General features: G+C 38.1%; 1 protein-coding gene and 1 pseudogene across 2 annotated transcripts; both read right to left on the bottom strand.

Moving 5' to 3' along the window:
• Positions 1-1,842: 1,842 nt before the first annotated feature.
• On the bottom strand, positions 1,843-146,611 carry STAT4 (signal transducer and activator of transcription 4). 2 transcript variants are annotated; one of them, XM_020993623.2, is made up of 24 exons: positions 146,478-146,610; positions 144,186-144,316; positions 142,810-142,954; positions 75,493-75,591; positions 70,037-70,129; positions 60,670-60,748; positions 57,763-57,848; positions 54,709-54,860; positions 51,509-51,667; positions 50,619-50,711; positions 44,087-44,146; positions 43,728-43,745; positions 43,560-43,653; positions 41,165-41,209; positions 24,651-24,734; positions 22,042-22,140; positions 16,583-16,718; positions 13,789-13,841; positions 13,181-13,275; positions 12,753-12,889; positions 12,181-12,372; positions 10,963-11,029; positions 10,201-10,309; positions 1,843-8,360 (listed from the first exon to the last, which is right to left on the bottom strand). In XM_020993623.2, the coding sequence occupies exons 2-24, from the start codon at positions 144,311-144,313 to the stop codon at positions 8,334-8,336; spliced, it is 2,250 nt and encodes a 749-aa protein (XP_020849282.1). In that variant the 5' UTR covers positions 144,314-144,316; positions 146,478-146,610; the 3' UTR covers positions 1,843-8,333. The 2 variants fall into 2 exon arrangements, with proteins under 2 accessions (XP_020849282.1, XP_078003046.1); XM_078146920.1 differs by lacking the exon at positions 1,843-8,360 and having other exon boundaries at positions 8,409-10,309; positions 146,478-146,611.
• LOC144454237 (small ribosomal subunit protein eS6 pseudogene) lies at positions 107,747-108,816 on the bottom strand (annotated as a pseudogene).
• Positions 146,612-202,083: the final 55,472 nt, after the last annotated feature.

The raw sequence follows: 202,083 nt of genomic DNA, 5'->3' as shown, positions 1-202,083 counted from the left end.
ACTGAATCAGATCTGTGATGACTTTTTAAAATTGGAAATTGATTTTAATTCTTTTTTAAAGGCTTAGTCAAGATAGATTTAATATTCCTTTTCCAGGTTCCTTCTCTTGTAAACTTCACCCACCACCCACATCCTGGAGAAACTTGCCTAGAGGTTATGATGTCATCTTGTAATTACTCCCACCTTTGTAACCCACCCATTACCCACTTTCCAGAAAAACTTGGTTAACCTAAAAAGCTAAATCTCATCCATTTAAACTCTTGTAGCAACTCCCATCACTTGAAGACTGGTCTCATTGCCTGGGAACCTTTGTCTTGTGACCCAAAACTTGTCTTGGCTTGTGGTTAAGGGGTTTCAGAAGGTCCGAATGAAATAATCTCAATTCTGACCATGTCATTGCTTTCTTGGGGTAGACATCCCCCTACCTCCTGGCTGGTTTGAGGTGTGCCAATTACCTTCGATGTGGTTTAGCCCATTTGCTGGGGTGTGACTGCTGTGGATACTACGGTTTCTTGGAGCCCCAGGTAAGAGTCGGGTGGAAAGTGGCCACCAAAGTGGATGAGCAGCCCTGAAAAGGGCTTGGAAAGCCCTCACACCAGAGGTGCTAGTCCTCCCTGGACACCCCACCAGCAGAATGGACAGGTGAGAACAGTTGGTTCCAATGGTCACAAAGGTGCTTGAAGCAGACTCTGCGGAGCAGCTGGAGCTTGGTCAGACATTGAAGATGCCAAGGTCATCCACTGCATCCTGGACCATTGCCAGTCATCTAGACTTTTGTCTTGCCACTGCTCTTCAATGACTCTGGAAGAGAGAATGTCTTCTCTTGTTTCTCAGTTAACCTTAATTTTCAAATATGACAACCCAAGGAGTGACTTAGTGGAGAAGTAAGATGGTAGTCTAAAGAATAGGGAAAGGGAAGTATTGGTTGTATAATGGATTGGCAATTGACACTTTGATTAAAGATTGAAGTTTGTGTTTCATATTGAGTTCTGAAGTTTACATTGTTGTTCAGTTGTATCTGACCCTTTGTGACCTCCTTGGGGTTTTCTTGGCAAAGATACTGGTTTACCATTTCTTTTTCCAGTGGATTAAGGCAAACAGAGGTTAAGTGACTTGGCCAAGGGTCTAGTATGTGTCTGAGGCTGGATTTAAACTCAGGTCTTCCTGACTCCAGGCCTAGTGCTCAATCCTGTAAGCCACCTAGGTACTAGAATTTATACTAACACCAAATTAATTGAAAAGTCAGTAGAAAGAGTACTGGATTTGGCTTGAATCTCCACTCTGCCACTTAATTACTGTGTGACTTCCATTACTTAATGTACCTTGGCCTCATTTTCCTCATCTGAAAAATGGAGGGGGTGGTGAAGTAGATGATTTTTGAGGGCTTTTTAAGCCTAAACCTATAACCTAGAATCACTTTCAACAACAATCAATATGCTAGACATTCGGGAGGCATTATTAAATTATTGCCAATCTAATGAGTGGTAAACATGTAATGGAGGATGGCAGAGTGGCTACCTTATACCTGGATCATGCTAGAGTAGTCTCCAGCTACAGTTCTGCATCCTGACGCTGCAGTGGGTCAGTGAGCATCATGACTGAAATCTTCACAGAACTAAACTGTGCTGCATAAGAAGGAGATGCAGGCTTTTGTCAGAAATGAGAGGGCCTTGCTGGCTCAGCCTAGTACACATCCTTTCTTATCTTGGCACTTGAGTAGATCCACCTACCCTCTTTCTCTTTTAAGTACTTGATACCCTGAATGGGAAAAGGATTGATTTTCAGATCGATTAGTCAGAGTGATATTTTTTTAATTTTAAAGAGACTTCACCATTCATAACATATTCTAAAAACAAAATATTTTATTTTTATTTGAAATTGTATATATTACAAACAGTAGAAGAATATGTACATTGATGTCTATCTCATGAATTTCTAGAGAAATTATGCCTCATTCCTCACAATACCTACATAGAAATTCCAACTGAATAATTACAAAAAAAATTGGTTAATATATTTTTTCCATGGATTCTACAGTAAAGAATAAATGAAGAAATAGCTGGATTGAATTGTGATAGGGGACAGGGAGCCAAGGATATGATAAATCTTTAAAATGTAAACTTCATTTTTATGTTGTTTTTCTCTCAAATCCTTCCAAACAAATGGAATGGCTGAGGCTGATCACTGCCTCCATATTTAACCTTTTTAGAATCAAATATCATGACAGGGCTTGGAAAAAGTGTGGGCCAAATGCCTCTCCCACCACGTTCCAAGTTGATTCATTAACTGTGCTGCTCCTAGGGCAAGCAGGAAAGTCCCTTTCAATAAAGATATCTGATACATCCTGTATAGAGGACTTTTGGACCTTGGAAAGCACCTATTTGGCAAATGGCATTTTACCCTGGGATTAAAAGCACAACTGCATTGACTATCTGAGCCTAAAACACAATAAAAATTCATCTTAGACCAGGGGTTGAACTGTAACCTATATTTATTTTATCCTACAACTAATAGCTGTATTTATTGCTCTAATTAACAAGTAAAAACTGTAACGTGATTCAGTAAAAGCATGAGAATAGGCCACTGAGGAACTGCCCCCATTGTGAAGTCTTGAAACCATAACAAAAGCAAACTTTTAGAAAGACGGTCCTAACATCTGAAGTTCCTGTAGGGTGGAGAATGGTGAATAGCCCAAACCAACATTAATACCTGTGGGCCAACCGATGTGTTAGAAAGGAGGCAATGTAAGCTCTTTGAGGACAAAGTTTGTGTGGTTTCTGTCTTTTTCTCCCCAGTGCATAACACAGTGTCTGGCACATGTCAAGCTTTCAAGAAATACTTGCTATTATGAGAACAAGGAATAGTTTACCTGTCAGATCTATGGAGAAGGGAAAACTTTATGACCAAACAAGAGCTAGAGAACATTATGAAATACAAAATTGAAAATTTTGATTACATTAAATTAAAAAGGTTTTGCACAAGCAAAATCAATGCGACTACGATTAGAAGGAAAGCTGAAGGATGGGAAACATTTTTACAGCGTTTCTGATAAAGGCCTCATTTTTTAGATATATAGAGAACTAAGTCAAATTTATAAGAATACGAGTCATTCCCCAGTTGATAAATGGGTAAGGGATATGAACAGTCAGTTTTCAGATGAAGAATTAAAGCTATCTATAGTCATATGTCAGCTGGACCCTACTCCTAAAGAGGGAGTGTGAGGACATCTCAATACTTACACCAATGACTGTCCAGTGAGCTGTAGCCCTGACAATGAGGGGTAACAGCAACAGCGTTTGATTCATAGCAACACTTCATGACCAGAACATGGTTATAACAGGTGCTCTTCTGAGCTCAGAGAACACCTGGTATTGGTCAAAGACATATAATGATTCTATGAAGCAATTCTTGGATTTGCTGTGGCTGAGATCATCCAGAGTTTAAGTTCAAAGGATTGTTATCATGCCAAGCTCAGGGCACAGCTTGCTTGCTGGGCCTTAGCACTGGAAAACAGAATGTCTCCTAATATCTTGACATTTCCCCCTCCCAAAGGAGGAAAGAATCCCTATCAATAAATGAGAGACAGGGATAAGCCAAGATGCCATAACAGGCCAGTTGGGCCAGGATGAGATGTTGCCCAGGGAGTTAGTTCCTTGAAGGGACCTACTGGGGAAGTGTGTCCCAGGCATCATTGCTAGCTGTTGTTTGCTTGCAAACAAAAAGGGAGGGGGTAAGAATGTAGAGGAAGAAAATTCTAACACACACTTGAATCAGGGCTTGATGATTGGGCAGATAACAAAAGGGAAGAGGACATTATGTTCAGCCCTCATCCAGAATCTTGGACAGCTGACTCATCTGGATGTCAGCTGCTTCTGAGTCCATACTAGATGAACCTTGAGGTCCCTGGAAGGTCCTACCATCCATTCAGGAACAGAGGCTTTCTTCAGATGATCTAGGAGTCCACACCCACAAGTTTGATAGCTGTGGAAATAGTCAGAAGGACCTGGTAGGGGCCCTTAGAAGACATATGGGTTGACAATTGTGAGAAAATTCCTTGTATCAATCTTTGGATCTGAGTTTCTGTTCAGCATAACAAAAGTCCTTGGTTAAGGATCTCTAAACCAGGCATAGAGATGATCTAGATTCTCAGCCATGCAAGGCTAGGTCCAAATAATGCAATAAAGTTTTCTCATAATCATAGTTACATTAAGTCAGGTCACATTAATGTCACATTACAGAGCAAACTACTTGGACAACGCACAATGGACTAGTTTGGAGAAGGGAGATTTACATGTTACCAAGGAAACCAAGAAAACTTAAACATAAATACCTTGAAACAAAAGATTAGAGCAATACAAGGGTTGACACCAATATTAACTGACATCAAGTCTCTTTGTATCCTAGTAACCCATTCTTATTATCCATTTAACCAGCACATTTTGTGTCATGTAGTTATCTGGTCCCTAGATATCTTTTCTTGGACAACAGGTTTTATTCTCAAGACAGCTCTGAAAGTGGTTCTACTTCTTTGGTTCCAAATTTAGAGGTTCCCAGATAATTCTGATTTAGTATAATTTAGTATAATCACTTAAATTTGGTTATCTAATTTTGAAACTTCAGAGACTTTCAGTTTATATGCCATTTTCTGTTTCTATCTTTATACAAATTAAAAAATCCATGAGGGTCCAACCATAAAATGAGCTCTCTGCCTTTTAAAATGATCAGACAGATACTTTAACAATGGGGAAATAATTTCACTTTCTTTACCATTATCCATACAATTTATGTGTAAAATCTTAATCCAATTTTGAGAACTTATTACTAAAACATACTCAAAGCCTGCATTTCCATGATAGATAAATTTGGAAACCAATCAAATACATACATACATAGTTCTTGGAGATAACAGTCTTTCTAAAAATTTACTATTCCATTTATTTAGAAAACTCGTTTTATATCTTTGTCTTATAACCTTGTCTAATGATTTCTCTCTTGGGAGGATATCATCCCTATATTATAATTTGACCACAAATACAGGTTAAAATTGTAAGATTTTCATAGTTGCATCCTATTATAGTAAATCAGAGATGTTGCAGTAGTAATCTTTATTTAATGGATTTAATATTGCACTTACAAAACTTGATTTTAGAAATTTGCTATAAAAGGAAAAGAGGGACATAGTTATAACAATGTCATATGTCACAACAGAGGGAAAATTTCCCTTAGCTCTGTTTGATTCAGGTATGAGTCGTATCTGACAGCCAATCATGTAGTCACAGAGTATCAAAAGCAAGGTTTAGGATTAACCAGGTGAGAATTTTCCTTTTTAGAAAGGAAATAGTACAATGGGGAAATAGAGTCAAAAGAATCCTACTTAGACCATGCCAATGTTCTTCCCAAAACTTTTCCTAGGCACAGACATCCACCTTTCACAGTTCCTAGACTGCAGCAAGGCCATTTTATACTATTGGCTTCATGGGTATTCAGACAACTATCCCTGTAATCAAAGCTCAAAACAATGGTAAACTCACTAACCACAACTAAGGGCCTGAATATCTTTCCCGATGTTTCCCTAACAGTTAACATTTTATTCATCCTTTACTTATAAATTAAAACTATCCATATTCTGGGGCTTCAGACACACAACAAATACCTGCTAGATGACTCATTAAGATGTTGAAGTTACATCTTTAAACCACCCTATACACTTTCATAATAGCCAAGAATTCTAAATGAAAATTTGTTAATATATATGTGTATATATATACACACACACACACACACACACACATACACACATACATACATATATATTATCTGCTTTATAACAAAATATATTTCATTAAATATTTAAGAATTTTCAGGTATCTGATTTTATCACACCCTTCTAAAAGCCCATTTCATGTGTAATAACATCTAGATTAAGAAGCTGTTTTGTCTAACAGAATTTTTGTTACAATGGCCTCTCACAATATAAGAGAAGTTAGAAATAAAATAACAACACAAGCAATAAGCTTCAGATGGCATCAATTGCATTTCCAAATTATCACATACAAAAATCATTGATCTTATTACCTTTGACATTTTAAAACCACTTCAGAGTTATCAGGTATGAAACAATTACATTCAACTAAAGAAATAATAATAATGCAATGCTTAGCACATGCCAGTCATTGTGTTAAGCATTTTACAATCATTATATTATTTTGATCTTTACAACAACCCTGGGAGGGGGGTACCATTAATAATTTTCTCTTTACAGATCAGGAAACTGGAGCAAACAGAGATAAGATTACAGAGCTAATACATTTCTGCAATTGGAATATAATTCAAGTTTTCCAGCATTTTTTTCAGCATCTGCATTTGGGAATCTGATCTGGAATGAGAGCAGTTAGCAGTGAGAGGGTCTCTTGACCTGCAGGAATCACAGCAGTCTCTTTGTTTAGACAATCTTTTCTCTTTTCATGGTCAGAAATGTCAGGGAAGGGTTAACAAGAGGTTTTGCTGTAAGATGCAAATTGTTTACCTATTTTTCTTCTTTCTTCATACTGGGATTACTTCCAAACTAGCTGCCTTCCTTCATTGCTCTAGAAAAATAAACTATTAATCTTGACATTTACTTTTAATAACAAAGTGAAGGAAATGGCTTTCAAGCAAGGACACACGTGCTGGGGCCCTGTCCCTAGTGAGAGGAACCGAGGTGTGGGGAGATCTCAATACTTATACCTATGGCTGTGCAGTGAACTGTAGCCCTGATAATGAGGGATAACAGCAACAATATGGCAAGTCTGATTCATAGCAGGGCTTTATGACCAGAACACAGATACAGCAGGGCTTGTCCAAACTCAGAGAACAGCTGGTGTTGGTCAAAGACATACAATAATTATATGAAACAATTCTGGGATTTTGCTGTGGCTGAGATCATCCAGAGGGTGAGTGTAAAGGATTGTTGTTATGCCAAGCTCAGGGCACAGCTTGCTTGCTGGGTCTTAGCTCTGGAAAACAAGGTGTCTCCTAATATCTTGATGCATATGAAAAATGCTCTAAATCACTATTGGTTAGAGAAATGCAAATTAAGACAACTCTGAGGTGTTACCTCACACCTATCAGATTGGCTAATATTATAGGAAAGAAAAGTGACAAATATTGGACATGTGGGAAAATTGGGACACTAATGCATTGTTGGTAGAGTTGTGAACTGATCCAACCATTCTGGAGAGTAATTTGGTACTATACCCAAAGGGAAATCAAACTGCATACCCTTTGGTCCAGCAATACCATTACTAGATCTGTATCCCAAAAAGATCATAAAAAAGGGAAAAGGACCCACATGTACACAAATATTTATAGCAACTCTTTTTTGTGGTGGCAAAGAATTGGAAATTGAGGGAATACCCATCAATTGGGGAATGGCTGAACAAGTTGTGGTATGTGAATGTAATAGAATATTATTGTGCTATAAGAAATGAGCCAGCAGATTTCAGAAAAACATGAAAAGACTTACATGAACTGATACAGAGTGAAGTGAGCAGAACCAGCAGAAGGTTGTACACAGTAACAGCAACACTGTGCAATGATCAGCTATGATTGACTTAACTCTTCTCAGCAATACAATGATACAAGATAATTCTAAAAGTCTCATAATGGAAAATGCTATCCACAACCAAAGAACTATGGAGTCTGAATGCAGATGAAAGCATACTATTTTCAGTGTGTGTGTGTGTGTGTGTGTGTGTGTGTGTGTGTTGTGTGTGTGTGTGTGTGTGTCTTTTCCCTTTTGTTCTGTTTCTTCTTTCACAACATGACTAATGTGGAAATACATTTACATGATTGCAAATGTATAACCTATATCAGATTGCTTGCCATCTTGGGAAGAAGGAATGGAAGGGAGGGAGGGAGAAAAATTTGAAATTTACAATCTTCTAAAAAAATGAATGTTGAAAACCATTTTTACATGTAATTGGAAAAAATAAAACACTACAAAAAATGCTGATTAGTTGATGAAAGAAATAAGAAGCAGAAATAAGTGGATGGCATACAAAAACACACTGAGAATAGCTTACAGTGTTAACACCCTGGTTTCTTAAAATTGTCTCATCTCCTTTGCTCATCTGAAGTTTGTTTTTTCAAAATTTTAAGTGTGTTGCTCCCAAATTGGGGCCATCTTAATAAGGGGAGCTCTGTACCTTAGCCACTTCCTGAAGACCTTTACTTACGGAACTGTAAAATTCCTATTTAGTTCCTACTGAAAAAAAAAATATCTGGAGATGCATTTTAGAAAACAGTACTTTTAAAAAATTTCCTTTTTCTTTTAGGCACCGAAGAGTATCTCATCAGTCAGCGGAACATGGAGAGCTCATCTATAAATGAAAAATGAAAACTGTTAATTTCAAGAAAGTCATTTCACAGAAAAATCATGATTTTAAACCATTTCATGAAGCTGATAAATAAAGCCCTGTAAATTTTTCTAGAAATTTAATTTATGAAAGGAATGGGGGTTGTTAGCCTTAACAAAATTGTTATATTAATTTTGAAAACATGCCACCTTCATAAAGAGCATGCTAACCAGTTGTTATCCTTCTCCATTGAGGGCAGAATAAGAGAAAATAGGTGTAAATTTCAGCAGAGAAAAGTATAGTGACTTCTACAGGATTGACACAAGTCCTCAGTGGAGACAAATCCTGGGTTCCTCAAACTTAAACAGAGATGGATTCTTAATAACAGGTTCTGGACTCTATTTGCTGAGACCATGTCCGTGGTGGAGAACATTTTGCTTATGTGAAATTTCAGTCCTGTGAAATTTCGGGACAAATTTTAAAATGTTTATGTGGGAAGCAAAAAGTGGTTTACTTTTTTCCTTATTAAATCTAGGGGGGGTTTTTTTTGCATTCTCTGTGCAAGCTAATGATTAAAATGATTTGTTTAAAGAAGAGGAACTTGTACTTTTAAGAAAAATTAACATTGGATTAAGATTTTAAAGAATCATAGGATCATAAATTCAGAGCTGGAAGGGACCCAGAAAATGGATCTTAATCCAGTTGCCTCATTTTGCACATGAGGAAACTGAGGCCCAAACAGTATGGACTGTCCCTTCCAGGAAATGTTCTCAAATAGGATCTATCATCTATAGTTTAGGTATAGACCTGCCTGAGAGCAGAGATAAAACAGGCACAACAAGACCTCGCTTAGATTTTATGGCTGTAACCTATGTTGAAGTAACAAATATTGCAAATTTCTAACTTGCTGTTAGGAAATATTTTGTCTAAAAGAAATACGTTCTGATGAGATGCATTACAATTTGATGATCTTAGGAGAATTGGGATAATGGGAGAAAATAGCAAGTGAAGACTCAGTATTAGACTAAGGACTATTTCATTTTTTTGTATCTGTATCTTTATTATGTAGCACGGTGTCTGACACAGAACAGGTGTTTAATAAATGCTGTTGATTGATTAATTTATTAATTTGGTGTTCAGAAAATGTTGTTCAGGCATCTGGCTGCTGTTATACAGCCGCCACATTTGTGTATTGAATCCAAGAACCTAGAACACAATCACCAGTGCAAGAAAAAATCCCACCCTACACCTAGAATTCCTGCTGATTGAATTGCGAAAGAGAGACTCAATCTCGACTTAGAAATACTTGGCTAGTACAGCATGGGTGTTCTGTGAGCTGAATGAGCCAGCCATCATGCTGGAATGCTAGGAATGAGCATATTGCCCTCTGGTGGCCTTCAAGAAAAGGACTTCAAATCACCAAAATAAAATGAAATAGAGATTTTTGCTTTTGATACTGAAACTGATTTTGAATTACTCATATCTAGCAGTATTCTGGTAAATGTTTAAAAGCTGGCAATCCATAAAAAGTGTATGCACAAACACGTTTAAGTTTAATCTCCACTTATTCACATTTTCTCCATCACTTTCTTAAGTATAGTCAATCAACAAAATAATAAATTAAGCTCTGATTTGTAACATGTGCAGATTTCCAACATGTAAATGCTCACACTGAAAATTCAGCAATTGCTTATGGCAGGAAGTGGCTCCAGCATATCCCCAGTTCATATCTCATACCAGGCATATGAATTTGTTCAAAGGTTTAGGCTTTGGCATTGCCCAAGAAGAACTTCAATTCCCTTTGTCTACACATTCCACTGCATTTGAAATGGAATTGATCAGAAGTGTGAAATTGACAACATACAGCAGTTTCGATGACCGTGGGGCTCAGGTGTTCTCTCAGCACTGCATATACACTTGGAGACATGGGAAGAAGGTCTGATGGAGAGCGTGGCTCAGTAGAATCACTTCGGCTTATAGAAAAAAAATTAAGAGAAAAATTGGAAATTAAATAAATGTTCACTGTAATTTCCTGGGTCCTGAACCTGATTCTGAAGGGTTACTTCGTAGGTTCTGTTTATGTTTAGCCCCGAGATGCCCAATGCATCACTTCACATTAGGGAGGGTTTTTTATCCATTAGCATAGGGAACGCCTAGGTGAGGAAATTCCTGTTTCTAATGCTCAAGTGACAGCTTTATAATAAGTATGTTTCAGAGGTTTGAACCCAAATCTCCCTGGCTTCAAGGGTGGCTCTGTATTCAGCATGCCAAACTGCCTCTACACTTATATGTCTACAGCATGCAACTTGTATGTCAATACATGACTCTGTGCCCCTAATTATGATGTAGAATTGGTCCTCTTCAAGAATGATGGACCACCATCACCAGTACCACCAGTGATGGAGAACATATTGTAAAAGATTCCAAGAGATAAAGCCTTGGCCTGACCCCCTGTACCCCAAGCCTTAGCTTTAGGCATTGCATTACAAGGAGATAGTAGTATGTATAAAATGTTTTCTCCTCAATTACAAATATTGTGGTTCTAGCCTTAGGTGCTTCCAAGGGAAAACATTTATTTTTAGCAAATTCAGTGATAAATATTTCACACATGATTAAGATGACTCACATTGTTGAGATAGGGATAAATACAGAGGGAACATAACCCTTGTCACCTCTCTCAGTGGGTCTTGAAACTGGGGACAAAATTAGAAACAGTGTTAGAAAAAGACATGAAAATAAATTTAAAGTTTTAGACCTTAATAATTTAAAAGAAGCCCTATGGCTAGATTGATGCAGTGAAACAAACAAAGAATTTTTAGTGCTAAGCCTTAGACATCACTTGAAAGTCAACTAATAGTCAATCATTTTGCCTCTCAGAGTAGTTTTGAATCACAGCTACCAAAATAAAATACATGACTCAAAACCCCTGGATTTCCCCCCTATATATATAAGTAAGCCCCAGTAATTCTGTTTATATTTTCAAAGCTTTTATAATAATAACTTTGTCACCTTGAAAATTTCTGTGAGATAGACCCATTTAACCCTAAGTTTACATAGGAGGAAACTGAGTCACAGGCATGTTATAGATAAGCAATTCTCCAAGTGTGGTCTGGGAGTCCCCAAGTCCCCTTCACAGTATCTATGAGGTCAAAATTATTTTTATAATAATACTAAGACATTTTAATTTCTAACAAATAAATATTGATATATACATATGTATGTGCATATATATTGTGTGTATGTGTATGTATATATATTATATTTCATATAAGCAAAAGCTCTTTGGAGTCTTTTATAATTTTTAATAATATAAAGAGGTTCTGAGACCAAAAAGGTTGAGAACTGCTGTTCCAGAGCATTCTCAAAGCCCATAGGCAGGTTTGGCTATAGTTCAAGCACTGTCGGTTGCTGTTTCTTTTCCCAGATCACCAGTGTAGGCAACTCTCTCATCACAAGAGCTGCTGATGCTGACTTTGACTCAGCTTTGCAGTCTGGTTGTTCACGTTGTTTTGGGCTATGTAAAAAATGTTTGTACAATTCAAAGGATCCATTTCCTCCTTATCTGTAAAACAAAGAGGCTGGACCTAGATGATCTTAAAGGTTCTTTCTAGCTTTAACGGACTATGAAATACCTATGGAAGAGGCCATGGGATTATTTTCAGTTTTTGATATTCAGGTGTACATTTATTTTTGTAATAATGATTAAATTTTTTAAAAAATGAACAAAAATCAACTCCATTTTCCCTTTGGTCTTAAAAAGCTCGAAGCAAAAGATGTTTCTATTCCTTTCCATTGACATGAGTTATCTTTCCAGTTCTCTAAGAAAAAGTAAACAGAAGCTAACCTTCATTTGGCTGAGAGCTGTAGTGTTTACCAAATGCTTTATCTTTGGGAATGTCAGGATACAAATACTTCAGTGGGTTTTCAGGGACGTTTTCAGCCATAATGACTTTGTAGTCTCGAAGAATGTCAGCAAATGGCAGAGCTGCTAACCGGCCTTTATTGTAGGGCTCTATAGAATGGAATCTAACTTCTCCTGGAAGGAAGAAAAGGCAGGTGAATAATCAATCAAGCCACCATCCGTATGCACACATTATTTTCGACTATTGCTCTTTCTGCCCATGTTATCTGTGTATCATTGGGCATAAAGTGTTTCCAGACATTCTGTAGACTAGACATTTTACAGATGGCACCCATATGGAGGGTTTTCATTTGGGCAATTAGAAATTCATGTTTTCCTATCCAAACACAAAGTAGTTGTTAGGTGATATACAAACTCACTGTAGATATTTTTAGAAAAAACTCCCCCCCCCCAATTTCACCAGTCTTAAGTCCCCAACCATTAACAACAAAATCTCAAGAAGTTGCTATTTTAGTGATACAATAGGAGGTAACACAAGAAGACATGTGACATACCATTTTCTGACTGGTCCACCCATGTAAAGGTAATACCTCCAAGGTTGCTTTCACTGAATCTTAATAAAAACGTTCCTGGCATCTTATCCTTCAGCAAGACTCGCTCCTTCTCCTTGCTTACAAAGCCCATTATATACCTAAAAGAACAGTTCATGGATTTACCTGATGAAAAACCACATCTACCGAGGTAAATCTTCTGTTACATCCATGAAGCCAAAGTGTTCAATGTGTTTTTGAGCACATTCAACAGAGTTTACATCTGAAATTCTCTTAATCATATAGATGAACATTAATAGCAATAGGCTTTGATGTCAATAATTGAAGAGCTCAAGAATGCTTTTTTAATGACATTAGACATGTGTCAAAAAGCAAATAATACAACAAATAATACAACAATATTCAGAGAGAGATTACAGCACATGATTTACCCGTCAATCCAAAGAGGAAGAATGTGTTTTTTTATTAAATCCAGGATTGCTTCAAGCCATACCCAAAAGGTAAATGCCTTGCCAGGTAAGTGTTCCTATTTTCATTTAAAAAAAAAAAAACCAAACAACAAATAAACAAGGGATACAACAATCACTTGGTAAGTAGCACTAGTAAAATATAAAACATCATATTTTACTTCATGATAAATAGTTCACATTTTATTTTCTGTTAAGCTAGAGAAACTTTTAAGAGTTTCTCTTTGAAATATGTTTATCTAGGAAATCCTTAAAACTTCATGTCATGGTATGAGGCTGTACTGATGATATAAAAATGCTTTCCCAACATCCTGGAGGTGGGTAATTCAAATGTAATTATCCCTGTTTACAAATGAAGAATCTGGGGCCCAATGAGACTTAATTGATTTGTCTAGAGCCATAAGACTAGTAAATTGCTGGAGCCACACCTTGAAGCAGGAGCTTCCGACTCAAAGACTGAACTTCTCTCCCTTCCCTCCCCTGCTTTGGTCCCCATTCCTGACTCCATCCCCCATCCCTTTGCTGTGCAGTCCTGAAATGATGTGTAACTTTTCTTTTTCTCCTGACCATACCTTGCAGAACTTGGCCCAAGAAAGCTGACCATCATTGCAGCTGGTTTGTTGCACTAAAATTAAAGAAGAGAAAATAATCCAATTTTTCTTGTTCACAAAATGTTTCTGATTTTTTTCTCTAAACTTGTTTTTCACTTCATTTCAACAAATCTACAGACATTGTTGAGAGCCTATCATGAACTTAACTTGCGCTTTATGCTAGATGCCAAAGAAATAAGACAGATTTTCAGCCCTCAAGGAAATCACTATTTAGTTGGGGTGGGTGGATGAAGACAAGGATAATGCATTTGAAAAAGAGAACATGAAACAGAGTGTAATCATGTACTAAATTATGGGGTAGAGATGTTAAATGCCCTTAGGATTCAGAGAAAGGGAAGGTCATTGTGGGCCACAGCGGTCGATGTAGTTCAATCAGCAAACATTTATCAAGTACCTCTAAATTTAAGTCACTGATAAATGCTGGAATACAAAGGCAAAATTGAAAAACAATCCCTGCTCTGAAGGAGCTTACATTCTAATGAGTCAGGGAAGGTTTCATGGAGTAAGTGGTTCCTGAATTTGATACTGAAAGATGGGTAGGATGCGTATTGGTAGAGAGGAGGACACTCCATGCAGGGTAAGGTAAATAGCTTAAGGAAAGGCATGGAAGGGGGAATGACCAAAGCTTGTCTGGGGGACAGTGCCAAGAATAACTTAACTGTAGCTGAGTCATATCAGAAAATGTGAGTGATGAGGAAACTGAGGGGATTAGAATGGCAAGTGGTAGCGGGAATTGAGTTAACCACACTGACTCCATCTTGTGACTCAATTCCAGAGCTAGCTTAGTTCCTTTTCTATTGAGCTATGGATCTAGTCCAATTTCTGTCTTGTGAGAAAACTTTATTCCATTGTGGGAATTGGGAGAAAACCTTATTACATTGTTTGAACTTAATCCTGCATGGCTAGGAAAGTGGACCATCTCTTTCTGCTGCTTAGAGATCCTTAACAAGAGCCTCGGTTATGCTGATCAGAAAGAATTTTCTCACAATTATACATCTCAGGCAGCCCATGTGTAATATCTGAAAACTGGCTCCATATTGATCAATCAGTTATTGTTTCCATGTTCCTTTGATTGAATACAGACACTTGGTGAGAATGGGGCATCTCTTTTTCTGATTTCAGGGAATTGCACCTATTCATTCTCCCCCTCCCAACTAAAAACTCCTTAATCTTTCCTCCAATTAGAAATCAGATTACCTAATTTTTTATCCTGTTTAATTGTTTTTTCTTAATTAATTGGTCTTATTTGATTAATTGTTTTTCATGCATAAAAGTCTGTTTTCCCCTGTATTCAGGGTCCAGTGCCAAAGCTGAGGAAGGCAACCAGTCCCAATTTGTTAGGCAATTGGCATGCATTGCTTAATAAATTAATATGCTCAGAAGCTCAAACCCTTGTCATTTCATCTTTCACATGCCATAGTGATAAATTCTTACATGCAAGGTGGAACACTAGAAATTAGGATTAAAAAAAAAGTAAGGCTTGATCCAACAGATTAGGGGGAAGGTTTCTGAGTAAAGCCGTCACAGGAAGTAAATCGTGTTTCCATTTATCTAAGCTTATGCTAACATTTCACTAATCATATGGATAAGAGCAAAGTTTGAAATCCAGGATCTGTGATTTTATCATGATAGGATATTCCTGGTTTGGAAACTCCCTCAATGGCATAAGGGTAGGAGGAGGGCACATTCAGGAACTCATCCATAACTTAGATACTTAACAGGAATGTAGATAGCATGTGTCAGAGGTGGAATTCGAATCTAGGTCTTCTTGACTCCAAGACTAGCTTCCTATCTACCATGCTATTCTGTCTTTCTATCAGAGATTGTTTCATTCTTGTACTTGTATAGTATCCGGGACATAGTAGGTGCTTAATAAACATTTCATTGATTGCTATGACATTTATTTCAGAACTTCATTCACTGAGGGTTTCTTTGGTGGGATAATGATTTTAAAAGCATATATGTATATATATATATATATATATATATATATATATATATACATACACACACACGTATACGTACATATATATGTGTGTGTGTATGTGTCACACCACACATATATAATTTAGAAGTTCCCACAAACTCTTTTCCCTTTAAATGAATCCACATTCTCTTGTAGGGATATGATAACTCAGCATTCTGGGTAAAGGATAACAATCACAAGAGCAGCAACAGCACCTTAAAGTTACAAAGAGCTTTCCCACTACAATACCATAGATGAAGTTAAATTAAAAGCTGAGAAAAATGCAAAATTACTATTTGGTGAAAAGGGTTTTCCATCTTGCTACTTTCAATACTATTCATTCAAATGGATTTGGAATCCCATGTTTGGCTTCACTTCTTCATGTCAATCGCTTTTGCAGTCCACAGCCAGTTCTAGCACTAAAGGTGTTTATGAGGCTTACCTCGGGTTCTTACCTTTCTCTACAGAGCTATATAGAACAGACTAATTATGCAAAATGGTAGCAATTTTTAACCAATTTGTAAAGTTGATCAAACTCATAACTAAACTTTAAAATTTCTGAGGAAAGGGTATTCTTCATACACTGAATTAGCTGCCTGGTAGCGTTTTTTTTTTATTACAAATATTTTTTCTGTAGCTAATGCTGCCATCTTACTTTAGGCTATGTTACTTGCTTCCTCTTAGACTTTATTGGGTATAGCATAATAGGAGAATCCTAGAATTGACTGGATTTTTAACCCACCAAGCATCAAAAACAGATGAGAGCTTTCCATCTCAAACAACACTTACCTGTGAGTTTCTCAGCTAACATATTGAGCTGGTCTGAGTTGAGACCTCGTCCAACATATGATGAAAATTGCCAGCTCAGCACTTCTAACAACTGATTCAAAGCAGCCGTTGGAGGGTTATTAAAGAAAACCAAGTTCTGGAACAGAGTTATAATTGTATCACTGTTAACCAGGTCCAAAAATATTGTGATTTCTAAGCTGTGAAAGGGAAGTTACATATGATAAAAGCACTTCCTAACAAGCCTATCAAAACGTATGACCTCAGATTCAGACACCTTCAGGCATCCTGACAGCAATGTAGTAATGGAGGATACAGTTTCACCTTTCCTCTGTTTCTCTATTTGTGGTGTACTCCTCACTCCCCTTTTCCCTTTTTTAAACTTACTTTTATTTTTAATTTATGGAATAGAACAAGCATTCCTATAATAGTATAAAAATGATTGCACATGAAATTGCAAATCTATTATGTACACCTTGCTATTCCTTTTAAATATATAATAAAGTTATCATGTGCATTTCTTTTTATTTCTTCCTTACTCTCCTCTCTGCCCCCTACCCTACAGATGGTTACAATTAGACACAAATAGGCATACGCATGTAAAATTATTCTATTCATAATTCTACTTATCAATTCTTTCTCTGGATGAAGACTGTCTTTCTTCATAGGTTCTTTATAGGTAATTTGGATATTTATAATGGTCAAAGTAACTTATTTGTTCAAAGTCATTCTTAGAACAATATTGCTGTTACAACAGCATTCCATCACAATCATATACCACAACTTGTTCAGCCATTTCCTCTTTCCTCATCTACAAAGTCTTGGTAAAACCCTAGCTATCTCTAGAATTGATTTGTGATGACTTAGACTATGTCTCATCCTCACTAGCAAAAAAGCAAAAGATATGACAACATCTAGGGTACCAGGTTCCAAGGCTAAGTGAGGAAAGCACTCAAATGGAAATGGATCCCTACTGACTGAATGGTGATTTAGAAAAGCAAAACCAACATTATCTATGTTGCGTGGTATTCTTATTTATTTTTGTTAAACATTTCTCACTTAGATTTTAATCTGGTTTAGGCCTCACCTGCTATGGATTTGATACTTCAGAATAAGTGTGTCAGAGCCATGACTTTTTTTTTTTTTTTGCTGTAGATAAAAGTTGTTTTATATGAGGGCCAATGCAGATGCGGATATCTTTAAAACTAACTAGAGAACTTTGAATGATAATTAAATTTAAACAATTATTTTAGTTTCGCATATAAGCCTACAGTGTTCAAGGTAAGTGTTAGGTACTGGGGCTACAAAAACAAAACAATCCTTGCCCTCAACCAGTTTACATTTTATTGGGGGTAGGGTGACCACATGCACGTTGATGAGTCAATATAAAAAATTAATAAAATAAGAATTTTATAAATAGTTTATAAATACATAGTTTATAAAATAGCTATTTTATTTTTACTTAATTTATATTTATTTATTTTGTATTTATATATTTAATATTCATATGTATTTGTATTTTATATTTATATTTATTTGATATTTACATATTTGTGTACAGGTACTTCCGCCACTAAAGGTTCTTGAGGAAGAGAGTGGTGTTTTAGGAAAAGAAATATAACAACAGTCGAATAAACAGACTTAAGATAGTCAAGGAGCAGAAAGGTATGAAAGATATGACTAAGGAGAGAAAAAAAGCAACTGGAATAGCATAATTTGGTGGATTTTGCCTGGGTTGAATGCTAGAAAGGACACTCATATGCAAGATTTCTACATGTGGGAACAAAGAAGGTTATGACAATCATGTCAGGGGCAGCAGTTTTAGCATAAGCCTGAAAGTTGTATTCGTATAACCAAATGAAAGAAAAAAAAATCCATCGCTGAATTCTCTTGGCTTATGGTACAGGATGAGTAGTATTGAACACAGAGAGTAGCCTATTTTGGGGGAGTGGGGTATGGCAGGGTCCTCGAAGTCTTTAATCTTAACAGTACTACAAATGGCCTACAACATTCCCCTGCTCCTAAAGTACCTCTTTAATGCAACTGCCAGACCCAGGGAGTTCTGTTCTTCTTCCTGGGATTGAGAGGATGTTTTAGGTACAGGTTTATCATCGTAGGCTGCGTTCCTTTAGCCTTTGTTCTTGACTCATGGATCTCGGCTTGGCTCTACCTGCCAGTCCAATGCTTCTCAGACACAAATTCCCTTCTTTGCCATCATTCCCTTACGTATGCTATACCTATATGTGCCCCTGACCGTTGGGCCATTGAAAAAGCATTCTCAGGCTCTTAAACTATTTACATCAAAGCCTATTGATATTAATGTTCATCTATATAATTAAGAGAATTTCAGATGCGAACTCTGTTGAATGGGCTCAAAAACACACTCAACACTTAAAACACACTCAACACTTTGGCTTCATGAATGCAACAGAAGATTTACCTAGGTAGATGTTATGGTTTTTTATCAGGCAAACTATGACTTTAACTCTGTTACACAACAGATGAAACATGTATGAAAGGTTTTTCAAAATTTTTTTATCTTCTCTTCTTTCCTTATGCTTCCACCACCCCCTTATTTTTATTCAATGCCCCAAATTGCACCTGAGGCTACTACCCCTCCACCATTTCAGCACCCCCCCCCCCAGAGGGTGGTATTGCCCACTTTGGGAACCTCTGTACCTACGCTCTCTATTTAAGAAGAGGACCCATGGCATACACCTCATGATTTCCCACTTGGCTGTAGGTCTTCATCATGCCCTTCTGGGTACTCTCCTTTCCTTCCCTCCTCTATCTTGTAGAGGCTTCCCTCATTAACTCCTTGAGGGAAGGCACTGTCTTTTGCTTTTCTTTGTATTCCCAAGCACTTAGCACAGTCTTGGCATATAGCAAGCATTTAAAAAATGTTTACTGATTGACTGACTGATTCCTCCATTAGAACAAAAACTTCTTGAAGGGGAAACTTTAATTTTTATATTTGCATCCTGGGGCCCAGCATAGTGTCTGGCATACTGTAGACATTTAATAAGTGCTTTTTCATTCATTTTCTATTTCCAACTATTGTTAAAGTACTAATCTGTCTCTAATTCTTTTACAGATGGAAATAGAGAGTGAGAATATATAAAAAATGATTCTCTTCAAAATGTTATCTTTAGTGACTAGACAAAATTAGGAAGGACACAGCAAACAGAAATGTTTCGATCTGAGAGGTTCAGAGACCCCTCAAGGACTGAAGTACAGGACAGGGTTGTCTGGAAAGACTTCACAGACTCAAGCATTCTTTAAGTTAAATTGGCAAAGATTTATTGTTACACTTTTCAGTGGGCAAAACTTCTTAAGGAACCTGTGACCTTAGAGGGGTTCAGTTAAAGCTTACATAGGATAAACTACAGTAAAAACATGTGCCAGATATGCTAAGTGATTCAAGGTGGGAGTAGGGAGTGGTTAAGGAGTGGTCAGTTCTTAAAGAAACATGCACTTTTCGTATCTACTGCGCAGTCATTTTACTGGGAGTTCCCCAGGAAAAGCCCAAGGTGGGGCTACAGGGAGGTGTGGTTTTTAGGCCTGCTCTGTCACTGAGTTAACTAGTGGTCAGGCTGTCTGAGGGCTGTCCAGTCTGCCACCAATCAACGTCTTGTTTGACACGTAGATGTAGGGAGCATATATATGTCTTAAGTCTAGGTTATACATGAGGAGTCCAGGATGCAGATGATAAGGTAGGGAGTTGGTATAGATAGTCCAGTGGGTACAAATGACCCAGTACAAAGCCAGTTCAAACTAATAACTCCTACAGATGAGGTTTGTAACTGCACCACGGAGAGAGAGAAATGTGTTGCTGAGGCCTACTCATGAGTAACTGCTAGGCACAGTGTCCTTGGGCTGGGGAGAAACTGCCAGGGATGAGGCTAGGCGAAATATGGTCTTAGAATTGGGGTCCTAGTACAAGCACTCAAGCACCCCATCAGCATCTTCCCCAAAATTAACCTCTGATGAGGAAAATAGTTCTTGCCTTTGCAAAGGATTTCTCAGCTAGACAAACTAAAGTTAGCCAAAAAAAAAAATCTGATACTTCAGCAGTCAGGAGGCACAAAACAATGTAACCCTAAATGATTGACATGTCATCCCTTCCTTCTTCTCCTCTTCTTTAAAGGGAGTTAGTAATCCCCTTCATTGCGGCCTCTCAGGCTCTTTCTACAGCCCAACTACCTCTTAGAAATCCTTAAATAACCACCAGATGGCAGCAATACTCAGGCTGTATGGACCTAGGTTCATTGTACTGTGATCATCTCTTGATTATCTGCGCTCATAGGGCCCCTCTGCCTTCTGTGGCTAGTTGAGAATTGTAAATGATGCTCACAGCTGCTTATGAAACTCAGCAGGTTTCCTGTGGCTGGGTAAGCAGGGGGAATGAGTCTAGGGATGAACCTTAGGAAGGAGGAACAACCCATAAGTGCAAAGAAATTGTGCCATATGGAACTTATCTTCAGGCCATCCCTGGTTAGTGCCAGAAGCAAAGAGCAAAATGGTCTGCTCCTTCCAGGAGAAAGCTTAGTTCTTATGAAAACAAACTTGGAGCATAGGTGCCATCTAGCAAGATCCAGAGAACTTAAATGCCTTGTCCAAGGAATAAGTGGAAGAGTTAGGATTTGAACACAGATCCTCTGACTCCAAACCACTGGATCACACAGTAATATTTAAGGCACAAGACAGATCTAGGAAATAGGTAACTGTGAGCACTATTTAGAAGTAGCAGGAACAGTCCTTTCAGAAGCAGCCAGGTGGCACAATGGATAGAATGTCTAGCCTGGAGTGAGGAAGATTCATTTTCCTGAGTTCAAATCTGGCCTTAGACACTTACGAGCTGTGTGACCCTGGGCAAGTCACTTAGTGCTGTTTGCCTCAGTTCCTTATTTGTGAAATGAGGTGGAAATGGCAAACCAATGGAGGAAATACCAAGAAAACCCTCAAAATGAGGTCGTGAAGCCAGACATGATTGAAATGACTGAGCAACAACAATAAAAACAGACATTTGGGAGTCTTGAGAAATCAGGCTATAAATAGGTAACTGTTCATAAAAATTTTAACCATAGAAAATGGATGCTATCAAATATGTATATGTATATACATATACAGCACATGTATAATACACATCTAAACATAAACACAATATGCATATACATGTACCCATATACACATACACAGAAATATGCATATACGTACACAACACACACACACACACGTCTAGTTTGTACATAGTTGTTTACATATCATCTTTCTAATTATACCATGAGCTCCTTGAGAGTAGAGACTGGGGGTTTTTTTTTTTGGCTTTTCTTTGTATTTCTGGCTCTTTACACAATGCCTGACACAGAAGGTACTGAATAAATACTAGTTGACTGACTTTCTGTACAAAAGGAAATACATTGTAATTACAGAGAAATAAAGGAATACAAATATCTTCCTACCTGAGAGTCATTGGTTGATAAATTGTACCAAATTATGGAAGCCCAAGCATTAGGTAATTGACTAACATTGGAAATCATCACAACAGGTAATGAATTTGTCTGTTAAAAAAAAAGACAGGCAAAGATATTAGGATCTAACATTTATTGATGTTGAAAAAGCTGCTCATATAATGTCTCTTGAAAGACTTTGTCCAATGAGTTCATAATCTAATATTTATTACGGTTGCAGAAAATAGAAAAAATCCACCAGAGATCATTCCACTATGAATTTGGAGATCATTGCTTCAGTCTCGCCTTTACTAAAATTACAGAATCTCAGAGTTGAAAGGGACCAAAGAGGACATCTATTCCAACTTATACCTGAACAAGAATCCCCTTTTGATCGTATCTAGCAAGGGGTAATCCATTCTTTGCTAGACGATATCCAGGGAAGGAGAGCCCTGTCAAGGTAGCCCATCCCATTTTTGGATAATTCTAATTGTCAGGGAATTTTTCCTCATAATAAGTTTAAATTTACCTTTTTGTTCTGAGTTTTACATTCTGGGGCCAAGCTAACTATCAAATACCTCTTCCATGTGACATCTCTTGAAATGTTTGAAGACAGCTATTATGTCCTCCTAAAGTTTTCTCTTTTCCAAGTTAACCATTTCCAGTAAATTTAATCTACTTTCATATGGCATGATCTCAAAACCATTTCGTTATTCTGGTTCCCATGTTTGGAGGTTCTCCAGTTTATCAATGTCTTTGTAAAAATGTGCCAGGTATTAAATACATTATTCTAAGAGTGGTCTGAGTAGAGCAGAGCACCCCAGGGTTATTGAGTACCTACTTCCAGACACCGACTATTGTATGGCAGCCAAAAATTGCATTAGTTTTCTTAGCTACCTAATAATAGTTAGTGTTTGTATGGCATTTTAAGGTTTACAAAGCACTTTACAAATCTCATTTTGTCCTCACAACAACCTTAGGAAGTAAGTTATTGCCCCCCTTTCAGATTGAAGAAACTGAGGCAAAAAGAGGTTATGTGACTTGCCTGGGGTCACATAACTAGTAAGTATGTGAGGCTGGATTTGAACTCAAGTCTTCCTGACTGCAGAGTCAATGCTCCCTTCATCACTGATTCATGTTGACCTTGCAATCTATAAAACCCCCTGGATCTTTTTTCAAGCAAACTCTGTCTAGCAATGCCTTGCCCCTTTTGCTAGGTGTGTGGCAAGTCACAACCTCCCTGAACCTCAGTACACTCATCTGTAAAATGGAGACAACTATACTTGTACTGCTTACCTTACAGTGTTATGAGGATCAAATGAGATAACATATGTAAGAGCATTATAACTGGAAGGCACTATATGTGTGAGTTGTTGATGGCTGTATTAAGGGATTTCTCTGTTTTACCAGAAGTTAGGCCAAAGAATAAGTGATTATAACACATCACAGTAACATTTTAGTATTTGAGGGTAGACTCAAAGTAAATCTTAGAAATAATTGTGCGTATGATATATACTGGTAAAAAAAAAAACCAAATAATAGCAGATTCTTGCCAGTTGCAAGGTGTCATTCCCAAGATGAATTTTCCTTTATATGCTCCAAATAGCGTAAGATCTTGACTAATTTCAGTCCTTCCTTTTCGCTTACATTTCAAAACTTTTCTTAATGCTTTCTTCATTGAATTTAAATGAAGAAAATTATGGAACAATGAATCATAAATGTTTCTGTCATATGATTTTGTTCATTATAGAATTCTTAAATCCCTCTAGATTCTTACCTATGAAAATAAAGAATGTATCCCCCTACCTCTTCGACATGACTTTGTTTAAGGATTTTCATCTCTCTACTCATGGCTGAACTTTTATGACCCAGACAAATCTCAAAACAATCTTCACAATAGGCTGTTGGTATCATAGTGAAGTCAAGAATATGAATGCAAAGTCTCTGTTTACACAGTAATATAAATACATCTGCTTAATATGTGTAGATTATTTGGAGGATTTGAATACGTGAATAATCTGTGAACTCTCAGTTGGGGACTCCCACCATCAATGCAATTTGGAAACCTTTTCCTGGCTTAACAGTTAAATCCTACAGAGTTGTTAGTGGTTCATAGAGGTTACAGATGCAGCTAGTAAGTGTCACAGACTGGGTTTGTACGAATAACTTTACCAAGGGATTACTTTGTAGAGATAGGAAAATAATGAAATTCCTCTGGAGGAATAAAAAGTTAAAAATTTCAGTGGAAATAACAAAAAAAGTGCGAAGGTAGGGGGTCTAGAAATACTCAAACTATATTCAGATCTCAAACTATAGTACAAAGCAGTAATCATCAAAATGATTTGGTATTAATAAAAATAGAGACTTTGTTGCTGGAACAGATTAGGTATACAACATAGGAGACTGAATTTGAGGAAGATCCTAAACATCTAGAAAGGACTGCATTTTTTAAAACAAATTCTAAAACTGTTCCCAAAGATCTATGTGACTTATACCTCTCCAGGCCTCAGTTTTTTCCTCTTAAAATGAAAAGGTGGGACCAGGTATTCTCTAAAATCCCATGAAGTCCCCAAATTTTATGGCTATGTATTCACTGACAAGTATTCCTTGCAAATACTCACCTCCAAATCTATGGTCAAACCATACAGGCAAATCTGTGTTTCAAAACTTATAGAATGAAGCTCTTCAGTTACCATGTGAGGACCCTGAGGGGGGAAAACATACTTAAGTTTATAAACATACTATGTTTTAGTCTGATAGCATACAAACACACAGCTTGATTTAAGTGTACAAACTAAAAAAGAACTTTCTTTAAATTATTTAGGAACTTCACCTTAAGTGAAGAATGATTGTTGATATATTAGTACCAAAGTCTTAAAAACATAATAATTTCAGGCTTTTAAAATTTCTGGCCTATTTTCTCACAGGTGATTATAGCTGAAGATAAATAAATGTTTTCTTTGGTTGACAAATAAGCTGAAAATCTAGTTACTGTATGCATTCCTTTACAAGACAAGGTTTTGTATAAGCACAGCAGAAAGAGGTGCTGGAATCTTAATGAATTTGTTATACCAATAAGCCTGATGATGAATGAAGAGAAGGCTAGCATGGGGAAACTGAAGTGAGCTTGGTCCCCTCTCTCCAGGATACCTCACCATCCTACTCAACATCAGTCCAGTCTGAGTACATTGTCTCTCAGGAGACAAGTTCTCAAGAGTCAAAAAGAGGACAAAATTGTTTTTAAAATAACATTATTATGAAAAGCAAAAGAAAATGGGAATCATTTGGCCCAGGAGAAAGAAGGCTAAGGAAATATACAATAATGAATCTATAAAAAGAATGATTACAAGATATTTTCCATGTCTATTAAATAGAGAAAAAGTTTTTTTTTTTTTAAAAAAAAACAACCCTTAAACCCAAAAAAGGGATTTTGATATAAGGAAGAATTTCCTAACTGGCAACTGACTTCTAGTGCTGGATTTGTTCCTTTATTAGTTGTGTTATTTTGGATAAATCTCAAGCTCTCTGGGCCCAGTTCCTATGATTTCATGATGACAGTGATGATGTGACTATAATATAAGATGTATCTTTATAATGGGCAATTAGATGGTGCAGTGGATAGAGTGTAAGGCCTGGAGTCAGGAGGACTCATCTTTGTGAGCTCAAATATGGCCTCAAACACTTACTAGCTGGGTGACCCTGAGTAAATCACTTAACTCTGTTTACCTCAGTTTCCTCATCTGTAAAATGACCTGGAAAAGGAAATGGCAAACCACTCCAGTATCTTTGCCAAGAAAATCCAAAATGGGGCAATAAAGAGTCCAACATGACTGAAACAAATGAACAATATCTTCATGATACAGAGGACAGGAAACATAGCAATCTTTGATGTCTATAGGTACAGTAAGACAGGCTATCAGAGTACCTTTGACATAATGAAAGAATGTGTTACAATAGGGGAAAATTTGTTAGTACAACTCATGTTCCATCTTCTACTTTTAAGAAACACCAAGTTCAACCTACAGAGAAACCTGACTGCACAGGAAACCTTTAGGCTAGCTAGAAAGTGAGAGCTGGAACTATTTTTAAGGACACTGGGCTACGAAATAAACACCTGGGTCTTTTGCTAAATGAAAGTCACCCATGTACCACTCACAGCATCTTTTTGTTTTTAATTAAGTTTAATTTTTTTGGTTATATTCTAAGCTCCAAACTGTCTCCCTCTTCCCTCCCTCTCTCCACACCCCAGCTAATAGAGTTTTTGCACCTCATAACTTTCCACCACATAAACAGGATTACCTAACACCTCTGGTTTGTGGGTAAAATTGTTATTCATCAACAAAGGCCTGCTGACAAAGAGCAAACATAGGGGGTTACAATTCAAGTTCCCCTCCTGAAGCAGTTCTCACATTTCAGTCACTGCACCCTAGCTGGCTCCTTGCCAAGTCAGCACTTCTGAAGGCTGGGAAAGCTAATTTTATGGAGCACACACAGCAAGACGATCTTCCCACTGATTTATTCCCCATTGAGGAAGCCTCCTGGCTCAAAGGTAGACCCTGATTCTTGGATGCCTTACTGTGCAGCTGACAGCACACTAGAGATTTCTTTCTAAATGGAGGATCCACGTAAAGGAGAGTAAGGAAATTTGGGGCAGTGATCTCTAAACCTGGATTTATGTCAGTACCCAGTTTTCTTGGGTTGAGGTGGAAGAGTGTTGTAGAGCTCCAAAAAATAAATTATTACAACAAATTGAAATTGAATTAATTTTAATTTGCAAAGATAATGGTTTTATTTTAATTTGTTATGTGGCTGGAGAATCTGAGCTGACAATTGAAAAGGAAGAGATCTGGTTGGGCTTGATCACATTTGAGGAATGGGTGCTTTAAATGATTCTAAAATGCTCACTGCCCCGACAAGTCCATATCCACAGCACCAATATCCTTCTGAACATACTGTGTGGATTTGCATTTTGAGAATTTCAAGGGATTGATTCTGAAGAAGACATCTGAAAAGGAGGAAGATTCTGAAAGATTCATAGACATTATTACTACTCAAAAAAGATGATCAGGGGGGCAGCTAGGTGGCGCAGTGGATAGAACACTGGCCCTGAAGTCGGGAGGACCTGATTTCAAATCCGTCCTCAGACCAAATACTTGACACTTACTAGCTGTGTGACCCTGGGCAAGTCACTTAGCCCCAACTGCCTAAAAAAAAACCCCACAAAAACAAAGACAAAACAAAACAAAAAAAGATGATCAAGAAGATATCATAGGATCATAGATTTGTAGCTAGAAAGGGCTTTATAAAGGTCATAATGTTGTTGTTTAGTCATTTCAGTTGTGTCCAACTCTTTGTGACTTCATTTGGGGTTTTCTTGGCAAAAGTACTGTAATGGTTTACCATTTCTTTCTCCAGCTTATTTTACAGATGAGGAAACTAAGGCAAACAGGGTTAAATGACTTGCTCAGAGTCACACAGCTAGGAAGAGTCTGAAGCCAGATTTGAACTCAGAAAAATGAGTCTCCCTGCTTCCAGGCGTGGTGCTCTATCCACTGAGCCATTTAATTGCCCAGGTCATATAATGAATTTTCAGATAAGGGAACTGAGACTCAGAGGAGTTAAGTCAGTCACCCAATGTCACACAGATACTGAGTATCAAAGTTTTGAACCCAGGACCTCTGACTCTGAGATTAGCTCAGAGTCTTTCCATAGCACCTCCCTACTTCTCTTAATCAATAACTAACAACCCATATGCCCAGTTTCTTAAGCCCACCTATGAGAATGTTACTCTAATCTCATCACTCTACCGAAACTAGGTTATCAATGACCGCCTAACTGCCAAATTTGAGTCTTTTTTTTTTTTGTCCTCATTCTCATTGACTTATTTGCTACATTTGATACTGTTAACCGGACTCTTCTCTTGGGTACTCTTTGCTCTCTGGATTTTCATGATACTGCTTTCTCCTGGTTTACTCCTATCTGTTTGCCCTCATTTAATGTCCTTTGTTTGATCATCACATATCTCTCCAACTTACTGTAGATGTTTCCCAAGGTTCTGTCTCAAACGCTCTTTTCTTCTTCCTCTATTCACTCTTTCAGTAACCTATCATCTCTATGGAAATGACACATAGACATAAATATCCATCCCCAGTCTCTCCACTAAGTTTCACTCTCTAGGATGTTTCAAACTGGATGTCCTAGAAACATCTAGAACTCACATTTGGACACTCATGTGTCCGAAACTGAAGTCACTACCTTTCCCTCCAAACCTTCCCTCTTTCAAACTTCCCTATTTCCTCCTATTTCTACCATCCTTCCAGTCTCTCAGGTTCATAACCTGAGACTCCTCAGTCTCCCTCATCCCACATATCCAATCAAAAGCTAAATCTTGCTCATTATACCTTCACAATATCTTTGGCATCTGAACCCTTTACTCACACAACTATCAGCCAGGTATATGCCCTCAGGATTTCTTGCTTAGATTATTGTAATGTCCTCCTAATTCTTCTCCCTGTTTCATGTCTCTCCATAATTCAGTTCTTCCTACATACTGCTACCATAATAATTTTCTGTAAGTACAGATCTGACTGGCTCAAACTCCTACTTAATCAACTCCACTGGCTTCCCATTGCTAATAGATAAAAATTAACTTCTTCATCTAGTTTTTAAAACCCTACACAACCTGGCTCCAATCTATCTTACCAACCTCATTGGGCATTACTCCCCTTTTCTCATTCAGCCATCCAATTAAACTGGCTTTCTCACACACACGGAACACTTTATTTTCCACCTTTGTGCCTTTTGACTGGCTGTGCCAAATGGCCAAGCTGCTCTCCCTTCTTTTGTGGCTGGTTAGCCGTTTTCAGTCCTGTCTGACTCTTCGTGACCCCATTTAGGGTTTGCTTGGCAGAGATACTATGATGGTTAGCCATTTCCTTCTTCAGCTCATTTTACAGATGAGGCAAACAGGGTCAAGTGATTTGCCCAGAGTCACACAGTTAGTGTCTGAAGCCAGATTTGAACCCACATCTTCCTGACTCCAGGCCTGGTGTTCCACCCACTCTACCACCTAGCTGCCCCAACAACAACAAATTCAAATGGCTGAAATGTTCTCCATTCTTACTTCCACTCTATAAAGTCCCTCTATTCTTTTACAATGTAACTCAAACACAAAACACTTCCTGATCCCACCCCCCAACAGCTAGCGCCCTCCTTCCAAGCTACCTAATATTTAACTATTTTGTACGTATTTGCATTTAGTCTTGTTCTATTTATGCTTTATATCTCCTACTAGATATAGTAAATATAGTACTAGTAAGTTCTTTGCAAGTAGGAATTGTTACATTATTTATACTTGGATCCCCTGTGCCTAACACAGCATCTGGCACACAATATGTATTTAATAAATGCATGTTGATTGATTATCTGGGTATTCTTGATGAACATGTAAAAAAGACAGTAAATGAGCTTTTGCAAATGACACTCTATGGCCAACCACATTTTTCTTTTAGTTACCCAATGGACTGAAAGGTACAGAGCATTCAAGATCCTAGTTTGTTGAGTAAAAAAGCATTTGATTTGCTAGAGCAAAATGCAGCCTTAAGGCTCTTCTCCAGCAAAGTGTGTCTTATAAAGATACTAAGATCGTGTAAGATGACAGTAAAGAGGCAACCATAGAGATAATTTTGTTTTACAATTCTCTGATTACTAATGTCACATGGGAGTATACAGTAGGGACCTATATGCTATGAAAGGTGATTGCCATTTGGTGCCATGGAAAGAATGCTGGATTTAGAGTGACTGGACCTGGGCTTGAATCTCATTTTAGCCACTTGCCCACTATGTGATCTTGGACAAGTTATCTAACCTCTTTGGGTTTTTTCAACTTTAAAATAAAGGGATTATAGTAGATAACTCCTAAAGTCCCTCTCAGTTTTAAATCTATGGTCTCATGATCCTATGACTGTTTGTTATGGAGGAGGTTCAGCAAAGAGACTAAATAGAAGAGGGATTCTTCATAGATGATGAGTCCTCCAGATGGTGAAGGACATTGTATTAACTTCATTAAGCACTCTAGCATTACAGAGCCTTCTAAATGAGGTCTAAAGTCAACAAAAGAGTTTGACCTAAATTATTCACATAGGAAAAACCAATTGGGTGAAGAATGTCTATTGTACAGATTCTGATATGCAGTTGAATGGCTAGTCCATAGAGTTGGTCCATCAGTGTCTATATCTTGGACAAACTGCAGATAAACAATGAATTGTGGCCAGAATAAAGAGGAGAAAAGCAGGCTACATTATGTTTGGGAAAATCCATAGCACTTTCAATAATGTCATGCTTTTTCCTGAAACAAAATCCCTTTTTTTTTTCATTACTAGTATTCTCTTCAGGTGATGTTTTATGGTTTGTGAATCATGAAATACCCCCATTTCTGAGGAACCAAAATTATGAATCACCAAAGGTCATTTGGCAAGAAACATTTTTTCTGACCAGATCTTTGATTTCGGGCTGTAGAGAACTTACGATGAGGAACAGCCCTCCATCTTCTCAGATTCAGATTGGTACTTGCACTGCAATTTATAGTCTTTGAGACTTCACCTAGGGAACTGAGAGGGACAGTGACTTTTTCAGTGTCACATGGTAAGTATACATCAGAGGCAAGGCTTAAGGAAGGGAAGGGAACAAGTCTTTATTAAATATTTAACAATGTCCCAGATACTGTGCTAAGTGCTTTACAAATAATATCCTATTTGATCTTCACACCAATCTAGGGAGGTGAGTTACTATCCCTATTTTGAAGTTGGAGAAACTGAGGCAAACCGAGGTCAAGTGACTTGCCCAATGTCACATGGCTAGTAAGTCGAGGTCAGGTTTTGATATCAACTCTTCCTGACCTCAGGCCTAGCACTCTGGCCCCTGTACTGTGACTTATTGGGTAGATTCATAGACAACAATCACTTAGAATGAAAAGTCATGGAGGGCTATTCATCCGAATTTGTGGAGTGCATACTCCCACTGGAATCATGGGACCATCAGAATAATGGGATTATTGCTCATAAACGTATAAATCCTTTTAAAGATTATAGAATCTTATCTTGGAAGGGACCTTCAGGGTCCCGATGTAGGAGTCTCCTAATCAGTGTAGGAATTCTTTCTATAAGATTGCAAAATCAAACATGCAGTAGAATATCACAGTTCTAAAAAGGTTGGAAAATGATTTCTTTAAGGAGGATGCCAGCAGGGGAGTTGATGAGAGGAATTGCCTCGTTAACTTGATAAGCTTGTATGTTGGTAAGCCTTTGTTTGGGATTTTGATCATTTCTCCCTATACCCTTTGACAGCCTTCACAGAGGATTAACTATGTTTCCTGGGCATTAGGGATGATTTGATTTGCTTAATTATCATTGGTCAGAGCCTTTCTTTTGCTACTAAGAGGTTTCCTTTAGTAAAAACATTTCCCTTTTTACCCTTTTTGTCTGTATCCTTTTCTAAGGACATCCCAGGGATTAACAGAGATAATGGACCAGAAATAGTAGACCTTGTCAATCAGGGTTGAACTCCTGGCTACCTTAGGGAAACAGGCTTGTATGCTCTTTGGCCCAAGTGGCCTGACAGGAGATTTCCTGGATCTCAAAGTCCTGGATCCAACCTTGGAGAGCATGTGGTCTAACTTTTCAACCTTGGAGGCAGCAGCTATGAAGAATAAAACCACATGATCAGAGTATTAAGAATACCTAAACACCAGTTTTCTGGAGGTCTTTGAAAGTTCCTGAACCCTTTGCCTCCTGGTTAGAGGAGGAGGGATTTCTTGGGCAGTGTCATTGTGGAATCCATTTTTTTCTAGAAAAAGGAGAGTCCATGGGTAGCATCATTTATTTCTGCTTACTATGTGCCAGGCACAGTCCTAAGCACTTTATAATGTTTGACTCATTTGATCTTCACAATAACCCTGGGAGGTAGGTGCTATTAGTACCCCCATTTTATAGATGAGGCAAATAGAGGTTAAGTAACTTGCTCAGGGTCCCACAGCTAGTAAGTATGTGAGGCTGGATTTGAACTCAGGTCTTTCTGACTCCAGGCCCAGCACACTATCCTCTGTACCACCTAGCTGCCCACTGGAGAGGGAGGAAAACTTTACTGATTATTTATTGGTAACTGTGAGTCCTCTATGCTCCCCACAAAAGCATTCAGATTAACACTATTAAATACAAGACAACCTTCGTTTTATCCCACAGAAGAGTACAATACAAACGATTTACTAAATCCCATAAACAAGACAATTCTCTTCCTCCAGAGACCCATACAGTCCTCTAGATTTGATAGTGCTAACCCGTGATTGAGGCTCCCCTTTATGCATTCTCTACAGGATAGAATTAAGGCTGCTCTATACCTGACATATACTTGTTATCATGAGTGCTTACATGGGATCTGGAGGCCTTATCAACTTCTGTGGAGCTCTAAATTGAGCTCTTTTCTGAGAATTTCCAGAGAGAGCTCTGGGTAAGAGCAGTATGATCCAATAATTTCGGGATCACCCTAAGATTAATGATAATTTATGTAGTACTTTAAGGTTTGCAAAGCACTGTAGTCTAGGGTTCCCTAGTCATTTTTGAAAAAGAACTTCTTTTCATTTCTTTGAAGCCAAATCCCTTTAATAGAAGGTAGAGTCCTCTAGGCCAGTGGGGAATAAGGGGCTGACAATGGAGTCCTCATCAAAGAAAGAAAAGAGGAAGCAAAAACACCTCCTCCCTTGGGCTGTACCTGACCATGGTACCTGCGTCCCGGAACTTCTGACTATTTGTCTTAGTCTTCTGGAGTGTTTGACTCCTCCTCCCTGGGTGCTCAGTGCCTGACTGACTCCTTGCTTCCCATTCACCCCTTATTTCCAGTTCACAGTTCTACTACATCCTTAATTTTTTGATTTCTCAATTGTTCTTTTAGGTCTTGAAGTTGCAATAATATAATGTTGATATCTGTTATGCCATCACAATATTTAAAAATATTGAAACCTTCAGGCTGCTGGGTTTTTTTCAAAGACTTCTAGGGCTACACTAATTTTCTATCAACAGGGGGAGCCCAGAGAAAAGCTTCGAACAAAATTAGAGATGGTCTGATTCAGAAAACCTGGAGGTGATGTGGGAACAAATATCAAAGATAAAATAGAGTCATTGTGGTTAGGCTAGAAGAGTTTGCTGTTGATTTCAAAATAAGAGAAACTATAATGAAGGTAAATAATTGCTAAGACTATATCCTAAATATATTATTAAAAGGAGGAGTGGAAAGGACCTATTAGTTGAAAAAAAATTATAGTTGCTTTATTGCTAAAAAGCAAAAAAAGAAGAAACAACCTTTATGTTAATGAGTGGGAATGTTGGAAAAAATCATAGACCTTTGGCATATTAATGTAATGGAATATGATTGTGCTATAAGGAAAGGCAAATAAGGGGCAGCTAGGTGGCACAGTAGATAGAGCTCTGGCCTTGGAGTCAGGAGAACCTGAGTTCAAATCTGGTCTCAGACACTTGAAACTTACTAGCTGTGTGACCCTGGGCAAGTCACTTAACCCCGACTGCCTCACCAAAAAAAAAAAAAGAAAAAGGCAAATAGGAAGAGTGCAACAGGAAATGGAAAGGCTCATACTATGTGATACAAAGTGAAAAAGATGACAAATGCATTGACAGACTCTAAAGGGGAGGCAGAGCAAATGTAATATTATTCTCATTTTTAATACTATGCATTTTAAAATAAAATTATAAATAGTTTGAATTTCATTTGAAGTTGTGCTACATATTTTGTTCTATTATGTTTATTTGTGCCAATAAAAAAGCTTCTTGAAATAAAGGCCCATTTTTTTAATATCAGTATTTTCCCAGGGATGAAGCAAATCATGAAATACCCCAGACAAGAATCAATTCAACTTTCAGATCGATCCAAGGGCAATAGATGGGTGTAGGGTGGCAGATTTTTGTCTATAGAGAACAGCAAATAGGCCAGTTTAGCTGAACCAAAGAGTGTACAAAGGAGAATAATGTGTAACATAAGCCTAGGGAAGTAAGCTATAGCCATATTGTGGAAGGCTTTAAATGCTACACAGAGGGGGTTTTATTTGATCTTAGAAACAATAGGGGCATGCAGTGGTGCAGTGGATAGAGCACTGGGCCTGTAATCTGGAAGATTCATCTTCGTAAGTTCAATCTGGACTAGTTGTGTGTCCCTGGGCAAGTCACTTAACTCTGCCTCAGTTTCCTCATCTGTAAAATGAGCTGGAGAAGGAAATGACAAACCACTCTGGTATCTTTGCCAAGAAAATCCCAAATGGGGTCATGTAAAGTCGGATGTGATTGAAAAACAACTGAACAACAAGCAGAAAAGAGACAGTATATAGAGCCATTGAAGTTTCTTGATCAAGGTAGTGCTATAGTCACACTTGTGCTAAGAAAGGCCAGTTTGGCAACCATGTGGAAGATGAATTGGAGAGAGAACAGCCTGGAAGTAGGACGATCATTTAGGAGAATGTCACAGTAGTCTAAGCAAGAGAGGATCAGGGTCATCATTGTGTAAGCAGAGAGATGGAATTAAAAAAAAATGGTAGGATACCTAGCATGCTTAACTAAGTCAGGATCAAAAAAGATCTTGAGAGGATAGAGCACTGGGTTGAATCTAATAAGATGAAATTCAGTAGAGATAAATGGAAAACCTTAAACCTAAGTGTACAAATCAGCTTCACAAATAGAAAAAGAATGAAATATGTTTGGACAGTATTTGTCTATAAAAAGTCTGGAAGTTTTACTAGACTACAGTCTCAATTAGAGTCATCAGTGGCAGCTAAAAAAGTTAATGGCAGTCCTGGGCTGTATTAAAAGAGGCCAGGCTTGCAGAAACAATGAGGTGATAATCCCTCTGCCTTCATCAAACTTCATTTGGATTACTGGGTTCTGTTCTGGTAATCACAGATAAGCTGGAAAGTTTCCAGGGGAGAGCAACCAAGATGGTGAAGGGCCTTGGGTCCACTTCATAGGAAGATCCTCTATGGGGAGCCTCTCAGCCACAGAGATGAGAAGAAATTTCAGAACATCCAAGTAAACCTTAAGGGTCCAAAAAGAGCAATGCCAGAAGCAATGGTGAAGTAGCCTCTGGAAGAATAGAGGAGGATTTGTGCTAGTGTTTCCCATCAGGCCTCCTGGAGAGAAAGGGAACAGCCATCGGGTCATGTGGCTGGCCACAATTTGAAGAAGCAAACCTGGATCTCAACCTTCATTATGTGGTGAAGTATGTAGACAAGCAGCAGGTCCAAAGGGAAGGAGGTTGATCATTTAGCAGTTCCAGGTATGTTTCCCTTCCAATAGAACCTCAATCCCAATCTAAGTCTAGGCAGAGGTGTCAAACTCAAGGCTCAATAGACAGCCTCCAGGGATCCATTTTCATTTGAGTTTGACAACACTGGTCTAGGGGATTGTGTAGGTCTCTGGGAAAAGAGAATCCTCTTGAGTGTTTATGGGTCTCATTGAATCCTTTTTTTTTTTTGTACTTTTCCTTCTGGTGATATGAAGATTGTCCTATATTTGGTAATTTCAGTCTGAAGCGTGCATAAGGAGTCCCAGATCCTTCTTTCTTTTATCTTTGAGTCTTTTCCTTTCCTCCTCACCAGCCCATCCAAGTAAGTCCTACTGATTTTATAGTTGTGATGCCTTTTGTCTTCAAACCCTCATGCCCACACCCACTGCCCTAGTTCAGGCTTCTCTTTCTCCTCCACACAGTTGTAAAAGCAAAACAAGACAACCCCTCCCCCCCAAAAAAAACCCCAAACCCAAACGCTTCTTAATGTGTTGGTCTGATCAAGATTTCACGTTTTCAAAAATCTTCACTACTTCATTCACCTACCAACCTCCCCTTGGCTTCATCTCCCTCCCCCTTCCCCCACCCCCACAGTGCTTCCCAAATAAAATTCGAGCTCTATGTCCTGGTATCCAAGACCTCCCACAATCTGGCTTCGACCTTCCCTTATTCCAAATTACTCTTAATGAACATTACACTTCAGTCAGACTGGACTATTTGTCATTGCCAATCTCATTCTATCCTCTCCATCCACCATACATTTGCACGTGCTTTCCACCATACCTAGAACAGACTTCTCCCACATTTCTGCCCTGTTGAAAAAAGATGAAGATTTCTTTCAAGTCCAGCCCAGGTCCACTTCCTCCATGAAACCTTTCCAGTCACCATTAATAGAATTGATCTCTTCTTCCTTGAATGTCACTCTCACTCCATTTTGACCCTCTGATACCCTTATCAATCAACTAGTCAATCAACAAGCATCTACTATGGAAAAGGCATTGTGCTAGGCACTGGGGATACAAATACAAAAGTGAGACAGTCCCTGCCCTCATGAAACTTACATTTTTTCTCCAGGAAAATGTGGTCTGTTCACAAATCAGAATACATACATACATACATACATACATACATACATACATACATACATACACACACATACACACATACATACATATACATACATACATATATACATACATACACATACATACACATACATACACACACATACATACATATATACATATACATACATGCATATACATATATACACATACATGCATATACATACATACACATACATACATATATACATACATGTATACATACATACATATATACACATACATACATATACACATACATACACACATATACATACATATATACATACATATACATACACATATATACACATACATACATACATATATACATACATATACATACATATATACACATACATACATACATACATATCATACATACATACATATATATATGTATGTATGTATGTATGTGTATATATGTATGTATATATGTATGTATGTATGTATATATGTGTATATATGTATGTATATATATATAAAACATTGATTTGGAAAAGAGCACTAATAATTGGTGGGGAAAATCAAGAAAAGCCTTTTGGAAGATGTGTCACCTGAGCTGAGGTGAGGAGAAGGAGCATAAGTGGCATGGGGACAACTTTTGCAAAAGTACAGAAGTCAGCATGTTGTCTGCAGGCAACCACACATTAGCACAGGTGGGCTGTGCAGCACAAAGTGAGCAATGAGGAGTAACGTGGATACCCTGGAAAAAGGGTTTGATGCCAGATTGAAAGACTTTGAATATCAAGTGGAGGAGATTGTATTTTATCCTAGGGGCAACAGGGAGTGATTGGAGCTTCTTGAGCAGGGGAGTGACATGGGCATCCCTAACTCTTTGAAATGTATGACACCTTACCTGTGTTCAGATCTGATACTGCGGTTAGATTATAAACTCCTTGAGGTCAGGGGCTATGTAGCTTTTAAGTTCTATGTCGTTAGTCTTTGGAATAGTACCTTGAACATAGTAGGTGTTTAATAAATGTTGAGAAGAACCTAGGATAGAGGAAAATTTATTCACCTGCAGTGAAGTAAGAAATATGTTCCTGGCATTGGATAAACAATGTCTTATGGGAATGGCTAGGTAGCTACAGAATCTTAGAGCAGACAGAGAAGAAACTGGACTATCTCCAGTGTCTTCTATTGTGAGGTTTGGTATAGGGCTCTGGTTTAATAGTAATCTGTATATTTCCTCCAATGAATTTAAAACTCTTTCATGTGTAGGTTTGACAATAAAGTCATAGCGACACACAAAACCAGTCTCTATCTTAGAGTCAGTTTGCATTTTGATTTTTAGCTACCTCAAAAAACAAACAAACAAACAAACAAAAATCTTAGGGGGCAGCTAGGTGGTACAGTGGATAGAGCACTGGCCCTGGAGTCAGGAGGACCTGAGTTCAAATCCAGCCTCAGACACAAAACACTCACTAGCTGTGTGACTCTGGGCAAGTCACTTAACCCCAACTGCCTCAAAAAAACAAACATTTTGATTTTTAGCTTTTAGAACCAAAAGACAGCTGAGAGATTTTTCTAATTCACCATATTATAGACCTAGAGAACTAAAGTAATAACTAATAATAATAATAATAGTTGCCATTTATACAGTGCCTTTATTGTTGTTCAGTCATTTCAGTCATGTCTGACTCTTTGTGACCCCACTTGGAATTTTCTTGGCAAAGATTGCCATTTTCTTTTCCAGCTCATTTTACAAATGAGGAAACTGAGGCAAATAGGGTTAAGTGACTTGCTCAGGGTCACACAGCTAGTAAGTGTCTGAGACTAGGTTTGAACTCACAAAGAGTCTTTCTGACCAAAGGCCCGGAACTTTATCCACTGCACCACCTACCTGCCATATGGTGCTTTAAATTTGCAAATTCTAGCTTTACATACGTGATCTCATTTGATTATCACAACACCCCTGAGAGGTAGATGTCATTATTATCATCTTTTTACATATGAGGAATCTGACGCTCAGAGATAGTGATTTATGCAAGGTCAAACTTTATGCCAAATCTAGTGTATTTCCCACTAGCCCATGTATTTATCTAATGTATATTACTCTAATGTCAAACTCTTACTATCCTTACCCTCCAGAAAGATAAACTACACCATTAAATAGTTAAATGTTTTGACCAAAATCATATATTCAGTTTGTATCAAAACTACAACTAGAACCTATTTCTTAATTCTCAAATGACTGAATGAGACTGTTGACATGAAACAGACTAGGCAAAAGTAGGATGTGCAGTTACTTTCCTAATGCTAAAAATTTTATTAATTCACCATTATCCAAGAAATACCTGCTCTCTCCCTGACCCCAATCCATTTTCCTCCCTATCTTCCCTATTTTGGTTGAGAGTGCCACCATCCTTCCAGTAATTTCCTTTCACAAGGAAAGGAAATTACTTCGTTCTCCATTACCACATATATCCAAACAGTTACCAAGTCTTGCCAATTCTACCTTTACAACACCTTGGATCAGTCCTCTTCTTTTCACTTATGCAGATACACCTTAATTTAGGCCCTCATCACCTATTAGACAGTCTACTTTAATAGTTTCCTGTTTGGTTTTTTCCCTTCCCAATCTCTCCTCCACACAGCTGCCAAGTTGATAGAATACTGAAGCACAGGTTTGACCATGTCACTCCCCTGCTGAAGAAGTTTCAGAAGGTCCCTACTACCTGTAGAATAAAATACAAACTCTTCTGTCTGTCATTCAAAGTCTTTCACAGCCTGGTTCCAGTATGTATTTCCAGACTGATTGTATGTTACCCTCACTCACATACTTTATGTTCAAGCCAAAGTGATTTATTTGCTGTTCCTCGCACACATTTGATCTCCTACTTTTGTGCTTTTGCAAAAACTCCCTGATTGGGGCAGCTAGGTGGCACAGTGGATAGAGCACCAGCCCTGGAGTCAGGAGGACCTGAGTTCAAATTCAGCCGCAAACACATAACACTAGCTGTGTGACTCTGGGCAAGTCACTTAACCTCAATTGCCTCACCAAAAAGCAAACAAACAAAAATTGTCTCTGATTGCTGGAATGCTCCCCTTCTTCATCTCCACTTCACAACATCCCTAGCTTCCTTTAAAGGATAACTCAGGGGTCACATCCTACATGAAGTCTTTCCTGATCTCCTCCACCCCATTGCTTGTGTCTCATTCTGAAAAATGATTTGCATTTACTTTGTATTTCTTTGTTTACATTCCTCTTTAGAATGCAAGTTCCTTGAGGACAAGAACTCTTGGCATGTGTGTGTGTGTGTGTGTGTGTGTGTGTGTGTGTGCCCCTATACAATGCCAGGCACATAGTAGGATTTTCTCAACAAATGCTTACTGAATTGTGCAATCCTTACATCTGTTATATTATACAATATCATACTTGGTTACATATTTCAGGAATATATACATGTGAGTTTTCCATAAAGTTCAAGTTTAAAATACCCAGCTCCACAATGCTACCTGTTCTAGACTACATTAGTCCACAGCGAAGAACAAAGCACAGAGACAGAAGCTTGCAGTCCCCGGTATGCCTTGGAAAGAACTATGTACAGGCTTTTCCTCTGTCCAAGTTGTATCCTATGGGGCTATAAACAGCTGACCAGGAGATTCACAACTCGGTGGCATAAGTCAATTGGACAAAAATGAAAAGAGTGAGCATGAGATTGTCTAAATGCCGTAACTGTCTAGCTGTGCTTGCCTCTTGTCAAACAATGACAAATTCTAATAGATTATACACACATACTAATATATGTAACTTTATGTTTGCAGAATGCTTTTTAGAGTATTTCCCCATAGGTTATTGTCTATGTTGACAAAGTTCATCTGGTGTTTTTTTTTAATGTGTAATTTTTATTTATTTTATTTTTAATTTATGGAATAAAACAAGTAATTCTATAATATAGTATAATAAAAAGATGATTACACATGAAACTGCAAATCTATTATGTATAACTTGCTATTCCTTTAAATATATAATAAAGTTATAACACAAATTTCTTTTTTTCTTTGGCTCCTTAGAGATGACTACCATTAGACGCAAATACATATATACATATATATGAAAATTATTCTACACATACTTCTATTTATCAATTCTTTCTCTGGATGCAGATGCCATCTTTCTTCATATGTTCTTTGTAATTAATCTGGGTATTTATAATAGTCAAAATGACTTATTTGCTTACAGTCATTCTTAAAACAATATTGTTGTTATTGTACAACGTTCTCTTGGTTCTGCTCATTTCACTCTTCATTATTTTGTGCAAGTCTTTCCATGTTTTTCTAAGATCATTGAGATCATCATTTCTAATAGCACAGTAGTATTCCATCATAATCAAATAATTCAATCATTCCCCAACTGATGGGAAGCGCTGCAATTTCCAGTTCTTTGCTTCCACAAAGAGAGCTGCTATAACATTTAAAACATGTAGGTTCTTTTCCTTTTCTCCTATCACCTGTTCTTTCGATGAATTCTTTCCTGAAAATCATTGATTCTTTTTAAGTAAACAATGCCACATGGTATGAAGTATGTCTATGAAATTAGTTTCATTATTTCACCGCAATTTCTATTTGTGGGGGAAAATTAGCTTTCATCACTATTAGCCATTGTCACTATTACTGTAGGGTTACTTCCTCTCTATTACCCCTCTCACAACTGCCTGTATATTAGCTTTCTTACAACTCTGCCATACCTCATTTCCTTTGCCTCCAGCGCTGGACTTCATTTCCTTTGGTTGCTTGTAAAAGAAAACATAGTATTTAGACAAAGAAGATGAACACCTGCTAATGATATACACTACATTGGTTTTTTCTTGCAATCATTTTTGTCACTAGAGCATGACCTAAATGTATCTTGCACTTTTGCCACAGGATAAACTTAACAGATCTGCCCAGATTCTACAACTTGGTATAATATCCTGTGTCACCAAATGGTTTGTTTGTGGTTTCCAAAATTGTACTGAGATGATTGAGTGTGAAATGAAGATATTTTTAAAACTGCATTTTCTAAAACCTGAATTTGGAGAAAGGATATGGGCACAAGACCTTTTAGAACACATTTAGCATCTGTCTAGCATGTAGTAGGTACCTATAAATGTTAGTTGACTGATGGACTTTCCCTGTCTGGAAGAAAGTCACATTGCCTGAGTCACCAGGTAATGAATCCCATCCTTCCCCATGCAGATGGATGGTACAGTAGAGCAGAGGTGTCAGACATGCAGTCCATGGGCCTCATGCAGCTCAAAACACTCCTGAGTGTGACTCAAACCAGATTAAGATGTAATTAAAAATATTTAACAAAATAAATAAAGATGCAAAAAGACAGATAAAAGCACATTTTAAAACTAGGTCAGAATGCACCCTGCAGGATCCTTAGGTATGGTTTAGCAGCTCCTATTTCTATTTGAGTTTGACACCACTGCTACAGAGAATTTGCAGGGCTAGGTTTGCTAGGTTTTTTTTTTTTGCACAGCTTCTTAAGTTAACAATGCACGTGTATAGGTGTTTCTTGATGTCAAGATTTTTTTTTCATCTTGCTTGATGACTGAAAAGCAGATCAGAGAAAATTCCAAGAACAATCTACATTGGAATGAGCTCTGTAGGGATAGTAGCAGAAGATAAAAGATGGTGTCTGGGTAGCAACTGTTTCCCTTCTCTCCTGGACATTGAGGGGCTGTAGCCTCTACTGTCACCAGTCTTAGCAAGGGTTACCAGTCTGCAGCTCAGAATACACCCAGTCAACCACCAAAAGAACAAAACAGGAAGGATTAGCTGACCCACAGTAGCAGCAGAGCGAAGTCAACATCAGAATGAGGGAGACAACATTTTCCTTAGAAAAGAAAAGAACCCTGAATGGCTAATTAGGAGATCTGGGTTCTAGGCCCAGTTCTGACAATAACTAGCTGTGTGTTACTGGACAAATCATTTCCCCTCCTGGGGCCACAGAATAAATTAGATTGTTGGACTAGACAGTCTCTAAGGACCTGAAATCTCTAAGTTCTATGTGTGCAGAAATTTTTGTTCGGCTCTTCGTTCACCCTCCTTTATCACTATGGTCTGAAGTCTTTCATTTGCTTTGGATTCAGAGGAAGAAGCGGTGGCAGGAAAAGGCTTATTCGTGACAGAAAGGCAGATGCTTTATATACAGCTAGAACACATACATGTTAGACACATTATATATTTGCATATATAATACATAAATATATTCGTGTTTATATATTATATGTAGATGGAATAAAATAAAATAGGATATCAGAGTTGGAAGGGGCCAACCTATCTCTGAAACATATATCCCCTTTATGGGTAGTCACATAGCCCTTGCGGGGAAATTCACTAATAATTAGGTTCATTAGATCAGAGGGAATAAAAACCTAACCATCTACTTTGTTTTCCCCTTTCTTGTGTTTAGACAGCATCTTGCCCATTCCATGTGACTTCTTTAACTCACCTTCCTTCCAGACCATGTTTTTGTCTCTCCTTATTCTTCTTTTCATTTCCAAATACTGAAAACTCTTGACAGTTCTTTGAAAGTAAGAATTGAATCTAACCAAAATGCTGTTGAGCCCTGGGTGCTAGGTCAGTGACATGAAACATACATTTTCAATAAATATTTGACACTGGATTATGAACATTTCTTAAGCACTCATATTTGCTGGGTGTTCTGCTAAGTGGACTGAGCTTATGAGAATTTGAACTCAGGTCCTCCTGACCTCAGGGCTGGTGCTCTACCCACTGTGCCACCTAGCTGCCCCTAAAGATGAGTTTTTAAGCCAAATTCACTGCTATTAGATAGCACCCTTCATCTGTTACAACAATCATAACAAGAATGCTCAATAAATATTATTACTTCTGTGAGACAGGCTGGTTCTTTGTATCATCATCATCATAATCAGCAGCAGCAGCAATATCTTATCCTCCTCAGGCTCCTCATCACCACCTACTAAGTACCTGGAACTCTGATAGCCATTAGGATAGCATTATTCTCCAGTGAAAGCATGAATAGCCCTATCTCTTTTAACAATCAAAGAAAAACAGTGTTGCACATTGTATTTTAGGGAAATAAAGTCGAGTATTAGCTGTCAAGCTTACCAAGTGTCGAAATTCCACTGAGAGACTACCATTGGAAGATTCTTCCATGTTCATGGCTTTGACATGTGTTCCACAAAGGATGAACCTACGGTTGCTAGAAAACAGATCTTAGCTATTTACATTTATTCAGGAGCTTTCTAACAAAAATTGTCTAGGGAGATTGCTTACCTTACAGTCGAAACGTTCCTGCAAAATCAAATAAGATTCTTTAAAACCATCTGTTCGTTATATATAGTCAACCCTTCCTGACATACTTAAAAAAAAAGCAGCTAATATGACATTTTAATTACATTAATTACTCTCCAAGTCTTTATAAGATCCCCATTAATGTATTCAGAGTTAAAAGTTAAATATTTTTATTTCATTGATGCTTAATTGTTAAGATTGAATCATTAACTTACAGACTTGTAAAAATGCATAAATCAGTCATAGTTCATTTATAAATCATATTCACTGGTGTTTTCTTATATCTCATACATGTCAACATTAATTAATCATACATGTCAACATTTTAAATATTCACTTACTTGTCAATAGTTGCTTTAACTTTTATCTGATAGTTCAGTTCAGGCAATTTAATCAGAAGCCTGAAACAAGTTAACAAAAAAAGACCAAAAATTAGATTATACAATCTCCTTTTATACTTTAAAAATAGTTATGGTTATGGAAGATATACACAAGTAATATTGTGATTAATGTTAGAATCACTTGCATTCATAAGTTAGTGTCCAACAAGTGTTTTGAAAATCAGCAATTCCATATTTAGTTTGCCAGTTTAACACCATTCATTTAGCTAGTCTTAATGCTATATGACTAACATCTGGAAAAGCTCTTTTCCCAATATTGTTTTAGCATAGCCAACTTCATCAAAATGAGCAAAATAATATCAACATTGGCCAGTTTGGTAATTCAATTCAGTGTGTATTATTCTGGCTTAGATCTTGGGAAACATCTTTGATGAAGAAATAACTATTAACAAATGTATTAAATGAAGTCTTTGTAGTTTTACTGAGAAAAACAATCATTTGTTGGTTTACATCTGTATGCCTTGATGACAAGTTATGCTGTCTAGGCTTCTGCTAGGCAACATAAGATTGTGCAATAAATATGCACTTGTAAGATCTCAGCGTGCTATTTCTTAGCAACAAGAAAAAACAACTTTAATAAACTTAGGAGACCCAACTTTAAAGAAATAAATAATTGCATCTTTTCTTAGCTATGTAAATATGATGCTAATTAATGAACATGCTAAAATGGTTGCACATTAACGAACATTAACTGAAGTTTGATTTTTAGCCTCAATATAGCAGATGACAGCTGAAGCCCAGAGAATATAAGTGACTTTCCCTAGGTCATAAAACTAACAAGTAATAGAGCAGGAATTTGAACTTGGTTTATCTCATACTAAGCAGATTGCTTTTTCAAGTTCACCCCCATGTTATCTCTCTATATGTGTTATAAAATCAAGCTAATGTCTGAAACAAGGAAGATTTTAAAAATCACTGAATTGTTCTCCTATTTACACTTCTCATCCCCCCAAACTAAACATTTATTTAAAGAAAGTCTTATCCTTTAATCAGAAGTCCTTGCTGAGTTTGGAATCCTGGTGGTGAATTTTAGTTTTCTGAAGTTTAGACATTCTTTTTGAAGTACAAACAACTTCATGTACTAATGAAGTAACTAATATCATGCAATGAATATAGAACTTCTCATTTTAAAAAATGCACAGAAGAGAACAGAAGAAGGTCAGTGGGAAACACAGCCAAGTGGAACAACTTTGAAAATTCCATGTTGAATGTGTTGTATACTTGGAGGGAGAAGCTTGCTGTACGTGATGCAGATTTGCAGCTGTGTGGCCAATGTTCTTTTCCTCTTCTGCTTTGTATGTGGAAATGCTCACATTATTTGGCGTTTTTAAGTTCAAAAACATTTTTTAAAGAAAACAGGTAGAACTTCTTAGCTAAATAAAAAAGCTCCCTTTCATAACTGCAGCATAAAAATAATAATGTAAGGTAGTCCAATTGTTCTTTCCTCCCATAATGCTTTTCGACTGACTGACTAGAATCATTGTCCAGTTTTTATCCATAGCTGTCATGTCCCTGTAACTTATTTCACATCTGCAGATTGTGCTATCGATTGTCATTGCTAACCATGGTTCTTAAATGAGGCTGAAAACACCTGAGGTCCAGTTTACAGGGTGAATCTAATTTTTTGGGGGTCCAGAACTGTGATTTCATCAGTGTAAGGAAGTCCTGTTGTGGAAACTCCTTCCACTGATTGCAGACTGGCAATTCATCTGTAACATGATCATAGGTAATTGCTTGGAATAAATGAGGTTAAGTGTTTTGCCCACAGCAACACAACATGATTAGCATGCAATGCTAAATGTAAATGTAAGATTTGAATGCAAGTCTTCCTGACTCCAAGACTGATCTGATATTTACTTTGCCATGCTCTATTTTTGTTGATATTTATGTTTTATCATTCCCCCAAAAAGTCAATCAAGAAATATCTCATATTTAACTTAAGAGCACAACCTACCTGGTAAAAGCAGAAGAACAAGAAGTGCACGTACGTTAGGATAAAAGGCCTTATATTAGGAAAATATTCAATCCCAGGTGATACTATTTTACAATCTATAATTTCCTAATGGGGAATTGCCAGTGGAGTAGGGCTGGAGATTTCTTGCCTATTATATTCATCAACAAGTATTTACTAAGTGCTTACTATGTCCCAGGCACTATGCTAAATGTTAGAGATATGGACCAACATTAAATAGTCCTCGTTTTTAAAGGGCTTAAATTCTCTCAGGGGAATATAGAACAAAATATATTTTGTTAGCACAAATTAAATACAGCTATCTCTTTCACATTGCAGAGGTTAGAGTCACAGTGCTCCCGTGATCTGGAAAATCTGCCTAAATTTCTTTGGCCCTCTCTTAGTACCAGAAAAGAAGTCTGAATTTTGTTTTTCTCTCTCTCTCTTTTGGTGAGGCAATGGGGTTAAGTGACTTGCCCAGAGTCACACAAATAGTCTGAGGCTGGATCTCAACTCAGGTCCTCCTGACTCCAGGGCTGGTGCTCTATCTACTGCACCACCTAGTTGCCCCCTTTCTTTCTTTTATGGAGTAATTATAGAACCTTATTGTAAAATATGGATTAAGTATTCGGTCACAGGCTCTGTGTCATCTGCTGGCCTCCATGCGTCCTTTGCATGTTGTCTATGACTTCTGCAAAACTCCCCTAAAATTCCCATTTAATTTCTTATGTAGATCCATGATATATTGAGACCACGGTTGTGAAAGTTGTGATGTGGAAGGTATAACTGTACAAGATTATTTGGGGAAAGGAGCACTACCAATTGAAAGGATCAGAAAAAGTCCCATGTAGGAGATGGTGTTTGAGCTGAACTTTGAAGGAAACTAGGAATTCTAAGAGACTGAAACAGGAGGAAAGGCATTTCAGGCCTAGGGGAAGGTCTGAACAAAGGTCAGAAAATAGACAAGGTTTGGCAAATGTAATCAGACTGAAGGTAGTCTGGAGCCAGATGGAGAAGAATGCTAAATGCCAAACATAGGAATATCTATTTTATCCTTTGTTTCGTCATTGTAAATCCTACCCAGAGTTTAAGGGTCAGCTCAAGTCCGATCTTCTTTTTTCACAAAAACTTTCTGAATTACTCCAACCTGAAATAGTCCCTTTCTCTGAATTCCCATAGCATATCCAATCTATACTAGATTACTCTGGACTTTCATGATGTACCGTATTGATTATTTCATATTGCTTCACTGATTTGTAGGCTCCCTGGGAACTAAATTTTACAATCCTTTTGTATTTCCCGCAATGCCCACTACTTGATATTTGGTGTCCAATTCAATTCAACATTTGCTAAGCATGTGAAAGACACTATGCTGGACTTTGTGGCCATAGAGACAAAAACAAGGCAGTCCTTACCCTCAAAGAGTTAACCTTCTAGAAGGGGGTTGCAACATGTACAAAGATAAGTACAGTTATCCCTTCCACATCGCAGGTATTAGGAGCGTGGTGCTCCCCCCCCCTTCATGATTTGAAAAATGTGCATAAAATTTTTGGGTCCTTCCTTTGTACCAGAGAAGTCTGAATTATTATGGTATTAAAAGATAACTATATTGATATTGTATAATACTATACATGTATTTTGTGCATTTCTGAGTTTCTAAACCTTTTCTGTGTCATTGGCTTTCATGCATCATCTATAACTTCTGCAAGACTCCCAAAGAATTCCCATTTAATTTTTTTATGCTGACCCGCAATATAGATGGGGAAAGTTGCAATGTGGAAGGGATAACAGGAGATACAAAGTAAGCGCTGATAGCTTAAAACAACATCAAGACTTCTGGGATACCAAAGTATTCAGACAAAGTTTCTACAGAGTAATTTCAATATGTAGAAATTACTTACAATAGTGAAGATAAGGAATGGAAAAGCCTAACATAGGCAAAGGTATCTGGAAATAGAGAGGGTAGAACCAGCTTTGAAGGAAGTTAGGAATTCCAAGAGCTGGTGAGAAAGGAGTAGATTTCAGACAGAAGGGACAGCCTGGATAAAAGTATAGAAATAGAGATGAAATGTCAACGTAAGGGTAACAACTAATGAATTGGTTTGACTGGAGTGGAGAGTGTAAACAGGGGAATAATATTAAATAAGACTAGAAAGGTAGGTGGGAGCCACATAGTAAAAAGCTTTAAATGCTAGGCTGAGGATTGTATATTTTATCTTAGAGAATAAAGGGCCCACTGTCTCTTAGCCATCCATGCTAATAGTGAATTAATGCCCAATGATACTTTCATCTTCTGTGATTTTTATTCCACCAATATAAATAAGTACCCATTCCACTAGTACAGATTACAATCCCCCCACTACTTACTAGACAGTCTTCAAGGATCCCTTTGGCCAAAAAAAAATTATTATCTGCTGTCAACCTGGTGATAAGCCTTTCTCAATTTAGCTAAATTGGTCCTTGGTTGGATTATAGACATGCAGTGCACCCTAAGGCCCATACTCAAAGTCACTCTAGTTTGGTAGGACCTGCTAAGAGTTTGTCCTCTGTTATAATTCCATGTGAGAGTTTAGATTCATGCCCAAGCCACAATGAGTCATTAGAGGGGAATATCAATGGAGGAATTCTTGAAAAATTATTTTAAATATACTCGACATTAAAATTAATCTATATATAATTGAATTTTTCTCAAATGGCCATAGGGCAATGCAAAATCTTGAAATGCCTTCTGAGTCATCAAAAAATCTTGCAGTGCCCTGGGGCCATTATTATGAACGTCAATTCTCGTTGTATTGTAAATAAGGAGACTATAGAATTATGGCTGATAGAATGCTGGAGAATAGAGAGTTTACAGAAACAGATTCACTTTATCATTACAATTAAGATGCTGGCCTTATAGATAGGAGGATACGGGCAAGAGTAAATAGGCAGACTGGAATCATTTGAAGCCCAACTTTAATATAATGCTTGAAAATATTATGATGATTATAATGCCCGAAAACTGGGAAGACATATAAAAACTGTTACAAAAATTATTATATTATAATAATTTATATTATTATATTGTTATGTTATATTGAATTATATTGTTATAAAAACAAAAATATAATGCTTGAAAACTGGGAAGACATACAAGGTACAATTATAAAGACCAATTTTATCTCATGGAAATCAGTCTCATTACCTTGCACTCAATTCATATTTTTATTAAAAGTCTTTAGTTCCTAGGTAGTAGCGCCTGCTGTCATTTCTTGGGGTTGTCAGCAGTCAGGTAGCACAGATTTCTCATAGGATTGTGATGCGACTCATGGTGAGAGTTCTATCTTAAACAATGTAGCCCCTAAGGGACAGTCAAGGACTTCATGGAAACAGAAGTACAGATCCTAAAGAATGGTAATACTTGATTAAGAGCCTATATGGTACAGTGGATAGAAAGCTGGTCTTGGACTCAGAAAGACATGGGGTCAAACATGACCATTGGGAAGCCAATTAACCTCCCAGAGTCTCCAGACAAATCTCTAAGACTAAGATAAAGGCAAATTGTCTATTTGCATTGCTTTTGTTGTCCAGTAGTGTTTGACTCTTTGTGACCCTATTTGGGGTTTTCTTGGTAAAGCTACTCAGTGGTTTGACATTTCCTTCTCCAGCTTTTTATATTTTGCAGATGAAGAAACTGAGGCAAACAAGGTTAAGTGACTTGCCCAGAGTCACACAGCTAGCAAGTGTCTGAGGCTGAATTTGAACTCAGGTCTTCTTGACTCCAGGCTCAGTGCTTTTATCCATTGTGCCACCTAGCTGCGTTGACAGAAGGAATTTCTACTACAGGAACTCTCTACATCAGTGGAATCACAGTCTATATACTGCTTCCCACCAAGTTGATTTCTCTAATACTATAGACCCTCCTGTCCCCACATAGGGATAATGTTTTGATAGGGATTCTTGTAAGCTTAATACATGTCTGAAATAAGAATGTGAAAACATGAAGCAGGAGGTAAAAGTGGTGAATATATTTTTGAACAGAGAACAACGTATAGAGGGAAGAAAGTAAATTAGATATTTTTATCTTTCTCAATTCTAAACCTATTATAGGGACATAAATGCAGCTGCATACTTTAGAACACATATTAATTGCAAGAGTATATATAATGGTTTGGGTTCTCTACTCTGTTATTTACAACATTCACTTTTTTCACAAACCCATAAGGAACAAAAAATTTCCCTGTTTTTTTAAAGATTCCATTCATTTGACTTTGCCATTTATTAAATGTACATATAAAGGCCCTGTTATAGTCTCTAGGGATATAAAGATAAGGTGCTTCATTTCATTTGAGGGTAGAGGTGGTATACAACATGTACACAAGTCAATAAATAATAATTATATATAATGTAATATAAATTCATTTGGCAGGGAGAGTGTTAATAACTAGGGGGATAACCTTCAAATAAATTTTGCTACCTACATAAACATATATACACATACACGATAATGTCAGTTTCCAGAGACATAGCATATTGACCTACCTTAGTTTTACGGTGAATTGTATGAGGGTTTTAAGTACCAGTGGTCTCTGGGGGTGAGTTGGCATGCATGGCTGTCGTTCAACCACAAATGAGCTAATAGCAAAAACCAAAAAAACCAACAACAACAACAATAACAACAACAACAAAAACACACATCATTTGAAAATAAAAAGTATATAAGCAAACTGAAAACCACAGATGAATAGGTTGAATTTTTCTGAAGAAGGACATACCCTGAATTTTTCTGAAGAAGGACATAATTATGAATAGTATTCACCACACATGAACAGGATATATAGTCAGAAATAAAAAGTAGCAGAAAATTCCTGACCTCATTTCGAATAAACATTTTTCTTTAAAAAACAAAATGGTAACAATCACAACTCTCTTACTTTCTACATGAGGAAACTGAGGCCTAGTGTGGTGTCTGGCCCAAGGATCATCCAGGTGGTAAATTACAGTCTTCATTCAAACCCAGGTCCTGTAACTCCAAAACCAGAACTCTTTCTACAGCACCACATTGCGTTGCCATGTTCTCTCCTCACTTTCATAGCATCCAGTCAAAAAGAAACCATTAGAACCTCCTTTTCTCAAAGGTGAAAACTGAGCCAGTGATGGATGCTCTGGCTTATTTGATGTCACACTGAGTGAGTCACCAGCAAGGTTGCAGGCAGTGGCTCAGGATAGAAAACAGATTTTTCCGATGTAAGTCTACCTAAGTGACCTTGCCAAGTCATTGGTATATTATGCCACTTGACAAATCCCTTGTTTCCTTACCTTTCCAGCCCTACTCTTTAAACCCTGATCAATAAACCACAGGCAGTGCATCCTTTCAATTTCACAAGACCTGAAACCTGAATAGCATTTAAGATGGGTGATACTTTACGTACTTTCGGAAAAGGTTGTAGATCAAGAAGTTGACTTGTTCTTGCAAATGAGGCCTTTGTAATGGAATAGGATCACCTTCATATGACACTTTGATGGATTGCTCATCTAGCTTTTCCATCTGCCTTCTGACTTGGAAAAGACTTTCTGCCAACAGGGTAAAACTATTGAAAAGCAAAGGAGGATAGAAATAATTGTTTTTTTAAAATTCAACAATTGATTTATCCCACCTCCCCATGCTTACTTTGCATTAATTCTTATATAAAACTAGCCTATCATTATATATATATATATATATATATATATATATATATATATATATATATATACTCATATGTATAAATTAACACACAGCTAGGTGGTGCAGGGGACAGAGTGCACTTGGAGTCAGGAAGACCTGAGTTCAAACCTTGCCTCAGATACTTACTAGATATGTGACCCTGAGCAAATCACTTAACCCTGGGGTGGGGAACCAGCTGCCTTGAGGACACATGTGGCCCTCTAGTTCCTTGGGTGTGGCCTTTTGACTGAGTCCAAGTTTTACAGAATAAATTCTTCTATTAAGGGATTTATTCTGTAGAGCTTGCTTTCAGTCAAAGGGCTGCACTTGAGGACATAGAGGGCTACATGTGGCCTAAGGCCTCAGGTTCCCCACCCCAATTAACCTTTGTCTGCCTTGTTTTCTTCATCTGTAAAGTGGGCATAATAGTACCTACCTCACAGGATTATTGTGAAGAACAAATGAATTAATACATACAAAGTGCTTTGCAGACTTTGAAGTGCTTTATAAATGCTAGCAATTAAATGTACATATATGTGTGTATGTGTGTGTGTATACAAACATATGTACACACATATGGCAGGTGTTCCCTACTTCATGGCTTATGTTTCTAAGAAAAGGCATATTTGCAAAATCTCATCAGCATCTGAAACCAATTGTAATAGATCAAGTCCTTTTTGTTCTTGTTTAATTAAATCACTTGTAAACACCTCCAAATATACACTTGGAACATTTAATATTGAGTCCATGGCCAGGAAAAATCCTGGTGATTTTATTATTCTTTTTATCATATAAACCATGACCTAAAGAATGTAATGTATGTATTAATCTTTTTGTGTGATGTATTGCATATATCGATTGCTAGTAATAAAATAAAATACAAACCATCTTATTTTGTCATTTGTGTCATACTCAGCAAACAGCAGTTGCCTTTGAAACTCCTTCAGGAGGAAAATAAAATTTTAAACGTCTTGAGTATGACTTTCACTAGAATTCATGAGGATTCTGGTGAATTTAGAAATGTTTTCTCCTCAAATTTGTTTTGATTTTAAACTGTCTGTGTGATCTTGATGGGGCTGAAAAATAACCGAACAAACCTTAAAGCTTGAAGGTTGGCATGAAGGAAAGACTATAGATGGTACCCCAAAGTGACCTCTTATTCCAGAGAAGCTTCCTAGGATACTCTGAATATAGAAAACCAGGGAGAGAGGGCTCATCAAGCCTGGGATGATCTTTCTGTCTAAATAATGCTGCATTTCCCATAGCTCTCTGAGAAGTCACAAGTCCAATACACTTAGCATCAGGCATAGATTTTTGACAAGCACAAGCATGTGTTTGGGTCCTCTATGGCTTTTTTTGGATATTTACTTTGTTTTTGTATCAGCAGAAGCACCCGGAGGTTAGAAAAGCAAAATAATCTGTAGAAGGAAAATCGATACATTTTAAAATGAATCCAATTCTTTCTGTCAAGCTGGGCAGGCAGGTCAGAGCTCCTACAGAATGTTGCCTGAGTTGGCACTCATCTTTTCTATCTTATTGGATTGTGCCGGTAGGAAGAAATTTGGAGGTTAGACTGAGCTTTTCATTTCTTCTTTATTACATCTTTTGACAATTCCTTCAATTGGATACTTACATTTTACACTTCTAGGAAAAAAACCCCATAGCTGAAGCTTTCTAATGCAAAGAGCAACAGGGTATGTGTGCGTGCGTGAGTGCATAGTATTTCAAATCATATAGCAGCTATTAGGAGGTCTATGGTTCTTTGTTTACATGCAAAAAAAAAGCAACACCTACTAAATATCTTGGTAAAAATTATGAGTTCTGCTATGTTAGGCTATATAGTTAAATTTCAATCAATGTCAATTAACATTTATTAAGCACCTACTACATGCCAGGCATTGTGCTAAGTGCTAATGATACAAAAAAAAAAGAGGCACAAGACAGTCGCTGCCCTAAGGAACCAGGGAGGTGACATATAAACAGCTACATACAAACAAACTACATACAAGACAAATAGGAAATAATTAACAGAAGAAAGGCACTAGAATTCAGAGGGGTTGGGAAAGGCTTCCTGAAAAGATGAGTTTTTAAAAGGAAGCCAGGGAAGTCAGTAGGTGGAGTTAAGGGGGGAGAGTGCACATTAATTTTTGGTAATCATGGGAAAAGGGCATGAAGAGGTCCATGGTGGGTATGAGTGTGATGTAACACACAAAGTGTCCCAAAAGTCTTAGTGTAGAGCTTATGCTAGCTAAGCTAGGCTTATGCTAAGCTCTATGCTAAGACTTCTGGGACACTTAGTGTGTTAAGCAAAGCCTAGAACTGTACTAAGACTTCTGGGACACCCTATAATACTGATGAAGAATTGCGCAAAAGAAACAGTATAATGAATGTCAGAGACATATGACCAATAAAGGAAGTGGACAAGTCATATGACAAGAGTGAAGGGATGGATAGGGATGACTTGTCCTTGGCTTAATTGGAGGAAGTACCCACATGAATAAAATCAATAAATCTGTTCCTCATGAAAGTCCCTAGAGTAAGAAGTTGCTGGTGGAAGAAGGTGTGTGTCAGAGAAAAGATTATTAGTGGTCCCAAAGGTTATTTGGAAACAGCCAGTATTGATATTTCATGTGCCAAATTTAATCAATTCTTTAATCATACCACAATGTATGATGCTTTGATTTGTCCAGAAGAATCACTGCAAACTAGCTTAGATTTGCATAGTGTTTGAAGGTTTACAAAGTACTTGGAAAACTCTGGCTCTGTGTTTTCAATTATAAAGCTCCTTAGCTACTAACAGACCATCAACAGGCTGAATGAATTCACGGTTCTGGGCTAAGCCTGCAGTTTCTCATGGGCTGGACCATTCTGAAGCTTTTGACTTCCTGTGGTTTTCAGTGGAAACTAAAGGCAGGGGAGGCTCACCAGTTTTGAAGCTGATCAAGGCCACTGTGCAATGGACCACCAATGCAGGCAATTTGCTGACGTCTCTTCCAATCAAGCAGCTCTTCTAGAAGCATGTTCTTCATCAAGGTGTCAATTTCACTTATTATTTGTGTTGTTTTGCTGAGGACTTCCTGAAAAAAAGAGCAACTGGTCAAGAGAAGAAATCAGAGTCACTGAGTCACGGAGTCATCCAGTTTGGGAAAACTTGTCTAGTCTACTTTGGACTAGAGAAATAGATGTCTGGGAAGATTACTGTTAGCCTCCATCTGACTAAATACTACATTCTAATCCCTACCAAATTTGCATTAAGCTGATAGTTGTATGTTACCTTGGGAAAAATGTCTAATTATAATAATCTCACCATCCAGCAATAGTCTATCACCTTGCTAAAAATGATCTGAAATCTTACAAAATCATCTAGATACATATAATCCGATCCAATGCAACAAATTTTTAAGTACCTACTATGTGAAAGGCATGGGGGATTCAAAGATGAGGCAAAAAATAGTCCCTGCAATAGTCTCTTGCATTCTATTAAAAGTAGAACAAATATTATTTTAAAATATTTATATGTAAATATATGATTAAATTATAAAGAGAATGTATTTATTATTTTAATTAATTTATCAATTATTTAATTGTATTCAAATTGTAATCAATTTGATTTTATTAATTATAAATATAATATTAAACCATATTATGTAATACTAAATGAATATATATACATATACATATGTATATATAAAAATTGAAATTAGGACCAGTACAAGTTAACTTTTCAAGATACTTTGACTAATGTAGTGTTAAAAGCATCATGAGTTAGGCTTATGGATTTCCTGTCTGCCACTGATAAGCTGTGCCATTGGGACAAATATTCATGCCACCTCTTTGAGCTTCCTCATCTGTAAAGAGATTGGCTTAGGTGTCATATGTAATCATTATCTTGAATTTTTTTCTAGTTTGCTACCACAAAGATACTGCTATAAATATTTCAGTGTTTTTGAGACCTTCCTGCCTTTGAACCCTTGGATTATATGCCTGATGTTAGTGGTATTTCAAAGTAGCTGTTTGACATGGTAGGTAGAATGCTAAATTTGGGCTCCAAAAGACAAGTTTAAATCCAGTCCTTACCTCTTTCTCCAGTCTTTTATCTTCAAATGCCTATTGAACATCTCAAACTAGATGTCCCATATCCATCTTATGGGTAAGGTCACCTTGCCTCAAATCTTTCCTCACACCAGTCCATCCTCCACTCATCTATCAAGTGATCTTCCTAAAGTAGAAGTCTGACCATGTCACTCTCCTATTGGATAAACTTTAGTGGCTCCCTATTACCTGCAGGATCAAATATAAGATCTTCTATTTACTTTTTAAAGCCCTTCATTATCTAACTCTTTCCTCCCATTCTTCTTACATCCTACTCCCTATCACGTACTCTATATTCAAGTGACTCTGGCCTTATTGCTCTTCCTCCTGCAAGACACTCCATCTCCCAACTCCATGCATCTTCACTGGCATGATTGTAATGTTCTCCTTTTTCACCTCTCCCCCCTGCCTTTCCTGGCTTCCTTTATGTCTCCGTTTATATTCTACCTTCTACTGGGAGCCATTCTGATTCTCCTTAATCTTAATCTGTCTTCCTTCTATGACTAGTTCCAATTTGTCCTGTACATATCTTGTTTGTGTATAGTTGCTTGCATGTTCTCTTCCCCCTTTAGATTGTCAGCTCCATGATCGTAATAATTGTGGTTTTGTTTTTCTTTGTATTCGCCAGTGCCTGGCACATAGTAGGGACTTAATAAATGTTCATTGACTTAATTTGTTTTCTTGTTTCTGCTTATTCCACTCTGCATCTGTTGATATGTCTTTCTCTGCTTCTCTGAAGTCTTTATATTTGCTCTTTATTATAGTGGAATAATATTCCATCATGTTCATGTACTATAATTTACTCAGTCATCCTCCAGCTAATGAGCATCTGCTTGGTTTTCAATTCTTTGCTACCACAAAAAGCACTGCTACAAATATTTCAGTGTGTTTGAGACCTTCCTAACTTTGACCTCCTTGGGTTATGTGACTGATGCTAGTATTTCAGAGTAGCTGTGTGACATGGTAGATAGATTGCTAGATTTGGGCTTAAAAAGACAAGTTTAAATCTCTCTTCAGACACTCACTAGCTGTGTGATCTTTGGTAGGTTACTAACACTCTCAGCCTCAGTCAAGTCTGTTCCTCTGGAAAATGGCCATAATAATAGCATCTACCCCACAGGGTTGTTGCAAGGACAAGCCTTAAAGCACCACATTAGTGTTAGCAATTACTATCCAAATGTTTTTATTCTTAGAAAATGGAATACTTTTTCCATCCCACATTTTAAGCCACTTGAGGGCAGAGGAGGTCTCACTTTTGCATTTGTATCTCCAGCACCTAGCACAGCATCTGGCACATAGTAGGGGCTTAATAAAATGTTTATTTATTGACTGTTTATTCCTCAAGGAAAGCTTCACAGCTTTTCTCCTGGACCTTGAGGGTAGGTTAAATGATTTCAATCAGCAACTGCTGAATGGTACTGACGGAATTATTCAATGATATGCCTTTTGTCTGAGTATGTATTGAAACACTTATGTCATCAAATATTCATTTAAATTCTCCACAAGATATTGTAAACTAAATACAGCACCTAAAACAAATATGAACTTAAGTCTTAATTGAATATATTAGAAACTGATTTAAAAAAATCTTCAAAATAAATACAGCTATAGTACATTTAGCCCATCAATAAAATATACATCAGCTTCTGGCTGATGTATACTACACTATATGTATACTATATACATCTAGCCTTGAAAACAAACCCAAACTTAGAAAAATAATGGCAAGCAGTGAACAAACACCATACCTAGAAATAGGCTGGTTTGCCTAGGACATACCTAGGACATGCCTAGGACATGGACTCTAGGTTAACCATTCCTTTAAGTGGGGTTGAGGTTTAGGAGGCAAACAACCACCAAAATCCCTGTGAAATCTTCTTTACCAACCTTTCTTTTGAAGTCTAGTGTATTGAGCATATCTTGCAATGTCAAAACTTCCTGCTTCACGAGAATGCTGTTTTTGTCATCTTGGTCTGAAGTAGAAGAAGAGAAAAACAAAACAAAACAAGAAACAGAATCCTCCCCATGGTGAAGTTTCCCTGTGGCATGGGTAAGTTTGTCTCAATTGTTATTCTTATTTGTGAGTACCGATAAAAGTTCTGGTCCAAGAGAAAGAGTCAAAAGCAGTGTATATTTACTCCAGGCTTATGGCCTAAATAGTTTCTTTTCTTATCTAGAAATGTGAGAAGTGGAAAGAAACGAGATGGGGAGGACGAAAAGAGGTAAATGTGAGAAAACAGCTTTTTGCACCCAGGGTCCATTTAATATTTGAGGAAGGTAGGAGGAAGAAAGGAAGGGAAAGAGGGATAGAAGAGGAGGGGTAAGAAGGTAGAAGAGGAAAAAAAGTAGGAACCAAAGAGAGGGAGAGAAGGAAGATGAGAGACAAGAAAGAAGGGAAGGAATTATATAGAAAGGGGAGGATGGAGATAGGAAGGAAGCAAAAGAAACAATGAAGAAAAGAGACTGAAGGAAAGACCTCCCAAGGCAGCTCCTCACTTTTGGATGCTATATTGGGAAGTTTTTCCTTTCAAGCTTCCTAATTCTTCAACATATTATTTCATTTGAGCCTCATGATAATCCTGGGAGGTAAAAAAAGAAATCCAGGGTGCATCTATTCCCCTTCTTTCTGGAAACTTAAAATGTGCCAAAAGATGCACGTGTTCTCTTCTTAAAGATGATTATTTAAAAATTCCATTAATCCTCCAATAACCCATTTCAATATCTAACAATGCATGAATCCAAAATGCTTTTCCTTATAATTGAACGAACAAAATCTAGCATGTCCAGCATTCTATCATCTGGAAGTTTCCACAAGCCAGCACCTCTACTCTTTTCCAGCAATGAGGGATGACATGTTCGTTTTGTATCTATCATACACCACTCAGGACACACAGTAGATACTTAATAAATAATTATTGATTTGACATGACTAAGAGCACTAAAAATCCTGAAATGCCTTGACTTAAAATAAAGACTAGGTTACATTGAGTTTTACTAAGTATATTTGGTTGTGTTCTGAGGTTTAAAAACCCTGTAATTTATAAACTACACAATGCAAACTGACTTTTTGCTTTATTTAAAGTGTAGTGATACAAACTTAATGGAGAAGACTGATCTGCTGGCAAACAGTTTACCCCTTCTTTTCCCGTTTCTGATGTCTCTGACCTTGACCTTAAAGAAACTTGAAGAAAGCATAAGGAGGAAGCCATTGCAAGTGAGGAGACACAAGGAAGCCACTGTAACCGGCTTCAGGAGATTTCTATGCTGTCCTGGAAGAGGGGTTGGAGTAGGTCATTCATTCTATTTGCTGAAAATCAGATCTGAGTAGGCTTGGAAGCGGACAGAACAATTACAAGCAGAGAGATACAACACCTTTCTTCCACTCCCCCTATTCATACTGCAAGAAGGGGGAGGGGGGGTGTCATTTCCCCATTTATTTCTGAATTATTCACTCCTCTTTATTCTTTATTTCTAGTTAATTCTGCTAGACTGATGATAGGTGTCAGGCAAGGTTTATATTTTTCTCCCCTCAACTATTTACCTCTGTCTTAAGCCATTTAATGTGAAAAAAATTGTTGGCCAACATAAGACCCAAGCTGTTTCATGCATATCACATAACATACAAGCATAGACAAAGGAGAGTGGGATTTTCCTCTTTTCAGAGACGAGAGACATTTTCCTTAGCAAAAGGCCTGGGCTAGGGACTAGAAGTTCACGAATCAGAATGGAGTAGATGCTATCTTCCGTAAATTTTGCAAAAACATCTGGGACCAAATATGCAAGGGGATCTGTGTCTCTTTTCTTTCTGTCCCTTTTGTAAAAGAAATTATGAATTCAGAAAATCCATAGTCAGGGATGAACAACTTCTTTTAGTCTAAGAGGCTTTGGGTGGTTGGTCCCCTCTCCTAGGTTTCCTGTGGTCAATTCAAAAATCTAACTTTTACAGGAGATGAGAGACACAGGACTTGTACTCAGACCCCATTCAGGGGTGCGGAACTTGTGGCCTCGAGGACACACGTGGCTCTTTAGGTCCTCAGTTGTGGCCTTTGACTGAATCCAGGGCCACACTTGAGGACCTAGAGGCCACATATGGCAGATTCCCCACCCCTGGAACTGCAAAGCCTCAATTAAAGTACATGCACCAGCGATACCATAGAAACTCCCAGTGCCTAAAGTTGCTCATGAGCTCCCTCAAGTGGTTGAATTTAGGTGAAGGAAAAGTGTTACTGAAAAAACCAAGAGTGATCTTGGCTCTACCACTTAACTAGCTGTGTGACCTTGGGCTTCCGCTAAAGTCCTAACGTGATGTCTCTTCATAGCATGGGGTGACTTAGGTTCCTGAAGACTACGTCAATTGGTCACAAACTCTAAAAGTTCCTACTCAGTGGAAAAGGCTTTACATATAGGCCCAAACCAGAGATAGTATCTTTAGTATCAGAGGACTGGTCTAGCTAAATGCAGAATTTCATCCCCAGGTGTGCCACATATTGATGATTTTTTTTTTGCTACAACCAACTTACAAAGACTGTTTACTAAGGTATAAGAGGATTGTATTCTCCATTGGTAGAGGGAGTAGTCACACCAATGAGATTACTGATTCTGTAAGCATTACTTCACCATCATCAATATTTCTTTGGAATCTCAGCACTTCCAAATATTTTCATTTGTCTCTGATTCCCACATCCTAAAAAGTGCATAGGATGGCAGACTTTCTGTAATCCTGGTAATATGTAAGGAACTTCGGGACTATTCACTGTGTTATTTTATAGAATTATTTAAAAAAAATAAACTTACCTATGGTCTGTATTGTTTTATACCTGTAGTCAAATTCATCTTGCAAATCTTCTAAATACTTGACATCTTGTTCCGTCATCTTTAAAAAAAAAACATTCAGTCTAGTATTGCAGTGGAGTGGTTTCAAGAAACAGCATTTTAAGTGTCTCTCAGGCAATTTGGTTCCACTCAAGGTTCGAATAATACTTATTAAGCATGTGCTATGTATAAGTCACTGTGCTAGGTGCTGGAGATTCAAATGCAGGGACACAGCTCATCCCACCATCTACAAGAAGCTTCTTCCTCATCTCCCTTAGTGTTAGTGCCTCCACTCTGTTGATTTTCTCCAATCTATTCCTTCTATAGCTTGTTTCTACATTTTTGTTTGCATGATATCTCCTCCATTAGACTGTAGGCTCTTTGACGACAGAGTCTATCCTTTGTCTTCTTTGTATCCCCAGAGCTTAGCATAGTGTCTGACATACAGAAGGTACTTAATAAATGCTAATTGATTGACTAACTGAAACAGACCCTGCCCCCAAGAAGTTTACTTTCTATGGCATATGTTACTATGTGTCTTCTATCAAGGTGTACTTGATGTCAGTATACATCTAATATACTTACTAGATGTGTGAGGATGGACAAGTCACTTCAACTATGACCCTCGGGAAACTCTCTTAAGACTATACACTAAGTTTTAGATGAGTTAGATGTGTGAGAGATGATCTCTCAGAAGTGAAGCCTCCTCAAAGGGTCATTAGTTCCTGTTAATGGTTCTGGTATTGTTGCTTTTCAGTGGTACATGTGTACCCTCAGAATACAAGACCCCCTCCCCCAGCCTTCTCCCTCCCCTGCTCTTAGATAGTGTTAGCAGAAATTCCTGAGCCATAAGAGCATCTTGTCTATCTCATCCTCTAGCTAGTTAGATGACCTTGGGTAAAAGGCTGCTGAAGCTGTGAGGCCCTGAAAAGGGGAACATGCTAACATAATTTCTCTACCTCTTTGTTCTCTCTGTTACTGGGGTAGTTTTTACACGAATAGATTGTACACCTGAGGCTCAGCCAATGACCCGACGGAAAGGGGGTTAGGGTGGGCTGCTGTATTAGGGTCTATATAATCTTGCCCTAAACAAAGAGCGCTCAGACTCTTGGGGCATCTTAGGAAGCACAGGGGTGCCCTTTCTCGAGAAAGTCAATAAAGAGATTTCTCCTTTTTGCAAACTTTTGTCAAGACTCTGGTTTTTAATTTGGGTAGGTGGTCTCTGTCCCATACAGATGGATAAGTTCTCACATCAACAAAATCAGAGATTTTTGACAATTGACTATGGCCATGATAGTCTTCTAATATAGGATTTCTCAGAATGATCCTACCCTTTCTTACAGTAACCCCTGCCTGAGTCACTTCCAGTCCATAACATTTCTCTTTCTGGTCTCACTGCATCTTGACTTTCATTACTCAGTCCGGTTCTAAATGTTATTTCCAGAGTCATTGTTTTCACCCATAAATCTGAATTCATTTCCCATTCTTGAATTTCCCCACTGGTTTTCTCTCACTTTGTAGTTAAAATTCTCATTCGTTTAAGCCCTCATTTCAGTTTATACTAAGAGGCAGTGTAATCATGTGGACTTGGAATCAGGAGAGACCTCAGGTTTGAATCCTGCCTCTTGCAATTACAAGTTGTGTGACCATGGATGACTCATTTAGCCTAAGCTTCAGTTTACTTATCTGTAAAAAAGGGGGTAAAATAGTATCCACCTCACAAAGCTGTTTCAAGGGTCAAATAAGGTAATGCTTATAAAATGCTACATATACCTAAGCTATTTTATGTCACCTGAATTTATACAAGCTTTCCTTTTCCATCTTTTCAAGTCAAATTAATCTTTTCAACCCTTCCCAATCAACTTTTCTCCTCTTTGAGCCTTGTCCTTTACTATTACTCAAAATCTGGTTATATTTTCCTTTCCACATTGGCTGGATTGCTCACTTTGCAAGGCTCAACTTATTAGAACCTATCTCTTCCAAGAAGTTTTCTTAAGTTATTACCTTTTGTTTCTGATTCACAACAAAATCTTCTTAATTAGCTAATAATTTTCCCATTTTCACTTCTACATTCTCCTCCCTCCCATGAAGCCCTGGGTGCTTCATTATTCACTTTGTCAGTGCCTGGTAAAGAATCTTTTAGATAATAAATAAAAAATGCTTGTTGAACTGAATTTCTTTAGGGAGATGTTATGGACCAGAAGTGACTAAGGCTGAGACTATTTTCTTTTTCAATTGGTAAATTGGGGTATGTGTGTGTGTGCGTGTGTGTGAAGCTGTTTTACTTTCAGAAACTGAAAAAAGAAAGCAATTATTAACAATTCTGTACTTTATGTCTGTTCATACTTACGTCATCTTTTCTGAATACAGATTTCTGCAAAGTAGGAAAAGTATCTTTTGAATGATTGTAGAGTACCTACCACCACAGCATACAGATTTCATTTGATTTACAATTTTGAAGATATAGAACTTTTTCAATTTTATTTTATACAATTTCTCATTTTGTCATTTCCATTCTATAGAAGATACTTATAACTTTTTAGAACTTCATAAACAATTTGTTATCATAAGGCCTATAATTCTTGCCATCATTTTATAGGTTTGGACTTTTTAGGTACTTTTAGAGATCTTTTAGAGACTATTTTCTCTTAGGACTCAAAATTGTAAAGAGTGCATTAGGTGACGAGTGATATCTGACTTCTATGGCTACATGGGCCAACCTCCTGGGTTTTGCCCGGCCATGAAAAAACTGAATCAAGAAACATTTGGCACGTAACACCATACATTATTTAACTTAATTACAATCTCTATGTTGACAATTCTCAAATCTACCTATCTTGCCCCAGTCTCTCTGCTGACTTCCAGTCTCCCATTTCTAACTGCCTTTCAGACATCTCAGACTATATGTCCGATAAACATCTTAAACTCAACAGGTCTGAAAGAGAACTCATTATCTTTCCCCCTAAACTCTGTCCCGACTCCTACTTTCCCTATTACCATAGAGGGCAGCACCATCCTGCCAGGCCTGCAATGTAGCTGTCATTCTCAGCTCCTCATGCTCTCACCACCCCCTCCCTCCCATCCAACACGCTGATGAAGTCTATCAATTTCATTTTCACAGAATCTATCAAATATCCCCCCTTCTCTCCTCTGACTCTGCCACCTCTCTGGGGTAGGCCCTTATCACTTCAGCCTAGCCCTAGACTGTTGCAATAGCCGGCTGGGGGCTCTGCCTGCCTCATCTCTCTCCCCACTTGGTTCACCTTCCACTCAGCTACCAAACCGATTTTCCTAAATCTCAAGTCTGCCAGACCTGCCTCTCTAGGATCAAATACAAAATCCTCTGTTTTGTTGTTGCTGTTGCTCGATCTCATTGGACTCTTTGTGACCCCATTTGGGTTTTCTTGGCAAAGATGCTGGAGTGGTTCACCATTTCCATCCCCAGCTCATTTTACAGATGAGGAAATTGAGGCAGACAGGGCTAATTGACTTGCACAGGGTCACATAGTAAGTGTCTGAGGCCAGATTTGAACTCAGAAGGATGTCTTCCTGACTCCAGGTCCAGCACTCTATCCATTGCACCCCCTAGCCCCCTTCCTAATTTCCAGTCTTCAGAACACCTTATTCTCTCCCTGCTGCATACTCTTCCATAAAGGGTCAATGGCCTCCTTGCTATTCCACAAACCAGGGGCTGCATCTCTCAGCCCCAGGCATTTTCTCTGGCTGTACCGCATGTCTGGAATTCTCTCTTCCTCATTTCTACCTACTAGCTTCCCTGGCTTCCTTTACGTCCTAGCTAAAATCTCATCTGCTACAGTAAGCCTTTCCCAGCCCCTCTTATTTCTAATGCCTTCCCTCTCTTAATTATTTCCAATTTACCTTGTATATAGCTTGTTTGTATCCATTATTGTCTCCCCCATTAGACTATGAGCTCCTTAAAGTACAGGACTGTATTTTTCCTCTTTGTTTCTTCAGGGATTAGCACAGGACCTAGCACATAGTAGGTACTTAAGAATTGTTTATTGATTGAGAAATTATGCCTTTCTCTAAAAACTAAAATACTAATTTAGCTAAATACTAATTGTACAATATTTAATTTTTCTTTCAACTTATTAAATGCATTTTATTATATCTTGTTTGAAAATTAACAAATTTACAATACTTAAGTGTAGTTTGGTGCCTTTCTTCATTAAATTTCAACTGTTTTAATTATTGCCTAGTCTAACCCTGTGGGCAGCTTGCTGGCATAGTAGACAGAATGCCAGACCTGAAGTTAGGAAGACTCATCTTTTTGAGTTCAAATCTGGCCTCAGACACGTATTGGCTGTGTGGCCCCGGGCAAGTCACTTAACCCTGTTTGCCTCAGTTTCCTCATCTGTATAATGAGCTAAAGAAGGAAATGACAAACCACTCCAGTATCTTTGCCAAGAAAACCCCAAATGCTAAAGAGTTGCTTGTATAAAAGCTCATTGGCATTGAATTATTTTAAATTATTTTAAACCTATTTCCAAACTGCTTTTTGAAATATCTATGTCTTTGTCCACTATCACCTCCCTACCAGAACTCTAATTTAAAATACATTTAAAACAGAACAGACTAGTTTCCAGACATCAATGTGCAAGTATTTCCTAATAGGATACAAACAAAAAGCTAATTAAAAGCTAAATGAAGAAAATGTCATGCAGACACATAAATTGACATGGACAGTAATTAAAAGGAACCTCTAATATGGTGGTAAATAATTGAAAAGCCAAAGGTGGGATATTATGTAACCTCATTAAAGTTTTCTCTAGAGTCTTGGGAATCTGTGGAGTGCTTCATTTAAAAGTATGACATGGGCTAGAAGAAGGTTTTGGCATTGATATGTAATTAGTTAGAGATCAGAGAAGCACCAATTTTATATAACTCCTAGGCTGCTAAAATGATTGAATTTATGTAGGCTGCATAAATTATCAGTCATCCTTGTGACTGATAAATACGATTAAAAATTCTTTCTGTAGTGGAAGAATTCTCTCTTCACTTCTATAATACCTGTGGAGAGAGGCCAAGTAGAATTTGTTCTTTCAAAACTAACTTTGTATAATGATATGTCAGAACATTGTACCCTGAGGGTGCCTGAAAGTCTGGCTCATTTTTTCTACTGTTTTTGCAGAGAATCAAAAAAATCCAGAGCAATCACTTAATTTAACATTTTGCTTACAGGTTATAGTTTATCCTGGGTAGACTTGGGTATAGCATAGGCTTAGATATTTCCTACAATTCATGTAGAGGTTTATAGAGCTATAACTAGGAATGAATGGATGAACTAGGAAATTTTTCACCTTGAAGTAAGTGCAGTGGTAGCACGTGACAGTCCAAAGATGGATATAATTGTCCCAGGAGAAACTAGTCTATGCCCCTAAAAGAATTGGCAAGGGAAATAGGCAGGGGTGCCTTGACAAAGAAATTCTATGAATGGGACCATACCAAGCAGCTTAGTTTGCATAGGGATAGCAATTTTAGAGATATAAATTTTCCCTTAAGTACTGCTTTGGCTGCATACCATAAATCTTGGTATGTTATCTTGTCATTCTCTTTAATGACATTATTGATTATTTCTGTGATTTGTTCTTTGACCCACTCATCCTTTAAGATTATTTAGTTTCCAATTACTTTTAATCTGTTTCCAGAGCCTTTTATTGAATATAATTTTTTATTGCATTATGAACTGAAAGGGACGCATTTAATATTTATCCTTTTCTGCATTTGTTTGAGGTTTTTATATCCAAATACATCATCAATTTTTGCGTAAGTAACATGTACTGCTAAGAAAAAGGTATATTCTTTTCTATTCTCACTCACTTTTCTCCAACGGTCTATCATATCTAACTTATCTAAAATTGTATTCATCTCCTTACTTGTTTCTTGTTTTCTTTTTTAGTTAGATTTATCTAGTTCTAAGAAGAGAAAGTTGAGTTACACCACTAGTATAGTTTTACCGTATATTGCTTCCCATAAATCATTTAATATTCCTCTAAGAATTTTGATGCTATAACATTTGGTGCATATGTATTTAGAATTGATATTGCATCATTGTATAGGGAACCTTTTAGTAAAATAAAGTTTCCCTGCTCATCTCTTTTAATTTTATCTATTTCTGTTTTTTCTTTGTCTGAGATCATGATTGCTACCCATACTTTTTTTTTTTTGGTACTTCAGCTGAAGAATAAAAGATTCTGATCCAGCCCCTTACCTTTACTCTCTGTTTCAAAGGTGTTTCTTGTAAACAACATATTGTAGGATTCTGGTTTTTAATCCACCCTGCTATCCACCTCCATTTTATGGGTGAGTTCATCCCATTCACTTTCACAATTATGATTACTTTCCCTCCTTCCTATTTCCCTCCTGTTTATCCTTCTCTCTCTCTCTCTCTCTCTCTCTCTCTCTCTCTCTCTCTCTCTCTCTCTCTCTCTCTCTCTCTCTCCATTCTGTCCCTCCTCAAAAATATAGGGTAAGATAGATTTCTGTACATAACTGAGCATGTATGTTGTTCCCTCCTTGAGCCAATTCTGATGAGAGTAAGGTTCAAGCATTGTCTGCCACCCTCTGTCTTCCCCTCCACTGTAAAAGTTTTATCATGCCTCCTTTATGCGAGATAATTTACCCCATTCTACCTTCTCCCAGTGCATCCCACTTTCTTACCCCTTAATTTTATGTTTTTGGATGTCATCCCATCATAGCCAACTCACACCCATGCACTCTATGTATATTTCTTTTAACTGCCCTAGTAATGACAGTGTTCTTAGGAGTTACAAGTGTTATCTTCCCATGTAGGAATGTGAACATTTAATCTTATTGAATCCCTTATGATTTCTCTTTCATGTTTACCTTTTTCTCTTGAGTCTTGTTTTTGAGAGTCAAATTTTCTATTCAATTCTGGTCTTCTCATCAGAAATGCTTGAAAGCCCTCTATTTTATTAAATATCTATTTCCCCCTTAAAGAATTATACTCAGTTTTGCTGCATAGGTGATTCTTGATTGTAATCTTAGCTCCTTTGCCCTCTGGAATATCCAATCCTATTTTTTTTTTTTTTTTTGCCTGGGCAATGCGGTTAAGTGACTTGCCCAGAGTCACACAGCTAGAAAGTGCTATGTGTCTGAAGCTAGATTTGAACTCAGGTCTTCATGATTCCAGGGCTGATGCTCTATCCACTATGCCACCTAGTTGCCCCCTGGAATATTCAGTCCTTTAACATAGAAGCTGCTTTAATCTTGTATTATCCTGACTGTGGCTCCATAACAATTGAATTATTTCTTTCTGCTGCTTGCAATATTTTCTCCTTAATCTGGGAGCTCTGGAATTTGGTTATAACATTCCTGAGAGTTTTTATTTTGGCATCTCTTTCAGGAGGTGATCAGTGGATTTTTCCAATTTCTGTTTTACCCTCTGGTTCTAGGATATCAGGGAAATTTTCCTTGATAATTTCTGGAACTATGATGTCTAGGCTCTTTTCTTTTTTTTATTACGGCTTTCAGATAGTCCTATAATTTTAAAATTTTCTCTCCCTGATCTATTTTTCAGGTCAGTTGTTTTTCTGATGAGATATTTCACATTTTCTTCTATTTTTTTCATTCTTTTGATTTTGTTTTATTGTTACTTGATGTCTCATGGAGTCATTAGTTTTCACTTATCCAACTCTAATTTTTAAGGAATTGTTTTGTTTAGTGAGCTTTTCTACCTCTTTTTCCATTTGTCCATTTCTAGTTTTTAAGTTCTTTTCTTCAGTGAATGTTCGCACCTCTTTTTCCATTTGACTGATTCTGTTCTTTATGGTGTTATTTTAGGTAGTATTTTTTTTTGGGGGGGGTGCCTCCTTCACTGAGCTGTTGTCTCTTTATTCATCATTTTTTTGTATCACTCTAAGGTCTTTCTCCATTTTTCTCTCTACCTCTATTATCAATTTTTGAAACCCTTTTTGAGCTCTTCCAGGAGCTTGTTTTTTTTGTCCTGAGACCAATTCACATTTTTGTGAGGCTTTGCACGTAGCTGCTTTGATTTCATTGTCTTCTGAGTTTGTGTTTTGATCTTCCCTCCTGCCATAGTAACTTTCTATGGTCAGGTTCTTTTCTGTTATTGCTTGCTCATTTTTTTTCACTCTATTTCTTGATTTTGAACTTTATATTAAAATTGGGCTCTGCTCCAAGGGCGGAGAGGGAACTGTCCCAAGCTTCAGGTTTTTTGTGCTTCTGTTTTCAGAGCTAGTTCTGGAGGTCTGTAAGTTTTCAGTTCTTCCAAGGTGGTATGATCTAAGGAGAGCTGTGGTCACTGCTCTCCTGGCCTCACAACTTTCAAACTCTCCTGAGCATCAGAAGAGAGCCCTCCATGATATAGCTGGTCATGCAGAAACTGGATAATAGAATAAGCAAGGCATTTCTTGTCTTCCATCTTTACTCTCCGTGAGTGACCACAAGTATTCTTCCCTACCTGGAACAGTGAGGAGGGTCCCCACTCCTGCTGGTGCTCTTCCTCATCCTGGGATTGCAGACAGGAACTGTGTGTGTGGGCAGTGCCACAGATCCTGTTCCCAGTACCAGCAAAGGGTCCCCTATAATCTCCATCTGACCAGTTATCTAACTCCCTTACTGTCTGTGGGTTGAGAGCTCTGAAAGCCTCCACCGATGATTCAGTTGCAGCCAAGGCCTGCTGCTGACTTGCTGGGACATTGCCTGTGCTGGACTGCACTCTACTCATACCCCCAAAGACAATCCTTTTTTGCCAACCTTGTAAGCTGTCTTGGGCTGGAAAATTATTTCACTCTGTCCTTTTGTTGGTTTTGCCACTCCAGAATTCACTTTGCGGCACTATTTAATGTTATTTGGAGGGTGATTTGGGAGTGGTTGGGTAAGTCTCTGCCTTTGTGCCCTCATTACTTAGATTGGGATAGCAACTTTAGAACAAATTCAGGGAAGAAGCACCCTCACTGTTAGATTATAAACTCCTTGAAGGCAAGGACTCTCTTTTGCTTCTTTTTGTATCCTCAGTGTTTAACATAGTGCCTGGCACATAGTAGGTGCTTAGTAAATGCTTATTGGTTGCTTGATTGGTGGTCTCTCCCCTAGTTATGGCATTGCAACTGCAGAAAAATTCTAACTTCTTTAAAGAGCAAATAAATGCTACTTTGAATAGGAAATTTAAGACAGTCTTTTTTTTTCTCTGCCTTGGAAAATTTACTTGATATTGGTCAGTATACTTATATGGTAGAGGGAAGTTTATCTTACCATAAAACTATAATAAAATTATCATGCCATGCACATCTGGCCATATATGGGCAACTTCAAGTCTTCCACATGAGAAAGGGGTCTTACTTACCTGTACACTGTTTTTGATGGCAGCCACTCTGTGTTCCACATTTCTCTGCCTTTCTGAAACCACAGAGCTCTGCAAAGACTTTTCCAGGGGTCCCTGGAAAAACAGGTAATTACATGGTATCAATAAATTTGGTATAGCACTTTGGTAATAATTACAGCTGATATTTCCACAGCTGTTTGAGATTTGCTTCCATAAATTAACTTTTTTGAGCCTTACAATAGTCTGCAAAAATAGGTATTTCAGATATATGTATTGACATTTTACAAATAAGGAAACCAAGGCTCAGAAAAGTTAAGTGACTTGCCCAGCACCCCCCAGCTAGAATCAAAGGTAGGATTTGAACTCAGATCTTCCTACCTCCAGGTTCAGCATTCTATCTACTATACCAGTAGTAGATATGACAAATAACAAATTTATTAAGGTTGGAATGAGAAAAGGTTGCCAAATAAGGACTTGTAGGTTGGATATTATTTTATCTTCCCTGAGCTCTTAAAATTCCCTTCTTGCGCCGCACTTGCGGTGCTTACCACAGCTTTCTTTTTATGCTGTTCAGTTCAGTACATCTCATCGCCCTTACTAGACTAAGATCCTTGAAGGTAGAATAGTTTCCTTATATTCCTCTAGTATCTAGTATGGGGCAGCCACATCGTGCAGTGGATACCCCATTGGGGGTTTCTTGGCAAAGACACTGGTTTGCCATTTCCTTTTCCAGCTCAGGAAACGGAGGCAAACAAGGCGAAGTGACTTGCTCAGAGTCACACAGCTAATAAGTGTCTGAAGCTGGATTTGAACTCAGGAAAGGAGTCTCCCCAACTTTTAGGCCCAGTGTTCTATCCATGTTGCCACCTAACTGCCCTAGGAGTCGAGAAGACCTGAGTTCAAATATGGCCTTGGGCACTTACTAGTTGTATGACCTTGGGTGAGTCTCTTGAGCGCTGTTTGCCTCAGTTTCCTCAACAGTAAAATGAGGATAATAATAGCCCCTAACTTACAGAGTTGTTGTGAGGTTCAAATGAAATAATATTAGTAAAGAGCTTAGCACAGTGCCTGCCATGTGCTTTTTCCCTATTCCTCTTCTCCCTTCCATCTAGTCCAACCCCTTTGTCTTAAAGAAGAAGAAACTGAGGTCCAGAGAGGTTAAATAATTGACCCACTATCACAAAGGTAACAAGCAAGAGAGTAAATATTTGAATGTAGCCTTCTTGACTCAATCTGGCACACTTTCCACAGCACCATAATTAAAATGAAATAATCTTTATTCAGAATTATCTATCTATCTTTTGGACGTAGGCAATGGAGTTAAGTGACTTGCCCAGGGTCACACAGCTAGTGAGTGTCAAGTGTCTGAGGTTGGATTTGAACTCAGGTCCTCTGGCTCCAGGGCCCACTGTGCCACCTACCGGATTATTTAAGTAATTATGACATCCTATGAACTAACATTATACTATGCAACTAGGTTTCAGACATATTTTCATTTTACTGGTGGAATACTATAGGAACAAAATTTTTAAAAAAGTTTTAACTAAACTAAATTATTCATAGTTATAATTTTGTTGTCACAAAATCATTAAAGCACCAACACTGCAGACCATTGTCCAAGGTTTAAAAACATTTGGTACATTTATTCAGTTAATTAGTTCTTGTAACTGGATTTGAACTGTGTAAACATTTTTTAATTTTACTATTTACTTAATGACTTTGGGGGAGAGCAAACGTGACTTAATTAATCAGCAATGAAGTAGGCATGGTTCAGGAGAAAGGTCCTCAGGATTTCTTCCCTGGGATTTGTGGGGCCCAGAGAGCATTGGTAATTGCAAGAAATTCTCTGGTCACAATGTCCAGAAAGTTACATGGGCTGCAAAGTGGTAACATCACTAGGCAAAGACACTCTTGTGAGGCCTGTTCTGGAGGGAAGGAAGTTTAAAATTCTAGGCTGCAAGTCTTGGGAAGCATAGAGCTGGGGAGAACAGCTCTGTCTCACAGGTAAGACTGGAGACAAGAAAAGAGAAACTTAGAAAGCAATTCAACTACAGGAGTTTCAAACTCAATCCTGAAAGAATCACACTGATTTTGCAGCCAGAAAGGAAGCTTCAGTGAATCACCAGCCCACCCCCAGAGGCTTCAGCAGAACTTTGTGAGGCCGAGGGCACCAAATCCTTAGTGTTTTACAACTAGGTCATGAGTTCTGAAGTTACTATATCCCTCTTCTGATGTGCTGGGGGATTTGAGAAGATCAGTTTTAGATACTGGAGCCTTAAGAGGCTGAACCAATTTTTGCGTGAAATAGTATATAATTCTTCTATTTTATCCTCTCTTGTTAATGACACTGCTTTTAATGTTAATGTTAACTGTTTTAATGAAATGCTTTTGATATTGGATTTGTGGCTCTCTATAGACAGAGAATTTACATTGGTTGGGCTGGAACGAAAATTTCCCAGGTGATTACCCCAAACAGCTCACACTCTATCTGGAAAAAGTAGCAAGGGTCTCTGGAGCCAGAGTTCATAGGTGACTTCAGAAGCCCACATGTAAAATAAATATTTATTAAGTACTTGCCGCATATTCAGCACTAGGTAAGTGCTGTGAGAAATAGAGAAGTGAAGCCTCTTGCCCTCAAGGATCTTACAATTTAGTTGAGGAGATAAGGATAATACACACAAATCAATATTAGCTAGAACCAGACAACATATGACTGTGTGCTATATTGGTAAAGATGCTAAGTGCTATGAAATTCAGAGGAGAGGGAATTTAATGAAGGCTAAAAGAGTCAGAGGAGGGGAGGTTGAGTTAGGCATTGAAAGATGGGTAATTTTTAGAAAGACCCTCTGCATCAGATCCTAGCTCACTACTAAGACAATTGCACCTTTAGTTCAAGCCCTCACCACCCTTTTTGTCTTTTTTTTTTTTTTAATTTTTGGCTAGACAATCGGGTTAAGTGACTTGCCCAGGGTCACACAGCTAGTAAGTGCCAAGTGTCTGGTCTGACACTGGATTTGAACTCAGGTCCTCCTGACTCCAGGGCCGGTGCTCTATCCACTGTGCCACCTAGCTGTTCCTCCCTCATCACCTTTTGCCTGGAGTGTTGCAATGGCTTCCCAGTTGATCTCTCTGCCTTACAGAACCACAGAATTTTAGACCTGGAAAGGACCTCAGCAATCATCTAATCCAAACCATACATGAAAAGAAGGGAAAGGAAAGAAGGGTAGGTAATATGTATATATATATATATATATATATATATATGCCATGCTTAGCACTTCATAAATATTATTTCATTTGATCCTCACAATAAGTCTATGAGGTTGCTGTTATTGTCCCCATTTGGCAGTTGAGGAAACTGAGGCAGATAGAGGTTAAATAACTTGCTCAGAGTCATACAGCTAGTAAGTGTCTAAGACTAAATTTGAGTTAAGGAATTCCTGACTCTCCCTGTAACATACCCAACAAGTGGCCATCCAGTGTCTACTTAGAGATCTTCAAAGAGTGAATGCTCACCACTTCTTAAAGTTATTACTCTTTTGAACAACTGTAATTGTTAGGAAGGGCAGCTATGTGATGCAGTGGAAGTCTTATCTTCCTGAGTTAAAATCTGGCCTTAGACACTTATTAGCCACCTGACCTGGGAAAGTCACTTAACCCTGTTTGCCTCAATTGCCTTATCTATAAAATGAGCTGGAGAAGGAAACAGCAAACCACTCCAGTATCTTGCCAAGAAAACCCCAAACTGGGCCATAAGAGTTGGGCATGACCGAAAAATGACTGAACAGCAAGAAAAATTGTTAAGAAATTCTTTCTGAAGCCAAGCCTCAAATGACTTTTTTACAACCACAACCCATTTCTCCTGATTCTGTTGTCTGAAGCCAGATGGAATAAATCTAATCATTCCTTCTCCTGATAGCCCTTCAGACACTTAAAGAGAGTTTTCATGTCTCTCCAAAGTCTTCTCTAGGCTAAACATTCCCAGTTGTTTCAACTGATCTTAAAATGTCAAGCCCTTCACCATCCACGATACCCTTCTCTGAACACTCTGCAAGTATCTCAATGTTCTTAATCTATGGCTCCTAGAACTTAATAAAATGCTACAGATGAAGTCTCAGTGAGGGCAGAATATAGTGAAACTATCATTTCCCTATTCCTTGAAAATGGGCAGCGAGGTGGAGCAGTGGATAGAGTGCTAGGCCTGAAGTTAGGAGCACTTGAGTTCAAATACGACCTCAGACACTTACTAGCTGTGTCACTCTGAGCAAATCAGTGAACCCTGTTTGCCTCAGTTTCCTCATCTGTAAAATGAGCTGGAGAAGGAAATGACCAACCACTCTAGTATCTCTGCCAAGAAAAACCCAAAAGGGATCATGAAGAATTGGACACAACTAATTGACAAAGCAACATTTCCTGGAAGCCATGCTTCTTAATAAAGCCAAGACCATCTTAGCTTTTTTGGCTCTCACATCATCCTATTGACTCATACTGAGCTGAAACTCTCAGATCTTTTTCAGAGTAGCTGCTGTATGCCAGTGTTATCAAACTCCAATAGGAACAGGGGCCATCAAACCATACATAAGGATCCCTTAGGCTGCATATTGATATAGAAAGCCACATATTAATGTTTTATTTTTTTGTATTGTATTTCTTTTGTTAAACATTTCCCAGTTACATTTTAATCTGATGATTCAGGCCACACTTGGGAGTGTTGTGAGCTTCATGCAGCTGGTGGGCTGCATGTTTGACACCTCCACGTTTAACAAATCCTCCCTCATCTTATATTTAAGAAGTTGATTTTCAAAAACCGAGTGTAAGACTTTACATTTGTCCTGATCAAATCTCATCTTGTTAGATTCAGCTTACTGCTTTAGCCTGTCAAGATCCTTTGGGATACACATCTAATGTGTTACTTATCCTTTTCACCTTTAAAATGTTATTTGCAAATTTGATGGGCATGCAATCTATGCCTCTATCCAAGTCATTGATAAAAAAGTTAGCCAGCACAGATCCTTGGGGGTACTCTTCTAGAAACTTCCTGCTACATTGACCACTGCATTGCTCAGTTATTTCAGTCACATTTGACTCTTCATGACCCCACTTTGGGTTTTCTTGGCAAAGATACTGGAGTGATTTGCCATTTCCTTTTCTAGCTCATTTTACAGATGAGGAAACTGAGTCAAACAGGCTTGAGCAACTTGCCCAGGGTCACACAAGTAGTTAAGTGTCTGCGGTCAGATTTGAACTCAGCATGAATTTTTCCTGACTCTCGGCCCATCACTATATCTGTTGTGCCACCTAACTGCCTGCTAACAACTAACTATTCTTTGAATCTGTTATAAAGTGAGGTAATGAGGGCCAAGCCTAGGCTAGTGGTTATGTAGGAATAAACATTGATAGAAGAAAGCAAGGGTAGTTTTGAGGAGAACTGTTAAGTTAGGTTTTCAAAAGAGTTGAGTTTAAGGTGATGATATTACCTGTACAGGCATGCTGGCTGCAGCCAATATTCTTCTTTCTTCTCTTAAACAATTGGAAATAACTACTGCTATGTGCATAGGATTTCCGTGGTATTTCCCCTATGAAAAAAATGAACAAAAATAAATGATGTAAAAATTAAAATACATGCATAAGAATCTTCTCTACCTATAAGTCAGCAATAAATTTATTTAACTGTTTCCTTAGAGCAAGTGACCTTAGGATCATGGAATTTATAACTAAAAGCCCCTTGACATATTCTAGTTCAACTTCTTCATGGTGCGTATGAAGAAATAGTCCATATATATACATATATGTATATATATATGTATGTATATATATGTATGTATATATATATGTGTATATATACATACATATATATACATACATATATATATATATGTATGTATATATATGTATGTATGTATATATGGGGGAAAAAAGCCCTCTGAGAGGTGGAATGAGTTGCCTGGGCTACACAAGTAGTAAGTAGTGAAGCTAGTTGGGATTTGAACCCAGGTCTTCTGACTCAAAGTCCATTTTATTATATCCTTTGCTTTAACAAGTTTTTCCAATATTAATTAGAAAGTGTATTTTATGTGAATCTAGGTTTTTATATTATATTGCTAAACTTGTATTGAAATATTACCATCACCACCAACAAACATTTATTGAGTAGAAGAAGGATTGCTTATTGATGGTAGGGTTCTCCACATACCCCAGTGTACATGTGCTGATTGTATCAAACACCAGAAAACTAAAGGACTTCCTCAGTGATAAATACATTGACACTGAAAAGAGATTAGCCTACTGTAAAAATCTACTAGGAAAACCCAAGTGGCTAAATGTTGCTTATTGCCCAAACTAGAGATGACTTCTTCATCATCATCATCATCATCATCATCATCACCACCAACAGCACAATAGCTCATATACATATACATATATGTACACATATATGTGTGCGTGTGCATGTGTATGTGTGGATGTATGTATATATAACTTGAAGGTTTTCAATGTATTTTAACAAGTTGACAAGCATTTCATTCCTTTTCAGGATTCCTGATTCTTGGGATTTTTTCTATCATGCCATAGAAGCCTCCTCCCTATAAAACAGCACTTTACCCCAGATTTCTCAAATAGGAAGTACACTCCACCTCTGTGGCCCCTTCCTCTAATTGGTTTCATTGTTGATCAGGCATTTTTCAATGGTGTCCAATTCTTCACGACCCCATTTAGAGTTTTCTTGGCAAAGATACTGGAGTATCTTTCCTTCTCCAACTTATTTTTATAGATGAAGAAACTGAGGCAAACAGGGTTAAGTGACTTGCCCAGGGTTACACAGGTAGTAAGTGGATTTGAACTCATGAAAGTGAGTCTTCCTGATTCTAGGCCTGGCGCTCTATCCACTGTTCCACCTAGCTGCCCTCTGATTGGCTACTTCCCTTCAGAACATCCATTTTAAGGAAAGTGCCCAGGCTGGCCATATCTTAGTGGCTCTCCCACTCCTAACTCTTCAGACTTCTTCTACCATGCCACCCCACATGGTGTCTCCTGTTGCCTTTTATGTGCTGTTTTCCCCTATTAGCAGTGATTATCTTCCTTTCTGCTTGTATTCATGTTCCTAGAGCTTAGCACAGTACCTGGCACATAGTAAGCACTTAACCAACACTTGCTGACTTGACTGTTTTGCACCTATTATTTCATTTCATCCATACAGATAACACAGTGAGGTAGATGTTATTATTCTCATTTTGAGGGAATTGGAGCTTAAAAGGTTAAATGATTTATTCAAGTTCACACAGCTAGTAAATTTCTTACATGGTAGTAGAACCCAGGTCTACCTGATTCCAAGTCCAAAATGCTATCTACTATGCTATATTGATGAATTTATTATGACATGACATTGGATTGGCAGTTCTTTGACTATCAGTACCTATAATTGGACATTCAGATGAATAATATGCTGGACTCTGAATTAAAATAACAAGAAGAAATATATGACACATACCCTGTCTTTGAGGGGTTTACAATCAAATTGGGAAGCCAAGATGTTATAAGTATAAAGGATTAATAACAATACAACGTAGCATAAAATATGTTCCAAATGAGTTGCACAAACAATAAAGAGTCCCTGAAATCCAAGGAGAAAGTGATCGTTAAGGGCTAGGGACAAAGAAAGGCCCCATGGAAGAGGTGGAACCTAAGATGGTTACTATTTTTGCACATGTGTCCCCTGCCTTTGTTGTTTTTTAAACATTTTTTAAAATTTAATTAATTATTTTTTGGGTTATATTTTTAGTTCTGAAATGTCTTTCTCCCTCTCCACTTCACACTAGAGAGGGCCACCACACACACACATATGTAAAACCATACTACACATACTTCTATTTATCAGTTCTTTCTCTGGAGGTGGATACTATCTTCCTTCATAAGTCCTTTGTAGTTGTTTTGAGTGTTTATAATACTCAGAATAACAGTAGTCACAGTTATTCTTCAAACAATATTGCTCTTACTATATACAATGTTTTCTTGGTTCTGCTCATTTCATTCCTTATTATTTAATGCAAAATCTTTCCATGTTTTGCTAAAATCAACTTGCTCATCATTTCTTACACACAATAGTATTCCATCACAATCATATACCACAACTTGTTTAGCCATTCCCTACTTGATGGGCAGCCCCTCAATTTCTAGTTCTTTGCCCCCCTGCCTTTGTTTTTATCACAAAAAAAAATGTTTTGAAGTGTTCTCTGCATTGCCTGTTTTATTCTCTGTCTACTGGATTTGAAGTCAACCTGAAGTCTTGGTTTTAAGATAGATTCCCCATTCAATTTGAGGGGGAGGGATAAAAAGGAGAGAGAGAAGTCAGAACTGAAAGTAAAATAAAATTGAATTAAAAAAACTAGTTGCCCCAGTCTTCATGGTTGTGTACCAGTCTGGCCTATTTGTTATTCACGTGTCTGAATTGGAGCTTCAAGGTGTTTTAAGGTATTTTTTTTGGATCTTGCCTAGTTTCCCTACTCTACTTAGCCACATGGCTCCTATCATACTCCATAATCAATTAACATTACTATGTTATAAAAAATTACAATAAAATTATTATGAATGAATAAAAACATTTATTAAGCACCTGTTCTGAGCCAGGCACTGTGCTAAAGCTCTAGGGACACAAATTTAAAATCGAGGCAGTCCCTGACCTCATGGAGCTTATATTCTAATTGTAAGGAGATAACACGTAATAGTGGAATGGTGGTCAGGAAGCGAATTTGGGTCTGTAGCGTCATTAGAATAACGAATGGAACCATAAGTCAGTTGGGATTCAGTGGCACATGCTGAGGCTGGCATATGGCAAGATATCTCAGGGAAAAGGTTGTGAAGCATGGTTTGTGATTGGCTACATATAGTGGGGGGGAGGAGGAGTTATCATTCGCCAATCAGGACAGCTCAGTGACAGGGTAGAGCTCCAAAACTGAGTAGATTAACTTCCCCATGGAGGGAGCTATTCCAGATGAAGAGAGGGAGACAGAGGCGGGACAGATGGCAAGATGCCTGAGATAGAGGGATATGTTGTGGAAATTTTTGCCGGTGAATAGCATACACTCAAGTTCCAAGTCATCCATCTTTTCTTTTCTTTCTCCCCTGTGGGAGCAGTATAAAGTGGCACTGAAACAACCAAAAGGAAAACAAAACCAGGACAACAAAATAAAGCATGTAAATAATTCACCCAGTGGATCAATGGCAATTAATCCAAAATTAGTAGCAAAGAACAAAGGCCTTCACAATTTGACCAAACATATCTTTCCAATCTCATTATTGAAAACCAACTGGAAAATTACTCCCATCCCACACTTTGTGGTCCAGCTAAGTGGGCCTTTCCTTCATTTCTCACACACAACACTCCATCTCCTGTCCTTGGTGCCTTTGCCCTGGACTCCCCTATGCCTGAAAAACACTTGGTCCTCACCTCCTCACCAAATGAATCCTTCACTTCCTTCAAGACTCAGCTGAAGCACCTCTTTTGACACGAAGCCTCAGTTAACTTTATTTAACTACTTTGTATTTATTTTGCATTTATCCTGTACATATTTATATATTTTTATTCTATTTATTTACATACAGGATACAAATATACATATATGATATGTGTACATACACACACACACACATATAAATTCATGTTGTCTTCTCTGATGGAATAATCTTCTTGACATCAGGAACTATTTTTTTTGTCTTTGCAACTCCAGTACTTATTGAAGTATCTAGCACATAGATACTTCATTGATGCTTATTAATTGATTGATTGATTGATTCTCTAAGGACTTGGAGAAGGCTTGTGCTATTATTATCACCCCCATTTGATGACTGAGGAAACTGAGGCAAAGAAAAGTTATTTGCCCAGAATCATACAATAGTGTCTGAGATTTGCCCGGGGTTGTACAATGGTAAGTGTCTGAGAGCAGATTTGCACTTAGATCTTCCTGATTCTAGACCCAGTTGTGTATCTACTATGCTACAGTGGGTACACACTGGGGATTTGGACCTGTACTACTTTGACTCCAAATCTAGCACATTTTCCGCTATTGCACATTACTTGGCAGTTTACTACATCATTCCAGATTTTAGCTCTGGAGAACTTATTATGAAGGAGATAGGCATCAATGAAGTAAGTACCCTAATGTATATTGAAGGGATGAGCTTGCTCTTCCTATAGATATTTGTTTTCTGCCCTTCAAGTTATGTAAATAATAAGTAATTAGACATATTGAATATTGGAAGGGATCTTAGAGATCATCTAATCCAACCACCTCATTTTACAGGTGAAGAAAGAGACTCAGAGAAAGAAAGTGATTGTCTGAGGTCACATGGTTTATTAATGTCAAAACTAGGAGTACAATCGAGGTCTGAATCTCAATTTGATGCTACTTTCCACTTCACTCCACACTACTCCACTCTACTCCACTGTTTTCCTCTGTCTCTTTGGACAAGCAATTCATTTAGCTAGGGAATCTAGAGAATGAAAAACTATATTGATTAAATAGTTAAATTCTTATTTTAAAAACCTGACAACGATGATAATAAGTTATAGAATATCTAAAATGCTAGCCAGTTAGGGCAAAAAACAGTCCATTCTTAACCTCCTACTTTCTGTTCCATGTTTTGAACTTTCGTAATGATCAAGCAACACAAGGAAACTACATTAACAAAACCCCATCCAATTATGTGATTACATTTTTCTTTATATATGGTTATGTAAACAGGTCATGCAAGTTATGTTTTAAGAAAAATGGAACTTAGGAAATAATTTTTTTTTGGTCCACGTCTGTGTTTTCATAGATACAGGGAACTCAGCTGTAGAAATTCCCCTGCCATCTTCTGGATAGCCATCTTGCCTCCCAGACCAGATACCGTGCCTTGAAGAAATTAACTCTTTCAATCCTATTGGGCCCCTGAGAGTCTGATCAGCGAATGTTACAGTGGCTTACCATAGTAGTGAATTGTCTCAGAATTGTACAGAAGTAGTGAATTGTCTCATTGTCACCTGGGCAGCTGTTCCAGGCACATTTCATTTTACTCCCCTTCCATCTTCTTGTTAGTTGCTTTGCCACCTTACTGAACTCACCCCTCTTGTCTCCCTCCCATATCACCTGCCCATTTCCTGTCCAACCCCCACAACTTTTCTAGGTCTGGAATTATAATCAAATTGACACCACCTCTGTTACCGGAAAGGGTGTATAGGTCTATTCTTCTCCCTGTTGTTCCTGTCATCATCCCTGTAACTTTCCCAACCAAAATTCTTCTCCCTGGCTACCACATCACTCTATGTGTTGTTTTCCCCGTTAGGAAGTATGTACCCAGAATCTAGACCAATGTAAGCATTTATTAAATAAGTAAATTAAATTCATAAATTTATGTAAATAAATAGATGAATCTTAATTCATTTGTTGGTACAGATAGATAACTCTTCTGTAATTCAATAATTTAAAGAAATGCTTAGAGACACTGAGAGGCTGATTGACTTGCCCAGAGTCACACAGCCTGTAGGAATCAGAGTTGGGATTAGACCCCAAGTCTTCCCAACTTCAAAGACTGTACTACTATTCACTACATAAAATAAGTTACCTTACTAAATAAAATTACTCTAAGAAAATAAATTAGGGGGTGATTATTTGACAAAATGATTGCTTTACAAAAACATTACAGGATTCTTTTAAATATCAACCTCACCTAGGACATTTGAAGTACAATTTGATGTACAAAAAAAAAATTACAAATGAATTTTCAGGAACACATCTATCATGCAAAGCTGTCAACAGCACTCCTAACCTGGCTGGGAAGTGCTAAGTCAAGGACAGAGGTTTTGGTGAAACTTTCCCTACCACGATTCTTAGCATTCCCCGGCTATGGATTCCTTCCAGGAAACAAGGTCAGAGTAGAATGCCTGTCACCTGACATGCGCTGAGATGCACCGAAGGGCTCTAGTGGCGTAAAAGATTATACTGCTGTGTAATAGACCTGATCCTGGAATGTTTGACTCTAAACTCTTAATTAATAAAATGTTAAATACAAGAAATAATGATAACTGTTTGGAGAATGCAAGACTGTCAATCTAAATACTTAGTGGATATGCACTTGGAGAGCCACAAAAGATCCAAAGTACTAAAACGGGTAGTCGAGGACATATTTTATACTCTTCACTGAAAGCTGATCAGCCCTTTCTCTTCAGGATATAAATTGAGGCGTTCTGCTATCTCTTAGATCTCGGTATCTCCAGGATCCTGAACAATAGAGAGAAAAAAATTTCTCTTAAACATTTGGCCTGAGAGTAGACCCTTGGGGTTCTCCTTACACACTATTTATTTTTTTTAGAAGACAAAGATATTTTGAACAGATTAAGCCTTCATAATTTCAGCTTCATCTGAAAGAAATACAGTTTCAATTCACAATAGCTTTATACCCTTATCCTCAACATAGAGGGAAGAAGTATTGGTAGAAGATCAATAATAGAACTTATGCCCACTCTAGAGAATGAGGGTTCTTAACCTAGTGTCCATGAACTTGTTTTATCCCCTACATCAGCGAGGAAACCAAGAATAATGGATATATTGTTGTATTTGGGGCTAGGAAGACCTGAGTTCCTCTCATATATGTCAATATAAATAATTTTTAAAATGGCACTTTGGAATATATAAATAATTGGCTTATGGAGGTTTTTTGTGTTAAGTTATTTCAGTCATGTCTGACTCTCCATGACCCCTTTTGGGTTTTCTTGTTAAAGATACTAGAGTGATTTGCCATTTCCTTCTCCAATTTATTTTACAGATGAGGAAACTGTGGCAAACAGGGTTAAGTGACTTGTCCAAGGTCACATAACTAGTAAGGGTCTGAGGCCAGATTTTAACTCAGGAAGAGGAGACTTTCTGAGTCCAGGCCCAACACTCTATCTACTGCATCTTAAATAGATTTACAAAGCACAACAGAACCTCAGGTTTTGAAAACTGTATTTCAATGTAATTACTTTCTTTTACAATTCTACGCATTTTATTTTGTGTGTTTAAAAACATTATTCTGAGAAGGGATCCATGGACTTCAACAGACTTCCAAATGAGTCCAAGGACACAAAAAAGGTTAAGAACCCTACCCAAGAAAAATGGATATTATGGGATAAGCTTTATTGGATAGAGGTACATATTGTTATCTCCCTACTTACAGATAAGGAAACTGAGGCAGAAAAGTTAAATGATTTGCCAATGGTCACATGGTTAATATCTTAGGCCATATTTGAACCTAGGTCTTCCTAACTCCAGGTCTTATGCTTCATACACTTGCTTATAGGTTATAGAGTCTCTGTGTATCAGAGGTAACTGAGGTCATGTTTTTACACAGGCTGCCTCTCATACTTTTTAAAATATATTCCTGTTTTAATATATTTCTGCCACAAACTGAGCTCCTCCTTGTCTTTCCTTCAAACCCTCTCCTCCTCAACCTCTATCCTCATATACAACTCTAAGTTTTCTCATGGTGTGATTGCAAATTCAGTGGGAAGCCCTCACCCACACTTGGTATTAGATGCCAGAAATTCCACCATTCATTCTTATTCCAAAATTACTAAGAACAGTCTTGGTCCCAAAGAAGAGATATAGGAAGACTCTTCTACTCACTCCTTTGCAGAGGTGAAGGTGGGAGAGGGGGTTAATGAACAGTGTGTATCTAAATTATTTTTTTTAGTATATGGATACATTTTACTGATTTCCCCCTCTTTTTCCTAATTTTAAAATTCTTTATAATACGGAATAACTCTCTTGAAGGGAAAACATTTAGGTGATGTAAAAAGGAAAGGGTCAGCTAGGTTGTGCAGTAGATGGAGCACTAGTGGCTTAGAATCAGAAAGACATCTTTGTAAATTCAAATCCAGCCTCAGACACTTGCTGGCTACATGACCCTGGGCAAGTCACTTAATTTTGCTTGCCTCAGTTCTTCATCCATAAAAATGAGCTGGAGAAGGAAATGGCAAACCACTTTAATATCTTTGTCAGGAAAACCCCGGTTGGGGTCACAAAGAGTCAGACATGACTGAAAAGCAACTGAACCAAAAAAATCCTAAAGATATCAATGCAAATTAATTTTTTTTTAAAAAAGGAATATGCTCTTTTAGGTTCCTTTCCCTGAGGTCCTTTTTAAACATGCAGATAGTCCTGGGAGAGGTAAGAAATAATTCATACTAACTTGTTGGTTATTTTTGAAATGAGTTTCCTTCTAGAATCTAATGATTGAATGAGCTGGCATCTACAGAATGATAGAGAAAGGACACGAGAATAGTGGGTACGGGATTTTGAAGATTAATTTTGCCTGCTCTGCAATCTTTCCAAGAGCTAAACCTGCTCCTAGGCGTACTCCTGGGAAATTTTCAACTTGTTAGTTTATTTATTTTTCTAAGCTCCAACTGTTCCTTGTGCTTCTCCTTCTTCCAGCACAAAATCCATCAGATGTGAATATATATATTCTTCACCTACATGGCCAAATCCCTTGCTCAGATTTTCATCACTCTTACTAGATTACTGTGACTTGCTCTTGGCCAAACTTCATATCTCTGTGTACATTTACTTCTTTCGTCAGTTGGAAGCACTGTGGTGGACATCCTTTTTCTCCATTACAAACACTACCTGCATAGTGGTTCTTTATGAACCTTGACATAGAGATAAAATGGAATGGTCTGCTTCCATTTACACACTTCTTTTAGCTCTAGTCTCATGATCATTCTTAATTGTCTTTAATCCAGCCCTTGGATTCTTAATGAAAAACTGCAACAAAAAGTAGCAGCTTGCAAAATGTCTAATATTACTATCTTGAGACTTAGAGAAAGGGTAAAATCATTAGTTAAAAGGCTAAGGAAACTGATGGATTCAGTGTAATCTCAGGCCTGGCTTTCTCTTCTATCAAGCCTTGGGCTTGGAATAAATTTTTTCAACTTCAGAAGGCATCTGCTTTCTATCTTTACTTAGAGTCAACTGCAAATTCTTTATTCTCTACATTAGTTTTCTTTTTTTTTTGACAGTGATACTGGAGTGGTTTGCCATTTCCTCCTCCAGCTCATTTTATAGATGAGGAAGCTGAGGCAAACAGGGTCAAGTGACTTGTCCAGGGTCACACAGCTAGTAAATGTCTGAGGCCAAGTCCTCCTGACTTCACGCCCAATACTCTATTCACTGCGTTACCTAGCTACCCCCCTAAATGAGGACATACACTACTGCAAAAACCAACAGGAAACAGAAATAGTTTCTAGAATCGTGTCTGCTTTCACTTACCATTTCTATCAGATTTCAATTCAAAAATCATTAAATACCTTATATTTAATCAGGTTTAATTTTGCAAGTCATTAGAGACATAAATGTGAAATAAGAAAAGCCCTGGACCTCTTTGAGTTTATAGTCTAATTGGAAGAACATAGCATATGCACAAATAAGTATAACATGAGCTAGAATGTGAGAAAGGCAAATGAAGTAAGCCAGATTACACGTTGTAAGAAATCAGGAGTAAAGAGAGATTGATTTTAGCTGGGGGGATCAAGAAAGGTTTTAAGGATGAGGTGGCATCTAAGCTGAGCCTTTAAAGACAGAAGGGTTTCAAGGTAGCCACTATGTCTTCTGGATTTGTTATTTGTGAAGCATATTGCCAGGCATGAGAATGCCATACAAAGAATTAGCTAACACGAATGCTTCATGTTGACACATGCTAGTTGATGGTCAAATAAAGAAAAAAGCAAAAAAAAATCCTGCTACATACATTTGCAGAAATGGCGAATGCTGTTTATAAAGTCAACAAAAATGAGATCGAGTCATAGCCAGGAAATGTATTTGTACAGAACATGAAAAGAAACTCCTGACAAGTGGATGATTGCATGTGGGGATTTCAAAATAATAAAGGCCAGGGACTTTCCCGACATTTCTTCAAGGAAAGTTCATGCACTAAAAATGCTGAAAGTTGTTGCTAGTAAAATGTTTTTAAAATATTTTTCTTACTTTCAACCACACTATTGCACTCTATCATGTTATCAGCTTTTAGCCTGCTCCTTACTTCAAGCATGACCTTGTCAGGAAATAGTGTTAATTTCCTAAGTGATCCCTTTCAAATTTTTCCTTTTTTCTTTTTACTATCATAGGTTTTTTTTTTGAGGACCTGACTATTTGCTATGAAAGTATATCACTTAGTTGGCAAATAAATAATTAAGAAAGAGAGAGAGTCATGTAAGGCCCATGATGACCATCCTAGGGTTTATTGCTTTATATGAGTATAATTTACCTGCTTGTGCAATGAATAGGTACTGACAGATAAAACATTGGCTTACTTTTTTTTTTAAAGGAAAAGACCATGAAGTTAGTCATCTACTAAATAAGCATGGTAACAAAACTATACAGCCTCATTTTGAACATGATTTGCTACATAAATACATAAACAATTTAAAGACAATTTGAACATAAATGACCAAATAATGATTACTTCTTAAAAGATAATCATATATATTTTTATGGGATTACCCTTTTTTGGGACGCTAGCCACCCTACCTTTAATTATGAGATATGTTTAGTTTTGAACATTGTTATTGTCTGATACACAATGTTGCAGTAGACAGAACAATGCACTTGGGACCACAGTTGGAATACCAGCTCTGTCTCTTATTATCCATGTGATGTCACCTAACATCTCTGGGCCTCATTTTCCATATGTGTAAAATGAAGGAGTTGGACTGATGAATTCTAAGGGTCCTAGGTCTATGATCCAAGTATGTTCTGAAAGGAGGTAGAACAGTTCATGGAATTGTAGACTCATAGCTGAAATGAAACATAGAGCTAACACTTTGAGGACACACTCCGCTTGGACAACAATTACTCTTAAAATAAAGCACTCAGGATGGAACACAATATTCTAGCCCCCACGACCCAGACACCATGCTACTATCAATTCAATCTAAGAGTCTGTCAATAAAAGGAGACCATAGAGAGTGAGGCTCTGGCAGGTCCAATTTAGCTGGGGAAAGATATGAATATGGGATCACTGATGAACTCTTTCTATTTTATGAGGATCAAACTAACTAATAATAACTGGCACTTAAATAGTACCTTAAAATTTGCAAAGTACTTTACATACTAATCATTTCACTCTCCCAACAACCCTTTGAGATGATTGCTACAGACATTATTATTAGCATTTTACAGATGAAGATAAAGACTTAGGGAGGCTAAATGACTTCCCTAGGGCACATGGCTAGTCAGTGTTAGAGGTAAGAGTCAATCTCATGTCTTCCTGATGCAATCATTCTATTTGCCATACTACAGTGCCTCTCAAACTAAGCTTGAGAGGCTCACTATCATGATTTTCACTACCAAGTAGTAAATCATTCTTGGCCAAAACTCATGAGCCTATCTACTCAGGGATGGAGGGGTTGTGTTCCATGTAAGTTTTATTTAATAGATAACAAAATAAATTTTGTCAGTCTCACCATCTATTAGCTCTCAGGCTTCTTAATCCAGGCATTATTACTAAAGATTAAAAACATACCCCTTTTAGAAACAACCCATAAACTGTTCCACAAAGAGTTTATATAGTTCAGGGCATTAAGATCCATATGGGCACATACATGATTTTTATACACAGTTGCATGAATCAGTCAATCAATTAATCAACATTTATTAAATACCCACTGTGTGCTAGATAATGAAGATACAAAGACAAAAAGGTTATTGTCCCTACCCTCAGGGAGCTTACATCCTATCAGAAGCCAACCCTACCTTCCAAACTAATCTAAGTTAGTTGCAGTTGAATAGCCACTGGACTGCCTGCAACATAGCTTTCCAAGTAGATGTCTATTTCTGCGTAGCAGTGGGCACCATTGTTCATGCCTGCTAAGATATTTTTAAGGCCTTAATCTGTCTTTCCCCCCAGGGTTCATGTCATCCTTACCACTGATAAGCATGCCTATGTCTTTATTGAAGTCATTGATGAAGATACTGAACAGGATGGATAGGATATGTCACTAGTAATCTCCAGCTCTGTTGACACTGATGCATTAACAAACATTCTGTTAACCAATTGTGCAGCCTCTCTATCTGTGGTATGCAACACTTTTGTTGTTGTTCGATCATTTCAGTCATATCTGACTCTTCATGATCTCCTTTGGGGTTTTCTTGACAAACATACTAGAGTAGTTTGCCATTTCCTTCTCCAGTTCATTTTACACATCCTTCTTCCATAAGGATGTTATGAAGGAGCTTTTCAAAAGTCTTTCTGAAATGAAGATTATATATATATATATACACACATATATATATATATATATGTGTATATATATACACATATATGTATGCATATATCTATATTTATTAATATCTCCTCAGATTTTACAAAGTGAAGGCCCTTAGTTTTTAGAGAAAATAATTCAAACATCAATGAAAACTTGAGACATCTCATGAAGATAATTAGCAATACCCAGGGTTATCACAAAATCAAGACTGAGAATTATCCTAGAAGAACCAAAAGAAATAGTTGTTAGATCTGTCTTCTATCTGACACTCTAGCAGTTCTCAAACTTATTTGCCCTACCACCCCCTTTTTAAAAATATTACTCAAGACCCCTCATGGAAATCTACTTTCTTTAATCCTTTAATGGCTTTTTTTCTCTGAAATTTGCATCATTTCAAAAATATAATTGTTTTAAAATGATGTGCCTTAAATTTAATAATTTATTATAAATGTGTGGTTTTTCCCTGCATTGAAATGTTGATGATGCAATATTGTATTATGTAAGCATATAATATCATATTGCAAACAAGTCATTACATGCATGTATTCCTGCCGATGCATGCTGGACTTCTTGACAATGCTTACAGGTTTGCCTGCCAGCACTTTCGTGTTAAGATTTATCAGCAGACTTGACCACTGATCAATCATAACTTGAATTTTGTGTGTTTTTTGGAAAATAATCCAATCACTACTTTAACTCTGTTACACAGCAGGTGAAACATGCATGAACAGTTTTTCAAAATTTTCTTCTCTTCTTTCCTTATACTTCCACCACCCCCTTATTTTTATTCAACTCCTCTAACTGCACGCAAGGTTACTACCCCACCCCCACCTCAATCATTCCAGCGTCCCGTAGGGGATGGTATCATCTACTTTGGCAACCTATGCATACTTTTCAGTGACATTAAACAGTTGTCATAATGATGGAGCCTTTGCCTCTGATGATGGCTCTTCCCTCCCATTAAACACTTCATGAAAACCCTTAGAAAAATAATACAGAGTATCACTATACTTGAAGGGTACCTCGAATTTCTTGAGATCATCTTTTCTGCCAGTGTAGCTTATGTGCTACTACATCTCTGTGAGTTAGGAAGACATACGGGAAAGACATGACTTGACTATCACCTAATGAATTAGTGGTGTAACTAGGAATAAAACCCAGGTTTTCTGAGTTGTTATTTAATGTTCTTTTAACGAGAGCAGAAAGCTAGCCATGACCCTAGTAGCAAGAGTTTTTGTTATTGTTTTGCAGGAGTATATAATGTGCCTGGTGCATTATTATGAAACTAATTTAAGAAAACATACTCTATTTCTATGTTACAATATGGTTTTAATGGAAGTGGTATGATGTTAAATGTTTAACAAGATTCTCTGAAAAAAAGGTACACAGGACACACATTTAAATTCAATTTATATAATTCAATTAACATTTTCTGTATCACTTTCTTAAGTCTAGACAATCAATAAAACAATACACCAAGCCCTGGCATGTAGCATTTACCTATTTCCAAGGTATAAAAGTTCACCCTGAAATTTAACAATTGGCAAGTCAGTTGAGCTGGTCTAGCACACCCCTGTTTAGTGGTATCAATATTGCAAGTGTTCACATATGATAGCATACGGAAAACTAATTCTTAAGTGGTTTATATCCTGAAAACAAAATGGATCAGGAGATTGAATTGTAATTATAAAATAAATTTTGCAAGAATGAATTAAAGAGTTATGTTATTCTTTATGTTTATTTTTCCTTGTGTATTATTCAAAAGGTATAATTACTAATGCAATCTGTTAAAGCCTCATTTGGCAATAAAACTTCTTAACTCCTTTTCATTCTGTCAGTAAATAAGAGGCCATACAGTAGACATGGAAAAAAAGAAAAAATTCTCTCAATTGCAAAATAAAGGTGTGGTCTAAAGGTTCTTGGCATTTATGCAGGCAATCCCCAAAGCATCCCCAAATGTTTTTTTCCATCAGATACACCAAATTGGAAATTCGAACTCTTGAGTGTCAAAATTATCTATATACACAAAGAAATGGAAACTGAAGAGGAGTTGAATGAGTTCAGAATTTTTAGGTCAGATAAGAGGTTGCCCATATTTGGCCCCAAAGGGTCCTGTACCTCTGATCACTAAAGTAAACACCTATCTTAAAAAATAAGTGTTTAGTCTAAAAAAATTGTGACTCTCAAAATGTGGTCCCACAGATACATGAGACAATCTTCTAGGTTGTCAGTTGTTAGCTAGATGGGTGGGTCCTAATGCAAGTAACATCAAAATAAATTTATTTTTAAAAGTGTATTTGTTTTAACCAGGCATGGCCCCATGGAAATTGTGTATTGAGTAAAGTTTAACATTGGCAACCCACTTTGTTCCTCTTGTCATTATAGTGCCCATGACTGTCCAGGGTTCCTTATTGGGGCAGTCTATATCTGGGATCTTTTTGTCTGTCCTGGTTTCCACTGAAACTTACTTATCTCATCTTTTCAAGGCCTCAGTAACTGAAAGCCAAGTAATCTGGTAAGCCAATCCACATCAGTGTGTTATTTGGTGCTAATGATCAACTGTGTCACACTTCTTGGGCTACATATTTACATTTTTAGAGATTTCTGGGGACAGGTTTTCCTGCTGCTATGACTTTGCCTGGTATACCTTCTCTCCGGAACCTCTGCCTTTTGAGAATCTATCTATTCTTCAAGGCCCAGATCAAATTCCATTTACTCTGGCAACCAATGGGAACATTGATTTAGAGTATTTATTTGCAAATTGTCACAGGAAAAGATGGTTGAAAACAAAGGAGAGAGAGGAAGAGAGAGAGAGAGAGAGAGGGGAAGGATTGAGAGAGAGAGAGAGAGAGAGAGAGAGAGAGAGAGAGAGAGAGAGAGAGAGAGAGAGAGAATGTGTATTAAGTGAGATCTATATGTGTCAGAGCACCTGAGACACCAGGGAACCTCCTTACTGATTGCTTTTTAATCTCCTTGCTACAGTTTTTATCTGTTTCAATTTTCCTATGCTGCTTTAATATTTTTTCTTTTTTAAATTAAATTTTATTTAATTATTAAACAATTTACTAAGCACTACTTATTAAACATTTAATTATTAAATCTTCCCCCACCATCTACTGGGAAAAAGAAAGAGCAAATCTTGGAACAAATATACACACATAGTCATGCAGAACAATTCCCTCATTGGCTGTGTCTAAAACTGTGTATCTCATTTTGCATATTTAGTTGATCACCTCTCTGTTAGTAGTAGGTGGGTAGCATTCTTTATCAATAGTCCTCTGGAATCAAGGCTGACCATTGCATTGCTCAGAGTTCTTAAGTCTTTCAAAGTTGTTTGGTTTTGCCATGTTATTATTATGGCATAAATTATTCTTCTGATTCAATCATTTCACTCTGTATCAATTCATACAAATCTTCGGTTTCATAGAAACCACCCACTTCTTCATTTGTTATGGCACAACAGTATGCCGTTACATTCATACGCTCTTGTTTTTCCTGAACTATTTTTAGCCACCTTGGGAGTTGCTTTTACCTGAGGGCAGTGAAATATGTTTTTAGTAAAAGATTTTGGAGTGTATGTTTGAATCCTTTGGCTCTGAATATTCCATTGCATTGGAAATGGAATAGCTTTCTTGTTTTGTTCTCCATTCATGTTCCACGTTTCCCTGGTAAAGTCCTACATGCCAGAACATGGTGGGCACAGAGAACAGTAAAGCATTTAGATGGTAGTAGCAACTCAGTATTACAAGGTCAATAACAATATATCTGATAACATCTTCTAAGCCCACCTCTATTGTTTCAGGTATGTTTGTTTTGGAAGTCACACACTTTGAAACTAGTGGTAGTAAATTCAGGTATCACATAGCAAACTGACCTTGCAATGCCCTTCAATTCAATGCTCTTCAATTCACAGTATATAGACACCTCCTTAAATTGCCCATATGAAGAGCTATATTAAAAAGAACTAAAACAAGACTATAAAAATGTAATTATAATGTCTTTATCCAGGAATTTAAAGCCTTTCATAGCCTAATTCTAACTTACCTATCCAATCTCATTTCATACTGTTCTTTTTAATATAATCTACCCAACCTTGACGAAATAATTATTTCCCAAACTTGACCTGCCATACTGCATCTCTGTGCATTAGCTCAAGCCATCCTACATGTCTGGAACAAACTCCTTCATATAAGTTTGTAAAAATCCTTTTTTCTTCAAGGCTTAGCTCAGATGGAAATGATCTGTCTCATCCAATCTTTATAGCACTTTATCAGTATCTCTTTTGCCCTATAACTGTGCACAGGTTGTATCCCTCCTGGTAGTAAATTCCGAGAGGGTTGTATCAGTATTTCATCTTTGTCTCCTTAGTACCTAGCACATAATAGATGCTTAATTAATGTTTTTGGAATGTCTATAGTTACTGCGGCAAGGGGAGGGTTATGAAATTCTATTAAAGAAACCAACTCCATTCATCAGGAATGGATCTAGAAAGCTCATCAAAAAGCTATACAATATCTTTGAACCACTGCTTCCAACACAATTTATATCAGAAAAATTTCCTAATAATTAGAGCTATATATAAATGGAATGAACATCTTTATAGGGTAGTGACTTTCTTGTCATAGAAAGTGCTTGAACAAGGGTTAAATAAACATACATTGAACACTTACTATGTTCAGGGTACTGTGTTAGGTACTGCAGGAGCTCTTGAAATAACAAAGACATGGTGCATATGTCAGTTTTTATAATACTTCAAAGAAGGGCAGATTTATCCCAGATAGAAGAGATCACAAATGATATTATTAACCACAAAAAAATGTAAGAGGAGCAAGAAGACATGAATTAATATTTGTAAAATTACAAATCTTAAAGTGCTATGTAAATCTAGTTATAATTATAATTATTGATAAAAGTGTTTCTCTGTGTCATTACTATCCTATGCAGAGATTCCTTATAGATGGTAAGGTTCTCCATATGCTCCTGTTTGCAAATTATGTTATGCTGACTGCAATGACTCCCATTCAATGTTTCTTTCCTCATTGAAAGCCGCAGTCATTCAAAGGAGACAGAGGTAAAAGTAAAAAAAAAAAAGTCAATGGAGAATACATTGTTAATACAAATTGAAAGATTATGACATGATATTGGATGGTTAACCCATTGAGTTAGCTCATTAATACATACAGTGTCAAGGCTAGAGCCCAGGATTGGGAATCTAAATCAAATCCTAACTCAGACACACTTTCTAGCTGTGTGATCCTGGGCACATCACAATATCTTTCAGCCTCAATTCTTCATTTGTAAAAAGAGTGTAATAATAACACCCACTTCTTGGGGTTGTAAGGATAAAATATATGTAAAGAACTATATAAACGTAAGCCACTACTAGGTGCTTCCTCAGAGAGACTGTATAATAGAAATAATTTTTAAAATGTGATTCAGTGGCCTAAATATTTAAGATCAAACCATAAAAAAATGAGAAAAGAATGATATCATCTGCTTTTCACAACTATAGCTAGTGGATGAATTCTTAACCAGACAAAGGTCAGAGGTGATCACAAAGGGTAAAATTGATCATTTTAATTACATATGATTGAAAAGCTCTTTCATGAATAAAATAAATGCAGCTAGGTGAAGAAGGAAAGCAATTGATTCATAAAGACATTTGATAAAGGTCTGATAACCAAGATAACTAACAGAAATAGAGGGTGACCCAAAAGTCTTAGTAGTAAGACTTAGTACTAAGACTTCAGGGACAACCTGTATATAAGACCAAATGCCATTCTCCAAAAGATAAATGTGTGGCCAAATGAACAAATAATTCTCAAAAGAACAATTCAAATTAGTAACATCATATGAAGGAATGATTAATAATAAAAGAGAAATGCAAATCAAATCAACTCAGAGATTTTACTTTTCACACAACAAATTGGCAAAGATGACAAAACATGGACATAGTCAACTATCCCATAAAGCAATGTGGAATTATCCTAAAAAAGTGGTTAAAATGTCCATATTGTCAAACCCAGAGATTTCACTATGTCACACTGCTAGGCATATATCCCAAACAGGTCAAGGATGAAAAATAAGGCCCTCAAAACATTTATAGTGCCCTTTTTGTGCCCATCAATTCCCAAATGGCTAAACAAAGTGTTGTACATTGGTGTAATGGAATATTAATATCTTTTAAGAAACAATGAACATGAGGAATTCAGGGAAGCTTGGAAAGACTTATATGAACTAACATGAAATAAATAAAACCAGGAAGACAACATAAAAACACAATAAAGCCATCAAAATTGAATGCTGTGAAATTATAATGGCTAAAATTGACCCTAAAGAAAAGACATGTGTAGGGAACTGCTTGCCTTTTTTATAGAGTTGGGTATAAGTATGTAACAATGCATCCAATGTCAGACTTTTTTGATGTGTTGGTTTTTTTTTAAAGTATATTTTATTCTTTGTTAGAAGGATGGCTCTGTGATGAAGAGAGATTCATTGGGAATGTAGGTAAAATAAAACAAAATACATCAATGAAATCATTAAAAATAACTAAACTAAATGAAATAAAAATAGAAAGTTCAATATTTTGTTACTTGGCAGTCTGTTTAAGATAATTGGAATAATTTGATATAAAATAATACATTGATATTCAATGTAAAATGATATGTAATCACTGTTGTTAACAATGAACACCTAGCCTCCTATATACTATGTTCAACCAAAAAGCATCTTTTGTGTACTAAACTCTGGGGATAGAAAGACAAAAAGTTCTCCTTGCTTTAAAGGAGCTTGCGTTTTAATGGGAAACAGAACATATACACAAATAGGTAAGTATAAGATGGAAAGTAACCTTAGTAGGGAAAGCATGAGCTGCTCAGGGTTCAGGAAAGGCCTTCTATAGAAAGTGACATTTGTGCTGAGTCTAGAAGGGATTCCCAAGAGTGGGAGTGAGGGGGCAGAGGGAGCATTCTAGGCAAAGGATATATAACCAGCTCAAAAGTACAAGGTGGAGTGTCATGTGAGCAACAATAAGTAGGCTAGTATTGCTGGAGAACATCGAGGAGAGTAACATATAAGAAGACCGGAAAGATAATAAAGTTTTTGGGGAAAAATCAGATTCTGAGAAGGTCAGGTCAGAATTTTATTACTTTTGGTCAAATGCCATTAGAAGTCCAACTCACAAGCTATAATATGGAAGGCAGGTTTTTAGATTCTTGATAATTATTTCCAAAGTCTAGATATTGAGTTTAGGTCCTCAACATCATTGACCAATGGCACAGATTTAAATTCTGAGCCCTCAAACAAACATTTCAAAGCAGGCTCTCCCTCAGATTAGCGTTCTCCAAACATTCATGTACTGGAGGAGTATGGAAGCCAGGTGACATCCTTTTATTGACTGATAAACACAGAAGCTTCTTCAATAATAGCTTCAAGCATAGCAGCCAGGTTGACCCTACTGTTGGGACAGGATAACCTAAAAATATTGGTCCAATGAGAGAAAGAAGTTACTAGAGAAGAGCTCGTAATGAAATCTTTAAAGTCCCCACAACTTGTAGAAAATTTTCACAAATAAGTCATTAGTTGTAGCTTTTATTTTACACTTTACACACTGTTACTCACAGTAACTTTCCACAGCCATGACACAGGGTGCCCCTCTAACTCCCCACCAAAAAAAAAAAACCAGCATAAAACTTGTTAAATTTTGAAACACTAGTTGATCTAAAGCCAGAGCAAAAGTTTATTCTTTCCACCTCTTGGCTGGCTCATCTGTAAAACAGTATTTTTCCTCCCAGAAAAATAAATTTGCTTCTTGATCCATTTATTATAGAGCCTCTCACCAATCAGGTCAGAAGTCTATTGCTTTTGGCCAAAGGAAATGAATTATAAAACATCATACTATAAACATAACTGAGAACAAAAGCACCAAAAATAAAGGCTGCTCGGCAAGCAGAATAGATGGCTAACAATTTATGCACGCAAGCTCTTGTCCCTTACTCCTGAGAAAACCCCTCATTGAGAGCTTATTTACACTCATATTAAATATTATTTTTGCTAGCTTGGTTACCTAGATTCCAGACCCCTACTACATGAGAATTTTTAAGTTAGGAGAAATAAGGAAGTTCTTCTATAAGAAGATACACCTACACTGCTAACAGGTTGAGAAGTGACCGTCACGAGGGAGAAGACGACAGAATTACAAAAAGAAGCTACAAAAACAAAATCACCACTGCCAAAGGGACCCTTAGTGTAGTGGTAAAGAGCTCTGTATATCTCAATAGACGCCTAGGGCTTATTATATTGCTTTCATATCTCACTAGTCAACTGAATCTTCTTTTTCCAAGATTATCAATGATCTCTTAATTTATTCAATCCAATGCCTTCCCTACTCCTCCCCATTCTTCTTTTCCTGGATACACTCTCCTCCATTAGTTTCTGTGACTGCTTTCTCCTGGTTTCCCTCTTCCTTGCCTAACCAATTCTTTTCATCCTCCTTTGCTGGATCATCATCCATGTCCTAACTTGTAACTGTGGGTGTCCTCTAAGGTTCTTTCCTGGACCTTCTGCTCTTTTTTCTCCTCTTCTATACTCCTTCTGATGATCTTGTCTGCTCCCATGGATTAAAATATCATCTCTATGCAAATGACCCATAAATCTCTACACCTAGCCCTTATGGTCACTCCTAAACTCCAATATATTATCACCAACTTCCTGTGGAAAATCTACAACAAGATGTCCCATAGGTACCCTACAGTTAGCATGTCCAAAATAGAACTTCTTATAGTCTCCCCAAAATCTATTTTTGTTGAGGGCATGACCATCCTTCCCTGGATTTCCAACCTGGGTGGCATCCTTCCTACCCCCACAATGCAGTTCACATCCATCTCCATTCTCTCCATTCATGGATACTACTTTTCTATAAGCCCTCATGACCTTTCATCTGAACTCTTACTGCAGCCTCCTAGTTGGACTTTCACATTCAGTGTCTCCTTCCTCAAATCCATATTTCACACAGTTGCCAAAATAATCTTTCTAAAGCACAAATCAAACCAAGTCACTCTTCTCCTCAAAAAGATCCAGTGGACCTTTTTAGGTTCTGTGATAAAATACAGACTCCTCAGCCAGTAGCTTAAAGCTGCCACATTTCTCCAAGGCTATCTTTCCAGACTTAGTTCACATTATTCTCCATCATGCACTCAACTTTTCAGCCAAACGGCCCTGTTTACTGTTCCAGGTATATAACATTGCATCTCCTGCCTCCAATGCCTTGGTATAGGATGGACCCATGCCCGAATTCTACTCCCTCCTCACCTTCACTTCCGAGAATTCCTGGCTTCCTTAAAAACTGTCACGTGGGAAGTCTTTATAAATGTCCCAATTATTAGTGCTTTTGTTGTTCAGTCGTGTCCAACTCTCCACAATCCCATTTAGAGTCTTCTTGGCAAAGATACTGGAGTGGTTTGCCATTTCCTTCTGCAGCTCATTTTACGGATGAGGAAACTGAGGCAAACAGGGTTAAGTGACTTGCCCAGAGTCACATAGCTAGTAAGTGTCGGAGGCTAGATTTGAACTCACAAGGATAAGTCTTCCTGACTTCAGGTCCAGCACTCTATACACTGCACCACCTAGCTGCCGTAATTATTAGTTCTGTCCCTCCTCAAATAGTATGTACACATGTATCCATTTATCTATGGTTGCCTCCCAAGAGATTATGAGTTCTTTAAAGTCAACAACCATTTAGGTTGTTCTTATATCCTCAGGGATTAGCAGAGATCCTCACACATAGTAAGTACTTACTAAATGATTGTGGGATTGGATAGTAATCCTAAATCAAGAAAAGGCTAAAGTGTGCAGAGAATGCTCTTTTTGAGAAGGAAATAAAAGGTACGGTACACTTTAGAAATATTTCCATAGTAACACTGACTTCTAGATCTGGAAAGGTAATAAAGAGAACCTACTGCCTCCCAAGGACAGCTCTTCTATTTCTGAACAGCTCTGGTCGTTAGCTTTTCCTGACATTAAGCCTCTGCCTCTCTGCACCTTCTACCCATTGCTGCTAGTTCTGTCCTCTGAGGCCCAGCAGAATTAAGCGAATCCCTCTTTCACATGGTAGCCTTTTTCAAATACTTGAAGATATCTACTCTACCCCCAAAAAGCCTTCTCTTCTCCAAGTTAAACATCAACAATTCCTTCAACTGATCATTATAGAGTATAGTTTCTAGCCCTCTCACTCTTCTGGCCTCGCTCCTATGAAAGTAGTCTAGCCTGCCTTTCCTAAAATGCGGTGACCCAAACTGAACACCAAATTCTCCGTGTGTCTAGGGCAGAACACACTGTAATTATCACCTCTTTTATTTGGGACACTATGCCTGTCTTCATGTGGTCTAAGGTTTTAGTCTTTTTGTTTGTCATGTCAAATAAAGCTTGCAGCCCATAAAACCCCTCAGATCTTTTTGTCCACATCAACTGTCGTCTAGCCATATCTTCTCTGGTTATTCAGAACAACTCATTTCCAAGGCGTTCTAGTGTTTTACTGTATTTTATGATTTTATAACAGATTATAAAGATGAAAAGGGTATGTTGAGTTTAGCAGTTAATTTCATCAGTTTAAAACATCACCATGTCATTTAACTGTAGTATCTAAATATGAGCTGCAAAAAAGAAAATGAGCTAATTATGTAAGGGAAAATGAGGCATAAGAAACAGAAACAGTATCTTTATTATGTCAGGAGAATGCAAGGAAATCCCGAAGCACACTGATCAACCCCTAGGGGAGAACCAAGAGAAGACAGGGAGAAGAGTTGAAGAGAACGGACCTTCATGAGTGAGATCGCTGCTCTGTTGAAGAATTAAACATCTTGACTAAATTAAGCTCTCGTTTTTTAAAAGAGCCAATGCCAATAGTCTCCAGTTACATGTATATTTGTAACTTACTTTATCTGGTATTATTTTCAAATGAGTGCTAATTAAGCTAGGTGGCACAATGGAAAGAGCGTTGGGCCTAAAGTCAGAAAGACCTGAGTTCAAATCTAGCCTCAAATACTTACTAGCTGTATGACCCTGAGCAAGTCACTTAACCCTGTTTGCCTCAGTTTTCATCTGTAAAAAAAAAGCTGAAGAAGGAAATGGCAAACCACTCCAGTATCTTTGCCAAGAAAACTCTAAATGGGATCATGGAGAGTTGGACACGACTGAAAACAACTAATTACAATTACCCTAAGAAACTTCCAACATGGAAACTACATTGAGAGCTATATTACAGACATATTGGGCAATTTAGAAGTTCATGTGAAGGGTCTCCTTGTTCAGGACCTCCACAGGTTTTCTGGGCAGGAAAAATCTGCCTTGAATCAGAGTTTGCAAACAAATTGCCTTAAAAACTTTCCTGAGTTTAAGAAAAATAAGATTTACCAGGTAGAGTGTGAGCCAACATGAATACCCTTAATTATATTGTAGAAACTAGAAAATGTTACATTCCAAATAACCAGCCTGTTGAACATACTATTTTGGCCTGGTGTGGTGGCCTCTACCTGTATTTCCTGCTCCTGGAGTTGGCTCAAGCTGACAGACCACAAAAATCCAGGAGTTCGGAGAAATAGCAGGGGAGTGAGGGGGGGAGTTTGACCAAGGCTAGCGCTACCCTGTTGAGCACCTGGAGGGAGGAGGATCATGAGGCTTCCTGAAGAGGAGAAAACTGGCCCAATTTGAAAAAAAAAAAGAGTTAAAGCTTCCATACTAATCAGCATTGGGATAAAGCCCAGGAGCGGCTACTATACTTTCAGCCCAAGAGATCTAGTCTCAAAAAAGAAAAAAAAAGATAATAGTATTTGAAAAATATTCAGACATCTTATTTATTATGGGTGTGGGTGTCCCCAAAGTCTTAGTGCAATTTTAAGCTTCAGTAGCTTAAACTGAAACTGCACTAAGACTTTTGGAACACATGTATACACATATGTATGTGTCTGTATATTCATTTAGGTAGATATCAATTTAGATAGGTATCAATGTTATTCTTGTTGTTGAGTCATTTTTCAGTTGTGTCCAACTCTCTGTGACACCATTTGGGGTTTTCTTGACAAAGATACTGGGGTGGTTTGTCATTTCCTTCTCCAGCTCATTTTTACAAATGAAGGAACTGAGGCAAACAGGGTTAAGTGACAGCTAGGAAGTGTTTGAGACGAGTCTTCCTGACTCCAGGCCTTGCACTCCATTGCATCACCTAGCCACCCTATAGATATTGATAGATATCAATATATATATACCCACATATGCAAATATCTATTACAAACACATATCTGTGTGTGCATATATGTTTACACATCTCTACATATACACATATGTATTCCTTCCACATATAGATATGTATCTCATGAGTCTGCAGGAAAGGAATGGAGTTAAATGATAATTTAATCCTTACTATTTTGTAACTGGACACAGCAGAGTTTTGACATTATTTGAGCAGCAGTTTTAGCGAAAGGACTGCTTGACTTAGAGTCAAAGGTACTGGGTTTAGAACCCAATTCTTCTGCTTAGTGCCTGCATGACCTTGGGTACATAACTTAAATTCTCTGGCCCACAGCTGTCTCATTGGCGTAGTGAGAGGGTTGCTATAAGTGACTTGTAAGGTAACCTAGTGACCTATGAATCTATTGTCCTGCAATCCTATGGCTGTCATGGGTAAGTTCTATTTCTCTAGGAACTGAATGAACATAAGGGGCAGCTGGGTGGCACAGTAGATAGAAAGTGCTGGCCCTGGATTCAGGAAGACCTATATAAGCATGAATTATGCATTAGAACTCCCAAGGAGGTGGAAGTGACATGAACTATAAAAGATATATTTTAGAAAACAATTTCATAATGGAGCCTAGATTTTTAATCTGTATATCACCCTTATACTACACTTCCATTCCAGCCTGCTTCCTGTGCTTTGCAGGTACTCTTCCCCTCCATCTTTAGAATTTCTGGTTTAGTTCAGGCATCATGTCCTATGAACAGTCTCTCTTACTCCCCCTTCTCTCTCTTCCCTTTGGTAGAGGACTTTATTTCCTGCTTTAATAAGAAAATAGAAGCTGAGTTCCTTCTTCTTCCCTTCTCTATATATCAAAACTCTACATATCAAAACATATCCTCCTCCTTTCCCTTCTCCTTTATTCATTCTCTAAGGAAAAGATGACCCTTCTCCTTGCTGAGGCCAATCCCTCCACCTTGGCTTCCCCCCTTCTATTCCCTTCCATTCCTTAGAGTGATTGTCTCACTGATCACTCTTCCCTATTGATCATCTTCTGACTCCATGATATCATTGATCTTTTTTGAAAAATGAAGGACGGGGGGGCAGAGCCAAGATGGCAGAGTAAAAGCAGTGACTTGCTTAAGCTCTCCCCCAAACTCCTCCAAATACTCATAAAAAATGGCTCTAAACAAATTCTGAAGCAGCAGAACACACAAAAAGACAGAGTGAAACAAATTTCCAGCCCAAGACAACCTGGATGATTGATCAGAAAGGTATATCACGCCGGGCTGGAAGCACAGTGCAGCGTCAGTGCACAGGCTGCAGCGAACCTGGAGCAGGCCTCAGAGGAGTGAATCACAGGCAGCTGTGGAGGTTTCCAGAATCCTCAATCCACTAATGCCAAAGACAACTTAGAAGGTCAGTGGGAAAAGTCTGTTTCTGTCGGTGCTGAGAAAGGAAGGCGGGGTCTCAGCTCCATTCCCCAAGACCGTGGCCCTGCGGGGCGGGGGCAGCTGCTTCCCGAGCTTCCAGCCCACAGACTGAGGGGGAATCCAGTGGCTGCTCAGCGAGGGATTGAAGGGATCTTTTTGCCAGTGCTGAGGCAGGAATCTCTTGCTTTGCCTGTGTTTGGATCTGGGTCACAGTTCTGGGCTGTGGTGCTGGGGTGAGGAGGAATGCTGGCATGGTGGAGCTTGTAGTGGCTGTGGAGAAGAGCCCCTCCTCAAAGTTACAGGACAGAAAGGAATACTTGTGTTCACGGGCCAGGAAAGGAGTGAACACTTCACCCCTTATCATACCACCTTAGAAGAACTGAAAATTTACAAGTCCCTAGAAGTATCTCTGAAAACAGCTGTACAAACCCCTGAAGCTTGGGACAGTACATTCTCCACATTGGAATCAGACTTTTTACCTTAACAAAGAGTTTAAAACTCAAGTAATTGGCCAGGATCATGAGCAAGCAGCACAAAAAGAGTAAGACTATATTATCTTACTTTGGTGAAAAAGAAGATCAAAATATACAACCAGAAGAAGACAACAAAGTCAAAGCTCCTACATCCAAAGCCTCCAAGAAAAATATGAATCAGTCTCAGGCCTTGGAAGAGCTCAAAAGGGATTTTGAGAAGCAAGTAAGGGAAGTAGAGGAAAAACTGGGAAAGAAATGAGAGTGATGCAAGAAAATCATGAAAAACAAGTCAACAGCTTGCTAAAGGAGACCCAAAAAAATACTGAAGAAATAACACCCTTAAAAAAAGCCTAACCCAAATGGCAAAAGAGGTCCAAAAAGCCAATGAGGAGAAAAATGCCCTAAAAAGAAAAATTGGCCAAATGGAAAAGGAAGTCCAAAAGACTACTGAAGAAAATACTTCCTTAAAAATTAGAATAGAGCAATTGGAAGCTAGTGACTTTATGAGAAATCAAGACACTGTAAAACAAATCCAAAAGAATGAAAAATTAGAAAACAATGTGAAATATCTCATTGGAAAAACAACTGACCTGGAAAATAGATCCAGGAGAGAGAATTTAAAAATTATTGGACTATCTGAAAGCCATGATCAAAAAAAGAGCCTAGACATCATCTTTCAAGAAATTATCAAGGAAAACTGCCCTGATAAAGTAGAACCAGAGGGCAAAATAGAAATTGAAAGAATCCACAGATCTCCTCCTGAAAGAGATCCCCAAAGGAAAACTCCTAGGAATATTATAGCCAAATTCCAGAGTTCCCAGGTCAAGGAGAAAATATTACAAGCTGCCAGAAGGAAACAATTCAAGTACTGTGGAAACACAATCAGGATAACACAAGATTTAGCAGCTTCTACATTAAAGGACCGCAGGGCATGGAATATAATATTCCAGAGGGCAAAGGAGATAGGATTACAACCAAGAATCACCTACCCAGCAAAACTGAGTATAATCCTTCAGGGGAAAAAATGGTCATTCAGTGAAATAGAGGACTTTCAAGCATTCTTGATGAAAAGACCAGAGCTGAATAGAAAATTTGACTTTCAAATACAGGACTCAAGTGGAACATGAAGAGGTAAACAGGAAAGAGAAATCATAAGAGACTTATTAAGATTGAACTGTTTACATTCCTGCATGGAAAGATGATATTTATAACTCATGAGACCTTTGTCAGTATTAGGGTAGTTGGAGGAAAAAAATTATATGTATGTATAGATAGATAGATGGATAGATAGATAGATAGATAGATAGATAGATAGATAGAGAGATAGATAGATAGATAGATAGATAGATAGATAGATAGATAGATAGATAGATAGATAGATAGATAGATAGAGGCACAGGGTGAGTTGAAGATTAAGGGTCATATCTGGAGAATAAAATTAAGGGATGAGGGAGGATTATACTCAGAGAAGAAGAAAGGGAGAGATAGAATGGGGTAAATTATTTAAAAAAAACAGAAAAGAAAATCTCTTACAGTGGAGGGCAAATGGGGAAAGGTGAGAGGGAATGAGTGAATCTTATTCTCATAGGATTTGGCTTAAGGAGGGAATAACATACACATTCAATTGGGTATGGAAATTTGTCTTATCCTACAATAAAATATGGGAGAAGGGAACAAGAGAGCAGGGGGATGATAGAGAGGAGGCAGATTGGGAAAGGGGTAATCAGAAGTAAATACTTCTGAGGAACAGGGTCAAAAGAAGGAATAGAATAAATGGGAGGGCAGAATAGGATTAAGGGAAATAGAGTTAGTTTTTCACAACATGTCTACTATGGAAGTATTTTGCATAACTGCACCTATATTGAGTTGCTTGCCTTTTCAATGAAGGTGGGTGGGGAGGGAGGGAGAGAGAAAATTTGAAACCTAAAGTTTTAAAAACATATGCTTAAAAAAAATGTTTTCACATGCTACTGGGAAATAAGAAATACAGGAAATGGGGTACAGAAGTCTGTCCTGCCCTACAGGAAAATAGAAGGGGAAGGGGATAAGAGAAGCGGGTAGAGAAAGAAAAGAGGACAGGCTAGGGGAAGGGATATTTAGAATGCATGCCATCTTGGGGTGGGGGAAGGGATGAGACGGGGTGAAAATTTGGAGCTCAAAAACTTGTGGAAATGAATGTTGAAAACTACAAATAAATAAATTTATATTAAAAAAAAAAGTGAAGGACGAACAACATTCTGCTCCACTGGCTCTTTCCCTACTACCTAGAACTATACTCAGGTCTTCTCTGTCTTTAAGAAATCTTCCTTTGACCCTGTTATCCATTCAAGTATTTGTCTTATATTTCTTCTCCTTTTCACAGCCAAACTCTTAGAAACTGTCTGTACTTATTGCCTCCATTTTCTCACCTCCCACTCACTTCTCAACCCCTTGTAATTTAGCTTTCTTTATCTTCTATTACTCCACTGTAACTGCTCTTTCCAAGGTTACCAAGGTCCCTTAATTGCCAAATCTAATGGCTCTGTCTCAGTTTTCATTATATTTGTCTTTTCTGCAGTGTTTAACACATTTGACTACCTCTTCCTCATGAATCCTGTTTCCTCTCTTGACTTATGTGCCATTCTTCTCTCTTGGTTCTTTGATCCATTCTATTACTCTTGAGTCACTTTCTTTGCATTCTCATTTATTTCCAACCTACTAGGTGCCTTCAAAGGCTCTGTCCAGGGTCCTTTTCTTTTTCTTGGTCATGTCTTCAACTCTCCTGGGTTCAATTATCCTCTCTATAGAGGTGACTCTCAAATCTACATATCATACTTTAAATTCTCTCCTAATTCTATTCTCACTAACTGCCTGCTAGACACCTCTCCATGGGGACTTCCCATTAATATTTCAGGCTTAACATGTCAAAAATGGAACACCTTTCCTCTTAGATTTCCCTTATTTCTTTTGAAACAGAGAACTTGTGGTTGTTGTTCAGCCATTTTCAGTCATGTTCAACTCTTCATGATTCCATTTGGAGTTTTCTTGACAAAGATACTGGAGTGGTTTGCCATTTCCTTCTCCAGCTCATTTTAAAGATGAAGAAACTGAAGCAAACAAGGTTAAGTGACTTGTCCAGGGTCACATACCTAGTAAGTGTCTGAGGTCAGATTTGAACTCAGCCCAACACTCTATCTATCCACTGCACCACCTAACAGAGAATTACTATCTTCCGACTCAGCCAGGTTTGCAACTTCATGGTTATCCTTATGTCCAGTCAGTTTCCAGTTTGGTTTTTGGTTCCGTTCCAGTTCCATTTTCGGTTCTGTCTCCACAACTTCTTTTCATCCATCTCTTTCTCTCCATTCATACAGCTATTTCCCTAGTTCAGGTTCTCATCACCTCTCACACTATTATAATAGCCAACTAATTGGTCTCTGTATCATGCATATCTGACCCCGTCTACCTCACTCCTCCTCATTGACCTTCAGCGCTTCTCTATTACCTCCAGGATCAAATAGAATGCCTTCTTTTGGGCATTTAAAGTGTTTTAAAACTCGGTCACTCCCCACCTGTACAGCTTTTTTACATCTCACTCCCTTTCACACACTACATAATCCAGCTATCCTGGCCTAATGGCAAATTCTCCAACATGAGTCTTAATCACTCTGGTTAAATCCCATCTTAAAAACTGAAGGAGTAAAGCTATGGTTATCAACTAGGATATAAGCTCCTTGAGACCAGGAACTGTTTCCTCTTTGTTTTTGTATTTCAGTACTCAGCACACAGTAGACACTTAAAAATTCTTATCAAATTAAGGAATGTGAAGTATAGTAGAAAGAGCCTTGGATTGAGTTCAAATTTTGGCTCGACCTTTTACTTCCTGAGTGACTTTGGGCAAGTCACTCAAATTCTTGGGCCTTAGTTTTGTCATCTGTAAAGTAAGGCAGTTGGATAAAAAGATCTTTAGGTTTCTTTTTAGCTCTGAATCTATGATCCTATAAATGAATGAGTCTTATTAACTCTCTCAGAGATTGACATCCAGAGAAGGGGGAGGATAGTCTTAGTTAAGACTTCTGAGAATAGTGGACTTCCCATTTGACTCAGAAAAGATCTTGGAATAAGGTTAGAGTTATTCAGCTACTTGCTTGACCTGTGACCACTGCCATAGAGTCTAGTACTTCTGTGCTTTCATGTTTTGCCATGTGCATGAGGTTGCCCCTCATAGTTACACCTCTCTGAGGTGTTGGTGGATGTTGGCATAGTACTGGGAGATATTAAGGATACTCCTAATTATCCATAGGGGGAGCAGAGTGGTAACACCTGAACATTAATTTGTGATAAAATACATCTGGAAAACTGAGAGGAAATGGTTTAGCAATGGAATTTGATGAGAAACTCAAAATAAAGAGTACTGGGAGTCAGAAAACCAAAATACAAATCCTGGTGCTTCACCAACTAATTTGGCAAACTTGGGCATCTCTGTAGGCCTCACTTCTTCATGTATAAAACAACGTTAGACTAGATGATCTCTAAGCACTTTTCTCATTCTGTCTAGTTTAGCCCCTCTCAAAAGTATGAATTCTCAAGACAAAACTTTTTTTTGAAGTTCTACCATCTGGGAGTTTCTATCAAAAGTGTTTGCTGTTTCTGATGGCTTTTACAATTGGGTTCACAATGGGCCATTCCATAGGACAGACTAGTGCTTATGTAGGGCAAGAGGAAGTAATCATGTCATAAATGATTTTCTATGTTTTTATCTTAGATTGTTATCTCTCCTCCTCCTTTCTTCTGCTCTTAGGAATAGACACAGGAAGGGAAACAACAACCCTACTTTTTCAGGAAATATTTATTACATGGGGAAGTCCCACAATTTCTTTAGACATTATCTTTCTTGATGAATACCCACATATTATAAAAAGGGTAATTTCCATGATCTCAGAAATCTATTATTATTGTCCATTAAGCGCACATAATACTAGGGATAAAATAAAAGATATAACCTCTTCTTACAGACAGTAGGAAATAACAGGAAACACAAAGCAAAATTGAATATGTAAAAATACATCATATCTATGTTTTCTTTTACAACATATGACCAATATAGAAATATGTTTTGCATGATTGCACATTTACTAAGGAAGGGGAAAGAGAAGAAGGCAAGATGATAATTTTGAACTCAAAATGTTAAAAAAAAAGAATGTTAAATATTTTTACATGTAATTGGAAAAATAAATATTATTCAAAAAATGCACTATACTCACATATCCATATACACTGTACTTTCCCATCTCTACCTTTGCTCAAGACAGTCCCTGTGCTCAGAACGTCTTCCTTTTTCCCCTCCTCGTGAAATTCTCACACATGTTTTAAGTTTTTTTTGTTTATTTTGGTTCCTGTAATTTCATCAATGTGGGAAACTTCCAGTGTGGAGATTCTTTCCACCAAAGCAGATCACCACTAGTCTATAACTCAGTCTTACAGCCTAAGTGATTTGTCCATGATCACAGTGCCAGCAGTTGTCAGAGGCAGGAATTAAATCTAGGTATTTATTACATCAAGCCTGGCCTATGATTCTGCCTCTCACCCATTCTCTCTAGCTCCACTCAAAGGCCATCTATCCCATGAACCTTTTCAAATTCTTTTTTTTTAACTTGACCAAAGTTACTTATTTCAATACATTTAGAAATTTTATTTTTGACTGGATTCAGTTTTAGAGATAGAAGCTAGCAGGGAAGACACTCTACAATTTGTTCCTGTCATTTTTCTTTGTCCTCCTTCATTCTCTCAGTCAAAAGTTTAATATATTCCACTCACTGCTCCTTCAAAGTAATGCATCTACACTTGTGCTGCAAAACATGGGGAGTCACTAGTTACTGAATTTTAGGATCCTTGTTCCTGGGTTTCTGACCCTCCTTCTTAATAGGCTTTCTCACAACATACTGCTGGACATCATCTTCTACAGATGAGTTGAAAAGCTTGCAGATTCTACTGGTTCTTTTGAGCTCCAGGAGAGGAGACACAGTGGTAACTATTAGTCCTGAGATATCTTTCTCACTTTTATTTGCAATAACCAAATTAAGGTCATGCAGATTGGCATCTACAATGCAGCCCCCATCAGATTTATGTTTTCTTTCTCCAATTCTCCTAGGACAATAGCAAGAATGATCCTTACAGAGTAGTAGGTAGGCATTTCCATGAGTCAAAACACCCTGCTTCATGGGAAATTTGTTTTTCATTTGCACCACTACTAAGGACTATATAAACATTCCATTTTTTTTTTATTTAGAGCATCAGCAGACATTTTAGTGATCATCAGTTTGTTTTTCCTAAAAGGTCCATCGGTTTCACTCATTGCCTACTTCAATGAGTTCCTGGCAGCTAGTGACTCGGAAAGATTCTTCTCTGAATAGCATTCACCTCAAATCTACCATAAGAAAGAGTCTATGAACCCTTCATTGATATTCCAGTTGGTAACTACCCTCTCTACATGACTCTTTTCCTCCCTCCTCAGATTTAATATGGTACTTTGTTTGAATTTCACTAAGGTAGCGTGGGAGGCAATGTGGAACATTAGAAATAATGCTGGATGGGGAGTCAGAGGACACCTTGCTTTGGAATTGTGGCTCTGCTACTTAATGATAGGCATAATCCCAGGCAATTCATTTAACCTTTCTGGGCCTCAGTTTCCTCATCACCAAAATTAGGGGGTTGGCAAATAAGGAATAGGAATGATCACAAAAAATAAAATGGATAATTTTGATGATAAGAAGTTGAAAATCACTTGACTCACAAAATTGATGCAATTATAAGGAAAGAAGCTATTGATTGGGAAAAATTTCTATGTCAAATCTTTCTGTTAGGGGTCTATTACCCAAGATATGTAGTTTACTAGCACAAATGTAAAATCAAGATAATTTCTTAATGGATATGTGGTCAATGAATATGATAAATAGTTTTCAATAGAATTACAAACTCATGACAATTACTCCAAATCACTAATAGAGGAAATGCAAATAAAAATTCTGATATTTCATCTCACCAGTCAATGGGCAAAGATGGCAATAGCCAATTTTGGAGGAGCTATGGAAAGACAGGCATAATCATATGCTGGTGTGGTTGTGACTCAGTCTTGCCATTCTGAAAAAAATTTGATATGTTAAGAAAATGCCTAAAATAGCCATACCCTTTAACCTAGAGATCTCACTGTAAGACATTTATCTCAAGGAGGTAAAAGACAGAAAGGTTCCATATTCACCAAGATATTCAGAGCACGATTTTTTATGGTACCAAAGAACTAGAAACAAGATATATGTTTACTGATTGGGTAATAGCCACATAAATTTTGGCCTATGAATATAAATGAAATATTAGTATACTGTAAGAACTGATAAATGTAAAGAATGCAGAGAAGCATGAACTGATGCAAAGTAAACAGAACTAAGAAAAACACTATATACAATGACTACAATAATGTAAGTGGAAAGAACAGAAAACTAAACTAAACATTAATTGTGCTGACCAAGCATTCTTAAAAAGACAAGGAAATGAAATTCTCTCTTTTCTTTGCAGAGGAAGGAGACTATAGATGTAGCACATGTTTATAATGCCAGATGTAGTCGATGTGTTGGTTAGTTTTGTCAAACGGCTTTTCTTTCTTTCTCTCAAGGTATGGTTGAGGGGATATATTTGGAAATGAAGATGATATTTTAAAAAGAGATAACAATATTTTAAAAATTAGAATGTGAGTATGAACTCTAGGATCCCATTCAGCTTTAAATCTGATGCATTTATTATGTATTATTTTGCATTTGTTACTGATATTTATGCCATCAATTAGATTGTGAGCTCCATGTAGACAGAGATTATTTCTTATCTAAACTTTGCCTACTATCTACATGGTAGATGCTATTGAAGTGAAATGACTTTTCACGTTCTTTTGCAGATGAAGAGAGACAATATTGCCTAGTGGATAGAGAGCTAGCCCTGGAACCACAAAGACCTGGGTTCAAGTCCTGAGTCTGACACATACTGGCAATGTGACCCTGGACAAATGACTTAAATTTTAGCATTCTAGAGAACTCTTTAACTGTAAGTTGTAGCAAAAGTGTTGACCTGCATTGGTAGAGGGAGTTTGCTGATTTGGGAGTTTGTCATACCAATGAAATCACAGGTGTAGTCCTTCTCCATTTGGGAATTAATGTAAGCCCCTTAGGAAACATGTACCAAAATTTATGCACTTAATTTCTGACAGCTTTGTTTTGGAGGAAGGTTCAGAAACTTACTGATGTATTCATTCCCCCTTAGGACTGGCAAACCACAGATTTGAAACTCAAAGATATGAAGAAACCAGGTTCAGGTGATGCGGTGGAGGTGGGAGTGGGGAAATCATGAAAGGGACAGGAAAGGGTTAGGGTTGTGTCCTTTGACCCCAGAAACAGATGCAATTTCTTATATTTCAGAAAAGAAAATATAGGTGGCTATTTATTAGGGAATGGTTAAACAAATTATGATAGAAGAATTAATGGAATGTTATTGTGCTGTAAGAAATGATGAAATGGACAGTTTCAGAGGAAATTGTGACAGTCTCTATGAACTGATGCAGAGTCAAGTGATCAGAACTAGAGCTACTTATATAATGACATTATGAAGAAAACAACTTTGAAAGACTTTAGAACCCTGATCAATGAACGATAACCCACCAGTCTGGAAGATTGAAGATGAAACATGCTACTGACCTCTGCTAGAGGGAATCGATTTAAAATGCATGAGACATATATTTTTGAACATGGCCAATGTGGGAATTTGTTTTGCTGGAGGATGCATAGCTGTTACAGTGGTTTTATTTTTAGTTTTCTTTTTAATTTTTCAATTGGAAGGGGAAGCAGAAGGGAGATATAATAAATGTTTGTAAAAAATTAAGAAAAAGAAAACATGTTGATCAGCAATGTGAGGAGGCTAGTTGGGTGGAGGAGAGAAAACAAGCAAAGAAAACTGCGAGAAAAAGTCACATTAAAATTCTGTGGTTGGCTGCAATATAGGTTAGTATCAACGAAAAGGTCACAATCAAAGCAATAGCTATTCACTAATGGAAACCCCCCCCAATTTTTAATACTTTGAGGACATTTCCTTAAAATTTTAATAAAGGTTCCTTGGCAGCACAATTTATTTTCATTTAATTTTCCACTTCTGAAAAATAAAACTTTTTTTCTCCGTACCACAAATAACTTTCTTCCACTTGGTAACCAGAGAAACTTCTTGGTTTCCAATGGAAAATCACCAAAGAATAGCTGTGTTTCATTTTGTTCTTATCAAAGATAAAACCTGCTATCTAGAGGAGTGCTCACACAGCAAAAAATATTAATGTCAACTTACTAAGACTGGAAGTGCTCCCAAAAGAAAATACAAAGTAGTTTTCATTCATTTCATGAAAATATATTCAATTTTTCCTCACAGAAAGTCACAAAAGATATAGATATATAAATAATGCTTACTGGAACAAGTAGAGAAGGGAAGGAAGAACACTAAGAGCTCTAATCATGTTGTCCTTCCTTCTTCCAGTAATTCCTCCTCCTCCTCCTGGGTTTCTCAAACTTTTTTTCTCCAACCTCCCCCACAACCATCACATCTCAAAAAAGAGGGGAGGGGCAAGTATAGCTGAGTTTTGGGGGGGGGTTTAGACACTGCCATCATTAGTTCAGAGTTCTTTCTTTATCTTCGCTTTCTTCTTAACATCATCTTTCAGGCTGAAAGGACAAAAGGAAGAGTATCCAGGAGAAAGAAAGACCACAACACTGATACAGATGTTGCATTTTAAAAAGTAGGTAGAAGGTAAACTTCTTGAGGGCAGCAGCCATTTAATTCTTTCCATTTGTATCCCCAGTGCCTTGTACATAACAGATGCTTAGTAAATGTTTGCAGAATCTCTCAGCTATTTTAGAGTCCATATACAGAAACTGGGCCAATGATGGCTAAACATAATCTGTGAGGATTGTTAGTTCTGATTTTTCGAAAACACGATAAATAATAATTTTAAAAAATAGTTATCATCTAAAGGGGGAATATTTCTGCTGTTTTGCTTTGTTTTAAAACTTTCTAAGTCATTAAAGCCAAGTTCTCAAAGCCTGACTGTGAGTATGATGAGCTCACCATGAATGAGGATACACTTGTATCCTTCATAGCTCACTATTACAGTGTTCTGATGTTTTATTTGTCCTGAATGGCACATCACATTTTTCCACAGTTGGAATGATTGACCCCATGACCCTTTCACAAATGGGTATAAACAAACTAGTGTCCCAAGTGAGTAGATAGATATAGGTATAAATATGCCATATAAATGACTGCATTTATATTGATGACATCACGAAAATATTTTCTGTAGTTATCTAGTGCTCGATGACATGTTTATTCAGAATCTGTTAGTCTTTAAAAAGATTTGTTGCTTTTCTCCTTATTTATTGGTGCATCATTTGAGAGTGTGCTGCTGGTTTAGCAGAATTAATTGAGAATTTACAAAGTTATGTTAATAATAAAGACTTCTAAAATGGTGAAGGGCTTCAGGGAGACAGGTTTATATATGGACTTGATCTTATAAGAAGAAGAGAGCTTTGAGCACTAAAATAATTCTCAAAATCATTTCACCATTGGTCAAGCTTCTAAAGGAGAACCTTCAGGACACACTCAATCCTGAGCTAATTCTGTTTTAAATATCTGATATGCATGAGCAAAGGCTAGATAACAGAATTAATTCATGGAATTTACAGCTAGCAAAATCCAACTTTTGTGGAAAAATAGATGCCTGATCTTCCTCTCTTTGGGTTTACCTTTTACTAACTTACTTTCCCATTCAGGCTTTTATTGAATTTCTCAGGGTGTTGTGCTTGATAATGAGTCTGTGGATAATTTCAAAACAAAGTAATTGATAGCCACCAACCATGAAAATCTCTTGTTGATTTTTAATTTTTTACATATGTTTGAATAATAGAAAGTTTCAGCAAAAAATCATAAAAACCATGACTTGAAACTATGCTTATAAAAACTAAGGACATGAAAAAATCAATAGTATGGCTGAGAGAATTAAAGTCATTTATCAGAAATTAGCAGTTATCTAAGGAATAACTGGCCAGCAAATCTTATTGAAAACAATTGTTAAAGTGATGGAACAAATATTAAGAGATTATTTTCAAAAATAAGGAAAGATGCATTCAAGTAAATTGAATGTAATGAAATCTATTAAAAGCAATTATTAGCATATAAATTTCAGCGCTTTAAAAAAACACAACCAGAAAAAAAAACAGAGAGAAAAGAATGCATTTGGGCCAATATATTCAAGACTGATGGAATGCTTAAAATGTTTATTTTTAGAACTACAGTCATGTAGATTGAAAACTAGCTTAAAAAAAAAAAGACACGAGCCTGATAACAACATAGCCAGATGTGGAGAAGTAATTAGGTGCCATCAGTTCCACTTTTAGATTTGAGTTTTCCACCTCACATCTTGAAAAGGAATTATACAAGTACATAATGTAGACCTAATGCTATTCATCTGATTTGCAGTTTTCTTTCTTCTTAAAAAAAGCAAATTCCCCACATTCTTCCCTTCCAATCAGTGATTGGCCATTGGCCTGAACTGGAAAAGGCCAAATTGGTTTTAAGAGTATTAGCCACATAACAAGCTTTTAAAATAGAGAAAACAGGTGCCTATCTAGACAATATTTTTAGCCATCCTAATGTTGATAATGCTTCTCCTTTCCTTTTTATCTGTTTAGATAGGAAGGACTCCCAAAGATGACAGCAGATCGATCACCTTTGTGACTTAAAATACATTGCTTCTAAAGAAAGCTGTGATCTGAAACAAGATACAGTCCTTGGAAAGCTATTGTTCTAAATCAGTCTGAGCCAGGATCTTTTCATAACCAAGGTGGCTTTTCTGACTCAGTTTCTCCAACTATGTCATAGTAACTATAAAGAAAACCCTTAACTTTCAAGGGTCAATACACTACCTCTCTAAATTACTTACATGGTTTTTAACAACTGAACATACCATTTAAAACACTTATACCCAAATGCCTTGGGAAAAGAAATAATATCCACATGGCAAGGATGTCCTTATGTCATTTTATCTGAATAATAAATGGAGGATTTGTTGGTGCTTGCCATATAAAAGTTGATAAATGCAAACACACACGTGTAATTCATTGTTCAACAGTTGCTTAGATACCATATCATTTATATGCACACCCACATCTATATATATATATATGTTCATGCAGTAGTGTCTCTTTGTATTAATAAGTAGTTTCAAGTTAGAAAATACTTTTACTTATGTGTCATATTACATATCCACACATGTACTGCATCTAGGATACATGTATATGTACAGTGTGTTCATAGACGCATACAGCACAATATTTGTAAAACTGAAAGGTAATCTATCAGTAAATCAAAAAAGGAAGCATTTTATTGTTTCAGAACAGTTTCTCTTTTACTGTTCTAGTCTCACCTCCTCCATAAAGTTTAACAGGAAGTAACGACTTACTCTCGGTTGAATGACTTGTTTCCATAACCCACATATTTTTCATCAGAGCATTTATTAGAAATCCAAAGTAAATCCTACTGGGAACCAGCACCATAACCTCCAACATGCCACATGATGCTACTTTTTGCGTAACTGTTGTCCCCCAAGCACAGTGTAATTCAACAAACGCTTATTACACATCTGCTTTATGCCAGGCACTATGCTAGGCCCTGGGGAATACAAAAAAAAAAAAGCCAACAAACAAAACTAATCCTTGCCTTCAAGGAACATGGTAGAATGTATATAGGAAACAACCTGTACATAATAAGCTAATATAAACTATGATATATAATAAATAATACACTATGACAGGGGAGACACAGCAGATCGATCACCTTTGTGAGGAGGCGAGAGAAAAGGTCTGTATATGAAGTAGCACTTGTGTGTGTATGTGTGTGTGTGAGATGAGTCCAGAGATTTTAAGTTTTCTTTGGTCAGGGTATCGTAGAGTTGAAAACAGAAATGTGCTGAAACCAGTTCTTACCAGCAAGCTGATGATTAAATTTTCATTGTGAGCATTTACTCCTCAGAAATCAGCAAATGCCACAAATCAGAGCTTCATGTATTGTTTTGTTGACTGTCTAAACTTAAGAAAGTAATGGGAAAATGCTAATAATGCAGATTACTTAAAAGTTATGTCATGACTTTTTGGAGAGCTGGTTATTAAACCTTAACCATCACACCTCTGGTTGAAAGTGACCCGGGGGCGGGATGGGGTGCAGCTAGGTGGTACAGTGGATAGAGCACCAGCCCTGGAGTCAGGAGGACCTGAGTTCAAATCCGGCCTCAGACACATGATATTTACTAGCTGTGTGACCCTGGGCAAGTCACTTAACCCCAATTGCCGAAAGAAAGAAAGAAAGAAAGAAAGAAAGAAAGAAAGAAAGAAAGAAAGAAAGAAAGAAAGAAAGAAAGAAAGAAAGAAAGAAAGAAAGAAAGAAAGAAAGAAAGAAAGAAAGAAAGAAAGAAAGAGACCCTGGGCAGTTATCTGGTGCAACTATTACTTGAAGTATGAATCCTCATCACAATATTCCTTTTGATGGTGAATCTGCAAAGGCCAATTTGAAACCTAAAGTCCTTTCCATCCTGAACACTCAGGAAATCTGTTGCCCTTTGATTAGTGACTCAAACCATCACCAAAAGTGCTGGTCGTCGTTGGCAACCATACATCCCAGACCTAATAACCTGAAACTTCTTTTCCTAAAGGGCAAATCAATTTCTTAGACCTGCAGGATTATTTGGGACAGGAATTTCCTCCCCATCCTCATTGCATGCTAAGCTGAGGCTGGATTTAGCATTCATCATTCTTCCTCAGCTCACTAAATAGTTGTTTGCAGGCCTTGCTGTTGTGCTTTCTTTTTATAAGTTCACTATGATTCTGTTGTGATAAGCATGATTGCAGTGGTTTAAGCCTTTTTAAGTTTAAGTGGTTTGCACATAATATATAGTCAAAAATATTTGTTGTTTGATTGCTTAAGCGGTTGATTCCTCAGAAGGAAAAAACCCTGTCATACCTGGTTCTTAACCTTAGGTGCATGAACTGTTCTTATAATGTTTTGATAACTTTTTCATAAACATATACATGAACATACATAAACTATGGTTTATTTTTAATCCTATGCATTTTGTGCATTTAAAAACATTTCTAAGAAGGGGTGCATAGGCTTCACCAAAGTGCCAGAGGAGTCCAGGACACGAAAAAGATGAAGAAATCCTGTTCTAATGACTTCTGGATGTACTTCAACAGGTCATAGCATCATAGATTTAGAACTGGAAACGACATACGTAGTCATCTTGTTAAACCACCCCATTTTAGAGATGAAGAGACTGAGTTCCAGAGAAATTAAATTACTTGCACAAGGTCACAGAGCTAGTAAATGGCAAAACCTGAATTCAAACTCAGGTTTCATGATTCCAAATCCAGCATTCTTTCCATTGTACCCTGAAGCATCTAATGGCTTGCCTATAGAGTACATGTAACAGCCCAAACTCCTATGAGTAAGGGCTAAAAAAACCTCATCATTTAATCAGTATTCCATTACATGGAGAGGCATTTTACAGGGACTGGAGATTGACTATTCTTTAATTCCATTGAAGACTAACCAGTAGAAAGAAAGGCTTAAACTACAACAGGAGAATTGTGGCAGAGTGGATACACAGCAAAACAGTTCTGAGACAGAAAAGTTGGGATTTGTATTCTAGTAAGATTTTCTGCAATCAGCAAAGTGTATTCAGTGATTGCATTGCTGAGAAATTAGCATTCTCAGGCTAATTGCTAATCACTTGTGCCTGAGTAAATCAGAAGAAAAATAGGAATCATAATAAAGATCAAAGGAGTTAACAGGTAGAAAAATATGACACAGGAGGAAAGTGAGGAGAATGAATTGTGACATCTCAATAGATCTGAGTGTCAAACTAGATAGGACTCTTCTTATAGAAAAGGGCATAGACCTTCTAAGAAAGAAGTAGCATGCCATAATCAATCCTTGGACAATAAGGACACATTAAGATAACTGAGATCAATGATAAAAAGGCCAGCTCAAAAGTGACGTATTGTTGTAATAATAATCAACTGTGAAAAATTAGCTACTCTGATCAAGATGATCTAAGACCAAAGGATCCATGGTTGGAAAAAAAATGGCATCCATGTCCAGAGAGAGAACTGATGGACTCTGAGTGCAGATTGAAGCAAACTTTTTTCATTTTCTTTTTTTTCTTTGTGTATATGTGTGTTTTCTCTTACAACAATATTAATGTGGAAATATGTTATGCATGACTTCACATGTATAATCAATATCTTGTTCCTTGCCTTCTCAATGGGTAAAGAAGGGATAGGAGGGACAAAGAATTTAGAACTCAAAAATTTTTAAAATGCATGTTAAAAATTTTTGAAAATATAATTGGAAAATTTTTAACAAAATAAAAATATATTAAAATTTAAAAACAACATATAGAAACCCATGAAAATATATAAACAAGTTGCTAATGATATAAATTTGTGATAAAAATGTGGTAGTTAATAATATAAATTTCCAAGGGGAATCACAAAAGATTGCCATTCCATTTGAGTATTTTAACATAGTGCATCCCAAGAATCAATCAACAAACATGTATTAAGTGCACCTACTGTGTGCCAGGAACTGTGCTAAGTACTGGGGATACAAAAAGAGGCAAAAGAGAGTCCAAGCTCTCAGGGAACTTGCAGTCTAATGGGGGAGACAATATGCAAACAAACATCTAAAAAGCAAGCTATATTTAAGATAAATAGGTAGTAATTAACGGAGGGAAGGCACAAGAATTAAGAGGGGTTGGGGAAGGCTTCCTGTGGAAGATGGAATTTTAGTTTGAACTTCAAGGAAGCTATAGAGATCAGTAGTCAGAATAGAGTTGGAAGAGAATTCTAGACATGAGGGACAGCCAGAGAAAAAGCCCAGAGCTGAGACGTGGAGTATCTTGTTTGTGGAGCAGCCAGGAGACCAATGTCACTGGACTGGAGTAAATGTTGGGGAGTAAGGTGGAAGAAGATTGGAAAGGTAAGAGTGAGCTAGGTTATAAAGGGCTTTGAATAGCACTTCATATAACAAGAAGAGCATTTGTATTTGATTCCAGAAACAATAGGAAGCAGCTGTAGTTTATTGAGTAGGTTGGGGGTGGATGGGAACATGTGGTGACCTACAGTTTAGGAAAATCAGTTTGGTTGTTGAATGGAGAATGGAATAGGGAGAAAGGCAGGCAGATCCACCAGCAGGCTATTATTACAAGAGTCCAGGTGTGAGATGATGAGGGTCTTGCCCAGAGTGGTGGCAGTATTAGATGAGAGAAGGGGGTGTATTCCAGAGATGTTGCAAAGGTGAAATCAATAGGCCTTGGCAACAGTTTGGATACGGAGGCAAGAGACAGTCAAAAGTCACAACTGTTTCAGTAACTTTCCTATACTTGTATTCCTTCAAGAAGAACATGTTAAGTATGGAACACCATCTTTTCAAGCTTGAAAAAATTGGAGAAATAACTCTTTTAACTCAGAGTTCTTAACCTTTTTTGTATCATGCATCAGTCTGGTGAATCCTACAGACCCTTCTTCAGAATAATGCTTTTAAATGCAAAAATAAAACATGTACAATTATAAAAGAAACCAATTATTTTCAAATGTAATCATCAAAATATTAAAAGAACAAGTTCACAGACCCCAGGTTAAGAAGCCTTATTCTAGAGACTATGCCTTAATAGACAGGATACAAAAAAATCCTAGACCAAACAGAAGAAATAAGTAAAGATGTCATCATCATCATTATCATCAACAACAACAACAAAACTTTCTTATTTAATTAATTTATTTTTAGTTTTCAACATTAACTTCCATAAGATTTTGAGTTCTAAATTTTCTCCCCCTCTCCCTTCACTCCTTCCTCTCCAAGACAGCATGTAATCTGATTCAGGCTCCACATACACATTCACATTAAACATAATTTCACATTAGTCATGAACGACAAAACTTTTGAAGAAAGAAAAAGGAATTAAAAAAAAACATCATCAAGGAAGTTGGAAGATGGCAAAACGTGACACAGGAAAAAAGGAAGGAGAACAAATTGTGAATTACTGGAGCTTCAAAATAGGTATGACATGCTTCCCATATAAAGATGATCTAGCCCTTCTTAAGGAAGAAGCAGTATGACATGATCAATCCTTTGATAACAGGAGGCTTCAAAAAATGTAAATAAATTTGCTGCTGTCTCTAAGAAGTGTGTGATTTTTCTGAAATGTGTATCTTTATTGTTGTTTGGTTGTTTCAGTCATGTCTGACTCTTTGAGACCCCATTTAGGGTTTTCTTGGCACAGATACTGGAGTGGTTTTCCATTTCCTTCTCTAGCTCATTTTACAGCTGAGGAAACTGAGGGAAATGGGTATTTGCCCAGGCTCACACAGCTAATTAAGTGTCTGAGGCTGGATCTGAACTCAGGAAGATGAGTCTTTCCGACTCTAGGCCTGGCATTCTATCTATTGTGCCATCTAGCTGTCCATGAAATGTGCAGTTTTCAAAGAGTTCAAAGAAATGATAGCATGTCCTGAGATGACAGGATCATTAGATAATAGATTTAGAGCTGAAAGCTACTTTAGAGGTCATTTAGTCCAATCCCCACCCCCCAGATGTTAAAAGATGACTTAAGAGGGAATGGGAGATTCTCAGAAGTGAAATTCTAATCATATGATTGGATATGATCCCTGCAAGGCATAGAAGTGAGAGACATATAAGGAGACTGACATAACTGCACAAGTAGCTCCTGGATAAGCTCAGAGCTGAAAAGACACATCCAAAAGATGAAAACAAGGGATTCGAGCACAAAGAAGAATACAGAGGGAAAAGGTGGTACAAACATATGAGTGATTAAATCCTGAAGTCAGCAAAATATTTCCAAAAATTGCCAAAGATAATAAAGATGGGTTTCATTAGGTAGGGTCACAACAAGGTCAGGATAGGTCTACTACTTAAGGCAAATGTGGCAGTCTTTTGGGGGGTGAGGCAATTGGGGTAAGTGACTTGCCTAGGGTCATACAGCTAGTGTCAAGTGTCTAAGGCCAGAGTTGAACTCAGGTCCTCCTGATTTCAGGGCTGGTGTTGTCCTCAAATAGGGCAATATTAAAAGATACAATTTCTATGTTACTTCCCTTAAGGAGGATTTAAAGCTACAAATAAGATGATAGCAAAAGTGCCTGATAAGGGAATCCTAAAATAAATTCTAGATCTGGGTGAATCAAAAATTGGGATACTGAATCTTCAGATTGCTTGTTCAATTGCCGTCAGATTCGTGGAGGATAGGAGAGATTTGTGGAGAATAAGAGAGGTGCTAGAAGACTAGAGATGAGCAAACGGTTTTTCAATTTTCAAAAAAAGAAAAAGTGATTTTTGGCAAAGTTTTTAAATGTATTATCAAGTGAATAGCTGGTGAGCATTTAGGGATCAGAAGAAGGAATTCCTGGGATCCACTTGGAATTACTACCAATCAATCAGCAAACATTTATTAAGTATATACTACATGCCAGGCCCTGGGAATATAAAGACATAGATGAAATAGTCCCAGCCCTCAAGAAGCTTATATTCCATAGGGAAAGACAACATGTAGATAGATAATCATAGACAAAACATAAACAAAATGAAAACACAATTTTAATTTGTAGTGGGGATATCACTAGCTATTGGGAGAGGGGAAACAGGAAAGTCTTGATGGGGAAGTTGAGGTAGCATTTATTAAGTGCTTACTATGTGCCAGAAAGGCAAAAACCAGTTCAAGGATGGCAGAGTATGATGGCAATGTAAAATAATTCTGGAAACATAGGTTGGAACCAGGATGGGAAAAAAAGAAAAGCTTTTAAAGTCAAATGGAGGAATTTGCATTGGATCCTAGAAGTAAGGGGATCTGGTAGAGTTTCCTGAGCAGCAGAATGATGTGGTCAGATCTATGCCTCAGGAATAACAATTTGGCAGCTGTGTGGAGGATGGGTTAGAAAAACTTGAGGCAGGGCTCCCAAAGAGGAGGCTCTTGAAACAGTTCCTAGAACAAATCACAACTGACTAATTTCCTCTCTGGTCTTGGCCCTTCTTTTCCCTACATATACTCTTTCCTACTTGATTGCATTTATTTCTTTGAATTCAGTTATTACTCCCATGCTAACGTCTATCAAACCTATAAATTCAGCCTTAATTTCTCCCCTGTGATCCCAGAGTTGCATTTCCAACTCAGTCCAATGCATCTCTGTCCTAAAGTCCTTCCAGCACCTCATGAAACACATCTCAAACTAAACTCATGCTCTCCCTCCATTCCAAAACTTCTCCTACTTTCAACATCATTATTTCCATTGATGGTGCCACTATCATCCCTCTTGTCATGAAGATTAGAATCAATTTTCACTCTTCCGTTTTCCTCATCTCTCATGTTCAATTATTTGCCAAGTCCTGTTGGTCCTCCACGGTATCTTTCATCCATTTCCTCTTTTCTGTTTACACTTTTGCCTCTCACTTACCCTACTATAATAAGCTCCTGCCTGGAATTTCTGCTTTCTTCCTGTGAAATCATTCCTTTATGTAGCTGCCAAAGTAACCTAACTATGTCATTCCCTTGTTCAAAAACTTTCAGCTGGCTGCTTGTTGCTGATAGAATGTAATATAAATTTCTTAGCAGCCCCTAACCCTACCTACCTTCTGACTATCTAATCTCCTTTTGAGCCATATGTTCCAACCAAATTGAACCAATAGATATCCCTGGTCTGCTCTTGAGCTCTCCCACCTCCATGTATATATGTAAGTGGTTCTTCGTGGATGAAATGCTCTTCCTTTACTTCTTTACCTGCTGAAATTCTCTTCCTTCCAGGTCCTGTCCAAGTGATACCTCTTCCACAAAGCTTTCTTTGTTCTGCCCCTGCATGCCCAGCTGAAAGCAATTTCTCATTTCTAGATTTTTTTTTTGTAATAGCCATTACCTAAATAGGTATGAAAGCTAGTCTTATACTTTTTTTGTATGAATGTCATATTCTCCCTATTAGATTACAAACTCCTTGAAGACAGAGATTGTGTCATTTTTAATCCTTGTATCCCTAGTGCCTATGGCAATGTATTGTACACATTAGGCACCTTGCAAGGCAATGTTGAAGAGAAGGCATAGAAAGCATTTGACAAAATGTCTCATGATGCCTTTGTAGATACAGCAAAGATATGTGGGTAGGATGATAATGCAACTAGGTGATATCATAACTGTCTGAACAACTATACCCTATGACAGGCAATTAATATCAAGTCAGCAAGCAATTCAAGTGCCTACTATGTGCCACTGTGGGATACAAAGAAAGGTAAAAAACAGTTCCTGCCATTTCAAGGGAAGAAAATAGAGCCTTCCTTCTCTACAAGATTTTTAGTGGAGGGCTCTATCATAATCCTTGTTCTCGCCAACATTTTTATCAAAAACTCAGCTGAAGACGTTAGTATGTGCAAACCCAGTTTCGATAACTTCTCCTACAGAGAAAATATAAACGTTTACTGTCTCTTCAAGAACCTTTGGCATCTTGAACAGTAAAAATTTAGCTGCTGTTTCTCAAGAAGTCTGGGGAAAATATGAATTTTAAGTGTGGTTTTTGAGGAGTCTGTGAGGAGATGAGTTCTAACTGCTATCTGTAAAGAAATAGAGTTTTAATTATTTGGTGAAGAGGTTTAGTTTTAGCCGTCATCTGTGAAGAGACTTTCTTTCATGGTTGAAGAGAGACCAGGAGAGAACAGAAAGAACTCATTCCCTGAAGGGGAAACATAAAGGTAAAAACCCTTATATTGTGAATAATTAAAAAGAGGACTCTGGAGAAACTTTGGTCAATATCTGTGGAACCCAAAGGGGAGGATTGTGTTTCCAAAGTACAAAAACTCAAGAGTAGAAGTGATGATGAGAGGTAACTCTGGCTGTGATCTTTCTCCCAATTAAAGTAGTGTAATTAATTATGTATGCCTGTGTTATTGATTATAATGTTGCCCTGTTAATAGATTGTATAGCTAGTAACTCAAGCCTATGAGATTAGTAGCTTATATACATATATGTATATATGTGTACATATATATAATATACATATATATATATATGCAGAGAGATGAGCCACTGTTTATGAGAAAAGAGGTTTCTTCAGATTATTAAATAAATAATAAGTGATAAGCTGGGGAATGACTAAGAGCCAATTGATTAAAAGAAAAATGTTATAATTAATAAGAAAATATGCAGCTATACCCCCAATACATCCCAGCTCCCTAGACTCCCCACTTCAGGGCTTAACTGATCTTTTCTTCAGTAGCCCATACCTCCAATTACCTTTGAGCTCCAGATGGTGAGAAAAAGTGTGGTAATAAGTCAGCACTGATTGGGTTACATGTTAGTGTTGGTCAACCTCCCTTTCCTCCCATAACCTTACTACCCATAGGGGCTTATGTCTACAATAGTATGCTTATCACTTTTGTAGATGACGTGAATTTATCAGGGGTAGTTAATAGGTTGCATTCATTCACTCATTTATTCAATAAATATTTATTGAATTATCTACAATATGTAATGTGTTGTACTAGGCATGAAGAGAGATAAAAAAGTAAATAAGATATTCCTTCCTCTCAAATAATATGTAATCTAGGAGAAAGATGAAATGTATAAATATAATTCAAATTATGCAAGAGGGATTTAAAAAAAGTCCTAAGAGATCAGATGAGGAAGAAATTACTTCTTACCAGGGGAAGATATAGAAGATGGTATTTGATTGGGTTTTGAAGAATGAGGAGGATGTCTATAGGCAAAATTCAGAAGACTACAGAGAGTAGGTCATGCCAAGTATAGGTAACAATGTGAGAACAGGCAAGGATACAGAAAAAACATAGGTTATGTTTAGAGAATGTCAAACAGTCCAGTTTGGCTGGATCTAAGTCTGCAAGATAGGATGGATCTAGACTGTGGACCTTGACGTCTAAGTGAAGAAGTTTATATTTTATTCTATCAACAATGGAAAGGTATTGAAAGTGTTATGAATGAAAAACTTTGAGAGACAGTTTAAGGGTAATTAATAATCATTTATTAATTAGTCTAGCCAGCAATCAATAAATTGATGGTGGGTGGTTTCTCTCAGTAACCCTGAGACCTGGAGACCCTGAGAGCCTTAAATACCTTTCTGAAAGGGTATGCCCCTGACAAGTGAAAATCAACCATGTTTGGTTGACATTTAATGAGGAGGAAGGCTAGAAGTCTTCAGCTCCTTTCACTGAGAACCTGACTTGATCAGCAGCCTCCAGTAATCTGGTCAGGAGAATCTACCTCCATCCAGATCTCTCTGGCTAGTTTTCTCCTTCATGAGCTGAGTCACCCTGAATTCTAATGGAGGGGTACAAGGATGGAGCTCCTTTACCCAGATTAAGGACTTGCCCAAACTAGATTTTGTTTGTACTGTAGACAGAAGTTAGGTCTTCTAGTTGGGTGGGGTCCCAGGAGCTTGTTCCTTGAGAGCTAGAAGTAATCTCATCAACAGCCATGTCTTTCAGAGACTTTAACAAGAGCTAGACCTTAATGAAGAAAAAATTTTTAAAAAAGTCTGAATCTCAATTTAATCATTGGTTATTAATATAATAGTATAATAATAATTTGTCTCAAAAGTGTTTGAGAAGTGGGATGATGTGATCAGAATTTTGTATTAAGATGACTGTAATTTGGCATTGGTATACATGTTATACTTGATGGGCCAGTGACAAAAGGCATGGTTAGAAGACAAAATTAGTGTTCTAAGAGATCTCCACTACCTAAAGTGATAAGTAGACACTACTGCCCTCATTTTACAAATAAGACATAGAATGATGATGTGACTTGTCTGAAGTCACACAATAAGGAGTCAGGATAAGTTAGGTCTATTTAAGTAGCAGGACAGTTCGGTGGCAAAGTTGTTAGAGTGCCTAGCCTGGAGTAAGGAAGACTCATCTTCCTGAGTTCAAATCTGGCCTCAGATACTTACTAGCTGTGTGACCTTGGGAAAGTCACTTAATCCTGTTTGCCTCAGTTTGCTCATCTGCAAAATGAGTTGGAGAAGGAAATGGCAAACTACTCCAGTATCTCTGCCAAGAAAACCCAAATGGGCTCACAAGCAGTTGGATATGACTGAAACAACTGAACAACTAAGTAGCAGCCTAGTGTTTTCCCCAAACTAGTTCTATTATAGTATCTCAAGCAATGGTAGACTTTAATTTGTACTTCTTCCCCATGGGAAGGTTTGGGAGACTTTCTGTATTTTCTTTTGGCACTGGGATAAAAATTACAACTTCTCAATGAACTTCAAACCAACCTGGAGTTTCTTGCTTCATTATAAGTCACAGATCGAAATATAGAATTAAATTGGTTCACTGGTAATAATAATGCTAATAATTCACATTTATATTGGGCTTTAAGGTATGTGAAAGACTTTCCTCATAGCAACCCTGTGATACGAGTATTACAAATATCACCCCCAATCTATGAGGAAACATTCTGAGAAGTTAAAGACCACACAATTAGTAAAGATTAGAAATGGAATTCAGACTAACACCAAGATGCTTTTCAGAGGAGAATGGCACAAGTTCAGGAAGACCCTTCTATGGTGATAGAGTCAAGAAGGATGCCTTCAGCACCCTCCCACCTACTTCTTTCCCAATTACTAATCCCCTTATCTTGCCCTTTGGCTGCCCCAAGCCCCCATGCCCTCCACTTCAGGGCTTTCTATGTCTAACTTCTCCTTCACTAGCCCACATCTTGAGTTCCTCACCTAATTGATAATCTAAAATTTTGATCTTAAGAAAAACAGTCTGATTCAATTGTCTTGCTGATTTAGGAATGAGGGGACCATAACTATAACTATCATCTGAGAGAATTCTGTCATTTTCCCAATGAAAAATGCAAACCCAGAGATATTAGAGGACTTGCCCAAGGTCACCTGGATCAGGGTGTCAAACTCCCAGCCCACCAGACTAAAATGGTACAGGTTGAGCAGCTCTATTAATGCCCACTGTGGCTGAGATAGCCCAAGAGCTGCAGCAGTGAAAGCGAAGGTCTTTTAGGTTTTGTTGATGGGTGTCTTGGGGGGGAGAGGGGGAAGTAAGAGGCAGGAACTCTAGCCAGCGAAGTCAGGAGACACAAGTGGGAGCTGCCATGTGAAAAATACTTACATGGGCCTCAAGATCACGGAGCTAAGTGGACCTTTCTAGTCATATTGTTTTCTCTTTTTCTGGAAAAAGTGCAAGTGACGTTATCTTTTCAAATACTCTCATTTTCTGAAAGATGTAAGTAATAATGTTTCCTGGAAAACTCTAGTAGGTACAGTAACAAGCCCACTGCAGCTAGCTAGTAATCCTCTCTGAACAGCAAAGGGGCAATGGATGGCACTCTCCCAAACTTGAGCTTTCAATCAACAGGAATCTCAGGTGCATTTTCCAGGAAGGTGGCTCATTGTGTTTTTAACCCACATGCTGTCCTGTGGCAGAGAGAGGAAGCTCTCCAGTTAGATACATTGAATCCATCCCAAATAAAAGAAATTTTTTTTTCAAATCTGAGAAATGTGCTTTTCAGATGGAAATTAACGTAGCAATGAAACTTATCATAATCATTTTTTTGTACAGAAATAGAGAGATTTTCCTGAAAGAACTGTTTTCAAATGTTTCTTACGTCTTAGATGATACAAGACTGATTTCAATGTTCTTTATGGAAATAAAGAACTACTTAATGACCAAAATTTAAGTGTGATAAAGAGAAGAAACTGTACACATAACAAAAAGTAGAGATGTGACTTTCATTATTGGTGCAAGTATGAATCTATCATTGCCAAGATAATCATTTGAGGTTTAGGGGGACTTTTGGTAAAAGATTTGTTTTTATGTGGTTGACGCCCATGTACTTTCTAATAAACTAGAATTCAACTGAGTCTTCGACTCAGTACACTTTGAGTGTTAATATAGAGCAGCTAAATGAAATAATTTTTATGTCTTATATTGAGGTCAGGCCCCATAATTCTTTTTGTGTGTGGTATGCCGAAGGGAAGGAAGAGGAGTGAACTGAGAAAGTTGCTTGAGTAAGAAACTAAGGTCAGACGTACTCTAACTTCAAAAAGTCAGACTTAGTCAGACCAACTTCTCCTCTCCTGTCTTACCATTAGAAAACAACGCAAAATTGCAAAGGTAATACATTTTTAAATTCTCAACTTTGTTAAACATTCAGCACTGTAGCTTGATATATTAAACGTTCTATCACAGCTGATGAACGCAACATCAGCAGGTGAGTTGCAGGCTTGAGCAAAAGCAAAACATTTCAACTTTTAAATAGTCATAGATTTCTATTTTAGCTCTTATTTTCAGTCAATCAAAAAATGTCTTCAGAGAAAGAAGTCAAGGTATTAAGAGATAGGTCTTTTTTTTTCTCTTGCTTCTGCCCCCCTTCTAAGTTTTCCCTGATGGTCTTCTTGATTCAAACTTTGCTTGTGGTTACTAACCACAGAGCTAGCACTCTGTTACATGAGTCACGTGTTGTAATGAATGGAGGGTTTGGTTGTTTTCTTTTCCCTTTTTTTTTTTAAAGATGGGCTGTTAATGACTATAGAAAGACCACTACCCAAGCTACAATCTCTTATCACCCAAACACTAAAAAACACATCTTGTTTAAAGGTCTCCTGAGGAATGATGCAGCTTCAATTAGTTATAAATTTATGATTTATTATGTATCATATGCAGGATTATAGCATAGTTCCCCTTAGCCTTAAATATCATATTGAAGACTAAGGCATCTAGCTTGGTAGAATGGAGGGTTACAGCAAAAAAATGCCATCAAGCTCCTAAAATAACTTTAGGAAAGTGTTTTTTAATGCCATGTATGTATGCATCTATGTATATGTATACATATAGATGTGTGTATGTGTGTGTATATATATATATATATAATATATATATATAAATAACATATACATATATATGCATGTGTGTGTACGTATATCAGGGATGTTCTGGAGTCAGTAGTTGTTAAATTTTCAGTGTAAGCATTTGCACCTTGAAAATTGTCAAACGCTACAAATCAAGGCTTGATTTATTGTTTTGTGGATTATTTTATTGACTTAGAAAGTGATATAGAAAATGTTAATAATACTGATTAATCTTAAAATTGTTTCTTGTATTTTTGGAGACCTAGTTGTTAAACATTCATCAGCACAGTTCTGTTATGTCTTTTTATTACATAGCATAAGTTTTTGTATGTTATATTCTGTCAAAAAGTAATGTTTAACAGTCAAATGTAACCATCAAATTTAATGAAACAGTTTTTAATGTTAAACAGTCACATTTTAATTATCTGAGCTAAAGGAAGGTAGCCATGATACCTACAGCCACCTAGCCTATTCAATATTGCTACTATTCTTTGTAGACTCAGTGGGAGTAGGCACTAATACCTTGGGGGGTGGGAGGTGGATCATTCTGTAAATGGTGACACTTGGCTGAACTATGAAGACAGCTGAGCTTTTAAGAAACCAAGTGAGGAGCTAATGCATTCCTCGTGTGACAACACCTTCAGTGAGACTATTGAAACTGGTGTCACATGGGCTTAAGGGACAAAGGCAAAGATAGAGGAAAGGTAATGTCATGTGTCAGAATTAGACATGGACGCCAGTTTGGATAGCATTGTATGAAGGGAGTGAGGTGTTATGAAACTGAAAAGGTAGCCAGATGGTGAAGAGCTTTAAATGTCAAGCAGAGGAGTTTATATCTGACACTAGAGAGGCATCAGGAAGCCGCTGGAGTTTATTGAAGAACAAGGGAATGATATAGGCAGACCCATACTTTAGGAATATCACTTTATAATTTTACATTTTATAATTTAGCATTATAAAATCAAGGGTCAAATGGTATAGTTTTCATAAATGCTTAAAAGGGTTCAAAGAAAGGAAATAGAGATGTGAACCTGAGGCATTTTTGAAGGCTTTGTGGAGAAGGTAAGATTTGATCTGGGCATTTGCCAGATGGGGAGAATTTGGACAGGTAGAAAGAGGAGAAAGGTGAGAGAGAGCAACATGTGTAAAAGACATGGAAATGAACTGAATGTAGTACATTTAAAGAGATTAATTAATTAGAAATAATTAATTAAATATGATATTTATTATGAGATTAACCTTCTCTCTGGCTGAAAGTTAATGTTAGGGAAGATTGGGCGAAAAGGCTATATAGGTAACATAGGGTCAAAGAATGGAAGGGCTTGACTGCCCACTGAAGAGTTTGAGATGGTAAGGCAAGAAACTGTATGGTACAATGCCAAGTGCATTGGATGTGACATCAGACAACCTGGGGTCTAGGCCTTATTTTCCTCATTTATAAACTGAGGAGGTTGTACTAAATGACCTCTACAGTCACTCCTAGCTCTAAATCCTGTGATCTAATGTATTGCTCCCTAGAAAAATATTTTAAAAGTTGAGGTAGTTTGAATCTCCCTAGATTATTTTTAGTCACCTTGTTTTTATTTCTAACTTGAAATTTGAACCTCATTATATAGGCATCACCAACTGTAGTAGACCCATTTATTTCCAATTCAAGCATTTATAAGCAATCAGAAACCATTATGCTGTGTATTTTAAATATAATGCTGGAGGGTTTTCAGGGTCCTTTTTGCTTTCATGTTCTATGCCTAAAAATGATTATAACTTTTCATTCACAAAGTAGAATTCCAGAAGGTAGAAGCTCTATATTATCTATTTTTTAAAAAATGACTGAAGGTATCAATTATAAAAATAACAAAAATCATGTGATTATATCATTAGATGAATAAAAATATTTTGATAAAATACAAGACTGTCTCTCTCTCTCTCTCTCTCTCTCTCTCTCTCTTTCTCTCTCTCTCTCTCTCTCTCTCTCTCTCTCTCTCTCTCTCTCTCTCTCTCTCTCTCTCTCTCTTTTTTTGGCTAGGCAATGGGATTAAGTGACTTGCCCAGGGTCACACAGCTAGTAAGTGTTATGTGTCTGAGGCTGAATTTGAACTCAGGTCCTCCTGAATCCAAGGTGGTGCTCTATCCACTGAGCCACCTAGCTGCCCCACAAGACTCTCAAAAACACCAAAAGCATAGGAATAAATGGTGCCTTTCTTAGAATGATAAGTAATATTTATCTAAAACCAAGAGCACACAATATTTGTAATGGTGATAAACTAGAAGCCTTCCTACTAAGAGCAGGGGTAAAGCAAGGGTGTTCATTATCACCACTATTATTCAATATTGTACTAGAAATGCTAGCAATAGAAATAACACACACACACATACACAAAAAGAAAATGAAGGAATAAGAATAGGCAACAAGGAAACAAAACTATCACTCTTTGCAAACAAAATGATGGTGTACTTAGAGAACCTCAGAGAATCAGCTAAAAGAACTAGTTGAAACAATTCACAACTGTAGCAGTTTCAAGATATAAAATAAACCCAAATAAATCATAAATCATCAGCATTTATACACACACACACACACACACACACATACATATTACTAACAAAACCTTGTAGGAAGAGATAGAAAGAGAAATTCCATTTAAAATAGGTGCAGATAATATGAAACACTTAGGAGTCAACTTTCCAAGACAAACCAAGGAACCATATGAATATAATTATAAGACACTTTTCACACAAATACTGATCTGCACAATTGGAGAAATATGAGTTACTCATGGGTAGGCTGATACAATATAGTAAAAATGATAATTATGTCTAAACTAATTCACTTATTCAGTGTCATACCAATCAAATTACCAAAGAATTATTTTATAGAGCTAAAAAAAATTCATCTGAAAAACAAAAGGTCAAGAATATCAATGGAATTTTTTTAAAATGTGAAAGAAGGCAGCCCAGCAGCACCAGATTTTGAACTCTATTACAAAATGTAATTAAAACAATCTGGTACTGGCTAAGAAATAGAGTGATGGATCTTATTGCTCAAATAGATTAGGTATACAATACATAGTTGCAATGACCATAGTAATCTACTGTTTGATAAACTCAAAGATCCAATTTTGGGGGCAAGAACTCACTATTTGGACAAAAATTACTGGGAAAACTTGAAAGCAGTTTGGCAGAAACTAAGCACAGACCAATATTTCACACTGAATAGCAAGATAAGATCAAAATTGGTACATGAATTAGGCATAAAAGGGGATATCATAAGCAAATTAGGGGAGCACAGAAAGTTTACCTGTCAGATTTGTAGATAAGAGAAGAGTTTATGACCAAACAAGAGATAAATAATATCACAGGAAGGAAAATGGATAATTTTAATTAAATGAAATTTAAAAGGTTTTGTGCAAATAAAACCAATGCAGCCAAAATTAGAAGGAATGTAGGAAACTGGGGGTGGAGGGATTGCAGCATGTTTCTCTGACAAAGGCCTCATTTCTCAAATATATATGGATTTGAACCAAATTTATAAGAATAATTTATAAATGGTGAAAGGATATAAACAAGCAGTTTTCAGAAGAAGAAATCAAAGCCATCAATAGTCATATACAAATGCTCTAAATAACTATTGATTAGACAAATGCAAGTTAAAACAATTATGAGGTCCCACCTCACATCTATCGGATTGGCTAACATAATAGAAAAGTAAGATGACAAATGCTAAAGAGGTTGTGGAAAAATTGGGACACTAATGACCTGAGTTATGAGCTGGTCTGATCACTTTGGAGAACACTTTGGAACTACGTCCAAAGCTCTATAGAATTGTGCATACCCTTTGACCCAACAATACCACTACTAGGTCTATATTCCAAAGAAATCAAAGAAAAAGGAAAAGGACCTATAGGTACAAAAATATTTATAGAAACTCTTTTTTGGTGGCAAAGAATTGGAAATTGAGGGGATACCCATTAACTGGGGAATGGCTGAACAAGTCATGATATAGCATTGTAATAGAATAATTGTGCTATAAGAAATGATGAGGCATATGGTTTCAGAAAAACCTGGGAAGACTTATAAGAAATGATGCAAAATGAAGTGAGCAGAAACCAGGAAAAGATTGGACACAGTAATAGCAATATTGTAATAATAATTATTATGAAAGATAGCTAATCTCATCAATACAATGATCCAAGACAATTCCAAAGGACTTATGATGAAAAATGTTAGCTACATCTAGTGAGAGAACTGATGAATTCTGAGTGTATTCTGAAGCATACTTTTTTCACTTTATTTTTCCTGCTTTTTTTTCAACATGGTTAATATGGAAAGATGTTTTACATGACTTCACATGCATAATTTATATCATGTTGCTTGCTTTCTACATGGGTAGGAGAGAGACTGGAGAGAGAAAGAAAATTTGGAGCTCAAAGTTTCTAAAAAATGAATGTTAAAAATAAAGTACAATTATAAATAAAAAATGACTGAAGCATTTAAACTTAAAACTTCTCTCTGAACTGATGACAATGCTGCATAAGAAATAAGCTATGAAGATCTAGAGCATGTGTGAACAAAGTTAGGTCTCAGAATAAAACGATACAAAGTTAATTTGGCACATTATTTTTGTTATGCATTGTAATTAGGCATTAATAAATAGCTAATTAGCATTAAAGTCAAATCAAGCAGAGTTTGTGGCTTTCTCAACCCAGTCCCATAGTAGGACAAAGGAAGGAGTTGGAAGAACTTAGCCACTGTTCTGTTGATCTCACGTCCATTATTTTCCTGACTGGAGCCTAATGTCACCTTCCCTCCCCTTACCCTGCTCTGCCACTACTTTTCCATTTGATCTTAGAAGATAGGACTGCCCTGAGTTAAACCAAGCCACCAAGTCCTTGTCAAGATACCTCGTAATTACCCTCTCTGCTGGATATGGAGGCGGGTCTAGTCACCTGGCTTTTTTATTGGTAACAGATACAAGGGAATCCACTGAGCACCTTTATGTTCTGCCCACTTTTCTCTGTTCCTACCTCACCCATTTACTACAGGGACCTAGAGTGTTCCAACATTCCTTTTCCTTCTTCTCCCTACAAGGGAGGGCCCAGGTAGACTGTTGAGAATAATGACTGAAAGGAAAGTCCCTTTAGCTCAAACACTCCCATACTATACCAACTAGAGATTCATTTAATTTGACAAAGAGTTGAGGAGGAAAGGTATCCATGAGCCAATCATAGTTTAATTAGATTTCAAGATACTTTTCCATGAACCATTACATGGGGGAATGGGGATACTTATGGAAATCCCAAAGAATGGAGAAAATCCCAAATAAGATGCTTCTAATAAATATTTTTGGAGGCATAAAGTGCAAATCTTCAACTTGAAAACTGAAGGAGCTGAAAAAAGCTTCTAGCAAAAAACAGTTTTTGAAAAATAAACCAGGGAATCATAGAAGTATAGATTTTTATCTGGACAGGGTCTTAACAAATGAGTAACAAAGCTCCTGTTTTGTTTTGTTTTTAAACCCAAGACCCAAAAAGAAAATTGTAGCATTTGAATAGATCTTAGAAATAATTTAATCCAATCTTCTCATTTTATCTTCAAGAAAATAAAGTTCTATGGGGATGAAATGATGTGTTCAACATCACATGCCAAGTTAGTGGTTCCCAATAATAACTGCTCTTTCCTACTTGCTCACAAACCATCTTTTAATTTACTATTCTTTTGTTTTCCCAGGGCTTAATTTCAGGTTTCAAGAATCTATCTTTTCCTTCCTTTTGCAAATCTACATGATTTCAATGCATCAAGTATATAAGTATAAGAAGAGAAATGTGAATTCAAGACTTTGGGTTAAAAAAAGACTCTCTGATAGAGAAAACAATATGCAAGCAAATATATACAAAGCAAGTTAAATACCACATGAATAGAAAATAATTAAAAGAGAGAAGGCACTAGAATTAAAAGATGTTCCAGTAGATTGTGGGATTTTTGTTGGGACTTAAAAGAAAGCCAGGGAGGTCGGTAGTCAGAATAGAGCAGGAAGAATATTCTAGACATGGGGGACAGCCTCTTGAGGCTGGTCAAACTGAACAATTCAATACATGGAACCCCAGATTAACTTGTATCTGGGAATGAGTGTAGAGAGGATTTACAGAAGAGAAAATGCCTGAATAATTCAAGTTATAAGTTATGAAAGGTCTAAATTAGTTTCTAAACCTAGATTCATTTCATTATCTGCCCATAAAGAATGCTTTTATGATGAATTAGCCTTTATTATTCCTGAAGATAGTTCTTCATGGTTTTTTGTCTCTTTAGTTATTTGGTTTCTATTATATTTAGGGCATTTGAGAAATGCCTAGTGAAAGCATTGGTGCGAAGCTATGTTTGGCAACCCAGAATTGATTCTGATACTGAAATCACTTTAAGGTAATATTACACGTGACAGAACCAACAAGATTTGTGAATCTTCTCATTACTCAATAAAGCACTCCATTTTTAATGTCAGTACTGCTGAATTATTTCATCTCTCAATTCTTAACCATATCCATACAGATTTATCAGAGGACTTACAAAACAAATATGTAGGGTTTTTTTGTCTGTATCTCTTCTTCATTCATTTCTTACTGCAAGAGTCCATCTGTAAGGAACTATGGAACTGAGCCTGATTGGTTTCTTACTTGAAGAAATGAGGCCATGTGTTTTGTGTTGTGCAAGTTGGTCTGAAGTAAAAAATGGCTCTTTGTACTTTTGCCATGTTGATAACTTGAGAAGTCATAACTCCCAGGGCAACTAGGCATTTCGAACAATGGAAAGTCATCTGGTATTTAATTTTTAGCTATAATAACTCTTCCTGGAACATCCCCATCTGCCAAAAATATGAACACCTGATAGGCCACCTATTAGCACCCCTATTAATAGGGTCAGTTCATAGAAAGAACTGATTCCTTAGAAAGCTGAAGTTTGAGGGTCCATGGCCTAGGATGAATCTTTTATAGTAGTAAAGTGCCAGAATGAGGCACTCACATGGCAGCAGGAGGCCACTGAGTTCCTTGGAGAAAGATTGTTTATTTCAGGGGTGGGTTGGGAGAATAGAGGGAGAAGCAGGAAGAAGAGAGGGGCCCAGAAAGGAATAGGAGAAGGAGGCCAAAGTCTAACTTTGCTTACTTCAAAATTTTGCTGAGGATCAGCTCTGAATCTCCCCTCCTAGAAATTAAGATAGTTGTCATTAATTTTTTTTTCCATGGGAGAAAGAAGCCAGTCACAGTGTTCTAGACCTACAATAGTGATGTCGAAGGATAGCCTAGGCCAGGGGTGGGGAACCTGCAGCCTCAAGGCTACATGTGGCCCTCTAGGTCCTCAAGTGTGTCCCTTTAACTGAATCCAAACTTCACAGAACAAATCCCCTTAATAAAAGGATTTGTTCTGTAAAACTTGGACTCAGTCAAAAAGTCACACCCAAGGACCTAGAGGCCGCATATAGCCTCAAAGCCACAGGTTCCCCACCCCTAGCCTAGCCCTGATAAGCTAACTATGCATAGGAAACAGAAGGTAAGTACAACATGAAGGTATTTGGTACATCATCGTACAAAAATTGAAATGAGAACTACCGTCAGCAGTCAACTTGAATAGTGAAAGTCCTATTTAACCTATGGTTAGCATTTCTATTACAAGCTTTACATTAAAAAAAAAAAAGTAATTGACCATCTGCTTTGATATTAACAAAGCATAATTTTTTTTGTGATGGAAATGTCCAGAGATCATTTTAAAGGTAGAAATCTTTTTATCTTAAAGATCAGAATTAAGATTATAGTCAGACTAATGTTTACAACATTGCTTTTATAAATAATTCATTGTCTAATAGTTGACACCTCAAAATACATGTACTTTACAGATAGACTCTCATGCTAATCCATTCGAAGGAAAACACATGAATCTAATGCATTAAACAATGCAATTTTGGTGGACTACTCAGTGACTTAGTAATATTGAGGAAAATGCATCACCTTCCAAAAAAGCAAAATAAATACATCCTAGATTTGTTTATTTTCAATCCCTGAAAACAATATTATATGCCATTTTTGGTTGTTGTTAGTAGCAGTTAACATTGCTTAAAATCCCAGGTGATAAAAAAAATGTAAATTAGAGAAGGAAAAGATCATTGACATTTTGATAAGGGGAAAATAATACTTATTCATATAAATTAATTTATCAGTCAATAAACATTTATCAAATACCTACTTTGAGTCAGGCACTGTGCTAATTTCAAAATTGTCTTTTATGATATGAAATCTTCAGAAATACTAGATCAAAAGCAAATCTTCTGCCAACAAAAACTCTTTAAGAGATAAAAAAGAAGTATGCCCTTATCTATGGTCTCTACCCTTAAGCAGTTGTCTGGAGTTTAAAGAAAGGTGTGAAGAACAGAATTGTAAGTAGGACACAGGGCCTGGCCCTAGGGTGAGAAGTTTGCCTCAGTGTGGGAGATTTAAAGGACCACAGAAAAGCAAGTATATTCCTCTGAGGACGCAGGGGTGGGACCTGGTGGTGTGATGTGGCTTTGTTGGGTGGGGTAGAGACTGGTGTTGGGTTGGAGGTGGAGCTGTGTTTCGGGAGATGGTGCCATGGACAGCCTAGACTGAGTGGACCCAAACTGTGTCTCAGCTTTGAGATAGGAATGGGCTCCATTTCAGTCCCAGGGCCCTGGTCCTTCAGTGAGAAAGTAGTTAGCAAAAGACCACTTTATAGAGCTTCTCACTGCCTGGGGTGAGGTAGGAACACAGCAACTAACTAGGCCCCACCCTACCTTCCTTTATCTCACCCATCTATGATTGTTGTTTGTCCTTCCTTCTGGAAGAGGACCAAAACATCAGGAAGGTGATGCCATGACATGCAAGTGAATTGGATTTAAGTGAGGCAGGGCTATGCAAAGTCACCAGCCTCACTTTCTTCTCCAGAGCCATCCATATCCAGTGGCCAGATATAGATCAGGAGGACTGGAGATGGCTCTGGATGTAGTGATCTTGGCCTTTTTAAGCTAAGGTCCTTTAAACAGGTCTCAGTTCAACTGAGGCAACATCCATTTAAGGGTAGGTAAGAAAGGAGGTAAAGGGGCAGCTAGGCGCCACAGTGGATAGAGCAGCAACCCTGGATTCAGGAGGACCCAAGTTCAAATCTGGCCTCAGACACATAACACTTACTAGATGAGTGACCTTGGGCAAGTCACTTAACCCCATTGCTTACTTAGCAAGAAAAAAAAAATGAAAGAAAGGAGGTAAAGAATGACCTCTTTTAGCTATTAAAAAAAATCAATTTGGGAAGGGAAGACCCTCAGGGATTCTGGCCAAAACAGAAACAATTGCTATTTTACATTCACACCCACCTCTGATAGGTGCCTCTGACCTACTAGAAAGCTTTATTTTTCCAGTCTAGGTGATTGTCTCTGTTTCTCTTTGTTCTGTTTCCCTGAATTCTCATACTTCCCAGGATGGGGGCCTGGTTGAAAGTATAATGGGCCACCCATAGAGTGGGTTCCCTTGCCCTTACAGGGGAATACAGGGAAGGAGAAATACTCAGGCCTTCAAATGTTCCACCACCTCAGCATGGTCTGTCTTGGCCTGGACACATACAGTGGGGCAAAATAGGGATAGTATCATGAGAATGCCTCTGTCTCCTCTCTACCTGGAATTTTTTCACCCATGAAAATGTAGCCCTCTGATAACTGCTTAAACTTTCCCAAAGAGCAAAGAAGAAAAGAAGAGAGAGTAGAGATGAGCATGAAGGCCAAGGTACACCAAGGCCCTCCAACCTATTTAGCTTCTTGGCCTAAGTCACAAGACTTTATATGTGAACGGGCTTTTTGCACCTCCATGTTCCCAGGATATGGTGGAAGGAGTTGGCAAATTTAACAACCCGACTAAAACAACCTGGATGAGAGTCTGGAGAACGGGTTCTAACTCCTCTTCTGACACCAACTCTGAGCCTCTGTTTTCTCCTGTGCAAAATGAAGCAGTTGGAAAAGGTGGCTTGTAAAGTCTCTTCCAACTCTAAGAGTCATGTCAGCTTATGAAATTTAGGCTCCATTTGACTTTAACTCAGACTCAATTTCATTAAGAGTTGAATGAGACTTCCACTGCGAACATGAGAAAGTCACTTCTCTCTAGGGCTTCACTTTCATTTGTAAAAGTAAGCATCTGGACAACCTTACCTGTAAGGTCCCTTCCAGCTCTAAAATATCACCAGCTCTCTTTAAGTCCCCTTTTACAAAACACGGATCAGATTGTTTTGGGCGTTACCCCTCCAGTCCGACCTCACCAAGAATCAGGCTTCTTGGATGCCCAATGTAAAGAAACAACTAGCTTAGGATCTAGGCATCTAAATGTGGTGCAAGCTAAGTGTTGGACTTGAAGCCAGAAAGACCTGAGTTCAAATCCTACCTCAGACACTTAATAACTATGTGATTCTGGACAAGTCATTTAATCTCTTCCAACCTCAGTTTCCTCATCTGTAAAATAGGGATAATAATAACTACTTCTCAGGGTTGTTGTGAGGGTCAAATTAGATAACATGTAAAATGTTCTGTAAATTTTGTTGCTGTTCACTCATTTTCAGTCACGTCCAACTCTTCATGACCCCATAATGGGTTTTCTTGGCAACGATACTGGAATAGTTTGCCATTTCCTTCTCCTTGTAAAGTTTAATGAGCTGTATAATTGCCAGCTATTGTTATTATGGTTTACAAGAATTAGCTTAAATAGGTATCTACCAAATGGTCCAACTTCTCGAGAGAAGGAAGAGAGATCCTCCCCATAGCTAGCCATTTGGCATTTTGGGGTCTCTGTCTTTCACCACGAGGAAATGTCCCCACCCACTCACCACTAACTGACATCCCAATCACTTTAGGACTCCTTTTATGCCACGAGTTGGGTTTGTGACAGATCTAGGGACCCATTCTGGTTGCCGGAGCTAGGAAAGATTTCATGGATGAGGTAACACAAGTGTTGGGTTTCATATTATGCTTAGGTTGGCTACGCAGGAAGGAGGGAGGAAAGAGGGAGGACATTCCAGACTGGGAAATTAGAAGGAAGTCAATCCAAGTTCTTGAGCACCAGCACAGTGTAAAGTCAGCTAGGTGGCACTGGCCTAGGAGTCAGGAAGACCTCGGAGAAAATTCTACTTCAGACCATTACTAACTGTGTGACCATAGTCAATGTCAGTCTCAGTTAAGTTATCAGTAGAATGGGGATAATAATAGCACCTACTGGGTTGTTGTGGAGATAAGATGAGATAATATGCATAAAAGTACTATGTAAATGTCATTAATAATAATAGTTATTTTTGTTGTTATTGTCTAGTCATTTTCAGTCATGTCTGACTCCTCATGACCCTATTTGGGGTTTTCTTGGCAAAGATACTGGAGCGGTTTGCTCTTTTCTTTTCCAGCTCATTTTACAGATGAGGAAACTGAGGCAAACAGAGTTTAAATGACTTGCCCAGGGTCACACAGCTAGTGTCTGAGGCCAGATTTGAACTCAGGTCTTCCTGACTCTAGGGCTAGGCACTCAGCTCTATCCCCTTTTATCACCTAGTTGGTATTATTGAACACTTAAATTTTTTTGTTGTTGTTGTTGATTGGCATTATATGTTAGTAGCAGTGTTCTAGGAAAATTAGCTTGGACGAATTGGAACATAGAAAAGAAAGCATTGCCAGAATGTAAGAGGTGATTCAAAATACACAGAAACAAATTTTCATTTCAAAACCCCACATAATAAATATTACACATCGTATTCAGAACTGTCCATCTTTTCTTTGCCTTCTTGTGATTTTTTTTTTGTTCTCTGCTGTGCACTTTTTACTTTGTTCTTTTTCCCCCTTCCTCCCCATCTCCCTCAAGAAGGCTATAATTAAGTATACAACATACACACACATATATGCACACCTGCACAAACATATAGAGACATGCATACACATACCTATACTTAGATACCTATTATCATACACATACATAGACATGTACCTTCGTATGCCTTTTGTAAGACTGTACTGCACTTGCAAATCAAAACAACTCTGAGGTACCACATCACACCTATCAGATTGGCCAACATGACAAAACAGGAAAATGATAAATGTTGGAGAAGATGTGGGAAAATTGGAACGCTAATGCATTGTTGGTGGAGTTGTGAAATGATCCAACCATTTTGGAGAACAATTTGGAACTGTGCCCAAAGGGCTACAAAAATGTGCATACCCTTTGATCCAGCAATAGCACTTCTAGGGCTATATCCCAAAGAAATCAAACAAATGGGGAAAGGACCCACATGTACAAAAATATTCATAGCAGCTCTTTTTGTGGTGGCAAAGAATTGGAAATGGAGAGGATGTCCATCAATTGGGGAATGGCTGAGCAAGTTGTGGTATATGAATGTAATGGAATACTATTGTGCTATAAGAAATGATGAACAGGCTGACTTCGGAAAAACCTGGAAAGACTTATATGGTCTGATGCTGAGTGAAGTGAGCAGAACCAAGAGGACTTTGTACACAATAACAGCCATGTTATGCAATGACTAAGATTGTTAAACTGAACCCTTCTCAGCATTACGAGGATCTAAGACATCTTCAGAGGCCTTGGGATGGAAAATGCTGTCCACATCCAAAGAAAGAACTATGGAAGCCGAATCGCTATCACTTATTTTTACCTCCTGTTGAGTTCTGTTTCACCTTTCTGATGGTTCCTCCTATTGGTTTTAATTTTTACTTACAACTTCACTAATGTGAAAATATGTTTAATGGGTATGTAAATGTAAAGCCTATATCAGATTGTGCGCCATCTTGGGGAGGGTGGGGGGGAGGAAGGGGGAGAAACATTTTCAACTCAAAAGCATATGGAAGTGATTGTTGATAAATCAAAATAAATTAATTTTTAAAAAATTTTTTAAAATTTCAATAATAAAAAAAAAGACTATACTGCACTGCACTTTTTTGTCCTCCAACTTCCCTCTCTTTCTGAGGGCCCCACCATCCTTCAGAGCCACCCTCACCTCTTCCCTCTCCCTTTTCCCAAATATCAAATCAAAAGTTGTGAAGTTTTGTTAATTCTACCTACTCAGTATCTATCACGTTAGTAACCTTATCTCCATTCATGTAGCCCCAGCCCTAGCTCATCTCTAGTCCAGACTATTTTAACAGCCTCCTGATTGGTCTCCCTGTATCACCCTTTTCTTCTCCAATCTATTCTTTTCCAGTCCAATTGATCCTAAAGTATAGCTCTGACCATGTCACCCCCTCGAGTGACAAGAAACTTGAGTAGCTCCTTCTTAACTCTGGTTTTTAACGCTTTTCACAATCCGATTCTAGCTTACCTTTTCAGGCTTGCTGTACATTCCTCCTCCTCATGAAGCCTACATTCCTGTGTGACCTGGGCCAAGTTTGCCTCAGTTTCTCCAAATGTAAAATGGTGATAATAATAGCATCTGCCCCCCCCCAGTTATTGTGAGGATCAAATGACATAATATTTATGAAGGCCTAATATAGTGCCTAGCACGTAGTAGGCACTATATAAATGCTGATTGTTGTTTTTGTTCTTGTTATTCCAGCCAAACCAGTCTATTTGCTGTTCTGTGTATAGAATATCCATCTCCTTCCCCCACGTCTTTGCCCAAGCTGTTTCCCCATGCCTGGAACACCGTCCTCATTTATACCTCACAGAATCCTCAGTTTCCTTCAAAGATCACCTAGCTGGCTTTTCCATCTTTGTTGTCCTTAGTGGTATTTCTGCCTCTTCTATAAGCACATCCAAGACTGTGATGTTAGAGTCAAAGTTTAGGGACTCCCCACTACTTGACAATGAAAGGAACTGGTAATAAGAATCCTTGCAGATCTCCAGCCTCAGACACTTCCTAGTTGTGTGATCCTGGACAAGTTACTTAAACTCTGTCTGCCTCAGCTTCCTGATCTATACAACAGGGATAATAACAGCATCTGCCTTCCAGAGTTGTGAGGATCAAATGAGGAGATACTATTTCTAAAGAGATTTGTAAATCTTCAAGTATTATATATGGATATATAAATGCATAATAACAATATTCTACCTTGCCTGGCACATATCAGTTCTTTTTCCCAGCTCTCTCTGGGAATATAGGAAACATTAACTTTTTTTTAATGCTAGGCCTCGTCCTACCTCAGGTAAGTCCTAACTAGCTAGCTATAGTCACACACCATCAGTTAGATCCACAAAAAATTAAGCCAATAAAGTAAATTAAAAAAATAAAAGCCAAGTGTAAAACCGCATCTGTGTTATATCATGGGATCCCAGTAAAATTCTATTCAAAAAACCATTTCTGACTTTTAAACTCACAACGACACTTAATCCAAATATCCATCAGGAGAATTAGGGCAGATGCTCTCACCTGAAGCAATTTCCTGATTCTTTTTAAATTATGTATCAAGAGCAGGTTCTTCTCTTGGGCAACTCGACCCAGCTGCTCGTCCAGCTGCAGTAACAAGTTTTGTAAGAGAATCGTTGCCATGGTTTCATTGTTTGAAGCTGCTTCCCTGTTAAAAAGTAAGCTATTATTAGATATTATTTAGCCATGATTGAGTTTGCATGGGCTGCTTGGCACAACAGAAAAACATCAACTCTTTTTGAAAAATTCATTTGCTTAGCTGCTTGCCTTTCATAGAATTTTAAATTTCAAGTCAGGTGGAAAAAAAGCTTAACTGTATTTGGTCATCTCTTGTTTACGTTAACACTATGGTAGACCATCAATGCCACACGGAAAAAGGAAGCAGCCAATGGGACCCTTGTATAAAGTATTATAGCACCTGACATCAAAGATGTGATATAAGCCCAACTAGCATAACAACATACTAAGTATGGATAACAATCATGGCGTCTTAAATAATTCTTTGCCCCAGGCAAATAACAAAGTCAATGAATCAATATTAAGAATCTTAAGTAGTTTTGGGAGAAAAATATGTCAGGCCATTGGCCATTTTTTCCAAAGATTTTTTTTTTTTTTTTCTTTTCTGTCTTTTCCCTTTGCCTTTTCAAAATTACTCTTAAAATGAGGTGATAGATCTGCATTTTGCTAATTAACTACCCATAGTTGGGGCAGCTAGGTGGTGCACTGTATATAGAGTGCTGGGACTGGAATCAGGAAGACTCATCAAATCTGGCCTCAAATGCTTATTAGCTGTGTGACCCAGGACAAGTCACTTAACCTTATTTACCTTGGTTTCCTCATCTGGAAAAGGAAATGGCAAACCACTCCAGTATCTTTGCCAAGAAAACTTCAAAGGGATCATGAAGAATCAAACACAACTAAAAACAATTGAACAACAACAAAAACTTGGCTAGGTGAAAAGTTGCTTTTCAGAATCTCTTCATCTTTCCCCAAGAAGGCACCAGGCTTTAGGAAAATCATGTACTTTATGAGAAAGTCTATTTTCTGATGAAATGACATTTGTGGCCAACAATAAAAAAATTATTTTATTCTTCAGGTTTTTTTTAGCAAGCAAACCACTGAGGCAATTATTCAATTTTACCTTGAAAATTAAAGCAGTTGGAATCTTGTTACTATTAATTTTCTGTACACGTTGGATGAAACTCTCAAAAAACAATATACCACATTCTAAATAAGTGAGAAGTCTTTTTTAAGCTTAAAAAGATGCAACAAACTTCATTTTTAGAGTTCATAAACAGACCATACCAGAAACTCATACGGATAGAAAATAGAGCCTTTATATATCAATCTCTAAGAACAACAAAAATGTTTGAACCTACCAATCCTGGCCTTCAATCCATTGGGCCAGGAGATGTCTAACTTCCATGGGGAAAGTATCATCATAGAATTGATCTACTTGCTCCAAAAACTTGATTTCCAGTTGTTGAACTTGATTCCACTGAGACATAATCTAAAAGAGGATGCAAATAGAATTTTATTGGAGGTGGAACAAAGATGGCAGAGTAAAGGCAGGGATTCACCTAAACTCTCCCAAATTTCCCTCCAAATAAATTTAAAATAACACCTTAAAATAAATTCAGAAATAAATATAATTTTATTTGAATTTTTAAATTTGAATTTTGGGCCAGGGCATTTTCTCTGGCTGGTCTCCAGGTCTGTAATACCCTCTTTCCTCAACTCTACCTACTGTCTTCCCTGGCTTCCTTTAAGTCCCAACTACAATCCTATCTTTCACAAGAAACCTTTCCCAATCCCTCTTAATTCTAGTGCCTTCCCTGTGTTAATTATTTCCTATTTATTCTGTAAATAGTTTGCTTTGTATATATTGTTTCCTCTCCTTGAGGGCAGGAATTTGTCCACTGCCTCTTTTTGTAACCCCAGCTGCTAAGCATCAATTCTTGCATATAGCAGGTACCTGATAAATGTATATTGGTTGATTGATTGAATTTTGTCAATAGTTGTGACATTTGATGCCCCCTCCCCAATTTTGAGGAGAGCCATACATCCTTATTTTTGGCAGCAGTCTTTTCTTTCCATTTTCACTCCTCTATTAAAGGAAGGAAGGAATACTTTCAGTACAGGGATATGAATAGTCCACTTAAGCCTGACAACAGACTCTTTACCTGAATCACCCCAAATTCATGGAACAGCCTTCATCTACTGGCCCCCAAACCACATCCTTCCCTGCCTTCAATTTGAAGCTTAATCACCAACTCCTCCAGGAAGCTTTCAATGATTAAAATCAACCATCTAATATCCTCTCCACCTCTTGCACTCAAAATTATTGTCTTCACCAATATAAATTTATATTCATTTTATAGTTATCTGTCTTTTTCCCATTGTATGATTTTAAACTCTTTGAGGGTGATCTAATTCTATCCAGCAAGCAGTTGGGTATTTATTGTTTCTCTTTTCCCCATCTAAGTCTGAGTTCCATGAAGAATTTCCCCGTTCTTGGCCTTTCCTTTAAACTGTCAGCTCATTTTTCCTATATATTTTCACAGCTAAGTCTCCAAATATCAAAATGTAATTCTGATCTGGTGATTTATTTTCATTTTGATTTAACACCTTGCATTATCACTTGGCACATTCTTCAAAGTGGTTCCTTATAAAATATATTTGAATGTGTTTCAATACTTAAATTCTATTTAAAACCCAGTATCCTTGAAAATGGGAGAGGTAGCATGGCATAGTGAGTAGAGAGCTGGTCTCAAAACCAGAAAGACATGGGTTCAAGTCCTGTCTTTGACACATGCTACTTTGAGTTTTTCTCAGGAAAGGGGGTGGTGGCAGCCCAGCATTGGTTCTCTGGCACTTGAGGCAAGACCAGGTAAGTGTCATAGCTGCCTTAGAGGTTTTCTTTGTGACTATGGGAAACATGTTCCATATATCACATAATAGAACATAGGACCATAGATTTAGAGCTATCAGTGAGGGCCTTTATAGGTCATCTTTGGTATAGGTGGTAAGTAATGGATCCAGACCTGGGTCTTCTGGTTCCAAGTCCAGAACTGTTTCCACTCTACCACTATATTACATGGCTTTAATGTAGCAGAACCAAATACGCAGTATAAAAAAACTGGAGTTCTGGTGGTGGGTGACTGCATCTTCCTAGTAAGTTTGAATCTTAGCCCCTAAGGAGCCAGCTGAGAATTAAAAGAGGCAGGCTACCCTCAGCAGCAGCGGAGAGTAAAGGCAACCCTGTCACATCGGGCCCCATTGTCCCTCTACTAGGAAACTCTTTCTGATACGATGGGATACTGAGATGAATGACAACTTTCTACGCAGTTAGGGCAGGGGCCCCCTGATCACTGGGTCCACACCTCCCTCCAGGCGGAAGCCTGGGTGTTTTCACTCCCTTCTCAGAAGTCAGAATTTCCCATGTGCTTGGGCACAACTCTCTCATTCTCTCGTCCCGATAAAGGCCAAAGGGTAGCCCCAGACGCAAAGAGCACCTTTATCCAAAGCAACCATGGCTGTATTCTGTAAAAGGCAGGCTTCAGCAAACTCGGGTCCCTACTCTTGGTAGGCTGATCGGCTCCAAGCCCTTTCCTTGCTCCCCAGCTCCTCCTCTTGAGAAGCAGCATGACAACAGTCACTGGTCTACTTACTCCGTTCTGTCTGTGTCTCTCTCGCTTGGCTCTGATCCCAGTCTGTGCACAGGCCAGATGCCTGAGTAGCGCTCACCACACTCACACTCTGGGCTGAAGTTGCTGGTGCCCCTACTCCTTCAATAAAGAGATTTACATTTCTCCACCCACTTGAGGCTTTCCTGTAAGTCACGGTTGAAGCCTCTAGGGATTTTACTTATGCCCTGCTCCCACCCACTCTTTTTTCTAGAAATGCTCAAACTCAGAAATGTAGTCAGGCTTGGAAGATACTGTTGCTCAGCTCTCTTCTCTCCTCTCCCGCACAGTGCAGTCCTGTGTCCTACCTGTGGGCAGGAGAAGGGACAATGAAGCTGCCCAAAAGGGAGTACCCTCATTCACTTCCCTGACAGAGTGGCCGCTAGAGGCAGTTTACTGTCTTGCTATTGTCCAAGCATCAGTGGCTTTCTGTGTTTCCAGAACCAGACTTCCCTGATCCTCTGGAGTCAGACCCTGGCCAAGAGTGAGCTGAGAGCCACCAGGACACTACTGCAGGGCTTTAGAACATCAATGGTGATCTGGGGTGCCACTCACACAGAAAGTCTTTAGATCAGTGGTTTGGGGAAACAGCCACATTTCTAAGGGCTGGAACTAGGAGGGACCTCAGGAGCTAATTGAGGCTCAGAGATCAAGTGACCTGCCTGAGGTCATGCAGCAGTAATCATGAGCAAAGGGATTTGAATCCAGGTCCTCTGATTCCAAAACCAATACTCTTTTCATTATTCCATCCGTCTTCCTAAGTCACTGAGTCTGTAGGAGGAATGTGCAATCCTCAGGACCTTACAAATAAATACATGTGGTCTTACAAATGCACTTCTCTCCCTTTCCCTCTCCATCAGTATCTGTGTCTTCCTGACGTGATATGGAAGACACCAAAGAGGGGCCCCCTGCCCAACAATAGTATCACAGATCCAGAGCTAGACAAGACCCCAGAGGTCATCTAGTCCAATACCTCTATTTACAGATAAGGAAACTGAGGACTAGAGAGATTAAGTGACCTCCCTTCCAGAGCCAGGTTCATTGTGTCCCCCGCGCACCCTCCCCCCCACCATGGTACCAGACTTCCTCTTAGTTACCCATTCTCTGTAATACTCTCTCAAATCTGAAAGTAAGACATTATGCTTCCAAGAGTTCACCATTAAAATACAAAGGGAAAGGAAAAGCCATTATTGGCTTAGCATGAATTCATTCCTAAGGTTGCTTTCCAAAAGTTGATCCAGCTAAGTTCAGAGAGCTTGGGATAATGGTTCATAGGCCAGGTAGAAAAGTGGAAGGACATGTCTGCAGGAAAGAAAACTTACAGGGAGAATAGAATTGGGAAAGCTCTGTGGTGGGGAGTTTTGAATAGCCAGGGGACATTGGGACATTGAGCACCTAAAGAGATAGGAGGAGAAAATTGCAGAAAGGAGATTTGGGAGAAGACCAAGGACAAATTTTGCTGTTTTTCAGTTTTGTCCACTCTCAGCCCTGAAATTGATTCACCATCTCACAGAAAGAAAATTAGATAAAAACAGTAGGTAATAAGAACCCAGAGTTAGAGTTGGAAGGGACCTAAAAGGTCCTGTAGTCTGACCTCATCATTTTGTAGAGGTGAAGGGATTTGCCCAAAGTATTACAGCTGGTAACTAGAAGGTACAAAGATTTTTTTTCTTCCAAATTAGAGTTCTTAAAAGTCAAAATTCTGGCTGAACATGGTGATGCTCCTCTATACGACCTGCTACTAGGGAGGCTGAGGTTGGTGGATTGCTTGAGTATGCAGCTCTGAGCTGCAGTAGAGTTAAAGCTGACCCAGTGTAGGTTGGCCAGTGGATTGTCCCTCCAACACCTTTTGCACATTCCAACTCTAAACCTTGGCATCCACTGTTCATCTTGCCTAGAATTTTATCCCCACTTTTCCCACCTCTCTGAATCCAGTAATCATTCAAGGCCCAAATGAACTTTGAAATCCTCACCAATTAGCCAGCTTTCATTTGTTATATGGGAGGATAGCAGCCAAGGATGAGAAAGTATGAGTGGTGACCTGTGTCCCTGGAGAGAAGACACCCAGTGATGACCCGCACACCTATCCAAATACTGATATCACACAGATTAATGCTGGCTTTAGGAAAAGTTGCAAAATATGTAAAGTTGTTATCAAGATTCTCTCAACTCCCCTTTCATAGTCTCCTGAAGACCTACTTCCTTGGGGAAGATACTCTGAGCAACTCAGTCCCCAGTGATCTCTTTGCTCTGAATTCCCTTAGCATTTACTGTCTATTATAGTTCATCTTCCTACTATCAATTTGTCCTTATTCAAAGGCCTTGTTCTCTGCCCCAATTTGTCCCCGCTCAAAAGTCCTGTTCTCTGTTTGCCATTATTAGCTACATTTTTAATATGTTGTATGGCTATTTTCCTTAACACCAAACTTCCCTGAACATCTATACTGTATAATAAGGCATCATACCAAGCATGGAGAATACAAAGAAGGAATAATGTTAATAATATTCTGTTACTGCCTTCAAGAAATTTATAATTTAGTTGAGACAACATAAAAGGATAAACAACTACAAGGTAGTATGTGGTAATTGCCAAATGAAGAGTATAGATAATAAATACTTTAGTTTCACAGAAGAAAGAGAAATAGGCCGATAATTATAATTATTAATAATAGCAAGATAGCAATTTTTCCTTAAACCATTTCTATCTAAGCTTCATCAAATAATTTGAAAATGATGATGATGATAATAATAATTACTCTCATTTGTAGTAGAAGTCCTTAACACACTTTATCTCATTTGTTTAGGATTGTAGGATCTGAAGTTGAATGAAATCATCTCATTTTACAGTTGAGGAAACTGAGCCATAGAGAAACAGTGATTTTCCCAGAGTCACATAGGCAGTATATATGTATAGAGCAGGAATTTGAATCCAGGTCCTTAGACTACTACAAATCCAGTGCTCTGACAGTAGTCCTGACTTAACTGGAAGTCCCTTTGGGACAGCGATCATATTTTGTAGTCTTTGTATTTTAACCTCTCTCAGCACAGTCATTGCATATGGTAGGTGCCCAACTACAACTTTTTGATTGAATTACTGATTCCATTAAATACAGTCCTCAAAGATGATGAAAAGACACCTCTAGTGCTTCCCTGATGCTGGCTGAGAAACACTATAGGCTGTGAATCCCATTACCCTTAACAACTTCTCACTGCTCCTAAGGATCACAAAATCCCTAAATTTAAGAGTGAAAAAGAACCTCAGTGACCATTTAGTCTGGAAGATACATTATTTCAACATTAGAAGGATCCATGATTTTATTGGTATGGGTCTTCCCCACACTTTCCTCTTCCCCCTTCTACAAACACAACTTAACTGATGCAGTTCATAACACTTAGGCATCAGCAAATTGCTGTGCCTTCAACTTGAGGTTCAACCTCAGGCCATGTGTGTGCTAACCTGTCTTGTCCCTGAAAGCCTTTCCAGTTCAAGAGTCCAGAGTCATGTCCATACATTCTAAGGAATGAGAGTGAGACTTTAGTAAAGGAAAAGGTCTAGATTTGTAATTCCATTAGTGTAGGGAACATTCCCTCTACCAAGGTAAATAGCTGAGTGCTCTACAATTTGTCCCTAAACAGCCCAAATTAGGATGTGGAACATGTTATAAGTGGTTTTCTGCTATTCATTGCACTGACATATTCTTCCAGAAGTAGACACATAATATAATTAGAAATGTCCTAATAATACTTCTGAGAAAAGCAGATCAATTCATTAATGAATGAACCACTTTCCCGCTTCTACCTCTTTCACTTCTTGGCTTTCCTAACTTCTTTGAAGTCCCAGATAAAATCTTGCTTTCAATGGGAAGCCTTTCCCCATGCCCCTTAATGCTAATTATTCTCTCTGTTGAATATCTCTATTATGTTCTCTCTCTCTCTCTCTCTCTCTCTCTCTCTCTCTCTCTCTCTCTCTCTCTCTCTCTTATATATATATATATATATATATATATGTTGTCTTTATATGGTTGCTTGCGTGTTGCCACCCCCATTAGACTATGAGCTCCTTGATAAAAGGCAATATCTTGTATTTCTCTGCATCCTCAGTGTTAAGCACAATGCCTAGCACATATAGGTACAATAAATGCTTATTGATTGATTGACTGACTTGGGCCTTCCCTAAAACCATATACAGGATTTCCTGTATTCCCATTCTAGTTCATCAACTTTCTTCTTTTCTTCATTCAATTAGCTCTAGAAATCCCATTCCTCACCCCCTTATTAATTGAAAAAAACAGAGAGGATTCTGGGAAGATGGAAGAGTAGGTCAGAAAATTCCAAGCTCTCCACATTTCCCCCACAAACAAGACATATAGCACCTCAGGGCAAACATAGGGCCATAAAAATAAACAAAAGTTGGGGTAGGACAGTGGTCTTCCTGGGACAATGGAAAAAGATCCAAAGAAAAATCCCAGGAGTGAGGATTGGTCCCTGTGAAGTCTAAACAGCTCCAGGCTAGTTCCACTGAAACAGCCAGCAGCAAGCCCTGGGGCTAGCTGGGTTGGGAGGTAGCCTTGGCCCCTGCCTCAGGAATTTTCACCTCTTTGAGAGTATAGGGAGTCAGGGGTCTGAGCAGGGGAAGATTGAGGGAGCCTCGGCTGATAAGTGATGCCAGGCCTAGCATAAAGGAGGAGATGCAGCCCTGGGCATAAAGGAGGAACCAGCACATGCCCAGTGAATGCAGAAGCAGGGATGCTGCCAGCCATAGGCACTTACAGGAGGGTGGAGTTCCTGGTTTCGGTCCCAGACCAGAGGGGAAAACTGAAGGAGGATCTGAAGCCGGAGGCACCATCTCTCATACCCCATGACTAGAGGTGATTACAATAATGAGCTGCTACAAATAAAAAAAAATGAGCAAGCAAAGGAGAAAGAATCCAACTATAATCAAAGACTAATTACAAGGGACTCAGTAAGGATGAGCTGTTTACTTTTTATATGAGGAAATATAAAACATATTGTCTAAGATTGTTATTAGTAATTGAGTAGTTCAAAAGAAAGGTTGGGGTAGGGTAGACCTGAGTATGATGTGATTTTTAAAAAAAGTAACCATTTAAGAAAAGGCAAAAAGAGTAATTATCTTATACAAATGAGGTACAAGAGGAAGAACTGACACAGAGGAATTAGATGAGGGAGGAGGGCTGCTTTCACTGGGAATGGGTTAAAGAGGGAACGATAAATATATATCTAGGAGGGCATAATAAAAGGCTAAAGGGATAGGGAGAAGGGAGAGGAAAAGGGAGGGATTTTTAGAGGGAATCTTATTCATATCAGATTTGGGTTAAAGAGAGAATATATACATTTAGAAGGGAATAAAAGTCTTCTAAATTTATAAAGAAATAAGAAGTTGAGGGAATAGGATAAGGGGGTGGAATAGAAAGATGTTTAGACTAAGGGGAATGGGAGAATAAGGGAAGGATCTTTGGATGGGGGTAGGTTAAGTAATAGGAGGGCAAGGTAGCCAGCAGAAATACAGTAGTCAGAAGGAATAGGAAATAAGGGATATACACAAACATAAACTAAAGACCAAGAGTAGAATTTATTAGGAACAAAAGCAGGGATAGTAATCATGATCTCAGATAAAGTTAAAGCTGCAATAGTTTTAATCAAAAGAGAAAAATAGGGAAACTGTTATATGTCAGCCTTATTAATCAATATTGTTTTAGACTACTCAAAATAATTAGACAGTATAAGGTTGGAATATTGCTCTGGTACAGGAAATGAGTTGGTGGACGTAGAAAAATATGGAAAAACTTGAACTTACGAAGGAAAATGTTATCCACCCTCAGAGATACAGAGGATAAACAAGTATAGTACGGTCTTTTATAAATGTATGTATGAGTATGATTATGGATACTTAAGTATATGTATGTGTATGTAAATGTATGTATATGTATTTGTGTATAGTATGTGTATACATACATATATGTGTATATACACATATGTGTATATTTATGTGTGTGTATACATATGTACTTAATTGTAGCCTTCCTGGGGAGGAAGGGGGAAAAAAGAACAAAGTAAAAAGTGGACAGCAGAGAACCAAGGAAAACTTACAAGGAAGCAAAGAAAAGATGGACATCTCTAAACACAGTATGTAGTATTTATTATATAGGCTTTCTTGAAATGGAAATTTATTTATTTTCAATCCTCTCTTAAGTTCTGCTATGCACATGGCAATGCTTTTATTTCTTTATTTTGTTTCTTATTTTGTATTGTTTTACTATTTTATTTATTTTGTATTATTTTAATAGTTAATATTTAAGTTTATAATATATTTTTTTCTTTTTTATTGTGTATTTTTAAGTTTAAAATAAATTAATTTTTTAAAATGGAAAAAAAACCCATGAAATTTCACCTGGCTTGATGCTATCTAAATTCTCCTTTTGAAAACAATTCATAAAATAAAAACAATATTGCAAAACTAAATAACTCTGAAAGTCTTAAGAATCCCAACCAAAGAAATGACCACCCATGTTTCCAGAGGACTGATAATAAAATATGCTACCCACTTTCTATGAGAGAGATGATGAATTCATAGTGGGGCATGAGACACATTTTTGGACATAGCCAATGTAGGAACTTGTTTTTCCTGATTACACATATTTGTTACAGGAATTTTATTTTTCTTTCTTTTTCAGTGGTGGGGAAAGGGAATGAGGATGGAAAGGGGAGACTTTTTTTAATTGAAAAAATAAAATTTGATAAAATAAAATAAATTCTTTCACCCACTAGACCACAAATTATTACATCCCTTTGCAAAATCCCTAATGGTTTCATCTTTGGTGGATCCATGATTTTATCAATGTGGAAGTACTTCCACTGAGGCAATTCACAACTTGCCCCTACCCACCTCCACCAGAATGCCTTCTGATCCAATGCAATTCTTGACCATGTTCTCCCATGAATCCTCCATAGAGATTCTATGTAATGTACTAGAGGCCTTCCTCTTGTTATATATATTTTAAATGCTTCTTGGTAGTCAAATTTAAAATTTTTTAACATATTCTTATCCAACAGTGTTTCATTTATTGGTGCTTTATGTCTGTCTCAGGTTTTGAGACAGTGTTAATGTTTGTCTAACTTGCTTTGCATAGCACCTCACAGAGTGGCACATGAAGGTGAACATTTAATATAGCTGATCACATATCATACCTATTTCATAATGATTCATGTTCACCACAAAGCACATTGTCTTGACAATTGATAAAGCATTTTCTTCCTAACAACCCTTTGAAATTGGTTGTATTCATAATAATAATTGTACTCCATTTTATAGATGAGTAAACTGAGGCACAGAGAGGTTAAGCAACTTGACCAAGGTCACATGGCTAGTACGTGACAGAAACAGGATTCAAAGCCAGGAATTCTGAGTTGATTTTCAGTGCTTGTTTCAATATATCCCTTCCTGCCTCTGTATATTCCGTTTAGGTATACATTTAGTCAATATAATCCATTTATTCTTCAAAAATAATTGTATCCATATTTTTTTCATATAAATAAGTTATCCACAAAAAATAGGCAAAAGGATCTTACTTTCTCTGAGCCAGTTGTTTTTTTTCTAAAGGTGTTGTCTACTGGAAAAATTAGTTTTTGAAGTCCCAGCAATTCCCTTCTGTTTTCATCAAGAAAATCTCCCTTCCAATAAACATATGGAACTTTCTCCCAAAGATTTCATAAAGATGAGAAAGTAGGCATATATGCTATTGATGTTCTCTTGTTCACTTTTTTAGACTAATATCATCTGACATTTTTCTCATTCTTTCTGTAGTTTCCTCTCCTTGAGGTAACTTACAAAATGATTCCTCAATGTTTTCAAGGCTGTGTGGCCTCCAGTGTTTGCCTTCTTGAGATTAAAGATTAAGAGTTGGACTTAAAAGTCATTGAGTCCAACCCCCTTGTTTTACAAATGAAGGAAATAAAGCAAAGAGAGATTAAACTCAACAGAGAGATTAAGCTCAATGTCACAGGATCGTCTGAGGTAGAATTTGAACTCAGGTCTTCCTTACTCCAAATGCAGTGCTCTATCCTTGATGCTACCTGGCTGACTTGGTTTATACCACCTGCTTTTTCCAACTTTGTCTTTTTCTTCTAGTTTTCAATATGGAGCCCCAGGGTGTCAATAAGGTTTAAATGTAATGGTTCCCCTGTCTGTGATGATGAAAATAGGTCCTTATAAAAATATGTTCCATATTATGTCTATTAGTCTTTTCTTCCTGACAATTTCAGCAATGAATGCTCTTGGAATAATAATAATAATAATAATAATAATAATAATAATAATAGTACTTATATAGTGCTCTAAGGTTTGCAAAGCACTTTACATATATTATCTTATTTGATATAATGCAGTTTATGCTACCTTTTCTGTAGGCTTTTCATTTCTGGTTTTTTTAACAATGTATGGAATGATATTAATATTAATCTTCCACTTTCCTCTATAGTATTTTTAAAACAAGTATATTCAGAACATGTAATTCTTTATGGCTGCTATAAGGTACTTACTGGCTAAGGTACTTATTTGAGTCTTCTCGTTTCCATGTTATGGTGATTGCTTTTTGTTGTTTACATTTTTTATAGGAAATAAGGATAATCAAGCATTTTTCAGTACTGATAGCTTGCTTGATATGATAGGTTAAAGTTATTATAATTGCACCTAATGTCACTTCTCATTTTTATCCTTTATTTTAACTTGATATTCATTTTAATCTTGGCTCACACAATACTATCCCATCACAATTCATGTACCAAAATGTGTTCATCCATTCCCCAATTTATGGGCTTCCTCTCAGTTCCAAGTTCTTTGCCATTACAAAAAAAAAAAGTTGCTATAAATATTTTGATACATATGGATTTTTTTGGTTTTTTGTTTTAAATCTTTTTAGGGCATAGGCCTAATACTGGTATCATTAAGTATAAGTTTAGTAACTTTTTTAGACATATTTCAAAATTTCTTTCCAGAATGGCTAGGCCAATTCACAGTTCCACTAAAAGCATATTAATATGCCTGTTTTTTTCCACAATTTCCAATAATAAAATTTATCATTGTCCTTTTATTGGTTAATTTTGGCTTTCTAATGGCCATAAAGTGCTACCTTAGAGTTTCTTTAATTTACATTTGTCTTATTAATAATGATTTCATATAGTTTGCATTGATAGCTTATATTTCTTCTTTTGAAAACTACCTATTCATATCCTTTGACAATTTAATAATTGGGGAATGATTCTGTTTATAAATTTGAATTATATACCTTGGAAATGGAACCTTTATTAGAAAAGCTTGCTGCAAAGATTTTTCCCAGTTATCTCCCTTTTATATTGGTTTTGTTTGTGCAAAACTTCTAAATTTTACAAAATCAAAACTATTTTATCTATCTTGTGTGATCCTGTCTATTAGTTGCTACGTTGTGAACTCTTACCTTATCCATTGATCCAAAAAGTAATTTCTTCCTTGCTCCTCTCAGTTGTTTATGATGTCACCCTTTATATCTAAGTCATGTATCCATTTGGAGCTTATAATGTGAGATTTTGATCCTGTACTCAATTTCTGCCAGATTCCTTTACAATTTTCCCAGCAGTTGTTGAATAATGAATCCTTAGCTCAGTGTCTGGTGACTTGGGTTGAACAAACTCTAGCTACCGTATTCATTTGCTTCTGTATGTTGGGTATTTAATCTATTCCACTGATTAGCTTCTCTATTTTTCTTAAACTAGTACCACACTGTTTTGATAACTACTGCTTTGTAGTAGTTTGAGGTGTTATACTGCTAAGCCCCTTTCCGTTCTATTTTTATTTAATTTCCCTTGATATTTTTGACCTTTTGTTCTTCTAGCTGAATTTTGTTATTATAATCCTTTGTTATTGTAATCCTTTGGTAATTTGGTTGGTACAGTACTGAATAAGTAAATTAAAATAAGTAGTTATTGTCATTTTTATTATATTAACTTAGCTTATTCATGAGCAAGTTATATTTCTCCAATTCTTTAGATCTGTTGTTAGTGTAAAAGAATATTCTGTAGTTGCATTCATATAGTTCCTGTGTGTATCTTGCCAAGTAAATTCCCAAGTATTTCATAGATTCTGTAATTATTTTTAATGGAATTTCTCTTCTACCTTATCCTGCTGTTTTTTTTCTTTGTAATAAACAGAAATGCTGGTGATTTGTGTGGACTTATTTTATATCCTGTAACTTTGCTGACATTATTGTTTTAATTAAATTTTTTTAATTGACTTTCTAGTGTTCCCTAAGTAAACCATAGTATTATCTGTAAAAAGCAATAATTTTATTTCCTCTTTGTCTATGCTTAAACCTTCAGTTTTTTTCTTATCTTATCGTTATAGCTACCATTTCTAGCACTACATCAGATAGTTCTGGTGATAATGGGCACTCTTGCTTTACTCTTTGTCTTGCTGAAAAAGCCCCTCTCTAATTTTTCCCCATTACAGATAATGCTGGCTCTTGGTTTTAGATAAACACTACTTATCATAATAAGATAAGGTCCATTTATTCCTGTGTTTTCCGATGTTTTTAACAGGAATAGGTGTTGTATTTTACTGAAAGCTTTTTTCTGCCCTATGTAATCATATGGTTTTTGCTGCTCTTAATAATATAATCTATTATGCTGATAGTTTTTCTCGTATTGAACCAACCCTACATTTCTGATACCTATCTTACTTGGTCATAGTGTATAATCCTTATGATATGTTATGGTAGTGTTTTTGCTAATATTGTATTTGAAATTTTTGTGATAATATTCGTTAGGGACATTATTAGTCTATAGTTTTCTTTCTTCATATTTTTACTCTTTGGTTGAGGTATCAAGGCCATATTAGTGTCACAGAAAAAAAATTTGGCAGGTCCCTTTATTTTCTTACTTTTGCAAACATTTATGCAATATTGGAATTAATTGTTCTTTGAGTATTTGATAGGATATGCTTATAAATGCATGTGGACCTAGAGTTGTTGTTGTATATATGCTCTTTATGGATTGATTAATTTCTTTTTCTGAGGTTGGGTTATTTACATTTCTTGTTTCTCATTCTGTTAAACTGAGCATTTTATATTTTTGTAAATATTCATCCATTTGAAGTTGTCAGTTTTATTGCCATATAAATAGGCAAAATATTTTCTAATAATTTCCCTTTTTTCTTCTTTATTTGTTGTGAATTTTCCTGTATTATTTTTGATACTATTAATTTGGTTTTCCTCCTGCTTAAAAATAAATCACTCATATATCCATTTGGAGGTTATTCTTTACCTAGCCTACCATCAGTGCTGCCATATTAGAATGTTGGTTCAAGTCATTAAAATCCCCAGATTCTTTTAGGTGAATTGCTTTCTATCTAAGCTTTCCCTATTTTGTGCTTGTGAAGTCGATTTCTTATACCTAGGTATAATCTTTTATCTATTTTATTTATTATTCCTAATGAATTTTATCTTATCAAATTCAGTCCAATGTTCAGTCTGTCAATATTCTTCTGGATTCTTAACTGCTCCCGAACTAGATGTCCTGTAGGTATCCAATTTCAACATGTCCAAAACATAACGCATTATCTTTGCTCCCATGCCCTCCCCTCTTCTTAAGACCGATATCACTGTTGTGGGCACCACCATATTCCCAGTCACCCATGCTCACAACCTTGAGGTCTTCCTTGACTCCTTACTCGCACTCAACTCACATACCCAATCAGTTGCAGGTTCTACCTTTGTAATATTTTTCATATACCTTTCTTCACCCAAAGAGCCACCACCCTGCTACAGGTACATCTCACCTCTTATCTGGATTTTAATTCATCTCTCTGTTTCAAGTCTCTTTTCATTCCAATCCTTCTTCCTCCACTCAGCTGCTAAAGTGATTTTTCTATGGCATAACTCTGACTTTAGGAGAAATTGACCAGTGTTTTGCCCCCTCCCCCAGGCAGGCTGCTTGGGATGCCAGCACAGCTCTTCTACACTCTGTAAGAGTGGGCCAGATTCCAGGTCATATCTATTCAGGCAACCCATGAACCATCTTTATATATCAGACAGCACCCACACACATCTACATCCAACAATTTAAAGAACTGTGGATATTTAGCCTGAAGAAGAGAAATCAAAGGGGTGGTATGATAGCTGTCTTCAAGTATTTGAAAGGCTGTCACATGGAAGAGAAATAAGACTTGTTCTGTTTGGATTCACAGAGTAGTAAAGGAAAGAAGAGGAGAGGAGAAAAGAAAGAAGAGAGGAGAGGGCCATATGCTACTAGAAGCTTATCAGGGTTAAAATGATAAACTTTTATTTAGAAGTCTGTGGTCACTAAAAGAACTTAGGTATATCCCAAAAATAACCTGCTCTTCTCCTGTTCAATACTAGGCCAAGATCACTGTCCATTTTCAGTATCTGTACAGGAAATAAATACTAATGAATGGGCTCTGTAGGTTGTTTGTCTAACTACATTTCATTGTCTGCATAGTAGACTTTCACTTGTTTTATCCCATGTGGATAGGTAAGTCAAATTTTTTTTTTGGAATGATTATGGCTGTCATGAAGGAAGCTCTGCCATCTTCCAGGCCTTGATGCAACCTGCACAACGCCATCCCCAGACAGGAGCATCTGTAGGACCTCAATTTCTAAAGTCAATCCCTCTTCAGTTTGGATTCTATGTTTTATCTCCTCCTTGACCATAATGAGGTCCTTTGGCAAGCATATATGCTTATATGTATAATTTTATATTATATCTCTAATTTTTTTAAAGTCACATAAGAATAATAATCAAAGATCGTTATCAGTCAGTCAGTAAACATTTAGTAAGAGCTTGCTAAGTACCTGGCACTGTGCTAAGTGCTGGGGTTACAAAAAAAAAGCAAAAGATACAATTATCCCTTCCACATTGTGGGGGTTAGGGACACAGGCACCTGCATAATCTGGAACGTCTGGATTTTTTCTTTTTCTTTTACAATACCTTATTGTAAAATTTGGGTTGATATTATATAATACTATACATATATTTTATGCATTTCTGAATTCTAAATGTTTTCTGTGTTGTCTGTTGGCCTTCATGTGTTGTCTGGGGCTTCTGAAAAACTTTCCCCAAATTCTCGTTTAATTTCTTATGCCAGTCCCTCATATATCAAAACTTTGATGGTGAAAGACTTGATGTGGAAGAGACGACTGTACTTCCTGCCCCTCAAGAAATCACAACCTAATGGAGGAAGATAAAACATAAAAAGAAGTTGAAAAGGGGTGTGTGTGTGAAGAGAAGGAAGGGAAGAAGGGCACCATGTTCGGGGGCATGAAGAAATCCTGAAACCAAGTGGAAAATTATGAGGTGTCTGCCCTTGGCCCATTCCTTAAATAAGGGATATGAAAGGAGTTCTATGATTTCCATTCTCTCCACTCTCCAATCAGAAGAAGGAAGAGGCCACAGGGGCAGGGGGTACTGAGTTGGTGTGAGTTGCAAAGCTGATTTGATCTTGCTGGAAGATGAGTTTCTGGAAGCAATGATGAAGCGCAAGTGAGCAGCCAAGTGGGAAATCATGAGATGTTTTCCCCTGGGCTCCCTCCTTCTGTAGAATAAAGATATTTCTATTGTTACATCTTTCAAGGAATCTTGTATAATTTTGACATGTGCTTGGGAGGCAGCTTATTGGAGGAAGATCTTTAAGGCAGCATTTCACTCTATCAAACTAGATGCATTTTAAAACAATAAGTATGATGAAGTTTTATAATTTCTACATCCTTCAGTCACTTGGTTAATGGAGAAATGGTCCTCTTTTGATTCTCTCTTTATGGTAATTTATTTACATTGGTTGAAATTCTGTTTGAAATTATTAAAATTAGCATTGATATTCTAGAGATAACATATTCATAATAACTGTGTCTTCTGTATTACCTAAAGAAATGTCTTTAAGGATGGAAATTTCAAACTAGGTGGGTGGGGGAAGAGTAGTTAAGAGGGAAGTATTGGCAAAAAATCGGGGGAAAGCAAGTTTTGTGGTGCTTCTCAAGTCATTCCAAGTAGTCAACTGCTTCCCAATCTAGTTATGGATAGGAGAGGCCCTGATGCTGCTCCTACCACCCCCTGACTACCACATCACAGTCAGATAATTGAGCTGGGGGACAGGAAGTCAATAGCTGAGGTGCATAGTCCTGATAAGGACTCTTACTGGTCTTTCTCCTTATTCAAAGCTTTTTGTAAAAAAAGCTAAATAAAAGACTTTGAGGCTTCATATTTCTAAATGGCATGCTACAGAGCTGGTAGTCTCTAGAAGAGAGAACAATAGAACAAGTAGAATGTAAGGTCCTTAAGACAAAAGGCTCATTCTGTTTGTTTTGTTTATCTATCTATACTTAGTGCATAGCCCTGGGCCTTGACCTACTAGAGGCTTGGTAAACTTTATTGAACTGAATTGAAGGGGAGACTTCTAAGTATCACAACAGGATAGTATTGGGAAATTTGGTTACCTGGGTGGCTTTCTCCACATTTGGAGATTAGGATTAGGGATCTGTTTTAGGGTCTCCACATGTGGCCTTACCTTTGAGCTATGACCAGTTTAGGCTGTCATCCATTTGATTTCACACCTTCAAGCTCCCACTGGTATATCTCTATGCCAATCCAAGACAGATGTATTATATAGTCAAGTCAAAGGCATTTAATTAAATTATTAATTAAATTATTAAATTATTAAAACAGAATAGCAAAGTAATGACAAGGAATTAGATAAAAAATTAAAGGCTTTCAGAACCCATTCCCAAATGCCTGTCACTCTTCACCCCTCACCCCACCCCCCAAAAAATCTGCTTTCATTTCTGAATGAAGCCCTTTGTCTCCCTAATACAGTAAGAGAAGAGGTAATTATCACTTCACTGATGACAAGAGATTAGATTAAGGTCCACTAATCTACTACTAATAGTGTAGGCTGGAGTCAGCTCATACTGGCTCTCTGGAGAGATGGTTAAATTTTTAGTATGATCGTTTACACTACAGAAACCAGCATATGCTCCAGATCAGGATTTGATTTATTGTTTTGCTGATTGTGTAAACTTAAGAAAGTGACAAAGAAAAGTGCCAGTGATGCAGATTAAACTTAAAAGTGTGTCCTGAGCACATTCTTCCTTCCCCAGCTGTTGTTAAATATTCAGCTGGGGGCAGCCAGATGGGGCTCAGTGGATAGAGCACCGGCCCTGAAGGCAGGAGGACCTGAGTTCAAATCTGGTCTCAGACCAGACACTTGACACTTACTAGCTGTGTGACCCTGGGCAAGTCACTTAACCCCAACCGCCTAAAAAAAAAGATATTCAGCAGCACATCACTGGTAGGTTCCACTTAGTTACTTCCCTTTTCATCTCATCCCAGCCCTAGATTTGAAAGGGCTGGCTTCTTGATACAGTGTTTTCTCTCAGTGAACATCAGTCCTAGGAGTGCTGATGTCTCATTTAGAAACCATAAAGGAAGTCTCTTCATGTTTTCCCACGTCTTTACTGCCCTGCTCCCTATACTATTTTGACTCTACACCTCATATTGGTGTTCTTGGTATTGCCCATCACATTGTTGTTCATTCGTTTCATCTGTGTCCAACATTTTGTCACCCCGTTTGGGGTTTTCTTGGCAAAGACACTGGAGTGGTTTGCCATTTCCTTCTCTAGGTCATTTTACAGATGAGGAAACTGAGGCCAATAGGGTTAAGTGACTTGCCTAGGGTCACACAGCTAGCATGAGAACTCAGGTCTTCCTGACCCCAAGCCTGGGGCTATATCCACCAGGCCACTTAGCTGCCCTATTGTTTTCACATGGCTGCCATTTTTTTTCCCACCTCTCCTGTTTGCTCCTATGCCCACTGTCTAGCATAACTCTTTGTCTCAACACACTCCATAAGATTCTCACCCTCTTTTTTAAATTGTGAATACTGGAGGTTTACTGACCCAGAACCACAGTAGGCACTGAATGGTGTTATCAGATTTTGGAGGCCACATAGGCTTCTGGGATGACTGGTTCAAAAGAAACATCCTCTAGCAAGTGAGGCCCTCTTGGCCACAAGCTGTGGGAACATGGGTACTTTCTTGAATAGATACACCCCACCCAAATTTTTGTTTGTATTTTCCCAGGTGGCACAGACTGTGGTGAGAGCCATGTACAATGGGACTATCTTGCAAGCTGCCAGAGCTCTTAAGGTACAACCACACTAATAGGCCTGGGCAATGATGACAACATGTCTCCAAGTCAGCAACCTAGAAAATACCTCTGGGCTTTGTCCTGTTCACTTCGATGGTCTGCAGTTATGGGACCCTGGCAAATCAGAGGAAGGATGGTGTAGGAACTAGAGCTCTCAATTTGGAATAAGGAGGCTTAGATTCCACTTTAGACACTGAAGGACTGTGTGACCATGGACAAGTCACATAACCTCTCAGAGATGGAAGTTTTCTCATCAGTAAAAGGGACAAATGACACTTGTACTACATACCCCCACAGGGTTATGATGACAAAAGCACTCTGCCTTAAAGGGTTATATGAATGTGAATTACTATGTATTAACATTTTAACCTAACAGATAGTCTTAGAAAGTTGCTGTGACTAAAAAATTCTTCATCCTACAGCCAACTTGGCATTGGGGCTCCAAAACTTTGCTAGGCTGCTCCTCTGACAAAAGACAGTCTACTGCCAAGACTATGGGTAATGCTTTTCCAGCTTGTTAGAGGCTGCCAAAGCTGGCACTGCCCAGGCTGCCCTTTGAGAGCAGGTGCCAGAGAAAAACATGGTTGGATTTGGCTACCTAGAGTGAGCTCCCAGGAGCCTTCTCAAAAATGATTTGTTTAAATATCTCCTCATCTTCTTCTTCTTCTCCTTCTCCTTCTCCTTCTTCTCCTTCTTCTTCTTCTTCTTCTTCTTCTTCTTCTTCTCTTCTTCTTCTTCTTCTCCTCCTCCTCCTCCTCCTCCTCTTTTTCTTTTCCTTCCTATTCCTTCTTTTGCCTTCCTCTTCTCCTTCATCCTTCTCCTTTTTCCTTTCCTCTTCCTCCTCTTCTTCCTCCTTCTTCTCTTTCCCTTCCTCTTCTTCCTCCTTATCTTTCTCTTCCTTCTCCTTTTCTTCTTTCTTTCTTTCTTCTCCTGTTCCTCTTCCTCTCTCTTCCTCCTCTTTGTCCTCTTTCCCTTCCTCTTCTTCTTTCTCCTCTTCCTTCGCCCCGCTAAGTCTTGCTGCTCCCAGCCCTGGCTCCAGATCTCTTGGAAAGGTGTTAACTGTGAAGGGCAGAGTAGTCTGCTGTGGAGAACTCGTGCTTTACTGACCTGCAGCATAACACTAGGCCAGAGAAGTTAGACAGTCAGGTAGTGTAGTAGAAAGAGTGCTGGACTTGAAATCGGGAAGACCTCAGTTCAAATTCTAGTTCAGATAACTAGACCCTGGGCAATCCATTTAACCTCTCTCAGAGTCTATTTCCTTACCTGTAAACTAGGGATGATAATAGCACCTACCTCACAGAGTTATTATGAGGATAACATGAGGTAATATATGTAAAGCCCTTCACAAACCTTTAAGTGCTATATAAATGCTAAAGTAGATGAGGTTCCAGTTAGGATTTCTATGAGGAAAAGGGAAAAGGGAAGAGAAGCAGGAGCAGAATAAAGCAAAGCAGAAAGGAGTCCATGAATAAAGGCGCAGAAATAAACATGGTGTCCTGGCACAATGGGGAGACCTGTCTGGCCATGCCAGAATGATCATCTGGGGGACTCATTGACTGCTTATTGACTTGCTGAAGCTCAGACCCTGATGTTCCAGGTCAGAGATGGAGTGTGTGGGACAGAGGGCTATGTAGGATTAATGGTCCATCTCAGGCAATTTGCATGTTTACAGTAGGCCAGCACATATGCTTGGACATCAGGACAAGAAAGGGCAGAGCTAAGCTGGGGACAGGAGCTGGGCAGCAGGGGCAGGGAGCACAGGTAGGGGATGAGATGGAGCTTTGGAATCCAAGGAACATAAACCACCTTCTTGAGGACCTCATCATTATGCTCAATGATTTTTTAAACATATTTTTTATCCTCAGTCACCTGAATGTCAACTTAAGGTTATGCCATTGAGTGTACTTTTAAATAAATCAACAGATTTCTCCTAAAAAGACAAAAATCATGTCTGCAAGTATTGGGGGAAGAAAGATGGAGGGGGGATAGAAGGAAGAAGAGAGATTAGGAGAAGGAAAAGGGGAGGGAGGAAATGTGGTACAGTAAAGAGTGAACCTGCCTTTTGAGTTGGGAGGTCCCAGACTCAAGTCTAGCCTCTGATACATGTCATCCATAGGCAAGTCACTTAACCTCAGAGGGTCCGAGGCAGATCTCCAAGATCTGAGGCAGCTAGGTGGCATGCTAGATAAAGTGCTAGATTTGGAGACAGGAACAGGAAAACCTGAATTCAAATCCTGTCTCAGACACTTAATTAGCTGTGTGGCCCTGAGCTGGTCACTTAACCTCTGTTTGACTCAATTTTTCAACTGTAAAATAGGGATAATAATACATCACCTACTTCCCAAGTTGTTGCAATATTTAAACAAGATATTTATAAATTGTTTTGCAGGGGTAGCTAGGCGGCACAGTGGATAGAGTTAGGGTAGGGCTTGGAATCTTCCTGACTCAGGCCTCAGTTCTTCCTGAGTTCATATTTGACCTCAGACACTAACTAGGTATGTGACCCTAGGCAAGTTGTTTAACACTGTTTGCCTCAGTTTCCTCATATGTCAAATGAGCTGGATGGCAAACCACTCCAGCATCTTTGCAAAGAAAACCCCAAAATGGGGTCACGAATAGTCAGACATGATTGGAATGACTGAATAACAACAAAAAATTGCTTTGCAAAAAAGTGCTATGTAAATGCTACCTATTATAGTTAATTACAGGTCTGTACTTTAGAGGACTGAGTTTTACCTCCTCTAAGCAGATAAAATCACAGATCTGGATCACCCTCCCCTCCAAAAAACAAACAAACAAAAACCCTCCAAGCTTGAGGGTTTTTTCACCAGTTCCTAGTTTACAACTATTTACTAATACTAGTTTATCTTGTCAATAGCTTGCTCTTTCTTTTCAAATAGTTAACAAACTATATACAGCTTGTTGGTTAGAGCTGTGGTTTCATGTTTAATTTTACCATCAAAAGGTCAAACCAGAGTCCTGCATGGCATGGTCTGACCCTGAAAATATTCTGAGGATTGGCAAAACAACATTTGACAGGAAAAGGCCTCATCAGTACCTCATCCATTCGGTATTTTATACCTCAGGCAAAAAAAAGCATGAAAGGGAAACACCTGTAACAAACATCTGAACCAATGAAAAAATGTCAGCAGAGGAGTGAGTGAACCTATTCTTCCATATATAGGCAAGGCACATGGCAACTTAGCCCAGAAACAGTCTCCTCCCTACCTCCCCTCACCCTCTCCAATTCCTTTTATTGCACTCTACACCAAACTATAGATCTAAGGGAGGCTATCATGCTTACATGAGTTTTGGATAACTAGCTGATTTTGCTGCTGTTCATGATGAAAATTGACATTTATCTAGAGCTAGAAAGTATTTTATATATATTATCCCATTTATCTTCCCCTATGAGGCAGGTACCACAGGTATTGTTGCTTCCATTTTTCAGATGAGAAAACTGAGGCTCAGATAAGTTTAAAGACTTCACTGTGGACACATGGCTAGTAAGTGTGAAAGACAGTATTTGATTCCAGATCTTCCTGATCCCAAATCCATCCATGAGTTAACTATGGTACTTTACTTGAATTCTGCATTCACTTGAAAAAGTGTTTCCTTCACCAAATAGAGGGATCTTTGACAAACTTGTGTAACTACAGACTTAATATGAAGATCTGAGGCAGTTTGGAATAGAGGAAAGAACACTGTTTTTGGAGTTAGAGGACCTAGGCTTAAATTCCATTTACCACTTACTAGCTGTGTGACCTTGGGCAAATTGCTGAATTTTTTAGGTCTTAGTTTTCAAATCTGTAAAATGGGAGGCTTGGACTAGATGGAATGATATAGAAAAGCATTTATTAAGTATTTTCTGTGTGTCAAATACTGTGCTAAGCCTTGAGAATATAAAGAGAAAAATGAGACAGTCCCCACTCTTAAAGAGCTTAGATTTAATTTTGAGAGATGACACAATGGAAAGTTCAGCTCTAGGTAGATAGAAAGGCCCAGCGTAGTGTAGGGTTTAGCAGCAAGGCAGATATGAGGGCCTGGTGGTCTTCCATCCTACCAGAAAGATTATGGTTGGTGCATCCTTGCTCATCAAAGGAGACTGAAGAGCCACAGCCCTCTAGTAACTTGGAGTAACTTAGTATACTGCCTTATATCTGTTGGAAAAGGGAGATCCTGTTAAGCTCTAATCTTTTTTTTTTTCTATTCCTCTCACATGGAATTCCAGCTCCAATCTCCAGCCTTTGCTTTGGCTGTAACCCATACCTGGAATGCACTCCCTTGTCACCTCTCATACCTTCAATATGCAAGTCAAGAATCACGTTCTGCGAGAAACCTTTTGAATCTCCTGATCCACTAGCGCTCTCCTCAAACTACCTTGTATTTATTCACTTTGTATTTATTCTCTATATACATATTATACATGTACACACACATGTGCACATGTGTGCACATGCACATATATGTGATCTATATCTATATATCTCTATATATTGTCTCCCCCATTAGAATGTATGCTCCTTGTGAATAAGGGTTGTTTGTATCCTCAGTGCCTAGCACAGTAGCTAGGAGAGAGTAGGTACTTACTGAATTACTTATTGACTGATTTATTGGACCAGCAGGAGTCAGGCTAGTACTTTCCCAAGGTATGCCAGTCCAGTGGGCTCCATCTCTGGCCCCTGGTGGTGGGCTCTGGGTCTTAGATGACACCTAAAGCCCTTTTTAATTCCAAATCTATTAACTTATGATCTCACTAGCCTTTAAAGAGGTTGATAAACGCTAGCAGAATAAATGCTAAATTATTATTATTATTATTACCACCCTTCTTTACATTTATTGACTCTTAATTATTTAAAGATTTCCAGAATTTTTTTTTGTGCTACATATGAACAATGGAAAAACCCAGTTTATGTAATCTAAGTATAGTGGGCACATTGAACCAGACAATTCTAAGCCTACCTCTCCCCACTAATAAACTACTCTGTTCACCTGAGCTTTCTTCATTGGTTCTGGACACCAGGCCCATAATGGAACACTAGAGGGAGCCCTCCTCATACAGCAGCTACCTCATGGAACGAATTCCTGAGGCTGTAAACTTGTCAACATCATTCAATTCAAAGAATTGTATATTACCGTCAATATTTTGGCTGCAGGTAGCAATTTGTCCCTGCCAGTATAAAACTGCAGTTCTGTTTTAATACAGACATCTAATTCTTCAATTGTTGTGCAACCCTGTAGTTCTTCTATGGGGGCCTCTTCCAGCATCCAGTGACTGAGCTAAGGTTGCAGCATTGGGACAGGGGGCAGGCCACATATTAAAGGAACTTGGCAACACATGTGCAGTCTGACAGCCTAAGAGGGTTACAATTCAATGTATGGTTTCAAGTGGGAAAAAGTCTTCCTTAGTGACTTGCTTTAAGCAAATGACTTTGATACATGTGTACACTTGACTTTCAATCGTTAAGCCCCTACTATGTTCCAGGCAATTGTGGTAAGCACAGTGGATATGAAACAAGGCAAAAAACACTCCCTGCCCTCAAGAAGCTTACAGTCTAATGGGGGAGATAATATGCAAATGAATAGATACACAGAGATATACAAGATAAATAGGAAATAATTAACGAAGGGAAGGCACTGGAATTAAGAGGAGTTGGGGAAGCCTTCCAATAGGAGGTGGGAACTTAGTTGGGACTTAAAGAAAGCCAGGGAGGTCAGTGGTTGGAGTGGAGGAAGGAGAGCATTTCAGGCACGGGGGCAGCCAGAGGGAATGCCTGGAGCTGAGAAGTGGAGTGTTTTGTTCATGAGAGAGCCAGAAGGCCAGTGTCACTGGACTGAAGAGTGCGTATTGGGCAGTAAGATGTAACATGACTGGAAAAGAGGGGGCTAGGTTATGAAGGGCTCTGACAGAAGAAAGAACTGACCATTCACCTAGAAAAAATTATGTAAAGTATGTTTCTGCCTCAATTACCTTGCTATTCTAGGCTTAAGTGGATTTTTATTTTTGTTTGAATTATTCAGATCTTTGCTTCAGTCACCCACTTCAGCTTGGATGTGCAGCCTTAGTCTTAACCTCTCTGCATACAATTCTCTAATACTAAAATGGGAAATGACCAAGGGATGATAGAAACAGAGCTGGAAGGCCAGATGAGGTCGACAAGTTTAGGGCCTCAAGGATTCTTGCTATGAAGTGGCTCCTATATGAGGAGAGCTCCCTCTAGTGTTTCATCATAGCACTAGTGTCCAGAGCCAAGTCCACCTCCCAATCCCCATTTTACAGATGAGAAAATTGAGGCCCAAAGAGGTTGTAACTTGCCTAAAGTTACATATCTAGTAACAGTTTGAGTCAGGATTTGAAACTAGGCCTTCCTTTTTTCCAAGTTCAGTTGCTTTGGACTAGAATATTACTACATGAAACAAAAGATGTTACTAATTGTAGTTCCTTGATTACTATGGAAGAGAGAGACTGAAGCAGAGCTCAGCATTTGGTGATATTGTTTAATCTGGACTTCTGGGAGTATTTAGGGGCTTAGGGGGTGGGAGCACAGAGTAAGAAGGAATTAGTTGGAGAGTCTGGAGTTTGAGAGTTTGAGAACTGGTCCTACATCTTGGGGCCATGTGGGCAGGCCAGGATCTAGTAACAACCCCACTGGATTTCAGAGTAGATTCTCTCCTTCTCTTTCTTTCTGAGACTTTGACAGGCTTTAATCACTGCTATTGCTGCTTCTGTGCCAGGAGGACAGCAAGAAGTGAAACGACTACTGAGAAGGCGAATGTGATGGTCGGTGAGCTAATCCAAGTGTCCTTCAGCCAGCCCTCTTCTCCACCACCCCTGACTTGAGGAAAAAAAGCAACTGCCCAACTGCTCCAAGGTTTGTGTCTCTTTTCCCATGAGGGGGAAGGAATTAAAAGCAGAAGAAGCTGTTTTCTGGTTTTGTAAGCGACACTAGCCCTGGTTGCTTTTTATTCCAATGAACTGTTTCCCTTCCCTTTGTTTTTTCTCTTTTCATTTCTATCTATTTATTCCCCTTTATATAAAAGAAAGCCTGGTGGTAGGTGCTGATCCTTGTTATGCGATGAATTCTAGTACATGTAGAAATTTGGGGAAGGCTTAGATTTGGGAGAGAAACAGACATACAAACAGAGACAGACAGACAGTCAGAGACAGATGGACAGAAATAGAATCAGAAACAGAGGAACATCTTGCTTTAGCCTGAGGTGCACAGGAGGTAGAGGAAATAATGACTACATCCAAAAGTCACAAATACAATGGTGACACATTGAGGTAGTACAGTTATCCCTTCCACATTGAGACTTTCCCCATTTCAGTTTCAATATAGCATTTTGGCATAAGAAATGTAAATGGGAATTTGGGGGGAGTTTTGTGGAAGCTGCAGACAACATGGAAAGGCCAGCAGATGACACAGAAAATGTTTAGAAACTCAGAAATGCATAAAATGTATGTATAGTATTGTATAATATCAAGATATGTTACCTTTTAATACCACAATAATTCAGACTTCTTCTCTGGTACAAAGGGAGGGCCAAAAAATTTTACACGGATTTTCCAGATTGCGGGGGCGGCTACACCCCTAACCCCAGCTATGTGGAAAGGATAACTGTACTATTAAGCCAGCTCAAGTTTTTACAAGCAGGAGAAAGTTTTTAAGCAGTGAGAGATTAATAAGCTAAAGTGAATGGACCTCCTAGATTTAGAAATTAAACCCTTGAGACAGAGTTAAATCAAGACCCTGAGAAGGTGCATCTGTGTAATGAATATACCTAGTACATCTTTCCCCTTTGTATTCTTTAATGGCGGTCACATGTGGACCTCTTCTTATTAAACCTACTACTAGTAGGACACCTATCCCATGATGAGATGCTAAGCAGGCAATAATCTTGTATAATTCCCCTTATGGTCTTTCCTTATGGGTGAATAGTCCAGCCTTGAAGCTCAACTTAGTTGTCTTCCAACTGCATTTATGATGATCTCCACTAAACCTAAGATGGTGGAATCTCGTCCCCATCAACCCCAAATATATCTGACATAATGAAAATCACACTCACAATAATACATATTAGGACCCCTTGTGATGTACCTAAAAGATGTCTTTTCAAGTTCCCTCTCAGATGGTAGTCACTCTACAGATTCTTTCAGGGCAAATAATCCTGGCATGTTTTACAGTACCAGAACCAGCCAGTTAATCAGATGTAACATGAAACTTTGACATCATTTACTGCAAAGTAGTAACTTGTACTATAACTGTATTGTCCTGCTCCAGGCCCTGTGCAATGGCTTAAAGCCACTTCTGGACACTGCCCCATTGTAAACAAGCTGTCTGGCTGAACGGGGATATCCTGTTAAAAATATTTAAACAAAAAACAGAAGCTGACATCATCGGGCAAGGCTATGTCCCCCCCCCCCGTTTGCTTCCTAAACTATCCCCGGAGAAGACCACTGGATATTGCCTAACCACCAGGACAATAGATCATATACAGTTGTTGGAAAAGGGGAAAGACTGATTAGATCATCCAGTCTACCAGTGCTGCCAGCAAAGGGCGCAATCCCTAGATAAAGAATCTCACACTTCATTTCAGCCCAAGGGCCTGGTAGTAGAACTACACTGACTTCATTGTCTCCCCTAGTTATATTGACAAATCACCAAATCTGTTTTACTTGGCTGCACCCATGCCCCACTTAATTCCTTAAACATGAGCTCCAGCAACAGTGCTTCTATTTTCATCCGTGCCCAGAGATAACCACACAGAATGAAGGCATTGCCAGGAGGCCAGTTGGGTAGATCTAAGAGTCATTTGGTGGAAGGCAATTAGCTCTTGTAAATGATGCTTGTGCAAAGACCTCAGGACAGGTTCCCATAGACAAAACCCTGACCAGGCTGTGCCAAATGCATAAGACAGCACTGGAAAGGTCCTGAGGAGTCCTTCAGTTCAGGGAGGCTAGAACCTTGCCAGGCACTGTATTTGTATAAACTCTGGCCCAGAAAAGACTATTGTCTCAGGATTACTTATTCACCTGGCTGGGTTTATTGAATAGCACAGCTGAAATACTGGGTTCTCACTTCTGTGCTTTGATTTCTTCAATAATTAGAGGTTCTTTCTTATTCCAGAGTATCTTCATTATTTCCAAATACTTAATAACAACAATAGCTAACATTATATCATACTTTAAAGTCTGTGAAGTTCTTTAGAAATATTATCTCATTTTATCCTCACAACCTAGGGAGATGGGTGCTAATACTATCCCATTTAATAGTTGAGAAAATTGAGGCACAGAGAGAGGTCAAGTGTCTTACCCAGGGTCACAGAGCCAATAAGCATCTAAAGTAGGATTTGACCTCAGGTCTTTCTGACTCTAATTTCTGTACTCTATCCATGCTACCAAGCTGCCCTCAATTTTAGATCCTTAACATGAGGGTTTTTTTCCCTCCCTAGAATTTCTTGGACTGTCTGTCCAAGCTGAGCAGATTAACTGCCATGTGCTCACTCTACTTTGTTCTGTGTGGACAAGGGTAAACCTAGTTGTTATTGCGCCATTTCAGTTGTGTCCAACTCTTAATGACCACAGTTTGGGGTTTTCTTGACAAAGATACTGGAGTGGTTTGCTATTTCATTCTCCAGCTCATTTTACAGGTAAGGAAACTGAGGCAAACAGGGTTAAGTGACTTGTCCAGGGTTATACAGTTAGCAAGTATCTGAGGCCAGATTTGAGCTTAGGCCTTCCAAACTTCAGGGCTGATGCTCTTTCCACTGAGACACCTAGCTGCCTCAGACCTAGATCCCAGTAGTATGTTATTTCTTATACCACAAGCTTTCACACACTTCCAACCTCAAGGGATGAATAGTGTGTCGAATTATGAAGCCCTCAAAAATAGGATCCGTGTTTATTTCTGAGATAGATGGTTGATGTCCAACACTGTGGGAGCCAAATACACGTCTATTATTATCCATCACCAACAATGAGGCTGAGCATACTGAACAGGAGGAGGAGAATACACCCGAGCAGGTCACAGACAATGGAAGGCCTTGTGATCATATTCCCGGTGAAAGGTTGTCCTTAATAAGTACTCTGATCATGTTTTCTCACGGTTCTGCCTGCTCTTAGCAACTGTCTTGGGAAAGTGGATATTGCCTTGCAGGGGGAGTGAATGCTAGGCATCACACCCTTTGATTAGGCCTTGGGATGTCACATTATCCGGGTAAATATGGCTGAGTGATGCTGTCAGCCAATATTCCTAAACTATCCCATACAGACATTGCCAATACCCAGAAGAATACTCTCAGTGGTGAGAAAAAGGGAACCCTTAAGAAGCGATTCCAGGGACAAAGAGTGAAGTCTCCTCAGTTCATTTGCAGTCTTACTATGAGGCACCTCAAGCAACCTGTTCATCAGGAAACATTTGAGGATAGAAAGACTCCAAAGAGATTTTCTGTCGGATGATTTCTGTCCCTAAATGATGCTCTCCTACTTGTCCTTAATTACTCCTTGGAAGTCCTGGAGGTCTTATTAAATTTGTCATCCTCCTTCACTCCCAGTAACACTGGAAACACAGGATTTCTTTGCACAGAAGGGAATAAAAGGAAATTCAGAAGGGAGAACAGACAAGTAGGAGAGTTTTGAAAATATATGGAATATATTTTATACTTTAAAAAACCCCAAGAAGGACAAAATGGAGATATATGGGTTCATCTACAAGCCCCTTCTTGCATTTTGCTATGTATGTAAAAAGGCTATTTAGGTGTTTAAGTACAAAATAAAAATAATTTTTAAAAAATGATTGAAAAAGAAGCACAGCAATTCTCCCTCTCACATTAGGATGGATAATGAGTACTGACCTAACTTTCATTGATGGAGAGATGCTAATAGCCCAGGCAAGGGTCAGTTTCTACAGTTGAATAGATTGTTTGGTTTGACTTTCCAATGACTAATGCTCTTGAATTATATTGCCCAAGACAAGGAAAATTGGAAAACATTCCAAACATATATTAGAAACAATAGAAGGATAAAGAACAATATTTCCTCTTTAGATAGTGGGATGACAGAACTTACAAAGACACCAAAAGATAAAGGTTTTTTTTTTATGTTTGAGTTTGCTTTAGTTTTTTTTTCTCTTCAGTTTGTTCTTTACCAAAAGATAAACTGTGAACTAAAAACAAGGTGAAGAAAAGGACAAAAAGTCTAAGCTGGAAAATGAAGGAAAGCAAGCAGATTATTTTAAAAAACAGGCAAATTCAAATCTGTCAGCCCAGGCACTTGTCTCACTAACTTCTTACAGAACTGTGAAAATGAAGGCAAGAAGCAAGTTTCAAACTTAGCGCCTTCTTGACACTAAGCTCAGAGCTCTCTTCATTTTGTGTTCAGGGCTCCTTCTGCTACCTCATCCTTCCCTAATGGGAGTCAGCTGTACTGAGACTGGTGACAGTCCACCGCCACACCGCTACTAACACGTTGTGTGTGATTGTGATTGTGCAAATGACAATTGTTGTTCAGTTGCATCCCACTCTTCGTGACCCCATTTGGGGTTTTCTTGGTAAAGATACTAGAGTGGTTTGCCATTTCCTTCTCCAGCTCACTTTACAGATGAGGAAACTTAAGCAAACAGGGTTAAGTGACTTGACCAGGGTCACATAGGTAGTAAGTATCTGGAGGTGGAATTTGAACTCACCAAGCGAAGTCTTTTGACTCCAGGCCCAGTGCTCTATCCACTGTGCCACCTAGCTGCCTAAATGACAACCACCACTATTTTCTCAACCATTTTAACAAAGATGTTCGCAAGCTGGTGAGAAGCCAGAGGAAAGTGAGGAAAGTGGTTCAGGACCTCTTGCCATATGAAAAATCAATTAAAGCATCTAGGCATCTAGGAGAAGAGAGATCTTAGAGGGAACATGTTAGCTACTTTCAAGGAGGGGAAATGCTGTCATGTAGCAGAGATTAGACTTCTACTTGGCCCTAGAGGGTAAAATTAGAAACAATGGATGGAAGTAGAAGAGGCAGAATTAGATGACATCTGGAAAAGCTTTCTTATGGATTATAGATATCCCTACATGGACTGGACTGTCCCAGGAGATAATGGGTTCCTCCTCAATGGAGATTTTCAGGCAAAGACTGACTGAACACTTACTGAGCAGGAACCGGTGTGAGGCAAAAGGAGCTTTGCCATGAGGGTGATTGAATTTAGGTGGCATCAAAATGGACGTGGAAGATGTAAAGGGACTCGTTATGGGTCAATACATAGGAGGCAATGGTAGGTTCTTCTAACAAAAGCACAGCCCTTCCTGGGGATACTGAAGCCAGATATTCCTTTCCTGAGGGCCTCCCTGGAGGTGTAGGTATGTGAATGGCTCACAACAACCAATGTTTAAACATCTGCTTTGCGGATGATATGGCTACCTGGTCAGAAAGAATGGGGGAAGAGTGATAATAATGCAAAAAAATGAGGTTACCCTAGCACTCATCATAAGGCTTGAGAGGAGAGCTCCAAGCCAGGGGTCTAATCTGTCTTCTTTGCTGGATCCTCCTCTGGATCATGTCCTTTAACCATCAGTGTCCCTCAGGGCTCTGTCCTGGGTCCTCTTCTCTTCTCCCTCTATATTTCTTCACTTGGTGATCTCATCAGCTCCCATGGATTGAATTACCATTTCTATGCAGATGATTCTAATAGCTATTCTTCCTGCCCCAATCTCTCTCTTGACCTCTAATCTTGTATCTCCAACTGTCTTTCAGACATCTTCAGCTGGATGTTCAGTACACACCTTAAACTCGTGTTTTCTTAAACAACATGTCCAAAACAGAACTCATTATCTTAACGCTCCCTCCTCCTACTTTCCCTATTACTGTAGAGGGAAACACCATCCTCCCAAACCCTCAGGCTCGAAACTGAGGAGTCATCCTGAATTCCTCACTGTCTTTTGCTCTCCATATCCAAGGTGTTGACAGAGCCTGTTGATTTCACCTTTGCAACATCTCCGGAATACACCCCCTTCTCTCCTCTGACGTTGCTACCGTTCTAGTGTAGACCCTCATGGCCTCATACCTGGACTATTGCAATAGCCTATTGATGGGTCTGCCTGCCTCAAATCTCTCCCCACTCCAATCCATCTTCCATTCAACTACTAAAGTGATTTTTCAAAAGTGCAGGTCCAAGGGGCAGCTAGGTGGCACAGTGGATAGAGCACCGGCCCTGGATTCAGGAGGACCTGAGTTCAAATTCGGTCTCAGACACATAACACTTACTAGCTGTGTGACCCTGGGCAAGTCACTTAACCCCCGTTGCCCAACCCCCCCCAAAAAAAACCCAAAAGTGCAGGTCCAATCATGTCACCCTCCTACTTAATAGACTCCAGTGACTCCCTATCATCTCCAGGAGCAAATATGAAATGCTCTGTTTGGCATCCAAATCCCTTCATAACCTTTCCCCCTCCAACCTTTCCAGTCTCCTTACACCTTACTCCCCAACACATAATCTTCAATCCAGTGACACTGGTGTCCTTCCTGGATGTTCCATGAACAAGACACCCCATCTCTCAGCTCCAGGTTTTTGCTCTGTCCTCTATTCCCGGAATGCTCTTCTTCTCTCTACTGACCTATCTGGCTTCCTTTAAGTCCCAGAAAAAAATCCTGTCTTCTATAGGAAGCCTTCCCTTTTAATTCCAGTGCTTTCCCTCTGTTAATTTGTCCTATTTATCCTGTATATAGTTTGCTTTGTACATAATTGTTTGCACGCTGTTTTCACCATCAGATTGTAAACTCCTTGAGGGCAGGGACTGTCTTTTGCCTCTTTTTGTATCCCCATTGCTTAGCATAGTGCTTGGGACATAGTAAGCACTTGATGTTTATTAAATTGAATCTTCTCCTCTCCACTGCCTCCTTCTCATCTCTCTCTCTCTCTCTGTATGTATGTGTGTGTGTGTGTGTGTGTGTGTGTGTGTGTGTGTGTATATATATAGATTCAGAATTCTCCTATTCTAAAAATGCCTTCTCAATCCTAAAAATGCCATATCATTACTCTTTTCTAAAAAAAAAAAAAAAGAATCCAGAACCATGATCCACAGGGATGAGCTGCTCCCCCAAGCCCTTGGTATGGTGTCCCAGTGTTTCTTCTTCTATTTTTGCCAAACAAAAGAGTTTTACCTGCCTTTTGTTCCAGTTGCAAAAATCCCATGTATGTGTCTGACCAGTTATCAGAGATATTGTAAAAGGCATTCTTGTCCACCTTCCTACTCCCTGCTGGGCTCTTTTATAGGTTCACATCATTTGTCCCTGAGCCAAATAAATCCCTAGTGACTTCCCAATCCCCCAATGTCTTGCAAATATGTTCCATTGTCTCTACCCCTGCTAAATGAGGGAACCTTGCCTACCTCTTACTCTAGGTGCAAAAATCCCCATTTATGGCTCTGGCCACTTATTAGTGATGCTTGTAAAGGACATTCTCATTCGGATTTGAGCTGGACCAAAACTGTGAATACCCTTTTGAGATCTGGTAATTCTATAAAGTGACAGGACTCAGCTGGATAATCTAAAGGTATCCTTCCTTAAAGCACACAGCATGATATCTTGTGTTTAGTACATTTCTGTTCATCAAGTCCATGAGATGATTTCTTTATTGTGCTCATTTGTGCTAATCCTATTGATCAGCTTAAATTCAAATCAGCAAACGTTTATTGACCATCATAGTGTATTAGGCATTGTGGCCATTGAAGTAGCTGGTCTACAACTCAAGAGAGAAGTTAGAGCTGGAGTTAGTAGCTTAGAAATAACTGGCAAAGGGATGGCCTTTGAAGCTGTGGGAGTAAATGAAATTCCCTAGGAGAATTTATAGAGACAGCTAGGTAGCACCGTGGATAGAGCGCTAAGCTTGGAGTCAAGAAGACCCAAGTTCAAATTCAACCTCAGAATCATACAAGCTGTGTGAGCTTGGGCAAGTCACTTAGGCTCTGCCTAAATTTCCTCATCTGTAAGATGGGGCTGATAGTAATAACACTTACCTCCCAAGACTGTTGTGAGAATCAAATGAAATAATAATCACAATGTGCTTAGCACAGTGCCTGGCACGTGTTCGGTCGTTTCAGTCATGTCCGACTCTTCATGACCCCGTTTGGGGTTTTCTCGATGAAGATACTGGAGTGGTTTGCCATTTCCTTCTCCAGGCCTGGCACTTGGTAAGTTCTATATAAATGTTAGATAACTATCAGAAGGGAAGAGTGGCAGGGAGAGAATCTCGGGCAACACCCACCTAAGGGAACAGGAGGAGGAAGATGAAGCATCAGATGATACAGAGAAAGAATGATGAGAGAAGTAGGAGGAAAACTAAGAGAGTGCGATATGCTGGAGAGTATGAGGGGAGAGAGTTTCCAGATGGAAGGAATGGTCAATAGGTCCAGTTACGCCGAGGAATGAAGGAGGATGACTAAAAGAGTAACTTAATTTAACAATTAAGAGGCCACTAATGACTTTTGAGGGAGCAATTTTAGCAGAATGATGCCTTGCACAAAGTAAGTAATTAATAAGTGCATGTTGTTTGGTTGATTGATTGGTGGCTGGGTGATGCAGTGGATAGAGCACTGGACCTGGAGTCAGGAAAACCTGAGTTCAAATCCAGCCTCAGATACTTACTAGTTGTATGACCCTGAGCAAGTCACCTAGCTTCTGTTTGCCTCAGTTTCCTCAGCTATAAAATGAGGATCATTATAGTACCTACCTTTCAGGGTTATTATGAGGATCAAATTAGATATTTGTAAACCATTTAGCACAGTGCCTACCACATAGCAGGTACTGTATAAATGCTATCATCATCATTATCACTATTATTATTAATTGGGGCAGAAGGCCAATTGCAAGAAGTTAAATAGAATAAATGGTGAGTAAACGGAAAAATCAGGCGTAAGCTACTTTTTCTAATAATTTTTTTCATAAATAGATGAATGAATGAAAAAGTATTTATTAAGTTCCTGCTATAAGAAGACAGTCCCTGCCTTCAAAAACCTTACATTCTAATGAGGGAAACAACACATACACAAGTAAGGGAGTGGTGGCCAGGGAGAGAGATTTTGGTTTGGAAAATATCACAAGGATAGTGAGTGGAGACACATGGGAATAAACTGACACTTTTTTTTTGTTGTTTTGGTGAGGCAATTGGGGTTAAGTGACTTGCCCAGAGTCACACAGCTAGTGAATGTTATGTGTCTGAGGCCAGATTTGAACTCAGGTTCTCCCGAATCCAGTGACACACTTTTTCAAGAACAATGAAAGAATTGTGATTTTTGTGGTTCTATATCTAGAAGGGGGTAGAGGAGGGAGAAAGTGAAGAGCAAGGTGAATCATTGCAGCTGGCAGGGGAGGGCAGAAATGGGATGATCTCTATCTTCCCCAACCAGCCGCAGGACTTCACTCTCACCCTCTCACTCACCTGCACTTCCTTTTCCAATCTCTGTCTCTCTCTATCTCTCTCTGGCTGTATGTGTGCATATGTATATACATATATACTTGTATATATATATATATATATATATATATATATATATATATATATATATTTGTATATGTATAATACATATTCACATATACACACATGCATGTGTGTATATGAACCAGTATAATGTATTTATGTATGTGTACATAGAAATTTGTGCATATATACATGTGGCTACATGTATAAAACATATACACATATGTAATTATATATTTTATATATACATACATATGCTATATAGGAACCTGTAGAAAAGGAAAGTGATGGAAGATGAATGAGAGAAATGGGATAATTGCTGGAGCAAGCTCTTGGAGGAGATAAGAGGGATGTCATGGGGAGAGCCTTAGCAAGGAAGAGGCATATTTCTTCCTCTGAGACAGGAAGGAAGGAAAGAAGGAAGAAATGAAAGAAAGAAGGAAGGAGGGAAGGAAGGAAGGAAGGAAGGAAGGAAGGAAGGAAGGAAGGAAGGAAGGAAGGAAGGAAGGAAGGAAGGAAACAAAGGACAATTGTTGATGATGCTGAGAAGTTTTGAATGATGGTGGAGGGGGTCTGAAGGGTCTCCCATCAGATGGTCTTATTCTTAGTAAACCAGCAGGCTGGATCATCTGTAGTTAAGTATAGGGCATGGGAGAGGGATAAAAGGATATGGATGATGGCTTAAGGAAAGAGAAGATATTACAGATAATGAGATTGAGAGTCTTATTCAATAAGAATAGACTAGAAGAATTTCTGGGAAATAGTCAAGGCCCAAATAAGGTTAATAATTATTATTGTATGGGAAAGAGGATAGAAGAGGTATAGTGTAGTGATACCTGTTCTGGTCTGTGCAGTTTCAGAAAAATGAGGAGGGAATGGACCACTAGATGGTCTCTTCCAATCTCTAGCCTGAGATTACAAACGTTTAGTTAGTTTCTGCTGTTATTTCACATTCTCCAGCTGCACCTCCGACCAAGTTGTATTAGGAATTGAGACATCTCAGATCAGATATTGGCAGCTAGGTAGTGCAGTGGATAGAGCACCAGCCTTGGAATCACAGGACCTGAATTTAAATCTGACCTTAGACACTTAACAGCTACGTAACCCGGGCAAGTTCCTTAACCTCTTTGCCTCAGTTTCCTCAAGTGTAAAATAAGGATAATAATGGCAACTACCCCACAGGATCATCATGAGGATCAACTGAGATATTTGTAAAGTGCTTAGCACAGCACTTTGCACACAGTAGGCTCTATATAAATGCTTATCACCTTCTTCCTTTCCCTTTTTCTACCCCTATGATGAGGAGAAAGCCTTTCTCAGTAATGCGAATGCCATATGTTTCCCCAAAACATAAGCAGCCAACTTCATCTAACCATTCCCATTCCTACTGTTCTCTATCCACCTCTCCTTACAAAAGAAAAATTGCTTTGGCCTTGGCCGGCCCCACAGCTTTGTCCTTGTCTTCAATCCTTTAAACAGGCCAAGTAGGAGGTAGAATTGGCGGACAAACAATACCTTCCCAGCTTGAAAGAACAACTTTATAGTCAGTCTCAAAATTAAAAACACAAGTCTGGTAGGAGACAGACCCAGTTGGAGTTTGATTGGTAACTAGGCTCTCTGCTTCTGACGGCATTGGGACAAACACAGGAAACAGCGGAGGTGGTTAGGGAAAGATGGTTCCCTCCAAGGAGGAAGAGAACTATCTTACGGCATGACAATCAACGTAGTAGCATACAGTAATAAAATCAGTCCTCTGATGGCATTTTTGTTTTTCTGGCAACCGCTCCTTACTGCCCCTCCTGCAAACATACTCTGCAAGGAGTGACTTGATGAGAACTTTCCGGACACAATGAATGTTTAGCACTTTCAAGGCTGTAATATGTGATTGGTTCTCACCCAGCCTTTCTGAGCTTTCCTGATTTATTTGTACTAATGGTTAAGTTTGCTCTATCCAGGTTCTTGAATATCTTATGGAATAATACATTCTAGACTAAAAATATACCGCTGGTATCTCTTCACCCATACAAAGAAGTCTTGTGCTAGCTTAAGAAATTAGCTCTTTTTTTTCCTTCCATTTAAAATGATGTAGTAGAAAATGTATTGCCCAGTCTTGCCTCTCTCCTTTCAGTTGGCACAGAACAAATACTTCCTACTTTTTCTTTCCATCTCACACCAAATGTGGCTCAAGTGGGAGTCATAAGACTGGCTAATAAGTTTATCACATAATTCAAGTTTCAACAGGTTTGTTTTTTTTTAAATTCATTGAAAGTAACAAGGATTATGGAAAATGTTCTGAAGGCCGCTGGGTATCCATGAATCATTCTTATTCATTGAAGAATTCCAAGTTAATGGCCTGAATTTCACGGTGATTGTAAATGCTACCATACTTTTTCTTTTGAACAAAAATCTCATTTGATTATACATCATTCTCAAAAGAAATGAAACTTGCAATTAAAAACTGGTTAGAGGTCACCATTTTTTCTGAGTATTTTTTATTATTCAGTCATTTTTCTGTTATGTCCAGCTCTTTGTGACCCCCATTTGGGGTTTCTTAGCAAAGATACTAGAGTGGTTTACCATTTCCTTCTCCAGCTCATTTTATAGATGAGGAAACTGAGGCAAACAGGGTTAAGTGACTTGCCCAGAGTCACATAGCTAGTACGTGTCTGAGGCTGGATTTGAATTCAGGGTTTCCTGACTCCAGACCTGGCACTCTATTCATTGCTCCATCTGGCTGCCACTTTTCTGGGTATATTTCTATATAAATATAATCATTTAAAAATTTTTCCTATATGTCATTACTGGGTTATCTAAAATGTATTTGTGGAGGTCTTCTGAGTGGCTTATGTCCCTTAGAATAAGGCAGTTATATTACCAGCTTGCCCTTTACTTTTTAAAAATATGTGGCACTTCAAGATTCAAAATAGGAGAAAGGCAAACCTATTGTATATATATACAGGCAGTCCCCAACTTAGAAATATGAGACTTATAAATAATTTCTATATACAAACATCCCTTACCCTTATAGGAGCTACAGCCATGTGAGCCACCGTGAAAAAAGCTTTTGGCTTTTAGAGAATTTGTTGGTTCAGAAGTAGAAGAGAAGTTGCTTAAAAAAAAAAGAAAAAGCTGTCTTGAAGGTAGGCTCCAAGGCAGGATGGTCTACATTACTTCACGCTGCTCAAAAAATATCTTGTTACCAATTAGAAATTCATTTCTGGACTGCTAGATGGTACAGTGGATAGAGTGTATGGCCTGGAGTCAGGAAGACTCATCTTCCCAAGTTCAAATCCCACCTCAGACACTAGTTATATGACCTTGGGCAAGTCACTTAACAATGTTTGCCTCAGCTTCATCATCTGTAAAATGAATTGGAAAAGGAAATAGCAAAACCGCTCCAGTATCTTTGCCAAGAAAACCCCAAACAGGGTCTTGAAGAATCAGAAATGATTGAACAGCAAAAGAAATTCATTTAGACTAACATAAATTCTCTTTTAAAAAATAATTCACACATGTATGGTGCACTTAAAGAGTTATCAGTTCATAACCCAGGCATAAGATAATAGATTTAAGGCTAGAAATTATCTTAAAGGTAATCTAGTATAATCCCCTTATTGTACAGATGAGAAAACAGAGGTGCAGAGGGATTCAATAATTTGCCCAAGGTCTCAGAGATAAGTAGCAGAACCAGAATTTAAACTTAGATCCATTGACTTCAAAGCAGTCAATAAGTAGGACTCCCCTACTATGGGCCAAGCACTGCTGATACAAAGGTAAAGACAATCCCTTATCTCAGGGAGCTCATAATCTAATAGGGGAGAGACAACATGCGAACAACCATATACAAATAAAATATATACAGGATAGATTGGAGGTAATCAACAAAGAGAAGGCATCAGAATTAAGGGGGATCTGGAAAGGCTCCCTGTAGCAGATGAGATTTTAGTTGAGACCTAAGGGAAGGAAGGGGAAGGCAGGAGGTAGAAATGAAGAAGGAGAACATTCTATGAATGGGGGACAGACAGTGAAAATTCCTGGAGTCAGGAGGAGTCTTGTTCAAGAGACAGTAACAGTGCCAGTGTGACCCGATCAAAAAGTAGAGCTAGAAGTAAGAGAGAAGACTGGAATGTTGGTGTTGGGGGACAGGCTGAGTAGCTTATGAAAGGCTTTGATTGCCAAATAGAGGATTTCATATTTAATCCTAGAAGTGATAGGGAGCCATCATGTTTTACTGAGTGGAGGAGTGCCGTCATTAGACTTGAGCTTTCGCACTATTAGCAAGCTGCAACTCAGACTCTGAGTCTGAAAACTGACCTCAGCAGCCATCTAACCCAATGCCTTCATTTTACAGATGAGAAAATGGAAGAACTGAGAGGTTAATTATAGTAGTTTTTTAAGGTTTGTAGAGTGTCTTATGTATATATTATTTCATTTGATCCTCACAACAGCCCTGGGAGGTAGGTGATATTATTATTCACATTTTACAGTTGAGGAAACCGAAGCAGAGATTAAATGACTTGACCAGGGCCACATAGCTAGTAAGTGTCTGAGACAGGATTTGAACTCAGGTCTTCCTGACTCTAGGTCCCACACTCTACTGACCACACCATCTAGCTGCATGATCTGCCCAGCATCCTACAGATAATAAGTAGAGGAGCTGTCATTCAACTCAGATCTTCTTAAGTTAAACCCAACACTCTTTTGATAGTGCCAAAATTCACATTTATGCAAACTCATCTCTCCAATACTGTCACAAGAAGGACATTTCTGTACCTATGATCATGTCTATACAACTTGAGTATTTTCCAACCATACTCTATTAAATTCCAAGATACCCTGAAACACTTTGCTATATAAATCCATAATGCAAATAAATTAAGTGGTTAAGTGGATGATAGAGGCATAACTAACAATAAAAATAATATTAATAACAGCTAACATTTATATGGTGCTTACCATGTGCCAGGCACTATGCTAAGTGCTTTACAGTTATTATCTCATTTGATCCTCGCAACAACCTTGAGAGGCAGGTGCTATTATTATCCTCATTTTACTGATGAAGAAACAAAGGTTAAGTGACTTGTCCAAGGTCACTCAGCTACTAAGTACCTGAGGCTGAATTTTAGTTCCGGTCTTAAAGGTATCTAGAGTTCAAATTTTTGAGCTGCGTGGAGAGATACAACCTTTCTCACCCCCTCATCATTGCTGTGTATTAAAATTGTGTCTTGCTCTGGTCCCTCTGACCACCACCTTTCTCCTGCGTCCTCCATTCTGGTAAGTATGTTCTTTTTTTTTTTTTTGAAAGAAAGTTTGCAAGTAGCCAGTATAAAGGGGCAATAGCAGAAATAAGATTGAAAAGGGGAACCGGGAAGTCACAAACAGCCCGAAAACTCAAAGAAGCATAATTTACAATGTATCATATAGTAACCAAAATTCACATCCTAATTGTATGTGCTGAATCAGCAGAAGACATCTAGGCACTGATGTCAGGGTTTTGGTCCTATGATTGGTGTATCTCAGACAAGTTCCAGACCTCTGTAGAACATCAAAAGGTGTTGATAATTTTGGGATGATGTGGACATATTAACTTTAAAGTTTTACTGACAATTTTGAGATGATCTGATCTGTTAATGAGTTAACTCAAGGTGGCACAGATAAGAGTTAATCTTTTCCCCCCCAAGACCCTATAAAATGATACTCAAACTCCTGTGCCCGAGACCTCTTGTGTCTCCTAAGGGCCCATGCTGCTTGAGTGCTCCCAACTTCAAGCCAAAGGTATGTGGCTCATCCCCTCCCATGCTCTTCTGCACACTGCCTGCCTTCAGCATCCCATCCTCTGTCCCTACACTGTCCTCTTCTCTCCTGGTACTTCCTGTGCTTTTTTTTGCCCCACACTCTCTGAGGTTACTGAAGTATGATTGCTGCCCCATTTTCCACTGCCAGTCATGGTATTTCCTGGCACGTACCCAAAGAACTGGGTGTGCCTGCCTTAATTTCATAATTTCATAACTTATCAATTCATAATGCCTGGAAGACTGAAGAAGGAATTGAGGTTTGATTCAGTCCTAAACATGAACACTGCTGTGGAAGACATAAAACAATCAAAGGTAATACTGATTCCTGTCATTAGAAGGAAACACCCTCACTGAGATACCCTCCCCAACTTGGAGTCATACTCATGAGTTGGACCCTGAGGGGGTAGGTGCTAGCTGGAGGTCTAGGGGCAACCCTGTGGGCTACACTCCTAATACTATAGCTCAGGAGCCCCCATTGCTGTGCTTCCCTTTAACAATCAAGCAGTAGGTATAATTAGCTCAAAGCAAAGGCATTTTTCACTTTTTCAAAAGTGAAATTTTTTTTTCAAAAAAGCTTTGAGAATGACAAATAAGAATAATAGTCACAAAATGTTCCCTCTGCAAACCTAAGTGCATTATTCCACAATTACACATAGCAGTCATAGGAAAAACTTAGAATACATTAGTATTGTTATAAAGATACAGAGAATACATGCGGCTAAGGCAACTCACACCTGTGAAACTGTAGGGCTCCAAACTCTTTCCAATTTTTGTAAGGGGTTGGTATCTGTTGTTGTTCTACTTTGGAAAGATATCTCAGGTGAATTCTTTTGGACTTGTTTCTTGATAGAAAGCTGTAGCTTTCACCACCTCCAGCTTAAGCCAGCTGCAATTCTTACCTGGGGGTACTGCTTTGTTCTTTCCAAAAAATTAAGATCCTTACTGTAGGATTATCAAAAATTTTCCCCAGTTCAGTATCTTTGGGATCTCAACTGTGATACTCACTTTCTCCCAGGTAGGAAGTAAGAGATAAATCTATCTTTTTAATAACTCTCCTTAGTACAGGGCCTTCCTCAGTGAAAGATCTCACCTTAAATTATGGTTACTAGTATATTTCCCAAATACTCATCTCTGCAGGTTAGGCCATAATCAGGCAATAAACATATGGCCAATAATCACCAAACATCTCTGAGTTTTGATTCCCAAATTTTTAAAAATTCTGGTTCTCTTCTGATGGTCCACAAAACTGAGTAAGGAAGGAAAGGGTACAGAGGCAATCTGTGGAAACTCATTGTCTCTGATCCTCAGCTCTCTCCTGGCCTTTTCATATGCAAATCAGTTACTTGAAGCCTCATATCCTTTCACAAGGTACAAATGAGTCTACTCAGAGTTTTATATCTTTTACAAAGTGCAAAATGATCCACTCAAATCTGAAAGGAACTTACCCTTACATCTCAATGTCTCTCTTATTTGCCTTCATATCCTGCAGTTTGCCAAAGTCTGAAAGGGGCAGACATTCATACTAGCAAATACTATGCAGAATATATGGAGATTGGCTGTGTTCGAGTGGTGAGGCCCTTATTTGAGCTACTTCTGGGTGATGACACCAACTGGTACACAGAAAGAAATAGCCCAGCATTCTACCACTAAAGGAATAACTATGATTTCTCTCATTTTGAATGCAGCCTCTCATCTTCACTGCTCCCCTGAACCTTTCTTTGTGAGAGACAGCTCTTTGCACCCAGAATCAGCCATTTAGCATACAAACCAATTTTACCATAGTTCTAGGAGACCTCGACTTAAAATATACATGCAAGTCATCTATAAATGGTAGCATGGCACAGGGAACAGAGGGCTAGGACAGCTAGGTGACACAGTGGATGAATTGTCATAGCCTGGAATCAGGAAGACTCATCTTCCTAAATTCAAATCTGGGCTCACATACTTACTAGCTGTGTGACCCCGGGCAAGTCACTTAACCCTGTTTGCCTCAGTTTTCTCATCTGTAAAATGAATAGGAGAAGGAAATGGCAATCCACTTCAGTATCTTTGCCAAGAAAACCCAAAATGGGGTCATGAAGAGTCAGGCAGAACTGAACAACAACAAAAATTGTAATCAGAGAGTTCTGGGTTCAAATCCTGCCTCTTATGTGCACTGAATATATGAGCATGGGCAAATCACTGAACTCAGTGACACAGAAACTCTCTAAGATTCTAAGTTATAGGCTAATCTTTCATACAAGAACATTTTTTCCTGACAATTAAAAATTGGTCAGTTGTTATTGAAATGATTTAATATAACCACTACATGTCATCGAGTTTGAAGCACAGGATTTCTTTCCTGTCAGCAATATGTAGATTCCGTCGATAGATGTTTTGTTTTCTTTCTGAAGAGTTTTCTTGTAGTACTTTCTTGCATTATGAATTTAGGTTTTTAAATTTTATTTTAGGAGATCTGGGATCCTTAAGTTACTTCTGTGCAATCTACCTGCAAAGATAATCACTTTGGCTCACTCATATCTGGTGAGCCATCAGCTGCATCAGGGAGGTGGGGTGGGGATGAAGGGTAGTAGCATGTTTGGGCAGTCACAGAAGCCCAGGACTCACTGAGAAACCTATGGACTACTAACATCAAGACTGGTCCCAGCTCAGCTTTCCGTCTCTTTTTCCTCATGCCTCATATAGGCAGCCTGTACAGGCCTGCTTTCAGCTTCTTCCTCTGTTCTCTTTCTCATCTTCATGGGGCTGAGCAGAGTCCATGTCTGTTACTTCTTACAGGGTAGGGGGAAAGGAGGATTTGGGCAGAGTCTCTGAGAAGAACTGAGGCTCTGAGGGTTCCTACCTAATGGCTCCCGCCCCCAAGATGTAATGTAGCTTTTTTTTTTTGGCTAGGCAATGGGGTTAAGTGACTTGCCCAGGGTCACACAGCTAGTACGTGTCAGATGTCTGAGGTCAAATTTGAACTCTTGATTCCAAGGCTGGGTGTTCTATCCACTCTGCCACCTAGCTGTCCCTTGTAACTTAGCTCTTGCTTATTTCTGGAGGCACAGAATGAGTACTTTAAGTTTTCCTACCATCATTCTTGGGGCTATTTTATCTTCTTATCTTGAGGATTAGTTCAGTTACTCTACTACTACATCTGGCTCTTAATTCCTTTGTTTGCTTGGGGTTGGAGAAGGTTTATAGAGAGGAGCTACTATCTTGCTGGTCAGGAAATCTGGTTTTTAACTCTGCCCCAGAACCTTACCTCTCATCTTATACGTGATGAGGTTTTAAGGTGAGTCTAAAGGGCATTTCAGGTTTATTCTCCTAATAGGGATCTCACAAAGATGCTATTCTATTGCAGTAATGATACAGGATTATAGATCAGAGATTTAGAGCCATCAGCATCCTAGAGATCAACCTGCCTAGCTCTCTTATTTTTTAGATGAGGGAACTGAAACCTAGACAGGTTAAGTGTCTCACTCATGGTCACAGTTAGTCAAATGAAGTCAATAAGAATTTATTAAGGTCCTACTGTGTACCAGGCATTGTGCTAAGCAGTGGGGGTGCAAAGAAAGACACAAATAAACACAAACAGTCTTTGCTCCCAAGAAGCTCATAGTATGACAGAGGAGATGATATTCAAACAATAATAAAACAATATATTTGTGTGTATGTGTATGTATATATGCATACACTTACTAGCTGTGACCTTAATGCTAGCGACTTCCCTCTAAGAATGCCTCCAATGCATCACATCTAGTTATGTATACAGACATACATCTACAGGTACATGTGCATGTAAGTGTGCATATATATGAACTGTGTATACCTATATATACATGGGTAAATGCCCATATATGAGAAATTGGAGGCAATCTTAGAGGGAAGTCATATGAATGTGTACATATATATGCATATGTATATGTTTCCTATGTATATAGTACACTTAATATAGTATATGGGAATCTGTGGCCTCAAAGTTATATGTAGCCTCAATGCTACAGGTTCCCCACCCCTGGATGTACTATATAGGTATATGTATATGTGTGTATATACATGTATGTATGTATGTATGTATATATATACCTATACATGATAAATTGGAGACAATCTTAGAGGAAGGTCATATGTATGTGTGTGTGTGTATATATATATATATATATATATATATATATATATATATATTTATTTATTTATTTATGTGTTTCTTATGCATGTATACATATATATGTGTGTATGTATGATAAATATGACCAACCAGAGATAAACTTAGAGGGAAGTCACTAGCATTAAGTTTACAGCTAGTAAGTGGCAGAGGTAGAATTTGAACCCAGGTCTTCCTAGGTCTAATGCCAACATTCTAGCCATTATAGTATGATGCCTCTCTGTTCAGCACGTACTTTGATTTAAAAGGAGAATGGTATGTAAAGTCATAGGTCTGCCTTGTTATGAGGACATATTCCTTAGAAAATAGCAGTGTTTCTTCTTAATTCATCATGGTGGGTATGAAAAGCTCTATTGCCAGGGACAAGGCTTTCTCTTTCAGGAGTGGAAAAGGGGTCAACAGACAAGAAACAAAGGTGAGCCTCTCTGTGTGGTCCACATCCTTGTTTGAAGTTGTGAATATTCTCTTTTAAACCATTTTCAAGGGTTGACTCAAAGTGACCTCTCCATTCTCTTTATATCCACGGCCCTACAGGAAAAAATAGCCATTCTACCATTCCTAGAATGGCTGGTGAAGCAGCTGTCTTGCAGGTCGCCATGAATCTAGAGCAGACCTACCTCTCCACTGCTGAAAATGGAAATGTTGACAAGAAGAATGTAGTGAAAGTCTTGGGCAGAATGCCAGGTTTGGCAGATTCACGCAGTTTCCTACAGTTAATGACCTTGCTCCAAATTGAGATAATCAACCTTTTTGGTTGCAGGTGGAACTTGCAGACTTACCCTGCTGACAGATGGAAAGGGGGGATATGAAACCTGGCTCTCCAGCACTCACACTTTCAGTGACAGTGAGCTGAGGCCCTGCATGCTGTATCCACACTTTACTCCATGTTCTATTTGGCTATCCTAGGGAAGGCCACTTCTTGTTTTTATTTCCTGGCTGGGAAGCTCATTTTTTTTTTATTGCTAAAATGTGTTTCCTATCAATTCTTAAATTAGTCTGGCACCAAAATCCTTTGAATAGCTGCCCCAGTTACGTGGGAGGAAACTGTGATTAGCTGGCTTAAAATTTCCATGCACGGGTGCCAGCCGTGGGGTGTCTGGGCACTTGTTATGGGTGCATCCTGCCAAAGGGAGAGTTTTCACTTCTGGTTTGGATGCACATCAAACACTGAATTTGGAGACAGCTTTAGATTGGGGATTAGGGGAGGGAAATGCTAACTTTTCTACCTGACAAATTTTCCCCCCTATGTTTGTCCCCAGCCACAAAAAAAAAAAACAGACAAATTGCTATGTAAGAAAGGGAAACAAGTGAAAATAAAATTTAGAGTCTTTGTAGGGCTGCAGAAAAAATGTTTAGGTGTTTACTAGGCAAAAGTGCCACCTCAGCAGTGAAATTAGAAAACCACTGTTTCCAGCTGTGGACAAGGTTGGGGGCCTGCCAGATGTTACTACAATGGTCCTTGTGAACAACAGGAGTTGGAGTCTTGGATGAGAAGTAATCCCCAGCTAGCCATAGTGTTAATGGAGTTCCATCAGCTCCATTTTGAAAATGAGAAAAGTTAGTGTTTTGTCATAGTGCCATCAATCTACAGAAACATAATCCAGCTAGACTTTTTTTTTTTTTGGTGGCAAGCAGATCGTAATTTCTAAAGACTGTGGTCTCTTGGGTGACTTGTACTTCAGAAGCTGACTGAAATACCAAGGTCAATTACCAGCTTCCCAGGAAAACCAATTATACAATATTGCTAAAATTGGAGCACTGTCCCCTCCCCCCAAAAAACCCCAAAAAACCAGCACAGGACTTTAGCCACTAAGCTGGAACAATCGGCAAGGGCTAAAAGTATCCACTGTAGTTTGTAGGCACAAACATTTTTAATTGTCATAGGCGTTCTTTTTATTTTACTTTTAAAGAAAACTCCCTGTGACTTTCTGCCAGATTTTGTTGTTCATTTCAATTCCATGGAAGGTATTCTTTTGAGTTAAATCTTTTTTTCCTAGCTGCCTTTGGTGAAATGAGCTTGATTCTCTAACATGGGAGCTAGAAACATAACTCTCACCGAGACATAGATTTCCTCTGGCATGGACAGTGGGGCTGGGGGTAGAATGAATGACTAACCACTCTTTGAATAGCCCTGGACCATGGCTACTTACAGATGTGAGACATCATTCAACCAACAAGTATTTACTAAATGTGTACTTTGTGCAGGCACTGTGCTAGGTGGCTGGGGATACAAGTACAAAGAATGGGACAATCCCTACTTGCAATAAGATCACACTGTATTGGGGGGATATAAGAACATATTTGAAAATATGTATATATATATATATGTGTATATATATTATATACCCACATATACAGCATATATAATAATATACATATATATGTAGGATATATGAGTGTTTGTGTATATATATGTATATGTATATGTGTGTGTATACACACACACACACACACACACACACAATGTAAGTTAAAAATACAAACCTTTATAGATTTGTCAAGATAATACTTTACTGGTAGGTCAATATTAGGTCATTCAGGAAGGAGGGCAGCAGCAGTTGAAGGGTCAGCAAAGTTGTAGCCTGAATAGAAGGACCCAATGAGACAAAGGTAAAGAGGGAGAGAGCCTCCTAGGCAAGATGAGCCAGTGAGAAGAAATGGAGACAGGATACTAAGTATATATGAAGAGCAAAGAGAAGGGCAGTTTGGCAGGATCAAAGAGCCCAGGAAGGGGAGTGAGATCCAGTGAGTCTACTGGGTACTCGTCTTAGTAAAGACGCCTGCCCTGTATACTGACATTCAGGGCTGGTTCTACATGTAAGTGTGATAATTGGTAACTTCAAAGGTCTGAGGAAGGCTGAAAACCAAAATACCTTCCTCACTTCTTTGTTTATGCCTTAAATGATATCATTAGAGCTTCTATTCCTTTAGTATCAAATTTTGATTCCTGTTATAATGAAAATACTCTCTGAAATCTCACTTAAAGATATCAGCAATTTCTAATCTAGCGTGAACAAGTTTTCAGAGAACAAATTTTGGCAAGAAGAAGGGAGAGGAATTGGTGCATGAGGGAACTGGATATCTGAGCTGGGTGAGAGGAAGGAGCTTTACCATAAGGCACAAAAAATGAAGAATGTGGAAGACGAGGGAGCTAAACAGAAAGTTTGAGTCTATGACAATTTTGCATAGGACTGAATCTGCTTACACTTGCTTATACCCAGTGCTTTCTTCAGTCCATAGGATCACCAAAGTTGTTGAAAGCTACATATCTACTAGCACATTGTAGTTTTCAACTTCAAGACTAAAACAAACATGAATTAAGCAGAAAATCTTACCTCAATAAGTTGTGGAAAGCATTCTTCTTCACTTGACCTTGCTACAAAATGTCTCTTGTGCAGCTGCCGTCACCACCAAAATGTCCTTTCCATATTAAAACAAGCACAAAGCAATAGTCAGTTCTTATTCCACAATATGAGGGTGCAGTGTGCATTATTTTATTGTAATTTATTTTAATTTCATGTTTTATCAGTATTGTGTGGTTCACATCCCCAAGCCATAAAATATTTTTTTTCCATTTTCCCTGAGCTTCTTTGGCAATTTAAAATAAATTATTTCAAAACTGGGTTATTGTTCTTTCTCGTGTCCCTTAGTGGTGTTTCCATATCTGGTGCAATGAATCACTCAGAGCCAGAGGGTTCAGGTAAACTGTCCCATTAATAAAAACTCCCCACAACCTCCAGGCAAAAGGTAATCCAGGAGTTAGTTTAAAAATTTGTTTTCAGGAAAGTAAAAAGCAGACAAAAGTCACTGACAAGAAAATGAAAAGCAGGAAGCAAGAGGTTACCAGAGTGTCAGGAGCTCTTTCTCCAAAGTCCTAAAAAGGTTGTTTTATTTTCCTTGACCAAAGGGCTCACAACTGGCCGCCCACATCAGTCCACCTGGGGGCAAAGTTAACTCAAAGTATCCCAGTTCTCTAGAAGAATGTTTTGACTCACAACAGCCCTGGTTAATGTCACAGAAAGCATGAAGTTAACTCAAGCCTCCCCAATTCCCCTAGTTATCCTGGCCATCAATTAACATATCCGTTACGTGTGTGTGTGTGTGTGTGTGTGTGTGTGTGTGTGTGTGTGTGTGTGTGTGTGTGTGTGTGTGTAAAACAGGTGTGGGAAGGGTGGTATTAGTAGAAGCCTATGCCTCCTATGCCTATACCATTTTAAAAATGTCTTTAAGAGTAGTTGAGGAGCACTGGACTTGGAGTCATTGGCCCTGAATTAGAATCCTAATTATGTCATTTATTAGGTCAATTATGTCATATTAGCTATGTGATTTTAGGCATCACTTTAGACAAATAACTACTTAGTGCCTTAGATTCTTTACTAGTTTAAAGAGAGGATTGGACTAAATAATTTTAAAGATTTCTTTCAATTCTCACATTTGGTGATTTTGTGACCAAAAATAGTGCCCAAGCTAACAGCTATGGGGAAAGTGGCAGTGTCCTCAAGTCAACAGTAAATTCCAATTTAAGAATAGAAAAAAAAGGGTTGGGGAAATATTATTTTAAAAAAGTTTCTCTATCTCTCCATTCATTCATGCATTTATTTTAAGTATCATCAACAAACAAAATGTAGCACCTCCTTCAGGAGCTACTTTCCCAATTCTGCTCTCACATGTTGCATGTTGGGTCCCCTGGAAGGTAGCTAATACTACCTAGGTTCCAAAGTTAGTCTGTACTCCTATAAAATTATAATCATAAGCACACCCCACCAAATGAGTTTAGCTTTAATAGTCAGCCAGTAAACACAATTAGGTCAAAGCAAAGGCATTCAGTAGGATGATAGCTACACAGTTTATCCCACAGATACAAAGAGGAGCCATGGGAAGATTGGACACAAATTTACTGGACAATGGTAGTAAGGCCTACATATAGGGAACACAGGTGTCCAAGGCAGCTCATACTTTTAATACTTCAGGACTCTTTTGTTCAATGGATACTGTGGCCCTGCTAGGAATAAAGAGAAGGAAAATGTTTATTAAAGTAATGGGAAAACTTAAAGAAAAGAAAATCATGAAGATAGAATTATGAGAAACTAGGGGGAAAGTATTTCCATTGCAGGTAATGCTACATAGGCAGAACAAAGGCAAGATTCAGGAAATTAGGTACAGGAGACAATATGAATGTTAGCTTGGATAGAATGGTGAGTCTGCTAAGGAAAAGAAGGTTTGCATGACATTGAAAGATATAATTGGTGCAAGCTCTTGAAAGCAAGACTTGGTCACTTATGCTAGCTGATGAGCAGCAGAGTAGCATAGTGGACAGAGAATTGACCTTGGCATCACAGAAATCTATGTTCAAGTCATACTTTTGATGAACACTGGATCTGTGACCACGCACAAGTCACTTAACCTCCTACTGACTCAAAGTAACTCTCTAAGACCATAAGTTACAGAACTGCATCAGTAGATGAAGTTTCCACACTGGGAGTCCCCCTAACTGGGAAATTCCAGGTCTAGACTAAAGAAATGTTTAATACATTTGCCTTGCTCAGTAGATGTGCAATGAACTAGGTCCAGAAGTGAATAGGAAGAAGGGAGTGGGCTGAATTTCATTTGGAAAATTATGTAGCACTTCCAATAGCCCCAAACTTTTTATTGAAACAATTATACTTTATAACACCACTCTTCTATGGATGCTATATGATGAAGAATCATTGAATGCTACAATTTCCAAAGAAGCAAAATTGTAGATGACACGGAGGGCAATGAAGAGACGTATAGTGAGTATGAGTAGGCTGCAGCATCTCACCAGTGATGACTTATACACAAGAAGTGTTATGAAGGATATCATCCAGGAGCCCTCACATTCCAAAATTATTTGGGCCATTTACTTAGCGAGAGCAAGAGAAGACAGATGGACAGTCGAGGGTGCACTGGTACCAAGAGGATGTTAAAAGACTCAAAGAAAGTCTTCCAGTGTGTTGTATAACCCCCTCAATGGAGGACATACAGAAGGCAGGGCCTGGATAGACACATTGCAATCTTCCATCAGAAGGAGCATCCATATCAACATTGTCCCAGCTGCTTTGAAGTAATAAAGCAGCTAACTATAAGTGAGTACATTCACAGGATAGTAGGATAATGGATGGAGATCTGGAAGGGACCTCAGACACTCTTTTGTGCAATCCCTTCAATTTTAAATATGAGGAAACTGAAGCTTAGGGAGGTGACTCGTCCAGGTCACACAGGCGTTCTTCCAATAAACATTTATTAAGTGCCTACAACGTGCCAAACACCGCACTAGGTGCTGAGGAGACAGAGACAAAAATGAAACTCCCTTCAAGAAGATAACATTCTACTGGGGGCAGGGAGACAACCAACATGTGCACCAAAAAAGTAAATGTGGAATCTATAGAAAGTCGGTTCAGAGTAATGGCAGTGACAACGCATGAGAAAAACAGTGGCTCTGTATAAAATGGAGGATGGAAAAGAAAGGAAGCAAGGCTTCCGAGAAGAATGCAATTGGAATAACCAGAGAAGGGGTAATGGCTGGTGTCTGGATGGGAGTGAATTGTACCTATGTAAATAGAGAGGAAAAGAGGGCTACAAGAGACACGCCAGAAGGAGGAAGGGAGGGATTTGGTGATTGATTAAACAGCCAGTCTTCAAATTTGGACCATGTCTAGCTGGATAACTGAAAACAAAACACAACTCTTGGAATAGCAAGTTATCCCCCAAACAATAAATTGGCTGGTTAATGTTCAAGGTGGCCACATGTGCATAAAAACGGTTTCTCTTTGGGGGGAAGAGGTGAATGGATTCTTTAAGAATATTCGTTGACTTTTGAATAAAATGCAGTGCCCTCCAGAAGTACCTTTCCAAAGCATTAAATTTGCTGACAAACAAGAAAGGCAGCCTTGTAGACATGTGTTGTCCATTTGGCTGTTATTCAGTGACAGCTCTTTGACATAATTATTACTTTATGATGAAGGAAAATAGGAGCAAGAAGTTGCCTCTTTTCCTAGCTATACATGAAAGAAGTAGTGTCTCTGAGGGATTAGTAACGTAATGTAGTTACGTTGACAGTGAACAAGCCCCCAAACTGGCCCATGGAGAAACCGTCTGTGTGGTGATTGTTAGAACCTCAGTTCTAAGCTTGAAAAGCTACTCATCCTTAAGGCACAAATAGAAGATCGAAGTCATTTCTATATGTACTCAATAGAGCTCAATTGTACCAGCTTAATACGGAGTAGACAGTTTTCAATTCCAGACTACCTTCAGCTATCAACGATCCTTAATCTTCCAGTGTTTGCCAGAAGTGGCAATTACCAACTTGAAGTCAGAGCTCTCTACTGTCTCCTTCCTATCCACATCTTCTCCTGTGTGCCATCCAAGAACATACAAATGGCCAGACCCAGAAAATGCAGGATTCTGTAGTTCAGAGAGTAACACCTAAAATAGCACCTTTTCTAGAAGGTTTCCTCGGTTTTTCTTTTCTTTTCTTTTTTTTTTTTATTTTGCTGGCTACAACCTGTGATTTCATCTGTAAATGGAAACTTACTCCACTGTTGGAGCTCAGCTACTCCTCAGAAGTTACTTTGTCTCAGAATCATAGTTATTTGAGAACTGGAAGGGGCTGTGACAGTGGTCTAGCCTAACCCACAGTCCTAAACTCTCCCTACTCCTACCTTTCCTATTGCTGTAGAGGGCAACATCCTCCTTATCTTGTTCATCCCTCGGGCTCTCTACCTAGGTGTCATCTTGGACTCCTCAGTATCTCTCACTCCTCTCCCCTGTCTTTTGCCAACCTCTGTTGATTTTACCTTTGCTGTATCCCTTAATACATTTCTTTCTCTCCTGACACTGCTACCACCGTGTTGCAGGCCTCCATCACTCACACCTGCGCTATTGCAGTAGCCTGCTGCTGAGTCTGCCTCTTTCAAGGCTCTCCCCAATTGAATCCATCTTCCATTCAGCAATCAAAGTGACTTTCTTAAAATGATCACACCACCCTACTACTCAAAAAACTCCAGTTACTCCCTTTCACCTCCAAGATCAAATACGGTATTCAAAGCCCTTCATAACTTATACTTTTTGCCTCCTCCCTTTTCAGTCTTCCCACACTTTATTCTTTATCACCTGCTCTTTAATCCAGTGACACTAGCCTCATTGCTGTTCCTTGAACAAGACACTCCATCTCTCCCATCCCAGCATTTTCTCTGTCTATCTTCCATGCCTGCAATACTCTGCTCCTCGTCTCCGTCTGCCTGCTGCCTTGGCTTCCTTCAAGTCCCAATTAAAATCCCATCTTCTACAGGAAGCTCTTCCTAATTCCTCTTAATTCTAGTGCTTTGCCCATTTTAATTTTTTTTCTAGACGTAGCTTGTTTCTACATACTTGTTTACTTGTTGTCACCCCTATTAGATTATGAGCTCCCTGAGGGCTAGGGTTGTCTTTCACAGAATGTCTTTCACCCACTTTTTTGTATCCCCAGCACTTAGCACAGTGCCTAGGACATAGCAGGTACTTAATGAATGTTTGCTGACTGACCTATATATGAAAAGAAGCCTCACAAGTGGGTATACTTGACAAGTGAGTATCTAGCCTCTGCCTGAAGGCCTCCAAAAAGAGATAACCCACAACTTCTCAACGGAACCCATTCCACTTTTGGAAAACTCTGATTGTTAAGAAGCTTTTCCTGATATCAACCCTATATTGGGCTCTTTGCAGCTTCCACTCAAGGATCCCTGTTCTTAATTTGTCTTAGAATTAAGGTTTGGTTCCCAAACTGAACAAATCTTCCCTCTTCCACATGACAGCCATTCAATGTCTTAAACATGGCTGTCATGCATCCCACTTAAGGTCTTCTCCAGGACAAACATGCCCAGTTCCTTTGTGTGATCCTCATACATCAGAAACTCAAGGTCCTTTACCATCTTGTTGTTCTCCTTTGGATTCTTCTGCTTATCAATGTCCTTCTTAAACCACTGGGCCTAGAATTTAACTACTCTGAATCTGTTTCTTTATCTTGTAAAATAGGGATTATAATAATAGCTACTCTACAGGTCTCTCAGAGTTAATGTGAATGGGTTAAAGAATGTAATACCACTTTTTAAATGTCATACTAATGCAAGCTATTGTTGTTTCTACAAACTATTTTTTATTGCCTCTCAATGTCTCTCCCACTTTTTTTCTCTCATGACTTTTCTATTCTCTCATTTTTCTCTCTTTTATTACCTGGAAAAACCCAGTGATTTGGCTTGGTAACTGTATTATATCAGTAGCAGCAGCAGCATCGTCATCAGCAGCAGTATTATAAATGATGTTTGCAAAGTGCTTTACAAATATTCCATCTCATCCTCACAACAACCCTGGGAGGTAGATGCCATTTTACGCCCATTTTACAAATAATACTACTAATAATGATGATGATAATAACAATAGCTAACATTTTTGTAGCGCTTACTATGTGCCAGGCATTGTGCTAAGTGCTTCACAATTATTATCTCATTCGATCCTCAGAACAACCCTTGAAGGTAGGTATTATTATTACCCTCCTTTTATAGATGAGGAAACTGAGGCAGGCAAGTGAAGTGACTTGCTCACATAGCTAGGAAGTGTCTGAAGTTGTTTTTGAACTCAAGTCTTCCTGACTCAAGGTCTAGGGCTCTGTTACAAAATTGGGTTGAAGGAAGTGTGATATTAGAGAGATTATTCCAGTTCATTTTTTTTCCAACTCAATTCTTGGGCATGCATGACCAGGCTTTTGCATAAAACTTATTGATAATTTGAGAGTTACTTGAATACAGATCTAAGAACTCTGAAAAATAAAGGGAGAATTCTCAGTGTTATGTGTGCATGAAAGAAGGATGTTCTTTAAGTCTACTTCCATTGCTTATCTGGCTATAGTTTTTACTTTTGTTTGGAAAATGGCAGATGGTCAACAAATCCTGGACAGGTTTTTCCATTTGCTTGAGTTTGGATTAAAGATCAAAATGCCTTTATGGCTCATTCAAAGACTTACATTGTAAATCCTTTTCTTTCCTCACCCATTTCTGGTTCTAAGGAACCACTGAAGTGAGAATTCTACATCATTTGAATAGAAATATTCAAACCTTCCAGGAAAGGAGGGAGCAGGTGGGGATCTAAGTTCCTTCTCCATTTGCTGTTTCCAGTTCCAGTACCTGTTACTCACCTTCAGTACTGTCCTGTCTTGCACAACCACAGAAGCCTTTGTGCTCCTTATATGGGTTTTTCTAGGAAAAATGCATAGCAACTGAAATAATGGTTGTTAAAACACAATACCTAGGGTTGGAAATTGCTTAAAGGAAAAATTGTTGTGTTGTTAAAGTTAACCAAGCTCTAGTCTACATGGTTAATACCTCATTAATTCAGCATTCCACATTAAATGAGATTTCTATATAAATGAACTATATCCCTTTAATACTAAAACTTTTGTTATAGCCACTGCGAATGGAAATCTTCTTAAAATGTGTCACATTTCTCTGCCTTCTTAAAGATAATGTATATTGAACATTTAAAGAGACATTTTTGTTCATTCAGGGTCATGCTGAAGCTGCCATGCTGTGATAGGGCTAAAGAGGACAGAATCTCTTGGCTGGAGAACCTAGGTTCAAACCCCACATCTTACTACTACTCCCATACCTAGATCTGGAATCTTATTGGTTGTGGATATATGATTTAACCCTGTACATCATGAGCCAAAGGTGCTTTTGGAGTTCATGTGTACTTTCTATGCTTTGTTCTGGGTCCTCCATTGCAATCATGCCACTTGTCACTCGTCCTTGCCATCACCAGCACCCTGAATGCCTCTGGAAGCCATATTCTCCCCTCTGCTTTCTACCTGAGGGCTTCTCTGCCCAAGCCCCTCCTCAGTGCTTGGAATGCTCTCCCTCAGTACCTCTACCTCTTGGTACCCTTAGTCAGAGGTGGGGAACCTGTGGCCTTGAGGCTACATGTGGCCCTCTAGGTTCTCAAGTGCGGCCCTTTGACCGAATAAAGGCCCCTGCCTTAGTTCCTTTCAAGGATTAGCTCAAAGACCACTTTCTTCAGAAGGCCTTCCTCGTCCCCCTAATCTCTGTGTATTTATTTTTATAGATATCTTATATATATATACATATATATACACACACACACATACATATCCGTGGACATGTTGTATCACCAAAATAGAAGATAAGTACCTTGAGATCAGGAACTGTCTCACTTTTGTATTTGTATTTTCAGTATTGAATACAACCTATGGCACAGAATGGGTGTTCAAAAAAATGCTCATTGGGGCAGCTAGGTGGCACAGTGGACAGAGGTCTGGCCTTGGAGTCAGGAGGACCTGAGTTCAAATCTGACCTCAGACACATAACACTTACTAGCTGTGTGACCCTGGGCAAGTCACTTAACCCCATTGCCTAGCCAAAGGAAAAAAAAAAAAGAAATGATCAGCAGGCAGATATCAGAAAAACCTTGAAAGACTTACATGAACTGATGCTGAGTGAAGTGAGCAGAACTAAAAGAACATTGTACACAGTAACAGCAACATTTGTGCAATGATGACCTGTGCTTGACTTATCTCTTCTCAGCAATGCAATGATCCAAGACTATTCTAGAAGACTTATGACCAAAAATGCTAACCGAATCCAGAGAAAGAACTATGGAGCCTGAAAGCAGATCGAAACATGCTATTATGACCTTTTTTTTCTTTCTCGTGATTTTTCCCTTTTGTTCTGATTCTTCTTTCACAACATGACTAATGTGGAAATATATTTAACATGATTGTACATGTATAGCTTATATCAGATTGCTTGCTGTCTTAGGGAACTCAAAATTTTACAAAAATGAATGTGGAAAATTATCTTTACATGTAATTGGGGAAAAATAAAATACTATTAAGGAAAAAATAAAATAAAAATAATTTATTGAATGAAATTGTTTTTCAAAATTCAGTATGTCTTATTATATAGGTATAGACCAAATATGGAATGTCTCTACCTGGAATAATGTGGATCTGAAGAGAGCAAAACCTCTCATAAGAGGTCTGAATATAAAAGAGATACATGAGCAATAATCCTTGCATTCAAACAAATTGACTGCTCCCAGCACCATTTCCTCACTTGTGTGACTCATCCCAGGGTTTACTAGAAACACATTTCTTCAGCCTGTTCCATTTCTAAATTGTAAACCAGACCTCATGTTTGGATTATCTCCTACAGTGGTTCTCTCTGGATCTATTACTAAAAATGTTTGAATTGTTTTAGCCCAGGAAGGGAGGTGAACATAAATTAATAAACTAATTTAATTTGTGTATTTGTATACATACATATATGTCTGTGTGTCTGTCCAGAATTTTTCCTTTAACTCAAGAATGGGTTTTATTATATTATATAGCACTTTAGGCTTGGCTTACAAAGTGCTTTATAATTTTTATCTCATTTTATCCGCATAGTAGCCCTTGGAGATAGGTACAATGTTCATAGGTCTCTCAGGTAAGAACTAAAGGTATTGCCATCTCCATTTTACATATGCCATGAGGAAACTGGGACTTGGAGAGTTTAAGTGATTTGACCACAATGATACAGCCAGTAAATTAAAAAACCATTCATTAAGTGCTAATTATGTGTTGGGCACTATATTAAGCACAGAAAAAAAACCCTAAACATATTTAAAAATATTAAAAGCTAAACATATTTAAGATATATATAGAGGGAAGGTAATCTTGGAGGGAAAGGCACTAGCAGCAGAAAGACTAGGAAAAGTCTCCTAGGCTTTCAGGTGAGTCTGGAAGGAAGTTGGAGAAACTCTGAGGCAAAGGTGAGAGGGCAGAGCATTCCATTCACAGGAGAATATTAAGGGCACAGAGATAGATCATAGATTTAGAAGTAGGGGAGGAACTTAGATGCCATTAAATCCAACTTCCTCATTTTACAAATGCCATGACTGAGGTTCAGTATGGCAGATACTAGTATCTGAGA

Source organism: Phascolarctos cinereus, unplaced genomic scaffold (genome assembly GCF_003287225.1).
Source record: "Phascolarctos cinereus isolate Bilbo 61053 unplaced genomic scaffold, phaCin_HiC Scaffold_726;HRSCAF=1367, whole genome shotgun sequence".
Classification (NCBI taxonomy): domain Eukaryota; kingdom Metazoa; phylum Chordata; class Mammalia; order Diprotodontia; family Phascolarctidae; genus Phascolarctos; species Phascolarctos cinereus.
The sequence above is the reverse complement of the archived record's forward strand: the minus strand, read 5'-3'. Positions and strand labels throughout refer to the sequence as shown.

Coding starts and splice junctions, on each gene's coding strand:
- STAT4 (XM_078146920.1), bottom strand. CDS start 144,313: ATGTCTCAGTGGAATCAAGTTCAACAACTGGAAATCAAGTTTTTGGAG. Junction 24,735..41,164: donor CTGGAGGCAAAGGAAATGAG/GTATGGCAGAGT, acceptor TTCCCCCCTCAG/GGTCCTCACATGGTAACTGA. Junction 11,030..12,180: donor CAGCTCTCAGCCAAATGAAG/GTTAGCTTCTGT, acceptor TTTTGTCCCCAG/TTTCAAGACCCACTGAGAGA.